The sequence below is a fragment of the Aphelocoma coerulescens genome, chromosome 1 (genome assembly GCF_041296385.1).
Source record: "Aphelocoma coerulescens isolate FSJ_1873_10779 chromosome 1, UR_Acoe_1.0, whole genome shotgun sequence".
Taxonomy (NCBI): domain Eukaryota; kingdom Metazoa; phylum Chordata; class Aves; order Passeriformes; family Corvidae; genus Aphelocoma; species Aphelocoma coerulescens.
The window spans coordinates 80863564-81151921 of record NC_091013.1 but is presented as its reverse complement, the minus strand read 5'-3'; the positions used below and the strand labels follow the sequence as shown (position 1 = coordinate 81151921).

Sequence of the window (288358 nt, the reverse complement as noted above, 5' to 3'; positions counted from 1 at the left end):
TGTCCTTACAGCACTTTGCATTTGTGAGTCTAGAAAATATTTATAAAATTTTCTAATTAAGTCTCACAAACCTCAAGAGAACAAGTAAAGCAATGGTTTACTAATTTTTATGGATGCTGCACATCCAAATAATGTGACTTGTGAAAGGTCACATGAAGTCAGAGAGAGCTAGAAAGAGGTCAAAAGATATTTTCCTTTCCTAAAGGCCAATGGCAAAGGAGTGCCCAGCAAACAACTCTGTTCTGTTGCAGTTCAGATTGCTGCAGGCCCGTATCCATTAAAGTGTCATTGAGAAGTCTCTTGCTATAGTTTTCATCCTCTTTTTCACTCTACTTTTTTATATTAAGATATCAATAGTAACTTTCTGCATATTAGGTGAAATAAATTAGCCTTTTTGTAGGGCAGTTAGAACAAGTTTGAAATTCTTTAAATATTTGTTCAGCATGTATATATTTGTAGTGTTGTGAGGGAATATGTAGCTTATTAATCACAAGGATGAAATAAAGGAAGATTCTGTAAAGGGGAATTTGTGAACTTAAAATGTGTGCTATATTAAGACAGACTCTTTTAGATAACAAGCATTATGGTACTCTACTAAATGCTTTACATCCCATTTCTACAATCAGGAAAAATTCTATTTTTATATAGCTGCTTTAACAATTTGGGACATCTGTCTGTGTATCACTGAAGAATGCTCATTAAGTCCTAAAATTGCCATGTTACTGAATGCCTCAAGGAGTATTAAGTGCATCACAAACTGACAAATTCTCTAACAGAAATCAATCTTCTTGTCTGGTTGAAGCTGCAAAACAAACAGTACCAGCCATTAATCTGGCAGACTGGCTTGTGGCCAAAAAAACAGTTAAGCTAAGAAGGCCACGTGACCTGGGAAAAACTTTCTAGGTTAAAAGAGAGAGAGAGATCTGGAATTATATATCCTTCAGAAAAAGCATGGTTTTCAAGTTGCTGGTTCTCAGTTATACCTATAATAAATACAAATGGAGAAAAACAGCAAAGGAAGGGTTCTGTTTGCTAAAGAGAGGTTCATCTCAGCAGAAGGGTCGCTTAAGAACAAAACAACCTTGACACAGGAATGAGATGAATAAACCTTGATTTGAAACAAAAGGCATATTCAAAAGCATAGCCTGAAATTCCAAGGAATGCTCTGGCCTACATCCCCCAAACTCTCAAGACTGAGAAGAAATTGAGGAGAAAATAGACATCTGTACAGATGATTTTATTGTTTTGTTTGGATGCCCATTTTTTGCTAAAGAAGGAATAAATTATTTTCTCTAGTGTAAAAAGCTAACTGTACATTTCTCATGAAAGAACTTTAAACTTCTGTACCCATAGCACTGAAATTGTGGGAACATGGTCTCACACCTGTGAAAGGACTAAAGGACAAATTATAGCTTTTCTCTAATGCAACCCAGTCAGACAAATTAAAATCTGAGAGTTAATAAGCTGTAGGACCTATTCCAAATAAGCAGACTCAAGGTTTTGTCTAAAATGTTAAATAAAATTATATCAGAGATCACTAGGAGGCCAAATGTCAGAAAATGGTCATTTGATCCAAGGAAAAAAAATGGGAGATAGCTCTTTCACGTACAGGTTTGTTGTCCAAGGGTTGGGTTATCCAAAACGGAGGTAGGATATGAAGATAAAAGTTGTGTGCTCAGAGCTTTGGAAGTGTGAGCAGTTGAGCATAGTGAATAATCCAGAAGCATAAGGATAAAACTAATTCCTTAATCCTTTTTTGTGCATTCTTTCTTTTGACCCATGATATACCCAAACAGAACCCCTTGAAGAGTATTAGATCAACAAGCCTTGTCAAAACTGTGGTAACTGCGAGAGGCGAGGTGAGGCGAGGAGATGCACTGTGCGTTTTTCAAGGACTGCTTTTAAGCATGGGCCAAATTCCTCAGCTTTTTCTCACATTAAAAACACATTAAATCATAAGGCCATCTTTCCTGAAGTCAAGAGTTACTCATCTCAAGGACTATAGAAACAGGATTCTAAACTAGGTATTGACCTTTTAGCCTGATATTGAGAAGACAGGTTATTTAGCAATAGCAGGGAAATGAAAGCAATTTCCCAGTGTCAATCCCTCATTCCCCTATGCATGTGAATACATTCTCATACAGAAAAAGGCAAACCAAAAATGATGTAAAGTGGCTGAAAAGTAATTAATCTTAGAGTGAAAGGATTAAAACATCAAGTACAATCAGTAATTTACTTTGCTGTAAGTAGGTTAGACACTTACAAATCTGAAATGCTAACTCAAAGGAAGAGCAGGCATGTCAGCCGCTGTCTGTTGACATCAGACTGTGGCTCTGCTGTCTGCTACTGTGTTTCCTTGCTCCAGCAAAATTATCTTGACATTTGTGCATAAACCAGTCATAAATTATGAATATCTGGAATTGTTTATAAATTTTAGCATAAAGGCTTTTTGTTTGTAGTTAGACTTAAATCTTTGGTAAGATTAAATATAAGCACTGAACTACTGTGTTTTATTCAGCAAGTCTCTTGATTTCTAGAGACAAAGGGTTTTTTAATAATTTATCTAGCCTAATGTTCTAAGGCCTTGATTTGCCTTCTAAATCACAGGTGCACATTGCCATTATCTTGTAACATCAGCTTGTTCTTCGCATGTGTTAGTGATTTGCATGTCCTCTAGATGATAGAACAGATACACCTGCATGCTGAAGGGCTGAGTTAAATCATTAGTCAAGGCATATGTCAGGCTTCTTTGGGCCTCAATGCAGCATTTGATTGTAAGCACCTTGTTCTTCTGTTGCCTTAGTTATTCTGCCTCTTTCAGCAGAACACCTTCCCTGGAGGGAAGCAGTCTTGTGCAGTTTGCTAGGTCACCATCAAGTCAGACAGGAGTCATAAATACCTTTAGAGAAATGAGTATTTGTTCAATAACAGAGGCTTCTTCAGGAAATGAACTTGTCTTGAGGACTTAAGTTCATTTACAATATGGTGTTCTCTTACACACAACCATAGCCTCGTGCTTCATTAGTGCAGGATAATGATATATATTTAGTATACAGTGAATAAGTATTATAATATGTATGCATACATCACATACTAATATATTATAAATATATATATGTTCACATAGCGCTAATGTAATAATATATAATTATATTGTATGCATCTATATAAAATTATTAATAAAACATTATTGAATATAATATACATTTTAAATACACATATACATATATAATACACTGAGTTTATTATACAGTGAATTCTGGTGAATCTTTGCAGTTAATACATCTACACTCCAAAAGGAGGCTGCAGAAGAAATATCGCACATAAGTAGGATGCCAATAAAAGGATGCCTACCTCTATCTGGTGTCTACAAAAGAAACTAAGAGTGATGAGAGAAGAAATGTTAAATGTAGAATTATGTCTGTGATAGTATTATGAGTAGCACTTGCAAATTCAGCCAGATATTCTGAGTTTAGGTGAAGCGCTGATCAATAAAATCATCCTTAATAGCACTGCTGTACTGGTATCATTCTTTGTAGAAAAGAAAGTGTTGCTGTGTTTGCCTAAATTTCCTGTCAGGAAAACATTAATCTACTATAACCTTTGTTACACGTGCTGACCATTCATACTGAAAAAATTGTAATTTATTATAAAACAACCTACCTTCAACATTTGTTGCATTAAAAAAAAAAAAAAAAAGTTGATGAACTCACAGGAAAAGAGTTGTCTCACTCTCTCATTGGTTTTGTGGGATTTTTTTGGTGTTGTCATTGTGTTCTAGTGTTTATTTGTTTGTTTTGAGGTTTTTTTATCTGCATCAGAAATCAGGTTTTCTGTGATGTAAAAGTATTCTATTCACCTGAATTAGTTACTATTTCAAGATTGGGACTCTGCAAATGCTCAAGGTCATTCCTGTGGGTCCAGCAGTGACACCACACTAGTTGTGCTAGTGATCCTTCCAGATCCAGATCACATGTATCTCTAGCTGAGGTTACACACTGATCTGTACAATAACACTAAAACCAGGACAAATTAAATTTTAAAGCTGGAATGAACTTTTTAACATTGACTCGATTACGGGGTGTGAATCCTGGACTGCTGATTACTCAGATGGATACAACAGTACGGATATACCCAGCAAAATCTCTGTGTAATGCATAGTATGGAAAAGCAGAGATACAGCAAAGTGTCACATAACTGTAGAAATTCCTATTTAAAAGAAAGGTTACAACATATTTAAAGAGAAATTCCTTGCAGAAGAAGAAATTCAAAACCAATAAAGCTTTTTGTTGTTAGTTCACCCAGGATATTATTTTTTGAGGTGTAAACACGAACAACTGGATTTAATGTTTATTACTTATGCATAAAACATACTGAACTAAATTGAGAAATTACCCCATTATGTTTTCAAATCTAATAGAATTAAGGAAATAAACAGAATTAGATGTTTCTCTGATATTTTCTTAGTTATGAGAAAGAGGTTGATTAGATAGCATAATTACTGAGGTTTTACACAAAATGCACATGTATTTGAGAGTGCATATATACACATATAAATGTAGAGAAAGCTCGATAAGTTGAACAAAAGGAAAGCCTTGGTCAACAAATGATAAAGAACTTTTGTGAACTGAGTGTAGTAATTTCTGTAGGATTTCTCATGTTTGTTTGAGACTAGCAGATATGAAATGTCTGTGTGTCTCTCCTTGTGATTTTTAGAGAAATACATGAAGTATTGAACTGTCAGTTTATGATCCCATTGAGGTGAGGAAATACTGATCAGAAAAGCTTTGTCCTGGCTAACAGGAAGGAAGCTAATCATTGCTTTGATTATGAAGGATATTTTTTGGAGCAGGCTGCAAGAGTATATTATTTATCCTATGACAAAATAGAATAGTGAAGTAAATCCTAGACTCCTTGCAGTTGCATGCTTCTTGTTTCAATCACAGTTTATTGCAAGAATGAGTAATGTGAAGGAAATATCTCTTTGATGATAGGCAGGCTGTCTGCTCTGTCACCTGTAACAAGTGTCCCTTTCAAGCTGAAGAATCCCAGGATTTTCAGAGAAGTTTACATATTTCAGTCCTGTACCAGCAGTTTTGAAAGAAAGGGACACAGGTGAACATTTTAAGGCTATTTTGATATAAATGATAGCTATCAAGATCCTTAAGTTACTTAGCTTGTTTCAGACATCACAAGGTTTTACATACACCTAAAATAGCACGTTTCAAGAGCCATACCTAAATCAAGCATTCCAGACCACAAACATTGTATGGATATATTGTATGGATATATTGGAATTTCAAGGAATATTTCTGACTGGCCGCATAGAGAGAAAAGAAGCACTGAAAAATGTGAAAACTTGAAGACTTTAGACTTGGCTCTGTCTTGCAATGCATTTCAAACAGCTCAATGAAAGAATGAAAACACTAAAAGATCAAAAAATTTTCGTTTTACTGACAGAAGTCAACATTATTGTGGAAAATGTTGCTTTTTCCCCTCTGGTCTGTAAGGATGTTTTTACCTCTTCAGCAGGTCAGTATGTAACTACAGAAATCTTGTTTAGCTGTAATAAAGCTTCAGCTTCAGGTAGCTATTTCTGATTGATATGTAAAGCTGATACAACTTTTTTCTTTTTTTAATTTATGTCTGTACTTTCAAATATAGCACAAGTTATAAAGCCATAAGTAGTCATTTACTGCTCACCATACTTCACTCAGGAAGTGAACGTCTTTCTTGGGGAAGTCTATTCCTTTTGACTTATTTTGATGCCTGTAGGACTAATAATCTGGATCTTCCAGATGGATTAGCATTTAATAGTTTAAAATCAGATCACAGCAAGCTGATTTTTTTGTCATACTAACACTCAATCTATATGTAGGATTTCCATGAATTACCCAAGTGCATATTACAACTGCTTAAACTGCACTCCAGGGATTCAAGCATTGCTTTCAAGTGTGGGAGGGATTCAGAAAACATTTTACACATCAAATTTTCCCTGAAATGCACTTAGCCATCTCTGTTTCATGGCTTTATCTATATAGATATGAAGTGAATGACACAAATATCATTTCATTTGCTCATGTGAGCCCTCAACAAGACCTCAAAGGTACGGTTCATTTTTATTAAGTGTTGTTGCAAATAATACGGAAGGGAAATACCTCTTGCTATGAACAGAATATATATAATATCCCCAGTTTTCAGACACAAGCAGCTCCTTGGCATTTGATTAATATCCTCTGGATCTTTGTCTTCTTGCCTTACCTCAAAGAATGCTGTGGGGCCAAGTTTAATACCCTTGCTTCTGCTTAAATCCTGGTTACTTGTGGAACATATGTTTATGGTAGTACTCAGACATGATGCTTTTACTAAACCTGTAACCCTTTTAAATGCCAAGTCTGTAGGAGAATAAAAAATGGTTTTCTAATAATTTTGTCTTATGACCACCATAAAAGAGCACATAGCTTGGTGGTAATTTATGACAGTACATCTGCTGAGCTACAGGAGCTTGGAAAAACTGTCCTGCTAATGGTGTCCTAAACTAAAATTGTTATGCATTCATCAAGTTGCAATAAATAGAAGAAGAGCTAATGCATTAAAGTTAATAGGGCTGCTGGAGATATTTACAGTGAATAACAGTATGGATGGCACTCAGATAGCTATTAATCTCACTGGCAAATCCAGTTTAGTGTAAAGTTTGTAAAAAGGGAATAGTGAGAAGGCAATAGATTGGTGCTCATGGCAGGCTAATGTAAAAATGTGTCATTTGACAATGAACTCATTTCTGGGTGCATTCATTGCATCTTAAAGCTATTTCTAGATATATAATTTCAATATATAATTTTAGTATATATTCTTCTTATTCCTTAGATTGTGCTATTTTGGTCACATTTGAAAAATCAAGATAAATACAGTATGCCTACTACCAAAAAGAATGTTTTGGAAACATGGAAAAAAATAGACTTGAAATGAAAGTAAAGTTTGTAATTTTGTAACAAATCTGTAGAATGCAATTGCTGTAAGTAATTAACTTAAAATGGTAATAAAAAGCCCAAATAATGGGCCTTTTCAGGCCTATTAAATGCTTTTTAGATTCTTTTTCATATGTGGTATTGAATAAGCCTTTAACACTTAAATGTCTCATCAGTCTAAACTAGAATTAATTGACAGCACTAAGTTCTCACTTGTTTTGCAGAAAATCTTCACTAAAGCCATATAGCCCATTAATTAATGTTTGCACATATATCTTATTTGCCAGACCTCTGTGTTAAGAAATAGTTGCTTGTATGTTTATCTCAGGTTCAGTTCTGTGAATTCTTCTCTCTTGCTCTCTAAGTATTATTTACATATCCATTATATTTTCAGTACAAAACAATGCTTGATAAGTAAAGAATTCACCTTTCCTCCATCTTTCCTTTCTCAAGCTTGATGCCCCTATGATTTACAGTACTATGTTTTCCTAAACTCAACATTTGAGATTTAAAGCAAGGATTCTCTTTTAATTTTCAAGGTTGAAGTACGACATGTAGTGCATGTAAATGCTAATGCAATGGTCTAAAATACTGATCTAGCAGATAGCAATACTGACCATAGGGAGAAAATTGATATGCAAGGGGAATAAAATAGAGAAGAGCAATCATCTTTGCCAAAAACATGGACAGTGGGATTGAGTGCACTCTCACAAGTTTGATGATGACTCCAAGCTCCATGGTTCAGTTGATGTGCTGGAGGGAAGGAATGCAGTCCAGAGGGACCTGGACAGGTTTAAGGGGGTGTGTGTGTGTGAATCTCATAAAGCTCAATAAGGTCAAGATCAAGGTCCCACACCTGGGTAGGGCAATCCCAAACACAAATAGAGGTTGGGTGGAGAATGAATTAAGGGCAGCCCTGGGGAGAAGAGCTTGAGCTTAATGTGGAGAAGAATCTTGACATGACCCAATGTCTACTAGCAGCCCAGAAAGCCAGCTGTGTCTGGGGCTGCATCAAAGGAAGTGTGGGCAGCACATCAAGGGAGGTGATTTTGCCCCTCTATTCCACTCTTGTGAGACCCCAGCTGGAGTGCTGCATCCAGCTCTGGGGCTCCCAAGATGAGAAAGATATTTATCTGTTGGAGTGAGTCCAAAGGAAAGCCAGGAAGATGATCAGAGGGCTAGAGCACCTCTCCTATGAAGACAGGATGAGAAAGTTGGGGTTGTTCACCCTGGAGAAGAGAAGGCTCATGGCACATCCCGCAGCAGCCTTCCGGTACCTAGAGGGGACCACAAGAAAGATGGAGAGCGACATTTACAACAGCATGCAGTGATAGGCAGGGGGCAATGGCTTTAAACTGAAAGATAGATGTAGATCAGATATATAGGCATGGAACCTTCCACTAGACCACATTGCTCAGGGCCCCATCCAGCCTGCTCTTGGACACTTCCAGAAGTGGGACACCCACAGTTTCTCAGGGCAACCTTCCAGTGCCTTGCACTCTCATCATACTCATCGTTTCTTCCTATACATACTCTGAATCTGTCCTCCTTCCATTTAAGAGCATTGCCCCTTGTATTGCCTGACCTGGGCGTTCTGTCAAATTGCTGATGATTCGCTGCTCTGGACTTTCAGGCACTTACACTAGTTTTTTTCTTCCAAATTTCTTTTTTTTTTTTCTTTTTAAGTTAGATGTCTCTCTTATGACTTTTATCTGTGTGGTTTCTCATTTCACCACCTACATTTATATCAGACTTTGTTGCTATACATGAATTTCCAATAAGCTAATAAAATACACATGTTCACACAAACCGTGAATGAAAAAATGGTTGTATTACAGACCACAGTAGCATGCGGTTCATGAACCTCAAAAAATCAACAGAAGATATTGCAGCTATGCATAAACCTTAATTATAATAAGATCACCTTGCTTTGTCCATGAACAGTTTTCAAAAACTCATTTATTTAGTTAATAATGAAAATTATTTTCTACTTAAACATTGTTCTTTCCCTTCTTTTTTTTCTCCCTACCAAAAAACCCATGAAACCTCAAACCTTTATAGGGTGAAAATTATCCTTTGGAAACAGACATATTTAATTAAAGTCCATTGTCATTAAACCATTTCAACAACATTGCTGTCAAGCAGCCCAGGTGAATAATCATCTCCCAAATTATCTCATTTATAACAAGTAGGATACCTTTCAACTGTGCATTAGTCTTCCTTTAAACTGAGTTCATGTAACCTGTTTAAAAAGTACTATAAAGTGGAAAATATTACAATATAGAACAATCCCTTTAACACTTCAGTTTTCTATGAATCTACTATCTTTGAGGAAGTAGAAGCATCTATAGAAATCCCCAAATCTGTCCTCTGAATCTTTTCTCACTTTTTTCTCCTCTATGGCACCTCAAAGTCCTTAATTTGTGGAGTCCCAAAAATGTCCTTCTTTTGGGGGAAAGGCAGTTGTCTTTGTTTTTATTCTTTGGTCCCAGCCAAGTCAACCAACTTCTTTGTGAGGCTGAACTGAAGTCTGCTGAATGAAAAGGAGCTTGTGACTCCCTGTACTGCACATTCCTGGGAGCTTCCTTAGGTGAGAATGAGCAAAGTCTCTCTGTCCTTCCTGTTGCCTGACAGTCCATCCTGTGATTGACCTCCAATATAGGTGATCAGTACCCAGCAGAATGAAATGAGCTCACTGCAGCAGTTTGTGCCTCTCCTTTTAGCTGGAGTATGCACCAGGTGGGCACTGCATTGCTGTTGTGCTGGAGAGACAGCTGATGGAGAAGAGGGCTTCAGGACTGTGCACACCTAGGACATCTACACCATAAGTTCCTCCCACCTTTTTTTTCCACTATGTTCCACTGCTAATAATATATAAAGATATAAAGATATAAAAAAGATATGCATTTTCATAAAATGGTTCTGACAGAATACAGTGACAGGTGTTTTGATAACAGAAATTATAACCTATATCATTAACCAGGAGGAAATCAAACTCCAGTGAAGTTACCTGTATACTTATATTTCTCTTTTTGATTTAATTTAGCTTCCATATAAAAGTTGTATTAACCTAAGACCAAGTATTGTGTGTGCAGTAACTGACTTTTGCCTTTTGTAGATTTGTTTCACAAACCTCACGGAGGCATGAGTTAAAACTCTGTCATTTCTAAGTCTTGTATGTTCAAGTTGCATGCAGAAGGTCCACATTAATCTATTACTCTTCCTGTTTTTCATTCACACCTACACTGATTCTATTAAGAGGTTTTTTTATTAATCTTTAAATTTTCTCTGGTATGTAAGACCACACTTCCTTTTCAGCCTTTTTATTTTGTGCTATAAGAAGCACCTGAAGCAAGCATTATATATTCATTGAACCCTCAGGAGTCAGGCATATTTCAAAGGAAATACCTGCCTGCAGTGTCATAATTTTCTCTAGCTTGTTACTTTAATTCAACTCTTTCCCCCTCTTTTGCCCTAATCCAGAAAGCTCAAAAATTCCTGTAGTTTCAAGGAAATTTCGGCCAGTGTGCCCACAGGCACGACAGGGTAGCAGCAGTTTTGGAAGAGGCTGTGTACATGTGTGCCTATGTGTGTGTCTGCTGTAAAACAGAGAATAAACCAGAAGCTGATAGTCTTAAAATAGCAACTTGACAAGGTTTATTGGTGACTTGATTGGCATGACAGGGACTTGTGGTAATTCTCATGCCAGTATTATTGATGCAGTTTTTGGGTTTTTTTCAGTAGAGACATATAGAGAAAAAGACGAGAAAATGTTGCCCTACATGTCAGAACTGCATGCTGATGTTCTCAGGTCTGTAAAGTGTGCAGGAAAACATATATGTTGAATGAGTCTATCAAAATTGAAATAGATATAAGGAAATTTAATGTAGAGGGACTTTTATTAGAGAGACCTACCAGGATGCTTAATGAAGGGTTATTTTTGTGGCTAGTTGTAGGGCTACTAGAAGCAAGAGACAATGATTATTATGGAAAAAAGGGGGAACAGCAACAAAGTAATGACCCTGAACATCACTGTGGCATCCTTCAATAAATCCAGAGTCCAGGTCTTAGGAGAAGAAAGTCTGAAGGACTTGAACAGTGAAGCAAAACCACAAAGACAAAATTATTCTTATGCAGAAAACTATTAGGTTGTGCAGTAAAAGCCAGCTTGCTGGCCCATGAGCTTTTTTTAATTGATCTCAAACACGAAGAGTGAAGAATGTGGAAATGGGTATACTACATTAGAATAAGTATAAAAATGTATACATCAGGAGAATCGATATCACATAAAATCATTAAAAAATAGTAAGAATAGCAGGTGCAAAAAGAAGTAATTCTGTGTGTATATAAGCATTAAGAGAAGGAGCAAAGAAAATGGCACATTTAAGTTCAGCAGACAGGAAAATCACTAACAAATTGTTCTGTAAAATCTTAAATATTTAATATATTTTTCCATTGAAATGAGAAAGGAGAGCTTTCTGGATACAGCAACTAAAACAATATGAAAATAATGAGGTTAGGAGTGAAAATAATCTGAAAAGGAAGAAGCAGTCATGTTTGTCTCAATTTTATTCATCTCTAGGTATCAATTTAGAGCCACTATTGAATTGCCCTGTCCCAGTATGGCCATTCCTCTAGTAAAGTAGATGGGTGTGTAGGTGCAGCAGTCCTTCAGAAATTCTTTCAGAATGACCAAAATCCAGTCATGATGGTGTTAGTCACCTGCTCTCATACATGAGTTGGGAGACAGTCCCTAAACTGCTGTGTGTGAGCACTAACACTTTTCTAGGTGGAAACTAAACCTTTGCTTCCAGAATAAGGGTTTATCCTGGGAAAATTGCTGTGGAACATTGTGGAACATGTGTTGATGCCAAACACTGTGAGGAACTGTCAGGAATGGTTAGAAGCAGATGAACTGGATGCAGGGGTTCAGGACTAGCCTAGCTGTATCATAAAGGTTCCCTATAGCTTTTTTTTTCTGATTTTCTAAACATCTTCCTTGATGTACATCCATACGTTGTTTGCAATCTAAAAGAAGTCTCTACAGTTCCTTGTATGTAATTATCTGACAAGAAAAAATGCAAGCAACAAACTGCTCAGATCAAATGAAGGTATGATCAAAACTATTACTGCTTTTACACATGCCATTACTCACAGTATTCTAGCCCTGACCAGCTGTGCATCAATTCGTAACAGAGCTGCCTAAATAACATCTGGTGTGTTATACCTGTTTCAAGGTTTCAGTGCACTTACTGCTAATAAAAGGTGCAAGACACAGGGCTGTTCTAAAAAATCTGTAAGACTGGTTCCACTCCACATGCAGTGTATTTTAATAATATTTGGTATGGAATTATTGTTTTACTCGAGAATGTGCATGAATATAAAAAAGTGCATTAAAAAGTGTTTAGCAGAAACGTTATTTTTCTGTTATTAAAAATGCAGTCAGACTTCTAAATGTTATATCTGCTAAGGGAAAAAACTTCTTTAGTGTGTTTTTAAGCACACTGTAAAAATTAAATGGTCAAGCAGAAGCAGAAAGTTTCTCCATACAAGACAAAGTCAAAATGAACCCATTCTAGCAATAAAACACTGCAAAGTTAATAAAGAGCAAGTCTTTCTTATTCCATATCTATTATACTAAATACATGTTTTAATGAATCTCACCAGGTAATTAAATATTTGGCTCTAGGAATTAAATTGTGATTACATGTAAGAGAAAGCAGAACTTAGATGTAATTGCTTTATGAACTCTGGGTGCCTTGTCCAGAGTTACTGTCAAGGGGCTGTAAAGAATGCCAGGGTATCAAATAAAAGAATCTCAAGGCATTCAGTGAATTGTTTTCTTCAAAGCATATTAAACCTGGAATGTCATCTGCATTTAAAACAATTATATTATTTCCAGTACGCCTTCTAAAAAATTTAAAATGTACGTGTGTTTACATATATGTTCTTGTGAAGATGCACTTTTGTATATTATGTAGTTAAAAGGATCTTATTTTCTGTCATTAAATTTCACTTTCATCCTAAAGAAAAGAGATTAGAACTTCTACACAACTTTAAAATGGGTGGGAGAAAATGTTTGATTTAAATATAAAAGGGAAATAAACCAGACATTTTCTTTGACACTGTTTCATCATTATTTTCTGCAAAATTTCTATGGTAACAGTACCAAAACCTGTAATTGGTAAGGCACCCCTACCATGCTCCTAGGAATGTTACTTCATGGGCAACATTGCCTTCATTATTCAAATCCCATAATGGTTGTATTTGCATAAGCTTATTTTTACTTTGTAAACAGTAGTTTACATTCAGATAGTTTCAAAGATACTGGTTTTGTCATAGGCATCCCTAAGAGCACAAGATTTAGATTTGATATACAAGGAAAAATATGAATAAGCAAAAGAGTCATGGGAGAGCTGTCATACATCAGAATATTTCTGAATTTTCTTTGAAAATTTATGCAGATATCTGCATACATTTTATCTGCATGCAAAGAAGAAATATCATTTTTAAAAAGCATTATTAAGGGGAAAAATATTTTATTGTTTATTTTTAAGAAGTTTATTTCTTATTATAGCAGTCACCTGGCATCATTTTTCACATGCTAAGCACGGAAGGACTACCTGGATACTTGAGGAGTTTCTAATGTATCTTTAGATCGGTGTCTGTATCAATGGAAAATAAAATTCTAAACTAGGCTATCCAGAACATATAATTTATTTCATTAATTGCATGTTTCTTTATAAGTAAATTAGTTTCTGACATAGCATCATTCTTCTGCAACAAATAGCTTCAAAACACAGGCACAATACAAATTCAGTTTCACTCAAGGTATGAAACACTGAATACTATCTTCTGCTGCAGCAGGGCCATCTAGAGCCAGTTGCCCAGGACCATGTGCTGGAGGCTTTGAATATCCCCAAGGTGGGAGACTCTGCCACTTCCCTGGGTTAGCTGTGTGAGTGTTCAGCTACTCTCACAGTGAAAAAAAGGTGTTTCCTCATGCTCAAAAGGAAATGTCTGTATCTCAGTTTGTGCCCATTGCCTCGGCCACTAGGCACCACTAGAGTGGCTCTCTTTAAAGGCTCCATCCTCTTTGCACCCCCTTTCCAGGTATTAATACAGGTGTCTCAGCCTTTCCTGATGGGAGAGATACCCCAGAAACTTCATCATTTTTCACAGTACCTTGTAGAACTCTCTCCAGTCTGTCCGTGTCTCTCTTGTCCAGAGTTGGACACAGTCCTTCAGCTGTGGCCTGCCTGGTGCTGAGCAGAGGGGAGGGATCACTTCCCTCTACCTGCTGGCTAAGCTTTGCCTAGTGCAGTTCAGGATACCATTGACTCTCTTCATGGTAAGGGCCCACTGCTGACTCATGTTCAACCTGGTGTCTACCAGGACCCCCAGGTCCTTTCCTTCCAAGCTGCTTTCCAGCTGGCTACGCAGTAGCACATGAGGCTATGGTGTCTTAATTGAAAGTCTGCAGTTCCCAGGCCTTCTGCAAATTCAGTAAGACATGTGGATAGATATTAAAACTTAATCATAGACTGTGCACATGTGTACGGAATACTTTGCTTTCAAAGATCAAAAGCAGCAGTGTTTTATGTAATGGGATTTCATATAGGGCAGAAAGGAGTTTTTAGCTCTGGTATTAATATTAAAGTTTCTACTCCTATTCTACTGAACTTTTGTTCTTTTTTCTCAATTGCATCAAATCTCACAGTCAATATCAATTTCTAATATATTGCAGAGCTTTTTTTTCCCCCCTAACAGTGCAATTTCCTGTACATCACAAAAATTAATAAATATTCTGCTGAAAAATCTACGGCAGTAACAGAATTTCTTAAGGGCATGGTGTTGTACTTGATAATTCCTATCGGTCCCTCCCAACCAGAGATATTCTATGATTCTATGACATAATATATTGTGAATATTAAAAGCTTATCGAAACTGATATAGTCTAGTCCTGCTTGACTGGGATGTCCTTCTACACTTTGTTAATATGCAACCCTTTCTGGGTGCTCCAGGCTTCCGTTCTTCACTCCTGGTGGTTATCCATCAACTGAGAAGGGCTGAAACTGGATCATTCTCCTTCATTCTTTCCCCAGCATTATCTGTGGCCATTGCTTCTCCTGTTTTGCTTATATCAGCTTCCTTAGTGACCTTTAGTGAAGAGAAAGTACCCTGGAGAGCTTCAGTAGACATAGCTTAAGCAAGGCAAGACCAATACAGTGGCAGTGAAACCAGTGCTGCAGCACTGAACGTCATACTGTGACGCTGGGAGAGGAATGATAAGTCTACCGTCACACTGATATGGCTGATGAGCTGGAGTAAAAGTGAAGTCAGTGTTCATTTACTCTGCATGCTACTGCTTTAGTGTTTCCTTGGGACATGTGCATACACACATACAAGTTTTTATTTTAGAAAATCCTCTAGCAGCAAAGTTATTGACTGATCTTCACTGTACTAAAAGCTGAACATTTTAACATTTAAGATACAACATTTACTAGTAAGTGCAAAGTATTCCCATTAATAATTTAAGCTAAACCCTACCTGTCAAAATAAATGAATGAAGTACAATTCACACTGCCTTACTCTTGTATTACTTATTTTGTGTGTTTACTTTATTTATGTTTTAGAAGACTGACTAATCTCACTATGGTTTAAAAGAATGAGCAAAAATATCTGTTGCATGACTCCAGAAGTTACTAGTTCTGCAGGTAGCAGCCCATGTACCAATCACAAAAAAAAAAAAATAATGAAAAGAAAAGCTATATTTTTGCATATATTATTGTAAGTGTTTAGTTCGGGACTTTGGTCATCTGAAATAATTACCATATGTAAGAATGTGTTTCCTCTGAAGGCACTCTCTGCATTTGGTACTCACATGGGTTTAAAAGTAAAACAATAGGTCTGAATACCCTTCAGTATCTCTGCCAGCTAATAATGTGTTCACTGACATGAAAAATGAGGCAAGGAGTAACTGACAGCCTGTTGAAAAAGGCATTGAGCCCAGGCTGCACTGATTTCTGCAGGTACCACTCTTTCTGCTTCTCTATTTCAAATCAATGTTTTCAGCAATGCAGTAGGTTGGAAGACACATTCATTATGTATTAAATGGTACTCTCTTAAAACTACTTTTTCCTGACAGTATCATTCTTAAGTTATGTAATCCTTCAATATGGTATCTGATGTATTGGTGATCTTGATGCAATTTTAGACTCAACTGTAAACTACAAAGAAAATTATCATTTAAAAGCAGTACACTCCTGAATGAGTATTGCCACGTTTAAACAGAAAAGTAAATTTCATACCATCAGTTTAAAAGAATATGATGGCAGACATTTTAAATCTCATTCCTATGTGAGTTTTTGCTCTGTTTCAACTATGTGTTTTATGTGGGGTTTTTTTGTTGTTGTTGTTCTTGGAGTTTTATTTTTCTGCTTAAAAAATATCCGAATATTTTACTTTGATGATCTGTTCATTGTGCTCACTGACTTAAACAGGCTCCATTCTGACTCTCATGTCACAGTAGAGTCTGTGATTTATCTGTTTTCATATCCATAAAGATACAGCCTTAACTAAGTGGTCTCTTGCATAATCAGACTGGCTTGGAGTTCACTAAATGTAATCTTACACTGTGTATCTCAATTAATCTTGCAGACTGTAGCTAATCACATCCCCACTGGGCAGGCTCACATATCTCACCAAGCTGGATTATTAAAATCCATATTTCACGTTAACAGCCATGTGTGTGAGATTAGTTTCTAAGTAGTAATGCACCTGCCATAAATACCTCATATCTGGTATCTTCTGAAATACCGCTGCTGTCAAAGATGAAAAAGCATGATGTGCATTCAAAACTAGTTTACATTTCTTTTTTATGGACAGGTGATTTTTTTCTTGAGTCCTTTGCTTTGTTCTGATATACCTGAAAATCTATACAACACAGAATGTAATGAATACAGAACCTGGGAAAAGATATATTCTGGAAGGACTGATAGAAGAATATGATTTTATTAACTTTATTCATTTTTTATCTTTTCAAATAAAAGCTTAAGTGAGAAAACCTGCATTAATTTAGGTTCATACCATTAGACATACATTAAGGGCTAAATTCCATTTTACAGTAAAACTTTTTAAATCTGGAGTAACCCCAGTAAGCTCAGTTGGTCTAGAAATTGCCTTAGTATTGTCATTTTGCTAATTACATCCTGGGATAAAACGCTTTCCATCCGATCGGTAGACTATTAGCAGATGATCCAGACACTGAATCTTGGAGTTTCAAGTCTCTTGGGTCTGTAAAGGCAACTGATGCTATACTTCAAGCTCAATACTTCTAAAAGGCAGAATTTCTGTTTAACTCCCTGTATTCCCCAATACAATTGCTGCATTAATGCCTAGGATTTGCAATAAAGACCAAGCAGACTTTTTCTCTGAACATTGCTTAAAAGACATCTTTGGTTTAATGGGACATAAGAAGAGTTAAAAGTGTACAGCTACAAGCAAATAGGCTTTGCACAGCATTGCTGAATGTGATGATGCTTTACTTAAAGAAAATAAAAGAAATTAGCATGTTTATTATTTTCCTTATGCACTGCTCCTTAATTTAACTTCTCATTCCAGTGGGAGTGTGTCAAGGTCTCTCTGCATTCAGGCAAGCAGTGTTTGTCTCACAGCTGTCTGGCAGAGGCAGCTCAGGCTGACTGGTGGGATTGATGGGCACAGTCCCTGCCCTTTCACAACTTTTCAGGCTTCCTGTCTGGTGAATGCTTGAAAAGCCCCTGCTTGGAGCTCACAGATTCTTGACAGATAAAACTGCTGTTCTGGTGATTCACAGCCTGATTGCTCCATCTTTTCTAATGAGAAAAGCTGGCTTAGAGCAGCTACATTTCACTGGTGTGTTCATTGACCATTCAGTGTTGGAGTATAGTCCCTGGAATTTTGGTGCCTGGAGGAGGTAGGAAGGCAGTGGAGAAGGAAAGGGGCTAGATACTCCAAGCATAGTCTGGAGTCTTGTTAAGGACCACATAGTAAAATCATAATATTACGAAAAAGTGGCAGGCTGCATCAGTAAACTCTTCAAACCAAATTTATGCAGAATTTTCCTGTAAGAATCTCTCATTCAAATGTAGATGTAAACTGACAAACAACATAGTCAAAAAGCTTCTATTTTCAGGGCTTTCAAGTGTCTTTCAGGTCTATCCATTAATAAATAATCATGCTAAAATAATTTTGGTTTAAGAATTTAAAATTATGATAAGAATGCGATTATTGCAAGAGAGCAGAAAAATAAATGATAGTTTAAAAATTCAGTACCAGTTTATGATTATGTATGTATTCAGCAGCATAATTTCAAAGGTAGAGTTCAAATATGCAGAAATGGTGGACATAAAGGAAAAGTTATTGAAAAATGACAGTTGCTTATGCATTACAGATGCCCAAGTCAGAAAAAGCAGCTGATTTTGCCATATATTACATATGCCACAGTTACAATTTTGAAGTTGCACTTCATAGTACGTATTTTTCCTGGTACATTGAATTCTGTGTAAGAGTAGTGGTCCATTTTTAAATTTTCCTAAACATTGTGTTTTTTTTAAATTACAAGTCCATCACAATCTGAGAGCATTATTTGGATTTATTGTTGCTTATCTCTTGCAAACTTTCATGTGAAGTCATAACAGTCACAAATTACTGCTAATGTTTTGAAGCACATCACAGAAAGTGGCAAAAATAATCAAGACAAATCAGACACCATGCTTCTGGGTAACTGCTGAACGCCCTCCAGAGACACACAAACAAGAATAAGAAATATCCTCTAAGTCCTGAGGTCAAATGCTTTTCCTAAGAAGTACATTAATCCCCTGGAGAAGTGCTGCTTTGAGAGTTTAATTTCTTGTAGGCGATAGAAATAAGGAAAACACAAACCAGCAAAAGCCATCCAACCTTATGCATCCACTGACATAAAATACCAGGAAGGTATAATATTGTCAATAATATAGCAGCTCCTAGGAGCCTGCTGTGCTGGCCATTTTACAAATTCAGAACAAAAAACTCCTGCAAGGTATTTATCACCCCAAAATCTGTAGTCAGCAGGAGAGCAGACCAACTGCCTAATGTAATCGAGAATGATAACTGCACAGGGTTTTCAGATCTGGTCATAAGTAACTGAAACCACAACTTTATAATTTTTCTAGAAATTATTCTGAAATACAGATTTTATGTGCCTCCTAGCTAGCTAGTCAGCCCTTTCCATTTCTCTATACTATATCTGTCAAGTTATTATTTGGTTACTTTTTGGTATTTAAAAACTGAAATACACTGCTGTGATGTTACAAGCTGTTAGGTCTCTGATCAGTGCTGGATTTCAGATTGAATAGGTCACAGCAAAGCAAGTGTCCATGACCAAATAGGTGCATGTGGTGATATTTGCATAAAGAGCTAGACTGATATTGGGACTAAACTCATTTTTAATCTTAACTGTCATTAATGACAATGTTCAGTTGCCCATAAAGGTGATCTTTTTTCCTTCTCTAATATTTTTGGTCTGTTTGGTTGCAGAGAGCTGACCATGAAAATCCTTCTGTGGGTTTGATATCATTCTACCTGCAGAGCATGATAAGTTATGCTTTTAGTATCAAATCAGTGTTAACCACTGTTTGATGTACAGAAAAATAGTACTTTAAAATTTTAAATTTTAAAAATTTTAATTATTAAATGCCTTTTCATACACTGGCTGCCTTAATTTGCATGAAATATGTGGAGACTTCTAGCACTTGCTTCAATTTACTGCATTCATTTGCTTCAAATTACATATGAGGCAGCTTAACCAAACTAAGCAATCTGCAGAACAATTATATTTCTAAATATATTCTATTTAATTGTCAAGCAAACAGTGTTCAGCATAAGAGGGGATACTAGTGCCTGGGGAAAGAAAGGGATAAATTCAAAGACTTTTTCTTCACCAGCAAAATGTTTTTACCCATAATATCTTCTGAATGCCTTTTAAGCCACTTTCAAGTAACAGTTTTGCCTTGGACTTTCAAAATATAGATTGTCTGGTTTTAGCTAGAGATAGAGGAAAGAGGATTCGATGTGCTAAAGGTTTGCAACAAGTAAGCAGAAAAAAATGGTAGGGTAAGCCCCAGAATCACCTATGGCATACTCAGAAACTACCACTCAAATCTGCACAGTAAATTCATTTCCCATAATCAGGGAGCTAGCAGAGAGAATATAGGAGTGCTACATTTTGCTCCTAAACTGTTAATTTCTATGAAGAAAATTAAGTGAATGTGAGAAAACAAAAATAAATTCAGTTTCTTGAATAAGTGAATAACCAGGTTTTGGAAAGAATCTAGACTCCTGCATTTCCACATTAATGCCATTACCAAGAAGCTCTCTTATTTTCTCTCCTCTGCCTGAAGAATTCTCAATTAGAGAGAGAAGATTTGATCAGAAAACCTGAGGGAACCAGTCCTGAGAACAATCTGTGCCTCATGTAGAGGCTGTCTGGCCAAATAGGAGGATCAATTTCCGTACTCGAATCTGAATCAGTAATACAGGAAATTTGAAACTATTCATTGTATTCACAGGTAGCTTTGTCTTCTCTTCAAACCCAGAATAGTGCATACCTAAAATTTTTTATCAAAGCATGCCAGCAGCTCTATCCTTTTCTTTACATCACCACTTCATAAAAGATAATGCAGAATTCTCTGCAAATATGTTATCTCTTGTCTTTTTCATGTCAGGCTACTAACCACTAGTGCTGTTCAAAAAGCTGAGTCCACAGAACACACACCTGCATGATTTCTGATCTTGATTTGCTGTGCCAGTTGTTCTCCTGTCCTGGGATTAAAATATCCAATGCTATGTTATTTTAATAAAAGCTGAGGTGACAAAGTGAGCACCTGTATTTTTGTTCACTCCACCTGCTTGCTCTGGTACTTGGCTGTCTTGTCTCACTGCAGCAGCAAGAACCATGTGGCCACCATTAGTGAGAGTACTTCTGATCCATAGAGTTTTAAATGTTATTCTTTACCTGAGGAGAAAAAAAAAAATCAAAATAATTTAATCCAGACAGCTTCTTTTACAAATTGTTTTTGTATTCTAAACAATTTTATACTTGATCCTCCTCTTTCAGGTCATGAAAGGATAATCTGCTGATGTAAATGAGGATAAACCTTGGTAATAAATACCAGAAGAAATATCAGACTATATTTAAGAAAAAAAATTGGAAAAAAATTTTCCCCTCTTCCCCCCAATCCCTGTAGAAAACAGAATCATTATTTGCTTCAACACCCTTAAGGACTTGATTATTTGAAATAAAGGTTAGAATAACTGCTTAAGAAATGCCCATGTGTAATTTTATCAATGGCTGTAAATGAATGTGAACAGAAAGCAGATTTGGTTAAAAACTGGTGTTACAAACAATAGAGTAAAATATCATCAAAGAATCACAGGATCATGGCATCATTAAGACATCCTGAGATCTCAGGAACTGTCCAATCCAACCACCTGCTCAGAGCAGGGTCAGCTCTAGGGACAAATCAGGTTACTCAGGACATTTTATCCAGCCAGGTCTTCACAACCTTCAGTGACAGTGACTGCATAGGATTTTTGTGCAAGCTGTGTCACTGCTGGACCTTTATCACTGGGAAGAAATTTCTCCCTATATCCAGTCTGAACTTCTGTCTTCTGTGTCGACTTTATTTCACCCTTCCACCCAGCCAAATGTGAAAAGTGCAGGCTCCATCTCCCCAGGAACCTCCCCCAGGCACTTGGGTTCCTGCTGGGTCACCCCAAAGCCATCTCTGCTCCAGGCTGTACAATCCCAGCTGTCCCAGCCTCTCCTCACAGGGCAAATGCTCCAGGCTCCTGTCCTGATATCCATTTAGTTGGTTAATGTCCTCCTCATAGTCGAGAGTACAAAACCGGACTCAGTTTCTGGATGGATTCTGCCAACTAGATGGCAGAAAACACTTCCCTAGGTCTCATGGCTCTGCCCTTTCTGCTACAGCCCATTCTGCTTCAGTCCTCTTTGCCACCAAGGCTCAGTGAGGGCTCATGGTTACCTGAGGGCTGCTCCCCAGCCTGCAGGTCTGCAGCAGCAGCTCTTCTGTAACCAAGACACACCAGTGGAGAATTAAAGAAAAATCCCCAAATCTGACTATGTTTGTCTTCACTTTGAAGTAATAAAGGCAAGCAAGTTCAAATAGTAGATTACTAGGACAGTATTAATTTTAAAAAAATGCAAAAAGTGCAATCCATTTTTGTAAGAACTGTAATAAAAAATATATGGTCTTGCTATTTGTGAAGCAGCTGTAACCCCAGACTGTTCTCTAACGCCATTAAACTTAAATGTTAGTGTTGCAATTATGCACACTAACAGCATAAGAGAGCCTGCAGACACAGAATTACATTACTCAATTTAACGCGATTGCTAAGGCATGTGTGTATTTAGCCCAATATGACCTAAATGTCTTGAACATATGTGAAGGAATAAAAAATTAAATTCAGCAAGCTTTAATAGAACTACACACACAGAGGTGTCATCTATTTCCTTGCCACCCTACATCATCCTTACTGCGCTCTATCCTCACTGGCCTCTGTCATTCCTGCTGACAGGAGTGAAACAAGGTTGACATCTTTTCTCTTTGTGTTACCATTGCCACTCAGAACAATATTAATCCCTAAACTGATCTTTGAATTTTGTATATTTGAAATATCAGCTGCTGCCGAAAGCTACCTCAATGGGATGCAAGTGACCTGTGATTCAGTAGAACCTCTCAGGACACCTTGTCTGTGGCCAAGTTTACAACAGCAGTATTGCAAAGGCTATACTTACAGGGGATTGCAGTTTCAGTTAACTAAAGGAGAGCTCTTACCCTTACTGACAACATTATAGTACAGTATACATTAAAAATAGTTTCACTTATTTGTTCGCACTTGGTATCCTCTCAATTTTCCTGTTTCTGTCAGGTTTGTGTCTCCAACTGCTCTTGTTCATTAATAACGCCTTTACAAATTACCTCCTTCCAAGGTCCTTGATTGAATAACCTTAATGAAGTTCTCAACTCCCACATAACCTTAGACTCTGCATTTTACTCTGACTATTAAATAAGTTATTTGGGTTTTTGTATATTAAGTACACATTAAGCAGAGTAGTATGAAGTAACATGGCTTCTATATTTGTTACTGATGAAAAAATGAGGTCTACTGTGTGCTTCCAGGAACTACCTTTTCAAAGTTTAATGCTGCAGACACTTCTGAATCCCCACAGACCATCTTTAAATATTTTTCTGTTTAGATTTTTCTTGGTCTTTCAATACCTGTCAAAATGATGTAGTATGTATTAGTCTTGCTGTTCCATTGACTTTAATAAAATTCACATTTCACAATATGTTCTACTTTTGCTTTTAAAAAGAAGACAAATTTCACCAAAAGTATTTTGTTATCCCAATATTATTTTTGAAATTTTTAAGTTATTATAGACATTATATCAGTTCTTAATGGTTTATATTAACATCCTAATGATATTATCTCTGGAAATATCAAAAAAGTGAAAATACATTTTTCTACAAAATGGTCTGATCTGATGGATGCTACTAAAGCATTTCTGAATTTGATGGAGAGGCAACTTCCGAACTGGCTTCCTTTTATTATCATGGTTAAAAGCATATAATCAGAACCCCATAAACATCACTGTCATAGTTCCTTTTTTAAATTAGAGGTAGTTATGCTACTTTATAAGGAATTAAAAATTCAAAATATTCCTAAAAATCATATGATAAAGACAGATACACAATATATGTAAAAAAAACTAAACCAAAAACAAAAACCCCAACAGCAAAAAACCAACCAAACAAACAAACAAAAACCCAACCCAACCCAAACCAAAACCACAAAAAACCCCATCATGTTTTGCTTCTGATTTTAGAACTAGATATACTATGTGGGATGTATTTTACCCATCTTTAGGTTTCCAAATCTGAAGTAGTTGTACTCATAATCTGGGAATGAAAAGAATTTTAAGAATAAAATTCATCCTCTTCAGTGGGAGATTAATTAGACTCTTCACCACAGATGTGTTTATTTTCCTTCACTCTCTATAAAATGTCTCTGAGTGATTTGCTTGATGTAGGCACCTGCACTTGACTGTGTGAATCCCATCCTATTGCCTTTATACTATAGGAGTGATGGGTTGTCAGTTCAATTGTTTTTTGACAGTTTTTAATATTTTAATATTACAGGGTATTCGCTGCTTATCATGAACAGTAGTTTTAAAAATTCGACATTTGGCTATAAATTCCCACGTTGCAGGTAGCATTTGCAGTCCCCTCAAAAAGTAAACAGAGTTCTGAAGTGCTTCTGGGGGTAGAATGCTGATCAAAGAAAATTGTATGGCAGAAAAGTTCTTTAATGGGTTTTAAATGAAAATAGATAATTAGCTATTAGATTTTTTCTGTTGATTGTCTAACCCTAACCATTTACATTCTAACCATGACTGTAAGAAAGCCCTATGTGATAACTATGCTTCAGTGGTTTTTTTTCTCATTTCCATCCTAAAGTTTTTGTAAGGTGAAATTTGAGAAATTTTGTACATTTCTCTGGTATTCATATAAGTGAGACCAGATTTGCCAGTACCAGATCTGCCACTATGCCATAGGAAATCCACTGTCCATTGTATGATAACACATTTCTGATTTGGAAACATCATATTTCTGTTCAAACTGTTGCATGCCAACTAGTTACACTTTCACAGTAACAGAGCCTACAACAAAAGACTGAATAAGTCTATAGTTTTATTTCTGAATATTTTTGCTGTAATTTCATTTATACATTTGTACTCAAAATTAGTAATGCACTTCACAAATAATAGTACTCAAATCAAATATTTCAGTTACCCATTCAGTTCACAGTTGCTAGCAAAACTATGTGAATTACCTGTAGGATAGTGGGGATTTTGCCCTGTTTGGTGTTTTTTAAATGTTTTATTTACTGGTAATTAGCTACAGTTTATTGTTGTTTGAAGATGATCAGTTTGAAGGAGAAATCTGGGACATACTTACATAAATGGGGGGAAGACTGAGGTGAAGAGTATTTTCAGTCTACACTGGAAGAAAAAAATTATTTTAGAAAAGTGGCAATATGCCAGTTTCACTGATAATGGTTAGTAATTAACTTCAACAGCAGGCTGCACACCTGCCTCAGAAAGTCTAAGGGTGTAAATCATTATCCTCTGAACTCCCAAGATTTCAATTTTAATTTTCTTATTTGGGCCCCCAAACTCAGCACCACAGGGACAGACGGCTGAGCAGCACTATAGTTTAATGCACCAGAGTTCTACCATTTCTTTGAGAGAGGAAAAGATCCCACTGTGGGATGAGGCCATAGGCCGTAAGTTATTCTAGTGCTTATAATAATTTTGCTGATCAAGTTTTTAATCTGATGCAGTGAAAGTAAGTGTACTTCTACAAAGCCCCCTGCAACTCTTTGCTATCTAGGGAATGTACACAGTGGGTCAAAAACAACATTGAGAAGCTCCCCCCTGTGATATAAATGACAGCCTTAGCAACCTCATTTATTGTGATCTGTCAGCTTAATGTAAAGTTTGGTGAAGCCAAAAATGAAAAAATGGGTATTTAAGCACTTCTGGGTTTATGGTTGAAATTAAAAGACTGTGCTTCACTCAGTATTTAAACTGGTCTCATCAGAGCCCAAAACACATTAGATTGGCCTATTTGTGATATTTGTCATGAAGATTAAGCATACATTTATTCTCAGTATGGAAGATATATTTATTTGTTTTTCCTTGGAGAATAACAGAGTTTAACACATTTTCTTCTGAAAAATTTCAAGATTATCCCAATATTGCAAATGATGAAGCTGATGCAGAGAGAGACTAATGGATTTTCCTGTCTCTGGAATTAGCCTTAAAAGCTAGTCATTATTTCAGTATTCAATGCTGATCTTAGAGTGTAATTAAACACTTTTTTACAAAAACCATTGGTGCTGAAAATTGAAAAAAAAGCATGAAAATTTCGAAAAGGCAAAGCTAGGACAATGTTTGTAGCAGTAACAGGTGATTTTTAAGACATTTCAATACTACTCTGAAGCTTATTGCACTTTCCTTTTTTAATTCCTCCAGTAAGTGAGTTTGCAGTCATTTATGCTGTTTCTTATCAATACAAAAATAGTTTAGTAATACTGAGCTGGCATCTTTCCCCCCAAAAAATGGAAAACTAAAGCAGAAAGACTTCAATGTGGTGTGACTAATCTCAGAAATTTTGAAACAATTCTTCTTTCTTACTGGTAGAGCTAAGTTATTTCTTCCTTGGTTGTTGTATTGATTTTTCTCCTTTCTCAAGATGTTAAAGTAAAATTCACTAAAAGTATGGGTATTTGTCGCTAACAGTGACCTCTGGTATCCTTAAGGTCCTTGAATTTTCAAATAATTGAATATCAAGAGTTTCATGAGTATTTTGAAGACCACTTAGGCTGCTTCATCCCTAAAATTAGTCAAGTAAGGATTATCCATCTTGCCAAAAGTCTAGAGTTGAGGAAAAAGAGATGCATGCTTAGGTAATAAAGCAGTATATTTGGAGTTAAACATCTCTTTTTCGTTAAGCAGTCCAGGTTACTGTGTCTTTGTAAAGCAACAATGTTATTTCACGCATAACATTAAGAAAGTGCAGCACATAGTGATGCTAATTTAATGAGACGTACACTTGAATTATTCAATAAAATACTTCATTATTCAATAAAAACTTACATTGAGAAATTGAAGGCCAACTATAAGGGTAATTTCAAAAGAATCAGCACCTAGTATACACATATTTAAAATTAATTAAATATAGAAGAATATTTGTTGACTGAATAAAATTTTACATAGTAGTTTATTGATGCCCATAAGTACTGGTAATAGGCATCTCAATAAATATTTAATCACAGTTGTAGTCAGTGTAACATTTTTAATAACTAGGATGATGTTAGCCTGATATGAAAGGCTTTTTGAAAAAGTAAATGGATTTCAAACAAAAATTACATGACTTAAATATATAGTTGTTTCCTATAGAGTACAAAATTGCTGCTCTTGTTTTGAAATTGGTGGTGGCTGAAAAAATGCATGAAATAATAGAGTTGGGTCTTGTTTACTGTATGAGCTAAATTTTAATGACATTTTCACTTCTTTTCTCCATTTTTTTTTAAATTAGAACTTTAAATCCAGATTGGTTACCTGCAGAGAGATCTTTTGAAGGTCACGTGTGTCTCTGGAAATGCACTTTCTGAATTGCATTCCTCCAGAACTTTCGACAGAATTCATCACTGAATCACACAGCAAACACTCTTATTCTACACAGTTTGAGATTTAATGAGGTGTTCTAGAGTTTTAGAGACCAATTTTTCACTACGTATTACATAACTCAAAAATAAAAGTAATCAATGAGCTTCTTACAAAGCACTAAATTCCTGAGAATGGTCACGGAGCTCTAGGTTTCAATCATAATAAAATAATAGGAAAAACAGCTATTTTATAAATGCATCTACACAGCCTCAGATGCACTTTTTATGCAATTCATAATACAAAAACTACTCAAACTTTCCAGTGCAAATATAATGGTAATGACTTTTGCAGTTTCTTAAAAAAAACCTTTTGTTTTTTAAAACATGACATGATTCAATATGTAATACTTGAACTAAGCAAAACCTTATTATCTAAATGAATACTGAAGTTCATCCTGGATTTCTTGAATTATCTGCTCTAAGTAGTCTTGAAAAATAATTTTTCTTACACTCTTCATTTGACTTGTCCCCCACACAAGAAAGAATGTGCAATTAACTAGAAGTTATTACTTCTCTACTGTATGAAATGTGACACCTGAACAGTCACATAATCCTGAGGTCTGCTTTTGAGCTTGTGAATACCAATAGGGACATTTTCATGTTTACTCAGCTGAGACATCTGTGCTACTGATGTCTTCTTTCTCTTCCTTCTGAAGTTCTTTTGACATCTGCAAGATGCCTTCACTCAGATGTGCCACACAAGGAACACTTACTCCTTTTTAAAGGGAGGTGTATTTCTTTTTCACTCACTTCCATAGGGTATCACAGGTTATATTAGAAGTTATCGTTACTCCTACTGCTGTATCACTAAGCCTCATTTTCTGAAGTTCAAGCTCTGTTACTTTACAAAAGTCTTTTCTGTACTCCTTCCCACTCCTTCTTACCTTGAGATATGAACCTTTCATTGTACAGCAAGTTCCTTCCAAGACAAGGATCATGTTTTAGTAAATGTAATTAGAATTAGCTTTCCCAAAGGGGGAAAAAAAACAAAAGCAAAAAAAGAATGGAAGTCACTTTGTTAGATACATGGGTCACGTCTTCAAGAGAACTATTAGGGAGCTGAAATCTGGAAATTTACACTGAAAATTTGTTGTATTTCTGACATAATTTTACAGAGTGGAGCAATTCCCATATAAAGGGAATGGAAAGGCAAGACAGGTGTTATGCTTGCATTATTTTATTTAAATAGTCATAAGATTAAAGCTTTTATTCCAAATTTCTCATTTTACCTAAAAACTATGTTGTACTGTAGTTCATGTGTTATCTAAGTGGAAGGTAATGCAAATACACCAGACATACAATTAGATGATAATATCTCTTGAGGCACCTCTCTGATCTTTATTTTTTCTTATTTCTATAATTTATAGTAGGCAGTTTAATAAAGATACCTAAAATACTGTGTGTTATTGCTCAGCATATGACTTTCACAAGAATATATAATTTCTCATTTAATCTCTTTCCTCTCAATTTTGAAAACATTATATATTTATGCAAATTTCTCTGCATTTGGATTATTCAGTTTGTCTAATGTTAAGAATTTCACTCACCTCATATCATGTCACGTGTCATGACAAAGTCATACAAAAGCCTTGAAGTGATTCAAGCACAGGAAAGAGTCCCCTTAAAGCAAATTTAAAGTTTATTTTAAAAACTATGTTTAGCAAACTCATTATCATAGTATTATTTTCTATTTTTTAAACAGTATAGCTACCTCTTCTTGGGTTAGGTGCTGAGAAACTGCAGCGTGCCCCAGCTGGAAGTAAAATGGTGGGGAGATTTAATGCACAACCCTTAAAAGAACAAAGCAAATAAATAATTTGGCCAATATTTCTGGGTTTATTATTTATTATTTTATCACCATTTTATCTCTTTCCATGATATCAAATTCACCAAATTAATGGTTTCTGCCAGGTTGGACAGAGAAAGAGAAGTCTCAGAGACCACTGAGCTGCTCCAAGTTCTATGACAGTAGATGTCCAGGCAGAAGTTCAACAAGGGCTGCAAACACGTACTAACAGAAAAAAAAAAAGCAGCTGAAGTCAAACACTGCTTGTTTTTGCCTCTGTGCTTTTTTCATGAGCTTTGTCAGATAATTCCTTCTCACTACATGGGAAGGAGCCATATCAGTTTCTGTTTATTCATTGGCTTAGTATTAAATATGTTCTTAATTAAAAAAAAACAGACTTTGTGTGATGAAAACTTAGTGTGATTTCCAAAAGGTGGGGATTCACAAGTTGCAGTAACACTACATTTTGCTATGCTTACCTGGTGAATAGTTAAGTGTCTGACTGTTACTAACCTGCAAACTTGGCCCTGGGAACATTCAAAATGCTACGGTTCTGAATAGTCCAGAAAGCAGAATTCTAGCTCTATACAGCACTGTCAAACTTCTGAAATCATCGATTTCTGACTCCAGCCAGGAAAAAGAAATGCATATGCATGCAATCAGGCCCAGATGAATTTCCTCATTTAACTTTCCCACCCCCAAGATCAAACATGAAAAATTGTCATCTCTTAGACATATTTGAAGAATAAAAACCTGGAAAATAAAAATAAGAAAAACAATATTTATTTGCAGAGGTATTCCAAGACAAAAAGAGAAGTTGCATTGTTCAAATAAACCCTTTGATGAGCACTAACTGCAGATGATGTACAGTATGCCACTCCTTCCTTTAATAACAAGGAATTTATGACAGTGAAATTTTTCATTGAAATCTTATTATAAAATACTTGCTCATAATTTCTTCAGAGCAAATTTGTATGAAAAAAATTAAAAGTGTGTAAAATCTGTTTTAAACACAATATACTAAAATAGGATATAATTTTAAAAAATAGAAGCTTTAACAGTGGAAACATCATCTCTTTCTAGTTATGTGAATTAGCCTGCTTACAGTTTGAGCATTGTTTAAAGCACGTCAGAGTTCAGGCAAAAATATCTCAAACTTTTTTTGTTTGACACTTGCACTTTAAGACTGACCTGAACAGCTCAAGTTTTGTTTCTTCTGCTGGTCAGGTCCTATATCTGCTATCTGATCTTCAATTGGAATTTCTCTGCTTTCACTAAATTAAGTTCAGCAGTGATCTAGGATAAATTTCTACACCTACCTATACTAGGTATTAGATATGACATCAAGTGCAGTCAGGTTTCATGAAGACCAATCCAGCTTTCTCTATTCTACCTGCTGGAGAATACTTGCAGTCCTAGTGCAGGAGTATTGACCCATGAAAAACCTACAAATTAATGAAATATTTCCCACTTATATAAGATTTATTTTACAGATTCTTAATTTAAATGTACAGTTAAGGTTTTGAACACAGGCTAGAAACAGTAAGAAGACACTAGTCTAGAGGAGTTACTAAAGAATAACACATCTTTCTTTGAAGTAAATTATGTTTTGGAACTTTGGCTGCATACAAAATCAGAATTTAACTTGAAAGAGAAACATAGCTCTGCAGTGTTGAATATCCAGTCTGCTTGCATGCAATTTCATAGAATCATAGAATGGTTTGGGTTGCAAGGGACTTTAAAGATCTTTTAACTCCAGCCCTTCTTGCTGGACACCTGGTAGACCAGTTTGATCAGAGCCCCACCCAACCAGACCTTGAACATTTCCAGGGATGGTACACCCACAGCTTCTCTGGGCAACCTGTGCCAGTGTCTCACCACCCTCACAGCGAAGAATTTCTTCCTAATAACTACTTTTCGGTTTAAAACTGTTCCCTCTTTTTCATTTTTATCAACTTCAAAATTTATAAAAACATTTTCTCATACAGAAGACTTGCAAGTAAAATACAGGTGCTCAAAACGTTTTCTTGATCGATTACTAGCAGATTAATTTTTCTTTTTAAAATAACCACTGGTTAGTTTTAAACTGCCTGTGAGGAAACTATCACCTGATGAACAGCTGTAATAATTTTAAAATCATTATATTTTAAACTTCCTTTTACTTGCCTGACTAGCCAAAATATGCTTTTTGACATAATCAGTGCTCTGAAAATAGTTATGAAGTATTTTATTTTATGGAAAGTTTCTACTCTGAAGTGCCAGTCTTTTGTCAAATTTACGTGAGGAATGTCCTTTCAGGGCTGATAAAACCTCTCTGTGAAGCTGCCCATCTCTGTGCGATGTTTCCAATACAGAAGATTGTACTTAGACAAAGAACCAATACATCCTTTTCCTCCTGCCCTAACATTTTGGCATTAGTTCTGGCTTATGCTGCTCAGCTGTCATCACATTCTGCTTCAGCGACAATCTTCATTCAGCACTTTCAAAACAGGATTTCTCATTGCTTTTTTCAGAAATGTTACAGAATATTTTTATATAAAGGACATTATTATAAAAGATGAAGCATTTCTAACATGGAGACAGACCACCTGAATCATGACCTAAAAATCAAGCATGGCATAAACCCACCAAAGGACAACTGCTTTTTATTATGACCTGACATACAGAGCCAGGGGTTTTATTGTCTACTGCCCTTCCTCTTTCAGTAAGAATAAAAACACAGAAATCCACATTTCAGTGTGTCCAGAAGAGTGGTTTAGATGAACAAGTGTTTAGACTGTTCACTGCATTTGGCTTCTTCTCAGTTTATGTTGTGGTGGTGTATGAGCATGAGAGCTGTTACTGTTGGATTATTCTCTCTTCTCACAGAGGTTAGACCATGCCCCACAGTACTGGCCAACTTCAGCTCCAACTAAGCTTTGGCCACACAGATTTCCTCCCTTATAGCTGCAAACAGCTGCATCTCTGTAGTCCTCCCTTGTCAATTATACTCCTAAAACAGAGAAAAATTTACAAAATGAAGTGATTGAAAATGAAAAAAAAGCTAGAAGAAATATATTTTCCCTAAGTGTAAATAAATGTTATTGAGTGCAATGGATTACTCTCTACATATATACTCTTAAAAGATTCACCCCATCATCCATTTATTATTTAATGCAGTGCCTTATGATTTGTATCTAGAAAATAATAAGCCATCTGCCTAAGATATTCTTTTCCATTAAACTTCATTTAAAATATGGGTGTTTCTTCAAAATGAAGCATATTACAAAATTTTATTCTGGAACAACTCTGGAGTGCCTAGTGTAAGATTAGAGTTAATGGAAGAAATTAGTTATAATGTCAATTCAGCTGACGTTAGAAGGACCACTTCAGTGTAGGAGGATCCCTGGTAGGGCAGAGAACGACCATGTGGCTGGATCTTTGGAAGAGATACAAAGATGCTACAAGATCATACAGCAGTAAGCTGAGGAAGACTGGTGTCCTTTTGAATAACAGAGGGTGGACTCACCCAAAGAGCTGTATCAAAGATTGTTCAGGGACAACTAGGCTTTGTTTCACTGACTTTAAAAAGGATTTGCATTTGCATCAGCAAACACTATTACTTGGCCTTCTAATTATAAAGCCTATTTTCAGTTTACAAAATGGGATTACCACTTGCCAGTGAAAGGTCAATTTCTGTCCTTTGGAACAGAAAATGGAACTTATTTGAAAGAGCTGGATGCATTTCATTGTTTCAATAATATCATGACATCTAATATTTAATCAAGCAAATGACATATTAAAACTTCAAAACTCTTAGGCATCCAGTGAAAGAAATGTAATTTTTGTTAATTCTGCATGTGACATTGAGCTCTCTTAACTGTACAAGGGAAACAGAGCTGCTATGCAATAAATCTCTCAGAAAGTTTTCTGAGTAGTTTGTCTACTTATGACAGTTAAAATAGTCTGCAATAACTTCAGTACTATTTGTTTGACTTTATACTACAGAGGTGAATGAGTCATAAGGTGCCTCTTGTTCTGATTTTGGAAGCTAAAATAAGTAAATTGTTTCCTTTCTTTTTTCCTAGAATGGTAAAAATTTTGTGCTCAAAAATACACATAACTACTGTTTATTTTAGTGGGTTTTTTTCTCTTTCTTTGTTTGTTTTGAAGTTGGTTGATTAAAAAACATTAGAGACAAGTACAACTGTGATGTGACTATAACCTTATGTGGGCATATGAAGTTGCTTTTAATTGGGAAATAAGCTCTATCTGAGACTTTGAGCAAAATACTGTTTTATAGAGTGGGCTGAGGAAGAAAGAGTGAAAAAAACTGTTCATAAACTGTAGATTTTTGCAGTTACTACAGGGTGCTTTAGTGGTTGTATGTGGTTAGTAGTTAGGTGCTATTATGTACATGCTCTTACACTGTTATCTCACAAAACCATACATTTATGTTACTTACATATGTGTATAAGATGGAAATTTAGAAAGATATAGTCAGTAGTGTTCTTTATGTCAGATAAATATTTGCTTATATGCATTATCTTTTCATATATCTATGTTGCTAAAAGAAAACAGCATTAGAACCCAACGAGTTTTCAAATGTTCCTTGAAGACAGCATGTTTCAAATTCCTTCAGCTTATTTTTATGGGTATGAAAACTTTCTAGTCCTTGGTGACTGAAGATTCCTCTTTGCCATGCAGAAAACTTTATGAACCCATGAGAGTCAGAAACACATTGGCATGAATCAGACTCTTCCAGAGTAGTGCCATAACCCAGCAGCCATAACCCAGTAGTGCCATAACCCAGCTACAGGCAGAAAAACATTTCTACATTTGGAAAGCTCTGAAGGGGTTTAAAAACCCACAGCATATACACATCAGTCCCACTAGGTGGAAGCCACTTCTCCAAAAAGAAGGTAAAGTTTGGGTAAACACTCAGTTGGTACTCACTGGGTGTGGGTTTAATATACTTTACCACCCTCTATAAAATCCTGTACCACGGATTTTTGTGTTAACATGTGCAGTAGTTGTTTGAGATATGATTATTTTTATCTTTTCATCAAGTATGCGTCTGAGTGTAGTAAATGCTTTTAGAGGTCCTCATTTGGGAAAGAACAGATTTAAGCATTTCTAAGATATTTTAATATTAAGATGAGAACATGAGGCACCTGATTCTGTCTGTGAAAAGCAATCTAAGATGAAAACCAAGCTGGGAGTCCTCCATGGTAATATTCAGTAACTTAGTGTTTAAAATGCATATTGAGTATTTGTTGCTTAGATTCAGTTTATGTTTTCCCGGAGTCAAACCTCAATCTTCCCAGCCACAGAGGAGCTTCCTAAACATAGGAATAGATTTTAAGTGGACTCTCGGGAGTCTAGATGTTCCCATTTCCTCTTTCACCTCTGTAAATAACAAAATACAAATTGGAACAGGGCCTTTAACCAATGATTTTTACAGCACAAGGCAGTGCTCTCTTGAATTCCAGAATCAGTCTTTCTTTTATACTTAGTAAAGATTGATCTGAAAATTAAAAAGAACAGGGACATGAACATGTATCTCTCATGTATTATGTGAGAGCCAGATACAGTTACACTTCTGGGTATTCTAGGCTTATTTTCACTCTGATTATATCAGTACTTAAGGAGCTATTTCAGTAAAAAACCTTCCCAAAATACGTTCTTGCAATTTTTTTCCCTTTGATAAAAAGATATCTTCTAATAAAGCAATATTTTTAAAGAAAATTATTTTTAAAACCCAGTAAAAATAGGTGAACTGTGGGTGGAAAGCTGAGCAATATGATACAAAAAGACACTTTTTTTTCCTCTAGATGGAAACTGTTTTATTCTTAGGAACATTTTCTACAGAAAAATTGACCTCAGGTTTTTATGAACAGCTCCTTACATGATGACAGCCCTACCTGCTACAATTCATATCCTGAAAGGGAAAGTTTTAGGATTTATTTACTCCAAACTATTTTTTTCTATTTTATCTTTTCAAACTTGGACCTTTATTACCACAGCAAGTTCCTAAAGCAAGTTCATAAGCATCTAAAACCTGACTTGCAGGAACAGACCAGAGGAAATGAAAAAACGACCTATGATCTATTGGGTTGTTACTCTTCATCAGTATTATTGGCAAACATTCAACTTACTTAACCGTGATAAATCTGGATTACTACAAGTATAATTGAAGGCCTACAGCATAACTGTAGAAGACAATGTCTGATTTCATTTGAAGAGTGTGGGAAAAAAAAAAGAAATTATACTACCCTTTCAGCAGCAAGTTTTTCCTTTAACCCATGCACACTTGAAAAGCTATCAACAGGTTGTTTCAGAGCAATTAATGGTGCCTTCATAACTCCCATAAAAATTGGACAGCTTTCCATAAATTCCCTCTGTGTCATCCCTCAATTTTTGTCTGGGATCAGTGTATTCTCTAGAACCCACTAATACATATGCCAAAATCTCCAGCAAAATTAGCACTGATGCTTGGTTCTTCTGAAAGACTGAGTTAGTCAATAATGTCATGCGTGATTCCTCTTTGGGATCTGCCCATCTGATCAGAAATCTTGGAATCTCTGACCATCTTCTGTTTCTAGAATCACAGAATGATTTTCTTTTGAGAGGTACTTTCAAAGATCATCTAGTCCTAATGCTCCTGCCTCAGGGTTTTGCTGATAGTGATTTGGGGTGGAGAAAGGAGATAGCAAAGTGAGAAGAACAGAGGAGGTTTTTGTAAGCTCTACAGAAGTAAGTTCCCAGTAAAGGTCATTGTTGGTTGGTTGTGCTTTCAATCAACTCTGTAGCCATGTGGGGGATGTAAGCTCAGCTATTTCAGTGTAACTAACAACTGCCTGGTGCAGAAATCTTTGCAGAGATTTTTCAAAGAAAAAGTGGTGGAAAATCTTACTACAAATATAGCAGTGTATACAAGCAAGAGACCTTTCTTTTCTTCTGCAATGTCTATATGGAAGAATTGGTGTTGTCTTCCAAACAGACGGAGATTTCTGTTTTGAGACCTTTGAACATTTACACAGCCCACAGGTAAATTTCAGAATTGTCACTATCATCCTGTGTATTCAGATTTCAAAATTTTGCAAACTCCCCTTAGAACAAGGTTTTCACTTAAAGGTCAAGCAATGTTTTAAATTACTAAGCACAAGAGAGCTGGTGCTATTTTTTTAGTCTGAAACATGTATTTTTAGAGGTTAAAGTAATAGCAGCAGCTGACATTTGTTTTTGCTGTGTTAGTCAGTGCTCATCAATAATGTAATGGCCACATCTGATTCCACAAAAAAACAGGTGTTTTGGCCAAGTACCATACAGGATATCTGCTGGTGTAGAGTTTTGATACTTATTAGAATTCGTTAACTCACCTGTATCTATGGTCCATACCATTCTTTATTAACTCTAGGAATACTATGCTGGTGACTGTGTATTTTATTCCTGTTTCTGTTGTTGCCAGTTATAGGAAAGTTACAAATGTAACCAAACAGACTTTAATCTTTATTGCTACAATCATCAATATACTGTGATTCTTTTAACTTCTCTGCTTTCACTATGTCAGATTTTCTGATTCTCTTTATGCCTTCAATATTCCCCTCTGCTCTACTCCATTGGCAGGAATAAAGTGATTATGAATTGCAGAGGGGAGACACACAACTGAGCCACTTTCATTTTCTTCTTAAGTCTATGTATCTTCCATAACCTAAAATTTGACAGTTTCTCTCCTGTACTTATTTATTCTCTTTCTTTTCTTGGTTCCAATGCTGTTTAGTGTCAGTCATCTATGGAAAATGTGAATGGATAAAAAAAATGAAAGTAATATCGGAGTTTAAAATCCTGCAGAGATTTGCCTACATATATGGTTCCACTGGCTAGTAATGAGCATAAACATAAGAAACTCTCCCATTTTTAAAAGTTATATTTTCAAGTTTCTGAACTTAGGCAGCGTGAAGAAGAATTTTCAGTTTCAGAGGGCCTTCTTGCTTTTTCCTTAGAAGAAGTAATGGAGATTGAAACAGTTGAATAAATGCAAATCTCATTAAACAGCACAAGAAATGAATAAACCTCCTTGATTCTGCTGCCCATAGGACCAGACCTCGAAGTTTATTCTCACTAACTTTCTGCTCCCCAGAAGTTCCCTGACAGAAGACAAAGAATGGAGAATGAAGAATTTCGGCATCAGTTGCTCTCAAAAGACTTTTGAAAGAAACATCCCTTCCCTGCTGCCACCTACCAAAGATTTCAGAAATTCAATTTGCATTCTATGTTGACAGCTAAAAAACACAAGCACAGAAATATCTGATCCACACAGATTCCATACAGCAGCAAGGATAAGAGCTTTTGCAAAGCCCCTTCCTCCTTTGAGAGAGCCTCTCAAAGGTGTTAAATTGAAAGAAAGGAAGCAAATGTTTCAGGCTTGGGAAAAATGAGGGAGCCAGCTGCATGCTCTAAAATATTTCTGCTTAAGTTTCTTCCCTCTAGAGGATATTGAAAAAATGTAAACAAATTAATAATAAAATTTCAAATTTTTTTGTTCATTGTCATGGAAGTCCTTGGGGAGATAATCCTCAGGACCTAGTTCTACCCATTTATATACAAGGGATGTAAAATTAATTAAAAAGACATGAGGGAAAAAAAAATATATTTTAATCCTTCCAGATGTGCCTTTATGGTATTTCCCTGTAGGACAGGAGGGCCAGCAGCTCAAATTGAGTTTAAGTATCAAATATTAAAAGAGTAACTGTCAAAAATGTAAACCTCTTTCACACAAGAATAAAATTGTAAAAGTATGCCTAGGAACTGTCTGTATGTGTGATGCAAGCCAACTTAGTAATTTAAAACATTGCTTGACCTTTGAGTGAAGACCTTGTTCTAAGGAGAGTTTGCAAAATTTTGAAATCTGAATACACAGGGCAACAGTGACAATTCTGAAATTTACCTATGGGCTGTGTAAATGTTCAAAAGTCCCAAAACAGAAATCTCTCTGCGGAGCAGACAATAGAAATTCTAAATTACCCATATGTAAGAAGCACACAGTAGAAACATAGGGTTTTCTTGCTAAAATTAGGAGAATAAAGTGTCAGAATTATGCCCTAGGTGACCCATGTGTACACTGTGGTGGAGGTTCTATTGTCACAGTTCTGTGGACTCCAGTCTGAAAACAAATAAAATAGAGTTATATGAAGTTGACTTTCGTGAGTAATTAGGTCCACAAATTCAACCTGCTTTGGAGATAGAGATTGGCACTAAGCTAAGAAAGATTTTAGTATGTTGTTGTACAGTTGAATTTCCCCTATGCTTCATTAGAAGTTACTGTAACTTTTTCTCCTCAAGCTATTTAGCATCAAAACTGGGTAGAAATATTTTGGCTTCAGAAGTCATGTGCCTGGAAATGTGTTCCAAAATATGCCCTCCCTACTTGTGACTGACAGGTCTTGTCTGACTGTGCTACACTGGCTGAAACCTCCTAGTCCTCTCTGGACTGTATTATTTCAGAGTAAGAGAAATTTCAGGTAAACAGAGATTTTTCTCTATGGTGATTGACATTCATTGTCATTTAGTAATGCAAAACCGTAGATGGGAACATAAAACCCTCAGAATGCAAATTCCCTTGAAATGACAAGGCTTACTGATTCACTATCTTTTCTTTATGGAAAGGATTTTGAAATGAAAGCTATAACCTCAGGCTTTCCAACAGATACACTAACTGTGTTTACAGTAAAGTTCCATATGCCAAATAGATGATTTAGAATAAATCTTTCTGTTGAGTGTTATTCATACTTAAAAATTTACTTACATGACAGCAGTAAATTATGTTGTAGTGAAAAGAACTATTATAAATTCTCTTGGAAAGGTATCTAAATTTTAGTCAACCTTGATTGATTTCAAAATCTGCTTTATTTAAAAATTCCTGCTATTTTCCGTGTTTATATATTTACAACTCCTTTTGAAATGAAAATCAGCTATAAAGCCAAAACAATTCAACATGACAAATCTTTTCTTTCTGCTGCCCACGTGTACTCCGAGAAGTCCTTGGTAAAATAATGTTGCTTTGAAATGTAGTTCTGACTGCTTTCGAAAAGTCCTCTGTGATGACTTCTAAAATCAACTGTGCTGATTTTTCTCTGCTGTATTTTGCATTTTCATTGCTTATTCACTCAATGTACATATAGGGGCCAAGTGTGTCTGTCATGGTGTTTCAGTGCTGGCCCAACTGCAGTAAAATTATATCTGTTACAGTTCCAATGCTTACAGATGGTTTGTTTTTCACAGAGGTTTTTCTAATGCATGTATAGGTTTTATTAGAATCCTGCATTAAATTTTATAACACTGATGTTTTTTGCTGGGTTAACTTTATTTTTAGACCTTTTGTTGCTGCCAGTAATAAGAAAACGTGGTTTTTTTCATAAATATATTTTCATGTATTTGTTCTTTTTAATTCCTAATTGTAATTATTCAGATGAATTTGTTAAAACAGAAGGCAAACAACTCATGATAATTTCTTTGGAGCTGTAACAAGTCATTGACTAGTCTACAAAGAGGTGTATGGCTGCCCACTTCTGGATGGAATGATGTTACACGGCATTTCCTTGGGCAGCATTACGATATTGTCATATCATTTTGAATGTGGCTCTTCATTTGAGAATGCAGACCTTGATTCTCCTTTATTCACTGCAGAATAAAATTGTGAGGTTTGTCTGTAATGTTGAGATGTTTTACTTGTATGTATATTATGTAAGGCAGCTATATCTGCTAACTTTTTACATGTAACATTTAATATTTCCCTTCTTGTCTGTTAACAATTATTCTTAGCCACTGGAAATTTATATAGTACCTTGTCCAGTTTGCTCAAATAGGCTAACCTCTTTATAATATGTATAAAAACAATAATTACGAATTACTATAAATATATATGGCACCTATATGTTATTGACATTTATGACACCTTAAATTTTCTGAAAGTTATTGAAAAGGCAACATTATTACAAATAGCCCCACATCCATGAAACCTGTCACTGAACTTGAATTAAAATCATTTCTAAAGTTTAGCAAACCACTAACTAATTATTAAACTGCACTTACCACTTTTTATATGTGACAAAACAGTTGTGTTAGGAAATTATATTAGTGTTCCTATTACTGTTTTGAAATAATTCACACTTTGTTGGAGATCATCTGTACAGCCTCTCTTTTTCTTCATTATAAAGGACTGTATGTCTGTGTCTTTCAGGGAGCTGCTAGTCTGTCTTGGTGGCTGCGTCCTTTTAATGTCTTTCCTTTGAATTTGCAAACACTTCACTGAGGGTGCCAAGGTGACCACCAGAGCAGGCTTGCAGTTAGAGATGCACACAAGCAGGCACCAGATCCTCTGGTTAAAACCAACCACTATGAACAAAGACAAGAAGAATTAAGTATCATAGGAAGAGACTGTGGAACGTTCAGAGCGTGCAGATGTGCCTGAGTTACAGATTTACCCTATGAGAATACAAATGCCTGCACAGTGCACTCTATTTATTTCATTGCAAATCCTGGAAGAATTTTGGATGTTTTGAAGGGTTTGTGTCTTTCATCTCTATTGGTACACCTCAGACAAAGAAGACAAGACAAGTTTTGGCATGTACCTTTGCATGACACTGCTGTTTCCATGCAGGAAGACAGTGGAACAATGTCCATCACAACATGGTGGGGATTATTTTTATTTTTATTTTCTGTTGCAGCGCCAGGTTTGGTTTAGCAAGCTGCAGCTTTCCTGGAGAGCACAGCTGGGCTGCTTAGGCCAGAGTGACCATTTCGCCCTCCCACAGTCCTTTTGGACTTCCCTGAGCTCCTGCTCTGGCTGGCTGGGCTCTACAACACAGTGACGGCAAAGGAGGCGAGCAGGGTCTCTCTATCAGGAACCTTTATTGCTTCATGTTGGTCCGCTGGATCCCAGACACAGAGGGACCGAGAGAGACCACGTGGTGAGGCAGCACGGGGGTTTTCTCAGGGGCCCAGGGGCGGTACATGGGCAGAGTTGGGGTACAGGAACCAATAGGGAAAACCCGAGGGAGTGACCAGGGCTAGGGGCAAGGGAAAGCTGGGGAGAACAGTATGGAATCAGAAAAAAAGTGGGTAAACAGATCACCACAATTTTCTTTATTATTTTTAAAAACAGTTCAGAAGTTACATAAAATGCTACCTCCTTAACAATCTGTAGGCTTAGGTGCCACTTTAAATATTAAAAAATGCTTAAGAGATGTTTTGCAAGAGTATTTGTCCAGAGCACAAGAATGAATTTCACTCTATGTGTGTAAGAGTTGTTTAATTGCTAGCAATGTTGTTTACACTGACAGTACTCTCAGTGATTAATTCACAGGATTCCTAAGGGAAGACTGAGCCACACAAAGGTCTCAAAGATGCAAGCCAGGGTAGAGAGTACACTGTAAAATATTTAGCAAACATTAAAGCAAAGCACAAAGAACTGCAGGAGGAGCCAAGGGTAGGGAGGAACGTATCTGCCTTCAAAAAAAAAAAAAAAAAACTTTAAAAGTTTTAACCTGGAGATAGTCATTTTAAAGGGAATGAAAGACTGTCTGCTTTCAATGGACACATAAACACACTTAATTGGGATAATATGTAAGAATGTGTATCAGAGGGAACAGAAAAACTTACATTATTTGCTTTGCTGTATGATTGATTGATTGATTGATTGATTGATTATTAAGATTTTGACTGCTTGATGATGGTGTTAAGGAATCAGTCAAGATATTTTATATTTTATATTTTATATTTTATATTTTATATTTTATATTTTATATTTTATATTTTATATTTTATATTTCATAGTTCATAGTTCATAGTTCATATTTCGTATTTCATATTTCATATTTGTATTTTATATATTTTATAATTTGTATTTTATATTTCATATTTTATATTTTATATTTTATTTTATTTTATATATTTACATTTTATATTAACAAAGTCAGTTACAAACTTCTTCTTTGCTGTGGATTGATCTGCTATTTTTCACTTAAAATTGGTATGCATATCATTGTAGGAAGGAAGAGTCATAAATAAGGATTTCTATCCAACTAATTGCTTTAATTGATTTGTGCTGAAATAGTTGACCTTTAGTACTAGGTTCTCCCTTCATATCCAGAATTCTGGATGATCATTCTGATCATAATCAGCCACAGGGAAATTAAGTTAAGATTTCAATTAAAAGCATGCCGTGTAGGCTAATCTATGGATTTCACATTAATAATGCTCTGTGCCTTTCTGCTAGAAAGATATGTTCGAGCTGAAAAATATTATATGAAAAGAACCTGAAGAAGTAATACAATGAAGTATATCTAAAAACTGACAAACCAAACCCATACAGGAGTCTTAGAGCACATGTTCCAATATGTCTACAAATTACACCTGGTCAATAGCACCCCTCTTTCAGGCCAAAGATCACAAGATATTTAAAATAAGCTAATTCCTACACTGTATTTCTTGGCATGAGAGTATTGACATCCTCAGCTATCTACACTGTTTGCTTTGAATCTTATTTTTTAGGAAAAGCTGGCCTAAAACTCCTTTTTATTAGGCAAACAGGCAGAAACAATCCACACATTGGCAAAGTGTCGAACACAGCTGTAGTCTTTAGGATTGCAAAAACCAGAAGTAATAAATGTTGAACTAGAAGGAATATGCTAATTAATAAAGATCTGATGCTATTTTTTGGGGTTAAATTTTTCTTCAATAAGTTAATTAGAAGAGTCTTCAAAATGTTTTATATTTTTTACTTCTAAAAAGCACTTTTCATTACATGACTTCAGTGAATTTAAAAAAAAAAATGAAAAGTACTCACTGAACATAACAACTGTTTTTGAAGCCTATGTTATGCCAGAAACATAGCCTAGCTGATTGTATTCTGAATATTACATTAGCATGCTTTGAAGGAGACAACATTAAGTGTTTCAATAGAAAAAATATGACAATAAACTCAAAGCACTTTTCTCATTTCAAAATTACTTTACTTTGGACAAATGTTGTTCCATAATTGGAATATATTATTTCTTTTATTATTTTTGTTACTGCAACTGGAAGCATTCTGTAGCGGAAGGTGTTCTATAGTAAAGTACATTTTTGTTGTTCTGGTGTATGTCATATGTTGGATGCAAAGTTGGAATAATTGGGCGTATATTGAGTAATCTATTTGCTGAATTATGAGTATGATGTGGAAGTAAGATGAAAAATAGATTCTTTTTTAGTAGAAAAGGAAGCAATGACTAACTCTACAAAAGCATCTTTATATTATTCAAAAGAATTCCTCATAAAAATTCATGACATTTAAATTAGCTCTAACTGTATAATATTCCAAAGATGTTGATTCAATTGCTAATAGCCACTGGAAATATTCTTTACTATCGCTCAGTCAATGTTTTAAGTTTTCAAATCATTTCCTCTTGTTATTTTAAAGAAAAATAAAATATATCCCTAATTATTTTTTTCTGTGCCTGTCTATAATATTCTATTCTTAAATTTCATTCCTTGTATGACCAGATTTTTAAGAAAAAAGACAAATTCTATAAAGTGAGAGGCTATTGAAGATTTTCAAGTTAAATTATTGTGTATCTTCCTTAAACAGCAGAGTACTGAAAGGCTCAACAGAACAATTTGTGATTGAAGGTTTACTTATTTTTGCCAAAGACCTGGCAAAAATATTTTTTTCCCCAAGGAAAGACCATCTTGCATTGATAACTTTTCTCCCTTTCTCATGCTATCATATCTCTGGTGAAAAGGTTTGATAAAGACCACCAACGTATTTTCCTATTCTAAATCGTACCCCACTTCTTCTTTGGAAAACAATTCAAATCTCTTGATTTTCACTTTTTTGCAGAAGAGCCAAACATTTTGATCAGAAAAGACACAAATGAAGCTCAATTGACTTACGATGAGAGAACTAGAGAAAAGGAGGCTGTGGGTGGACCTTATCACTATCTATAACTACCTGAATGGAGGTTGTAACAAAATCAGGGTCAGCAGATTGCCTCTGCCAGGCAACTAGTGACAGGACAAGAGGCCATAGCCACAAGCTTCACCAGAGAATGTTCAGATTGGACATCAGGAGGAATTTCTTTACGGAAAGGGTGGTTAAGCATTGGCACAGGTTGCCCAGGGAGGTGGAATCACTGTCCCAGGAGGTGTCCAAGAAATGACTGGACATGGCACTTAGTGCAATGGTCTAGTTGATGTGGTGATTGGTCAAAGGTTGGACTCAGTGATGTTGGAGGTCTTTTCCAACATTTATGAGTCTATAATTCTATGACTAAGACAACTGAGATCTGAAAAAGTGAAATGTTGACATCTTAGCTTTTCATCTTACTTTCCTTTAAATTTTGTGGCAAGAAGTAGGCATTTATTGAGACTGCTTATCATATCACATGCCATTTTCCTCTTCCTTTCTCCTGCCTGTAAAGTGAGCCAAGCCTCACTATCTTACATGCAGACATCCAGGTTCCAGATGTTTAAAATGAGGTCTCCAGTGAAGGTTTCCATCTTACTGTTTGTTTGGTTTTGATGATTGTCTTTATATGATACTGCATTGTCTATTGCTTTGAGTAATAAATGGGATAGAATAGCAATTTTAGAATAAAATCTCTGACAAATAAACTAAACCACCACAGAGGGAAATGAACAGAAGAGCATCAGATGCACTAACCAGTTCCTGAGAAATCTTCTGGCTTCCATTTTCTTCTTTGTTCTGGGTGATTTTTTGTGTGTATTTTGTTGAGTAGCTCTTGGTTGGTGGGGGTTTTTTGTGTGTATTTTTGTTTTGGTATTTCGCTGGGGTTTTTTTGGGTTCTTTTTTTGTCACAGTTAATATAATTTCATCAGAAAAACATGATTTATTCATATTTTGCTGTGTTTTAGTAGGGATCCTAGTTTTCATAGGAGAGGATCTGGATGGACACCTTATCAGCACAGCTTCCTGTTATGCTTGTACCTCTCTCACAGGTTATTGCCAAGCAATTGTCATTGAGCAGTCTAAGAGGAAACCAATGTGCATGCACATAACAGAGCAGAAAGTACATTTCTGTTTAAAAACTCGAGGAGCAACACCAATAAAATCTTGTTTACAGAATGAATGCACATATTTCCATAAACTTAAAAGACTGAAAACTTCCACTGAAACAATGTAATTAAAAGTTACAATGAAAAAAATGGGTTAGCATTCTTAGTGACATTTGATTAAACATGCTAACTCGCAAAAATACACAAATGAAGGTCACATTTGCAAGTATTATAAGACCGACTACATTTTAATTAGATAGTTGAGAAATGTCAATGAGTCAGTAACTGACCAGGAGTCACCTAAAGAAAAAAAAGGAGTAAAGGAAAACAGAACATCAGCCCAAGAGTCAGAATCGTCTACTCTCTATTAAGTTCAAACATTACAAAGACAGTTTTCAAAGAAATTTTGGGGTTGATTCAATGAATTTGCCTTGACACTTTTCTCTGTTTAAAGAAAGAATACATTTTGGTCAAATTACTATGTACCATTGTTTGAGCTTTATTGAGCTATGTTGTGCCTTTTAAAACAAAATTTTAATATGTAACAGGATAGTATTTGTGGGTTTTATTTGTACCCATGGACTGTACCCAAGGAACTTGTGTAAGCATTTGCTGTCTTGTGATCCCCTTTCCCTTAGAGTTAGCTTTGTTCTCCCACAACAGCACACATGAAATGAAGTTGAATTTAACCTTACATAGATATTAAATATCACAGGAGTAAAATTGTTTCACATTAGCTTGGAATTTGTATATTTGGGCTCTTTCTAAAAGAAAAAAGACACCTCAGTAATCAGTGGAAGACAGTTTCTCTATTACCTATGGCACTGTTTTCCTTGTTGTCTTGAGTCTGACCAACCTGAATGAAGAGCAGCATGTGCTGGAAACAATGAGAGATGCATGAATAATTTATTGAGTCGATAGAGTCATTAAAAAATTACCAAAACTATTTCATATCATAGTTTGCTGTTGGAAATCCATTAAGAAAATGTGTAATAGAAATACAAAATAGTCTATCTTAAAAGTGTCATACGACTGTTAAAATTACTATAAATCTGGTAGTTCTAGTTCAAAGAAATATGAAGGCTAATCCAAATCACTTATTTTATTGTGGCTGGTTTCTAGTTGCTTAATATCTCCACTTTTGGGGCCTATATCCTTCTTATCTGTGTCTTCTTGCAGCTGAAGGAACCTTTGGAAGTTTCATGCCAAATACCTAATTTATTTCTCAGAATTAAGTTAGGGAAAACATAATTTCATTGTGAAGCTCAATATACAGCAGTATTTTCAGAACTACCCATAGGTCTTTGATGAAATTTCTCAAGGATTTTAAGGGTAAACTGGTAAAGCAAAAAAGCATGTTAGAGAGTAATATCTATGCTCTATCAGTTTAATTATGTACTTAAATAATGGAATATATAAATTTATTTTCCCAAATCTCAGAAGTCTAATCCAAACCAAATTAAAGGAATAATTTTACTGTAAATAGTAGTCCAATAAAAATATATTCTAATTAAGCCACTGTAACTAGGAAGTTCAGAAGTCTCAATCTCTGAAGGTGAATGCTTGAATTAGGAAGTAGGTTTTGTTTTCAGGTAAGTGTGTTTTCTGCTGTAGTTGTCAGTAACGATCACAGGCTACAAACTTTCAGTAAACAAAACAAGAAATATTTCCTTATGTATAATTTATTAACCATTTCTAGTTATGTTTTACAAGAGAAGCTTTACTCAGATACAGCATCCCCATGAGCATGACAGAGCAACTGGGGTCAGGGTGAAATTTCACATTGATCACTAATCCCAGCCAAACAAAGCAATTATACCACGGAAGGTCAGAAAACAGCTTACGTAACACTCTCAATTACTGCAGGACCTTTTCACCATGTAGACTGACTTTTGTATCCTTTCCTTCTCTTTCTTCCCATGGTACTTTACATTCATGCCATCTGAGATCTTGCCAATTCTTTATTTCTTTCAAACCCTGAAACTACCACTGCAGAACTAGCGTTCCCCACTCCACTAGATAACAAAGAACTATAAAATATTTTTTTCTTTTAAAGTGGGAGAAGAATTGCAGTCTTCTTAACTTGATGAGGCAGAACAGAAAAACTTCATTTCACAAAACTGCCTACACAAAAGATTTCAGCAAAAAGAAGTTGTCAAAACTATGTCAGTGTTGTTGAATCCTATTTACTAGAGTGGCTCATTGTGTCACATATACAAACAAACAGGAGAGTCAAGGCCCAAAAGTGACAAATGTTACATGTTATGCCAATGTAGAGGACGTCCAATTTTTAAATACTTATCACTAGCAGAGATGGCAGAAGAGTGATCTTTTTTTGCTTCCAGCCACTTCCAACTGTCCTCCAAAAGATCTATTCCTTCATAGGCATTAGATGTGCAGTCGGAATCACTTGCTCATCTTCTCACCTCCTTAACCCTTGCATTTTCAGGACAATTGATGTCAATACATCTGATTGATTTGTTCCTGCAGGTCCTGAGTTATAATTTTTAAATCTATTATAACATAATTTATTTCCTTTATATTTGGCGTTATACAGGGACTGAAATCTTGGGCACAAATCTTTATTTTTAAACATTGAAATTTTAAATGCAGCATGAAAGACAAAAAAGGGAACTTGAAAAGGCAGAAGAGGAGGTGACTAGCATATGTACGTTTTTGGAAAGGTATTTGTGCATACAGGTACTCTTAGCCTGTATGCACAAATACCTTGTTTAGCTAGCCTGCTTGATTTGCAGAGTAGTGTTGAATGGAGAGGCATATTTAGCTTCAATCAGTGTTTCTGCATTGCACTTACAATGTAAAGGAAGGCTGTGAAGGAAAGATGGTGGCTTGCCAGACACTTTTCCACTATGAAATAGAAATATAAGGTCATAGAAATAAAATTAAAAACACTGAAAATTCATGTTTCCTTAAGTAAGAAATTTAATAACCACCTGACATATATTATGGTGAAGGTGCAAGGAAATTTTCTTAGACCTCTATGCTGCTACCCAGTTCTTTTCAGAAGCTGAGTCTCTCATCAAGCCTGGGATGTTTTTGTCACTCCTTTTATAGAAAAAACTTTTCTACTTTTCTACTGCTTGACTAAACATTCTTTTGCAAAGTGACAGATTTTGTCTCTGTTGAGTGTTCACTCCTTGTTGCATTTTTTTTATTTTTTTCCAGAATATTCAGAAGCTGTTCCTGGTGTTCCCACATCATATGCTGCTATCCTAAGAATAAAATCTGGTAGTTCATCTTTAGCCTCATTTAATTCAAAGAACAGACCACGATTAAGCAGTCCTTCATTAGGAAGTGTATCTTCACCAGGCTGGAGAGGAGCTGCACAGCATTATCACTCCCCAACAAACCTCTACCACTTTTCAGAGACCTTCAAAAATGATGGTAAGTGTAGCTTCCCCCTCTAAAACTTGGAAATATTTTTCAAAATCAGTGCATTTTTGTCAGCTTGCTTCAATATTTCTTGGACATATTTTTGAATTTTATTAAATGTCACAAAGTGGAAATGAGCTGCTTTCCTTTAGGTTCTTCAGAATAACCTTAAAGTCCCCAGTTAAAACATCCTTTCTTAAAGATTACTATGCAGAATGGTTTTACACAGGTGTTGCTGAATGAAAATAACAAACCAGTGATTTGAAATTCCATTAGCACAATTTCATCTAGTAGCAAAATCTAAGCCACTTTTCATATATAATTTTTCTCCTTGGAATTTATTTTTATTTAATCATGAATGCCAGTAATATAAATTAAACATGAAGAGTAAATCTTATAAAACTACTTTTTCTCTAAATTATCTACTCTGTGTAGTCAACTCTGTCCTGCATGGACACATGTGCATGCTTGGATAGAGGTTCTGGTGTCATATGCTGTCATTTATCACTAAATGCAATAGTTCATAGTAACAGTACATATTTCCTCATGTTTGGTTACATTTAAAAAGCCAGATTTCTAATAACATTTCTTTAGTGATAATATTTACCTGAACTGCAGTCAAAAAAGGTAGAAAGCCAGGAAGGAAGGAAGGAAGGAAGGAAGGAAGGAAGGAAGGAAGGAAGGAAGGAAGGAAGGAAGGAAGGAAGGAAGGAAGGAAGGGATTAGAAGATACATAAACATATTCTAAGGATGTAAAAGAGGAAAGACTTGTGATTAATAATTTGCAGTTCATTGACATTCACACAATATCATGAATGTGATAACAGGTTACTGCTCCTCTCAGCAAAGTCTTACATTTTCCCAATGGAAACTACCTTACATGTAATGAAAATTAATGGTGTATGCATGTGTGTTTGTGTAGAAAAATGGCTTCTGCACAACCATAAATTTGTTTCCTGAATTAAGTTTGATCTAGAAAAGAAACAATTTGATCCTGTCAGCAGATAAATTCTGTTTGATGGCATTTCTGGAACTGGGGCATCTTTCTACATTTGTCCTTCCACTGCCATATTCTTTTAAGCAGTGACTAGAGTGAACTCATTTTGTACCCCATTCACCAGACACTGATAACTCCTCTCAGACAACCTGATATGGGCAGGTTAATGTTAAAGTCCAGTAGAACCAGAATCTGTTATCCTTATCTTCTTCAGCATGAATGTCTACAGACTGAACAAGAAAGCAAAAAAAACAGACTATTTGAATAATATAGTACGAGAAATCCTGGGCATCTCCAGAAAGCATGGTGAGATCATAGCTCAGGTATGATCATCATACCATAGATATGATCTATGATTTAGGTGAGCAATTATGACTCTTCTCAAAACACTGGGGCCACATTGCAGCTCTGCAATTGAGATTCATCAATTTTTCAGGAGCAGGTGAAAAACCACTGACCGGAGACAAAATTGTAAAAGGGCCTTATCTCATAAGGCCTAATGAATAGAGTATTTGACCAAGAAGAGAGGAACACCTTTCTTTTAAAGACTACATAAAATAGTCCTAGGAGACTTATTTCACTAACAGATCTTGGGATATCCAGCTGTGTAGATACTTGTAGAAATAGGTAAATCTGAGTCACCTGAGTAATGTTTTAAACGCCCTTGATTATCTGAAGTGCCTGCATAGCACAAGCATAGGTATGAGACAGTATTTAGATATGATCAGCATGGGACCAAATAGGATAATCTGCATCATCTAAGAGGACTTGAACACATCTGTTATGGCAGCTGAATGTAGCTTATTTTCTAAATCTCTCTCAGTTCTGTTAACAACTTCATGCCTGAATAAATATCTTTGATATTTAAAGACTGGGAAAAAGTGACTATTTCAATTATCTGTCATTACACTTACTTATATTATTAAATTTCTTGGTTTGATTTGGCCCCAAGGTATTTTTTGGGGTTTGGGGTTTTTTACAGTTTTTTACAGGTCTTGAAGTACAGATATTCTAGTTATCATCCTATAACTGCTATGTGATGGTAGGGTTCAGTGGTCATGTTTATCATCCAGAGCTTCCTAAGTGAGGAAATGCTGCAACATTGTGGTAATGAAACACAACTGCTTCAAGTAAGATGGCTTTTTTAGGAGGAGAGAAAACATGTTTTATATTATTATAATAGAGAATTTGCATAATTCAACCATCTAATATATGGCATAAATTCAGGACTGAAGTTTGCCATAAAAAAAAAACCAAAAAAACAAAATTGCTTTTATTGGCTGCTGAATTATACCAGTTCTCAAGTGACTTCTCAAATGATTTCCCAGCAGACATGCTCAAACACCTGACACGGCTTGTAATAAAAGTTCTTTTATACTGACTTTATGCTATTTCATTTGCACATTCAATTCAACATGTGTTCCTGATATCTTAAATTAAAAGAACTATGCTCTAGCTCACTGCTGACTTTGAACTATCTGGAATTATTTAGCGTAAACATGCAGCTAAGGCAGTGCAGTCCTTCTCTCCAAACTCTGCATCAGTGTGTAAAGTCATGACTAAAAAATGTAATAGAAAGTATGAATTATTCATTAAGTACTCTTGAAGAATCATAAAACTGCAAACTCTTATATTTTCTTACCATTCCAAAAACTCTTGGAATTTCTGCAGTAAAGATAATTGAACTTAACCTTGAATAAGGACTGTCTTTGTCCTTTCATCTTTGGTTTCATATATTTTAGAAGAAAATGAAGAACAGAGTCTGTGTCACAACTGAAAGTGTTTGGATCAATGAACCCCAAGATATGCAAGATCTGAACCTAATTTTTGTAAAATGAGAATTCTTGATACCCCACCATCTGCTAGATTTAGCATTTAGCAGTCTGAATTATAGGCACAAACTACTAATTTTTTTCCATTGCTAAAAATATTTGACAACTGATTTATAGTATCAGTTTAGATATTATAAGCTAAATTCAGAACAAATTTATTTGTTTCAGACCACAGAACAGAGAAAGTATTTTCAAGCAACAGAAAAAACTGGTATTATCTTGCTTAATAAACAAATAAACATCCTTCAGGAAAGAGAAATCTGAAAATATGAGAAAATAATTTAATCTCCTTTGCAGTATAAACTTAATAATGCATGTACTGTACAGTGTTCCAGCATGTAGTGTACTAGAATCAATGTATATACCTTGAAGCCCCTGTATCAGTCTCACCTCAAAAGGAGTCTTAAAGTTTCCTAGCTTTTAAGTTGACCAAAACATAGGTTAAAAATTAAATTTTTTTATTTAGAAATGCATATGTTGCAAATATATACGTGTGTATGTATATATATATGTATGTCTCTGCTTCTATAGATGCAAAATACTTATTGTAAATTTCAGCCACCTTTGTTAATTTGAAAATACGTTACACAGAGATTTAATCATTGGAACATATTTTACCTTGATGAATTTGTGGGCTTCTTTTTTATTATATTAAAGTAAATTTTGAAAATATATCATATTTTGACATATGATAGTGATATTAAAATGAATAGTAATTTTTTATTTCTTAGGTGTAAAGGTGAAAGATTATATCATAGGACTGACTTGTAAAATAAATATTAGCACTGAAGTTAATACATTATTTCAGTGTTTAAACCAAAAAAAAAGATAGCTTCTAGCTTTTGTTGGGAGAAAGCAATAGGTTTGCTTTTAAATCAGTGTGAATATACTTCTAAAATATTTTATGAATATACTGAACGGGTTAAACTGTCTTGTGCCGTGATAACAAAGGTAATGGGAAGATCCTTGAGAGTCATCACCTGAACTTCATACAATAAGCATAAGCTTTAAACCAAGAAAGTAAAGAAAAAAAAATCAAAACCGAGGTTGATAGTGAGTAGCAACAGAATGTTACCAAAAAGTGTCTTTCACTTTGTAGGACCAATTTGAAATGAAACAGCTTTGGTTAATTTTAATTACTTCTTCTTATATGCAGATTTCAGCAGCATATATAGCCTTATCAATAACTACTTCAACTTTCTTAATGTATCCTGAACATATTAATACCTAGGACTGTCAGATCATCAGGATGTATTTTGGTCTGTGATGTGTCAAGTAGGTACTTTTCTGAGTAGGGCCCGTATGCAGAGTAGAGTCGTCTGTATTTTAGGATGGAAGGTCTGTCAGTCATCCCTCATTTTAGGCTGCTTTAAAAGCTCTATCATTTTACATTCTTGTGTAGCTTTTCTTTAGAAAATTCTTCCATCTCCACATGGGTTTAAGAAGTCTTTGGAACATGGGGGCCGAAAATGGAGCAATAAGAAAACATTTTTCCTGGTCCTGTAAAAAGTGCTTCTAAAGAGACATGAGCAGAGGAAGGGGAGAAGACCTGGAGGAATACTTCCTCCCCCCATATTCAAAGGCTGCCTGAGTATATCCCCTTACATAATTTGTCTGCTGTTTCTTCCCACCAGTAGCTCAGACTGAGAAGATGCCTCCATGACTGATTGGGCCAGTCATGTATCTTGGAGGGTACTTATTTAAGAAAACATTTCTAATAGCCTCATTTCTTTTCTTCTTTAGAAGTACAGCACCTAGAATTATCAGACACTGAAAATAATAGTGCCAGTGCAGCTCCAATGCAGGGGTTTGAACAGGGTCATATTTCTTTCCTGCCCACCTCTGTATGCCCAAGGTTCCAGGAATTAATTAATTTTCTCTGTGTATTAATTGACCTGGAATTTTATCAAAAATGGTGGCAAGAAAGCATTGTTGAGGAGTTACCCTATTGAGGAACCACACTCTTGAGGAATTACACTATTTCAGTTGCTACAGGATTTAAAGTACAGGAAACTATTCTCATCTGCAGTTTGTTGTTATGATACTTCATTGCTCAGCAAAAACTAAAGAACATCTGATTTTTTTTCTCATCAGTGATTGAGGGAGAGAATGAAAATATGAAAGAATATCTATAGATAAGAGAGAGAAACCACACTTTGGCTACTGCCTGAGTTGCAGGACACAGATTCCAGTTTATTTTCCCATGAGGATTTAAGTACTTAGTATTAAGAAGTCATATATTTTTAAGTGCAGAAGTGCTGTAAGGAGAACACTGGCACTCAAAGAATATTGGAGCACTGTTCTGAAGAATATTCAAGAATTTAAAAGAGGGATTTTTCTTATATTTTGAATGTTTTCCATATTCTTACCTTTCTGGACAACATCAGTTTAAATGGTAAATCCCAATGAGAGTGCTTAGTGCTTTTACTTGCCTAGGTTGAAAAGGGCAACTTAAAATTGTAAGGGGACCACAAACTTGCTGTTGCACTGCTGGTTGCAGTGCACACCTGTATTCCCAAGACTCTGTGGTAAATCACTGGTCTTAAATAAGATAGCACTTAAAGCAACCCGTTTTTGCTATCTTATTTTATAAAAGCCTCCACGAGGAACAGAAATACTTCCCTTGAGAAATTATAATAGTAAATTGAAATATATGCATGCTAACATGTATGTTAAATATTCATTTAATTTTATGTTCTTGCTTAATTTAGAAAGAAAAAATAAGGTGTGGAGCTCAAATCCTGTGATACACACTCACAGAACCATCCTGTTTAAGAGCATGGGTCACAATTAGATAAAACATGGGTGCAAAGAAACCTGATGCCTTTGGATCCCTGCAGGCATCAGTAAACATACATAAGTATAATGTGCGTGTGTGTGTGTAAATGTATAGCTTATATCTCCATATGTACAAAGATATATACATTAAATATTATAAGAAAATAAGGGCAATAAGGAAAAGGTAGGGGATATTTCTCCCAAAAGACCACACACAGCAGAAGAACCTGCCAATGGTTCATGAATCAGAAAATTTTATTTCAAGGTCACACAGAGGGGTTGGATTGCTCCCCTGTCTGTGGCTTGAGGAGACCCTCCAGCTATCTGTGGGACCATGGTGTGTTGCAAACTGAGACCACAGGTGCTTCCTTGTCCTAAGGTCGATGGCTTTGTCAAAAGCTGCAGAAGTCTCTGTTTGAGTGGCTTAGGGACAGGATAAGAGTGTGCCATGGTCTGGTCCTGCACCTAGCCTTGCATCTTTTTCTTTTCTTTCCAGCACTCCTAGACTGTGATATTATATTTTATCTACAGAGTCTCTCCTAGGGAGAAGACAAAATCATTAATCTTTATTAATATACACCCTATCCATATGCCTACTAATCTGCATGAAATAACACTTAAATTTAAAGCCATGATTTAGATTTGTTATCATTAATTAATTCTTGGTTTTTCTAAACTCCAGCTTGATATGAGTTCTGCTTATTTTCACCTACATTCATTAGTATTTTCTTTTGTGCAATGCAAGAAGCAGGTGACCAAATTATAAGAAACAATCCATACAACGGATTTGTATCAATATTTTCCTTTCATAAAATAAATTTTGCCAGCTGAATCCATTAGCCCTCCAGCATTTTAAGCTGCACTTCTCAAAATTTTTTACTGGAGTTATTTTAACTTCAATAATATAAGTACATATCAGAAATCACTTATTGTAATTGGTTTGTTTGTGGTTTGTTTTTTTTTTTTAGTAATGCAGATATTTGGTCCAGAACATATATTTCTGTCAATAAACCCAAGCAAAACAATATACCTACACAGCAATATAAATATGCAAAACAGCAATCCACAATCCTTTGCGCAGTCCTACAAGTGAGTCTAATAAACTGGGAAATTATGGGAAAGAGAAACTACTAATTGCAGCTGCTGCTATTTGCTGACTTTACAAATTTTCAGGCTAATTATTTGAATCTATTTCAGCAGAAACATACACACCTGAAAATAAAAGTATTTTCAAAATCTGCATTTGAATAGTAGTGTAAAAAGACAACAAAATGTATAGTAAGTGCGTAGTCACTAAAAAGAAATGTTGAAAAGCATAATGGGGTCTTAAGTCATCATTTTACTGTATGATAAGAGAGCTGAGAAACCCCAAATGTAAGAATTTAAAGACATGGAAATTTGCATCTCAAAATTAGCATACTTTGACCTGTCTCCCACGTTTCCCATCCTTTTTCAGATGCCCAGTCTTTCTTTTCTCTACCAAGACTCAGAGCCCCATGTACCTTTTCCTGTCTACCCAAATTTTATGAGGCTGTTAGCTGTGCGATAAAGGTTGCAGTTCCCAAAACTGTGAAACCATAACGTGATTGAAGTTGTGTGGAGTTGGTAAAACAATGCAATAAATAATTCTTAAGTCACAGACCAAACCCTAAGTCTTCAGGTGTACCTTTTTTACCTCAAGCTGCTGTTGGTAGGACAAATACAGCAGGATGATATAAACTGCTTAATGTGTTGTGCTGTCCTCAGTAAGAACTGGAGGATGTCTATCACATGAACATATGAAACCCTAAAACCGACAGAGAAAACCCTGCTTCATTGAAAGTAGCAGGACAATGTCACTATCTCTCCACACACGAATCTTAAGGCTAGTGCTTTAAAGATGAAGAGCACTGTGCATTTAAATCATCCAAGAGTCTGAAGTCAGTCTAAAATTATTAAAATTCCACAGACTTCTGGTGCACAGTGAGAATTTTAGTTATTCAAACCAACATGGTCAGGAATGCTCTTCTTGTGACCTTTTACTTTTCTGGAGGCTTACACTTCTCACTTCATAATATGAATGGATTGGAATCATAGATATGTTCTATGAGTCTATCCAGCTTTTCTAGTTCAGAAATGTAAACTCTTATCAAGATGCAGGTACATGCCAAAATTAGAGAAGGCAGTGGAGGAAAATGAAATGTCAGATTTAGTAATATATTATTTAATAATAGACACCATTTACTGCCATTAATTTTCCAAGTGATTTTTCTTAGCAACTCCTTGACATAAAGGGGAAAATTGTATATTACTTTTCTGTGACATAAGCTGCTGCAAGCAGTAGGAAAATTTTTGTTTATCTTGCTCTCTCTAAGCAGAGTTAATTCCTCTTAAGTCTCTTGAGCTTCTCACTAGACTGCAGGCCAAAACACGTCTAATGAGAAAGCCATTCTTAGGCATAATAACAAACATTTAAATCATACTATGTGTTTTATTTTTCACTTAGTAATGTTTCTTATATTTCTTCTTTATTTTTTTTTTTTCTTTTAATAATTGTGTTTTAATGCAGCATCTGAAGTAATGGAATATGAACCTCGGGAAAGCAAATACAATTATGCATACTTTAATCTCACGTTACAAAATCTATAACACATTTACATTTCTTCAGCTTTCCTAAATTGTAGCACTTCTTTTTTTCACAGAAAGTGTTGATTATGGGCCAGTGTTTGTACAAGAGCCAGATGATATGATTTTTCCGACTGATTCTGAGGAAAAGAAAGTGTCTCTGAATTGTCAAGCACGTGGAAATCCTACTCCCACATACAGGTACCTGTTTTAGAACTTTATTTTTTTTAACTTTTCAGAATATTAGCTACTCCAATCCTATTCTGAAAATCAATGTATTTTGGTGCGAAACAACAGAAACAGCTCTGTGACACTAATGTTTTTCCTGATTGAATTTTTTTTTCTGATTCTGAATAAGCAAGAAGAATAAGTGGCAGTGATTAAAGGAAAAGCAATATTTTAAGTTTCAAATTATGTGCTCTCTGCATCATTTCTATCCATGTGGAGAGATTCCTTTTGTCCAGTTAATTAACTGCGACAACTGACAAAAAAATATTTAATTGTTTGGGGTTTTTTTTGTTTCAAAGCATCTATAAAGCTACAAATTACTATCCCAATATATAGGGAAAGCAGCAAAGTATAGGTACATTAAATGACATGACTTTGCACTACAAGATACTATGGTTGAGGCAAATCTGGTGTTTTTTCACTCACAAGTCTACCATTTTATTCCTGTGCAACTATCACCTGTTGCTTATTTTTCCATACAGACTTGTATGCCACAGTTATCTATTATTCAGACCTGTGATGACATACCTGAGAGCCTCAGAGTGCAGTTTATTGATGGTGCACACTTACAGGTGGTAACAGTATGTTGCAGTCACCTTACCCATTTGCTGTATCTGTCTCTGCTCATATTTTATGCAAATTACAAGTGATGTAAGAAGGCTCGGGGAACATATGGTTGGTTATTTTTTTCAATATACTTTTAATCTTTCCTCATAGAGTCCTTCTGCAATTAAAAAGGGAACATAAAGACTCTTACTGTGTTTTGTCATAGGTGGATCAATTCTCCATCTTCAGAATTCCGGTTAAATTTTCCTTAGAGTTATTTGAATCACAGCACTTGCATTTCTATAACTTGAAGAAATTCAGAATCAGTATCACCCATAGATACCCCCACCACAACAGTACTTAATCTGCCTCTTTGCAATATATGGACTCATTAAGTGGATCTGACACATGACACAACCTCTCCAAACAGCACAGGCATGACTAATACATGTAACATGGGATTAGAAATTAATATCCAGAAGTTCTTCAAACCAGAATAGCATTAATTCCTCACTATGTGGTACAGAAGCTATCTTGCTTGCTTCTTTACTGACATTCCTTGTGTAATTTCTGTTACTTACTGGTGATTTGTTAATAAAAAAAAGAATAAAAGTCTATTAGTTCCACACATTGTAAAAGTTCTATTGGTCCATTAAACATAGAGTGTGACCATGGGGAAAAGGCACAAATTGCCCCCAAAAGGAGGAGAGTCCTACATTCAGGTCTCCCAGACTTCTTTATTCTTTTAGAAATTTTGTCTGTGGACAACCTATGCCAGCTCCTTTCTTTCTTCATCCAACCTTTTTTGTGTTTTCCCAGCAGAATGCAATCAACAAATACAGACTTTCAGCATATTTTAAAGGGTGACTACAAAGAGGATAGGGGGTCTCTTTTCACAAGGGGCCGCATGGAGAAGGCAAGAGGCAACATGGTTTCATACTCCTCAGTAATCAGTGAAGGTTTTCAAGATGCAAATGAACAAGATGCTTGATTATCTCATCTAGGCTCCATTTTCCATGTAAGACTGGAGCAAATGATCGTTTATCATCCGTTCCAACCTGGGCTGGTTTATGATTTTGTGATACCTATTTCTTCAGTTCTCCAGAGATTAATTGGTTTCAGCAGCCTCATAAAGAAACTTTCCTGACTGTTGCTCATGCAAGGAGAGATTTAACCTGAAAGGCCTAATTCAAACAGCACAGTTTAACTTCTCCTTCTATTGCTGCCACTTGGCTGCACAGCATTTACAATGCACACTACCATTCAAGGGAGGGAAAAGAGGTAAAAATTACTCTCTGAGGAAGATACTATTCTTCAGGACAAATGTAGAGGGAATTTAGTCTCAAAAGATCTACAGATTTACAGCATTTTATACATGCCACTGCCCAACCACACTACCAAAAAACCTGTCCAGCTGGACCGGACAATAGAAATCTTTATTTACATGTGCTCTGAGGCTTTTGCTGCTAAGAATTATTTTCAGCCAAAACCAAAGCACAGTAAAATTTTATTTAAAGTTATATTATTTAAAGATATATTAAAAGAACATTTAAAGCACTCAAGAATATCAGTGTTTCCTCTGCCTTTTAAATTAATTTCTTTAGTCTGTGTAATTCGTGACACAGTGTTCATAACCTGTTTACAAATTCTCTTTTTTTCGTGGACACTACTTTGTTTTAACAAAATGAAGAATGCTCACATAATTTCAGATGTTGTTCTTCCTTCCAAAGTGTGTTATTTCCCCTTGTCCAAGCTCTACCCTGAACTAAAAAATTTTAATTTTTTGAGTTTCAGCCATTAAGGTATTTTGATGCATAGATTTAGGGAATAACTCCCTGAGATAAACTGATTCTGTTTGCTTAGCCTTTCTGCAAATCATAGTTTAGCATCACAAGTCAGGACCAGTACAATGAAGAAGATAACTGTGATCCCCTTGATGAGGAATTCAGACATTCACAAACCTCCTGTGAGATCTCACAGGTCACCAGTGTTACTGAGCTACAAGCAGGTGTTGAATTCCCTGAGATGCCACTTCACTACACGGTTTTCCCCGATTGTGAAACACTGCATGTACGATTTTACTTAGGCCACACATACACTGGGTAGTAACTTTTTGTCAGTATCATTTCCTGTTAGAAAAGGCAGTTGAAAATTTTTATAAACATTATTTTTGTCTTCTTAAGCCAAATTATAGTATTTTGAAATGTTATCGGTCACTTTTCTTCTAGAAAAAATGCATCTGAATTTTCCTAACCATCTATGACCTTGGAACTGCTATATTTTAGGTTCAGTCCTTCCAGATCAGTCAGGGTACCTAGAAAAAAGTCACCCAATTTAATTTTGTTTTTCCTATAATGTGCATGGATTATATATTATATAATCATTATATATTATTAATTATTAATTATTAATTATTAATTATTAATTATTAATTATTTATTATTTATTATTTATTATTTATTATTTATTATTTATTATTTATTATTTATCATATGAGGGGAATACAATCACTCAGGAAGGACCCCAAGATATAGAGGCAGGTAGTTATCAAGATCCAAAGTAAATCATTCAAAGATTTATCAAAAGAGATAAAATTCAAAGAACATATTTTTGCATTGAACTTAACTGAAAATGAAACTAAGGAAAAAAAGTTAATTAAACTGAATTTTGTGGTAGTTTCCATTTGGAAATGCCAAAACACTCACTTTTTTGCGTTTTCCCTGTCTAGATTTCCTTTCATTTTAAGATCAATTATTTTTACATTTTTTATTTCCATATATAAGCAAGGATATATGCATAAAATATTAACTTTTTTTATGATTTCATTCAAAATACCAAATAACTAATCAATTGTTCAAGATTAAAAATTCCTTTCCTTTTTAGCTCTTCTATGTATGAATCTACCTAAAATTGTAGTTAATCCTACCAAGCTTTCCCCAATACTCTTTAAAATATTAATAAATTGTCAATGATGTCTCCTTTCTTACATTAAATGAAGCTGAGGTGCTCTGCAATCAAAAGTCCAATTGTGAAAAGAAGGGACAAATAGTAGATTCAGAATCTAAATTCTGACAATTCTGACCTTTGGATTAAGAAATAGTCACAGCTACAGTGGCTAAAACTGCTGGCTGTACCTCATTCACCATGAATGTTAACAAGATAGGGTGAATTGATAATCATTTTGCTGTGTTAAAGTTGTGTCTGGAGTTTAAGTATTGCCAGGTTCTTCCAGTCTTTGCTGATCTCTGGCAAAGCTTGCAAGTTCCTGGAAATTTCCCAAGCCAACTTTGAAGCTGCAGAATGACAGCAAAAGAGTATTGAAATATCCGGGCATTATAATAATTGTACCATATCTGTTTATACTGCTCATCTCTTCTTTGCATTCTTCTTAAAATTTCATGTAATTACACTTTGACAAAAAAGCAGATTTAAAAGTCTTCATATGTGGATGTTATTCTTTAATTCAGAAACTGCAAACACACACACACACATATAAGAGGCTATTCCAGACTGCCAAAGTCTATTAATCTACCACAAAAAATATTTTCTCTTGCAAGCAGTGGACTATTACGGAGTTTGTTGCTTCAATTTTTTGAGATGAATGAGGGGCTGAGGCTTTTTTGGCAGATAATATCTGGGACAGATGGGAAACCCAACCCATAAAACAACTTGCACAACTGAAAAATTATGGGACACTTAGGTTAATTCTGAAACCTCAGAAAAATAAGTGTTTATTCAGGAATTATTCAAAACTTTGCCTGATTTGGGATACTTCCTCTTTCCTACAGCCTGGCCTTTTTCATCTTATCTTTACTCCTATTCTTGGCTTTACTGCTCAGGCTTCTCATTTCACTCTCAAACACCTCCCTAACTTAGCATTCCCTATTCAGACTGTTTATTTGATCTTAGTTTCCATGTACCTAGTAGCCACCAGGAATTGCCCTTGGCCACCCACCAGTTAATTCCTGTCTTCTCTTCCAGTCTTTGAATTTTGTGTATACTGATTCAGCTGATATTATTTTGCCTTTGTCTCTTGCCAAAATCCTATATTGCATAACAGCCTGTGTACATCAATCTACCTCCCTGCTCTTCACAGGTCTTGCTCTTCTTTCTTCTGTATTTAAATGAGGTGTCTCTGTTTCAAATCAAATGCTGAAAGAATGGGGAAAAAAAGCTTGCTTGTTTGCATGCAGTATAGACTCAACTCTGCTACCTGTAAGCTCAGCTGGGCCTGATGCCTTAGGTTTTAGCTTTTATATTTTTCAAATCCTGTACTGCTTAATGTGCAACTCTGAAGTTTTGTGTGGCCTGTTAGCTGCTGTTCTCTCATGCTGGTTAGACATAACAAGCCTCTCTAGGTTTGCTCTTCAAGGACACCAGACCCCAAAATGAGTAAACTAAAGCCTAGATGGGTGGCAAACTTGGGGTAATTACATCATTAACTGAGGTTATAATTGGAGAATTAACCCTCATATGCAAATGGACCAAGCTTATAAAAGTGTGAAGAACTCATGACCCAGGTTCCATCTTGGGTGTAGCCTTTTGACTGCCCAGGGTGTACCTTTGAAGGCCCTTCAAATAAATACCTACCTTTATTCCCTTATTTTTGTCTAGTCCCTGTTTTTAGGCAGCCACCTCAAGGCATCAGGCCTAAAGCTTTAATGATAGAATATGAATTAAAACTTTGATTATCATAAGCACAGTAAAAATCCTATTTTTGACATAAAGGATGTCTCTGCTATGCAGTTTTCAAGTCTTAAGCCTTTATGGACATTAGTTTTTGGGGGGCAAAAAATAAAACAGAAAAAAGAGATCATTTTTTCACTCAGCATAGGCAAAACAAAGAGTATCCTTTTTCTTCAGAGATTGAAGATCAGGTTTTGCTTGTGTTTTTTATTTGCTTATGTTGTCGAATGCCTCCATTCAAGATTTTCCAGAGTAATGGATTCCTGCACAGGACATCTTTTGATAGTTGTCCTCATTATTACAACTGGAGCTGTCAGATTCTCTGTACTAAGCTTAATACCGTCACTCAGTTATTAAATGCTCAAGTAGGTTTTGTTTTTTTTTTTCCCTAAGATGGCTTCGAAATGGAACTGAAATCGACGTTGAAAGTGATTATCGTTTCACTTTAATAGAAGGAAGTCTGATCATCAACAACCCCAGTGAAATGAAAGATTCTGGACAGTATCAATGTTTAACTACCAACATGTTTGGCAGTATTTTAAGCAGAGAGGCCATTCTTCAGTTTGCATGTGAGTAACGCTTTTTGTAATACTGATAAATCAGACCTTATATTTCTTGTTAAGGCACTAAATTGTAATGTGAATATGTTATACAAATGACACTGACATTGTTGGGCTACGATCTCATAATTAGAAATAAAATACTTAGCGGGAAAATGTGATTTTCTGTAGACTTGTTACTTTAAAAATAGAACCATCAGGGAAAATAACTCTAGTACATGATCCCAGATCCCAAATGCTGTATTTTAATGGCATACTCGAATACTCTGCAGTGATGTATTTCACTCATTGCTAGTTTCCTGAAACATCTGTCATTTTGCCATATTTCTCAGCAGGAAAGAAAGAACAGTAAACTTAAGAATAGAATGGGGTGAAGTTCCTGTATATCTGTTGGATACTCTGCACCTCTATATTTTTTTATGTATATATGTATATAAATATATATGGTTTATGTCTGTGTTTTTGCATGAGTATCCAGTGTACTTTCATACATTATGAAACTGAAGGGGTTTTTTACAGTCATTAATGGAAACCAAAATTGTCTTAGCTTTTGAAATTGTTCACTACAATATACTTTTCAGAAACTATCAACAGTTCATAATCCCAAGTAAATGCTATGGTCTATCAATAGCATACTCTTTTTCAAACGTACTAGCAGGAAGAACTGGGCCAGGATTTACCCTCCAACCCTAATTTCCCTTAAGCACTTTATAGGAAGGCAGCCAACATCATTTTATTAGTTTATCTAGATAAAATCCTACCATGAGCAGCTTTTAAGAGTAGGGGTGCAAAAAGAAGTCCATCCTAGTTTCTCAAATCCCACTGAAAATAAGACATTACCATGAAACATGAGGCCGATCTTCAGCTGGAACAGTGGGTTTAAGGAGAAGTTGCCATCTGCATGTCTACTAACACATCTGGTGTTGTCAAGAACTCAGCAGATCTAGTGTGAGGTCTGATTCTCCCTTAGTCCACCCCTCCCTGGTCAAGTCAGACCTCGTAAATCTATTGCTTATCTGCTGCAGATTCTGTCAAGGTGTTTTTTAGGAGATTATGACACTATCCACCTACTTCTGAGCTGGGAGGAATAATGATATTTGTCACAGTTTGCTCATGCCAGGGCAGCATGTTTAAAACTCTAAACATCACAAGAATATCGCAGTATTACTGGACCTCAGTCTTAAATGGAGCTTTTTAGAAAATTCTGCTGCATTTTATCTTTAAGACAAGAAAACTACCCTGCAACAAATCTCTTGTTTAGAGAACCCACAAAATGGTAAATATTCATAGTTCCAGGTGTCTGAAGCTCAGATTTCTGTTTCCATTTCAAGAGTAAATCTAACAGGTGCCCATTCAACCTTCAATTGAAAAAAAAAAAAAGATACAGGGAAAGTGAGAGCTTGATCTCAAACAGCAGAAGGCCTATGAGTTTCAATAGCTAGATCTACAGTTCATTCAGGCCCCCATGTTCTTATAATTACAATCTTACCTCCTCCAATAAAATAAATTTAGATAAAGTAAAAAAAAAAAAAAAAAAAAAAAAAGAAAGAAGAGATTAGGTTTAGTGGGCATATTGTCATTGGATTTTTTTAGTTTCTTTTATCTTATACACCTACTTTTGCAGGTATCAAAATTATTACATTGCAATGTTTGGAATGTGATTTCTGTTCATGAAAGTATTTGGAAATTGTAATGAAAGTTTCTCAGGAAAGTTTAATGGAGGAGCACTGTCTGGAAGTGCTGAGGTGTAGTAAATAATGCTGCAGGGCTTGCAAGAGAGAAAGGGCTGCTATAAGGACATAAAAATCTTTTCTAAATGATAGAGTAAATTGGTTGAAGTTCTTTTAGAAGTTTGTAAGAAGAGCAATTTCAAATTCAATGTGTATTTGTAGCTCAATTTCAGTGTAGCATGACCCTCTCTCTTCCACTCTTGATTTAATACTTCTTCAATTCCCTGACCTTAAATGATTGGTGTTCATGTTGAAAAAATATTTGCATTATGCAGCAACTCAGATTTTAATGTTGTTTAAATTATGTTTAATGATGTCACCTCACTGTAAACTCATACTACCGTATCAAAAGCATGTATCACTGAAAAGTTGTTGTAAGTCAGATCCAAGGGCCACCTTTTCCAGTGCCTCACCACCTTTATAGTGAAGTATTGCTTGTTAATAGCTGGCCTGCATGTCTCCAGTTGTTTTCAGTAAGACCGAAAGTAAAGCATTGAAATAGATTTTTTAAGGAAAGGTTCTAACCTTAAAGTAATTAAAATAATTGGTGCTCTGCAGTTTTACTAGGCTCTAATGGCTTGAATGGTAATCTATAATCCCAAGGATAAATCAAGGCATTTCTAACTATGAGATGTAGAACTACTCATAATGGCGTTCACTTTCGCTTTCTTTGCTGAAAACCATGGATTCCAAAAGCTTAGAAACCTACCACTTTCACAGGAAAAAACCCAAAAAATTAAGCTCATGGATTTGTTTATATGCATGGGTTGTACCTCTGTGGAAAACAGTTATAACTTTGCAACATGAAAATTCTTCGAATTAAAAGGAGAAATGGCATGCAGCCCAAAAGGGAACAACAGGGACCTTTAACCAAGGCCTTTGACATCATCTTATGGAACAAGCACATACTCTTAGGTGCCTATGCAAAAATATCATGAAACCTGAAATAGGAGAGCATATGTGTGCCACTGACTCAGTTCTCTCACAATTCCATGGCCCAAAAACCCAGTTGCTATGGTTATTATCATGTAGTTCAGCATTGGTGATGCATTGCAAATACAAATGTTCATGTAATATAATATTTGTATACGTGTACACAGTTAAAATAGGACTTTGAAGTACTTATACAATTTCTTTGGGTTTGAAAGAGAAAGACATATAAAGTGAGCATTATTCTGTATATGTTTAGACATAATACTTGAAATAACCCACTCTGTCACTGGTTATTTTTATGGAGTAAAGCTGAAGACCAGTTATGGGCAGTTAAAGGTCTGCTTGAAGTTTTAAACTACACATCAAATACTTATGAAGATTTAAACTCAATCAAAGTTCTCTTTTTTTCCTTCTCTGCATTTCCTATGATGTCTCATGCCCAAGGTTGTGCAGCTTATACTATTTTAAGAAAGCAAGCAAAAAAAAAAAAAAAAAAAAAAAAGAAGAAAAAGCATCTCATGCTGTAAATGAAATTAGAGGTATATTTTTTCAGTAAAAACATAACCTGATGCAAAATTGAAAAATTATAGGTTTCAGCTTGACTAAATCTACCTGCCTTAGTGCAAAACAACTGCATATATTTGTATGTGGTTCCACAGCTTCTCTTTGGAACAGTGTCCTACAACTTTGGCTACCACAGTGGATGTATTTTGTGCTTACCTTTGCCACATGTACAATCTCTATATTCCATTAGGTCACAAAACAAAATTGCTGGCCTTTATCTGTGGGTCATTCAACCTTTCACAAGCCTACCATCTCAGTGATATTTACAGCCTGGGCTAGAAACCTGAAGAAGTGGTAGGGGAAAACAACTACTCACCTGTCATTTATAGAACTCCTCACTGCAATATTATTAATCCAATTGTCACTGGCTTCTTTGCATCATTTCCTTTTTTCTCTTACTAAATCTATTTTTTCCTTTAATCTACGGAGAAGAGTATTGATTAGACACAATTTCAATGTCCTTTTCTAATGGATGATCCACAATAACTGTCCAGTGATGTACAGAATAAGAGGTCACCCATGATGCAGACATACAAATCAACAGTTTTCTGAGGAGACAGCCTGTGCACTGCCCATTCCATCACAGCACACTTCTGTCAGCCTTTTAATTGACTTCACCTACTAAGAAATGAGCTTAGTGATCTATGTTTCCTTCTTGCCATTATGCTCCCTGGACACATTGTTGGGTAGATTTCAAAATTTCCTAGACTAAATTTTTTAGAAGTTGATTTATTTAAACCTTCTAAACATGAGAAAAACCTTTGTTTCTCATGTTCATTTCAGAAGATGCAGAATTGCAAAACAACATTACAATGGCAACATTTTCTTCTAAATCATATCAATCTAAACAGTTTTAGGTACTATAAATGAAAAGTGATAACTGAAGTGAGAAAATAAATCAAAATGCAAGTAGTTATACATTCATTTTCAGATATGTCCCTGATCATCCTGTAACACACTTTTAAGTTTGTCACTGCTTTGCTCTGAAAGCATCACAGCAGCACGAAGAATGTTGCTATGTTAGTTAAGAGTAGCTACAGCTGCAACAGTGACTTGCACTACAAAATTTTTGGATTATTTTCTCCATTATCTCAACATGCCATTTTAAGAAAATATATGCTCAAAAGACACTGGAAAACCGCGTGTAAATGCCAGAAAAAGTAAATTGTGTGTAGAACTGTTTGCATTTTATTCATAAATAATTTATTAATTAAAGAGTATCAGGTTCACTGAATCTGAAATGAATGTGAATTTGTCAAACTCTACTAACAGTTTCAGCTGTTGTTTCCAGCCAGTTTCCCACATAAATGTTCAAAGCACTTGCACATATCTACTTTAAAATTCTCCAAATTTAGCCCTTTCTTTTGTTATAGGGGATCAGGAAAAAAAAAAAAAAAAATTAACTGAAAGATATATATTTTTCATTTACAAATATTGAAAAAAACCAAGTTTTTAGTCAAATTAGAAGTCTGGAAAAATGAAACTATTTGAATTTTAGCTGTCGTGATACCTACTTTGTTGTTTATAGAAATATTCGACCTATATAACTGAGTTCAATGGTGCAAAATGCTAAGAACTTTGGCTCTAGTCTAAAAACACATTTCATCTTAAAGCATAATCCTTTTGAAGTTGATGGGGTGATGTATGTTCTTAAAAAACATGAGGCTTCCTAAAGCAAGATTTGAAACAGTCTGTATGGATTTGTTGCCAATGTCATCATGACAGACACATAATAGGTTTAATTAAGCCTTCTGTCATTAATTTCTTGATCCTTTCTTCTTAAAGTGAATAAATACCTTAGAATAATAAACTTTATTACTTAAAAATCGCAGAACTCATTATAACTCCTTTTAAGCAGATTTTCTCAAAGCTCTCATGTTGGAAAAGGTAGATCTTCATTCTCTTCTGTGGCTGTGGTGAATCTTCAATGAAAATTTGCCATCAACCTTGCTTTACATAGGTGGATCCAAGTCTGAAAGCAAGTATGGAAAAATAAATAAAATAAGCAGGTCACCTAAAACTGTGAAGACAGCATCCACTCTTTCTGAAAAAAAATGGCAAAATTAATGAATCTTTATCTTGTTCAAATTTCCAAACAAATCAGTTACTATTGCCAAACCGCAAACCTTCTGGGATTTCAACTGTATTCAGCAGTGCTATCCAGTGAAAGCTTTGGGAAAAATATAAAACTTGTCTTCTGGAACTCCCCTTCCACAGCAGGTCTTCAGAAATGGTCTCCTGACCCTATCAACAGTGACTTGTCCGTAATAGCATTAAGATCCGCTCTGGTAGACTTGCTCTCTGTTTCTGTCCCTTTAGTTCTGCTTTTGAAGCTGTCTGGAAGTTGCAGTCAATTTCCATTTTTTGATTACTACATCAGCATTTAAAGACCAACTACCTTGCCTCTCCATTAGATCACTTTAAAGAGCGAAGGAAACCCAATCCTTTCCTGTCTACAAAAGCAGGTGTGTTTTTTCATCAAGAAAAGAGGACAGTGGGGAAATTTTTATCTTCTATTTGTTGTCTCAAAACAGAATCCTGTGAGTTCCAAAAGGGGCTCATTATGCTAGTAAAATAAGCATTCCCTAGCACTGAGAGCAAATCATATGGAAAAGTCCACATCCATAATTCTAAACCGTTTTACCTTTTAAGACATGGAGTACTTCTAAACTCTCTTTTGAGAACAGCCCCTAGTCAATTCTGCTAACACCCAAAATGTGACAAGAATTGTCTTGCAGAAGGTTGTGGTCCCACCAAAGAGCCCTGTGGACTCTTCCAACATAGTGACACTGTCCATGATGAAAATCCAGTGCAGGAGATTATTTCTTGATACCTTTCACTATACCAGTATAGATATTAGACTTTCCTTGTTCTCCCAAAAGAAGTTGGTTCCTCTTTGTCCTTACAAACAACTCACTCATTCCTTAACTTCATCCACTTGAATTTTCTGTGATGAAATCATACATGACCTCAGCCTGAGAGGGACATTTTGACACCACCGAGAACCAAAACACAGGAAGCTCTAATGCAGAAAATATTTTTTTCTTAATTAGAATTAACATTTATTCTTTTACATGAAAGTACTAAAATGAAGGTGGTGTGAAAAGCTGAGGTCAGATCCCAGATTACAGACATCAATACAGTGCAGATTTGATAGTCTTTAGAATAATTTACTAGCTTCAGAAAGGGGTATCAGTTCTGGATGTTCTCCATTGAGCAACATGTATTATCTCATTCCATTTGAATTGCACATAGGCATAACTTCAATCTCATTGATCCTCATATCCATCAAACACCAAAAAAAGTTATGATTATTTCCAAGTATTCAAATGGAAATGAGATTTATTAATCTTGTCAAGTTCATTTATTGCTACATAAGTTTTGATGCCAAAAAAAGTATTCTGAGGTTTAAGTTCTGCTTAGTCTTTTACTTTAAAAATGTACTTTAAACAATACATTTTATATTTCTTCTTCTTTGGAAGAATTAATAGAAGTCAGTCATGTAGAGAAGCACAGTTTGAAATGTAATTACTGCAATCATTTAAAGATGCATAGTACATCTACAGACTTCTCATTTTAGCACTGTGCATTTCTCTGCAGGACTGGAAGGCTGGTGTTTAACCTGCCCATAACCTAGCTCACCTATCTTTCACAATCTGATCGATCATGCTAATGAATCATTAGACTTGGCATTTAAATATAGATGACAGTAATTAAGAGTAGCATTACTAAAAAAGAAGACATTTTAAAAGGTTGAAGGAGAATTTTGTGCCAAGACCAGACAACAGTTTCTAAATTTCTCTCTGAGTTCTAGCTCAGATTCACTTTTGGAAATTACTGTATCATCTCTCTACTTACACCCTTCCAGGTGTGGCATATGGTGGTGAGCGCTACTGTACCTTCTTTCAAATGAAAGGTTTTACTTGAAATTTCTTGCATGGTATCTGTAGTGCTACCATGGCATTACTGCCCTCATTTCTCTCCCTCCATTATCCTGACACAGATGTATTATGGCTTTCCTGACAAACAGATCAGGCTCCTGATCTCATTGAAAAGTAAAGTTGTCTGACTGGTTATTCTTCAGCAGGGGCACAGTTACCTGTGGTAGTACAAAAGAAAGAGCAGCACAAGCTTGGGAGGGAAGAAGAGAGAAGTGGACAGGGCATTTAAGCTGACTTAGGAACAGCACTCTTTATAACAGCAGTGAAGTCACTTTTGATGATACTTTGGAACTCAGGGAGGAAAACTTCTACGAAAGAGTTGAGTTCTCTCTGAGTTAATAATGCTGAATAAGAAGTATGAAAGTTAATAGAAGCCTACAATAAATGAAGGAGATTGATCATCAAGGAAAACATCTGGAAGGCTGTGAAACACATAGATAAAATGAGAATTAGAAGAAGTCGAGTTTGCCTGACAAAGGAAATGAAAAATAATACAGATAATTTTTTTTAGTTAGATTACTAAAAATCAAAAAGAAAAGATGGTGAGATAGAATTAAAGTTAATCTATACATGACCCCAACTTCAATGGCCACCTTTGTTTGGTTTTCTATAAGGACAGAGCAGCTTATACATCTGTTTTCATATGAAGCATGAGATACCAGTAGCAGAAAATCAGGCATTCACTTTGGGAATGGGAGAAGACAAGAATGTAAGAGTCAATCCACACTTAAAACAAACTAGTTCCAACATCCATGAGTTCTATTCATGAAATTTAGTACTTCAGTGACTAGACTTCACAAGAGTGTGCAAGTCCAAGGCCAAATTGTCTTTTGTCCTTCTTGATACTTTCATTAGTGTTCACAGCACAACTATTAATTAAATCTCCTAAAGTTGCCAAGATGGGAAGTATTGTCAACATGGAAGTTGTATTATCAAATGGATAATTATATATTTTATTTATAATGTTTTGCATTCAAAATCATGAATGTGGTAATATAACTGTCGATTTGTTTATAATTTCTTGTAATTATTTTAAGAACAAAATCAAAATAATTTCCAAAAATAAATTCTCAACAGTGACAATGATCATATCAAAAGCTTTTTCAGATGACCACCATGTGATGATAATGTCAAGTACTGTAACATGATGGTCTTAAATTCTGTGAGGTTGGGTAGTTGTGCTATGCTTGCCATCAGCATCCAGCAGTTTACAGTTTCTTCTGTACTGGTTTTAAATGTCAGATGTTAGAAGCTGCTTTCATAGAACATGGTATATATTTTAAAAAGAAGCAAATCCTATAAAATATACTGTAACCTGTCTCCATATACAAACACACACCCACACCCACCAAGCTAAACAATAAAAATCCCCCCAAAAAACCATTTAATTAGGTTTCAGCCCTATATCTCATCAAGCATAGAAATATGCAAAAATGTCCTCAGGATTCTATAAATATGTAAATCCTGAGCCCACCCACACACCTACTGCACTAATTAAAACAAAATGTATTAAGTCAGGAATTTATATACTATGTGTCTAACTACAAATTAAATCTCACAGTAAATTTTATTAGAGTTGCCAGGTCAAACATCCAAGCTACAGGATGAAGGATTTATCATTGTCTATGGAGTCTGAATTTTGCCTTGGATTCTGAAGTCCTGAAATAAAGATTTGTCACATAATTATTTTTTTCTTCTTTTTTCTTTTCTTTCTTTTTTATTTTAGACCCACTTGACTCTTTCAGGTTACAGAAGAATTACTGCTCACTTACTGAACGGTATTCCATTTTCTCTTGTTCAGTGCCCAGCCCCCTGCCTTCATTAATTCAGTCTATTCAAAACCTACTCTGCAGTTGAAATTAATTTCCTCAGAAGCTTTTTATGGAGCTCATCATTACAGCATCTAAATGCTTCATGCACATTAATATGCTTATTTTTACAGTGTTCCTGTGAACTGAGTAGCTATTGCTATCTCATTTTTATAAATGGAAAACTAAGACATGAGAGATTAATGTAAAATATCCAGTAATGTGGGGAATTGTACACGAGCTCAAGGGGAGCTGTTTTTCCCAAGTGCTTAGCAGAGCCAGAACTGATCAGTCTCCTATTCATCACTCTGACCAATCTTTTTCTCAGTCTTTGTATCAGTCATATCTCAATCCTGCATCTGGTTTCTGATCTCTTTCCTCCTATCGATTAGGCTACTGATCCCATTTGCAGTTTCCTTACTTACTGAAAGCATCTGTTTGATCAAAAATGATAGTAGCATCTTTCTAGCTCTATTTTAGTCTCAGTGTACTCATTTTGCTCAATTGACTGCAGCTCCTCTGTCTCACATTTCCCACTTCCAGGCTCCTAAGCTCTCTTGCCTTCCTTGTCCTTATTCAATACCTTCTATAACATGCTTTTTGCTTCCATAGCCTACTGCATCCTTAAGAGACTAAATGGACACTTACTTATTATTTAACTAAAACTGAGAGTAACAGAAACAGAATCTTCTAATGGATCTTAATCACAGTAGTTGCTGTCTGTGGTGTTTATAATAATGGGTGGATTTGTCTGTGGTGTTTATAATAATGGGTGGATTTCTTGACAGTACAAATATCCATTGGCAGAATATATTTTCTGAATTAGAATTTTTTTATGTATCTTCAGTCTAAATAACTTACATTGCCATTCTATTAGCTCTCATATGCAAAGTGGGACAAATCTTTGAATGGCAAACTGTGACAGTACATTCAGTAGGAACTTCTACTTGATAATTCAGTGTTTTCTCTTTTAAATTATTAAACTATTACTGCAGACAACATTATAATTAAACAGGTGCCCCTTGGATAAATTTCTACCTGTAATGGCATTTCTATTTAAATGCTTTCCATTTATAAACATTTTTTCTTACTATGAGGCTTCAACCATCTCCTTCACTCATTAACAGAGATTAACTCTGACCTGTGTTTTGGTTAGTGACTGCAAGACTTTGAGATTTTAAGTCAGCCTTTATTCAGTCATATCTTCTGAACTCCACTGGTTTTTTTTTCCTGTCTTTGCCTACTATATTCCTTTGTGGTTCACAAATGAAAGACTATTGCTCCATTGAAATGAAACCGTAAGAAAGAGAGAAAATCTTAGCATATGATTATTACTAGCCATGATGTGCCACAAATGTGAGAAAGAACTCTTTTAAAATTTTTCTTTGTTTCACTGCTGGTTATACAAGGTCTGGTTACATGTAGTACTCCAGTATTGGGAAACAGAACCTCCATTAATCTTTAATTAAAAGTGTCATTACCTCATTAAAATCATATCTGCTAAAAAAAGCGAAATTATCATGGATAAAATATGTCAGTGAATGTAAAAGTTGAACATAAATATTGGTAAGAAAATAATAGCTAGCTGAACAAAAGAAACTAAGTATTTTCAATTCAAGATTGCCTTGTGGCAATCTCAACAGAGGAGTCAATCCTTCAAGTACTTTATCCTGCCAAACACAATTGCCAGCAGTTCACTCTAAGGCTCTGGAATAGCATTCAGGATAAAAATCTTTGATGCATAGTTTGATCAAAGTTCTCTAAAATATACAGAGTTCTGTATTATGTGAACAAAGGATATTTAAATACTGGGATAGTAGTTCCACAGGAGATTTAAGCACTTCTTTTTTTCTTAGTCTAAAATTGGTCTTTTTTATGATTTCTTCCATGGTAAAATTCCAAAGCAATTTTGGAGTCAGTCAATGAAATATGTTTTTTAATAAAATTGAATTGTTTTGCAGACATTGGTTAAGAATATCCTGTTATAGTGAAGTAAAGTTGTTTTTACAGCAGTTTGAGTACTTAAAATTTGACTTTGTACTGTTATACTACAAATATAAGAAATTCATATCTATATGTAATGTGTATATAGACATGACAAAACTTGACCTAGTACTGTCAAAATTAAAAGCCTAAATAACTATTTTTATATATAAGAATGGTAACAAAATACTGAGGCAGAACTGCCACTTTAATGCTCTTAATATTTTTTTCTGAAAACTGTGACTGTAAGTCTTTAAAATTCTGTTCTAGTTATTCAGTTGTTGGATTGGAGTTACAAGAAAATAATCTAATAAAGAAGGAAAGGCCGCAATGAAGTTTTAGTGAAACTGCCACTGTTCATCTAAACTCCCTCCATCTCTTCCACCCAGCTCTTCCATACAGCTTGTCCTCAAATAGATCCACAAGCAATAAACCATTCTTGTTCAGTTTAGCTACCTGGTGACAAAGGCATGCACATTCTGCTTTATCATACAGACCTACAGTGAAACTTGCAGCCTTACCTTTATTTCCTATTATTTTGTATACACTCCTAAAATACGTGACCATAATACTTTTCCCTGAGGTCAAGATTTCCATAAAAGAGCACAGATTAAAAGAAACTAGAAACAGAAGAGGCAAAGAAAAACTATCCAAAGGCAAAATCTGTGGACTGTTTTAAATGAACTTTTTATCAGACCAAAAACATGAAAAGAAACATGCTTTACAAAGGTCATTTAATAAAGACAGTAAACTACCATATAAAATTATTCCCACATTATTTGAGACCAAATTTAACTGAGTTTTTTTAGGGGACTCAGATCTAAAATATGTATAAAATTTGTTGAACCTTGAAGAAAAAGGAATGAAATCCAAGTGTTTACCTTCACAGCATCACAGGTACCTTATTAAATTTAAATAGAATGTTTACTGAAATAAATAATTCATGGCACTTGGACTCAATGATCCTTATTTTTACGTTCTGACTTGAGATACTCTATGATTCTATTAACTGAATAGAGGTAATTAACATTGAATTGAGGTAATGAGCACTTTGAAAACAGAGTATTTTAAGGACTTGTCGCAGTCATATCACAGAATGGCTGCGTTTGAAGAGACTTTAGAGATCACCTAGCTCCAGCTCCCCTGCCCTTGTCAGGGACACCTTACACTGGACAAGGTTGCTCAAAGCCCTATCCAACCTGACCTGGAATACTTCCAGTGATGGGGTATCCACAGCTTCTTTGGGCAATCTGTTACAGTGCCTCAACACCCTCATAGTAAAGAATTTCTTCTTAATATCTAATCTAAACCTACCTCCTTTCAGTTTAAATCCATTCCCCTTTGTCCTATCACTAACTTCCCTGATAACGAGTCTCTTCCCATCTTTCCTGTAGGTCTCTTGTCATTAATTTTCAAAACAGCCATATATTGTCTTCTAAAGTAACATATCGCAGAATCACAGAAACACAGAATCACAGAATCACAGAATCACAGAATCACAGAATAAGCTGAGTTGGAAGGGACTCAAAAGGTTCTATGAATCCAGTTCTTGGCCCTGCGCAGGACCACCCTCAGGAGTCACACCCTGTGCCTGAGAGCAGTGTCCAAATGCTTCTTGAGCTCTGTCAGGCTGGTGCTGTGACCACTTCCCTGGGGAGCCTGTTCCAGTGCCCAACCACCCTCTGCGTGAAGAACCTGTTCCTGATATCCAGCCTAAACCTCCCTTGACACAGCTTTGGGCCATTCCCCTGGGTCCTGTCACTGGGCACCACAGACGAGATCAGTGCCTGCCCCTCCTCTTCACCTTACAAGGAAACCTGCAGACTGCAAGGAGGTCTGCCCTCAGTCTCCACTTCTCTAGGCTGAACAGACCAAGTGACATCAGCATGCAGAATAAAATGGAGAGATCCTTACCAGACAGAATTTTTTTTGAGAGTACATGTGTTTTTCTAAGTATTACTTTTAGACACGTACCAGTGCATAACATTGTGCATCTCATCTTTCTAGGAGTAATACTATTTGAAAATAATGATTCCTGACGTCAGTTGTTTTGTACATCCAGTTGTTTACAATCCTATCTAATAAGCTTGTTTTGCAGTTATTTCACTTTCTGCAAAAACATTTGAAGATCTGTAAAATACATAATGGTTTTGGGTTTTTTTAAATAGCCAAGCTTTCCAGATCAGTTACAAAGACTTCTTATCTTCAAACTATATTAATTTAAAGCCTAGCACTCTGTGGCAGTGTATTGCTATGATGGCAGCATTCATCAGTCTACTTCAGTTAGTCAGGGCTGCCAAGTTTTTTCCTTTTTTTTGATTTTAATCTTATGAGTATCCTGAAGTATGATAAGTTTTCTAGGATATTGCTTATGTGTTCTTGCTTATTCTTATCTCAGTTAATGAAAAAGAGTTGAGGCAAGTGAATCAGTCACTGATGCATAAAACCCAAACCAAATGTTTTCTAAAAGCAAGAAATACTGTTTGTGGCTTAGCAGCTGAAAAATCAGTAAATTATGTCTGTCATAGAGTTCCATGCTCTCACTATTGATGATCTTAAAATGCTTTCATCCACTTTAACTGATCCTATTTCCAAATAGTAATTATGACTGATGTCTTTTAAGCAAAGACTGCAGATATGTCTGTTGCTGCTATGAAAAGGCATGCAAAATAGGTCACTGCTGCAATATGCTGAAATGTGAGTCTTCATTTTGTGAATGTTTTAGATTCCAGAGGATTTACTTCTGGGTTTGCTCAAATCTACCTTAACACTGAAATGAAATATTTGTACTGGAGTTAGTACCATCAGGTGGTCATTTTGTTTGACAAATTGAGTCACCTTTAGGGGAATTAACAGTTTGTGAGCTGCAAACTTGTTTGGGGTTTTGATGCACTGTTTGTTGTGAGCACCACGATATTGGCACACATGGGCCAATACTGGAACAATGACACAAAGTAGCTAAAAAACATTCTCCTGAACCAATGAGGGTGAAATAACAGTATCAGACTTCGGTCCTGAATTGAAAAAGAAAGATTTCTATAGAATTCAAGAAGGGGAAAACAAACATCACAGAAACCATTTTCCATCAGTAACATGGAACTTTGAAAAAGCTTTTGCAAATGTCTTTTCACTATGGTACATCCATATTATCTTAATTTCTTTTTTTTTTTTTTTCATTCAAATGATTTGCTCATACAAACTCCTGGGAATGCCCTGGTAAAAATAAACATGTGGGCAGAGATTTAAATGCAAATAATTTGTATATTAAAGAAATTTCACTCTCTTCGGTGTTAGTAATTATTTTCTCTGTGCAAAAGAGACAGAGACAGCTGAAATCACATTTGACATTGATTTTTGTGCTGGTTTGGACAAATTTGGAGGAAAATATCCTCTGATAGAAGGCAGGTTACAACCAGCCCTCCCCCACCATGTTCAGGAAAAAATAAATTTTCCTCAGAGGAAAGTGAAAGACATAAAAACTACTTATTTAACAAGCACACAGGAAAAGGGTAATGATGCTAAATAATAAAACCTCTCGTTGTGGAGAGAAACCTGGGAAAATTCAGAGTTCTTCTGTAGATTGAGTCTCTCCTCCTCCTCCTCAGACCTGGATCATGGGCCCACCTCCAAGGCCTCAGTGGAGAACTCTCCCGATGTGTTCTGATGTTGAAACAGTCCAGAAGAGAAGAAGGGGAGAAAAAACAAAGTCCCAGGAAAACAAAGTTCAACTCTCTCCAGAGAAAAAGGCCAAAAGCTGGCTGAAGAGCAAGCAGGGTGCTTCCTCCCATTCCTCTCACCGCCGCAGGACGCAGAGGAATGTGTGTGTCCTTGAACAAACTGCTTTGAAAATTTGCTCGGTTTTTTTTCCTCTCCCCCCTCTCAGGCTCAGTTTAAAGGCACAGAAAGGCACAAAATTAATTTCTGGGCATGGAGCAACGATAGGGGATACACATCATAAAGTCACCCCAAGACAATTTTCAAGATGGAAGCCAACAGGCAGCATCTTGAAACCTGGTTCCCAAACGAAATCGTTAGCGAACAACTCAAACTCAGTGTTTTCTACACTTTCACATCTATGGCACATGCAATCTGGAATTTGTATCCATGGCTTGTTTTGCCATTAGAAGGGCCTTATTTGCTGATTTCATGTAAGTTATCTAAGGTTCAAACACCAAGGCTGTGAAAGATTTATGTGCTGTGATACCTAAAATTAGGTTGGAAGTAATTACAAAAATGGTATTTTTTATGCACTTTACTGACATTGGCTAAAAGTACTTACAGTACCTACAGGAACAACTTTACATTCACTGTTTGTACCTGTCTGATAGTAAAAGTTGCAAAAAGTATAAAAATCTTTTGTACATTAAGCATAGACATTTTGAAAAAGGACTATAATAAAAAGTTTACAAGTTTCAGTGTTTGAATTATAATGCCAGCAAAGATGATGTTTCCACTTCAGCTCTTTAAAATACTGCTTGAAATGGGAATGCATTTAGGCACTTAAGGTTTGATTTATAAAACTTCTATTTACTTTTATGTGGGTTCTTTGCATAATTTACTTGGTAAAAGTAGAACAGTTTTAGTTTACATAAATCATATTATTCTTTTCCTTTTTCATGGAAACTCTTGTGGATGCTATCTCATCATTCTTATTTCAAGAATGCATATTAAGATAAAAAGGGTTTGAAGGTGTGAAAGAACTGTGGTAATCTCAGACTCCATAAGCAGATTGCACTGCAATATATTTTATTTAAAGAAAAATAGTGGAAACAATGTACAATAACATGCAAAAACTAGATTTGCCTGGAGAAAGGTAAGATAGAAAAAAATAGTTCCACTTGGAAACTGTGTGTTTGGCCTGATCTGACACTTCCAGGATATTCACACTGAACTTCTTGCTAGGTGATTTTTCTATATTTTGGACATAGATTTTTAAACAAAATAGTGCTAAAGTACCACTCAGGACAGCTTAACTGTCATCGAGTTTTCCAGTGATCTTTACCCACAAGAACTGTGAGTAAATGACTGAAGTATAAGTGGAAAACCGATTATCACTTCTGTAATCCATGTTCCCAAATTCTATCATTTTCTAGATTTGGGTCAGAGGGGAGAATATTGTTTTCCATTGCTACCTTCTGGGTAAGGCCAAAAGGAGGCCAAACACAACAAACTGAGAGCCAATTGTTTGAGATAACATATAAACACGGTAAATGAGATAGTGGTTCTCTTGACAGTTGGCATGCAGAAAAATGAGGTATCCAAAAACTTTTTTTGCCTTGGTTTTACACTGGAAATTTCTCTTCTCACATCTTTTGAGTCCTGGAATCTCTAGGCAGGGACTGTCAAAATTAGGTGCTACCCATCACAGGAGAACAGAATAAAATTAATAAAACTGATAAGATTTATTAAGATTTATTTATAAAAATTAATAAGAATGGAGTAGAATGCTCCATATATCAGGGCCCATAGTGATGGGACAAGAGACAACAGGGAGAGGGTAGATTTTGATTAGATATTAGGAAGAAATTATTTTCTGTGAGGGTTGTAAGGCACTGGAAAATGTCATCCAGAGAAAGTCGTGCTTGTCTGTGTTCCCCTGGTTTACAGTCTTTCCTCTTGCAAAGTCCAGATTTATCTTCCTCAAAATGGTACCTGTGTTTTCTTTATAGCCCATCAATTAGTGTAACTGCAGAGGTTTGTTTCCTCTCATTTACTCCACATTTATTTGTTCAGGTGTGTGTCTCCATAGATGTTTTTTCCTGCTTTCCCTCTTTTCCTTTAGTTCCCTTCCCAGTTGACAAGGTCTGCTCACAGAACACCTTGCTGGAATAAATGTTCTCACAATCCCATTTGTCTTCATCCATTAGTGTGGTTGACCAGGTGTTGTTCTTATGACTGCTCTGCATGTTCTGTTTATGATTACTCCTCTTCTCATTATCTCTTTTTGCATTGAGAAAGGACCTTGACCAGATATGCTTAAAGAAGCCGTTCCTCTTCTTCCACATACTCTTACAAATATGAATAGAGAGGAAAAGTTGCATCATTTCTTCACCAAGTTATGATTCTTTCACACCTCTTCTATTTTCCTTTCTGCTCATATGCAGAGGCACCCAAAAATATTGGAGGAAGCTTGAGGCAAAAGTGCTTCAAATAACCCCAGTAACAACAAAAGAACTATGCTTTTATACTTTTTCAGCTGTTCATTCTTTCAAGCAATGTCAATTCAAACTGTGCTTTCCCCCAAGTATTAAATAAATGTAGAAGCATTGGGAGCATTAAAGTAACACTAGGCAGTCTCTTAATGTACTTTGCAGTAATTTTCCTTTCATCCTGAACTGCTGTGTTGTTGTCATAACTATCATGAGAACGAAATCTCTGCTAGTCATAAGTACTGTGAACCCACATTCCATTTGCATGAATTTGCACAACATAATGCTTTCTGGGTTTATAGCAAAGGGTTTTTTCCCTGATCTTGAGCTCCATATCTTACAAATTCCTTCTTAAAAGAAAGCAAGTAGGTAGTAATCCACCTCTCTGTAGTAACCATAGCACATATCTTTTCATTTTTTATTCTCTTCCCTGCAGCATCTCAAGATCTGAACTCAGATTTTTCAGTCTACCTGTAGCAGATATTATACAATGGCATAACACCACTTTTTCAGCTCTGCTATTATTTATCAGCTCACCTAAAATTGGGAATTTGCAGCTTTTCTTTTCTATATCACACCATAAACACATGGCTCTGGATTTCAAAGGGTAAGCTCAGATTAGTGTGAATAGTCTGTTGATTGTTGTTAATCAACTAGTGAAATATCACAGAAGCAATGTGTAAGCATATATGCGTATTTAAAATGCAAATATATGCTTTATAGTTATCTAGCTCACAAATATGAATATAGACATGCATGTATATATACATATATATATGTATGTACATATTTGTATAAATTTTAAATTTCTGAGTTAGTCATTATTCCCAGACTTTTATACTTAATATGACTTTATATAGCACTGGTTTATTTGGCATATTTTTATGCTATTGACTGTCTCTCTATGTTCATTGGGCCATGTTTGTACAAGGTTTTATAAGGCAGCAGCTGAGCCAGATATTTGGGGCAGATTCCAAGGCTGAGGAGTACATCAAGATCTTCTGATAGAGGAACATGCCATGTGAAGGAGATGTTAAGCGTAGAATTTGCAAAATATTGTAACGGTCATTGTCTGCTGTTAGTCTCCAAATTTCCTTCTGTTGACTTCAATCTTAAATTATTTTTTCCTTCTCTAGAAATGATTGAGATTGCATCTTGAGGTTACTCTGAACTTTTGAGGGACTGGCTCCTCCTGCACAAATTTCACCATGAATCTCTTTACCATCAGAGGATGAATCCTTGATTCTTTCAGAATCTAAACTGAAGAGATGTCAAATTTTGTATTTAGTAGACTGTCTCCTGACAGGTTCAGCTAGATAGGTTAAAAAGCTCCAATTCTTATGAAGATTTTAATGAAACTAATTTTAAAAATATCTTGAGAATTAATGATTTTAAGATCTCTTTTCTATTCCTGTGAGAGGAATATGAATAAAAATCCAGCTATTGCTACATAGCAATCTACTTACTACGTGCTGGTCATCACAACTGCTTTTCTGAAGTCTGATGGAAAACTACAGAAATTTATAAGGAACTGGACTGACATATAGCTTTGGCCACCCTGCATGAATTCCAAAGGACACAGACCTTCCCATGAAGTTTGATTGCTCAAAGAGAGATTTTTTGGATTTAAAAAACCCCAAAAGTTCACAGCAAGTGAACTTTTCAGCAAGAAGTTTATTTTTAAATTTTCAGCAGAAGTTTATTTGCTTTTTTGTATCAATCTGTAGCATTTCTCATCTGAGACTTAGAAGGGTCAGGATCTTTGAGCTCTTCTGTCAGAAAGAATTAAAGGGGTCTTGTATCATTGGCACCTATTAGCTTTAGGATGTGGTACAATATTTCCTAGGGTGCTGCTCTTTGTTGTTCTTTCCTGGTTCACATTACTGTATGAATCAGCCCTTGGTGACAGTCTCTGTCTCCATGGCACTTGTATTCTAAGGGACTGATTATTTTGAGTTATTCCAGCTTCCATTTTATTGGAAGTCTTAGTCAAAAATCAAGGTTATTCTTCCATACTGACATCATGAAGATTCCCGATCTTCCTCTCCCTCCTGGAGAGCATACTCTGGGGTGTACAAGTTAAAGAGGATCTTTATGGGTGGGGGAAGATTTGGACAAGTAGAAAAACAGTCTTTGCTCTAAAAAAGCGAAATGTTTTGCTTAGCTCTACAGTGGAAAGGCACTGCCACACTGATACATAAACAATAAGAGTGCAATTCAACAGGAGAAAGAGCAAACCAAATCCAGCATTTGAAACTTAAAGGTACTGGTTTCTATTTGGTATAAGCTGCAACCTCACAGAGAGAAAAAATAACCATTGGAAGTACTTGTTTAGAGAAAGAGTGCAAATTTTTCTTCTTTGTATTTAATATTTTTATTTTTTAAGAGGTATCTATTTTAAAATGTTAATTTCAAGAGTTTCTATGGTTCATGTTACATTGGAGTTACAGTAGATGTTTGGGATGGTAACTCCTTATTTATCACTTCTTAATATATCTGAAGGTGTTTAAAAATGCCTTCTATACTTTTGACTCTTTCATTATCTGTTGGGAACAACATAGCAGGTATTCATTTGCTGAATTCTGGCTGAAGACAGTAAAGGTAAATCTTTCGCAAATGATCCTTCATTAGGAGTACTTATGACAGATTGATATATTGATATACCTTAGGGTGTGTAGTCTGATTAGTTGCTTGACTTTGACATACCATCTTTTTACTCTCAAGATCTCTGAAATTTGCTTTCTCACTTTTTCTCTTCTCCAGACAACTATATACAAGGTACCTGATTTATTATCTGTGACAATTGTAGTACTAACCTTGCCATGTCTATCCATATAAAACAGATTCTGACATTTATATATAAAGCAAGTAGCCATTAATGTTACCAAAAATATTAGCAATTTATTTTTATTTTCCCTATATTTTAGTCCTAAATTTTCTAGCACCAAGAGGCAGTTTGCTAACGTTACTCTTCTGGCAGAGAGTTTCCTTGGAGAGATGCTAAACTTGATCAGACAGGGAAACCTGATCAAGGCTGGTCCTACTTTTAGAAGACGGTTGTACATGATCTCCAGGGAGCCCTTCCAACCCAAATTATTCTATGACAGTTTTATGGAGGAGAAAGGAAAAGCTTCTTAGCCAAAGTCAGACTGCAGTTCCAAGTCTGAATTAAAGTTCACTTGCTGGGTACCTGTGACTCAAATTCGGCCATCCACATCTACCGTCCTCCAAACAGAAAAAACAATGCAAGATATCTTGTTGCTGCATAAGATGTGTTTTTTTTCATTATGAGCATGAAACAATATAACATAGAATTGGCTTGAACTTCTGATAGTTGTGTGTAGTCATACAGTGATATAGAAGGTGGTGACATGCAGAGGGAAGCTGGAGTCATGTCTTTGCAGAAAACTCTTCTGCATTTCCAGCTTCCAAGGGTGGTCAAAACCCAACATTACTGTGTCCTGCACTTACACACTGTGAAGAGCAGCAGCTCCTGAGCTGTTTTCCTCTATAGTGCTAGTGCTGATTGCATAATTTTACATACCCACATATTTAAGCACTGGTCTTGATACTGTTTCAGTAGAAAAAGTAGAATGCGCAGAAATGCTTTAGACAAAAACAATAAAATGAGTGACTCACAGTTTGATTTTTGAGGAGATATCAGTAAAATTCTTGCTGATGTAAATAAGAGAAAAATTTAAGCTTATGAAGATAGTGTCTTCCTGCATCTAGCAGAGACACACCGTGATTAGATCACATAATTTGTCTGATAGAAAGGAAATTTGTTGCCAAGGTGTGTCACTGTCCCCTGAGATCCTTGTATTTGTTGACATCACAGGGTGCTCATTTACCCAAGTTGGAGATGCTCATGTTTTTAGCATTAAGTGATTCTGACTGACTATGTCACAGTACCTAAACTGCAGTAATTTTTTTGAACATTGAGGCAAGGAATTACTTCTATTTCATTATTTCAATAATAATTTCATATTATTTTAAAGGTTCTTTATATAATTAATGTGGTAATATGGCAATGTTTAAGAGATGAAAATTAAGGACTTGGACACTTAGCAGATAACAGTGTCTGCTGATGAGATCCATTTATTACATGAAAGGAAAAATTGATGCTTTGTCCAGTTTCAGGCCCACCAGTAAAGACATTAGGAAGCTCAAGAGAATTCAGGGGAATCCACCAAGGTGGCGAGGGCTGGAACATTTGCTCTGTGAAGAGAATCTGGGGGAGCTGGGTTTGTTCATCCTGGAGCAGAGATGGTTTCATGGGACCAAGCAGTATTTCCCCAGTGCCCACAGGGAGGTTCACAAGACTTTTCAAAGTGGTGATTGCCAGGAGTAAAAGAGAACAAACTGGTGAAAATCATGAGGAGAAACATTTTTTCTGTGAGGACAGCTAGGCAGTAGCACAGGTTCCCCAGAGAGGTTGTGCAATATCTGTCCTCGGAGATTTTCAAGACCCAGCTAGATGAAGTTACAAACAGCCTGGTCTAACCCTCTGGATGACCTTACTTAAACAGGGAAAGTGACCAAGGACCTCCTGATCCCCTCCCCCCCTCCTTGAATTATTTTCTGATCCTTTGATTTCTCTGACTTCCATATTCTGTGTGTGCCTCCTTCTTTAAATAAGTTTGACTGAGGTATTGCAAGAAGTACCACATCTGTATTGTTAAACTTATGTGAAATATACTTCAGGGTAGGGCTGTGAAGTGCAATATTTTCAGTTTATTTAGAAGGTAAGCAAAGACATGTATTTTCGTTTTCTGTGAGACAGGCAGAAAGCACTTTGACACCAGTTTGGATTACACAGAGAGACTGGAATAAAAAACAGCACTTCCGTGTATTCAATTAAATATAGAAAATTCATTTAAGGATGCCTTGAGTCCTTCACTGTAGGAATAAAATAAAATAGAATGGTAATCACCTAGCTTCAGATTTTTTAACTTATTTTTAAAAGGGGAGTTACGGCTAGTTTAGGAATTTCAGCAACTGATATTTGTTTCAGGGAGAAAGTCAAAATAAAGTGTGAACAGAGTAAAGGATTTTTCCCTCAGTCCTGTGAGCTTACTGATATGACAGAATATCTAAATGACAAGCTGTCTCTTCAGGTTCACAAAATTTGGCTGAATGTATAGTTAAGGGGTAGAAGACATAAAGTATCCTCAAGAAATATCAGCTTTAGTTTTAAAATATTGAGTTTACATGTGCCCTGAAAAGAAACGAAAGACATATTTTTAAACTTATAAGATAGAAGAAAGAAACATTTACATAGTGGGACTTGTGTCATCTGGTTCTGTGGCACTGTGTCATTTGAAGGTCAAATTGCAATGAAAGCTCTGGTTCTGTTGGTCACAATTCCTTATAGGGGGACAAAAGATGAAAGCGGCTGCATTGCTCCATCTGTGATCTGTTGCAAACATGGTGCTTACTAGTGGAGATATTGAAGGACATCCCATCTCAAGCAAAAAGCAGTCACATTCCTCCTGATTTTCCCCTTCTACCTTGATGCAGACAAATATTGATGTCTGTCACAAGGGAGAGCATGTTCTGCCCTGCTTAGCACCTGACCATCTTTTCTACACATCATCTGAATGAAAACATGTAGATCTATGTTCTGCATGTGCCATCCTTCCCTTATGAAATAACAGATTCATGCCCCAGGCAAGATTTATGGGACTGAAGAACATACAGGAGAGGGTAAAAAAATAGTATTTGTCTGCTGCAGTTGTTCTTTCAGAAGTTAATTACATAAGAATTGCAAAGGAATTGCAAATGTCCCCTATTGCTCCCATTTTTTTGCGATGTGACCAGTAAGAATAGGCATACCTTTTGGAAACATTACATATTGTAATATAAGTGTAGGCAAATTTCTTTGCTTTAAGATAGAGTACAGAGAAAATGGTAATTATTTAAGTCCACTGTAGTGAAATGGCTTTTCAAATTTGCGTTTGTATGCTAAACACGAGATAATGTGTTGCACCAACAGCAGATGCACTGCTCTTCCTTCTTGAGGGAAATGTGCTACATTATGTTGTTCTGAGCTACACTTGAAAATTTGTCTCATATCAGAAGACATACTAAGCTTGATCTTCCCTGTCCAGCTAAGCAATTCGAGTCCATACATAGGCTAGAATTCATCTGTAGAACACTTACATTTGGAAGAGTCTTGTGAAAGCTTCTGGAATCTTATGCCACGTGAAAATATTCATATTGCACAAGCAAATGACAAGGAACCCAGTTTCAGGATCAGTCTGAATGACAACTCCTGAAAGGTTGTTTGGCCCTATGCTTTCTGAATGACAAGTCATCATTCCACAGTAAATATGTGTGCCTACCACTTATGCACTGGAAGGGTACCAGAATTCTTCTCAGAATGCTTGCAAAAATTGCATGCATTTTTTTTGTCATCAATATAATTGACTAGTGTATACTCTTTGTGCAAAACAGCCTTGGGATATATTCTCAAATGCATGCATAGATATATATCCTTTAACAAATCACATTTTGCTTTCTCTCATTTACACAAGAAGATAAAAAACAAGGACACAGTAAGGTCTGTGAACCTTCCCTGAAACTTTTTAACCTGAGATACATTAAGGTGGATGCTTAGGATGAGGCTAGCTGAGCAATAGATACTTGCCTTTAACCAAAATCTATTCAAACATTTAAATTCTCTTTTTAAAAGTTATTTTTCATGAAAGATTACATAAGTTAGTTATGCTGGAAATTATATTTCACATTACGTAAGAAAAAGGCAAGACAGCAGCTATTTTATCAAAAAGCTACTGAGCAGTCTGGTGGAAGTAAACAGAATTTTTATTGCCTTCATTGCCAATGTGTTGGACGGGCCTTCTCTACAGGCATTGTGCCATGAGCATCTATGCCAGCTCTACTGAAAGGCAGTGTCTCTAAGACCTAACAAGACTGACCAGTCATTTTTTTGGCTGAAAAATGCTTCAGGAAATCACGAGTCTTCTGGAGAAATTTACTGCAGTAATATAAGACAAAATGACACTTCAGAAACCTGTAAAGAAAATAAAACTGGAATTTCATTTATTTTCCCAGTAACCCCAGTGACCTGGAACACAACCATTTTGTTAACTAGAAAACAATGGATCCCAATAAAGGGGGGATAAACAAAAGTAATGTCAAACTAATGAAAAAAGAATTGGCATAAATGGGTGCAGTCTGTTGAAGGACTTAACCCTATTTATGCTGTATTAAAATTAATATTTTTCAAGGTAAACTTTTTGAAAGCACTGATTTCTGTTGTCTGATGAGAGCTCACTGTATTACTTTAATTTCTATTATCATATTATTTTACCTTGTATCTATTTCTTTTGCCTTTGGCCTCTTGAACCTGCTATTTGGGTGCGGGGGGCTTTATTATTTTTACAATAGCTATTTCCAAACTTCAGAACATTCGTTCGTGCTGTCTCCTAGATGTTGTTATGGACCACATTGTGTCTCCAGCCTCAAGTGTTTAATTCAAATCCTCATAAAAGCACTATTTACCTTCTATTGGCTTCTATTGACCAGCAACACATTTTTGCAACACCCCCTCATGACCCACTGAGGATTGCATGACTGTTGGACAGAAATCAGTGTTTACATCTTTGCTTGAAAAATGTGTTAGGTATTTGTTAAACAGTTTGGGTATTCCTTATCATAATGATTACATCATAGTCCCATTCACCTATTATTTCAAAGAGATAGAAGTGCAGACTAGGGAATCGAAACCACATTTTCTAACAGAGCAGCATTGAGAGTGTATTCATAGAAGAGATTTAAAACTGCCTGGCAAGACTTCGGGAACTAAAACAACAATGCAGTGAAACCCAGTGTATTAAATAATGAGGTAGTTAAGTGAAGTGATGAAACACAAATTACACCCTTTCACATACAATAGATTTAACATTATTTATTAATGAAAGGCACATATACTAAGCTGTTATTTGTGTAGTTTTGTTTTAGACACTAAAATACATGAGTGTATTTCAATTTGCTAGGGTATGCCAAAAAAACTACTGATTAGATTGCAATTCAATAGAGTATGAGTATGGAAAAATACTTTGAGAATTGAGGACTAGCTTGTTTCCTCCATCTCTTTCTCTTACATTAGAAATTAGTGTTACGAGAAAAAAATATCAATCCTTCCACTTTTAATTAGAAAACTTTTTTAACCTTTGTACATACATCCCATCATATCTAATAAGTTCCTATTCAATTCTAACTTTAGAGAACTAAGCACTAACTTGGAAGGGTTTAAATAATGGCGTCATTTAAAAGGAAGGATTTAACAGGTTGAAACACTCAAGCTGCATTTGTGAGGATGAGGAACAGGTTTATACGATAAGCAATTATCTTTTCTGCTGTCTACTTAAAATCAATACCTACCCAAAGGCATTGCTTCTCTGACATTACAAGTGTTTCTAGAGAGGGAAAAAATAAAGGGGAAAAAAAAACTTTATAAAGTCAAAGCAGTAAACTAGATATATTACAAAGGCACTACCATTTCTTCCTTGTTATTTTGAAAGCCGTTTGTTTCCACTGTAACTAAAAGCAATAAACAGAAAATGCTGGCTGGTTTTGTGCATGCTGGACAAAATCTCTGAGTCATCTGAAGATGAAAATATATTGCAGCATTAAGGTAGTGCTAATTCTGTTATCCTCTTTTCTCCAGTAAGTGTCTTCCCAAGGTGCAGTAGATTAAGTTTTCTAAGTATCAATCAGGCTCAGCAAACTGAGCTGGAAGTTTTCTTCTATATGTACATTAATCACTAAACAGGTAGCCAGAAGATGGAGTCCCTCACATTGTAAATTTCTTTTAGAAGTCAATGTAAAATCCTTTAATATACATAACATTTAGATTATTCTATACTGCAGAACAATATGAAGCACATTAGGTGTATATCCGAGTTGTTTGAAATTTAGAGCTATCATCTTTGTCCTTCAGCAGTACCTGACAATACAATTAGTGCCACAATAAGAAAGATTATGAGGTTAAGGGCTGAATTTACCTTTATTTGGAAATTATTTCAAAGCTACTGTGCTCATATCTTAATCTCCTGTGTATCTTTAAAAAAATGATTATTTCACTGTTTTGCTGATAAGAGTAAGAAACTGTTTACTTACAAAGGTCCGATACAGTTAAAAAATTTTTTTTTGCCTTTTGTTGCTTTTCTTATATGTGTGAGAGGAATCCTTTACCATCTTCTACTTAGTTTTATCAGGGCACTGTAGGCAAAATAATTCTATTGAAAAAAACAATCTGAAGATCAAGGAAATAGTAAAGTGCCTCTAAATGCACTTTATTCATTCTCCTTTAATGTCAGACTATCAACACCATAGGCAGCTGCAACTGATCTAATTGTTTAGATTTTCTACTTAATCTGTTGCACTACTAGGATGCAATTCATTCATGTCAAGTTGACATCTAAAATAGGTCAAATGAATCAGGCCTTTGAAATGTCTGTTTCTTTGCATTGCCTTGAAAGGAAGACAAGGATAACTGGCTCAGATGTAACTATAAGGCAACTGTGCTTTTGTGGTAAAGTGTTAAAAGGAAATAACTCATTATAAGAAAAAAATTGAGCTCAAATAGTAGGGATAACAATTTAAGATTTCACTTCATTACATTCAAAATAATTTATGTAACACTCAATTTTAAAAAAGTCTTTTTTAGCATTAACACCATATTGTTACCTTTAAGTATAATCACACATGAATCTCAATTGCTAGTCACCATTGCTTAGTCACTATAACATTCATTTTAGATTTGCTTACATTCTATTCAAATTTGGTAGACCATAGATATTTGTGATACAAATATCTGAATCAGTAAGTCTAAATACTCTAACATTATATTTTTGCTTGTAGTGAGCTTAATTACAGTTAATTTTAATCTAAAATCTATGCTTGTATTGTTAATTGGAAACATATAATATCTAGTAGTAATTAACTTGGATAAAATTAATGTAAACTATGGCTGAGATTATTATTGTCAATAATTTGCAATTGCACTGATAAAAATCCCATTCATGTCCTCAGTGTGAAACGTGTACAGTGGGTTACAATGAATTAAACAAAATAGTTTATATTAATAAATATTAAACACTGATAGCACGGATGCAAATCTCCCCAGGTATTTAGGTACCATCTCCTTAAACGTCACTCCTTCAAAGGAGATTTCATCAATCATTATTAAAGAGATAACATTGCAATAATCTTGCATTTTCCTGTGCTATCCCACATATCACTGAAAAGCCTTCACATTTTTATTACTCTATTTTTTTAAGAGTATGTCTTAGTTTGCTATTACTTTTTGTGTAAACAGTTTATGCATAAAATTTATGTCAGAAATTATATTCCACTGTATGGAAACACTTATGCACATATTTAATCACTTAAGTATACCAGCTGAGTCCAAGGGAAAAATTTCTAGGAGTGAACTCCAACACATGAAGTTTATTTGTAGAATCAGTTAAACTCACTAGGAGACTGATTCAGAAGCTAGGATATTTTCTTTTAAGAAAAAGAAATGGAAAACTCTTTCTTTTCCTCACCTTTAACTCCATCAGATTTATTTTTTTTTTTTAGGTTTAGATGTTTATCACTGTAAGATGTCTTCTGTAATGCAAATTAATCTCATAACTTTTCTCTAAAGCCTTTTAGATTTATCAACCTCTTTTTACAAGTATGGCATCAGCAAAACATATCATACTTTTGTGACAGAGAAGTTTTCAAAGATCTGATTTTCAGACAGCAAAATCCCAGCACTTTTTGCTAAAAACAACTACAGTTCTCACTGAAGTTGGGGAAAACAAACTGCTTTTAAAACATATAATGTTAACTTACCTAGAAGCTGACAGGTATGAGTAAGATTTTACTCCTGAAATATTTCAGACACACATACACAAAATTTCACCTATTATTTTTTTGTTAGCAAAGCTCTTCTGCTGTATGAGGTCCTTTGTAAATTAATACCATGTTCAGGAACAATTCTTTCAGCACATCTGAGGTTACAGATCTATTTGTTCTGAGCTATCCAATGATCATCTGCCAACACTGCTGCAAAAACTCTTGATCTGTAAATACTTAATCCCTGGATTTTGTTTCCCTGATTTTCCTTTTGATATTCATTACTATCCAATTAATTCTTTACATAAGTTCATAATATTAAATCTGGAGATTCACCTTTATAGTCTTAATTTCACAGTCTCTAATTATTTGGTCTACTTCAGTATAAAATCCAGACAGTATTTTTTTAAACACATTGCCTCTTCTGTTTTCCTGAATTGAATTTTTGCTTCCTTTATACAGTCTATTCAGTACAGAGGCTTGGATTCTTCTGTTGCTGGTAAAAACATATTATGTATTAACTCTGTTCTACAAAAACACATCATCTATTTAAAATGGCTAGACCCTTTTAACAATTTCCCTCCATATCATCTTTTATGTCTGACTCTCTCTGAATACCTGTTATATCTCCTTGATGGTACCTTCCTACTAGGCTAATACTACAGTTCTGATTACTCTAACAGAAGTTTTCCTGTTCCATGGAAAATTAATGTATTCAGGGCTAAAATCTTCTCCAGCCTGATTTTTTTTTTTTTTTTTAACCTCTCAGTGGTTAATTTTACCCACACTATTCAATGCCTGTACCATGGAGACCAGTACTTCCGTGTAGCAAAGCTTTGTCTAAATATAAGACTGTGACTATGGTCAATCATAGCTTTAAGTCTTACAAATGCTGTGTAATTTATTATTATTAGTGTAGGAGGAAGTATGGTTCCTTGGTAGGATGCCCAAACCTGTCCTGTTTGCAAGGTCAGTTGGCTTCTCTGGAATATCTGTCCAGGAGTTTGGGGGGTTTTTAAAGGACTGTATGTTACTATGGAATGGCTGCAGGGTTGGACAGCATGGTCTAGCATTTGATACTCTCTTGTACATTGCATTGTCAGCAGTCTGTATGAGAAGCTGTCCTGCTATTCTTCCCTACTGCATTAGTAATACCACCAGATTACCCATAACTTCCAAACCAGCAGCCTTCACAGCTTTGCTTGCATTTAGTTTCAGTATCAAAAGTCATTAAAAAAAGTTACAGCTGGGACATACTTGGCAGCAACTTGCTTTGCCCTAGGAAGGTCAGTAAAAATTAGAAGCAATTATTAGATTGCTTAAAGAAATCAATCCATATTGTGGAGCACCTAACCGACATAGCTCAGGAAACATATTTTACTTTTATTTCTATTGATCGGTGGGTGATAATATATAATTGTGACAAATGGCAAAGGAGTTTAAAAGATCAGATGAACTGCTGAGGGATTGCTGCCTGATGTATACTCCTAAAGCAAAGACTGTGATTAAATCTTTGTGCAACCTTGTCACTACATGGCAGTCTGCATAATACTGCAGAGGAGAGGAGAGGAGAGGAGAGGAGAGGAGAGGAGAGGAGAGGAGAGGAGAGGAGAGGAGAGGAGAGGAGAGGAGAGGAGAGGAGAGGAGAGGAGAGGAGAGGAGAGGAGAGGAGAGGAGAGGAGAGGAGAGGAGAGGAGAGGAGAGGAGAGGAGAGGAGAGGAGAGGAGAGGAGAGGAGAGGAGAGGAGAGGAGAGGAGAGGAGAGGAGAGGAGAGGAGAAATGCTTCATACTGTGCAACATCTCTGACACTAATATGTGCAGAATTAGAAAATAATTACATAGGGAAATAGCATTAGAATACAAAGAGAGATGGGAGAAGCAAATGCCTTTTAGAAAGCATTTGAAACTGCTTTAACCAAGACTTCATGAAATTATGAAACCTTCTAAGAAGGTTTAACTTTTCTGATAAAAAAAATGAATAAATACTGTGTCATTCATTTGCAACGTGTTAGATCATTAAAGGAATGTTCAGACCACCTTCACAGGGCTATTAATTGATGTGTTCCAGATTACCAATTGAAAAGATCAAAGTACATAGATGGTAATTTATAGTTGCTCAGCTGACTACTGACAATTTATTTATCTTTGATGATTCTTACTTGTTCAATTACATGCTCATATCCTAAACTGTGATTTGCAGTGACTAATATCACCTTGATATTAAGCAGAATAACATGATATAATACAAACTGCCTTATCAAAATCATTACCTAGCATCATATGTAACAACAAGCTGCTACCTAGGCAACACTCTATGTTTGTAAGGCCTTCATTTCCAGTTGAACTATTCAGCTAAGACCACGGTCTTCCAGATTTACTCCTTGGATGTGTCCAAACACTCAGTTATCTTGTCACAATTGACTTGTAGGTCATGCTGGGCACTGCAACTCTTAGAGAAGATGAAATAAATAATTTCTGGGAGATTATGACCTTCTTCTTTTCTTTATGACAGAGCAAAAGTGAAGTATGGAGGCATTTATACACATTAGTCTAGTGAAAAGTCAGCACAGCAAAATGACCTGTCTAGAGTGGAGTCAGAATTTGATATGTCATATCTCATGGAAATGGTGTCTACAAGCCTGCAGCTGTTAGTGAAACCTGAACAATTGTGCCATTACCAGAACCTTAGATCTGAAGAGTGGTTCTCAGATATTTGTCCTAGTTCACGAATATAATGACATTCTGAAACAAAAGTTCCACTTATGCAAAATATGAAGGAGTCAGGAAAAAAAAAAGAATAACCACTGAAACATTATCAAACATCTTCGATGTTATCTTCATAAGAGGGACCCTGGGAGATCAGGCTTTTCTTTTATTTCCTGCAGATCCTTTGTATCACTCCAGCAGATAGTCTCAAATGCAGACACTCTGGAAGCTGTAAAATTTTTAATTTAGATGAGCTTAATGCCATCACTTCTGAACTTTTGAAAGCTTACTTCCTTTGCCACCTTCCCCTCATGAGAAGAGTTTAATTTCTTAACTCTTTTATACCTTTGCTTCCAATGAATTCCAGCTTTGAGAAGGTCAGATTTGGAACTTAAGAGATGTAAGAAAAAGAATATTTGAGACTAAAGGTTTTCAATATATTTCTGAATATGTGGAAGTGAAGCCAATATGTTATTTTAGGACTAGAATCCATGAACAAAAAGTATTAAATACATATAAGAAATGTTTCAGTATACTTTCTACTATGAGTTTGCTCAATGAAATACAGAACAAGTTATCCTTAACAGCTTGTTCACCCAGCGGGTAAGAAAAGGGTTTTTTCTGTGCGTTAACTGTTACAGCCTCCTGTGAACCACACCACCAACACAGGGATTTTCCAATAAACTGTATGGAGATTAGTCACTTCCCATTTCATATCACACCATATGATAAGAAACTATACTGTGATAGTAATTCTGTGTTTAATCTCCCAAAATCCTAACTGGCTATGATCTTTAGTCACTAATTAAAAGAAGGAAAAGTCACACCCAGTTGAAGAAACTCACAACAAAACGAAAGGTTATTTGCAATATTTTCTTGAATGTTTGGAATTAATTTAATTTTTAAAAGTGACTAAAAGAGCAATCAACAAAAGGGGAAGGAGGACTTATAAGTAGAAAGGAAAAGAAAATTAAGAAAGTAGGATTATCGGTATCATGTATACAGGATTTATACAGGTTATTATACCGCTCAGTGCCAGGAAGTTCTGTGGGAAAGGTTGCAAACACAAATGTGTACAGATGCAGATAACATTATGTAAAACAATGTGTTTGCAAAAAAAAATGCATATATTTCTCAAGTGAAAAAATCTATTTTCTCAGAAGCTCTGGAAGTAGCACAATTTATTGCCCCACTTTGGTCTTCAAATGTTGGCATCTGTAATTGAAAATCTTTCATTTGTTGCTTAAGATTGGTTGCTTATTTGTTTGGTTTTAGTTGTTGCTTCTAAATGACAGAATCAAAAGGTGAAAAATGCTTAACTATAATATTTCCACTTGGTTCTGTGTTTTTCCTGGAAATTTCAGTATGCAGACATGGAAGACAGCTGAGAAGCATGCTGAAATAATTCTTGTGAGGAGAGATGAAACCTGACAGACACAGAATGATTGTAACTAATTAATCATAACCATCAACAACTGTAACCACAAACATCCTAGTTATTGTGCAATTAACATGCCAAGTTGAATCATGTAGCAGCTCTATAGTTTTCAACATAATCTTTTTATTTTATTCTGTACGTAAATATTTCTTTTAATTCACTTTGGTCCAGTACTTCAGGATTTATGAATGCAGAAATCCTACTGCATTTCAGAGAGATTTTGGTACCTAGGATTTCCTTTTGTCTTCAAGGCTCTGGGGAGAATTAAGCTTTATTGATTATACTGATGGTATTAATTGATGTTATTGAAACTAGGTGTAAGACTAAGAAAAAGTCTTCAAAGCCCCGTATTTCCTTAATCTTCCTGGGGTACCCTTCCATGAAAGATTAAGTTATAGTGTAAATTAGTAGCTAGAAAAAAATGAAAAAGTGGAAGAAGTATATCAATTCATAATTTATATAAAATCTGTGTAGGATCACAAGTAGTGAATATTTTAATTGAAATGTAGTATTCCCTTTTAAAAAGTATGGCATGGTAAATAGTGAAATAGTCTATTTTTTGTCTTTTACAAAAAGTTTAAGTTTTCTAATTATTAGTAACGAATAAATATAAATCATCTAATTTGGGAAGGAAATTAAAAAGAAAAAATGATTATACTAGATTTCATGCAAGACTCTATAAATTAATTTAGGAAATAATTATGTATTTTAACAATTAAAATAAAGTAAAATATAATAATAAGGATAACAACAATAATATTTATAATACTAACAATAGTAGTAGTAATTGTAATTAAAAAGGAGAAAACAGAAAGAGAGAGAAAAATAAACCCAGGAGAAGCAAGTGATGCTCAATGCAGTTGTTCACCACCCACTGACTGATGCCCAGCCTGCCCCCAGCAGCGATCGGTGCCTCCCGGCCAACTCCCCCCAGTTTATACACGGAGCATGATGCTCTGTGGTATGGAATATCCCTCTGGCCAGTTCAGGTCAGCTGTCCTGGCTATGCTCCCTCCCAGCTTCTTGTGCCCCTCCTCACTGGCAGATCACAAAGCACTGCAAAGGCCTTGATTTTGGATAATCACTGCTCAGCAACAACCAGCACATCAATGTTTTGTGAACATTATTCACATAAATCCAAAACACAGCACTGGACTGGCTACTAAGAAGAAAATTAACTCTGTTGCAGACAAAACCAGGACATTACGTTAGGTAATTATTACTCTAATAAATTGTATTATGGTAGAATATATTGGCCACATTTATGGACTCATGATTTCACTGTGATAGGAAATGTAGAAAGTACAAAAAAGTGTTCTCTACTAACAAGATAAAAGAGCTAAACATAGACAACTATGACAAAGAACAATTAACAGTAGATCAGGTATTTTTAAATTGTTATAATTTATAAAAATTATATTAAAAAGTACATCATTAAAGACAGAAAAAATGTTCCTTTATTTGACTATTTATCTGCATTTCATAATGAGAATTAGTACAGGGCTAATGAATCAATAGTGCATACATTATATTTCAGATTCTGGAAGATGTTAATTCTAAATATAAGTAAAGTATCTTGTGTTTCCTTTCTCTGTTTTTTTACATTTTCAAGGAGGAGTCTTTAAGCAATCTCCTGAGCTCCTTGTCACCTTTTGTTGGCACCCCCAGAAAACATCTGTATATCGACCCCCTTTCCTTACAACTCCTCAATGACTCTGCAAGTGTACAGAGATAGAGGGTTGCTGTCATGCAGGCTTGAACTATGTCATTGCTTTTCTATGGTCTCTCTTTTTCTGTTTTTGTATAGTAACTTCTTTGAGAACAAAAAAGTGACCTTTTTCACGTCATGTCAGTCTGATGATCCATGAAGGATTAAAAACCTTTCTGGTAATAAATAATAACAGCAGCAATGATAATAAGCATGATACATTTTAAAGTGTTTTAATCTTGCCCTAAATTTGTCACCTAAAAGTCATATGGTAATGTGATTTTTGAAGGTTCAAGATGCATGCTTTTCCCATTATCAATGGTGAGATTATGTTTCTGTCATAGTAGAAATCTTTTTTCCCGAGTTTCCTTTCACACTTTTTCCAGTGAATGATTTCAGTATTAAAAGTTACTCTTAGGTCAAATGAGTGACTCTAATAATACAGCTCTGTCTACTTAATCTGTTATTACAAGAAAATAAGTGTATGGTTATGGTTACTAGAAAATAAATCTATGTCAATATGAAATAATCTATTCGTTTCCTTGGACATTTGGATATTCTGTGAGTATTGTATTTAATTCATCCAGTGTAAAAGTTCCCTATATAATCAGATGTGATATCTTTTCAATACCCACCTTTCATTCTTCTATAGCTTGTGTTTGTGGGCTATTAAACAGAACATTTATATTTTCCATTGTTTAGAGCGTACAGTCAAACCATGTTTTTGATTTGGATTATAATGGGATTTTGAAAAACATGTTTTAATGGAATTCTTTCCCCTGTAAATCTTACCTTTTTTAAAGAGCTACAATTCCAGCTCAAGGTCTATTTCTTAGTCCTGTCTTTCAAATCCAAGGAGAGGAAAGCTACCCTCTCTTAGTGACAATGCAATAAATAAGTTTGTCCTTGGCCTGACAGAAGAATCTTACCTTGTGTAGAGCTATTTTTACCTTATTGGAAAGAATATTGCCTCCTTTATACCTGTCTTTAGGTATCTTCAGGATACGTCTTCAAACATTTTAATACATATCATATTATGTCCATTTTAAACTCCATAATAAATTTGCATATAAAATAGTTCAAACTTACAGAACTGAGCTAGCAGAGGACATTGTTCTGCCCCAATCTAATTTCTACTTTAAAGCTAAATTGACTGGTTTAAAACACTGATAATGAAGTACAGAGCCTTCTACAGCTTCCATGCTAGGTTGCCAAGCAGTAATTGCCTACACTAAAAACAAGATCTGTTTTTCATCTTTAATTTGGTCCTAATTTCATAGCAGTTATCTGTAGACTGTTGTCTGGGTCACAAAAACCTGCCCCTTCCCTACTGCCCCCATTAGCTGCAGCAAACTGATGAACATAGTGAATGAATGACCCCTTCTGCACATACCTAAAATGCAAACTGCAGTGAAGGTGAATTGGAAGGCCATTAAGTGAGAAAAACTGCTTCAACTTTTGCACTAGTCCTTCTGTCAATGGCAGAACATTTCCCCTTTTATTTAGATGTTTATTTTGTTGCTAGATCTGCAAAGCTTTTCGGTTGCTTCAGCTGCCTTGAGATTTTTCTTATTTATTTCCCTTTACTCCTTTTGCTTTCTGCAGAAGTGTTTCCTTTTCTGTTGAGTCCTATTTAAACTGATACTCTTGTGGTGGTAAGTGTCATTCTTCCACAATGCATGTCAATACATAGGCATGTGTGCTGAGAGACGTCCATGCTTTAGCTCATTTCCAAAGAATGGAAATAGGCAGAGACGGCTGCGCTCCCTGGTAGCTGCTTTGGATCAGATATTTAAATGGTTTTTCCAAGTTTATAACTTCTCTCAAAGATCAAATACTACACTGAGCTAATGTAAATACACTTGCAGGGTGAGTGGGACATCCAGAAAGCACTGCACCAAAGCCATTTGATTTAATGTCTGGCATCTTCGGGAGGTCTGGAATTTCCCTACTATTTTCCTTTCACAGCAGAGACCACTCCTGTGTCACAGGTTGTACACTAGTGACACTATATAAGATGTTTTAATTGAATAATTTCTTAGCAGTAAAGGAAATTTTGTTACTCCGGCCACATGCACTCCATCTAAATGTATTTTTATGTCTTGCATATATATTGTTAATAGTAAGTTGCATTAGACATGGTGGTTGGCACTTAAGTACATTTTTTCAAAATGTTCAAGGCTGCTTCTTATGTTAAAGAGTATGGGATTTATGCAGCTAAACCCCAGGAACTGCTTTGAAAATAACATAGTAGGCGTTATCATCTTTGCCACTAGCAATGAGGTAAGAGTAAATTAATCTTTCAGGGCAAAAGATAAACACCTATTGAGCACAAGAAGGAATTTTCTTATCAATCACCTATATACATCATAACAAGATGAAGGACAGACTCATTCTGTGTGGGGCATTCAGACATGCCACAAATGTTACATGTTTATACTGCAGCAAGAACACTGAACCAATGTCCAGTGCTGCTGCATGAGAGGTTACAGTTTCCACCTCTAAAGCTGTATTCTGTCCACCCTTTCTTTTATTATCTACATCTTTAGAGTTTTAAAGTGAAATGAAAGGGGTTTGTATAAATTATTAGTAGCTGTCTTTTTTTTTCAGTATGGATAGATATGAAATGGCTGAGATTTACAAGAAATTAATTAAATTTTCCTTTAATTTGATTTATCCATATGGGGGTTATTACTTTAATGTGGGGGAACTGCAAGCATGATCCTTCACCTTTCTGTCCTTTTAAGCTTTTCAACATTTATTTGTTTAAAAGCTAAATCCCTTCTTTTGTACCTGCTAATCCTTTTTCCACTGTATGCTAACAAGAAATCCAGTTCAGACCTAACAGATAGCCAAAAAGAGCTGAAATTCAAAGCTCGTTGATACTTTCTTCCTTTGGTTTGAAAATAATTGTTTTCAACAAACAGAAACTTGAGTCATACATAGTACTTTTATTTTAAAATAAGAAAGAATATCTTTGTTTTTCATTTGGTGAAAAAAAAAGTATATTTGTCCATCACATTGTGCATTCAAAGCAGGAAATGTAAAAAACAGTATCTGAAGGTTGCTATAACTAATTGGAAAATGGCATTTAATCACCTGAGGACTTAACTAAGAAATGTTCCCATTACAAGATGTTCTCCCATCCAAAAAACTTTTCATGCAGGGATATACCAGCCTGCTGTTTTCTGGGCAATTAAATAATAATTACTTTTCTGCAGAATATACTGTCAAGTAACATGCATTAGGAGACATTTTTAAGAGAAATTACACCAGAATATATTATAATCCATGGTATGCTTATTTAAAATGAAATATAATTTAAAAATTTCTAATTATTTATTGACTAGCAACATTTTTCATATTTTTTAATGTAACCCTATTTTGAAAAAATTATACTGGACCCCACATGCCCTTTCTCTATTCAAACATGGTACCTATTGTTGAAACGAGGGCACTTACTTATTTTGGCCAAAGACAGCACAAATTTGGTTACATTTAAATTTTAGACTTCTGTCTGTGCCCAAAACATATTTTAGAAATGTGAAAAAGAAATTAATTGTTTTTGAAAGTCACTGAACTTCAGTTTTATGGTCTACTTGATCTGGAGCAAGACAGGGAATTTCAGCATCTGACAGAGAAGTGCCAACTGAGTGTAGTTAAGATAGGAATAATTCTGCTCCACCTGTTCCAACTGTTTGGTGGTGTCTGGCTCATCTCAGCACCTTGGGCTGTATGCAGAAATTGGGAGGTATGGCTACAGGTCATCGAATGTCAATGAGAGAAGCTCCCAGTGGCCCAATCTATTCCTAATTCTGATCCTCATTTAGTGCTTGCTGAAGCTTCTGTGTCCTTTTCAAAGAGGTCTTGTTGCTGCTCTCTTCACCTTGATCCACATCACATAGAAATGTCTCTAGAAAACTCCTGAGAGAACAGAAGCTTTAAACACCATCACTGTCTCTGAGACATGGGTGAGGACACCAGTCTGATGGCAGAACTGAACTCCCATGTCTCTTTGCTACATATACACATGCTAGGGCGTAACTATCCACCCCAAATATGAATCCACATTCAGTGTTCTGTGTGGTAAATGGAGTAATAGGATCTTCTTGTTGAGAGGCTTTAAATAATCACAATGAACTGATCATAGCAGTGCCCTACAACTGCATTCAAAAATTTTTGTTCTAATAGTGAAATGTTTCTTATTGCTGTGATGGAGGGAAACTTTTGGATGGAAAATATATTTCCCCACAACTGGTTTGGGCTTATAGCACCAGAGAAATCAGAAGCAAAGTATTTAAAAGAGTAAATGTGCTATATAGTAGATTTGGGTTTAGAACCAATGTGTTGATTTTCCTTTCTGTCATCACAATATCCTGTGTGCGTTGCCCAGGTGGTGTCTGCAACACCCTCAGTCTGGATGTTAGCCAAGGTGGTCCCTCCAGTTGTATTTCTTCTTTTTCACTGTGTATGAATCCTTTCTACTGAGGGAGAAAATCAAGCAGGATATAGTAAAAAGAAATAAAAGCACTGTTGAATGTATTTGTAAATGGTGTATTTATATATATTGCCTGCTGCTTTTTCATTGATGCTGTATGCAAGTGCACTAAAAAAGTAATAAAGTGCTGATGCAACATGGAATTTTTGTAATGGAAATAGATCTATTTTTCAGGCCCTCCTATTATAGATTAAGGTATGAAAAAAGGACCAGTCAGCTTTACAAGAGGAAATAAAATATAAGTTAAAGTAGCCACAAAATTTACAATCTTTGGTGTAACTAAAATGCTTTGTTCTTTTGATAGATCTTGGGAATTTTAGTGGTCGAACAAGAAGTGCTGTCTCTGTACGTGAAGGTCAAGGAGTTGTTCTGATGTGCTCCCCTCCACTTCATTCTCCAGGTACAGTGGACTGCAGCCTGTATTCATGCTGCTCCTTTACAGTTTCCTCATTATTGGATGCCCAGTATTTCAGATACAATATGCATTTGATTGTGGAACTTCAAAGATGAGATATCCACCATTTTTCTTACAGTTTTTGGAATACCAAAGGACTAATTTAAGCTCATGTATTGCAAATGCCAGTGAATAGCAGCAGAGTGTCTGTTAAAAGATGGTCTAATTCCTGGTATAGAACTTGAATGCAGCAATAGTCTCTGTGCCATCAATGGTGAATATGCTGTCTTGAGGCGATAGAAGATTTCTTTTGGAGTTTAGAAGCCTTCAGAAGTTTCTCCAAATTCCAATGTCATGATACTTCTTTGAATACAAATTTTCTTTTGTTTTCAGTAGTAGAGACATGATTTGGTTGCTTTCTTTTGTTGTATAACTTAGTTTCATAAAACTGCACCATTGCTAAAAGTCAGAATTACCATAAAATCTATGAAATGCCTGTGGATTCCCACATGAAAGCATAGGTATTCCAGAGAGGTGACTTTTTTGCTTTTCAAATTGACACTCCTGCAAAGTCTGCAGATAACTATGTACCTCTTTATATTTGCATGTCATGTAACACCTGGAGACATGATGCTAGACAGAATATCTTGTTTTTCAGTAGATGCAGTACTGCCTAACCTTTTCTTCTCTGGGAAATGAGGCCTGTACTGAGGGAGTTTTTCTACTCCAAATTTTAGGCCTGAAGAAAAGTCACATTGCAGATGGAAAATCTGCAGAAAATAAAGTCTTCTCTGAGTTTCTGTTAGAGAAATGTGTTCAGTTTCTATTTATACTGCAAGGATTGTTAACACTGTATTACAGTTATCAATGCTATCTCTCCGTTTTTCTCTCTTCTGAGCAGATTCTCTTGGTAGTTGCCTCTACAATCTCTTTCTGAGTTTGACACTGTAGTCTATATGGTGAAATTGAGTACATGATGTTAAGGCTTGATAGTGATAAGTAAACTGAGAGGGAATAGATGTAGGCAGAAAAAGTGAGTGATGGTTTCAGCAGTGCAGCTGCATTTGATTCCCCTAAACAAACTGAGAGTGACAGGATAGATGGACGTCAATAGTGAGGGAAATTGTCATACACCTTTTAACAGCTGCCATTCCACAAAATAAATCTTTATATATCATCAAAATATTTAGAATTCTTTTCCTGAAATTATGCTTCTGAATTTTATTTAGTCAGATTTTAACACAATGTTCTACCGTAACACAGACATTGCCTTTGATGGTGGAAAACTCGTATCTTTCATTTTCAGCACCAGGCCATCAAAACCCCTGCTGTGCAAACTACGGTGCTCAAAAACAACATTCAGTTGTTTTATTTATATTGTTTGAGTATCAGTAGACGATGCCAGCAGGAAAATTACTTCCAGAAAAATATTTTTATCTTCTGTTGGCATAATTTTTTCACCATAGCTAAGCCAGGAAAGGTTCTGCAGTGTGGTGGAGTAATCAACGAAAGTTGAAAAATTGCACTGATATGCAGATGTATACACAAGCTCATATCAATGGGAAGGGGACTTGGCCTCCCTTCCTTTTGTTCATTACATAATGCAGTTCTTCATCCAAAGGGTTGTCAAGCACTGCAACAGGCTGCTCAGGGAAGTGGTGGAGTCACCATCCCTGGAGGTATTTAAAAGGTGTGTAGATGTGGCTCTTAAGGACATGGAACTAGTGCTGGTTTAATGCTTGGACTTAATGACCTTAGAGGTCTTTTCCAACCTAAATGACTCTATGATTCTCTCACATGCATTTTGCTTCCAGGTCCTTACTTGCAAAGTACTGGGGGCCAGTAGCTTCTTCTGGGACTGCAGTGGGACTGCAAGTGATATTAATACAATGGCTGGAGTCTCCCTATAAAGAGGAGAGCTATCTCCACAGGCCTGGTGATGTTTCAAAAATAAATCATTCCACAAAGCTCTGGCAATAAGGCAAAAGACATTAATGAAAGTTGACTGCCACATCAGAACTCACTTGTAAAAAATAATTCTAGACAAAAGCTGAAATTTCAGAGGGAAGTGTGTGAATTCAATTCTGAAATTAAGCAAAAAATATGAAACTTCCAGGTAAAAAGGTCTATTGTCAAGCAGAGGTACTTCAAGGATTTCTGTGCAGGAACGTCTAAAATTTTATTTTAAGCATTCAGTTTCTGGGTACTCTATTTTAGTTTCTGTGTCTGATTTGCAAAGATGGTATTATCTCCTAAATAGCCCTAAGAAATTTTGAACATTAAAATCACCCAGGAGATAAACTTTCAAGTGGATACTAAGATATTATAGTGGGTATATCTAAGCTAAAGACTATTCAGAGCAGGTTTGCAGTGTGAACATCTCAAGTTAACAAGACCATGAGTTATGGGAGTGTTTTTGATGATAGAGGATTTTTTGTGGATGAACACTGCAAGCTTTGTTATATTGATTTATTCACATTGATCAGCACCTTTAGAAATAATTTTCACTTACTTATCACAGGAGATAAATCCATGATACAATATCAAGCCTAATAATTCTCCACAACCTCGTAAGCAATTCATCCTTCAACAGAATCCCATTCCTTAATCTCTGAAGTCAATAACTGCATATGAACATGCCCAAGAACTTCAGATTGAGCCCTTTTAGACAATAGCATTATCAGTGTGGGAAAAGAAAGATGACTTAGTGAAAGAACACTGTATTAGGAGAGATATAGTTTTATTAACATGTTTTCAAATGGAAGATAAAATAAATATTTTTGATTAAATAGTACCTTCATTCCATTCTTACAGAATACAATTTTAGGAAAAAATGAAAGTCTTTACAAGGCACCACCGACTGAGAAAAATACTACACTAATTTCTTTTGACAAGATTTTAATCAGAAGGGTGGTTTCATATGCATATAGACTTGATTTCTGTTTATTTATGCTGTGAAATACTATCAAGAGGTAATGCATTAAACATACAAACACACACAAACTTGTGATATATATAGTTTGTTCATATAAACTTTCATTAGATTGTTGTCCAAATATTTTACAGGGAAAATAAGGGGGAATGTGGGGTGGTAAGCGCACTTGAAATAGATTCTGACTATTGCAGTACAGATTCAGATGAGAGAATCATCTCTTAAGTTTAATAAATGAGTTTTTTAAGTTATTGTCATCTTTGCTGAGAAATAGCAAGGCAACAAACTGAGGTAGTTTTTTGGAGAAATTATCCACTCCTTCAAAATGGTGAAGGAAAATATATTCAATGAAAAGATTTTTCTGCCGATTCTTTATGTCAAACAGCCACCAACAGATTCTTGACTCCTGCTTTTCCTGGACCATTGCTCATAAAAAACCCTGCCTCTAGCTTCCTTGGGAATCCTATATCATTTTGATGTGCCTACTCCAGAAGCTTTCCCACTTGCACTGTTTTTGTTGCTAATCCTTAACTTGTCCCTTGTGAAATATATTAAATGTGGGTAACTTGATCATTCATAAACACAACACTTTATCTTTTTTTTTTCTTCCATAAACACAGTATTTGATTATTCCCAATTATTTCTTTTCTCCAAGAGGGGTTTCCTAGGCAGTTAACTCTTAGGCGTCCTTGCTAAGCAAGAGTTACATTAATTACCAACTGTTTAAATAACAAGCTTTGTTTGATATTTCCAATTTAAAATGCCTCTACTCTTTTCTTTCCATAAACAGGATTATGGTTTTTCATTGTGGTCTTCTAAAGGATGTAAATATAGGGTTTTATTCAGTCATTTAATCATCTTAATTACAAGGTTTACCATAGCAAGATTAAAAATGAATGGAAGTTTTCATCCAGATTTACATGTTTCCCTCAGAATTAATACTTTCAGCTGAGCTTTTTAAGGCTTTTATTCAAGGCTTTCAGTATGAGCTTAATGGAGAACAACGATTCCCATTGTTAGAATGAGCAGAGTTCTGATGCACACAGGGGAAGGCAGATGTGTGCTCCATCCTGCCTCAGAGGGAAGCTGCTGTCTGGAGGGAGCACTGGCACATAATCTATCTGCAGCATACAACATCTCTACAGATGTTAACTTTTTTATGTCTCTTTCTAAAGGGCAAGGCTGATCTTACAAACTGTACTGTAAGCTGCATCTTTTTTACCTCCCCTTTGCTGTTATAAAACTGTACTTTGCTTGAGAAATGTTTCATCAAAGATGACCAATACCAGTGCCATGGGTTCACAGTCCTTCCCATCCATGTCTTGGAAGATATCCATGGCTTGGATGTCTGCACAGTGTGTTGCTAAACAGGCAAGCTTCTAAAATACAATTCCTCCCTCCATGGGCCAGAAATTTTTGTCCTATTCTTCTATTACCTACACAGTTGTCTTAGTCCTCATATTAATTCGAGAAACTCACATGAAATAAAGTTTCTTTAAGTTGCTCTGAGCTCCTATTTGTGATACTTTGCACATACACAGAAATCCACATTGGAAGGAAACACAAACCTATTCTTACTGTTCATGATCTGCAAAAAGAATCTGAAAGCTGCATTTGAAGTAAAACTGCAACTTTGGACTGCAGCTTCACTACTAGTGGGAAAACAAGTCCAACTGAAGTGCAGTATCTCTCTGGTTAGAACTCCTCTTGTTAGAACATTGCACAAATTATACATAGAAATAACAAGACAGGCTCTAAATTACCTCATTCAGATGCAGAAGGATTAGTAGACTTCTCCAGGCAAATTAGCTATGATAACAAGATTGTTATATTTGGGCTGGACTGTTCTCAGTATGCTCATTAGCTTGTTTACAGGCAATTGGTTCAGATATCTCCATGCAGGACATAGCAAATTTTGTTCTGAAGGGGTCCATGCACCCTCTGGCTCTCTGTTTACTAAGTGGATTTTGAGAATGCAGTTCACAGATGTCTGTCTATATGTAGATGAAGGTCACAAGGTTATCTTAAGGTTGTGGATGAAGTCCCAGGATCCAGACACCCAACACTGGCATTTCAGTGCACAACATCAGAGAATTTCTGTTCTTTATACAGATCTAGCCTTTACCAGTTTCTTCAAAATCACAGGAAGCCTTCAAGATCTTAGATTTCTGATGCTCCAGCTCTCTCTAGGCATGAATGGATGCTACTTCATCATGTTAACCTGTCAGTACAGGTGAGATTTGTTCCTGACCATGATTTATACTGTATTAAAAATTATTATGTAATAAACAATAAAGTAACATCCAGGTTCTTCTTTATTATATGGGGATTTTTTTTAAATCTGACTTTGCAAATAAACTTTAGCATAGAAAGTTTTTGGTTTTTTTTTTTCCAGGAGAGGCCAATATGTTGGTGGAAGTGATATTTCTCCTTTTACCTTGAGATCAAGGAGGACTTTTTTGCTGGTACTTATCAAAACAGTGGTAACTCACGGTTTACCAAAACAGCTGGACAGGTCATGCCTCCACCCATGACTCTCCTATAAGCTAAACAGAACTTATTAATCAGTCAGTACCTTCCATTAGTTTGTAGAAGTCAATATGTATGAAGCTGGTCATGGCAAGCAGAACATTCACGTTCGCTGGAAACAATTATCATCTCCTCCTAACTGCTAGGCTTGCTGAGAAGGTAGAACTGTCCAATACTCCAATATGCTTCCTCTTCTAGTAGCAAAAGTGAGATTGAGATGTTTTGGGATTGGGGGTTTTTGTTGTTGTTGTTATTTTTTTCCCTTAAAACTTCTATTCCTATTGTAATGGAAGCCAAATCCTAGTATCCTAGACTTCACCAACAGTTGACTTAGGCGATCTATCTGGAGACTAAAGAACACTCTACTCTGTTTTGCTTTTCTCATAATTCCATGTCATAACTTGTTCTTCACTCATTTTAATTCCTAGTAGGAGCATGATGCTGGGTATCAGAAACAGGCCGCCTAAGTAACAGTAGTAGAAACTAATTTCTTACTGCACAGGACAGGCAGGTGAATTCAATAAACCCTTAAAATGTCACATATAAAAGACAAGATGACAACTTTCTTATCTCTTCTTTGTATGTTATACATTATCTACACACAAAATGTTTTAAAACCTCCTTTTGAGAGACACCTGTACCAAATGAATGAGTTAGACATCATAAGTTGAAGGGGTCCTGCATTTGCCTGTTAGACTTTATTATACCCTTGTGATGATTTGTTTTCTATAGGTAATTTGAATAAACTTTAAATTTTGTTTTTCAATAATGGGAGAAGAAAAAGCCTTAGAAGACAGGTTCAGAGTCCCTTACACTTTATATTCCTGTCCTAATTCTGGGTTAATTTCATAGGGTCATCTTATCTCTTCAGACATCACATCTTTGCCTGGAAGAATCACAAAGATGTTTCACTTTTGCATTCCCTACTTTGTCACTTTTACTAGACTGCTTTTGAAACTTTCCTGTCTAGTAATGCTAATTCCCATGGGTGTTATCATTAAAGAGAATGTCATGGTCCCTGACATTGCTCAACATAGAAATCTGTGTTCTTTATTTGTGCAACTGATTGATGACTATGCTTGCAATTTTCACTATGCAATGAAGAAACACAATTAGCTTTTTTTCTTCTATGGTCTTTTCATTACTCAATACATGACCAGTAATTTTGCTGCTGACTCCCCTGAAGCACTTTTTAAGGTTTCCTTCCTCAATCTTGTTGAAGGCTTTCATCTGAGGATATGAAATTTAGGAGTTTGGGAATTATAGAATTTTCTGTAGGGTACCATTTTAACAAGCTATATTTGCCAGAGAGGAGTTACTCCCACTCTGTTGGCAATGTGTTGTTATTAGATTTTAATTGCATTTTAATGATCAGCATGTGCCTCAAATTCTAGACAATGTCTGTATAGTAGGTGTATGGGTAAATAAGTCTAGATTTTCTCTCTTTTTTTGTTTGGTTTTGGTGGGCTTGTTGTGTGGCTGTTGTTGGAGTTTTGGTGGGTTTTTCTGGGTTTTGAATTTTTTTTGTTTGGCTGGTTTGTTGGATTTTTTTGTAAATTGAAAAGTAATAAATAAACAAAAAATGCATTACTTGTCCAGCTGTAGTAAATTCTCCCAAGGAACTTTTAATTCAGTATTTAAAAAAAAAAAAAAAAAAAACAAACCACAAAATTTTCCAAATATTATCACTATTGAAAAAAATCTTCCCCACCCTCTCAAAAATACTAGTAATTCTTTCAAATAATGCACTAACTACACTAAAAAATGCAAGTTAAATGTCCCTAGACCCACTGGATCACTTATTAGAGCTGTTTGTCCCCTCAGGGACTACGAAAATGTAGTGAGAAGAAGATGGTTGACCTTGCCCAATTAAGGCAGCTCACAACAGTGGATGAAGGGGGCAGCCCTGACAGGCTCTGCTTAAGGGATGTGTGCTGTAGTTTCACAGTCACACTATTGTCTACAAACATTACCCCAGCTGACAGTTCAGGAGAAACAAAGTGAAAGGAAATACCAAGAAAAGAGGGAAGAAGCATGGGAGATTAATTAGTTTTAAAAATGCATGGAGTGAATTGGCCCTCAGGCTCATGCACTATTGCCTCTCAGGCACCAGCTGCACATGACTATTTGTCTACAGCTTGACAAAAAGACAACAATGATGAAAAGTTTCTGTAGTGGGAAAGCTCCTCTTCCCTCGAGACAGGTTACTAGCCTGTTACTGATATGTCCCAACAAATTAAACATAACTATCAGGAACCTCTTAGTCTAGGGATTAAACCAGACAGCATTGTCCTGCCAGGTTTAACAGAAATGGATGCTCATGGTGTCACATCCACTTTTCCACAGCTAGTGCTGTAAAGGTACCAATTAAAGTGTTGCAAAAGTGCTTTCTGTGGCAATGTTACACAGCTTCTAAAACAGCTGCAGCCCACAGTTCATGGATTTAAGTCTGATGTACCATAGAGCAGTTACCATCTCAGAGGTGCAGGGCTCTCCCAAAAGCTATGACCCACTCATAAGTAACCTTCCCATCAGAATCCATTCGCTGCGTGGATCTGATGTTTGACTAAGCTCATGCCTGGAAAAATGCCACTTCATAAACATGTCACTTAGCTAAATGTCAGAAAGCCCATTTTGTTTAAGATAGAAAATTCCTAATTAATCCTAATTACCTCTCCATATCACAGACAGGAATAGAGTGAGAATGCACATGTTAATCTGTGTAACTAAGAAGAAGCCAGAAATACAATGCTGATCAGACAGCTGAAACAAGAGGAAAGAGAAGGAGAAAGAAATTAGAAATTATCTATTTCTAAGGCTCTGGAGTCTAGATTTTTCTCTCCATTATCCTTGTGAAAAAATCTTAAAGGATGTTAAAAAAAAAAGGATGAAAACAGGGGAGTTTTCAGAAAATGCAATTCTTCCCGCACTAGGCATGATTAGCTGAATTCAATGGTGCAATGATGATTCTGGTAGAGATGACTACTGTAAATGTTAGGAGACCAGTTTTAATTCAGAAGCAGAAGGCTCTGGACAGAACTGATCTCAGTTTTGTCAGGTTCCATTAATAAGTTTCCCTATATAATAAAGTCAGTTATTCCTTATTTCCTAAGTATGAAAGTGAACTTACAACCATTTGAGGTGATGCAAAGCTTGATGAGACATACATTTTCACAAAGACAAATTTAATCAGTTCAGGAAGATTGTTCCAAATAAGTGCTATGACAACAATTGTGGTTGGGATATCTAGTTTGCAGTTTTCTTTTTCAAAGGTGAAAGAAAGAATTGTTTAGAAATATATATATATATATATTATGGATGTGTTATGGGTTTCTTTCCTATCCAATACAATAATAACTGGCATGAAGGTAACTATAACTTAGCATTAAATATGTTAAAGAAAATTGTTCGGATTTTTCAAGGAGAAAATGACTGGATAAGTATAAGCATATTATCATAGAGTTCAGATGGCAGTCTGATTACAGCCAGATCTGAACCCCTGTACAACAGCAAATGTGCACTCTATATCTTCTGACAACAAAAGATGTTTTCCAGAGCAATAATAGTGAAAAAGTGACTTTTTATAACCAAAAATTCCATCTTTTTTAACAATGTAATAATTAATACCACACAATTCTGATAATTTGATTGCCCACTTCTATCTCCTGTGTTCTCATGCTAGGTTTCAATACTGTTAAAATCTTTGCTGATGACTTCATTAGCCAGTTGATACAGTTCCTGTTGTGTTGATGCTACTGCCCCAGAGTGGAGAATCTGCCACCAGAAAATTTCACTTCATTTATTGATTTATTGGAATTTTCATGGTATTTTCCTCTTTCAATAAGTGAGAAAATGGCCTATAGGAGACTGCAGGGATAAAAATTCAGGAGGGGAAAGGGAGAATGGAAAGAAGTATTTAGGTAATATTGATAAAGGATTTGTCTCAGCTTGGATTTTCCTGCAGAACCACGAAGTCCTTTAGGAGTTTAGCAAACTAGTTTAAATCCTGAAGAGTCTATTTTCAGCTCTACCAAAGGCAAGAAGAAAGAAGCACTGCCTCTTTTACAGAAGATAATAATGAATGATCTATAAAGAACATATCAAGGAAAGACTAAAATTGCACTGATTTACAGTCCAGATCTTGTGACTTTATAAGATCCAGATCTTTTGTTGCCTAGAATGGGAAGAAAAACTTTCCAAATAATATTAAAATTTTTAACATGGATAGCAGTCTTTTAATTGAAGCTTTCAGGTGCATAAAATATAGCTATGCACACACAGTGGATCGAATTTTCACAATTTTTGTAAGTCTAACTGACTAGTATATCTAGCAAGTATATCCAATGGGAGAATGGTTGCCCTGGTAATCCACCCTTGGACCTGCCCCATTGGGGTTCTTAGTCCTATATCTTGTTATGTCTCTCGTGTGCTGGTGCAAAACAGGACACTCTTGTCAGAAATCGTTTTCCTTGAAAATAAAACCAAACAGAATTTCAAGTGTGACATAATGTGTGAGAAAGGGTAACTACCATTCTAAAGTGTAAGAAAGTGCTAGAAACTATACATGTCTATATTAAAAATCTAGAAAGCTACAGATATATGAGAAGGCTAAAAATCTTCAAGCATCATGTCACAATTCATTCCTATTCCTAAATGAAAATGGATTTTGAAAAACAGTAAGACTTCTGAAAACTGTGCGTATCATCAGCACAAGAGAGAGCAGGACTGCCTGCTGTTTGCATCATTTTATTAATTATATTTCCTTTAAAATAAACAAAAAGAACAGGTCAGTTGGGCAAATACCTTCTTCTTCAATGAGATATGTATATGTAATGTGACACATCAAATGTCCATATAATGTTTCACTTTGACTTTTGTTGCTAAGAGTTTGAAGGGGGAATACGTAGTCCTGGGACACTAGTCTAGGCTAAAAATAAGGCAACAGAAGGCTACATATTATCTCTAAATAACAATTATGTGACAAGTAGAAGATGGGTGGAAGAGGTTCAGTGGTTTTCCAGCAGTGCAGAACAATGTGCACAGGGATGCAACAGTGTAATTATATGTAGAAACAGGTAGGAGTTACATTCTCAAACTTGTTACATTTTAAATGATTTATTGTTGCTGGTGTTATTTGTGGTGATTTATTTGTACAACATGGTTGAATAGCAATATCAGCATTCTGGGACAGTTTGCTAACCTGACATGTTTCTTCCTCTTCATCTGCACTTTGAGTTATTTTTTAATTGAGGTGTAAAAAATCATCTGTCGCCATCATTCTTAATACGTACAAATTTTCTTTTGTGGACTATAAAATTGGTTTTATGCTATTCTCTGAAGCATATGTTCACCAGTTCAGAAAAATGTAATGGAGTAATGGACGATCCATTCCTTGGTACATTTAAGCCTAGAAAATATACCAAGAGGGAGCTGAGCACTAAAACTTTAGTATCTGGGGATTAGGAGGTTTATACTGCTATTTGGGTTTTTTTCATATTTGAAAATCATATTCAGAGGGAAGATGAGGGAATAGCTAACTGCCTCTGATGTTCATCCACAAAGGTCCTAAGGATTCTTTGGCTGTAATGTTTTGTGTGTGTTTTAGCATTTCTTGTAGCTATACAAAGACCTGGTGAAGAGAGGAACAAACATTAGAAATTAAAAGAATTATGTACTACTGGAGATATCCATTTGATATTGCTTGATTCAGGACTTTTGAGAAGTCACTTCCTTCCACCTTCTTCAGTTTTCTCAAATAAAAGTGATGATAATGGCACTGCCCTTCATTTGAGACCTTAGGATAATAAATACTATAGGACCAAAGAAGCAGGCCCAAAAGAAAGGTTCATCAACCATATTTTGCCATGGTCATGGTGGAATTCACCAAACACTGACCTGCAGATAGACCGAGCACAAGCCTTTATATTTATATTAAAACACTTAACATCAAGAGAATATAAAGCAGAGAAGCAGTGGTCTGTGTCTTAAGTTCAGGGTGTACAGTCACACAAGGGTAATTCTACGGACTCCAAGTACCCAGGTTTTGACATTACAATTCCTATGACATCAACTGTGTGTAAAGAGTGGTGAATTCTGCTAAAAAAAGTGTTTTGAAGTATAAACTAGAACTCTAGTTGCCTTTTATTTTCATTTCTATACCCAGAAGCCTGAATTTAAATCTTATTAAAGAAATCTTTCTACTACTATTAATCCTTCCTTGCATTAGGAATCAAGGTGGTTGAGGTATAAAGAGACTTAAATATAAAGGGATTTAAATTGCTTTCTTTCTTGTAAGTACAAGAAACTGAACTGAAACATATATATAAACTCCTTGAGAGACTGATACTCTTGGTACTAGTATTTGTAGCCAAATTATAGAATTTGCTTGACAGAGCTTCTGCTGAATAAGGGAAGTTATACATTTTGCATCTCTCTGCTGAAAAAGACTTAAGAAGGAGCAATATTCTATAAATTTGGATGATCATCATCCTAATATTACTTTTGGGGTTTTTTGTTTTGAAAAAAGTCCTATTTATTCCTTCAAAATGCATGATCTATTGATATCATTGCAGTAGTCATAAAATGAAAATTCCACGTAAAGTAGTAGTCCCCTTGGGTGCAGGTTTCTGGGTTTCACTACAAGTGACATAGCTCTGGAGTAGGATTTTTCATTGTACTCAGCAGTGCATCAAACTTAGAGAAGTAGACCATGCTGAAGTAACTATCACCAGTGCCATTAAATTGTAGAGAAAATCAAGTGTCATAGCATGATCAGAGAGCAAGAGAAACATAAAGTGCAAAAGGAAAAAAGGAAAAAAAACCCTTTAAATTCTGTTGAATACTGTAGAGAAAATAATTTCCACATATATTCTATACACTGATGTTTTCCTAGCATTAAACAATATACTCTTTGCTTTCCAGGGCCACACTTTTCATATGAATATAAGTTGGTTAAGCATTACCACAGAACTCTTGTTCATTCAAATTATTAAGGAACAATCAGCTTGTGTTGCTGTAGATTCAACACATTTCCATCATTAAAAATGTTCTAATAATAATAAGCTATGCAAATCAGAGTTTACCAGTGACTTGTTCTGCTTATTTGCCCTTGCCAAATCTTATATTTCCTGCAGATCAGTGGTTACAACTGCATAGGTTTATTTTTAATTCTTAAAATGATCAGCAGTAGAGGACACAGAATTCCACATCTGGTCCTCTTGATCAGGCTTTGCAGTCAGTTTTAATTTCCTTCAATGCACAATAAGTTAATTTTGAGGTTTTCCAATTATTTTAATTAATATATTCTTTTATAAAACATGAATTTGAACTCTAGATACATTACAGAAACTTTGCTCTCTTGGTCAATAAAAAGAATGATAAAAATGAGTTAGTTTCGAGTTAGGTATATTTTTCTTCCAAAATTGTTAATTATATGTCACTTTTTAAACTGGATATTAATCAAGTCTCATATCACCCACTGAACTATTTCATCTGGTTGAAACTGATGACTTTGTAATGATGTGCATCTTCCTTTCTAACGATAGACCAAAATTAACTCTAATCCTTGTCTTTGGAAATTGCTAATTGTAGAATGATTTAGATTGGAAAAGACTCTTAAGATCATGGAATCCAGCAACCCTAAGTGCCATGGCTGTATATTGTCTAAATATCTGCAGGGTTTGTGATTCCACCACTTCCCTGGAAAGCTTGTTCCAATGTTCTTGGTGATGTTTATTCTAATATCCAATTCAAACTTCCCCTGGCACAACCTCAGGCCATTTCTTCTCACCTTTTCAGTTGTTCCTTGAGAGAAGAGGCTCACCCTCACCTGGCTACAATCCTTCAGGTAGTTTTAGAGACTGAGAAGATCCCCACAAACCTCTCTTTCTCCAGGCTAAACACCCCCAGCTCCCTCAGCTGCTCCTCACAGCACTTGTGCTCCAGACCCTTCCCCAGCTCCGTTGCCCTTCTCTGGACACGCTGCAGCCCCTCAATGTCTTTCTGGCAGGGAGGGGCCCAGAACTGAGCACAGGATTGGAGGTGTGGCCTCAGCAGTGCCGAGTACAGGGGGACGGTCACTGCCCTGGTCCTGCTGGCTGTAGATGTTCCAGTAGTTCCAATAGTGATTCTCTTGTATTAATAATTTACATTATTTAACTTTATTGTTCTTTAGCACCTAATTCTTTTTTTCTACTTTTCATAGCAAATAACATTATACAGTAGCATTTGTATTAACTGGTGTACCATAAATCATAGAACAACAATTTATATGGAGCATTCAGGAATTTTCTACAGAAGTATTTATTTCCATTCCTACCTAAAAATATATGTGTATCAATAGCAGAATGGTTGTTAAAAATCCCATAATTGCTTTAAAAAGATTTTTTAAACTTCCTATTTGTAGTTTGTCTGCCTTGTTGTCGGAATTTTCTACTTCCAGTGTTTTTCTTCCGTAAAAAAACTCTTTTAAACATTATCACAAATTTAATTGTTTCTCACAGCAGCTTTTTTTTCCATAAATTTCTGTCATTTAAGCATTTTCTTTATTTACATAAAAGAAAAATATATATTTGATGGAATGGCTTTTAAGTATGTCTAAACATTTATTTACGTGAAAAGGTTACTGAGAATATAGTGTCTTAAAAATTACTTCAAAGTTTGTCAAGAAAAACAAATTGGCTTGTTTTGGTTTTGTTGTTGTTGGAGGTTTTTTGGTTTTTTTTTTTTTGTTTTGTTTGATAAAGGAGGGCTTATAAACAGAGCTTGAGTTCTGCAAAAATATGTTATAATATACAATATATTATAATACAATATATTGTATATTTAATAGAATATTGAACACTGAATTTGTAGGCAATAAGATGATAATGAAGTGTTAAGAAATATCCGGTATTGATTTGTCAAGAACAAATAATATCAAATTTAATTTTATTTTTTTGAAAGTGTGAGTGACCTAAAGGAAAGAAAGGCATATTTAGCATTTGAGAATGACTCAAAGAGGTTACAACTACTGCAGAGCACAGAATGAAAATCAAAAATGATCAGTGCATTGCTTGCAATGAATAACACAAAATTCAGCAAAATTCAGCAGACTACTGTATTTATCAAAGATCAAATATACAAATAGAATAAAAAGGAATAAGTGATTAAACAGCATTTTTCCTTAGAAAAATGTAATTACAAAAAATAACACAATTCTTAGTAGAATGGATAATTCAGTAGTAGAATTCTAGGACATCCTAAGAGAACTGCTACCTACGGAGTACAAGTGACTATTGTTCCACTTCTCAACAGTGTTGATATCCAGCTTTGGGTCCTACATTATAAGATGTAGAAAAGCAGTAGAGGTGAAAATAATAAAATTAAGCAAAGTATTCAAAATTAGGACTTCTGAAGAAAAGTTGGAGAGATTTGGCTGATCCAGCATTGCAAACGGAAGTTTAGTATACACAGGGATGATGGTCTCCCACTGTAACTGTAAAATTTTAATATTGCTCTTTAATAATGTGTTTTCAATGCTTCCAATATGGTATTTGGTATAAGCAATAAACAGTATTAAAAAAAAGTTATAGGCAAATATTAAGGAATACTGTCTAATTATCCAATCACTGGACATTCTTTAAGACTGGGCTGAGAAAAAGACTGGTCCTGCCTGAGGGCAAAGGAAGAGCCTGAATAACCTGTGGTTTTGATAACAGTATTTTGACTCTTTCTGGAGCAGGTTTCTTTTTTAATATGAAAATCATAGCAATGTCAATCAAATACACATGATAATTGAATATATTTTCAAAACTGTATTTTTTGTTGTATGCTATATGGTCTCTTTAAAGAGTGCATGTATGAGAAAGACATTTCATCATTCTTTATATTTTTTAACGACTGCCTACATTTCATACATATTAAAGTACAAATGAGACTACATTGACTGCCTACAGTGGTAGCAATGATATAATAATTGTATCCTCCAGTACAAGATGAATCCTGACAGTACATTTACCTTTTCTAGCGTATTTTTAGTTATTAGCTGTGTGAATGCTTATAAGAAAGAAAATATTTGGGGATTTATCACTGTAACTGAATCTGAAGAAAGACAAATATGTGATTGGTAGAATTGTGTTTCAGATAAGTGAGCAGTAGATACAGAGGACCTAGAGAAGGAAATAAGCAGTTTCATTGCTAACTGATAAATCAACAATATCTGTTTGCTCTATGTGCGTGTGTTCCAATGCAACAAACAAATTATGTTCATTAGATATTTTCTTGGAGGATTAATGAGCACTGAAAAAAAAAAACACAGCAGCATAAAGAAATGCACCAAAATTATTTATCTGGTTGTGGCAGGAGGCTGGAGGATCAACCCGTTGTTACCATTCATTTTAGCTAAAAAGAAGCCTCTTTCCCTCTGAATGTGAAGTGTTCCCCATCATCAGAGAGCATTGCTACTGCACCCTTATTCTGTGGCTAGTATACAGAATATCCAAACAGCAATTGTGAGGAAAATGTTGAAAACTGGGCTTAAAATAAAATTAGGCTTCATATTTTCAGAAGGGGAGGTGTCGGCCTATATTTTTCCTGAGAGTTTATTTCATTTAAACACAATAATTCTAAATGCTAAAGCAAAGCCATCTTGCAAATTTCATGGTTTATAGATATGTATGGTAAATTCAGCCTGTAATGTCATGTGTACTTTGTGCTTTTTTACCTATCAATCAAAAAAGTAGGAAAAAAAACTTCTTCAGAGGTTCTAAAATTCCCAGATTATCTCAGATTTTGAATGTCATCAGGCATCAGTACCATTTATTCATCAAGTACTGCCATCTTGTGGAATTAAAGTAATGAAAGCAAAACCTAAATAGAGGAAGAGAAATATATTTTTCCAACAGGATTTCCCACTGCATCACAAAAAGAAGACTAAGACTAGATTTATTTCTTGTACAAACATCATAACTCCACAGAAACGCAATTATGGATGGGTGGGTGTTTTGCATGCTTTGCATATTTTGTATGCTTTGCCCTTGAATAGGTAAAATTTAGTCATGTTATGGACCCTAAGGTTTTCAGAGACTTTAATAGAGTTCATATGGAAACCTTCCTGTTATGTCTTCACTTGCACCCAAAATACCACTTAGCTAACAGGACTGGTGAAAAGGCTGCCCAGACACCTCATGTTAAAAGGTTGAAAGGAGTAATTTCTTAGGAGAAAAACCCTGAAGCAAATCTGGGAAACATTCAGGCAGTAAAAAACACAGGAGTGAATGTTTGGTGTTATCTGAGTGCTTCAGCACAGCTCTCTTTACAATACTTCAGGCATTATTTCATACTGACCCACAATGACAGAAAGACTTCTGCATTACCATAGTACTGACATTTTCTGCATCAGAATATCTCCAAAAGCACTAAGAAAAATGCTGATATGTCAGTATTCCAGCTTCATCCATTATGGGAAGTACATCACATTGTGACAGTTTAGGAATTAGTGTTGTTTAACAGAGAAAATAGAACTACAAAAATCGTTTAAGAAATTATAGTAAGCAAGATTTCGCACTATAAATTCATTCTGGCAGGAAATAGATGAACTCTTCTTACTATTTCATCACCAAGTGACCCAGATTTTCACCTACATAGCCTACTAAAAAGTGCTTAATAAAATACAGAAATAAATTGAACATTAGGAAGACTTTCCAAATCATCTTCAGAAAAAAAGATAAAAATTTCCTTAGAGACATTCTTCTGTAAACAAGCCTGGTCATTCATAAAAGGAACTATCAATTTTGCAATTAACAAAATTACTTGTATCATTTTTACACCAAGACTTTATATATTAGAGAATTTAGCAGGAGACAAATTTTTCAGCCCACAAGACAAATGTGTGGATGCTAAAAGGCAGGAGCAGAGGAATTTTCCACCTGCTGAAGCATTTTGTGAAGTTTTTCTTTCTCATGCTTTAGCTGAGAAACACTGAAAGACGATTTTGTAAACTAATTCTCTATCTCTGCACCTGGGCTTGTTTTCCAGCCTTGTTTTTGGTACTCTGGAAAAAGTATTTTGAATGGGTGTTAGAGAACCTCAGCCAATCCCTCTAGGGGGTGGCTGGTCAAGAGACCAATCATATCATGCTCTCTCACGTACAAAGATATATAATCTAGCTCATAAATAATAAAATAATTCCTTTTCTCCTTGGATTTGGATTGTGTCGTTTGACCAGCCACCCCCTAGAGGGATTGGCTGAGGTTCTCTAATACCCATTCAAAATATTTTTTCCAGAAAATGTCAATTTACCACTGTTCTATAATACATAATTTCTCCATCTTTTTATTCTCTGTTCCTGTTTGTGTTGATGCAAAGTGCCTGTGGAAAACTTTATTTTGTGTGGGCAGTCAACTGTAATTTCCAGGAAGGGCTCTGCATCCTCTTTGTGGTTTTGCCATTGGTGTCACATTAAAAATAAAATGTATGGGCATAAAAAAAAAAAAATAAGCTCAGCACATATTCTTAAAAACCAAGCTTCTGTATACTGCAGTATTTAGTTTTCTCTTTTGTCTTAAACTTATGTTTTCCCTACTGAAAGCAAGATTTTTCCTATTGTGTGCAGCATGGAAAAAGCATTTGCTAAGTTTTTTCTCAAAAGCAGATGACTTTAGAAGGTCCATATCTAAAGTAATTACTTTCTGATTTTAAAGTTCTGGTTTGGTTTATTTAGATTTTGATAGCACTGACTTTTAGCTCCAAAATCTCTTGAAGGTTATTATTATTTACCTGTCAGGCTTGAGATGCATCTCTGGAGTTCAGTATCCTATTCAAAAATAATGCAATGACAGTTGTATTTGTGTTTAGCCAAGTGACACTGGTTCTATAATCTTTTAACATAAACCATTATCACAAAATTCAGGCTTGAAGTTCAATAAAAACTGCAGTGAAATGTGTACAAATAGACCTGGTGTCATCCATTTGGTCTTAGGCTTCTTCTGAAATTCTGAAAGTTCACTCAGCAGTTTACCATTTTGTAAGAGTAGGATTTCAGATAATATTTAAATGCCTCTCTTCTTGCAGTTTACATGCACTCCTGGGCTGAACTCCTGTGGGACCTGTGATATATGATTACATCCACTTCTTTCAGAATATTTTACTGTGCATATACTTTAGATGACACACTTGTCTGCAGAGAGACAGCAATGTTTTAAATGTTGATTCTCCATTATTGTCTTTTTATTAGTCTTTTTTTATGTCTTTGCAATCGTTTAGGTATTTCCTTATGCATGATACTGCCAGTAGAAAAACAAACTAGCAAAAGAAAACAAAACAAACCCCCAGGTTTTGCACTTGGAGAGCCTTTGCTAGCAATTGTGGTTTTTACAAACTCTAACTTGTAATTTTGCTGGCATGCAAAGTAGAAACAGTCAGAGTCCAAGAATGTAAACAGCGATGAATGTTTCATCCTCTACTATGGCTGCAAATTTAGACGTGTGAGATATTTGTACAATGGATCAATATCAAGGTACACTCATTTTTCCTTAATTGCAGTCATTCTGTGAACACCCTTTTGTAAAATCACTTCTGCAAGATCATCCATCTATTTCTGTCAGCTAAAATCTGTGGGGGTCCCCAGATCCCAAGCCAGCTGTAGTTGTTTCTCACTAGTCTACAACATTTTCCTGAGATATTTTCACTGAAGCCTAGCATAGTGTATGGACATGGCCCCCAACATTTTATTTAAGAGTCTGCTGAACTCATTAGCCAGGTGTAACAGGAGAAAAAAATCATAAAGTGTCTAAGGGGGTTTTCACCCACAGAGGAGACCAAGAATTCCAGATCACTTCCAGATCTGAGCATTCAGATGCATTCTTCAGGTACTATAAAGTGTACTCCTGGGGTTTTGCTTTTTAGAAATGAAAAATAGGAGCAATTCTTTCAATGTCAATGGACTGACAATGATCAAGAAGTAAACTGCTAACACTTTTTTCTGGACTTCAGTTTGGGCTCGTGGCTGGAATACAGATACTGTAGGTGTGCACAAAAAAATAAAAAAAACATTAACCACAGCTTTATAGTATAAATGCTTTGAGTTTCAGATTTGGCAGGACTTCTGTTACTTTTATTTTCTCAGTACCCTATCCCAGTATGCATTCATCCATCACTATATTTTTAACAGCAAAAATAATTAGGAAAGTGACAAAATGACAGTATCCCCCCAGATTCAGCACCGGCAAGGACTAAGTATTTTATTTCCTTAGAGGCACAAAAATTTATTGCCTGAAATCTGTTCTTTAGTATTAATTCTAATTAATAAATGAATAATTAATTGTAAGTGGTTTTAGGCTACAAATTGAGGAAATTCTCTTCTATGTGAACTGCCAGTGAACCCACACTGATAACTGTTTTGCATTTGGTTTGGACTACTTTTAAACCAGAGCAATTAGTAAGACTGATTGCTTTCCATTCGAGTTGGTAACAGGTCTTCAGTTAAAGCCTATGTATTTTCCTTGAAGTTGTGTATCCATCATCACTTTGTAGAATTTTATGCCACGAATCATTTTTTTCCCAGATAAGACATTATGGCAAAATGTGGTAATAAAATTTTCAGAGATATATTTGGGGTTAATTAGTATTTTGCCTGAAACACAACAGAAGAGGGAAAATCTGAACACACAGAGGAATCTCTGAGAGCCCCTAATTCTTCAGAGTCCTGTGTAGCCACTCAGAATTACTAATGAATCTAAAAAAGATTTTAGCAAAAAGTCAATGTGTGCAATTTAATTCCCCATTTTGAGGCAGTCTACCTCTCCTGTTAGCTATGTTCAGTCCTTTAACATAACATTTTTATATTGATATATATGTCAGTTTTTCAGGAGAAAATTTTCATCTGATTTCAAAACTAGAGCAAACTTCTTACAAACTGATTCAGAAGGTACTGCATCTTTATAACATTGCATGCACTCTTTGCTTATGTTGGTTGAAAAAGCAGTCATTGTGCTTCTCTATTCCTTTCTCACCACTGTGTCAGGGGACAGTACAACATAAGGATAGAAAGAACAAGTAAGCTGGAATTTCTAATGCTTTCTGTAATGTTATAGTCAAAGTACACTCCTGGCTAGGATGTAATGTATTTCACACCTCTTGTACCAAGAATGGCTGTACTAATTCCTCTGCTATCATTAGAAGAAAAGCACACAGCAAAATTTAAATTTTGAGGCATTTCCTCTCACCCCGTTAACCCTTTCATCTTCAAACTAACTTTATATCAAGACAACATTTTGAGTGTCGTGGGGATGAAAGTATGAGAGAACCAGACTAACATACTTGAAATTACTGTCTTCCTCTTGCTGATGCAGCTGGGTAGTCACACAAAAATTTCAGTCTAAAACCTTGGAAATTGTTATACCAATGGAGCAGTTTGCATCTTGGAGCAGTAGTGGGGACTTTACATTCCTGGACTAGCTTTGGCTTTTCTCATTTTGAAGCCAGGTTTTTGAATACTATCCAGGGGGGAGATTACAGAAGAAATACCCTTACAGCCAATGTGCCAGTTTAAGTAGTGAACAATATTTTTTTAAAGTGTGAAGGAGTAAAACAATAGAAGGTAAGTTCAAAAAGAGAACAATGTGTAAAGAAGTATACATAGGGTTAAGGCTTTAAAGTCGGGGTTGGTGGAACTCCACATGAATAATTCCCTGCAAGATATATCCTGCTAAATCAGAATCTCATTAACTTTACTGATACTTCTAATGTTGAGGCATAAATGAATCTAGGTTTTTATTAAATCATGATATAATCTCATACAAAATAATAGGAAATAACTTTTTTTCTCATCTAGTTATTATGAGTATGAAGGGGAAAGTGTATAATGTTCAGGTAAACAGAATAGATGATTTGTGGGATAAAAATAAGAACCAAGGGACTGGATTTAATTTCTATTTTTAAAAGTCACTGATTAGTTGGTAGCTTTGGTTTAAGGAATTATTCATTGATCATAGGAATTTAGGCTGCAAAAAGGAAGAGTTAAGAAATTCTTCAATGAAACAGATGTAAAAGATAGAACTATAAGGCAGCATTACCTACAAGGTAGGCTGAAAGGTTTTTAGAATCAAGGGATTTTAAAAATAGACGTTCAGAATGAAACCTGTTTATACACACACACACTTGCAGGAGTCATCCATAGCTCCACAGGAATCATCTTGATATATTTCACTGCTAATGTGAACAAGTAAAGAAAATAATTCCTTTGATATTATTATTGGTTTCACCTGACAGACTAGAAAGGGAATTATCTAATATCTTATTGCTGTTTTCTGAGTCTGATTAATAATTTAATTATTTTTCCTGAACTAAATGTCTTCACAAGGAACTTGTGGATTCAACATTTATGTTATTTTCAAAATCCCAAGGCAAGAAAAAAATATTCTTTTTAATTCTAAACCAAACAAATAAAAAGTTTTTAAAATCTTTAACTTTTCCCCCCATAGATTATTGAAATAAAGCTAATGAACATTTATTTAGTGTATCTTTTAACACGACACAGTATTGTTTCTGTAATTACCTTCTCTTATTTTCTTTGTTTTCTTTTAGAGATCATCTATAGCTGGGTATTCAATGAATTCCCATCTTTTGTGGCAGAAGACAGCAGGCGCTTCATCTCTCAGGAGACAGGCAATCTCTACATCTCCAAGGTGCAAACATCCGATGTTGGCAGCTACATATGCCTGGTAAAAAACACAGTGACAAACGCCAGAGTTTTGAGTCCTCCTACACCTCTGACCCTGAGAAATGATGGTAAGGAAGGCATCATTTCAGGGTACCACATGAAAGAAAAATACCAAAGCAAAAATACTCTAATTAATTTAAGGACCACGATTTTATTGTTTTTCAATATGTGCATGCATTTACTCTAGCAACTGGCAAAGGAAAGTTGTTCATGGAGGCAGTTTCTTTTAAAACATCCAGACATTGTGAGAATATTTAGATCTGTGAAGGTTGAGGTGCAAATTGACATATTTTGATGTATTTTGTATAGAACGGTCACTCCACCTTGCTATTCCGATGTTCTGTCTCTGACAGAGAGAAGCACATCTCCTTTACAGGCAATGTCTGTTTCCTTAGGGCTCAGCTCAGTTGCCCCAACCCAAGTGTCCACTGCCACACTGATATTCTCAGGCACCTGGGACATCCACAGGGGATTGGCAAATGCCACATGGAGCATACAGGCCAGCTGCAGGATGTCAGGAGATCATGTAATTGGCCACTGTGGTTAAAGACAACACAAAAAGTTTCCCTAAATACACTGGCAGCAAAAGGAGGGCTGAGGAGAGTCTCCATCCTTTGCTGGATGTCAGAGGATTACAAAAAGTCTGAGATACCTAGTGCCTTCTTTGCCTCAATCTTTAATATCAAAACCAGTTGTACTCAGGATACCCAATTCCCGGAGCTGGAAGTTAGGGATGGGGACTTGAGTGATACCCCCACAATCCAGGAGGGAATGGTTAGTGACCTGCTATGCCAATTAGACACCCCCAAGTCTATGGGCCTGGATGGGATGCACCCAACAGTAATGAAGGAGCTCCTAGAAGAGCTCACCAAGCCACTCTCAATTATTCACCAACTGGTTATCCAGAAAAGTCCCAGCTTACTGGAAAATAGCAAATATGAGGCCCATCTGCAAGAAGGGTCAGAAGGACCATCCAGGGGATACAGACTACCATCAGACTAACCTAGACACCAGGGAGGTCATGAAGCATATAGATCATCCTGGGTCCCATCACACAGCATGTACAAGACAGGAGATCAGGTGCAGCCAGTGTGGATTTAGGAAAGGCAGGTCCTGCTTGACCAACTTGATTTTCTTCTGACAAGGAAACCCACTTAGTAGGTGAGGAGAAGGCTGTGGATGTTGCCTCCCTAGACTTCAGTAAAGCATTTGGCATCATCTCCCAAAGCATTCTGGAGAAACTGACTGCTCATGGCTTGAATGGGTGCACTCTTCACTGGGTCAAAAACTGTCCAGATGACCAAGCTCAAAGAGTCATGGTGATCAATGCTACATCAAGTTGTCAGCTGATCACTAATGTGGTTACCCAGGGCTCAGCATTGGGGCTGATCCTGTTTAATGATTAAATTTATTGATGATTCGGATGAGGGGCTTGAGTGCACCCTCAGTGAATTGGCAGATGACAATAAATTGGGTGGGAGTGTTGATCCTACTGAAGGGTAGAAAGGCTCTGCTGAGGGATCTGGACAGGTTGGATCAATGGGCTTGTTACAATCCAGTTTAAAACCAGAAAAGCAAAGAAAGCTAAGTCTCTGTGCATAAACCAGAAAGAACTTAGAAGGTTCAAAATAGTCCCAGAAATGAGATTAAAACCAAACAAAGTTAGATGTTGATGCCAAAAAATGGATGTATTTTATTTAATACTAAAAGAGGCAAAGAGAAGGGAAGATAAAAGAAAGAGAGAAAGAAATGAAAAAAAGAAGTGTGCGTGGGGGTTGGGGAGAGGTGACAGGGGTTAGGTGGAACCACATCACCCATCCGAGGGTCCCAATGCCGTCTCGTTGCTCCCCTCCATCTGCTCTGCTGGTGGTGAGGGTCCCCTGTTGCCGTTGTGGCCATGCCACCACGCGCTGTGCCAGGCCGCCACACGGCAGAGTACAGAGTCCCATGGATTAATATATGCTTTGGGCCAGGTGGGAACCCCCACGTGTCTCCCCTTGCAGGGGCAGCTTGACACACTGTCCCTTGCAACACTGGGGGTCTGTTGCAACATCTCTGGTGCTCTGGTGCAGGGTCTGGGGACCCCTTTGAGGGGGGCTGACGAAAGTCACTGCTCGCTCAGTTGGCAGATTTACCGGTCTCTGCTCTGGAAAGGCTCCGGCTGCCTGGAGAGACGGCACGGGCGATCCAGCAGCGCAGCAGCTCCGATATGCGACAAGTGTTAGCTGTAAAGCTATTGTCAAAGCAGAAGCAAAGAGTAGACATATAGCCCAGACTCTGTGCCTGTATTCCTGTTTTCTTTATTCCTCTGGTCTTGGGAGAGACGAGAGAGTCTGTTCACAGAAGGAGAGGCAGGAGTGCCTCCAGCTGGGATCGCTGCGTTATTCGGAAGGAAGGGAAAGGGGAGAGCTAGGGCTGGACCCAGGGTAACCAGCCAATCGGACTCTGTTTTGGGAGAGTTCGTGCTACTTTTAAGTTTTACCCATGCTTGGAACAAAAGGGATTCAGAGCACATGGCAGAGAAAAGTCCAGACATGCCTGGGCAGGTCCCGGGGCTGGGCTGCACCTCGGGGCAGGCAGCAACAGGGGGCCCCTGTGATGGGCCATGTCACCCCTCCTGCTGTGGATAAGCTTCCCTTTGCCCAGGTGAGGACCCCTCAGCTGGGCTCCTCTGCACAGTGGAGGATGGGCAGTCACTGTGCCTCTGACCAGAGGCTTTTCCAAGATACCCAAAGCCTCTCCTCCCTCCACCCTCTGGTTCGAGGGTCTGTTCGAGCCTGGCAGCTGATAGCCCTGGGGCTGTGGTCTCCACCTTGGAGGTGTTAAGCCTGTGCTCAGTGAATGTCCCCAGCCCTGAGTTGTTACTTTATCTTATTTTCATCAGCGAGCAGTGTAAGGCCGCAGTCAGGGCCCCATCCAGGGTGCAGTAGTCTTCTCTGCAACTTTTGTAGTACAGTTTAAAAGTCCATCAAGAAAATGTTTAAATCATAAATGATAGTTTAAATCATAAATTTCAGTCTCTGACAGGGCTAAAGGCAACTGCACAATGTTCAACAAGGGCAAGTGCTGGGTTCCACTTTTGGGTCACAACAACCTCAGGCAGTGCTACAGGCTGGGAGCAGAGTGACTGGAAAGCTGCCCAGCAGAAAAGGACCTGGGGATGCTGGGCAACAGTGGCTGAACATGATCCAGGGTGTGCCCAGGTGGTCAAGAAGGCCAATGGCATCCTGGCTTGGATCAGCAATGATGTGGCCAGGGCACTGATTGATTGTCCTGCTGTATTTAACACCGGTGAGGCCACATGTCAAGTATGTGTCCTGTTCTGGGCCACTCACTTGAAAAAAGGACATTGGGGTGTTGGAGAGAGTCTAGAGAAGGGCAATCAAGCTGGTAGAGGTCTAGAAAACACATCCTATGACAAGTGGCTGAGGAAGCTGCAGTTGTTTAGCCTGGAGGAAAGGAGGTTCAGGGGAGAGCTTATCACTCCACAAGTGCCTGAAAGGAGCTCTCTTCTGCCATGTCTCAAAGGAAGAGAGGAAATGGCCTGTATTTTCCTTCTTTCCAAGATGTTCCACATTCAATTATGGTTTCTAGTTCCTCACAGCTATTCAGCATATGTGAATCCATACCTACATAAATCAAAAAGAGAGAGAAACTTTGAGTTTTCTTTTGTCTTGCTTATAGCTTTTCTCGAAATCATACTAGTCCTTATGCTACAGACATATTGCAAAAGCTGGATTTAAACACAGATGACTTAGAGTAAATTAAAAATATGTTCACCAATTAGAATGAAATTAAGTTAATGTTTATTTGTAGTAGCAAATTTAAATTTCCTTCTGCATAGCATGTAGACTCTGCTGCAAAAAGCTGCTGGTTTTATGTATCACTTCCTATTTTCTTTGCTGGTTTTGTACCTATGCTAATTATTGAGTTTCAGGTGTTTCATTTTACTGACTTAACACAGTGAACTTGACCTTTTTGATAAAATTAATTATTTTCAAAATTGAAACCCCCAAAGTTTACTGCCTTTTTAATCTGTCTGGACTCTGAAAAAAAATTGTTGCCATAGTTATTATTCATATCTTACTCTATTTGTTCTTTATGATATTTCTTCATGCTTTTATTTGGTTTTATCTTGTGCAGAAACTCAGCAGATTAATTATCCACCTTGTACTGATAGTACATAGGTACACAATACACTGTAAGAAATTGAGAGAGTAAATAAGGATATAGGCAGCAGCCTACATCACTGAGCTAAGGAAAAAAAATCTATGAAGGAAAACTCTGCAGATTTTTTTAAATGTCAAGTGGGTAGTAAATACCAGCCTCCAGCAAATTTGTGTTTCATGGCTGGCTGTCACACCACTGTGATAATCCAACCTTGTGAACTGTGCTGGAGTACTGGGGAAGTGTTTGCACATAGATGAACAGCTCCTCAACAATTTCCCAGTTTCCTGACTCATTTTTTCACACTCATGAATTTCTATTAGGCTTCCATGTCTTAATTTTAATCTGTTGGGATTTATGAAAAGCCTCTTTTTTTGTCATGGAATTGTCTAGTATTTCTTAGTAAATTGCTTGCTTTCCTGTATGACTGAGCAAATTTCTCAGTGAAGAGACCTAAACTTTCTACCTAACTTTGCAGTCTTCATAAACCTACCTTGAAAAAAATTATTAAGGAAAATACTGGTCACTAAATCTTATTATTTAGGACATCTCTCTGGTTTTACCTCCTCCATATAATGCAATAATATTGGCCTTTCAAAAACTATCTGGGATTACAATAAAAAATTTTCATCAATCATACTGTACTTTTTCATTTTCCTACAAATGGCCTTAGGTAATATTGCCTTGTCCATTGACAAATAGTAAAGGGTGATGACAACCTTTTTAAAGTATGCATTCATTATGCTCCAAAATACAGAATAACTGCTGAAAAGTAGTGCTTACTAGTTAAAGAAATTTAAAGTAATTTATGAAGAAAGAAACAGCTGGGAATAGATTCCGGGAGGGAAGTGAGAAATTAAAAATGGCATTAAAATCAACATTGAATTACCTGAAAATATACTTGACTCTCTGTCTGCTGAGTTGTGTTAAATGATTTTGAATATGGCTTTTTAAGCTTCTTTAATTATAAAATTACTTTGAACTTTTCAAATATTGACTTAGGTTTAAAAATCATACATGTTTCTGAGTTCCAATGGTTGGCATCACAACTGACATTACCCTAAGCAGTCAGCACATTTGTTAGAAACCATAGGAAGACCTTGTGGTTTTGAACAGCTTTTACAAATGGCTCTATATAAATGAAACTATTTATATAGTCTGTATTCTCCAAACATATGTATCATTAACTCCAAAATACTCTAATTGATTTATTTATCAACCTTCTCAGATTTTGATGTATATACAGTACCTATGCCCAGGGGACTAGACAGCTTGTGACAAAAAACACTCCAATGACAACAATGGTCTCTATTTATCTATGAGACAGAAACTGAATAATATTAAGGCATTCTGTCAAACTCTGCAGGATTGTAAGAACTTACTGGGATTTTATTAATCTTTTATTTCTTCTGTGATGTGTCTCAAAGGGGAGCTTAGCTCCTTGATATGAAGCAAATTAAATAAAAACATCAAGAAATCCTTCAATGGATTCTGAATAAAATGAATACCTCATCTGTTCGGATGTCTTCGACAATCAGTCATTTCATATAATTCAATTTCACTTCAAGCTGGGTTATAAAAACACCCTAAAATTCCAAGGAGATTAAAAGTTTTAGCAGGAAATAAAAAATATGCATCATTTCATTAACTGCCTTTTAATGTATTACAAACTTTGAGGAATTATTTGATAACTGTTTACAAATAATAAACAGCTTTGTTAAGTTTGATCTTTGCAGGCTTGGATGCTGATTGGGAGCAGTAAATTATCTTGACTCATAAAAACAACAGAAAGTCTTTTCAAATTTAAGCAATAGAAACCTAGGGAGTACAAAACGTTTGATGTTTGAGAGCATAAGACAGTTATTTCAAGTTCACACATTTTTATTCTGGCTTTTCTTACTTTTTTATCCTCCTTATCCTTTTTATTTCTTTGGAAAATATGTTTACTTTAACATTATTGCTGTACAGTAGAGAATTATGTAATTCTTCAGTTTAGCTCTGTGCAAATACTGCTTATTAGCTTTGCTATGGTGAAATTTCCAGGGTAAAAGAAACCCAACAAACCTGGACAATTTCAGACATCAGAGGGTACTTTCTACTATGTTCCATTAGAGCAAATTAGTTCAAATCCAGAGGTCAGTGTGTCTGACCAGACATCTGTTCATGTAACTGACTTTCAGATTTTTTCCATGTCTTCATAGTCTGTGAACTTCTGAACTGAATTTTGTCTGTCCTCATTCTATTGATTAATTCTATGTGATTAATAACCTCACATAATGATGGAACATATAGTTATCAAGGTATTAAGGATGTCCATTTCTAATTTTCTGTGTTGAAATATGGGCTGCACATGCTTTTTGAGGTTAAACTCTGGGATATATTGCTTGAACATCACTGGGTTTTCTAAAGATCTCTTTACCAGCATGAAGGAAAATTTGGAAGTCATAGCAAATTCCCAAATAATAGAAATCAAGCAATAAGAATGGCCACTGTAGCATGATAAGGTAATAAATAAAGATAGAGAAAAATTGGCAGTGTCACAGATTTCAGTTGTACCCATTCCTGAAGAATGCTGACAGTTGTTAATTAACTGATACCTAGAATTTTTTAAAAATTGACTGAAGATGAATGCTAATATTTTTGACCTGTCAGCCTTTGCCTTTATGTGGCTTTTTTAAATTTTTTTTTCCAACTTTCATTAGCAGTTTTGTCTTCTAATGTGGTTATTCATATGGAGCTGAATTGTAGAGGACAACAAAATACACCTGAATTTTAATAGTGGTTCAAAATACATATTCATCTGTGACTTAATTGTGCTAGGTTTTCCAGAGTTTCCAGCCTTGTAAGGCTCCTGTTTCATGTGGGTTATATTGCAAGGTTTTGCAGTAACATTTTGTATTTGAATTGTGCAAGATCATAAAAACTGTCTAGAAACTGGAGGAATAGAAACTGGAGGAAGTCTTCTTACTCAGTACTCCAGGACAGGACTCAAACCTGAAATAATCTTTCTTTGATTTTTTTTTTCAAGCAGAGCCAAACTGTCTGGGGAAAATCAAGTTTGTACTTTACTGGTGTACAAAGACTGATGACACTGACAGACGTGATGTATGCAAGGTTTGCTCCAGGGGAAGGTTGATAAAATGGCAATGTCTCTGGACAGCCATTACCCTGTAGTAAATGTGTTTCTCCTGTAACACTGTAGTAAGATATTTTAATGATGGGTCACTATGAAAACTGAAAATAAAAGGCTTCCCATAATCTCTGCTTTACTCTACTGAAAGTATATCCTGCATTGGTTACAGGTATTTTGAATTTTTTTCTCTTTTGTTCTGCTCTTATGCCAAAGTCCTACTGCAATGTTGTCAAAAAATAGGATGCAAAACAGGAGTAAGAAAAGTCAGAGTAGAATGATTTTAATTAAAAAAAAAAAAAAGAAGGACATATATATAATAGGATGAAGGAGGGTTACTTGTTTTGCTTGAGTTTTTATTATTCCCAAAATAGTAACTTTTTTTATTTAGAAAGTCTTTTCCAGTTAGTACCAATGGTACTTGTCTATAGGCAGGAAAATCTGTAGGTAGGCAGAGAATTTTATAGAGGGCTCCTATATAATAAACTTTTTACAGAGTGTTTTATAGGGATTGTAGAATAGTTGAAGAACACTCTCAAACAGCACACAAAAGTTCAAAGACACTATTTGTAAGAGATTTAATCTAAAAAAGCAGAGAAAGAAAATAACTTGGGGTGGTCTTTTGACAATGTAAAAGAGCTCAACCCTGGGGACTATTGCAGGAGGAAAACAGGGAAAGATTTGGGAAAGATTATGTCCCAGGATTCAGCGTAGAGCAAGAACTCTTCCACTGCAAAAGTTTGCATTTAGTCTCCTTTTGAGCTCTGTTAAGGTAACCTCTTTAAAGGAGTTTTAATTGCTAAGTTTTTCCATTAGTTTATAGAAACAGTATATTCTGAAAATGCAGTGGTTGCTTTTTTTAATTAGCTAAAATAGCTCAAGATTCTAGTCACATAGCATCTTGCACATAGCATATCTTCTGACTGATGTTTTCTTGTTTCACTCCTCTCCTGATGATTTATGAAACTTGCCCAAAGAAAGAGTTAAGTGAAGCAGATACAGTATATACAAAGCCCAAAATAACTGAACTTGAAAAAAATATTCCTCTAAATTCAAGTCAGGATTAGGAATGATATTGCCTCGAACCATAACTATTAAGATTTCAGACAGAAGTATATTGGTAATATTTTAATTCTTGGTGACTGAATTCAAATTTGTGCAAATTGATAATGAAAGTAACCTTTACAGATGTAAATGGTTTCAGATTATGAAGAAGAGTCCTGAGTGTTATGTATTTTAGTGTCTCAGGATCTTAGATACAAATTCACCAGTGACTGCTGCTTTGCAGTCATAGCGTATGGCATAATATTCAAATAAAAATTACTTGTCAGTTTTGAATTCTTGTCAGCATATCAAAATAATTTTATTGTGAACAGAAGGAGTTTTGATTGAAGTTAGAACTACAGCAAGTATATAACAGGATGATTTGTTACTTTTCGGTCAAACAATGGGTATTTCAATAGTTGTTGGTGATGGCAGAGAAATTTTAGTGTTTGTTTGATCTTTCGTATTGAGGAAATAATAGCTTCCAGTTTTTGCATAGTTATATGAGCAGTCTCAATTGAAAAAATAATTCTAATTTAGGAAGCTTTTTCCAGTTAATTAGATCCAATGAATATTAGAGCGCCATAATTTCGTGCGGTAGTGTTCTAATTGACCAGAAGCAAAGGAAATACTCTCTCTGGGCATCGCAATAGTTTTGACACTTCTGGCATGCAGTTGGAAAGGGAATATTTTGTTTTCGTTCTGTAAAACAACTGTGCAGGTTGAAAGGAAAAAAAAATTAAGCTTAAGGTCATATTTGAAGTACAAACAATTATATCATTTCTATAGGAAAAATGAGATTCTTAGAGAACTGTGAACATTTCATCAGGAAGATAATTAAAAACCCCACAAAAATTAGATCCTGCTCCTAATCACTTAGATTAAATAATATTTCCCAGGTTTCTGAATATCTTTTGTGACCCTGTCCTGGATGAATATCAAGCAATTGGAAAGGAGAAACAATTAACATTGGCCAGTGATGCCTAAAAGAAATCTGCCACGTATTTCCTTGCCAAGTTCAACACAATCTCATTCCCTGTAAAAACAAAATGGAACAAAAACCCCCATGGTAACTCTTTTGGTTTTCATTGACCTAGGCCTCCCAAGCAAGATGGTATGTTAACTCGTATAGTGAGTCCTTTTTTATCTTGATGTGTATGGCTGCTCAGAAAAATTATCTATATACCTAGTCAGTGAAAATGTTCAGGTTTTCATGTTTAGATACAACTATATATGCACAATCTTCACATTGGAATGTTGTATACAAGCCAATCAGATGTCCTCACTGTCTTGGGGTGAGCTTATGATGTGTATCCCATGTCGCTGCCTATGCCCAGAAATTGATTTTTGTGCCTTTCCATGCCTCTAAACTGAGCCTGAGAGGGGGAAGGAAAAACTGAGCAAAACTTTTTCAAAGCAGTTTTCAGCTTGTTCAAGGTCATGCAGAGATAGCAATTTTTTTTCCCATCTGCGGCAGGGAAGCGAGGAAGCACCCAGCTGGCTGCTCCCAGGCCAGTTTTAGGCCAGTTGTTCAGCTTCTTTTTCTCCAGAGAGAGACTGAGAGTTTAAATTTTTTTTCCCCTTCCCTGGAATTTCAGATTTTTCTCCCTTTTCCACTGGACTGCTTCAATATCAGAACACATTGGGAGAACTTTCCACTGGGCACAGAGGGCCTGGCCCTGGGCCAAGCCCCAGCTCCAAGGAGACCAAAGGGAGGACTCTAACACTTTCCCAGGTTTTTCCTCCACAGTGAGAGATTTCATTATTTAGCATTATTTTCCTTTTCCCGTGTGTTTGGTAAATAAATAGTTTTTATCTCTTTCACTTTCCTTTGAGGAAAATGTATTTTCCCCAAACCTGGCGGGGGAGTGGTGGTGACCTGCCTTCTCTCAGAGGATATATTTCTAAATTTGGCAAAACCAGCACACTCATTCATCTCTGAATGTCCAAATGGTGAAGTTTGGCTTCATCCAATACCAGATGTGCTGGATTTAGGAGGAGATCTTAGATGCCACTTTACAACTATGTGGTAAATGTGATGAAGTCTAGATTATTACTCAGTAAAGACTTTTCTATGTGGAAAAAGACTGCAGACTTGGTCATAGTTACTGCTCGACATCTTCAAACACAGATAAACAGAAATCTCTGCAGCTCAATATGTACGCTAGAAAATTTGGACTCTCATTTGAAGAACCAAATAATATACCACTCTTTCCCTCATTGCTTGTTCTGAGAGTATCTCATTGCTTATGTGTCTTTAGGGTTTGGACTCAGTTCCCTTTTTTCAGTCATAAAACACCTGCTTCCAAATGAAAATTAAGTTCTTTTAGTTGTTTTTGATGTTTAAGAGATGCAGAAAGCTTGTTTGTATGTATGACATACATACACGACACTTAATAGTTATAGATAAAAAGATATATTTCAAGATAGTCATACTATTTCTAGAAAGGGCTTTCTAGAACGAATTCAGAGTTCAGTGTAACTGATGAACTAGTGAAATCTGGATTTTAAAGTTGTAAGTGTAAAGTTATGTTTAAATTTTAGTTAAACGCTTTGTTTCTGCTAAATGTGACTTTCTTTTACATTTATTCCTCTATAATTAGAAACACATGAACATCTTATCCTCTAGTTGTAAACTAAAGAAGAGTTTATTCCTTTCTTGTGCTGTACTCATTATGATATTTTTTCCCAGACACCAAATTACTAATTTTTCTGTCATATTAGGATATATTCCAGTGAAGACCTCTTTCCATCCAGTGATATGCAACAGGATTTTCTCTCTAACATATGAAAACAATGCTGGCATTTTAGTATTAGTTCAGTTTAGTGTTTAGTCCAGTGCATTACAGAATGCAATTTCACATGAACATTTTCAGGGCTTCTCAAATGATAAATTTATAGCTCAAAACTTGGCTGAGAGACCTCTAAGTGGAAGAAATGCTGTGAACAGTTATCTAAAAACAACCATTCCCACAGTAAATTTTTAGGGACTTACAGCAGGTGCTGCTCCTTCCATTTAGAATAAGGTTAATAGCAGGTGAGTCAATAAATTCTTCCCATTGCATTTAAAATCTCTGCTGCAGACAGGATATAATGGTGGGTATCATCATTATACTTGAATTAATTCCATTTGTGCTGTCAATTTACTGTCATTGTAAATGTGTGTATTCAAGGCTCTCCCAAATAAATGTCTGGAGACATTTAATGGTGCAGGTCTTCAGGGAAAGTGGTGAATATTCATTTGCCACAAAAGGACCCACACCTTAGATAACCCTAGTTTTCACTGCAAATTATAGATAGGAGAAGGAATTATACATTAACATTCTGTAAGCAATTTCTTAGGCAAAATTTTCTTGGGTTTAGATACATATTCACACAACAGATCATCATTAAAATGTGGTAGGATACTCAACTTTTGATCTGTAAAATTGTTTAAAAATTCTTATTCAGCAGGATGAGTTCATCACTCCTCAATAGGTCTTCCAGAAATTGAGTGGAAGATCCAAACTAGTAAGAATCCCAAGCAAATTTGCTTTTAGAGCTCTATCCATGCTGTAAGAAAACCATGTTAACATTCCTACACCATGTGATTTAGATCAGGGACTTCTTCGTGCAAAGCTCTCAGATGAAAACTCTTAGTCACTGAGCTGGGAGGGGTTTATCATTTGTTAATAAAATAATGGCAAGTATCAATCCATGTCTAATCTTTCTCCTGGGTACAGGAAATATTTGGCTTTCATTTTATCCTTGGCATTCTGATGATATTTAGCCAGGAATCTTGTAAACTTTTCTATCTACTGTCTTAAATGCTTATCAGCCACTTATTCAAGTACCTCCCTGTAACCTGTTTCATGAAAAATTAGGCTCCAAAGGAGGCTGAAAAGCTGTTGCTGAAAGATTATGTAACAAAACCAAATCATTTAAGCTGAAAGAATTTAAGGAGATGTCATGTTCTGGGAGATGCAAGAGGGTGGTTAATATTTGGAATATTAATGAAACAATCATTAGCCTCTACACAGCTGGAGTAAAAGGATGTGTCATGATTTCTCAGCAGTCTGATTTTTTTTGCCCCCATGAAGGAAAAATTTCTTATTGTGTGGATACTGTCATGCTGTCTTGGTTTTTCCACACTCAGCATCTGAGGTTTTATAAATCATGGATTGGCAGGCTAAACGAAGAGGTAGAGCAGTCCTTTCCAAAGTGATAATGTCTGAAATTCTGTCTGTAGCCCTTTCCCTTATTCTTATCTGAAAAGCAGAAACTGATCTTGCTTCTTTATTCCATTCTCCATTTCCATTAAATGACCCATAGTGGAAAATGTAAAGAGTTTCAGCTGTAGTAATATCTGTAAATGTTTGAAATTTTATTACATCTATTCCTGTGGTATGTAAGCACCTCAAACTCAATATTTATCACATTGTTATGTCATGTCTATTTTTTTTCACAGAAAAATGAAATGCAGACATTGTAGTTTAGGGTACGTAAGACACTGAGTAGCAGAGTGTAGAACTCAAGTCACAGATTTGCAGCAAATTTGGAAGAAAACCTTTTTAAATGAAAACCCTTATTAAAAGTTAACCTGATTTTCTGAATACTTTTTTTTGCACCTGGGTTGAAGAATAATTACTTTTTGATAACTGCATCATTGTAAAAAATATCTGAAAGAGAGCTCTCTTCTATAAATATTGAGATCTCTTTCTGGCCAGGTGACTAACAAGCCATTGATTCTAACAAGGTCAAACTGTGCTTTATCCTGGGATATGCTCAATCATTTGAATCAGTGTCTTCTTTGGTAATCAGAGACAGAAAAAAAGGCTTATTGGCTTTTAAATCTTCCCCAGTAAAGAAGACCCTGCCTGAAAGGGCAGAGGCCCTAACACTGGAAAATTTAAGGTGGAATGATGTATTTCAGAGTAAAGCCGAGGGATAAGATTTACTTAAACAGACAGGAAAGTTTGGTTTTTAGACTCTTTTCTAATCCCACACCAGATTTCAAGGTATGGTAAACTAGATTTATTTTGAAGATATATATTTCATATCAATCACAAATTTATCACTTTCATACCGATATCCGTATTCAGAAGAAAGACACAGCTTGTGATGCAGGGAGTAAACTTAGTTAGCCTAAAAAATAGTGAACAATTGGGGTCAGGTCTTGAAAGGTAAAGGATTTTCAGAAAGGAGGTACTGTCACGGGAAGGCAGAGCACAGCAGCATTGAGAATGGCATCCCACTGCTATGCAGTGCTCAGACCATGTGAGCTCTGTGATTTGTTAGCCACTTGAAAATCATATATTATGTTTTTATTCTGTGCTGATCAATTTTATTTATTGTTGTACTTCATCTTTGATAACTGGATATAAAAAATGACTGAGAGGATTTTTTATGGCCTTAGCCAAACCTCTGTAAGAGAGTCATGTATATAAGCCTGAGAGAGATTGATTCCAGTGCATGTAACTCAAAGCCTCAATATTTCTTAAAAGTTCAGGCTCTTTTTAGCATCTAATACAAATGAACAAAACTCTTTATGAAAATGCAGGTTGTGGTTGTTTTGCCATCACTGACTCATTGTGACCAAAACAGAAGCTGGAAAGCTAAAGAGCCTAGAGGCACCACAGCCATAGCAAAGCAATTATAGAGTAATATGGGAAGGTAAGGCCTTAATAATTCCCTTAATATCTTTGCAACTGTAATGGCCTTCATGGTCTCAAAGATCATAAATAATAAGGATGAAAAATATCCCTCTGCAATAATAGACTTTTGTTTCCTAATTTTCATAGGGACACCAAGCAATTGCTCAGTAATTTTTATACATTTCCTGCCAGTTGCTGCAGGCATGTCGCTTGCTAAGATGGCAATAACCCAGAAGAACAGGACATGGTACAAAGCATCAGTAGATCAGCATTTCATTAAGAATATGAAATGATGGCATGACATGCAAAGAGCATTCAGTACGTGTACAGATTGCACTTACCAAAGGGAGTTAATGTAAGTTTAAAAACATAAGATCTGAAAGATATTATTGTCCCTCAGATGGGTACAGATGTACTGTATTATTTTAAAAGCAAGAATAATTTAATCCTATTTTAAATTCGTTTTTTTTTTCAGGGCTAAAAAAGCAAATGTTAAACACTGTAAGACAACTCAACACAATTATTTTCCAGAACAAAGTCTTACCCAAAAGCAAAAACACCCCAGTTTTGACTTCATTGAAGCACAAAACCTGTCAATGAGTGTGAACAGTCAGCAGATGCCAGAGATTTAAATGGAACATCTTAGGAATATAAGTCTCCATCATAAAACCTAAGTGAATTATTTTCAGCAGTGTTCGCTACAATGTAACTTAGGAAGTCCCCCTGTCAGGGCTGAAGTTCTTGTAATTGAAGTTTAAATGGAAGAAATTTTAGAAGAAATATTGTCACTACAAATACTAACAAACCCCCAAGGCCCACCTTCTGTATGGAAGGAAGCAGGATGTACTATTTTCCTTCACTGAGCCTCAGGACTAGAAGGAAGGTAGGTAGAAAAGGTGGGGGTTTTCTTCAAAAAAGGGACTCCTAAGAACATCTGAGGAATGACAGACCACTAGATCTTACTTCTGTGTCAAGTTTGTTGATAGAAAATACATAAAAAAATATGATCATTAGGACTGTATTTAGCACATCATCATACAGTAGTCTTACCACACAGTCATATACCAAGGACACAGCTTTCAATCAGGGAAGTCGTGCTTCTGTCTGTAGATAACTTTCCTGAAGAGCCAGAGAGAATATGAATAGGAACGGTCAAGCTGCTTTCATTACACATAGCTCTTTACAGGGTCATCCGTCAAAGGCTGTCTAAAAAACAAAATTCTTAAAGGGGCTGAAATAGAGCCCCATTTTCAATTAAAAATGCATTAGAGAAAATCCACCTATTGTAGGAGTATCTAAACAGTTTGGAGAACTGGGAGATTGTCAGTGAAGACTGTTCCGGAACTTCACCATTCAACACATAATTTATCTGGAAATAAAATGAACAGAGAAGTAGAGAAGATTGCTGGTATAGAATTATTCAGAATTTTTAAAGTTAAAACTAACCCTGAAGAACTGCAAAAGGATATTACAATAATGGAAATAGAGTGTCTAGGCAATAAATAGTGTCACCACCAACAAATTTAAAAATACCTAAAATATAATACCTTTATTAGATATTATCAGTAAAGAGATTAAGGTGCCACTGTGTATGAACATCAGCTCAAGTACAAAACAGCAAATAGAACTGAACTTCGTGGAAAGCAATAAGGAACAAACAAAAAATTTCCAAGGAAAATAAAGGTGTGATAAATAGATCTACATCTTCATTATTGCTGTTCTCATCATCACATCTCAAAGTGATAGAATGGAACTTGAAGCAGTGCCACATGGGCACTAGGAATGTTTATTAAAGATTCCTTGTAAGGAAGGATTAATGATCTGGAGTTTTTCAGTCTGTAAAAGATATATTTAAAAGGAGGTATTATACATATCCTGTAAACCCATGTAATTGTTTAACTGAGATGAATCAGAAATTAGTATTCATAATCATAAAAAAATTTCAGAAGACAATAAAAAACAGTTACACAAGGAGTGTAACTAAATTATAAAATTTATTGATGTGTTACAAGCCAGTGGGAATACATTTTTGTGACATATTATACTAGCAGACATTTCAGTCTGGGCTAGAGGAAAATTTTAATTGACTACCATTTTTTGATAGCCTGGTTTTATTTTAATATCCAGGACATACATTTTTTTTTTTCTATAAAAATAAAAGGTTCATAGAGCAATATCAAAATACTAATTTAGTTATGTCTTGCAGGAAATGGGTCAGTATTGCTGGCATATATAATGCTTTCAGGATTATGTTTTTTAAAAATAAGTCTGCTACCTATAAAGCCACATAATTTATAGAATCACATTATTTGAAATTAAAGCATTTTATGCTTTCTCCTTCTGTCATTTGATTCACTTATCAGACACATTTAGATTTTTTAACTAGTCTTAAGCCCCTAGTGAAATGTTCAAATGCATATATGCTCAGACTTCCTCCCAGAACCAAGCTTCAGGAGCCTGTGTACAGTGGGAAAATGAGAGCACAGCCCCACTGGAAACTCCTGAGCCCCATAAGGAACATTTGAAGGACTAGGAATATGTGTTTTACAATTTCAGCCTTATGTTTTGTTTTATGCTCTAATAGGTCGTGGGTTGTTTTTCCACCCATCTGCCAGCTGGTCTTCTCTCAGCTGTAAATCTCATACTTCTCTACTTCCACATTTCTTCTTACACTCATTTCTTTTCTTTCTTGCATAAGAAATCTCTTTTCTCTCCTTCCTTAACATTTCTTGTTCCTATTTGCTTGCTTTAGATTTTTTTTGAGAATCTTCACTGATTTTTATAGATTTAGATTAGACTTGTCTTGTTGTTACTTTTTCAACAAGTCAGATTTTATTCAGTTTTACTCATCTAAAAATCTGAAAAAGTCTTACTTTGTTAAATATAGCTTTTTGTTACAATTTCCTACCCCTGTAGCCCAACTTCCATCTAACCAAACACAGCTGTTAGAGTCATATTCTTCTCCTGCCATGCTGGATTATGATATTTCCTCCAAGTGGCATCAAATACAAATGTCTCACCTCACCTTATAAAACATACCTCCGTTTCCCTACTGATTTCCCATTTCCTAAGGTCTTGTGATTCTCCAAAGCTATCAATCACTCTACAGCAAATCCGAGATAACTCTATTTATTTCCATTTTTATATTTTCCCATTCCTGAATGCTCTCCCATTTCCTGGAATGTTATCTTGCTGTACTTAAAGTGTTGTCCTGAAAAAAAGAATCATCTCCCAAATTAAAAGTCTCACTGAAAATGACATAGCTGAGTTTTGCATGTTTACGTATCTGTGTTTATATCTGTGTGCACAAATGCTCCTACACAATTTGAGGATTTTTCACTGGGCTTAGGAGGTCCTGAGTCAAACACAGCATGATATGTTGATTTTTTTTTTTCATAATTGTCACTGTACTGGTAAACAAAGATTTGGTCTATGAAAATTCTCACTCTTCTATTGATTTCCCACTTTAATCTTTGAAAATTTTAATATTAACCCAAGTTTGAAAAAATAAATCCTTTTTTTAAGCTCACTGTTCTGCTGCTGGTAAACTATAGAGCATTTTAGTGTATATATATGTATACTAGACCTGAGCACAGCATATCAGATCAAACAAGGCGATCTCCATTAATTACCAGCTTTACTACTGGGCAGATTCAAAAAGCAAGCCACAGGTCTTTCTGTGATAATGGAAAACTGATGATATTTTATGACGGCCGGGTTGGGGTCTGTGGCTCAGGCCCAGGCAGCCGTGCCCGCTGCAGAGAGAGCGACCCACAAGGGACAGTCTGCCAGAGGTCTGCGGCCGTCCCTCGGCCGCCAGGGATGCCTCTGCAGAAAGGCTGCCTGTCTCACAGGCTGTCAGCCCTTCAGTGATTCAGCAAGAGTGATTTCAGCTCTTGTTCTGCGAGGCAAACCCCAGGCTGGACCAGGAGGAGAGACGAGAGGCTCGTAGAGCAGTTCCACGTGAGGCAGCTTTATTAGCCCGCACCCCGCGAAGGGGAGGCCAGGGACGAGCTCTCCAGTCTCACAAGGGCAGAGGGCTAGATCTTATAGGGGTACAGGGGTGGGTGTGAGAGGGTAGAAGCCAATGGGTTACAAGGAATCTACATAGGGTCTCCCAGAGGATCATGGTTCTTGTTTTCTCTCACCCTAGTAAAAAAGTTCTGCCTTTTCCAAGGGGATTCTACTGGGAGGTTATGCAATCTCCTTATCAGCAGGCCTCCCTCCAGGGCAGGGACTGTGCATACCCCACAACATTTCATATTTTAAACATTCTTTATTTTCCAGGTGTGATGGGAGAATATGAACCAAAAATTGAAGTCCATTTTCCTTACACAGTTACAGCTGCAAGAGGAACTACTGTAAGGATGGAGTGTTTTGCACTTGGAAAGTAAGTACAGATTCTTTCATAATTAGACACCATTGTTTATTAAGATGAGACATGCCTCATTTGTGGTTTCATTATTTTGCTGGATTTTGTTTTTACAGACAGTGCTTACTGCACTCTCAAAATAACCAGTTGACTAAGTAGCTAATTATGAACTCCCTGCCCAGCCATTTCTGTGGTCAGGAATTCAGTCAAGTTAAAAGACTCTGTCAAAATGAAAAGTAAACAAAAATAGGAAAGGTTTTTTAACTGAAATTTTATCAGACTCACACCCATTTGTTCACTGGGATACTATAAACCGGTAAATTAGAGTTTGTTCTGTCAAAATGTCATATTTTGAGAATAAACAAACATTAGTAGAGTTTTTTCCCCTCCCCCATGTGCATAATTTATACATGAAGCTATGAACAGAATATCTTAATCATGTCCTAAGTCACTTTGTGGCAGTGCCTACTCTCTACTTGACGTAATAGCACTAGTACAGAATGGATGTTTACTATTTATGTCAAGGTGTTTTTAGATGTTTGTTGATAAGAGAGTTTAGGGAGAGAAAGGTGTGAGAAACTGAACCTATTACTTCTACACAGTATTCAGATTACAGAATATAGGATGAAATTGATAACATTTCAGTTTGGTTGTGGTGGTTACTATTAACTACTCAAGTTACTATTATGATTCTTCCCAAGAAAAAGGTTGGGAAGGTTAGTATACAGCTAGACAGAACTGACAGTCAATTGTAGTGACTAAAGGAAATTCTTTCTTCTTCACATATATGCTGCTAAAAACAGATGTTCCTTCAGTGATGTTTCCCTAGAGACATATAAAAATTATATCAGGTAGGGTTCTTTCCAAGATACCTCATCAAATTCTGTGTGGTGTGTTGAAAAAAAATGTCACTGTATTGAATTCTTTTCAGTTCCTTTTCATAACAGTGTTCCTTTTGGACATCTTGCCCCTAGTCTCCAAAGTTATGCTGCTAAATATCATATATACTGCTTGCTTTTATAGTTCATGGCTTATCAAGACACATACAAGTTTCTTACAGCCTGGCCTTGATTAAAAATAAGGGAAGGATTTGTCTTTGTAAGTCCTTTGGAGGAGCTCCATAAAAGAGTTAGTCTGAGAAATACTGTATCTTACACACCAGTTCTTCTAACTTATTTACCTAAGGAGGAACAAAACATAAGAGGTTAGGAGTTTTAAGACAATAGTCTGTTTTCCTGAGGATCGTTCCTCCAGCTTGCTCGGCAGGTCTGGTTTTCCAGAGTAACTTTTCAAAGCCTGTCTCTATTACCTGAGAGGGCTTTTTAAATGTTTTTATAGTCCTTCTGACCTTCATGTGTCACTGGTCACTGGATTTTTTCTGTTCAGATTTTTCTCTTAACAGTTCCTAATTACTGACTGGATGATATATGTCTGAAACTTACTCCCTTCTTGCTGGTTTTTCATGTTTGACCAATATTGAGATGCTCTCAGTGTGCAGGTCAACAGAAAGTATACAAAAATAATTAAAGATAAATTCTGACAAAGTTTTTCAGTTGTATCTATTTAGGTTCAGTGAAGTCAATGAAGAAACAGGACAGAGCCAAACTAGTCCAAACAAAAGCTGGGAGACCATAGGCGACATAGAGGGAGCCATTAGTGACTGCAGCTTTTGCAAATTCATTCCCAAGAAAAAAGTAAGAAGTAGTTTAGAAAACAAATGTGAGGCAAGAACTTTTGTAGGGCAAAACACAATTCTTATGTTTTATATAGTAAAGACAAGGAAAGAGGTACATGACAGAGGACAGAAGACCAATAAATGGAGATGCTGAATAAATAAAATGAGATGCTGAAATAAATGAGTAAAAGGGCTATTCTGCAGAGGCTGATGGCTCCAGGCTCTCTCCTGTCAGAGACACTGTCAAGTCAATAGTTGGCAATGAGGCCCTTTTAGACTCTTGGCTATGGCTGAAGCATATTACTTCTTATTTTCCTCATTTTGCTGCAATTAAATTGCAGTTGCTGACAGATTACAAGTCAACCTTCCAGTGAAAAGGAGGTATGACACACATTGTCCTTTGCAACCATCACTGTAAGGCAAGAAACGGAGCTTCTGATACCTTCCATCTTCACCACCATGAGATTCAGTAAACTCTCAAAAAGATTCAATCATTTTCAAAAATGAAGGTGAAATTAACAGGAAAGTTTTTGATTAGGTTATTTCCTCCTTTTTATTTAGTGTTAACCTTTAATAAACAAAAAATGAAAACCACCTGAATGGTCAAGGAATTTAAGGTTATCTAATAAGATACTTGACCCCATTTGCTGCTATTGTAATGGGCAGGTATTTTTACCATGCAGATTCCTTATCTTTTCCCAGCCATTAATGCTCAATCAAATCAGCTCAGCTGAAATTGCTTTCAACCTGATATGGTAATAATTACATGAATGACATTTCAGGCACCATTTGAAACCTGGAGGCTGAGGTGAGAAGTAGAAATGCATCAAATTTCCTATTCATTTTCATAATTTTCATTTTTTTCCCCCTGTTTCTTATTCCTGATGCCTTGTTACAGGGATTTTTGCTTGTTACATTGCCATGGGTCCCATTTACTAAACTGAATCAACAACTAATTTGTTCCTTTTTTATTTAGTATTTTGAAACTTGATATTTTGAGTTCTTATTGTAAATAACACAGGGGTTATTACAATCTCAAAACCAACATGCTGCTGGTTTTCTCATGCTCTAATTTAGCTGTCTGAAACACTCTGCTCTCTCCACTGTAATTGCAAGAATGACAGACGTTCCAATGAGATTTCCTGAAGTAGGCATTTGGCAAATATTCCAGGAAGAGCCTAGTCTTTAGTTACAGATTAATCATTTATTAACAGTGTTTATTTAGAACTGCCCGTCACTATGGCTGAAAGAATTAAATAAATTGAAACTCTGCAGCTTTTGTCTTCAAACAAAAGTCAAATATCTTGATTGCTTGACAGAGAAAAATTCTCTGAGAAGGATTTTATTCTGACCCAAGCACTATGTAGCTGGTTCAGTTACAAGTGAAAATATTATGTTATTGATGTCACTTACAAATAGACTTTGTAGTTGCTAAAGAATTCAAAGTAATGCAAGAGTGAAATATCTCAAGATTATCTTATTTATACTAGATAATATTGCTTATGATGAGCATCAGTCATTGGCTAAGAAACCACTGCATAAATCAAGGATTTACTGCTGAGGTTTAACAGAAGACATGACAAACAGAGGAACCAAATAAAATTTACCACATATATATCAGAGTGGGCATTTTGCAGTTAGTGATGTTTTGTGCTGGATATATATGCTGGCCCAAGGTTGCTTTTATAGACATATTCACTGCCACATCTACACATCTACCTACACATCTACCTTATGTTTCAGTTACATGTATCTTTCATATATGTACTTATATATAACATACGGATATGTTTTCTGCCACCCATTTAATTATGCAATTTCTATTAGAAATACTTGAATTTTTGTTTGTTCCTTAACATAACATGGGCTCATATTTTTTTAAAAAAGTGCTAAAAAAACCACTGGCAATAACAGTGTATTAACATATTCTATTTATTTAAACTTTTCACAAGAACAGAAATACATCATTTTAATTTGCAGAATTGCTGCATCCTGATTAGTATTTACATTAAACATTGTTAAAATAATCAAATAACTGAAAAGAAAAAGAGAAGAAAAATCTGAATGGAAGATTTCAAAACATCTACATTAATAAAAATAATTCTAATCAGCAGTATGTTAATGTTGGCTTCTGAGCAACACAGTTTTCACTCCTTGTGTCTTCTCTTATTCAAAAAGACAAGCTAATTTTTATGTAAAACTAACAAATGAGCTAATGGGTAATGAGGTTTCTGTTTGTAGTCCAGATAATCCTGATTTTCTATGCTCATTTAAGTATCAGACCTTAGACATCTTACGTAAATCAGGAAGACAGATCATGACCTTGTTCTTCAGATAAGATCTGGAGAAGATTTCGTTTTCCTAGCTGACACTTTTGCACAAATTTCAGCATTCCTGGTTTTCCTGCTCCAGAAATGCAATTTCTCAGATACTGCCTTCTGTGACAGCAGGTTGCCATTTTAATGTTCTCTCAAATATTACTGACTTTTTTTCCAAGAATACCTAGAGGCAACTGGTCCATTCTTTAATTTCTTTTTTTCATGTACTTTATTCAAAGAAATAATTCTGATGGTCTCATTTAGCTCCCTGTTAGAAAGAGATGAAATTAATGCTGTTGATATGCAAAAGAACTCTAAATTCCATGCCCACTATATGACATATTCATTATTGAATCACATCAGTGACAGCCATCCAAGCATCCTTCAGCACTTCCTGGCTTTGGAGAACACTTGTGTCATAAGTAATTTTAACAATATTATCTTAAATACAGGACTTAAAAGCAGGCACAGATGGAAATATAAAGTTTTTTTAAAAGCTTGAAAATGAACAAGTTTTCATAGTTTGAGCAATGATACAGGGCTGGTTTGTCCAAGTGGCATGAAAAGCTGTTAAGTTCCTGCCCTCTTCCATGAGCCCAAACCCTTGGCCTCAGAGGAAAGCAAGAAAAATGCAAGTGTAAGAAACATATCTTTCTTTTTTTAACTTTATTATTCTTCCTGGCATATAACTCTAAGTTGTCTTCTTGTTTCCATTTCAAATAATTCTACTCTCACACAGGTTTTTTAATTTTAAATTGCGTATCATGCACACACCCTTTCTGACCCTCACACTCCAGCCTTTTCCTTAGTGCATTTTTGTTTGTGCATTACACCAGAATTCTATTCTATTTTCCATATAAAAGTCACATTTCATTGGTTTTCTGGCTCTAGTCAGAAAGAAAAAAAATAGAATTTGTATTATGATAGTGCCAGCAGCCAATTTTGAGTGAGTAATCATATTTTATTCCTCATTAAAACAAATTACAGGATGTGGACTATTGCAGAATTGTAGATTACCAGAGTTTTCAATCTTTGCTTTTAAAATAAGGGCCATGTAGACTGCCAAAGGACTGTTTACCTAAAAAAAAAAAAAAAAAGTTTTACGTATCCATTTTTTTGTATTATGGTTATTTTTTAACCACATAGATCAAAACATAGATATTTGAATCAAAAGAATCAATAGAGAATAGTGCTGACAGAATTTTTTTCTTATGACCTATTTGCTTGTTTTTCTGTATTTTTGAGAGACTATTTTATGCTTATGTTTTTTCTGTACAATAATAATATGCACGTGATAGACCAACCTTCTTTTTAAATGCTAGGTTATTTCACTTTGGTAATGTCAAAACTATGTTTTTGTTTTGAAATATACTTAGTTAATGGTAAGAATAAATTAATAATATTTACATTCTTTTATTAGTGAATTATGATGAGGCTCTTTTGATAGACATATTGGTCATGTTGTCATATTTAATGTTTCCTTAATAATACTACTGTTAACTTTCTTCGGAAGAGATTTATAGCTCAGTTGTAAACATTCATCCAATTCGTAGTATGGCTTGCAAGAACTCAGCTGGTAGTCCATTTAAAAATCTTGCTTTCGAAATGAAATAAAATAAAAAGGTGAAGCTACACATGTTTAAGTCACACAAGTTAATGAAATTTAGTGACTTAATCTAAGAAATTTTCAAAATGTTCTCTTGAAACAATGAACTCTGAATCAATTCAGATTAATAAATATCTCAAAGTTTTAAATCTGTTAAATATAGTATTTCTTGTTACCTTCTTTGCCTGGTTTTCTTTTATCAGACATTCCTAATTGATCTTCAAGCTTTTATTAAAATGCTATTATTTGTTTTATGTCACTACCTATATTTTCATTACAGACTACGTACTTGTTGTGGATGCACCATCCTGGAAGTGTTTAAGGCCAGGTTGGATGGGGCTCTGAGCAACCTGATCTAAAGGAAGGTGTCTCTGTCCATGTCAGTGGGGCTGGAACTCAATAATCTTTGCTTCCTTCCAACTCAAACCATTCTTTTAATCTATGTAGAGAGAACTTACTAAATATTTTTCAATATGGATAAATAAAAGCAATGTGTTTGGATAAGTGAATATAATACCTAAGCAAAGATCAGAGTGGCCAAATAAAAAATCTTTGTGGTCTGGTGAAGAACATTTGACTGTAACTGTGGAGAATTGCATGAAGTTTCTGAAGAAGTTATTTTTGCTAGTGTGGGTCATTAAGCCAATGACACAGAGTAATGGCTGTGAAGCAGGTTTCTAGATAGTACAAATCGTTTTGCAGGTGTAAAAAGACGGACTTTGCAAGTCCACATTTTAAAGGGCTGTTTCTAGTAAATAATGTAATGATGAAGAGAACAGTTTCAGAAAAGAAAGTTAAAGGCACCCAGGAATGCATCTTTGGTCAGAGGTTTCATAGTACCTGATTCCTTTCTTTTCTTCCTCTGCCACATAATCATATGTGATTTTTGCCAGGAACAAGAAGTTCACAAACAATAATTTTATAATGAGTCACAGAGATCTAGGTTGCACGCTTCTCTATCTAGCACATGCAGTTATCCATCTGGTCTCTCCACACAGGGGAATAGAAGATTCTAGCATTGCACCATTGTTTCCTAACTTCAAAGGACTAACCTCAACCCTCTCTCCTTTTCATATCTGTAAAATGCAGCTTTTTACTTTCAGACCACCAGTTAAAACAATGAACCAAGTCTTCCATATATGTCTCTCTGACTTCTATCCTCTTGTTGGCTTATCTTGGCAAATCCAGTATTACCTAGTGGTCTTGAATGTTTCCGAACAGGTCTTCCAAGATTCTTCCTCCAGACCTGGCAGGAGGCATCTCCTGTTAAAAACTGTCAAGAGAACCAGACAAGATGTTCCTGTAACCCTACCCCTTCCCAGTAATCTAGTGTCAAAAAAGGTCTCATGAGGATTTCTGTTCTGGGATCAGACTCTTTTCTAACCTAAGTCTTCTTATTATCAACATGAATCCACATCCTGCTTCAGCCCTGGTGTTATGCTAAAGAGTAGCAGAGATAATGCACTGGTGGTATTTCAGAACCAGCTTAAAGTTAACCTCTGTTACTCCACTATACTGAAAGCCAGGGGCATTGACATGAGTGAATGGTCAAGCCAGCAAGCAGCAGATGAGTATTATTTGGTATAGACATGGGAATAGAGCATAATTTTCACTGGTATGTGTATATACATATATATATATATGTATAAATATATATATAAAATTCAAATATTCAATATTTTTCCTACATATAGGAGAGTTACTGTGAGAACAATGTATGCTAGTAAATTAGTAGATGTTCACAGGTAGTAATTTGCCTCTACCATCAAGACCAAGTTTCAGCATGATGTTGCATTTTTCATCTACAGGTCACAGAGACATGAATTGTCTGTTTTCTCTTTTTTAAACAGAGAAACCATGCCATAGAATATTAGTCTGATTTAATTATTTGCCCAAAATGAAACTGCACAATCAATACAAAAACTGATATCGAAATACCTGTTTCTAAGTTCCATAGGACAAAATATCATGTTACTCCATGTCCCTACACACCAGTTCTCACTACAGGAAAAATTTTATGTTACTCCTATCAGATGCCAAAGTTGGAAGGTGTGGAAGCCACTTTTAAAGTTTACCAATAAAAAACAATTGCAACAGGGAAATGAACACTCTCTGCAGAACATCTGTCAGTGTTATAAGTAAGGATGTCCTTTCCCCTCAAGACAAACTTGTGATGAGAGAGAGGAACCTTTTTAAAGATGAGCATGACATCTTCAAGCTGAGTTTGTTTATATGACACAAATAGATCCAGGATTCCCTTTTAGCACATATTGTTTATATCAAATAAATATTTCTAAGAGTTCATCAATGTCAAGTTAGTTTTATTTCATGCTCAATAAGTATTTATGTTATAAGGTGGTAGAGCCAGATTGGATTTTGTTCCTGGTTTTCAGGCTGGATTTATTTCTGTCTTCTTTTAAGTGGACTTGTTCTTGAATAGACTTTATAATACTGTAACAAATATTGCAGTCATCCATAGCAATGTAATAAAGATCCTTTGGTAAATCTCAAGTAGCACTCCCAGGCCTCATTCTGCCTCACTCTAAATCTAAAAAATTAGATTTGATTGCTTTTACCATATAACATAAGGAAAGTGGGGAAAAAATCCTACCAAACTGCAAGTCCCCATCAGTAGAACGTCATTCTTGAAGAAGCAATATTACCAATCCCTTCCCTTTCTCTCTCAGAACCATCAAAGAAAATTTATAAATGTTACTAGAAACTGTGTTCAGTAATTTGCACAGCCTTGCTTTAGGTTTAAAAATGGAGAAGCATTTTTTTGCATTCCAAACTTACTATCCAGAAGCATATACTTAGGCTTTCTCTCTGTGTCAGAGTCTGAGAGGATCAGAAGGAAACAAATTCTAGCATTTGTCGAGAGTAGGTCACCAGAGTTACCACTGTTGTGTTTCTCTTCAGAATTTCCCACAAAGTAAATGCATATTATACTATGGCACAAAAGCTATCTTGCACTCTCCAGACACACTGGATTTGTGCTTACATTTGCATTATGATTGATGGTATTTCATGATATTTGGGATTTCTGGACTCATTGTAACTAGTCTTCTAGCTCTCCTGGACCTCTGCACATACGCTGGCCATATCTGTACAGCAGAGTTAGGAATTCCTAGATTAATGTGCCAGCTACAGAAATTCTGCCTGGACAACGTCTGGAACAGGGAAAAATGACACAAATTTTCAATTATAAAATAGCTTTAACACAAGACAAATAAACACAGTTCTATTGTAGTACTGTGGCCCTGAGGATCTGTATGAACACTTGCCAAACACGTGTCATCATTTCAAACAAATTTTCTTCTCCAAAGCATTTTTCTCTAACTTAAAATCATGGATTCTTCATAAATTATCCCCTATACTAACACAGCGGACATCATATATGTCTTTTGCTTTTCAAGATTTTTCAGATTGTCTTCTCAACAGCCTTGATCAAGTCACAGGCTGGTGATAATTTGCCTGCTGTTATGTCTTTAATACCTTCTAGAAGAATGTCCACTTCAGAATGGCCCCAGCCACGTGCTGAGGTAGGGTGTGATACAGAGACTAGAAAAAATGGTTACTGGATGGTTGAGGAAAAAACAGACCTTATTTCCATCATTTTTTAAACAGACATGATAGCTTAATACCTCCTCAATCCCACCATAAAAATAGCATCTACTATACTATGACGACAGAAATATAACATGAAATTTTGCAGTGAGGACAACACTGAATACATAGGAGGAGATGTTCAGCTCTTTTGTATTAAATTTTTACCTATGCTGTTGTGATTTCATCAAGAGTAAACACCCCTACCTAACTTTTAAATGCAAACACAGAAGGTTGTGGAATAACTTTTCCTCTTTGCTCACTAGTTGTCAAACCAACACCTTGCCTATTGTGGTTCTTCTGTTATCATTTGATTACACCTTAATCAGGTGACTCCTTTGTTCATGATTAACTCAAATTTAAGAATGTTGAAAAAAAATTAAATCACCAAAATTGTCAGTTATATCATCTAACTCAGGATATTGGACAGCTACATTATCTAAGTTTAGGTATCAAATAGTTAAGTGCCAAGATTGAGACAGCAGTTTAGGCTCTGATCAGTGAGTAAAGAGAAACTCTGGAGTATAATTCAGTGTGAATAATGAACCATTATAGATAATGAATCATCTTTATACACGGCACAATTTTAGATTCTAGAGATGCTCTAACGTGCCATAATTTAAAGTGTGAAGAAAATGTGGAGCTGGATATACAGCCAAGCAAGCACTGTCCTTGCTCTGTGCCATAAAGAACAAGCTAGCAGTGGTGGGAAAGCACACCAAAATTAATAGATGACACTCATATATGCAGCAGACTTTTTTAGCACAATCATAGATGTCTCTTGAAGTGACTTGCAGACCTGGACTTGTTCCTGAACACTGGCGTCAAGCTCATCACTATTTGCTTCTATTCTCTTTAAATTTTTAAATCACCATACTCACTGCTGCTATATTTCATGAGTCCTAAGTATCTTTTAATAACCAAATGAAAGGAAAAGTGGTTATCATGTCTCATAAAACTCTGAACAGATTTATATTGGACATTCTAAAGGTAGATGTGAATGGTTGATGGGCATTCCTGGAAAGCATCTGACAGAGAGAATTTCATTGTAGTCCTCAACATTTTAATCCTCATAATTATGCTATAATAATTAGAAGATATTAAGCACAGATGCAAAACAGGAAGGCATAAGAAAATAAAGTCTCCATAGGTATGCAGAGCTTTTCAAGACGTATTATGATGTGAACCTGTGGGTTTGAAGGCACAGCTCAGAACGGTGATGCATGGTAAAGAAAAATGGTGTGGAGAGGAATTGAAATTACAGTAGAAGATAAAATGTTTCAAAATATCACATCAATATGTACCAACCAAATATAGAAAAAGTAATCTATGCATTCCTATTTAAAACATTCTTGAAATACTAGGAGCTCAGATCCATGGAAAAGGTATTTTAAAATTCAAACATTACTCTTATTTCTCCCTCATCCCTTTCCCAAAATAAATATGTGCTTTAGGAATGTAATGAAATTCTCCCACATATGAAATTAAAAGAAAGAAGAATTGCTTCCAATTTTTTAAAACATTTTTATTTCTGTATTTTATTGAAACTTGTGAAGAATCCCAAATAATATACTGCTGAAAACTGACTCTTATAATCTCTTGTAAATGCAAAGGTAAAATTATAACTCGTATTTTCTTCAAATTCAAAGCGTACAAGCCCACAGTAATATCTATCACACTCACCAGAGACCACTTAGAGTTTTTATTTCAATTTAGATTAATGACAAGTTTAATGATAGTATTTATGAATTCAAGTAGGGTTTTTCTTGGTGATACTAAGGTTTACCAGTAGTATTCAGAAGATTTTTATCCAAAAGTGAGGAGAAATCTTGTCTTTGAACTCAACTGAAGCTCAAATCAATTTAGTTACAGGAGTTGAATGTGGACAGGGTTACAATAACCAAGGAAACTCTGTTCCCATAAATGTCTGCTGAGACCAAAATCAAAATGGATTATAATGGTGATAAGATTCAATAATTATGGCTATTACATTAAATTCATATTAATTCTAGAAATACTTCTGCAGTTGCTCTGTTTTTCAAAAAGCTGTCATTTAAAAATGGATCATTTAAAAAGATGAAAAGTGTGCATATGTTAGTTAGCTTTTATGGTGGATTTTATGAGTTTTCTAGAACACACAATTCTTTCACATCCTCACTCATGTTTCATTTCATTCTCACAGAAGTCACAGAGGAGAAATCAGTATAGATATATTTTTATATCAGATGTAAAATTCATGCATCACTTGTAAGTTATGCAAGGAAAATAAGCGTCATTAAACAGAACCACGAGTTGTCTGCAAATACTGATTTGTAATATGGGAGTACTTTCCTTTGAAATCATTAAATCTGCCCAGCTAAAGAAACTTTATCTCCTTGAAAAATTCCACTTACTACCTTATACTGATGAAGAAATGAGTTGTTTTAAAATATGCTTCCTAATGACCCAGACAACCAATTTCCTCTGTGTTTGCCATGTTATACACATTTGCTTGCTGCAGGAAACACAAAAGCAATTTTTAAAAAATTAGCTAAATACAATTTAAAGGAAATTTTCCAAGTACAAGAATTTCAGAATAATCTCATAGCAGCTAAATGAAACAATTTTTATGGTTTATAAGCTCTTGACTCTTTCTCAGAAGTGCACACTACCAAAAAAATTCCTTTTACCAATTCTATTCATCAGAACCTGTTTTCCTCCACGACAATAGAGAAAAAGCATTTTTGTCACTGATTTTAGTGGAAGCAGGGCTGAAGGCAAATTAACCATCAATGGGTAGCAAACATGACACCCTTACGGTGCCAAATCTGCACTATTTCAGTCTTAAAGCAGAAGCTGCTGAGTACTATTACACTGTACCAACATAAAGAGTTCCTGCATGGACCTGTGTTCTGATTAATAATGGTCAATGAAACCCTTATCTGCCCATGGTGGCTGTTTTGAAGACAGCAATCATGACATAATTATATGCCTATAAGAAGAAGACAAGCATACAAGGACTTAACCCTTAAAGCTGAATGCAAAACAGAAAACTTGCAAAATTCTCCACAAGTCATTCAAGAAAGAGTCTAAATTTAAATATCAGAATGAAGTGTGCGATTAGAAATTAAATACGAGAGCTGATGAAGGGGGGGGAAGGAAACTAAGATTGTTATTTGTACTACATCTGATATATAGATATAGCTGTTAAAGTATAGCAAATCAAAATATGTAGCTAAGGATGTGAAAGGAATAGCATAACTAGTGGAGCTAAGACAGAAAGTTTTATTAGTGCCTCAGAAAGAAATATCCTATTTATCCTTAACATTTAAAACTCAACGTATTGAAGTACTTGAATCAGATAGGAATGGGAAGTTCTTTTAATCTTCTAACTGAAAATTATGTTAAATAACTTCTAATAGGAAACAAACTTCGTAAATTAGAACCATACAAGCTGCAGAAGAGTCCTCAAACCAACCCTACAGGACACCAATATTTGAAATCAATCATCAAGAAAATAATTTAAGGTTAAAAATGAGAAAGCTATGCAGCTTCTACGGTGACAGAGGGGAAAAATAAACCAAACAGGTCTTTTGAGCTATGATCCACACACATCACATGATCCACAAATGTCTGTAAAAAGAAAAATATATGCATAATGGGAGTACTGGAAAGAAAAGAGATCAACCTGTTTTGTTTAGCAAGGAGAAACAAAGAAATGTTTCATACATGTATTTCTTCTCTGGGGGACACTGATAAAAGATCATTTTGCAAGGATAGCAAGATATTGTAGGGAGCATGTCTCAGAGGTGAATGCACACACACTCACAATAAAGTTCATTTCATCAGGTTAATTAATCAGTGCAGCAAACTGATAAGGGAAATAATGATTTTCTCTTTCTGGTATATTAAAAATGAATTCCATATTGGACTATATGTGGTTTTGTAAGGAATGATGTTAATAGGCTCAATGAAACTCAGTGATATGTGACACTCAGGAGTTAAAATTAGACAAATCTTCTGATAATCAACTACAAGTTTGGGAATTGTCTTAATCTCTAGAAAGCACTAGAATTTGGAGCATCTTGTCTGCAAGCTTGAGTACAACTGCAGTAACTCACAGCCTGATTCTATCTGGTTGAAGAATAACCAGAACTTGGTTGTCATATACTTATTTTTTGTGTCTCAAACTGGATACCCTGAAATTCTGAGGGAAAGGTGATACTCTTAATGAAACTTCATACACTTACAGCAAGTGAAAGTCAGCAAATCATGACTGAAATTCATAGCATTTTTGAATTTAAACTAAATGAATTCGAATTTGAATTTTAACTATTATGAAGTACTTTTCCTCATCTAAACTGCCACAAGATTTTGCGTTTATATCTAAGCTTAGACTTGAAATAAATACAAAATATGTTTTTCAAAAAGTTCCATTTTCTGTTATAGTGTCCTCCAAGCTTCTTGTGGAGTACCTGAAGCAGTCTGGTTTTCAGCTCACAATCAAGTTTTTTATCAACAGTTCTCTATTTTTCTTTTTTTTCCCTCTTAAATGTCTGTCATATTTAGAAAAATGTATGTCTGTATCATAAGACCCATTGGGTGCACAATGTCTGATGAGTGTTTGGGCTAAAAAGAAAATTTTATGAGTGCAAACATTATCTAATCCATTCCTTCCCTGGGTATGATTGCAAATGACCCTTCTGCTTCCACAAGCCAAGAGTGTAATGCTGTGAGACAGAAACAGCAGTGCCATTAATATGTCTTCTTACACAACCAGTTTTGCAACTTGAAGAATATTGTAAGAAAAACTCTCCAGACCTTTGGTCATATTAATTTATCCAAGAAAGAGTGGTATTGAAATTTCCCACCTAGATAGATGTTTTTACTGACTGATCTGCACTGCAGTATTATTGCAGGAAAATTGGGGTATGTTAGAATTTGCTAAATCCACCCAAGTTTTGAAGTTGTTATTTTCTTTCACCTATCGAGTGGAAGCATTCAGGAGTAAAACATAGAGTGCTAAAGTAACTCTAGAGAGTGATTTCAAGTGATTTACTTGATCTCAATAAAAACAGCCTCCCTTGTGGATGAAAGAGACACATTCCATGTAGCAATCCATTTATCAAGGATTCCCTATAGAAAGTGAGGTATATCAACCATTATACGAACGTTAATTGTGATTACATTTTATTGCTACTTAGATTATTAACTGTTTAAACTACCAGATAACAGAATCTATATTCTCAATAGTCAAAGAGTGTTAACATAAATTTTACTAAATATTTCAGCCCTGTTCCAACAATCTCTTGGAGGAAAGTTAATGGTCATAATCCAAGTAAAGCCCGCCTGAGAAAATCCCAAGCTGTGCTTGAAATACCAAATGTGCAGCTAGAGGACTCAGGAATGTATGAATGTAAGGCTGAAAACTCTCGTGGAAGAAATGTCTTCAGAGGACAGCTACAAGTATACAGTAAGTGTAACTACACATAATATTATCCTGAAATGCTTTGTCCATGCTTAAGGCTTTGATTACATGTGAAGCATTCTAAGGTTCAGTAAAAACAAGATACCTTGATATATTGAGTATACCCCATATACCAACAATAGTATTAAATTAAATATTTTTATTCCTTAGTATTGCATTAAAGTCTGAAACATAAATAATGTTGTCTCCTTCGAAGAACTGACTTAAATACAATTCCATATGGGATTTGCTTTGTTTCATTTTCTAATTAAAGAGTATAGCTGTAATTTTAAAAGTCTATGTCTTTTACACCTGACATAACAATGACATGCAACCTAAACATGAAATATCTATCAGAAAATAATGTTAGAGATGTTTTAGGATTATTATCATACTTTTATTAACATTTTACCTATGCCATACTTGTGTACACTTTGTCATGGTCATTTTACTGGAGTGAGAGCTGAAGAAGGGTTTGTTTTTTGCAGAAAATTCTCAATTTTCAATTTTCAATCGCATGCACGATTTCCAAAAGTTCTGATTTTCACAAAATGTTCAACATTTTCTGTCTAAGACTCAAAAAAAAGTTTTTGAGTGACCATGAAAGTAAAACTGAGTCATGCTTCACATTGAAAAGAAAAAAGGAACCCCAAAAATGAAAATATTTTTAAAACCCCATGAATCCTGTATTATACTGTTGCTGCATTCTAGAGTCTAGAAACAAAAGCCTGTGTAATACTTACCATGAATACTTACAAGTCCAAGTTTGACATATATCACATGTAAGCTTGAGTCCCACTACTTTTAATCAATTAAAGCTACACTACTTTCTATCATTCCATGAACCCTAAACCTTAAATACTTAGCAGGAAAGGTCTGCTTCAGGAGGTTATGCAACAAATCTTTCAAACTGAATTGTTTTCTGTCTTCTAACATCACAGCCAGTTGAATTCCAAATGCTACAGTTTAGATAGATCCTCAAGTTGGTGGATTTGTGTAAGAAGGAGTTTCTCCTCTTAATCAATTTTCTTTTTCTTTTCCTGATTTCAGCCCATGGCTCCTAACGCCTTCTCCCCATTACTAACTATACAGAATTCTCTGCCTTTGTTACACACTTTCATTAAATAACTATAGACTGGCATCCTATATTTCATTTATTTTCCACATATGTAAATATTTTCAGGTCCATAATCAATTTTTCTGTCTCATCTGACTTTCCAATGTCTTTATCTTAACTCAGTTGATTTTAGTGACTACCAGCATATCTCTGGATCATGCTTCTTTCCTTGCTTTCCATTCTCATCCATCTAGAGCCCAGGGCAGGGTTTTGTCTTTGAATTTTTTTATATGCTGGAAAAATTATGTGATGGTTAAGACAACAGTCTGCACATTTAATTTCAGATTTGTCATCTTGCACTTGCAGCAAAGGTTTTCTAATACTTTTGCTGAAAACGGCAATCAAAGCCCAGCAATGACTCTATGCCTACTACTTTGCCAATACCCCACTGATATTTCTCAAACTCTTACTATCATTTACTCCCATGAAAATATACCAGCTCCTGCAAGGCACCTGAGGGCCAGGGGAATTTAGCAGCTGGTCTTTTTCTACAAATTTTCTTAAAATGTTAGAAATGAAAAAAAATTAATTTGAGTTATAAGGTATATCCCAGCTCATACACTTCCTAACTGTTTTCTAGAGCTGTGAAACTACTAGATGCCGAAGCAGTTTATAAAGGTGTTATAATTATCTCTGCTTCCCTCTTTCAGAGTTAAAAGAATATAAAATGTTCTCTTCAAGAGAGAAACTAAGATGCTATAAAATGAAATGATTTCTTCAAGAGCACCATGCAGATCTTCAGCATAAAATGACAGCAGATATGATGTAGTGTTCTACACAATTCTTCATCTCTCATTGGCCTTTTGCTTTGAGCAGAAATAAAGACGGTACCCCATGGAAAATATTTACAAAGTTATTTTTTTCCTGTTCTGTTTAGATAGAAATATGAATTTTTCATTCTTCACCATTGTCTAAACTATATTTTTAGAGTCTCTGCCTTTATGGGATAGAGCACAATTTTAGCTCATTGGTGTTTTTTGCAATAATATTACAACAACTTCTTTAACATTTAAGGAAGAGAGTTCACTTCATACTGTCTCATTCCTCTATTAACAGATATGTGAGACTACTATATTAAGTTTCACCTATATGCATTTGCAGGCAGCAAGGTCTGAAAAGGTTACAGAGGGCTTTCAGATGGGCAATACCAGCAGTGACCTCCAATATAGCAGGACAAGAAGAACAGACTTTACTAGCCCCCTACAAGTGCCTTTCCTTGGCCTCAAGATAAAATAGTCCCTATGGAGCCACCCACAGCCTTCAATGCTCCTGAAGAAAACACTAGTGTCTCACTGACCTGCAAACCTTGGCAACTCTTTCCAGAGGTGCTGAGAGGGTTTGTGTAAGAAGGTATTTACCAGCACAACATTTAGCCAAGTGTTACTTCACAAAGTTCTCAGCTTCCTTTACTGACAGGTGATGTTGCAGGATTTGGGGGCATTATCTGAAATGGCCTCTTCTGCTGTACCTTTTGTTCATCACAACTGTCAACATGAATTATTTACTTGTAGGCTCAGTCTTTTCACTGACATCTTATTCCTCCAGGTGACAACGATTACTTTGGCTCAGAAATTCAGGTGTAGGCCATCATTCTTCACCAGGGGTTTCTTGTAAAATTTCAGAGCAGTCTGTAGGACCAGCTGTGTCATACCGCAGCCTCACAATTTACATATCTCTGTAGGAACTCACTCGCTGTCTGTTTGAATCTTCTTCATTCTGTCAGTTGCATCTGATCTGGGTCACCACAGAATATTTTGGAGAAAGCCCAGGACACTCAGTCTGCCTGTCTAGTCACATTTAATCACAGACTAGTGATTTTTCATTTCTTACCTGCTGCTACAATCCAGATACACCATGACTGCCTGATGCAGCTGACAATTCGAATGTTGTTCAGAAAGTGCTGTTTTGGATGCTGACAACTTCACATAATTGTAGTCTCAGCATTTAGCAGAAATTCAGTTGTAGGCATTAAAAATATCATTTTTAAAATGCCAGACATCCTCTTCTGCATTGCAACTTATTTTGAGAGGTGTGATTTTCCCCCAAGTGATCTCCTCATCCTGTAAGTTTCTGTGAATTTTTATTCAAGCTCAAATTGATTCATAGAAGAGAGCACAAAAATTAAAATGTGAGTGGATATACTTGTCATTAACCTTTTTGTTTCTCCACAAATTCTGGCTAGTAGCATTTTCCCAATGGTAAACACTGGTTTGTGCAATTCCTGCTCCTCTTTCACTCTTACATTTTTGGGATTTTTTCTGTTACCTACTCACTAGTGCCAGGATCAGCAGGGGGTGGTGATGTGAAGAGATTATAAAAACACATTTTTTGGCCGTCTTTCTTTTGGTTGTATCAGTTCCCTCATCCTGCACTACAGCAGTGCCCTCCTCACAGCTGGAGGGGAGGTTTGCCATAACACAAGAGTGGAACAAGCAGCTGAGGGCAGGAATATTTTGTAATGCTGTGTAACTGACCATACTGATTTTAAAATCTATTTTCATTACTTCCTTATAAAAACTTCATGAGAAAAAAAGTCCACTCCTGCCATTGTAGATTAGGCCACACCATAAAACTGGCAAAAGAAGAGATTTTGTAGCCAAAATTGCACATTAATTTTAAATTTTCTATCTCGACTTTCTCACTTATCTTCCTCAATATGCTTCTCCTACTTTACTCTTCCCAATTAATCTCATATACAGGAAAATAAATTTTTTCACTGCAAACTCCGTATTAATTCACATTTTAGGACATCATTTCAAGTCATTTGTCTATATAAAATTTTGTTCTTATTTTCTCTCAGACAAAAAGTTGTTTAAAAATTTGAGAAATAATTGGAATTTTCTGGACCTTAATTTCATTCTTCATAGAAGATTTAAAAACCGGCCTGTAAGATTGCAGATTTATTGCCAATTTAAATTTGTAAAACATTTTGACATCCTTGAATAAGCAGGTGCAGAAAGGCAGCATAAAATAAATCAAGGATTGGATGGTGATTTTAAAGTCTCAGAAGCACTGTATAAAGCTCTGGCACAACACCCATAAAGACTACTGAACACTAAAATGCATCCTTCTCCCAGTGACCCCAAAACTGTTCACTGGACAAATTAAAAAACAGGCAGACACCTGTTTTTTTCCTAAGATGAATGTTGCATTTATAAGAAGAAGAAAAGGACTTGTTACTTTTGAAATATGGTTAAATTTTCTAATTAAAATAAAGTGTGATTATGGAATGAAGTCTTCTTTGCATACACTTATATCAGGGTTATGTTAAGATATATTTGTTTAAAAAAGACCCAAAAATGGTACATTGAGTTATAAGTTGTACATTCGGTTAAATGATTCAATTTTAAAAGTATTGATGGGATTTTAGAACAAGTGTTATGATTTTATGGAGAGTGGCCCTTGCTAATGAGCAGAGAGGGAATTCCTTATGAAAAAGTAAGGAATACATAGAGAGAGAAATAGAAGTCAAAAAGTGATGAACAGTATTTCTCTCAATCATGCTTTTAGCTCTATTCCAGCTACATGTACCTATTGCTTTGCTACTTTATTCTCAAAGGGGTGGGAATCTGAGTCGTTGCCTTCACTGATGGCAAGTCCAAGCTTGAAAAATGTGACCCTAAAGGCCATTTAGGCTACGAGGAGAAAATCTAGCGTAGAAATACCTCAACTAATGGAAAAAGGTCATATCAGTCATACCACTGTGATTTGCAAGTTTGTAGTTTCAGAAGAAAACCTGTGCCACGAGTGTGTTAACAAGACAGACACAGACAAAAGGTAGGGAACAGCAGTTCTGAAAAGGACAAGTCTGCAGCCAGGCTTGGGGCAGTTTTGTTTTAGTGTAAAAATGTGCTAGTCTTTTCCGGACACTCTGGTTCATGATGAGCTCCAATTCAACATAGAAATGGGAGACTATATATGCTTTGGGTCAAAGAGAAGAATTTACAGAAAAGCAAAATACTGAAAATACGTAAATATAAACAGGAACAGTTTAGTCCCTCTTTGAAACTGCATGATTTTATGGTACCACTGGCTGTCTTTTATGACTTTTTTGTTACACATTTAACTGTCTCCTCTTCCAGAATCATATTAATGTTGTCATTTTCGAAGGAAACAATTGCTTCTCAGCGTGCTTCCTTTCCACATATTGAAACACTCAAAAAGAGAACAGCAACTATGCAGTGCAATTGAATTATATTTTTAGGACAACAGACAACAAATAAACAGGAACTCCCAAAACCTGTTTCTTTCTGCAGATTTTTGTGGGACCCTTTGTTATAACTTCAGAAAGAAGATATTTAGAGCAGCAAAGCACATGTAGAGAATTTCATGCATTTCCTTGACTGTAATGAGAAGAATAAGGAAGAAGAGGGTTTTTGTCTTGAATTTGGCAGTGGGGCTGGGTCAATCTCTCTGTTTTCCTCTACCAAAAAGGAAATGAGTGATTCTTCTTATAATATGTTTCCAACTTCTGACAAATGTCTGGTCTGGGACTCTGAAGCAGACTATTCCCTGCTTAGGAATGATAGACACCTTGTTCTCTTTCTTTATAATCCATGCACAAGATGTAAGCTAGAAGCAGTTAGTCACCTGTCATGCCTTTTCATATCTTCTCACATCCTTGATTGGTGACCTGTCAAATGCCAGCTAGATTCAAAGATTTATTTCTAAACTCAATTCCTCATGGTTAAGTACATTATCAATTATCTGTCATTTGCAGCAGAGACTTTGTTATGACAGATCTGGACTTCTATTCATACCAAGCAGAATTTTACATCCCTTTAGCAATGATGGCCTTTTAGCGACTTATTCACTATGATTTGGAAAAACAACAAACAGCAACAACAAAAACAAACAAAAAACCCTAAATCAACACTTAGTATCCTTAATTAATTTCATCTATCATCCTCTGTGCTATACGAGGTGATATGACTGCAGTATGAAAACCCAAAAGCTGGCTGTTAAGCATACATTTTTATTTCTGCATATCAATGCTCAGTTTCTCACTGAGTCGTATAATGTTTTCCATATTATAAGATCCTACAAATAGCTATCTGATTGACTGCCACATTAAAGTTCTACTTCTCTGCAAAAAATATTCCTTGTTTTTTGATGGATTATGTAGTGAAATTTAGGTACTAGTGATCACATATACAGCTATCAACTGTCTGCCTTTAAAAAAACTGTTTTAAGATTGACTTACTGTGTATTTTATGTTCCTGATGCATGCTGGAAATCTCATGGGTTCCGTGCTTAAAAATGTTAAAAGCATTTTCTCCCTTGAAATATGAATTAAACTGAAGACACTTTAACAGAAATATGTGCAAATACCTTACCAAATTCCCAGTCATTCCTAGCTAAATAAATAATGATTTCCTAGTAGACTGAGAAAACTACATGAAACAGAGTCTATGACAATTAACCTCCTTACCAGAATTTTAAAAAACTTAGGTCTTGTAAATTACTAAATATTCTATTGTGACTACCAAACATTCATCTTAAATTCAGGAATAATGAACCCAATAACATATAATACTGCAATTTAATCCAATTGACTTTATTAAATCAGGTAGGTTTTTTATTCTTGGCCATGTTACTGCACACTACCTGGTACCATTACAGCATTTCCTTTAAAGTTTTGGAGTTTGGTTAATTTTATTACTCTCTCTTTTGATTTCGGCTTTTTTTTTTTTTTTTAATATGCTTTGTTCTGAGAGTAGGATGAGTCTTGTAAAGGCCATTAATTTAAGCTTTTTAATTGATTAGGTCTTTGCACATCAGCTAGAGACTTAGCAGCTTATACATTTTGACCCTAACATGGCAATTTTTTCTTGCAGCTTACCCACACTGGATGGAGAAACTTAATGATACACAATTAGACAGCGGAGATCAGCTCCGGTGGGAATGCAAGGCCACAGGAAAGCCAAGGCCCACATATCGCTGGCTGAAAAATGGAGCTCCTCTCTGGCCACAGGTACACCAGACAAGGAGTCAGCTGTATGTTGGATGCTTCTCACTCAGATGAAGTCAGTTAAAGAAAGTACTGAAAAGTACTTCAGAAATAACTGGTTAGCATAAAAAGTGTGTTGACCGTCACGTTTTCAACTCAATTTATTCTCTGTACGTAACAGAACTCATCACGAAGACCATTAAAATGGTCCACGTAAGACTCCTAGAATGTAAAGTGTTTAACTACAGTCACCTGATATATTTTAGAATTAGGCATAAATAAAATTCTCTTTTTCTTTTAAAAGACTGTTAATGGCATGGTCTGTCTTTTATTTCTCTTTATTCTGTTTCTCTCACTGAATCATCAAAGCAGCATCCCACATCATGAGGGTTTTTTGCCTGATACCTTTCCATTTTTATAGTCTCAAATTATTTAGAGTAAAGAAAACTTTGTAAATTTATTTAATCTATTTTTCCAGATTAAAATAAAGCTGTTTGGTTCTGGGAGAAAATGTCTATATTTGCAAATGAATTCACAGAGTGGATTTATGAATATAAAAGATGTAATATCTTTCTTTTCAGCAAATGTCATTTCTATTTGTGAACATCAACCAACTATGCAAACATAAAAAACAGTTTACTTTTGAAGCTGTGAGGCATTGAAAATAAGGTTACTCTATTCATTTCTGCCTTTTTAGATGGAGCTATAAGTGCTGAAAATGAAGCAATTTAAATATCTCTACTTTTTGGTTCTCTGATTTTCCAAACTATTAGTTTCTTCAGGCTCTGAAATTTCAAATTAAATTCTACTTTGAGCTGGGTGGGGATTTACAACAAAGTGAATTTTTTATCACAGTCTCCTCTGCATTCCCAAACAATTTATGCCTTATCAATTTTAACTTACAACAACTGTTATAAAGAAACTTAGAGTTGTTTTATAGCAGTTCAAATTATTCATAATATAGCTCCATGAAATATCCATTTCCATAAACAGCGATTGATGGCCCTTCTCTTCCAGTTGTGGTAATTTTTTTCTACTAGTGAGCTTTTCAAATAAGAAATTTGTACTAATGATGAAAGAAATTGGACCCTTTCATTCTGACTTTTGCAAGAAATCTTTCATATCTGCTTTTATCAAAATAGCACCATGACTGAGACCAAACATTTGCTACATATTTGAAGAACATCAGATATACTACACCCACAAATGACTTCTTGCCTCATTAAAGTTCCCAGGATGAGCTGCTTTCAAAAATCATGTAAGGGTAACAGCAAATAAACAAGCAAACAGAAAAAAAGAAGCTTTGAATATAATGAATATGCTCTGAAAATATTTACTGTCAAATGTTTTTTGACTTTTTATTCTTGCAATTTCTTGTATAACAAGAAAAAGGTAAGCCCAAGGAAATTTGTTGCTCACTTTTATTTTAGGTCCTTTTTTTGTCACTTCACCTTAAGATAATAGCACAGCAATTTTCCAGTGCCTTTTTGCTTTTATAGAATGATTTTTAATTTGTTTTTTATGTAATTCTATTACAGAGCAGGATTGAGATGATTAATGGTGTTCTGATGATCCACAGTGTGAATGTCTCAGATGCTGGAATGTATCAGTGCTTAGCAGAAAATAAATATGGTACAATTTATGCCAGTGCCGAGCTGAAGATTTTAGGTGAGTATTGGAAAAGAATGAGCTGTTCCTTTTTCCCCTTTTGAGAATTAATTTTTTTCTTAGACTGTTGTGACAAAGAACAGGTTCTGCTAGTCCAAATAGCAGAGCAGATAAAAGTAGTTTCTTTTTATTCTTGTTATTTATGTGTGGGTGAGTCCTTTGTTTTCCCAGAGAGCATAGGGCCTTCTGTTAACCAAAAATTTTCATTCATAAATTACTGACTCAGTTACATTTTGTAACTATTTCTTATATAAGGCTGTTTCAGTTCAAATAAATGTAAAAATATTTTTTACTCCCTCAAACATATGTGCAGGAGACGAAACTTAGAGGAGGTAAATGTATTTTAATCTCTTTAAAAATTAAATTATTATTTCTACTTTGGCCATTGTTCAAAGATAATTATGCATTATCTTAGTTTCAAAAAACTTACAAAATAACCAAAACTGATTGAATAATAAAAATTATATATTTGGATGAATATCATCCAGAGAAAAGCAAATATACTACATAGTGTTACCTAGAAATACAATAAAAATGTCATTATACAAAAGCTGAAGCAGGCAGTTGATGAAGAAAAACTTGAAGAACTTTTCAACACTCTAATTTTCCTTAAAGCAAACTGTAGCAATGTGCAATGGGTCAATAGTGATAAGAACCCTTCCAGAGGATTGAGTGAGACAGACTTGTAGGACTCGTATCATCTTTATCAGTGTATGATGTAGCTGGAAGACAGATGTCCACCAAAGTCATTTAATGGCCATATCAGAGATTAGACCTGCACCTGAGAATCATTCCTGTAAACTCCCAGTCAAATGAGTGAGAAAGCTGTAATTAGAGACATAATATACTATATTTCAGCAAAATTTGGATCTTTTGGCAAATAACATGTCTAGTACATATCAGCTATTTCCTAGCCAACCAACTTTAGAATTTCACGGATACATCTTAAAAATATTTTTTATAGTGATAAAGTTAACAGCCAAGGTCAGGGATTGTTCCCTTTCCATCACTTTTATTTGGTAATTTGTAATTCAGTCAGCAAAGAGATCCCTATTGGCTACAGCGTTCTTTTGCTGCGTTTTTTGTATCTGTTATAAAATAACTATACTTACTATGTCAGGTAGTTGCACACTTTCTTTGATGTTCTTTAATATCAGAAATAGACACTGTATATTGCTGCAGTAAAATTAGCTTTTCATTTTCTCACTTGTAAGATTGTACCCCTGTTAAATTTTAACCATAATATTGTATTAAAGAAGCAGTTGTGTTTAATTTGCTGCCTTACTAAAGGGAAAAGAACAGAATAAATTGTCCATATAAATATCTCTGGTGTGAGAATTAACCAAAATAATGGTAGGAAATTCCTACATATTTGAGGCAATGAAGTGTATTATGTCCCTTTAAGTGTAGCTGAGATAGGGGGCTTTGGCTTTGCAAAAGTAGTTCAAGAAAAGCACAGTCAAATGAGATTACTTGAGAACAATTGTCCTTTCTTGGTGTAAAATTACAGTAATTAGTGACATTTTGTAATGCATAACCTTAGCTTTTGTTTTTAAACAATGGGACTTCCTGAAAAGTGAAATACTAAGAGAAAGACATGGTTAAATATCTTCTGTTAAGAAGTTTTCATATTGAAATTCCCAGTATTCAGAAAAATATAAGAAGTGAAAGCAATAAAACTTCTGTAACAGGAATATTTTTTTGTAAGCATTGACCCTAGAGAGTGCATTTTGGACAGTTTTGGAATTAAAACTTCATTTCATTTTAAACTATTTACCTCTAAAAAGTTTTTGATCAAAAAAAAAATGGGAAAAGTGTAGCTAAAACATTTGTATTATTTAATTTCTAAAGTTGTTTGATTTCAAAAGCAATCTTACTCTAATCTGCTGATGTGAACGATTTCTCATGAATCTGTAGCTGGATTAAGTTATAAACCTACCATATAAACCTGGCAGCTGATTTCAAATATTCTCTAAATATTGAACTTTGACATAATAATTTCAAAGAGAAAAATGGGGATTCTATTCCCAAACCTATTTTCCTAATCTTCTATTAGAATGTAATGAAACAGGAGGCTCTGATTGTTCTCTGTAGAGTTAACATACTTCTTTTTAACAGCTTCACCTCCCACTTTCCCCCTCAATCAAATGAAGAAAACAATAATTGTTACCAAGGGCCAAGAAGTTGTCATTGAGTGCAAGCCACAAGCCTCTCCAAAGCCAACTATCACTTGGAAAAAAGGAGACAAAGTGTTAAGGGAGAATAAGAGGTCAGAAGTCTGTTCGGTAAACTAAATATTGTGTTTGCATGTTGGATTCTATGATATGATATGAAAATGCAGCAAGTGACAACAGCATGCTGAAGGTTAGCCTGGGTATAGCATAATTACTTTGTCAAGCTGATTTGTTTGACAGTAGTGACTTCATTGTTTCCACAATATTGAAATGAAAAAACTTAACATTGTTCAAAGATGCAGAGAGATGAAAAGATGTTATTATTTTGTGGTGATTTGTCTTTATTTTCTGATATTAATTTCAAAAATATTTCAATTACTTTGTAGAGGTACTACAAATTTAGTGTATGAGAGTATCAAAAGCATAGAGTCCAAAGTATTCAGGACAACATAAAATATCAAATGGACTTATTCATTTGAAATTATTTAATAAGTCAGATTTACAGCTTGATCACAATGGAAGTCTCTGTAGGAACAGCTTTAAAATGATTCAGAGAAGGAAAATAAAATTCCATTGTAGGATTTAATTATACTGGTAATTTCTGTACTCAGCAGCACATCTGTTTAACAGAATATGTTTGATTAAATAAGTTCTGTCCAGCTTTGTATGGTAAAAGTAGTTTGAGCACTGCAGGTTAAATGCCAGAAGTAATTGCACTTTACAAGATTGCTTATCTGTGCACTGGAATAGTTTTGCCACTCTGCACATGGTCTTTAAGTACAAAGAGCAATCTTTTCCTCTTTCTGGTAATGTGGTATGTGAATGAGCCATTTAAAATGACTTGTGTAGTATTAATCAGAAAGATAAAAGCAAGCCCCCCTTTTGTTCAATTTTTGCAATACTGATAGAAGCAGTAGAGTGCATCTGTTCTCATTAGCTGCAAAACCTATTTTGTTCAAGTGTGCTGTATTTTCACCTCATGACATTTGTTCTGTTCTGAGAAGGAAAAATGGGTAACTTCTTGTACCATATTGAATTTCTTTTTGAGGAGGAGAGAACAAAACAGCATTATGTACAACATTTTACTAACAGGAGTGAGTTGTGCAGTACATATTGACAATATGATAGATTGATATTACAAAGAAGCTGAAAATATCAAATATTGTGACACTGATGTCTCTATGCTCTACCTACACGGTTACTTTTCACTACATGACCTTTTCCTCTCATCTCCACAAAACTCACTATGGTTTCTCTGATCACCTACTGTAAATCACATTTTAATCTAAAACCAGTAAAGAATTTTGGTAATTACTTCATGTCTGTCCAAACACAGCGTAACTCTGAAGTTAAAATCTTACGAAAATAGATCTGGAGTTACATATTTGGCATTTGAAGCTTTTGATACTTGCTTGTTTTGACAGACCCTGGAATGGGAAGTGATGAAACATGGAAAATGAAGAGCTGGTTGAATTATTTCAGATATTTGAAAGAAGAGGGTTGCATTCAACTTCATTTTTTAGTCAGCTGTTCAGGGATTATTTTGTGTCATCCAGAGTAGTTATCCTGCATCTGTTTATAGAGGGGTAGCTGTGAGAGGAATATCAGTTTCAAGGAAATTCAGTCCTGCCTCTATACAGTATGCTTTAAACAACAATAATAGAGTCTGTTTGAAGAGAAGGTGAGGAAGCCTACTGTGATTTGTGAAAAGAAGTGTAAATCAATAAAGACAGTATGTGTGTTTCCATGTTTTGGGCACTCTGCAAAGCAACTTTTGCAAGGAACTCTGTTAAACATTTTAAGAAGGAATAAGCTGACACTGTAAACATATCAATATACTTTTTAAATGGGCTTTCTTCATAGTCTGTTGATAAAAGTCCCAGAAAAAAAAAAACAAAAAAAACAAAAAAAAACAAAACAAAAAAAAAACAAAAAAAAAAACAAAAAAAAAAAAAAAAAAAAAAACCAAACAAAACAAACAAAAAAAAAAAAAAAAAAAAAAAAAAAAAAACAAAAAAAAAAAACCCGAACACATTCTGGTTAAGTAATAAGGAAGGGGAAGGATAGGACAGCAGAATATATTTTCTTGTTTCCTGCCACAGTATTTTTTCTCTTCTAAAGTGCTTGTATCAAGTTTTGCAAAGTCTTCCAGCCCAGAAAAGGAACTCAATCCTTTTAGCAACATCAATAAAAAAGACACCTTCCCCTCTATAGCAAAGAAGAAATTTCCCTTGACCAGTGGGTCTGGTATTATCTATTTCATGTCTTCCAAACTGTGCTGCCCCCTTAGGTGTCTTTTATACAACCAAAAGCTGGTTGACAGAAATACCTCCGGCAATGTTTCCATAGGTAGCTGGAGAGAAGGCTGATGGTTCCTGTGGGACTCATGCCTGGGTACAGTTCTCATTGCAGTCAGACCTCGACTCAAGCTCCTGGAATTTAATGCAGTCTGAAAGCTTCAAATGTTTCACTGGAAAGCCATGCACTTGGCAACATAACTGTGGAAAGCCTTCATTAGCTTCATTTCTCGGTCCCTTTTTCCTTTCAACAAATTACCCAATTCAAGACCTTCATATTCACAGTCTAGGGATGATAGGCTTGATCCCCAGAAATCGTTTTGAGCAGCCAGGTAATTTGATTTCTCTTGGAAGCATCTGCGTATTATAGCAGGTTTTTAAATTGAGTTCCAAATGAGTGGCAAATCTATGAAATAGGTCCAAAAAAAAAGTAGGATATTCACAGTTATTTACAGACAAAAAAGCATGGCTCCAAGTCTTACAATCTCAAAATATATTAAATCTGATGAAATTACTCCTACAGAAAGATAGTTATTTAATAAGGATTCCAAAGGGTTTACAATTCATTTTATTAACCAGAGACAAAGATTAAGAACCGATGCAAAAGAAACGAAACAAAATATATGATTTTGGAGATCTTCTGTGCAGAAGACTAGAACTTCCAAAGATCAAGGCATAGTCTGTGAAGCTTACTGATACAAGATATTTAATGATCAGCATTAGAAAGGAATTCAAGTGTCTTTCATATATCATTATCTCAGTGAGTCATTAATACATTCAATCAAAGATAATTTCATCAGCATTTTCACCAAGTAGTTAAAAGAAGGGAATTGTTATACTTCTATTTTGGAATTAGAATGCAGGTGAGCACAACACCAGTGTCAGTGGTGTAGATAGAGAAACATATTTAAGTTGCATCATTTCATTAGTCACCTCACAATAATTAAAATTGGTAACTATCTTTACTAACCACTTTTCTCTATATTCTGTTGTCTCATAGGATGGTAGATGATTGTGTCTCACTTATGGAAGGCTATGATAATGTATACCCTGGTTATTGATTTGAAAAGTATTTTCATCCATAAGAATTTGTAAAGAACTTTGGAATCTTTTAGTTCATAAGTAGCTTTGGTATAGGAAAGGGGATTATATTGGGATCAAAGTCTGAAAAAACGTTCCTGCTGTGATTTTTAGTAAGCAGTTTGGTTGGAACTTTGCTTCAGAACCTACACTGGAAGAATTAGGCTCTCGGGCAAGAGTTCAGTGATCAACAAATATTTTTGTGAAGTTTCTGAAATATTTCAATCAGATACTTACTAAAGTGTAATCAAACCATCACTTACTACTTTAGCATCAGCTTCTAAACAAGACCAAGACCCAGCCCATTCAGACCACAAAGCCAGTCAGAAGCCTGTTCATAATTAAACATTATTTAACTTACAGATCAAACTAAAAGAAAGCAACAAAAGTGATGTTTTGTAGATGTAGTAAATGTTATAATGCACATTGGAATAGACTGGAATCTGCTGTGAATTGCATCAATACAAATCATGAATTCTACTAACAAATTCAATTAAATTCAGGAAAAATATTTTTAAAAATTTTTTCAGTTCCTGTGTTCAGGCATCAGATATTTTATAATGATTTACAACTGCATAAATTTTTGTGAGCCATTACTCCATGAGCTGTAATACCTTTTTCCTCACTCTCCTAAAGTCACCTAACTTTCTTGTCTAGATTGCCTTGTAGTGGTGACTACAGTTGTTTAAACAGATACACCTGATGAGTCAAAAGTATTTAAAAGCCTTATAAGGCCTTGTTCATCTGTTTTTGTGCTTTCTCCTACAACTAAAATATTCTCTTCATGAAATTTATATTACATTTTTACTCTAGGTCATTGTTTCCATTACATATCCATTAATTATAGTAAAAATAAAATAATTTGAAAACACTCTAGCAGTGAAAATGCTCTCTTTAGACACCATTTTTTCTTCTTTATTAAGACCACCAAGTAATAAAAATAAAAATAATAATTTAAAAAGCACAGCTTAACCAAAAAATGTGTAACTGAGGAAGAAAGCACAGCTTAACCAACCAATGGGCAACTGAGGGACCAGAACTTTTATAGTCCCAATTTTATGCTGCTTCATTTTGCTTTTGCTCTTTTCCTTTTGAAGTGTCTCAAATTATAATGCTTTTTAAATCATTTTTGGTTTCATACCTTAATTAATGTGCAGATTAATATTTAATATTTTTTTTAAAAATCAAAATAAAGTGATGACCTCATACCTATGTATTTATTGGTGATGTAATTATGTGTTTATTGACTTCTTACTTTTTATATGGCGCAGTGGTACGGTCTCAGCTTTCTCCTTCACCTCACAGAACAAGCTGTGCAGAAAAACATTAACAGTCTCTGAAGGTCAGATTCACCATAGATCACCAAAAGCAGAGCAGTGCCAGTCTCCTGGTGGCCACTGTGTAGTTGCTCATATTGAGCCACCTAGGTCCCAGATTAACTTTTGCTGAAGACCTAAATACACTAAGCATTTCTGTGGGGAAAATAACTGGTAGCAAAACTCCACCCGCCTCTTCAAATAGGCCACTTTTCCTATGGAGCAATTAGTGTTCTGTGTTCCACTTCTGTTTGAAGCAGCTCTGGATATAAGATAAGAAAACTTTTGCTACGTTAGGCAGAAGAGGGAATTTTAGATTGTGTTTGGCCAGGACACAAACTTCAACATCCCTATTCTTGCAATACACAGTCACGGTAATTTTATTGATTGAAAGTAGGTAATTTTTTTTTCTTTTTTCTGAATGATATCAAAGAATTACAGAGCAGCAGTGAGTGGCATGGAGCTCTGGATAGCACCTGGTCCACTCCCAGGATCAGAGCCGTGTCAGCTAGAACAGGTTGATCAAGGTCATGTCTAGTTTGGTTTTGAGTAACTCCAAGGAGGGAAACACTGCAGCCTATCTGGGAAATTTGTTCCTACTACAGTTAACCACCCCATCAGTAAAAAACAAAACAAAACAAAACAAAACAAAACAAAACACCAAACCAAAAAAAGCCAAACAAACTAAAAAAAACCCTTGTAATATTTAAATAGAATTGATGTTTTCATGGAATAGCATGTGTTTCAGTTTGTGACCATTGTTTCTGGTCCTGTCTCAGGGCACCACTGAGAAGCATCTAACTACATCTGCTAACTTCATCCCTTCAGAGTGTATGCATCAGTTAATCAGTGCCCTTAACAGCTAGGAGGCTCTGATCTGTAATAAATATGGCCATATGTTGCAAAATGATTAAAGGATCAGGGGCATGGGTCATTGATAGAATTATGGGATCAATAAAAGAACTGTACAAAGCAAAGGTCTGCAAGCAAAAACCTCCGTGAGAAACAGGCCTGAGAAACAGAAATAGAGTTTTGAAGAGATGCAGTTGTGCAGATAAGATGTACTGACCAGGAGAAGGGAGGGTGAACTCTGAATTCTTTTAATCATAACATAACTAGTAGAAGCTTGCCAATGTAGTCTAATTATGTAGAAGCAGAAATATGCTTTGATAGGTTTTAAGCCACTTAGGAGTTAACAAGCTGGGATAGTATATAAGTGCCTCTGGATTGCTAATAAACTGAGTTTTGCTCTTATCAACCATATTGGCTGGTCTGCATATCTCTTCCCCCGCCGGGGCCTGCTTTCTCCCTTTTACAATTCCGACAGCCATATAGTTAATTAATATCAACACTTCTTCCACGACGCATGAAATTCTCCATTCAGATCTGTGCCAAACCTGCCTGTGCACCAAAACTCTTAAAATGGAGATGTCACTTCCCCATACAAAACCTGCCCAGTGTGTATTGCCATGTTGCAAAGTTACTTTCTGCTTGCCATATTCTTCAGTTACTGTGTGTCTCCCCTGAGGTCGTTGTGACTGATTCACAGCCATAGAGAAGTCTGTAGAGTCTGTACGTGGAACAACAAAGTTCTAGATGTCAATAGTAAGTGCTCTGACAGTTATCCCTTTTATATTAAAAATAAAATAAGTGGATACTGAAAATAGGGAGACATGGATATTTGTGAAGCTACCAGACATTAAAAATGTGGAGAATTATTTATGAGGAAATTTTGTCTTCATAGATACATGGCTACAAAATTGCAAACCATACCTTGACCTGTGAAGAACAGAACACTAAACGGTGTTCATTAGGTGAGAATCATCATCTATAGGTACTAAATTTAGAATAAAGCCACTGGAGGGGACAAAATGTTCAAGCTGCATGTAACAATACATGAGGGAGTGAATTGAGGCTGCTGAAGTTTTGCCTTGAATAAGTGTGGTTTACTTTGCTTTCTTGCAGTTATGTTTTCCCAATATTCAGCAGCTGTAACTGAAGTCATAGAAAATAAAGGGAAGAAAGAGATCTTTTGCAGGGACATTAAATTCCAAATACAAATATTAGACAGAGACACAGGGAAATCTGATGCTATTGCTTTTTACCTACCTTCAAGTTAATACTGAAATCTTTGAACTACAGAAGTAGTTGTCCTGTATGCCTAGACATTTCATCTGTCCCTCTTTGCTATGTAATTATCGGAAACATGTAGAGCACTTAAATCTAAAAATATCAGTCAAAAACTTAGAAATAGATATGTTTTTATAGCCTTCTGGTTCCTCAAACTCCTTTATTTTCAGTTTTGACAGGTTCTTATTACAGTTTTTTTCTTCACTTTACTATATTTAAGGACCTGTCAATGTTTCCATTGTAAGTTCATATTTTAATAGCTTTTAAGCTTAATTACTGTGGAAAAAAATCAAAGAATGAAAAGAAGAGAAAAGAAGGGTGTTTCAGAGCAGCACTAAGAAAAAGATTGAATTTGCTGGCAAAATTTGTATTCACTTTTATAAAGTGCTTTGGTTTGTACATGTTGTGTTACGCTTTTGAATATGAACATGTAGCATAGATATATATTATATGCTTTCTTCATAATCATGGTGGTAGTGTTCCAAAAGAATTTCAGTTCCATCTAAGTGTGGTTTGCATCATTTGTTTGAACTGAAAACTATGCACTGTGAAGGCAAAAGAAAGTATATATGTAAAATGGATGGAAAATTATTCTGAATCATATTTTTCTGTTTGTCTCTTGGACCTGAATTGAACTCGTTGTTGGCACAAGCTTTCTTTCATTTGTGCAATCAGCCACACAGACAGCAGAGTAGCTCAGCCTACTACCATTCCACTTTTCAGTGAGAAAAGAACACCCTTTATTTCCTCATAGTAAAAAAAATATCTTTAGAGTTATTCCAACTACAGGGGCAATTTGTTAAGCAGTTTGAAGATTTTACTGGGTGCCCTCAGTTAAATATCCAAAGAAAATAGCTATTTGTAAATTTTAATTAGTTTAATGAATAACATTTCCCACAGAATACCAAATAATTTATCTTTTTGTATCCAAGTAAATTGTTATCTACAAGATCCTACACAACTTCTCTGAGCTGTCTTTCTTCCCAGGAATGGTATTCAGGACAAAATGTGTTATTACTTGTCCTTAATAGTTCATATACAGCTGTGTAGGCACTCGCTGACTCTTTTTAGGGAAATAAGTCTTGATTCGAATCAGAGGTATATGTTTAGGTGATAGTGCATTGAACTCAGCATTTTAGAAATACATTCCCTTTTTCACACATTGGATTGATGTTTGAAGAAGTGTTCCACCATATCTGACCAATTCTCAACTCAAGCAGGATTTATTTATGTGAAAATAGCTACACAGTTCCCTACAATAACCCCCGCTGCCAGCCAGCTGCTTTGGCAAGTCTTATATAATTACTCTTTTATATACATCAGGTACATGTGGGTGTTTTGGACCTCTTCCGATTTTTATTGCAGTTCCATTTTTTTTCCTCCGTTACTGAACAGTAAGTATCCCATGTATATTTCATAGCCCTAATTAAAAGAAAAACCTAAAAAGCTCAACCATTTTAAGTTGTTAACAACAGAAGATATTTGTTCTGTTGTCTATGCCTTGAATATCTGTTGACACAACGAAACATCATTTGAGCAAACAGTTCATGAATTTTGATTTCAACTGTGATTCATTTCTCAGTTGTTGTTATAAATGGCTCCCTGTTTGTGCACCACACAGGTAGAATATGACAAGTCATCAGTGGCCTAAAGGTTTTTCTTTGCTTAAGGCTCTTCAGACTATGACTTTCAGCATCACTTTCCCTTAAAAGAAACTTCATCTAAAAATCTTGGGAATTTAAACACTTAAATTCATGCTGCCAACTGATCCACAGATTCCCGAGGGGAAATTTAATGATCAAAAAGTAGTGAAGAAAGAAAATACCCAGGACATTAAGAAAGAGAAGCTTCATGGCAGAAACTCTAATCTTCCTGAGAGAGTTCTGCAAGTCACTTCTTTTCAATTTTTGCATAAATCATGGCCTAATTTAGCTGTGGCAGGCTCATAATGGGAATTAGAAAGCTGGTTATAAAGTAGAAAAGGGAAACAATGATAACCTTGACTAAATAGTAAAAACAAATGGCAAGATCATCCCTTGACAAAAAGGAATCTTTGTTCCAAAGCCGAATTGTTTTACTAATTGAGCATATTGCATGAGTTTTTACAACACAATGATTTGGCCACACACTTAAACAACTCTCAATCTTCACTCATGTTTTCTTACAGAGAACATGATTAAGGAAACAGTCCAGTACCCAGAAATATTAAATGTTATGTGCTTTGTGGACTTTAGACAAGAGACTTGCTTTTCCGTATCTATGTGCGCAGTTAGGTGTAGTTTTGCTGACAAACTCCTGAAATTTCCATCCCTCATCTCAGGCCTCTTGCTTTACAGTGAAAAGATTCAGGAATCCAATTCAGATGAAAAATAGCCCCTTTATTTCACCTAAGCTTTGTTGTCTGGATTTGATTTTTTTTTTTTGCTGGATCATTACCCTTGTCAGCAGGTCACACAGATGCAGTCATGCCTGTGCCAGAGCAGCCCAGAAAGGACTGGAGTGACTAGCCATGGACTGGGACAGGTGCTCACAGCAGAGTGTCCAGGACAGCACACACACCCAGTTGTTGGAAAGTAAAAAGAAGAGAGCCCGGGGACTCCGGCGGGGGGAGAAAAATGCAGACCAGCCAATATGGTTGATAAGAGCAAAACTCCGTTTATTAGCAATCCAGAGGCACTCATATAGTATACCAGCTTGTTAACTCTTAAGTGGCTTAAAACTTGTCAAAGCGCATTTCTACTTCTACCTAATTGGACTTACATTGGCAAGCTTCTACTAATTATGTTATGATTAAAAGAATTCAGAGTTCACCCTCCTCCCTCTGGGTCTTATCGCCACAGCTGTACTTTTTCAAACTCCCTTCTTGTTTCTCAGGCCTGTTTCTCACACAAGAATTTTCTCATGGAGAGTCTTTCTCACACAGGCCTTTTGCTTGCAGGCTCTTGCTACAGTTCTTTTATTGATCCCAGTAATTCTATTTCCCAACACCCAGTCTCTCCTTTTTCTGCCTACAGATGCTCTGCACCATTTAGGGCAAATGATTTACCCACACAAGTAAATTCAAAGCTGCCTTGTAATCCCAACTGGGATTTCACTGGGGTGCAATCAGTTGTGCTATTCAGCAGCTAGTCCCTGGCTGGATCTTTGCCTGCCTCAAGTGGCTGCCCCAAGTAGTCCCTAAGCATTTTAGGAGTTTGAGCATGCCAAAAGCCAGCTCTGCTAGACTGTCTGCATGCTGCCACTGTGTTTTAAATGCTAACATCTTTGAATAGATGGAAGCAATTCTGTGACAGCTGACTTCAATATATGGGGGGAATATGCCTATTTATTTTCCTGATGGAGAAATAATCGCTGTTTAAGTGGTACAGCACACAGGAGTCTTACCTCAGCCAGAATCTCTGGGCATTATCACTGAATTAGTCACAAGGTCAATAATAATTTCTGTGGCTCAGTGACAAGTCACCACAGAGCAATAAGCTGTTTAAGGTCTGTAGGCCCCAAGTCCATTTTTAAGTTACAAAGAAGCAGAATGTGAGAGTTCCCAGGCCATTGTGGGAAATTTCTGGTCTGAACCCAGATGTTTTAGATTGAAAAATTTTGCCAGAGTCTAGAATGTGAGCATGCACTTTGATTATGTATTTTTATTTATACCACATTAAAGGACTAAACTACATTTTAAGTGATCCTTACTATTTTGTTAACTCCACTAGTCAGCACCCATGATCTGTGTGGAGGCTACAAAGATCTACACATGGGCTGTCAGAATTCATTTTGCACTAGAAAATCTCATTTACAGGGAATATTCTTCCTTACCTGTTATAAATCTAAAATAATTAGGGCGGCTTTTCAACAGATCATAGTCTGTTGTATCAATATTTAGTGATCTTTGTAGCTATGTTATGAAATTTATTATTAAATTTCAAACTTTAGGAGGAATTTTGTGATGCCTTTGGCATCTTCTTTCACATTATGTTCTGACATTCTCCAGTCTGTCATTCTCAAAAAATCAACGGACTCTCAGTATTTGTGCGCTAATTGGTCCCAGAGAAGGAGAATAAGTCTATGCATATTTTTAAAAAGTTAGATATGTTTTGCAGAAAATTAAATTGTGTGCAATTACTTTTAAAAAGTGATTCATTATTTAGAAAAAAAAAATTATGGTGGAAACTAGCTTTCTAATGGCCTTAGTAAAAAAAAAGAATTACATTAGCCTAGAAAAAAATGCCACAATTAATCCACATGATCATGATAGAAGATAATGACTCTCTCAAGATCAATGATCTTCAGGCGTCTGCCTAACTTTATGAACACACTTCAATCCATAAATGACCATAAATTTACTATCCAATCAGCAGTCTCAGTGGTGTATTTCTAAGCAATATATAGCAATGAAACTGCATCTTATACAGCAAAAAGACACTTTAGGTCAGAACAAGGGATATCTCTAATGTTTGCATTTTGCACACTTTCAATTACTGTAGAACCTCATTCATTGCTGTTGACAAGGTTCAGATTTCCTTCACTGTGAAAAATAGACACCATAGCTCATCATGAAAATTTTATGCCATTTTATCTATAGGGAAAGCCAAAGTGTTCCTCTTTTTAGGTAATATGAAAATTAGTATCAAAAATCAGTATCACTCTTACTGATCACGGGTTACATTCCTTGTGTTTAACAGTATCAGTCACATGCTCTCATTTGGGCAAGGGATGAACTTAAAAGAATTTTAAATGTAATGTTTCTCCCTAGTAAATCATAGTCAGAAGGCAAGAATTTGACAATATTCATAAAAAACAACAACATGAGTGATCTATCACTGCTTGTAAATTGTAAATTCACTTACAACTGGGAAAGACACTATCTCTAATAAGATCCAGTTGTGTATAACATGAATTTTAACACGGCATATTACCAGTATCAGTGAAAATCACATTATTCTGATACTAGTGACATCCATGTAAGTAGATTTTCTACATATATATCTGAGATTCCTGTATTTCTCATTTTTCTTTTCAATGGCTGTATACAGCTACTGTCCATAGAGCAAATAAATGAAAGTCGAAGGGAAAAGAATCATAAATGTAATGCACCCAGGAAGTTTAAAAATATACTGAGGCTTCTTTTTAGAAGACTAGCTTTGAAAAACAAAAAATGTTCCAACAAGGGCAGGCAATTGAGGCATTTAATATTTGTGAAGACTTTTAATGAGCATTCCTCAACCTTGACCTTCCCTTCCACTTTCCTCTTGTTAAATCCTTTTAAAAAAAAATATTTCTCCAATTTCTGGTTTTAAAATTTAACAAGTAAGAGATTCTAAGTTAATTAATTTGCCAGTTTAATCTGATTATTAAAAAACATTTAGTAAAATTAGCACCAACATTAATATCTGTAGGACTTCACTGGACCTAATATACTAGTAGGCTTTTTTTTCTCCTGCTGCAGTAGCCTGTCATCTCTGTACAATCACTAACATGATTTTTGTATTATGTTCATTAGCTATTATCTCTCTGCCGATGTTCACAGCAGATGTAATCAGCCTAGAGGTGGGAAATGTATCATTTAAACTTTACCAAAATGTCATTAAATTAACCATGCTCAAATAATTGAAACATATTTAAAAGATTAAAAATATAGGGTTTCTAGATAAAAACTCAAGAAGATGTACGAGAAAAGTTTATTATTTTTATGTGTGTGACTTAAGGTCACATTGCACTAAATCCCCTCATTCCATAGCATGAAAAGTGATGAAACGGTATTACAACAATGTAAAAAGGTAATATGGTGTGTTAGAAGTACAGTTATGTTGGCATCAGAACAGGCACATTCTGATTCTGCTGAATGTTTATGTAGCTTTCCTAAACTTTCCAGCATTACAAAGTTCCCAAACCATTGAGCAGAAGGATCTTTCATGACTCCTTTTTTTTTGTTATTTTTGTAGGAGTGATCTCTTTCAACGTTCTCAGATCTATGTATTACTGATTCTATCACTATTCAAGGGAATCTCTCAGACTCTTGACTGTTTTATGACTGTATATTAATCTTATATTTTTACCCTTGTATTTTTGCAATTTCATATGCTTTTCTCTTTCATCCTCAAAAATTTTCTGAGTTTAATTTAGCACTGGAAAGGTTTTTTGTAGCTTGACTGCAAAGTTATCATTATCCAAAAATTAATCAGTCTTTCTTTTTGTCTAACAAAAATCAAAAGGCAGCTCTCCCCACACCAAAAATTGCAAAAATAGGTTTCAGACTAAAAAGAGCCCAAATAAGTCTACAAATAATCTCAGGCTATTTTGATAATAATATCAGATTATTTTGATAATTCTTTATCACTCCTATCTACAGAAATGAACATTGTTGTGGTTTAACCCCAGCCAGCAGCCAAGCCCCACCTAACAACTCACTCACTCCCCCACCAGAAGGATCAGGGAGAGAATCAGAAGAGTAAAAGTCAGAGAACTGATGGATTGAGGTAAAGACAGTTTAACAGGGAAAGCAAGTTGAAAACATAGCCCCATACTAACCACTGCAAAGAAAATTATCTCGACTCCAGTCAAAACCAGCACAATACCCACAAATTTCCTGGAGTCATTGACAACTTCTATTTTTCTGATATATTACTGCACAGTTTTGAAACACTTTTACTATTTACTCTTTTATTGTCAGCATTTTTTTTAAGGCTTCCTTTCTCTTACTCTGGTACATCTTGGCTGTGAATGGATTCTGATATCCTTTACTAACAACCCAAAGTCCAAACCATTTGCAGGCATCAGTTCAAAGCAAAATATTTTGGAGCTAAATAAAAAAGAAAATACCTTTTTTTTCAATTAATCTTTATTTTCCTTTTATTTCTTTTCTTTTGTATTGTTCTATTCCATTGCACTGCTCCTGAAAAGCATGACTGTTAAAGAATAACTGAGATTGGATACGGTTTCTAGAAGCCATCTAGTCCAATTCTCCATTCAAAACGCGACTAACCGCATCATGTTTCCTCAGGAGTTTGTCCAGGACAGTCTTGAATGTCTCCATGAATGGAGATTCTACAACCTGTCTTGTCAACTTATTCCAGTATTTGGACACCTTCACAATATGTTCGCTTCTTTATATGTTGTCACATATTCTAATTTGTGTCTGCTACCTCTTATTTTCTGTATCTTCAAGTCCAGCTGTGTCTTCCACTCTTCCCCATACTCTCCAATAGATGGATATACACAGACAAAATTAAAAAAAAAAAAAAAAAAAAAAAAAAAAAAAAAAAATCTATCCTTAACCTTCTTTTCTCCAGGCTGAAGAAAAAAAACTTCAACATTTTCCCAACCTCTACTCATTTTTCATGTGCTTTCACCCCATGAACACCTTTGTGTATCTCTTCTGGACTCACTCTGGTATGTCAATATAATCAGTGTCTCAGATATAATCCCAAGAGAAAAAGTGCCAGATAGAGGGGAACAATTGCCTCTCTGAACCTGCCAGCTGCCTTTTACTAATGCAGAAAGTGGTTGGTGGTTGACTTTTTTACTGCAAGGGCTCATTGCTGACTCATGTTCAGCTTGGTGTCAACCAAGATCCTAGGTCCTTCTCTGCAGACCTGCTTTTAGCTAGTCATGCACAGAGCTCTTCTTTAAAGATTTTGAGCTTTATAAAAATACCAAGGTTTGTCTCAGTCTGTTTTTCCACCTGCTGAAGTCCATCTGAATAACAATCACGCTCTACAGCGTATCCATCACCCTTTCAATTTGGTATCATTTGTAAACCTACTCTATGCAGTCCTTGCCATTGTACAGGACATTTATAGAACCAGTAAACAGCAGCAGTTGCTCTATAAGACTGTAAGGAATGCCAGCTAGTAACCAGCTGAGTTTTGCAGCACTGAGTATAGACTTTTGAAACAGAGTGTAACCTATTCATTCCCCACACCCACACGAAGCAGGGCCTATTACACAAATGCTTGGCCCAGGATCAGCTGGCCTTGATGCCTTCTCTGATGAGTATTCCTCCTCCGTAGCTGCTCCCAGGGCACTCTGCCTGTCCTGAAGTTACAGATCTACAGCTGTAAGTGGCCTACAAGCCAAGATCTAGGAGGACTGCTGTTGCCTGAAATCACACGTTTTGAGTCTTCCCCATCTTGTGAGTTTCCATCTACTGTTCCTTTGAGTGCAGTTTCTAGATGACCCTCATTTCTTGTTTCACATAGCCTGGGCTTTTGCTTCTTCAGGATCGCTGAGAACACCCTATCAATCACCTGTCCATCCTCTCTGTTGTCCCACAGTCCACATGCACTGCTGCACTAACAACTGGGGCTGTGGCAGTGGCACTCCAGCCTGACAGGTACATTGCTGCCTCTCAAGCACCAGCCAAAGAGGTGCTCAGGTCAGTTCTTAACAGCAGTCAGCTGAAGACAGAAAGCACAGGCTGTCCCTAAGCAGAAAATAACCAAGAGAAGCCTACTGTTAGCTGATAGAAGCAAAAGTCTGGAAGACAACCCTCACCACCAGTAAGTGCCAGAAGAAGCTCTCAAAAGAAGATGGGAACCATAGCAGTAACAGCTAGTTCCCATTTGCTGTGCTTTGGGAACTGTGTTTGCTCTATAGATGATTTTTTCATTGCCTGTTTGTATTTTCTCATCTGGGATAGGAACATTTTCTCAACATTTTTTTTTTTCTCAGCACTTTCCTGGTCACTTCGTTTTATGTCCATCTCATATTTATAAAGAAAACATAAGTTAAAAAAATAAAATCAACGTTTCTAATTACCCCATCTTATAAATCCAAGCTAATCTAAGATTTCAAAATTATTTAATCAGAGGAGAAAGGAAATAGTTCATTTTACTGTAAGTGAGAGATAGCTCAGTGCTAGGGAATGTTTTGGTAAATGTTTCACCTGAAGCTTGAATCTGCATCAGGCAGGCTCATCGTGCAAGGTAGTGGTTGCTCTCCAGCAGGCTGATGGAAGAGCCAAACAAGATTCTAGGACATGAAGACTCTGTACTGCAGCATCAGTGACATGCATCAGCTCGGATTTCTCTCTTCCTATATGTCTTAAAAGTCAGTGACTCACTTCTGGTTTAGATATGGATCCACTTCAACTCAGAAACTGAAATTGCTTATATTGTAAGCAAATTTTCCACTAAATAAAGCTAAAAAAAGTATTAGCAGCAATGTACCCTTAATTCACCTCAGACCTTAAGTGAATTCAGGAGAAATTAGGCTAAACAGTTCAGACTTCATGACTGACATCTCTGTAGCTTCAGACTAATCTTTGTCAACTTATCTCGTTGTTTTAGGATTTCTCCTTATTCTTCTTATTCTGATTTCATGCCTCGCTAAGCTCTGAAAAATTTCTGTCTCAGAGCACAGTATGCACTAGTTTTGCTCTGACAGCCTTGTAATGGGAATTCTAATACTTATTACATTTTTTTCCAGGTAAAAAGAAGGGAAGTAAAAGACCCTGTGTGATAACATTGCCTGAGTTATATGACAACAGAAGTGCTGCTTTTCACTGTTACAGGTTTAATGCCAATTAAGAATAAACTGCACCATGTACTTTATCTCTGTATTAAATATCCTTCAGATGAAAAGCAGTATTTCTGGGGACTTGAAATTCCTAGTACTTCCAGAGCTACGTGCAGCGTTCAGAAAGACACATCAGTTGAAGTTTTTATCACCAGATTCCCCTTAGTGGTGAATTTGTCTTGAATCAGATTTTGAACACTTCCTCACTTTCGCATTCAAGGCACTGTGTATTTTAGTTGTGTTGTTGTGTTTTGCTTGGCATCTTCATTCTGTGCCCCTTTTCAGGATCAAGGCCCACACAATAGTTCTTTGTTGTCCACTGATTACCCACTCAGGGATATCTTACATCCTCTTTGATATTCCATTAATACACAGAGGTTTCTAAACTCGCATGTCAGCTTAAAAGACTCATGCAATTCAGGCTGTTGAATTTAAGCATGTGCTTTTTCCTTTAAGACATCATTCCTGCTTGATGTTTGACTTGGCATTATGGCACAACTGCACTTTCATGTGACACTGAGATAAAAGCATAGACTAGAAAGTATAATCCAGATTTTGTACTGAAGAGAATCCCCTGTGTCTAATACAAAGTCCTATAAAAAGAAATACTTGCAACCGCAGCAGTAACCGGATCCTTATTTATTAAAATTCACTTATTCCTTAGCAAGGGACTTCCTGTTCAGCTGAATGTAATTTGCCCTAATATTAATGAAAAAAATTGTCACTGTAAAAACATAATATTGAAACGAACTAATTCAGACACTTCCAACAGGACCCCAGAGTGTAGGGAACTGTGTAATAAAACTAACTATACATTGGTTGGATAATAAAACCAGGAGCACTGTTCATTTGCAGAGCAAATCCTCAATTTTTTAACTTTTAATTCTGCAGTTAATCAATTTTTATTTAACCTCTATGTGTCTGCTACTTTTTCCTTCCATGTGTGTTGATTTCTGTGTGTGTGTGCTTTTATTTGTTGGTTTTTTTAATGTAGATAATTTTCTTCCAGGAATGAGGTATTATTTTAGGAAATAAGACATAAAATAAAAATAAAAAAAAATACTTCTACCAATTCATTGGAGTTAAACTTACACTTGGGAATTTTTTTTATGACTGTTATATGCTATTTCCTTTACTGCCATTCACACAGGTTTGTGAACTGATAAAAAACATTTTTTCTATATTCATAAGTATTGAACTTGTGGCACCACATTTTTGCCCTGTCATCCATTTGGCCTGAAAATTGAGTGCACAAATGGCCTAGCATTAGGTGTCTCTACCTTGCTGGTAGCTCCTCTACAGGTTACTGCATAGAAGAAGACCTATTACCCTTTTCAGCTCATCAGTAATGTAAATAAAAAAAGATGTTTCTATTTACCTTGACACATCACTTGAATTCGTTTTCAGATGACCAGTCTTCAGTTGCATTTCTTTCCATGGACAATTTGTTTCTCCTCTGAGCCCAGGCATGTGTCTTAGTAGTACACATGGCAAACACCTCTCAGTGATACAAGGTCAACTGAGTAAAGCCAAAGGATAACTTTGGGTATTATCCCCAGGTGGTTCTTCACAATAACATGCTTTTTATGCTTTGATTCATTCTGTTCATCATTAACAACCTTAAGTGAGAAAGTACTGTAGTTTAGAGACTTTATTTTGTTTCCTTTCAAATGATCCAAACAGCTGTTCTTTCTCCCTGCTTTAAGTCCCTGTGTATCTTTATTTCAGTGTATAGCAAAATGCAGTTTGCCTTTCTGTATATTACATTCTGTCCATCATAGCCCCTTTTCCAATTTCTGTGATGATTTTCAAGCTGTTTATTTACATAGTTTATTTCTGGAGCCCTTTCCAAGAAATAATTTTTTCCCTTTACTTGAGAAACAAATTCCTTACAATTTTTGTATCTTTAACTTAATAAAAATCATGTTACTCTACATTCCAGTCCTTTGTCCAGTGAGTAGCTTCCCAAGGTTTCATCTGTAATCCAGTCACTGAGCTTCTACATTTTTTCTCAGGTCCTGTATCCAGGAATAATGTGGAAAAAAAAGAGTCAGTTTTCTATCATGTTCATGAATACTTTCATTAACCATGTTTAGTATTTATTATTTAATCCATGCCATAGTCTCCAACTGTGACATGATTTTAGGAGGCATTTTCTTGTTTGCTAATATTTCAAAGATATCTTCCCAAACTGAAATCTGAGTCTTCCTGCAATCCTTTCAGACTTACAGACTTCCTTAACTGATCAAACTGAAAGAAATCAGCTCCAAGAAGTTTGTTAATTTTAAATATCATGTCTAATATTTTCAGAACTTAAGTATTACCAGAACATAGTGTTCACGGTTAAATTTCTCTCTATTTGGGGCTTCCCAGCAGTTCTTAAAGTATCAACCTGAACTATGGTGTGAGCAGATTAACAAAGGTTCCAGTGAGGAGGCTGCAGGCAGACACTGACCCATCAGCCCCATCTGCGGAGTGCTTGGTTAAGAGAAGGACTGAAGAAGGATTTGAAGGGAAGGGTACTCTGAACACTGACAATTATATTAAAACTCTGCTTAGCTTGTATATGGAAGCCAGAAGAAAATCAGGCAAATACTTTCCTAATGTAGAGGAAAGTATCAAAATTATATAATTAATTGTGCCTTAAAAGCATGTGAAAAAGGAAATGGCAAAATTGTTGTCATATATTGAACCAGCTGAGCGTTTGCTTTACTACAAAATTAACAGTTCAATTACAGAAACAACTGAAGCATTTCACTGGTAATATTAAAAACATCAAGATTTGCATTGATATTTCCACAATACACACTTCAAGTAAAAAAGTGAGCAGAAGGTAAAAAAATGTAGAGATTGATCAAGAACGATCATCCAACAAAAGAGGTAGTTCTTAGGTGAACACAGAGTGCAAGAAAATGCACTCAGCTTTAAAATTCTTGATTCTGGACTTCAAAAGCATTTTCCTTTCTCCTTAAATACTGAGGACAGGAACTTCTTATTGTAGATTGTAGCTTAATGTTCTTTAGTATGATGTTGAAATCTTGCTAGAAAAGAAAGAAACACCTGCCACGCTTTTAATGCATGTTCTGGAAGCCTAGAAATTTCTCTGAAGCTGCTTTCATCCTCATAGCAGGATGATTGAAAAAATGAACATCAATGCCCCAGGTTCCTAACAGCACTCTGTGGATCTCTGCAGTAGATTTCTCTGCAGCACTATTATCCATGTACTGTTAACTTAGATTTTGCACTTAGCAAGTGGAGAATTTTGATCAATAGGAGGGATTCTACTCAAGGGACTCTGGATAGGCATTAAAATTACTGAAGCAACTAAATGAAGTCTCAAGGAGTCTTGACAAATTACAAGCTGCAGCTCTTGTCACATTCTTAGCAGTAAACTGGCTGTGAGCAGAGAACTGCATCAGAAATGGATAAAACGTGAAACAATTAAAGCAGTGCAAGGTGGCACCTTTCTCATTTTGTAGGAAGTATCAATTTCCCATTAAAAGATTGATAGGTTGAGCCCAAAACATGATGAAGAAACTGAAATGTCTCAATGAATAATATGTAAGTTGATTAGTTTTAGCATTTAGAACTATCACAGAGGATTTCTATCCCAGGTCTATATAGAGAAAAAAAATCTTGTATTTCAATGAATATAAATTATTCATAGTTATGAGAAAAAGAACAAATGACATGAAAAATTGAATTCAGGTAAAATCAGAGGATCATAAATGCTGAAGAGCCATGTTTTTTGTCATTACATGGGTTCATCAGTTTTTAACCAAAAGGTATTGAACATAACCTAATTGAACTACTTATAGTCCTTTCACTTCATCTTCTAGCATCTGAAATGTGATCAACAATTTCATAATTCAAACAGGGGCAGAAAATTTAATGGAAAGGAACAAATAAAATTACATTTGTTCTTTCCCAATAAATTATTTTTTGATATAACAATTCAGCTTTCAAAAATGTGCAAATAATACACTCGCTATCAGTGTTGCCTTAGCGTCCATTGTGCTAGGCACTGTTCAAGCACATGCATTTCCCAAGTGACGATGCAAGTTGGTACAACGAATGATGTTTATGTGAGGAGGTTTCTTTCTTTGTGGAAGAAATGCAATTGATTATTTAAAATCCAGAAGTCAAGATGAAAAGCTTGTGCTTTCTGTGTAGAAAAGTTGGCACTGTCAGTTTGACCCAAGACACACTGCTAGTCATGAGACACAAATACAGCATATAGTAGTATTAGTGAGACTGACAGTCAATATGACACATGAAAATAATAGAAATATTTCCTGTGATATATGTTGAAGCTCTCATCAGATCCTCCCTATATGCTAAACTCTGTTAACAGAATAGAATGGGTGTTGACATGCCCCTTTTTAAGATGATATAAATGCATTTCTGGGTTAAATGTACAATTCAGAAAAAGGTATATCTTAACCATTGTAAGCTATACTCTAAGTTTCTACTGCAGGGAAAAAAATAACTTCCTTTTGCTCATAAATATCAGCTTCAAAAACTGCACTTAATGAAATGTCCACTGACTGATTTGATCACCCTAGAATATCTTTATGGTTTGTGATTTATAGACAAGCAAAGGGTCATGGGGACTGTTTACCACATTAATGGTGATATATGAGAAACTTTGATTTGGTGGACAAGATCTGAGGCCAAGTTATGCCCTGAGAAACAGATGGGGTGTAAATGGGAGCTGTGTGAAACAAACACAGAAAAATGAGGGTGTAACCTGGGCTGTGCAGTACCCAGGAACGAGTCATATAAAGTTTCATCTTTCAAACTAGAAACTTAGAAGCAAGTGAAACTTGTAGATGTTTTAGAATACACAAACCACTGAATTGGCCAGTCATGTCCCTGGTCACAAGGTTCCTCGTATTTTCTGCCTCCACTAGATCCCCTCAGTGAGACTGTCTACTAACTGGCGTTTTGTAATGTTGAGTTGTTAGTCTTCCCTTCCTCATCTCATTTACAGATTTCTTACATTCTCAGCTGTCATTCCCTTGTTTTACAAGTGTATGTGGTTTTATTTAAGCTACTTGAAAAGCTGGGCCTTGATTTGTAGTACAGGCAAACTAAAGAAGTTCGTTGCTAATAGCTTCCTGAGTAATTGCTTTCAGTAGCTGTTTGACAGGGCTATCTCCATCCCTTTTCCTGTTCAAGAGAACATAGGTAATTAAATTTGACACTTTTGTCATGACACTGCATGTCTAATGTATCACTCAAGAAAAGCCAGAGGGAGTCTGCAGACCTGTGTTGTTCCTACATGCAATTCAGAAACACATCAAGTTTCCACACTGTTTGGAGATGTTTTGTGAGCATTGTGGATGTCGCAGATAATGCCATCTTATTGTAGTTGACTTCAGTGTCTTTTTCTTTCATCCTCTCCTCCTGCACTCAACATGAATTGACTCCACTGCTCTTCATCAAATTCTTTTGGAAACCCATGTATTTCACCAACATTTTTTGTTGGGTAATTCTCACATTAGAGTGAAAACAGCATTGCTGGGACTTCTGTCATGTACACTGCAACTTCATTGTCCTCAGAACTCTGTGGATGTAGAAGTTGATTTTGCCCAATCCTTTCTGTAATATTTAGGAACACACACCCTATTATTTTCATTATCTGACTTCTATAGTTTTGTAGGGATTTTTATCAGACAGAAATTTTTCTGACCATTGAATTATTTCCTATGATTTCACATATTAACATTTTTTAATGACAAGCAAAATTAATATTGAAAAATGTTCATACATGTTTAAATACTATTTCTTTTATATAAACAGTTTCTAACATTAAAGATCCTTAAATATTTGTTCATAGAATTTTTTTTCTAGGTACTTGCATGTACAAGTCAATATTTATTTACCTGCACTGAAGCTTCTCTCTGTGCAATACAGAACTCAGGTTATTTTAATGTGTGCTAGCTGTATTATCTCCAGTCTTAAATACAGAAAGTATAAACATCAGGTTCAACAAATTCATTTGGTATAAATTTCTTCCTAAAAGTGAAGCACATTTTACTTTTAGAAGAGACCTTCATAGACTTTTGATTTTAAAATAAAAACTCTGCCAACCAATATACATAATTATTTCTATCATTTATTTTCTGATATTTTTCAAAATCTCTATAAAAGAAATGCATTTATTTTTACGTCCTTTCCTGCTGTTCTTCACTCATGACAGATAGCTAATGCCTGATTTACAGCAATTTATTTTAATTAATTCTGGACACCTGCAACCTGTAATTGATTTGGCACTGATATAAATTTCCTGACTCCAATGCATCTATTACACTGCCTTCAATTATATTCAGCTTCTCCTTTGGATATGGTGACTTGCATTAGCATGGAATTAATTGATTTTATTGTTGCTGTTTAACTTCTTTTCATTTATATTTCCTTCCTTCCATTGGTTCAAAAGATTGTATAGAACCACAAGATAAAATTATGCTACAATTTTCACAACCATCATCCTAGTTAAATGGGGATTGAATATCTGTAGACTGAAATGGGTATAAAAGTATGTTTATTTAAGGGTTCAGACTACTTCTAGGCACTGAGCCAAGTTCATCACCAAAGACTCATAGGCTGCTGGGCTTTAAAGAAAAAACTCTCTCAGCTAATATATTATTTTTATTGGCATTTTTTAAAAGGAGAATATTTTGATAGTACTGATACCCTCTTCCAATTATCTTCAAATTTCTTCCTATGTCCTGCCAGTTTCAGGCTCAATATGTTTAATTTCCTCAATTGTCTAATTAGAATAGGATAGAAGCATTTCTAAGATGTTAAGCTGTACAGTTCTTTTCTTTAGTGTAAAAAACCAGTGATGTGATCCCCACTTGGAGTAATGAGGATAAGATCTCTCTAAGATCCCTGACCTCAACAATTACTGAGGATACCTCTATTAACCATATTCAGGAGAATGACCAAAAAATATAGAACTAATTAGAAGTGCCAGAAAACTGTCTTCTGAGGAGCCTAATCTTTAACTGCAGGGAATATCCTCCACAGGCATACAGGTGGAAAAAGAATAATTTGCATTAAAAACTTTAGGAGATAAGTAACCTTTATCTACCTGTACTACAACATTAAATACCCACAGTAAATGTAAATTAATCACTAGGTATATTTTCTTTATGCTCTGGGGCAAACACAGGGTTATTATGGGGAATATATTAAATATATATACTATATCTACACTATATTGTAGGTATTTATAAATTATAAGATATTTATATTAAATTTATGTATTAAAATGTGCATATTACATTATTTATTATATACATACATATGTTATGATATGCATCTGATCATGGCCTTTTATTTCTTGCTGCTATAATAGAGGAGATTCATGTACTGTTTTTGGTAAATACCATGAAGTTCTTATTATTTTTTTCCTGTGTACTTGAATGAGCAGTATACTGAGGATACAGAATAACTACCTGTTTCAGGCAATTCCATTCTCCTTTGCTTGTATTTATGGTTTATTGTACACTGATCATAACAGGTCTTAAACTGAAACAAATAAAAAAAGGTTAATAAACCATGTATACACTAGATTGGATATTGATGAAATGCTTTATGCTAGTAAGAAAGAATCTTTGCATGGCAAGAATCACTGAGTCTGCTTGACAATCTCATAAGGGAGGGGAGGAGGCATGTAGCTTTCTACCTTTTCCAGGGATTCTGCCACAGAAAGTCAGCCTAAGTTTAAGAATAGAATTCCAGCAAAGGAATGATATCAAATCACTGTTTCCAAGTTTGAATATTTTCAGGTTGGGTTTTTTGTTTGTTTTGTTTTTTTTCTTAAACTTGCAAGAGTCTTTTATCATTGCTTCTTGTTGAATACATATCATATTCCAAAATTTGTTTCAGTGGAGATAAGGACTTCTGGATAATCATCTGAAAGTCTTAATTTCTTTGCATTTTCTGTAAAACATTCTTGAACTGTCAGTGTGTCTCATTGTCTCTCTCAATGCACAGAGATGAACTGTAGAGACTGAAACATGACTTTGACAAGGACTGCCATTACCTTAAGTCACTTAATTCTTTGGATTCCTCATCTTGACTAGTGGGATGGGAATAATGTTTTTAATTTATTCTGCAGCGGCTTGCAGGGTTAATTAGTCATATAATCAGATCATCAATCAGGCTGGAAGGGACCCAGGAAGATCACTAGTCCTAGTCCTGGTCAAAGTTGAGTAAACAGTGAATCAGACCAGGCCGTCATTGTACTTTGATGTACTTACAACAATTACTTTTAAATAAGTAACAAAGTTAATAGCAATCATTTTGGGGGAAAAAAATAACGTGTGGCTTCATATTTTGACAATGGAATAAACTGAGTTTGGGAGGAAGCATCATCACAAGAAAACTTATTATTGAGTTTATATTTTCAGAATTTAGCTGATGTCTCTACATGTAGTTCAAACAAGAACTTACAGCTACCTAGAAGAGAACAGATTCATTTTAATTAACATTGGACAAAATATGCTGAAAAAGACCATGGCATTATGGTATTTTGAGCTGAACTAGAACTAATCAAACTTCATCTTTTTTCATCAATTTAATTTTTAAAAAACTTTAGAACTATTTCTTTTCAACTAAAAGGTATTTTCTTACAAGGGATTCAAGTATTTCTGGTGCAACCTTGTACCAGAATATGTGGCAGAAAATCCCTATTTTCCTCAACTATAAGACAAGTTCTCTTTATAATTTTTTTTTCTGTTGTAGTAAAAAAATCCTATTTGAGAATACTTAAAAATTATCTGTCTTGAAATTATGTAGGATACTAACAAAAAAGAGAACCTTGTTCTGAGACCTCACTGTGTCATTTGCCTTAATTTGTGAGTTAATATGCTAGTATTGTTTCTGACTGATTTTATCTTTGTTCAAAGCTGCAATGGGAACAGTAAATGCACTAAATAAATTTACAGTTTGGTAACTTATAAGACCAAAATTTGATCAGTCATTTATCTTCTAAAAAGGATGTAATATCATTCTATAGCTTGAGGATGCTGAACTGTTATGAATTAATATAGGTCTTATTAAAAAATGAGCTTATTAAAAAACAAAATTGGCCACTCTAAGTAGCAGCATGCCTGAGGTAAAATTCCTTACATTTTCTGTTTCATATATTGCTGGCAAACCACTGGCATTGCCTTACAAGAGAAATTTTTGTTATGATTACAAGCTGATTTTTTTTTCCTAACTAACTTTTCCTGTATTTCCTATACTGGAAATAGCATGACCAAAATTCCTTGTTTGTCATCTGACGAGCTTGTACAAAGGTCACCACACAACATGTTTCAGATTGACACACTTGTGTCCCTTTAGCACATTTCTCAGGGTAAATGGGCAAGTTATGTCTTAAGTTTCATCTGGATGGATTTTTTTCATGGTTCATTATCTCCCCTGGTGCCTCTGACTGATGGTGGACTTCCCACATGTGTTGAGCCTGTAGGCAGCTCTTACTCTGACAAACACACTAATCTTCATGCATTTGATGCTTCCCTTCAGCTTATACTGGGAAAAGCCAAATAAGTCTGTGAACCTTGACTCTTCCTTTCTTACAGTGTACAGATATCTTAATAATCTCTACAAAAAAATGCTTTCATGTGTCAATAAAAATGCTTTCTTCCTGCATGGCACAGCTCCATGAATGCTAAGACCCCATCATGGCCTGTCATGTATGATCAAGTGAAAATTTTAGATTTGTGAATAAGTATTGTCAGAAATGGCATGGATGACAAATACACATAAAGGCAATAGAGTCTTCAATACCTCTCAGTGCCTGCGAAGAAGTGACAGCTTTAAAGAGGCACTGATCTCAATTATTTCAAAATAAAATATGTCATAGAATCCTAGAATACCCGGTTGGAAGGGACATCAAGGATCATCTGGTCCAATCTTTCTTGGCAAAAGCACAGTCTAGACAAGATAGCCCAGAAACCTGATTAGCTGAATCTTAAAAGTGTCCAGCATTTGGAAATCCACCAGTTCCATTGGGAGGTTATTCCAATGGCTGATTGTTCTCATTGTGAAACATTTTACTCTTTTGTTCCATTGAAATTTCCTGAGGAGTAAATTGTACCCACTACCCCTTTTCTCTTTCACATAGCTCCTTGTAAAAATGGAGTTTCCCTCTTCTTCAAACAGTGGAGCATGCTGATAAGGTGTGCCCTTATCCTTCTTTTCTCAAGGCTGAACAAATTCAGTTCTCTAAGCTGTTCCTCACATGTCAGGCTTTCCAGCCCTTTGACCATCTTTGTGGCCCTTCTCAGGAGTCTCTCCAGCCTCTCCACATTTTTTTGATATAGGAGAGACCAAAATTGAACGCAGTACACCAGATGTGGCCTGAAAAGCGCTGACTAGACCGGGATTATGGCTTCTTTAACTCTGCTAGTGACCCCCTTGTTGATGCAGCTCAGCATCCCGTTGGCTTTCCTTGCTGCAACAGCACACTTTTTGCTCATACTGAGCTTGTCCACCAACACCCTCGAGCTCCCTTCCACAGAACTTCTCCCTAGCCAGGTAGGTCCCAGCCTGTGCTGCACTCCTGGATTATATTTTCCCAATTGCAAGATCTTACACTTGTCCCTGTTGAACTTCATAAGGTTCTTGTTATTCCACTCTTCCAGCCTATCCAGATCTTCCTGGAGAGGGTTCTCCTTTCTAAAGTATCTACTTTCCCACTCAGTTTGGTATCATCAGCAAACAAATATGATCAAAGTAATAGATAAAATATCATTCAAAACAATGCTTTGAAGCTAAATGGAAACTATACCATGAATGTTGGAAACATCCTATCATGTGAATACTGATCATACTGCAGTTGTAACAGAACTCATGTCTCAAAAGAGATAATTCCACAGTGATATATTAACTTTATGCTATCTGCTCTAAAATTAAATTAAAATAGTATCATAAGACAAAGGTTAATTTTACTTTACTAAATACCCAGTTTATCTAAAGTTCTGTGTACAAACGGGGCTTCACTTTGATTATGTTTATTGCCTCCAAAGAATATAAAATTAGTGTCTTCTTCTTAGTGTTGCTAGCATGTTTCTTGTTTTCTAAAGACATTAATGTCCATGTCCAGGCCTGATATAAATACAGCTCCAATGTCTTCAGTTACCTCACTGCATACCAGGCAAAGGCTGAATTTAGCCTTCTGCTTTGTTGGTGGTATTGTAGTGAAATGGCTCTGTTAGTTGTCAAATGTGATTTTCATCTTGTATTTGTTTTTTTCTGTACAACCAATTATTACATAGACCAAATTAGCATGTTCAGCAGGTTTTGGCATACGATAGTTGGTTTATGAAAGAGGGGAAAACACTCTGACATCAAATAGAGTTACTATGTTGAGTATTGCATTGTGATTTACTGCAAAGATAAATAAAACAGGGAACTTTCATCAGCTTAGTCCAAACCTGCTTTGTTGGTAATTCAAAACATTGAGCAAGTCTTGTAATATATCCAAGGAGTTATTTACTATACAGCTAGATAGCAACTATCAAATCCAAGGAATTATAATTTCTTCTGCCTCAGGACAAGTTGTACAATAGCTCAATACATTCTGTATCCTAAATCCAGTGGCAATAGACAAGAGTGATCTTTTGCTTTCATGGAAATGTGCAAGAGGCAACTTGTCTTTTCCCATGCTTTGCACTACTTCCAGGCTATCATCCACTGTGAACCAGGAGCTGCATGGTTGGAATGGTGTACCCTTATCACTAAATGTTCTTAATTTTCTTCTGTCATGAAGTGCATTGTTGGATGCCAAGCATATACTCCTTTGTCAGTGCTAATGAGGAGAGCCAAGAAAGAACATGGAAACAGATTATTTCTTAGTGTTATGGAGGCTAAAACTGTAATAGGCTGTTAGATGATCTAGTCTGCATTGCTTTACAGCTCAGATCCTCCTTATTCCCTGACAAGTAGCATGTTTGAGTACAGCAAGTCTTCATTTAAAAAGAAACCTAGATTTAATACAAATGCATAAAAGGATAGGTATAAGGCTCTTCCTATGATAGTTTTGGGAATTTCTTTCTAGCAACTAATCTTTATGTTCCTGCTATTTGTATTACTAGTCCCTTTCCCCTCCAGGGTATGACTTCCACCTTGCTACAACCTCCTTTCAGGTTGTCCATTCAAACATATTTCATACTAAAGTTTTATTTTTCTAGAGTAATCATGCCCTCTTAGGAAAAAAAAAGAACAAAACCTAAACCAAACTAAACAAACAAAAGCAAGCAACGAAACAAACAAACAAACAAACAAACAAAACAAAACAAAAGGCAAACACCCAAAACTGAACAAATACTTCTAAAAACCACAGAGCATATTTTCAAGCTGGGTATCATGGTTCATAAGTCATTGTGTTCGTCTCAACTCTTGTCAGCTAAGGGTGGAATAAGAAACCAGTAAAATGCATTATCCTCTATCCTGAGTGATGGATCTCCACTATCAATCAGAGGTAGCAGGGAAATCTCTCCACTCAGGCTCTAAAACACAACAGATGCTGCTCTGCCAGTTTTCATTATGCTAAAGTAGTGCAGCAACAAGAGTGTTTCTGAATTTTTGAATCTTATGTTATGAGTTTTCTTAGGAATAACAACCATTTCAGGTTTCTCTTTTGACATTGAAACACAGCACTTAACAGCCAGCACCTCTGCTGTTTTTACATTTAGCAGGAAAGCAAACTAAGGAAAACAATCTAAATTAAAATTTTAAGAGATTTAGGGACATTAGGATCAGTCCTGCTAGTTGATAGCAAATAACTATTTACAAAACATTTAGTAGCAGGGGCTAGAATGAAATGTAAGCAGTTCTTCAGACTTTTATCTAGTGTCCTCAGCTGTGCAGTGTTAATGAATTTTGAAATTACCATGAATTTTAACTACTACTCAGCTTTATTTTTAATTGATTTGTTTACAAAATGCATGCATTAATCACGTTAATGTCATATTTTATCATTTTCAAAATTACCTGGTGGCAGTTGAGGAATTCCAGATAAAACAGCTTGTTTCTCTCTTTTTCAAATGCATTATGAAAGGTGATACAATGAAAAAATGAAGTTATTACTAATGTATTCTTCTGAAGAGAGTTCATAACAGATTTTAACATATTTTCTCAGACCCATTTCATTTCAGTATTTTATGACTATGATTGAAATTATAACCCTGTAAGCCCTTTACATAAATGTTCCTGAAAGAAAGTTTTAGGCAATAAGCAATTAAGTGTGTTAAAAAAATTTAAATCTTGGCTCTAGGTATATAAAGGGTAATTAAACCACTAATTTCTGTGACTAGAGAGGGTTATTCTTGAGTTCTGTATAGACAAATGTCTACTAATTAAACCAATATATACTAAAAAATCTGTTACAATTATAGATATTGAGATTATTAAAAGGCTATTCCTAACTGCCAGTCTTTTGCATAATTATTTTTACATAATTGATACTGTTTTGATTGATAGCCCTCTGACACAGTGCATATAAGGAGATAGTGGTGTGGTAGCCTACAAAGCCACAGTACTGTAGAAATGTGGAAAGGAGAACAAGATCAGGCAGGGCCTTCCAATTTTTGTCTATTTTGATCCCATCCATGCAAGGACAATAATGTACAGTTACTTTCAAGAGCACCTGCTTGTGCAGTAGTGGTGTTTATTTCCAGAATTTTATTGGCTGACACAGAACTCACCAACAGTGCACGACCATATGAGATTCTGATTTTGCCCTACAGAGCAGCAACTTGGTGTCATGGCAGGCTGAGCTCAGGCTGCCTTCATGAGGACAATGGACATCAGGTTGGCATTGACACTAGATAAAGAATTAGTCTAAGAAATAACCAGAGGTTCAGAGCATCTTCAAAGCATATGGTTCTCCAGTACCTGTTAGGCTGATGCAGTCAGTGAGGGTAACCAACACCAATACGGGGAAGGGGAGGATACTTCCTAGTTCTGCTCCCTCCAGTCTCAAGTGCTCCTTTTTGTTTTCCTTGAACTTACTTGGTTTCAAATGCCAGAGTCCATAATTGAGTTCCATTTGAATATGATTATATTAACCCTTTTACAGGTCTGCCCCTTTGTACCTCTGTTAGAAGCTGAATTAATTTTGATAAAGCAGAAATGGAGCTGCTAGACACACAGCATGGACTATAAAGGAGCCAGAGCTCCTTTTCCCGTATCCTGCCTTACTTTTAACCAGGAGGTATTTAAGCAAAATCACTGTTCAATTTTCTCCTTTGCTGTCTGGAAGGAGGAAAGTAGTAAAATGTTGCATGATCTTTGTCAATTAGTGTGAGTGGGGACGAGCTGGAGTCGAGTGGCAGTTTCAGACAGCAAGGCAGCACTGAAGCATGCTGCTTTTATGTCCTCTCAATTCTTTACTTTGGATCAAAGACAAATTCTGCTGCAGTCATCTGAGCCTTGGGAGTAGCTGATATCCTCACTAAATGAAGTACATATACCTTTCTGAAGGTCTAACTCCATGCACCTGTCAGTCTTCTGATTTTATTCATCAGGCAATCAGTGTATTCCTGGAGCATGACAAACAGCAGCAAAAACCATCCGTGACCTTGATAATGGAAGTGGGAAAGCAGAGAATCCTTGAAAAATGCTGGGTTTAGCCATCAGTCTGTTTTAGCAATTTAATAATTCAATGACTAGATAAAGTTAACTAAATATGTTTCTTTTAAAGTTTTTGCCAAAAAATTAGGGAAAAATTTCTGCTCTCAAGCAGAAAGTGTATTTTGCCACTGTTTTATTTTTCTTTTGTTTTACTTTCGAATATGTCTTAGATGAAAATGAATTCTTTCCCTCAGTGACTTATAGAACCATTCTTAATATTTTATGTTGAAGGACGAATCAAATTCATAAATAATAAATCTAAACCTTGTAGGTGAAATACACAGGAATATAATGAGTTTCTGGGAGAAATCACAGATTTCATGCAATAATGCAGTGTTTTGATGTCAGCTATAGTCATTTGCTACGGCACGAGAATAAATTATCAGTCATTAATGTACACATTCAAATGAAGGTAATTACTGTATTCTTCACTGATTTTTGCTACATCACTTAACAACAATGTGAATCTTAGAGATTAAAAAATGAAACAGTGTACTGCAGACAGTGGAGTCAACATGAACAATGTATGAGAAAAGATTTTGTGTTATTTCATAGAATCCATTAGATTACATTTGAAAGCCTGAGCCATAACCACAGTTAAATAAAACAAGGGGAGTGAAGCAAATAAAAAATGGTCTTGGAATAAAATTTTGTTGAGAAATGAAAAAAAAAAAACAAAACAAGCAACCAAAAAAAACAAAACAAAACAAAACAAAAAAACCCAACCAGTCATAAAAGAACTAATCTCAGTAGAAGGGTCTCCAAAGGTGGTATGTGTAGAACTAAAAATAGATGCTATCCAGCACATTCAGGCTGAGAGTTTCAGAAGACCTGAAACATTCATGCCCTGTGTTAAAGAGGGACAAACAGAACAAAAGCACAGATTTACCTTTATAACAGACAGATGATGCCGTGTCCTGCCTGTCTTCCGGACCTTTCAAATACTATGGACCTGAGTTACCATAGCCCTGAAGTTCATAATGACACTGTAGGTTCTGTGCCTCACTGATATGAATGTAAGTAACTATAAAAATTTCAGTAAGGAAACAATCTCAAAAGCCTAGACTTTTTGAGCTGGAGAAATCTCATTAGGCCCCTCTGAGTGTGAGACAAAAATTTTTGTGACCCAGAAGCTGGGAATAATTTGCAGCTGCTAAATTGGAGCCACCTCTTTCGACACTTTAGCTCTCATGTTCCTTCCTTGAGATGCTGGATGACAACTTACTTTCCTCACACAGACAGAGCTGTATTCTAGCAAAGTTTGAACAATAAGCAGATTTTTTCAATAGTTTTGACTTAAAAGATGCTGGGCAAAGTTTACTTGACTGAATTAAGTAGGTACTCAAGAAGCCGCTAAACATTTAGCTCAATGTAGATAATTTTTCACTTCAGCTGTCCAGCTGGCTGACTACTTTTGGGATGTAGATTTTCCCTGGATAAAATGTCTTGCCAATAATGAATGTGCACTAAACTGCCATTCAAGAAAGGTTTAAAGTTTAATGACCACCTGGCTAATGCCCTTGTCTTTGATTTGTTATCAAAACCAAAATGATTTGATTTATCTTTCCTTCAAGCGGCAGTTTTAGAAGATACATATACCCATGAACACAAATGTGCCTAGATAAACATATATAAATTAATTTGCTGGCAATGTAATTTCTGAGATTTCTACAGATTCAACATTTTGACTTTTAACTGTACTTAGAAAAGTGGAGTCGAAATGTTCTGGTTCAAGATGTTCAGCTGTGTTCAGAAGTGCAATATGCTGTAGTTAACTTTCGTGATGAAAAATCAGTTTCCATGTCCTTTGTCATCTGTGGTACTACAGATACTCTCATTGTAGAGTTTATCATAATAGACTATCACAGAAAATAAAGGTTTTGAAAGATTCAGTGAAGGATTAGACATTTAATTGCATAATGATATCCACATTTCAAAAACATACTAATTTATTAACTTTTAATAGAACTTCAAGGATAAATCTGTATTTTAAATTGAAGTATTGATCTAGAAAGGCCTTTTGTGTCATTTTCCCTTGTCTACCTTCTTAAAGCGAAGTCATCAGCACTGTCCTATATGTGCCAAGCCCCCCTCCTTCAACTTTTCTCACTGGAATAGCGAGGAACTATTATTTACAGTCAAAGAGCATTGAACATCTGTTGTTCATCAAGGATTTAGACATGACAGAAGAAAGTAATTTTTCCTTTGGTAATTGGATTGAGCAGCATATGAGCACTAAGGTTATATTTCCATAGTTATTGCTGATAGCGCCAAATTTTCTGGATCACCCGGGTTTTTCTGTAAAGACTGTTTAATTGTTCAAAAAGACCATTTAAAAAAAAAAAATCTTACCTTAAATAAATATAGTCTATATCTAATTCTAGCTGAGGTGCTGATCTATTCCTCTGGAGCCTGAGGGTATGCACTTTTTCATGTTTTGTTGATTTGTCATTGATAAAAGGGTCCATAAACTTGCTGAAACTCATCAAAAGAAGGTACTTCCCCCAAGTCTCAAGTCAAGAAATTGTTATTCCTAGTCGTCGTTTGCACAACATGTGCTGTTTCTTGCACCATTGTATAATGATAGCTCTGGCAAAGTTGCAGACTTCTGTACTGTGTAAGCACACTGTGAAATGAAAAATATCTGATTTCAATGTTTTATGCAATCTTTTCTTTTTCGAGTGTGGTGAGGAGCAGAAAGTCCAAGATAGGGTTTTAGAACAGCACACATTTTTTCTTCTTTTTTTTTCTTTTTTTCTTTTTTCATTTTTTTAATGGAGAGGATTCCCACCTCGATAGTACAACATTAATATAAACATCATTCCCTGGTGAGGGATAACCACAGGGGTTTTTTTCTTTATTATTTTTAGTATCAGAAGTCAGAGAAAGTGTCAAGACATGCCAGGACTGAGGCAGTCATATTCAGTTGCATGAATTAGTACTGAGTTTGGACATCTGTTCTCAAACGTCTCATAGAGGGACCCAATCTTTTTTTCCCTTCTTCATATTAACAGATACATATAGTACAGTATAAATGCCAGGCTGCCCATCTGTCTGCCTAGATATCTGTGAGCAGTCTTTGGCATGCTCCAAAATTCTTCATTTCAGCCACTTACTCCTTCCTGAATATCAAATTGTTCATTTCTTTCCCTTCTGAAATGCTCTTCCACCTATCCCTTATGTTTAGGAAACCAATACCCATGAATTCAGAGGAGGAGTTGCACCCCTCTAATGGCAGTCAAAGATGAAATGGTTTAAAAGAGAAAGAAGGAAGTGAACAAGAAAGCAGTCAGAAGGAGGTGAACAAGAAAGCAGTCAGAAGAAAAACACAAATTTAACTGAGGCTTAAATACATGTCTAGATTTAGAAATTACAGAAAGAGAGAAAGAGAAAATGCACATATCCTAATGAATGTTTTGTAAAGATCTAATCTATAAGCGATAGGCAGCTTTTCCACATGTTTTTGCACCTTTTGTTTTCACAGCATAGTGTAATTTAGCTTCAACCTTTTGAATTCATGGTCATTTGTCTGGTTTTAGTTCATATATGTCTAACATAATGACATCTCATTCACTTTGTTGGATAGGTTCCTTAATGTGCTATAAGATTTAGTTCATTGTTCATTACTGCTCAAGATTTATTTGATTTCAGTATGTATGACTTATTTGTCACCATTATCTATGCAGTTACAAATACACTGTTCTGTGCCCACAGATTTCGCTTTTATTGAGTTAACTTTATAGAAACAATTTATTTCGTTTACTCAGCTGGCTCTGGCAAAGTCATCTATGTACCACTGTTGGGAATTTGAATTAGGTTGCTCAGCCTTTGAATATTACTTATTTTCTAGTTGAAAATAATAAATGAAGATGACACTTCCATTTCCGTGTTTGAGCATACACTTTATCAATTTCTTAGAGCGACATTTTGTTTCATTTCTTGTGTACTAGTACAGATCTTATTCATTAGTACATTGCAGACATTGAAATTCTGGATTCTTCTCTTCTTTTGAGCTCTAACTAGATGTCTGCTTTGGAACAAAAATGCTTCTGTGCTTTATAAAGATATGTTTAATAAATGTAGAAAGTTCTATTTACATAAGCACACACCACACATCTGCATTAATAACAGATATTTAAATCTAGGAATGATAGGAAACTCCATATTTACATCTCTGTGCCTTTTTATAATAAAGTTTTTTTGTTGTCATTTAAAGGAGAAAACAGATGACTTTGTCTTTTACCCTAAATACATTAATTAAAATGAAACTAAGAAGAAAAACCAACATATTTTTATAATATAGCTATGAAAGTATTGTGGGGCATTCTTAGTTATTGTCTGACTGAATTCTTAATCCAGAATTACTGCACAATTAAGGTCTAAGGATAGAAGTAATGTAAAGGGAAAGGAAAAGGACTATCTTTTGTTAGTCAAATAATACAGTTGAAAATCAAATAAAGTTTTGAGATTACTTTCTGCAGATATTCTAAATCTATAGGGAGCTGCTGCAAGAGTTTTTTCTTTTTATGGTCTTCTAGCTTGATGGGTCTAGCAAATTGATCAGCTGTTGTATTGTTTCAGATTGTTATTTCAAGAGGCCATGGCTAAATAGAAGCAGGTCCTGCCATAGTTACTACATGATGGATTACAAAAATATATGAGCTATATTCACAGGATTCTCTATTTGATAGAAAGACAGTAATGAACATGGAGGCGAGAACATTTTTCCATCAGTAGCTTATTCCGGGCATATGTGCTGAGTTCGGGCTCTAATATCAAGACCATTAAATGCCATGCATATTGTCTGCCTACTATAAGATTTGATTGTACCGCTTTGAGGGGTTGTGCAGGCTGGAAGGGGAAATGTTTTACATTTCCTCCTAAAAGTATCACAAAGGAATTTTCTTAGGTATAAATTTAAAAAGAAATACTATGGGGGCTGGAAGCAGGGCTTTCTGGAATACCAAAAGTATTGAAGTGTGTATGACAACAGCCTAGAAGCAGATTTTTATATTCATTAACAAGGTGATTTTCCAGTTCCAAGTGGAACCACAGAACTGCCTGTAGCACTCAGGTAAATCTGTTACCACTGTGCTTCTTCTGACTGCATCTTCACTGTGCATATTGCAGGTGCTTTGCATCTCAAACTCTTTCAAAATAGAACTATAATATTGCACTTATTGTAGTAATGATGAGAAGGTGATCTTATGCCAGTGGTTTGTCAGTTTTTTCCACTTTGAAACAGAGGAAGTGTGTCTATCAAAGGCAGGTAGGTGAAAGAAACATTAGATGCAGTTATTATATTCATTAACTAAGGTATTTTAGCTATTACTGAGAAGACTTTTAATCTTATATCAAATGTGAAAAGCATCCGTTAGGGGAAAATTCCATTACTATGTTAAAATTAATTTTTTTTTCTATTATGTTAACATATTGATTTTAAATAATACATATATGCATCCCAATTCCTGTAATGTGGTACAAGACAAATTTCACTCCATGCATGCACTGAGTTCAAACCTATTCTACAAAAATTAAAAAGTCTGTCAAATAGAGCAGTAGGAGCACTGTGTTCTACACTGGTGAAATTTTTCTGTTTTGCAGAAGCTCCTCCAATGGCTGTGACTCACAAGAGAGTAAATTCACTTTAAGATTGCTTGTTTTGAAACCAAATGTACTGAAGCTATGTTAGAAAACACTGAAGCACAAAAGCAATCTGCTGATCAAGAATTGCTTGAGTTTTTTATACAAAAATAAAGTCTCAGTAAACTTTGTGTGAGTTAAGTAGTCTGTCCTCCCATGCTATTGGAAATCAAAAATAAAAACATAAGAATGTCATAAACCCTTAATAATGAATTTTGGCTAAATGGATGGAAATGCCTATTGTTCTTCTGCCTGAAATTTATGGTAGAAAGAGATCCAGTGTGATTGTGAAATGAGAGTAAGATCCAGAGACACTTGTATTTAGAAACAGTTGTTTCATCTGTTAAAAAAATACACGATTCTTCCCTAGGTTTCAGAGCTAAATACAGCAAATTATAATTAAATATGCCTCTGCTCTGCAAGATACTTTTAACAATCAACCCTGTTTCCATTTTAAGCAGTTGTTTTCCAGTGCATTTTTCTGTGTCTTTTTTTCTTTGATCAGTCGTATGAACATTTGAATTGAATTTCTGCATTTGTGGGTTTCATTTTAACAGTTTCCTATTAATTAGATCAAATGAAATGAAATCTTATGGCTAGTGTCCTAACATGAAGACCAAGAACTAGTGTAACTCCATGCAATGAAATGCAAGTCATTATTTAATTGCCAAGATATTAATTGTTTAGACCTGGTGATTAATTCATTTGGCATTTACAAAAATGAAAATGGTAATTCTGTAATTAATTAGAGAGAGGCATATTGTCTTAAATGAATCAAGCCTCAATCTGTAAATCTCAATGAACACAGGTTTAATTTACATTGAAACATTTTAAATCCCTTTTATTTATTATTTTCTAATAAAGATGGTGATTTTTGCCCGACAGGCAACCTCTTGCACATGACAATAATACTCCAATAGTAATTCAGGATTTCTGTTCAAGAACTAATGATTTATTCAAACAAATTTCCATACATAAGAATATGATATGTAAAATAAGTTATAAAGAGGAGGAAGTAAGGCTTGTGCTATTTATTTGGAAGTCAGGGTTTTTTTACTTGCTATAAAGCTTAGACAAAACCTATGAAATTAATTTTTAAAGTCCCTGTCTTTGATCACAAATTTTATTCTTTTCTTTCATCCCATCTCATAGTGAGTGCTTCAAATGAATGGCCAAACTGTGGATATTGTACACCTTTTATATGACTAGTGATAGAATGTTGAATACTAAAAATATTATTTTAAAATTCTGATCAAAATATGCTAATTTTTTGTTCAAAGCCCAAGGAATTCTGGAATTCTGGGCGAAAGAAAAGTAACAACCTGTAGCAAATTTGATCCTTCCACAACTATGGCTAATTCTACGGAAAATAAGATCTGCATGTCAGAATATTATCCCCAGAATACTTGAATATCACCTAAACATTCATTTTCTGGTACTAAAATATTATCCTAAAATATTATTCTTTTTCCTGTCATGCTTATTTTCACACACATTGATAGGAAACCAGTATAATTTGTATTTAAAACACACATTTGTACTATCACAGCTAAGAATATGGTGCAAGACCAGTGTTGCATCCAAGATTTTCTTGGTGGTCTACATTTTTCTCTTGATTATAAGCAAGTGACTAGTGGGCTACTGAATTCTGATTGAGTTTGAAATTCAGGCAGAACATCAGCCAAAAATTTCCTTTAGAAGGTACCTACTCCCAAAAGATGAACTTGGAAACAAAGGTCTGCAGTGGTCTGTTAGGCTTATGTGCTGCCTACAGCCTGGTTGAATTTCTGTAGTAAAGTAGAAGCAAAGCAGAAGGAAAGGTTTTGTCATTATTGTGTCACAGGAAAGACTAGCTTTCTGCAAGTATTTGTAGAGATAGAAGATTTCATCTTCAAACAGAAAATTAGAATTGGATTAAAGCCAACCTAGGAAAAAAAAGAGAAAATAAAAAAAAACTTGAGTGATGACACAACTGTAAAAATTAAAGCATAGCTGAGCTTCAGCAAGATCTCAAACACTGTATCTTCAAACACTCAGATGGGAAACCAGATCAGAAAAGTGTCTAATGGGATTAAACCTATATCTTGACTCAAAGCCCCTTGCTTTCTGGTGAACTTCAGGCTTTGAGTTTATAGCAATGTATAATATCAACAACATAAGCATTCTCATTTTCAGATGAAAATAACTGTAGAAGATGTGATATTAGCTTGCAGCTATAAGGTTCCTTTATAGTCACAGTGAACACAAATCTTTCATCTCACCCTTTTTTTTTTGGTTTTGTTATGACAGCACTGCCTAAGGGCTTCAGTGTGTAGTACTCTATCTTTGATTATTTTAACACTACCTTGCCTTCTTTAATAATTGTGACTTTTGAATCACAGTGCCCAAATTCTAGAGGAATGCAGAAAAGAGCTGGAGTTCATCCTGAGGGTGCATAGGCTGCAAAAAAATGTCCGACATTTTCTTCATCCCAATCTATCCTTCCCCACTCTTCTAATATCTGCTGTCCTTCCTATGCAAAACTCATGAAAGTACCTGGCCCTTTCAGGAAATTGGTTAGAAAGTAGCTATAAAGTTTTGTTGTACCTTCACTGTTATTTGTATATCTTTGCAAGGATAGGAGTAATAGCCATCTTAATTACTTCCTTTTCTTAACCATCATCAAGTCTGAGGTAAGGCATTCTTAGTAATTTACATAGTCATTACTTTATTCATTAAATAAACACAAAATGTGGAGAAACAAATTATGACTGCATCTCATTCCAGACTGACCAAGAAAAGCTTTTAGATACAAATCACTTTTAGGTAGAAAGAATAGTCTGTGAAAGAGCAGTCAATGGACCATGGTTCATAAATGACTCAGAGGTCTCAAACTCTTCACACCGGTATAGCGATCACTAATGACCTCTTTGCAAGGATAATTACTGCAAAGCCATATTTATTTCATGTTTGGCAGTAGGACCAACTGATTAACAAACTGATTTGCCTACTGCTCACGTCACTGCTGAACAACTGAAGAGGCAGGCTGTTCATTTGTTCTGCTACGGACTACAGGCATTGAATGTGTCTTCCCTTCTCAAATTACGGAAGTAGCTGCATTCAAATTGCTGAGCATTGATTCTGCATTCATTGCATCTCCTTTTGTATGAGGAAAAACCCATGGCCTTTTACACTGCCATTTATTTTAAGACTGTTTTCTTCTTTTCCACCAGCTGTTCCTATTTTCATAGAACCATAGAATCATACAACCATAGAATCATAGAATAGATTGGGTCGAAAGTCACCCCCTAGTGTCCCTTGCAATGAACAGGGACACCTTCAGCTAGAACATGTTGCTCAGAGCTCCATTAAACCTGACCTTGTTTCCAGGGGTTGGTTATCCATCACCTGTCTGGGAAATCTGTTCTAGTCTTTCATTACCCTCGTCATGAAAAATTTCTTCCTTATATGTAGTCCCAAGCTCCCCTCTTTCAGTTTAGAACCATTACACATTGTCCTATCACACAGGGCCCATTACAAAATTTGTCCACCTTTCTTCTAAGCCTGCTTTAAGCATGGGAAGGATGCTTTTCTAAGTGTGAGGGACAACAGTGGAAGATTGGTGGTAGAGGACTCATAAAGGTAATGTCACTACATTATAAAAGTATGCTAATTGAGCTAATTTGATTTAGCTCAGATATCTCACAATTCATACTATCAGTTTGAATTTGAGTATGAATCTCCTTAGAGTCAATATTTGAAGATATAAATCAAAGTATTTCCACAATAAAGATAAGACCATAAGTTGGAGTGCTTTATAAATGTCCATAAATAAAAGTCCATCTGGAACTGGTCAAGCAGCACCTTGAATATACATACATTTCTGGATATCACATACTAAGCCTTATCAAGGTAAATCCCCACTCTTTTTTTTAGGTTTTAAACTACACCCCACTCTCAAAAGGATGTTTTTGTCTGGTCCTTGAGGCAAAGACTCCACCTCACTGTGTTGTCTTCCACAGCTCCACTGCTAATTGACAGCTTAGGTTTCCACTCTCAATGAAAACAGTAAATAAAATTATCTTATAAAAAAGGCCTTTGTTTTGCCTGAATATTCACGGAAGAAGCTATGAAATCTTGAATTAAAAGAAAGGTCAATTACTCTTTACATTCTTCTACTTTTCTGAAGGTCATAAATAATCTAGTAATCATATCCAAGCAACTATGTGAATAGCACTGCAAAGGGTCTGAGTTCAAACACACAGAAATAAGGGGAAAAAAATGATGGATGAGGTTATAAGTGTAATCTCAGTTCAGCAGGAATTCAAGTGTGATAGGAGCATGAGCCAAAGAGAGTTTTGAGGATTTTTCTGCAATTTTCATCAAAGTGACCATGCCTAAAGCACCAAAAATCTTTGAACCACAGGAGGTTTTTTTTTTTTAGAAGTGAAGTAAAATCAAGGAGCATTTTTTAAATGAAGAAAACTTGACAAGAGAAAGGTGAAACTATAAACAGGTTATCCCTATCCACCGTGTCCTTGGAAGGCTCATCCTTCCCTTCAGGTTTGCTCTTAGTTCAACAATCTTTCATCAGGTTTCAATAAACCTGTATGTTCCTCTCTGTATCCCTAGGAAAAATATCTTTCTTTTCATTGCCTCTGCTCCCTGACTGTGTCTTTTTCCAGACCTCTGAAGACAGGGAAAAAGAGATGCCAACATAGTGAACTACAAAATGATGGGCAAAACTTGTGCCATCTGTCACTACCTGCTCTAAGGACACATTCACACTACTGCCTTTAGATGCTTAGCTTAGCCTGGCAAGGTCCCTGGGAAGTAGTCACCTGGTCTATTAGATTCAGAGTACACAGGTAAAGTTATTTAAAATAGATTAAAATTCTTTTAAATGGCTGGAAAATAATTCCGTGTGCAAAAGTGAGATGTGATTATATAGTAAGTAGTGAGGTCTCTGTTTATTCAGTACTCCTCTCTGTCATCCTGAGAAGGGAGCTTGCTATAGTACAGCTATATAAAATTATAAAATGTGGGTTTTTTTCTGATTAGTCTATCTGTGTAATTATATAACACAACTGCAGTGTGTTCTGCCAGGACATATCTGGCAGTGGGTTATCCCCAGTGACTTAGTAATTTTTTCATCCTATTTTCTGTGTCTCCAGCTCCATGCCAACGTCACTGATAATGCACTTCATAGGTAAGGTTAGGGAAGAAGTGAGATGGGGCAACAGTTGAGACTCCCATAACACGCTGCTTTGTGTGGAAAAGGAGATTTAGGGAAGAAAGAATGAGATGCAAATAAGTTTGAAGAAAGCAAGTAGAATTTAGGAAAACAAGAAAGATTATATCACTGAAGAAGTATCATGTTCTTGCTTCTGTGCTGATGAGAGAAGATGCCTATTTATTGAGCCTGTTGGTATGGAGACAGACAGTAAGCTTGGTCAGTGGACAGTGAATGCTCTAATGCTGCTTTGACCTTCTAGGAAACAAGAACCAGTTTTTAGCATTATAGTTTCCCATTACAATTACAACAGCAGATTCCTTTGAATGATCACACAGATACTGTGTCACTGGTCTGTAGGTATGACACAGCTACACAAGAATTCACTTCTGCTTCTAGACCAATATGGGATCCTCTCCAATGCCTCCTGTCAAATGGTGGTGTAGCACTGCAACCATGACAGTTTATATCTTGAAATAAGCTATGCCCAACTGATCACCTGTATCAGGTGGGAGTATGTGGCCTCACCAGTGGGATGTAATGATGTACCCAGACTCACCATGATAAATAAATAAATATGATAAATAAATATGAGGGGACATTACGTCTCATCCATCAGAGAGCCTGTGGCTGGTAGAAGCAAGAGCAACCCAAGAGGCATCCAAATCCTTCAAATGATGTGAGCATCCAACACCACAAAATTAGCAGTTGCATCTTCTCTCCAAGAGCTTTCATTGCTGGCTGGCTCTTGTTGGCTCCCTAGTCCTCTCCAGAGCCTGTGACCGTCACAACTTTCCATCCTTGCAAAACCAAGACATTGAGAGAGAGGATGCAGAGGTTGTGTGTGGGTAGTTTGTGCATAGAGCAAAATAGGTGTGGCCTGAGGACGCCTTTTTTCACGTAGAGTGTTTCTCCCAAAGAAGTCTGTGACCTTCTCATTGCGCATGATAGGACACGTGATTCTAAAACAGGAGCAATCTTTGGGAGGAGCCTGGTGGAGTAGCACAGAGAGTCACTGATTTTTTTTTCTTGTTCAATTTTTTTGTCACCTGCTTTATTGCACATAACTTATGTCACTGCAGGTATTCCATCTGTTCTCTTCCATGCACATTGATCCAGCTGTAGATAGAAATGTCAGTTTTAAACAAAAGCACTTCCTCCTGAACTGTTATTTTAACTTGTAATCAAAATTTTTGAGTCGCGGCTGAAGTGCAAGATATTCCAAAGTAAACTAAAGCTTCTAAGGTTCAAACAACCCTAATCAATAAATTGTTTGTCAGTAAGAACTTTGTACCCTTTTCACCCTCAGTGGCAGTGTGGTTCTCTGGAGGGAACATGTGTCTTTTTAACTGCCTTTTTCAGTTAATAGACTGTATTTCACCTTGTGACATGAGAATAAAATAAATCTTGTTTTACCTAGTTTTTCAGCCATGTACCCATTTCCCCCCTGGAATGCAAAATGAACTCAACTGACCTGAAAAGTGGTGTCAATAAGATCTTAGTTCATTTTGGTCAAAATCCCATTTACCACTCCTGCAGTCTGGAAGTATTTTTGTGCTGAGCCAATGCTTTTAAACTGTCTCTCCACTGAACTGATTGTCTCTCCTTCCTACAAGATGCCTGCATCCACAGGTCAGATTTGTCCTTTCACGAAATATAAGAAAACTAATGTAGCTCTGTCAGCTTTACAGCATAGTTAGATATATATTTTTTAACCTCCCATAAAGGTTTAAACACTGCAAGACCCTGTAAGTGGGATCATTAACCTGTGGGTTTACTGTTAAAAGAAAAAAGTAATTAGAGAGAGTGGTCAATAATTAGAGGAAAGGTAGCATTCCAACAAAACTGTCTTCCAGAACAAATATTCCTGTGATGATTTTGTATGTGTTGCAGAAACATCACAGCCTTTACTCTGCACTGTTATTTATAATCAAGGTTTCTGAATCCTCATCTTGCAGCAATATCTTAATAAACAATGACATGTTCTTAAGAGGTATTGACTTTTGAGCACATCCCTTGTCAGGGATGCAGTAAGGAAGTGCGTTGAATTTAAATGGTGTAGAAATCTAGATCTCTATCACAGAGATAGGTTAGGGCTGTGTCATGGAACTATAGAGGGAAGGTTGTTCATCAGGTGTGCTTTCACTTCTCACATTTTTTGTGAAGTCTGTTCTATCCTACAGATTTCTCCACTGAAAAGCTCCTGTCTCAAAGTGTGAAGTAATATGGAATAAAAATTTTGCCTCCATCTTTTGCTTTCCTTCTGGAGGTAGAAACAGATTATTTAGATCTTTCCCACTAGATCTAATTGTCAAGGAAGATGATAGAAAGACGAAGTGCTGGAATTTCCAAGGGTAAACTCAGAAATATTGTAGAACTAAGCAAACAAGTAATGACTGCCCCTTATTGGTCACAGCATGATGATCTCTGATTTGAATAACCAGAGAGCCAGCAGGGACATCTTACTATAAAGAAGTAATCACATCTATTGCTATACTAATATATGCCATTTTTATTGCATACAGTCTACGAAGTTTATCAATGTTCAAAACTCTCTAAACATCTCAGCAAATGTATTTTGGGAGCTAAAGTAATCCATGTTCAAATTATTCTTTCCCAATTTTCAAAGTCATTTCTGTACTGAAAAATTCTTTTACTCTAGCCCCTCTAGGTCATGTATCTTTCATGAAAACTGTGTGTCAAACTCATCCGTAGTCTAGCTGAGACCTTATAACCATAAGGGAGAAAACCTTATAACCATTAGACAGGGAGAAAATAGGGGCCATTTCACAACAGCGATGGTTTGAAGGCCAGCAGTTCTGTGGGGCACTGAATCTTATAATGACAGTTCTACACAACTAGTGAAGAACTCATAGCTATTGATCCAAGCTTAACATATATCGTGCTAATGGAATCTCCCCTCCAAAGCGTTTCTACCCAGACCAACATGCAGTAAGGGCAGACTTTGCACACTCTTCCAGAGACAGCATAATGATGAAAGCAATTAGTCTTCATCTTTCAGAGTCTAGCAGTACCTGCCATATGATAGAAATATACTTGAAGCTTCTCCACTTGACAGCAGAGTCAGTTTGATGTGAGGATAAGGCAGACATTGCCACATTCATCTGTCCTCTCTTTGAATTACAACCAAGACTAGATATAGGAGATGGTTGAAACCACAATTTTGCAAAATATACTCAAATTAGAAGTAACAAATTAACAGAATGCTACATTAAAAACATTTATCAGTAGACTGTTAAAACTATCCCAGCCCTCCCATACCATGAGCATATTAATCTCATTATCCTATTTCTAAAAATGTCAGGAAAGAGTACGCCTTTTCTTATGTGTTTTGATGCATTATATGAATGGGACAAAGAAAGCATGTATTTAAGCCCTAATCCTTTTAAAACCTCCATGCTGGCTATTATACAAGGATTTACAACCCTCTTGCTGATTTGATTCTCAGCAATCAGCTTCCTTATCAAGCCTCCAGTCATCAGTTTGACTGCTGGTCCTTTACCATCTTGGGACTATGGCATTCAGCTCCGAGTGGTGCTTCGGTAACTGACTGACTGTGTGTGCCAGGGAGAGAAAGTAGAAAATAGCTCCATCAGGGAAGTCTTAAAAAATGCATATTAATTAACTGCTAACTACAATGTTGTTGTGGGTTTTTTTTTTTTTGGGGGGGGGGGGAGGCTGTTTGCTGTTTTTTATTTTTCTTGAGAGCAACAGTTTAATGCAAAAGAACAGTCATTTGTTCTCTTCTACCCAGCTCTTCTATTCACATGAAAGAAGAAACTTTATATCTAACAAAAATCATTTTTCAGAGAGGTGGGAAATATTCAATTTCATTGCTGTGTTACATCAAAATACGACTTGCAGCTAATATTCTAGTAGTGCTGCTATAGAACATGAATCAACATCGGAAAGCAGGTTCCATCTGACTGGACATCATTACGGAGCTTACAACAATAAAGCCTTAGCTAGATGACTGATGCCCTGAGCATATGAAAACTTCCCATGTAAACATCTAATTAAGAGTCTTCAATTTACAAGAATCTCATTTGAATGAAATTAAAGCTTCTGCTCTTCATATTATATTGCTGAAGTTAATGTTAGCACTTCAAGCATAGCATAGTTTGGCTGTTTTGAGATGCGTCCTTATCTAGTATGAGCCGAAATAAAACCATGTAGTTGGATGAAATTATGTTATTTTACACTGGCTAAAGATCTGCCTCCTTGAGCACCTGGTCTATTTTAATTTTACCTCTTGCATATAAGGTCTGCCTCTGTGTATTAATGTTGCTTTTCTAGCTAACAAGTGAAACACGTAAATATCTTTAGGGTAACTAAAGTTTCTTGTGTATTTTTCTTTTTCTGGAGGGATCATGCAGTCCTACAAGACTTTACTATTTCTAAAGCTTCTGAGGAAAATAGAATAAGTTAATAATTCATTGCTGTCACTTAGAAACATGGAGAAAATTACTGTGATAAGGCTTTTTCCTGAAAAGAAGGAACTTTTTTGCAGTAGAAGAACATTTCTGACATTGAAATAGTGTGTAAAAAAGAGGAATATGTTTAATTATCAAAAATATTTAAAAATTCAAATAGATATTAAATCTAAATGGGTCAAGAGTATGATATGGATTTTAAAAAATATGAAAGAACATTTTAATAATTTTAGAGTACTGTCACCATGTTTAGAGATAAATTGTTCTAAACCAAATGTATTCTATAAAAGCTTTTAAAGAACTCTTGGACTTCAATGCAGGGAAGAAAAGAACTTAAATGGCATTTTCTAATAATTTCCTGAATAAGTTTTTCTGGAACACTTATCCTGATATGTCTTCTGAATAATACTACTAGTTTTTTCTTTGCACAAGATGAAACACATTTGAGGGTAAAATATTTGAGCAGCATGACAAAGTGCCAGTTAGTGAAGTGGTGCTAAATTTTCAGTATGTACCAACACTTACTTGAGCATACTAGTAAAAATGTAGAATAATTTAAATATCTGTTTGTTGTATAATTTCTCTAGCTAATAGATTACTGATCTGAACTTGTTACATTTACAGTTAGACTCTGTTTCCGTTTATTACCTTAGTTATCTTCAGTTTATTACCTTAGAAATCTAATTTTTAACACCTTTCTATCATCCTTGACTGGTGCTTTTAATAGAGTCTTTAAAGCAAGCCACGTGCTTAAGTTTTGGGTTGAATAAAGTCATTAATGCAAAGCATCATTTAAACTAATAATGACCAGCTGATTCATACAAAGAAAAAAGCACTGCCAGTTCTGGCATATCAGTATTTCCAGACTTTACTGCACAGAAACACTGCAAAGATCATATTTATTCCCTGTGCTTAGAACAGAAGCTACATTCGTAAGCAAAAAATAACTTCTAGTGTCATCCACATGAAATTATATTAACATACATGGACAACATTTGCACCAATCAGAGCTGTGTATTTTCATGCACAAATGCTCCTGTGCAGCAAACAGCAAGGGCAAAATGAGAGGCCTGGCTGTGGCTCCTTTGAAAGAAACTGCCCTAAGACAGTCTGCATAGATTAGTTTAAATAGAGCTGGAAGTAGTTTGTGGTACATCAATAATAAGGCTCAACATATTCCTTTGACCTAAGATATGACACACAGGAATTACACCATTATAAATATTTGAAAACTTGAAATGAAGAAAATCCAAATAATTTTGTGCTTTGCCAAGAGACTGTGCCAAATATAGGGTTGTTTTTTAATTAAGTCAACAATATTAAAATAAAATTACTCTATCTAGGGTGATATTATTAAAAAATGTATAAAGTAGATTGCCTTTTGCTTATCTAAGTGGCTTTACCATAACAATAACTCATATCTATTTTCTGTAAGCATTAGAGGTTTGTGCATCTATTACGATGGAGCAAGAGAAAGCAAAGGGGAATGAGATAGCCCAAAGCCATTCATGGAGAAATAAAGGTTTCAACAATTTACAAATACTTGTTCTGACTCCTTCTAATCTACATTAAAGGAAGCTGACAGATCCCAAACCTAAGCTAATGTAAAATGACAGATTGCTCAGATCAGAACACTGTGAGGGGCCACAGGCTAAATGAGTCAGTGCAGCTTCTCTCCATTTGCATCTTTAAGATTCTCTTTTCCAACATGCAGACAAACCAATTTCATACTCCTGATTTTAGATCAAAATGAAAAAGGCAGGGGATGATTTTCTAACCACCAATAATTTTTTTTAAATTCCAGTTACTAGGTGTTAAAGTCTGCAAAAGTTTTGACTAAATGTAGTGCTTCCCTTATTGCTGTGGTTATAACTCTAATGTGCTATAAAAATTTAGTTTGGTTTGAAAGTCAAAATATAATATCGAAAGAATTAATTGAAAACAGAGAAAGATACAAGTGTCTATAGCCTAACCAAATTATCCATTGCTAATTCTTCCTCACCACCAAAAATTACCACACATCTGACTTCTATTTTTTTCACTCTGCAATTGTTATTTAAAGAATATAAAGCTCCAAGTGTGAGCTGCCTTACATTCATTTTTATTAAGGTCCAGGCACTGTGTCCCTCTCTGTGCAAGTAAAATCCTGAGTTGTTGTGTAGCAATTTTCATGTTTGCTTCCTCAACTGCTCAGCTATTTCAGCATCCAGAAACAATTTCTACCACAGCATCAAGACATCTGCTTATGAGAATCTGCTAGGAATGATGCAACAGAATGAAAATTAGAGTTTCCATTTCTCATTATCTTAATCTTGATGGAAGTCTCTGCTCACTGATTTAACATGTGATATGGAAAATAAATGCACATCCCGGCCCCAGTGGGTCAAGGTAAAACTGTCCCTGGTGATAAAGAGGGCTGAAAATTTCCAGCATCAGTTTACAACATACAATAGTGCGTCCTCTACCAGCTGTAAATAATATCTGAGAATTTCTATGGTGGGTGATACCAGATATTAATGAATTAATATTTTTTCAATAAGACAGTGGAACAGTAAAAGCATCTGCACTACTAATACATTTATACTTAAGAATCAATCAAAGGAAAAATGATATGGCAGGCAGAATAAATCTCAGTTTTTTACACCAAAACAAAGATGCCTGTATTTCCCCTTTCTTACTCCTTCCCCTTAACATAAGAGCAAATTTTATGGTCACACTCAAAAGTTTTCTGCAAACAGAGCAGCAGAAAGGAAAAAAATTGTTACCTTTTAATCAAAATACTTTAAAAAAAAATTCAAAAGTTCCTATACAAGTAGCTCTTACATATCATATCCTACTTACTCCCATTCTCTAAATCACATAGTCTAAAGAAACCTGAAATTCGTCATTCACATTTGTGGGGACATTACACTGTTCACCTCCATCAGCACTTTTCCTTACCTTTCTGTCAGCCAGCAGTGATTAAGAGAAGGCTTAAGACTGTGGTGATTTCAGACTGCCAAATAAAGGAGGTCCAAACACCATCTATAAACAAAGATCCAGCATTTCTTATGAGGCTGATTTCCATCCATCAGCTTCTTAGCGGACACTTGGTCTCAGAGAACACCTTTCTATTATCATCAACATCCCATATGCAAACAGCATGGGATTTCATCCTTCCAGATAAAGCAGCACATTCTTCATCAAGGACTTTCCCTGGTGCATACTTCATTGGTAAAAAAAGAACAAAATTGACAAAATTACTGACTTGAGTGAGCTAACGCATTTTAGTTTAAACAAATGTACTAAGCATGCTTCCAATCTAAAGTGTTACTGGTGAATATACACTTTGAATAGAATGCAATATTTTTACAGTGAAAATAATAATTTGAAAATATTGTCTGAAAACAATAGTTGCTGAGTATTTTGCAGCCTTCCAGTGTTAATCTAAGTCCAATCCTGAAGCCTTAGAGATGAAAATTTACACTCTCATTCATGTTTCTATGGCTTTGTAGCAGTTCTCAAACTAGTTTACTGGATTATGTTATCATTATCAAAACTGACATTATAGAAGTGTTACTAATATGTATGCCCAAATTTGCTGATATTTTGAACAAGAAAACCACAGGTGATGCAAGCTGGGCATCCAACAACTGCACTATTTCTGATACAGAGTGGAAAATTATAATATGCAGAGATATAAGCTACACTGTGAAATCACATTCAATTTCAATTTATCTCTTTAATTATTAATTTGTTGGGGGTTTCAGCTTCACGGGCAGTGAAGCTTGTGGTTAATTGATCTCTATGTCTGTGCTCTAAACACTTACATCCTCTCACAAATCACATTTGTCAGCCCAGTACAGGTGTCTTATGGCTATTTCTACATGAGCAGGTAGCATGGGTCAATAGGAGAAGCAAAAAGTTGATACTATCCACGCTGTCCACTGTCCAAAGTTCTCTTTGGAATAGCTCTAGTTCCATTCCTCAGATGGATTCATGTTTTTATCTGAAAAGCAGTTCACTCCTCAAGCATCCCTCCTAGTTTAGTATCAACTGAAGTTCATGTGCTCAGACTGCTTCATTTCACAAAGCAAGCCCACAGCAAGTGGGGACAATGGGGAAATTAGTTTCCATGCTATGCAGCAGCTGGGGTTTTGTCCCACAAATGACATCAGATCATAAAAGGTATTTATATCTGGGGAACAAAATTAAGATTTGAGGGTGAGATTCAGTTCCACGTTGAGATACTGAAATGTAGAGATCTACAATGTGAATTAGACATCTGCACTTATTTACCTTTAAAAAAAGGTTCAACTGACTGCTGACAAGATCCATGAATTAACATGTAAAATAAAAACTCATCTCACACGCAGACACCTCGGTTTTAATTTTACAAACAGCCTCTAGAACAAAAGGTTTTCTTTCCTCCCCGGTCATCTTGATGATCCTTCCAAAAGTCAGCTTGATTAGAATTAATCTTCCTGAATACCGATGCTCAAAATTGTCCTGCATTCCTTATTATATTTCCTCAGCACTTCATGTACTAATACTTTCATAAAGAGATGCAGGTTGGTGTCTGATATATTCTAGGGTTGCATTTGCTTTTACTGCATGGTCCTCTTAGTTCAGAGTCACAGCTACTGCTTTTCTGTGAGTCTGGTGCTCAGTTGCTGTGTCAAACAATGATTTATTTAATCAAATTTTTAGCAGCCTTTTTGTATCCTGGTAATTTTGAAAAGTAATATCATAGTATAAAAACCAATTTCTCTTTCAAAAAAAATTCTCTTTTCTTCAACCAGTTTCTTAGCAATCCTTAATTTTTGTATTAAACCTATTTAGCCAGTAATGTGAATTTCAGCATGAAAATATTGTGTGAAATCCATGGAAGATTAAATCTGTACTTATTTTCTAGAAAATATTTATACTTATTAAATATTATAATAATTTAATCTTATTCTGTGTACTTAACCCATGTTCAATTTTATCTCAAGTCCATTTGCTGTTATATCTTGATTACTCTTTCCTAATAATTACTGCTAAAATCTTTGTTGCAGTTGAGCTCAAAACAACACACTTTTTGACATCAAGACATTACTCTCTTTTTCTTCTGGCTGTTAGAGAGATGAAAACTCTTTTCTACAGAGACACTAATTTTGTGCCTCTTTTTTCAGAAACCTTTTATGTAAAACATCCCTCTCCTTTACGTGATTACAATGAGTTTTTCTTATACTTAAATACAATAATTTCCAAACTATCACCTTGATCTCTCAACCATCCTTTCTCTATTTGTTCATCCATCATCATCTTTTCCTCAGTTTCTAATTAATTAATAATTTAGGATTGCTTCTTTTCCTGAATTATCATTAATTCTACCCCAGGCCCATTCTCCTCTCTTTGCTTCCCTTCTATTTGCGAAGTAAAAAAACTCTTTGCTATGGTGTTTTTTATTAAAATATGTAGACATTCTATGCAGGTGGTCTCTCTGTGACTGAGAGATATTGGCAGGGAAGGAGAAGAAGTCTATGTTCCTGCTGTGTGCAGCAAGTATTATATGAATAAATAAAGCATTTCAGTTTTCATCATAACCAGGCCTCTGGCTATTTTCCCAAACACACAAAAAAAAGGGAGGACAGATGAGTGCTAGGCACCTGAAGGAAAATATTAATTTCTGAGCCAAAAAATTCACCAGCAAATGTGTTTGCAATTCCTTTGATTGAGTAATTACTCTTTCCCTCATGGATAGCACAAACTTTTAACTAAATAGAAATGTAATTGATAATATCCATCAGATTCACTAGATAATCTTCCATATGCATCTACCTTTATTTTCCCCCAAAGTCAGAATTTCAAAACTGTTTTATATCAGGACTTAAGCTGTGTATAAGCTTTTATAATCTGCAAACATTAAAGGAATTTCCTTTCTCTGATCCTGTCAATATATTGACGAAAACTATCACTGTTCTGCAAAGATTATTGCCCTACAAATTATGTCATCAGAGCATTGAAAACTGAGCATCCTGATAGAAAATTTTATTTAAAATTACACCCAGCAAAAATGAAGGAAGCTTGCATCCCTGTCAGTTTCTCAAGCAGAGTGTTTCTTCAAAGGTGTGACATATCATAACAAAGTTTCAAGCCTTATTTGTTGGAAAATATCCAAACCCTCAAAACTCTAATACAGAGTCATTTGCTTAATACAAAAATGCTTTCTATAAAATTACCTTTAGACAAATAATGTGACTCAAATACTGATGTATATTTGTTTAGAGTAGGACAGGAGTTCTGAGGAGTTGCACTGGGGAACCTTAGAGCTGACTTGTCCTTCCTCTGCTCCATTCACTTTTGAAGCTATTATTTTCTTCTGCCGTCTGCTGAGAGCAGTGAGTGGTTTCACATCTGAAGTGAACAGAACATTTTTCACTGGAATGAAATTCTGTTTTCTCCACCATAATGTTTATAAACCTCAGATAATAAACCACCATTTCTCAGAGAGTCAGAAAATGGGGGATATTATTCTTTTTACTGAAGAAAAAAAAAAAAAAAAAAAAAAATATATGCAGTCTCATATTAATGATTTAGTTTGAGCACATTATTGAATCTTAAGCCTAAGCAAATCACTTCTAGTATAAATCAAAGGTTACAGCTTTGAAGTTTAACATAGCCAGCCTATAAATGGAATTCCTTCCCTCTTTTGCTACTGAAGAGCCCAACCCAATCCTGTCAAAAGTGCCATACTCCAGGTTAATTACTTCTCAAGAGTAAAACACAACATCATACCCTCCATGATTTCTGATCATAGACTCAACAAAGGATTCCCAGCAGAAGGAGTGTCAGTCTATACTGCATCAGCCAGAAAGTCCTCTCTGGACAGGCATACCTAAAAATCGAACCATCACTGGGGAAGAGCCACCCACTCACATACTTATTTAGATTCTCTGACACAGAGCTGCTACCTTAGCTTTAAAATACAGGAGAAGGAAGCACTCCATGTCCTCCCCTACTTCTATGGGATACCTGAAAGTATTTACTGAGGATTATCTGCTTCCAGTGTCCATGCCTCCCAGGCTACATCTCCCAACACCTTTGAGAGAGTTGTAACCACTACCTAACCTGAGAAAGGATACACAACACCTGCAAACAGGGCTTGGCTTAAATGCCATGTAAGAGATGCCATATTCCTTTTAGGCTCGTACTTCTCTGTCAGGAAAGGACCCATGATAATTTACTGCTCTTCCAGGGCTGCAGCTTTGGGATAGAATAAATTCAGGTCTTTGTCATTTTAGAATAGCAAAAAAAAAAAGTGTTAATTTTCATGCTGCTTCATAGACTTTATGATTAATATTGTGTAAGCAAAACGAAAATTTGAAACTCCCAAATATGAGTGGTTGAGTATTTCTCATGAATATGCTGTAGTGGGATTACTTACCAAGAGGTGTAGTGGAGCTGTAATTATACACGCAGAGAAAAAAATAAAAGCCTATCTACAAAAAAGCAGAGATTATTTAAGTCCCTTTGCTATACTGTGCTGTGATGCCATAAATCATGTTTTGACTAGATATAATTAATTTTATGGGGTTTTTTTCCCTGCCTTCTTTTGCATTTTCCTTCCCATTCTTCTCAGATCTGATTTCTAAGGTCATTTTTTTTCTAGATGGAATAGCCTGTGCTTGATATTGAAATGTGATTTGACAATAATATAGTGGTGAAACTTTGAAGACAAATTATGAAGGATTATCTTTTTTACTGTTCTACAAAAGTTTCATTAAAATTCACCTCTAATAAGTGTCAAAGGATACTAATCCTCTGATGCTTCCTTGAAAATTTTGAATTAAGGAAGGAGTAGTAAAACAGATTTATTAAAACCTTTTAGAAACAGAAGATAATTCAGTTATCATCTTCAGTCATCATGCTACAGAGACAGCAGTCCTTAATCCTAGTGATTATTTCTGAAAGATATCATCATGGAATTTGGCTGGTAGGATAGGTGAGTTATTTATATATTTATATATTTATGGATTTATCCTTTCCAGGATAACTATTCTTCCACATGGGAGCCTGCGAATCCTGAATGCTTCCAAGTCTGATGAAGGACGGTATTTATGCCAAGGTGTAAATGTATTTGGATCTGCAGAAATTGTTGCATCAGTATCCGTTAAAGGTATGAAAAAATGTTTTGATGGTAATGATGATTTCTCTTGACTAATATTTAAATATTACTTAAAATTCCCAGCCAACCATAAAGCAGGCAGAATAAAAAAGTGTTTCCAACAAGACAGGGGGACTAAATTCCATCTAGTCAAACACTGAATCAGATTGCATACTCCAGCTGTTATATTGTAGATGTGTCATAAGTATTTATTAAATCACTCAAACTCTAAATAATTCTGTAAGCAAAGGAATCAATATCCCTTTTAACATATTTTATCTTCGGGAACTCATTTACCCCTATCTTATCCTGCATGAGAACAAACCTTTAATTTAAAAGTAATAATTGTACCTATATAAAATACAGAGAAAGATAGTACCTTAGAAGATTAATAATAATAAAACCACTGAGTAGCAATCCATTTCTGAACCACTTTTTTTTCCATTTTTCAGCTGAATTCATATAGGATCATGGATTTTCTTTGCAGGTGTTCAAGCCTTTTGACTTCATTTGTCAAGCTTCTTCCTATACTTAGTAATCCAGGAAACATCCTTTATTGTTCTATGGGACAAAACTGAAATTTTCATGCAATCACAAAATTTCAGGTGCTACAGCCTTAAAAAGAAAAATTTAAAAATGTAGCTTTTCCTGAAACTAATAAAATTAATTAATTAATCCATCTCAGATATCCTATAGAATGTTGTTTAGGACTCTGCTTTATTGATTCCATGAAACTGTACCTTCTGATCCCCAGTGTCATACTTCAGTATGCATTATGAATATATTTCAGTATTTGACTGTCTGTAGTTGATACTGAGAGCAAATGTAAGCTCTGAGTAGACTCAGCAGTACTCACCCATATTATTTTGGTCTGGCAATATAAGTAGACTTCCAACAGAATGTTCCTAACACTTCTCTGTTTCAAGAACCTACAAGAATAGAGCTGACTCCCAAGAAGATTGAGTTAACAGTTGGAGAGAGCATCGTCCTCAGTTGCAAAGCCCTTCATGACAGCACACTGGATGTCACCTTCTACTGGACACTCAATGGACAGCCAATTGACTTTGAGAAAGAAGGTGGACACTTCGAAAGCATCAAGGCAGTAAGTGCCCATGCATTTGTCACCTCTGTGCTGGGAACTGAAAGAAATTTGCATGGTTTTATATGTCTCCCATTTACCAAATTCTGACCAGAGATAACTGGTTTTGGTAACATTGGAAAGAAATGTTAGCTAGAGGAGGTGCAAACTGCTGACCACTAGAATTACTCTGAGTAGTTTTCATCAAGAAGATATTAAACTTGAACATCCTATGATCAGTGATGTATCCGATAGTCTTTGTGAGGAAACAGAAAGGAGTTTTCATCAAATCCTGCTTACATTCTTCTGCTGATTTTAATACAGAAAGGATGCTGCTATAAACATTGATGTATCTCTCACAGATAACATGGCTGTTGAAACGCCCTCATCTCCTAATGCTTTACTTGCCCAGTATATATTTTAATATCTGAATAGCAAGGGCTATATTTACTAACTCCCCTGCATGTGGTACTTCCTAACCGTGTAACCATTATTTAAGTCAATAGGAATCATATGGACAAAAATATGCATATCAATTTCAAATATTGCCACTTGAGTGAAAAAGAGTTTCATATGATCAAATGGTGCAATAAAGTAATTCAAACCTCTCTCATGTAAAACGGTTTGAACATTTCTTAGTAGAAAGAAGTCTTTTAATATGAACAAGTTTGGAAATAGAATCTACAGTCATTTAACTCAATCTTCCCACTAATGAAATGTAAATCAAATGTCCATGCTATGTTAACAGAGAAAAATGAAGTCCACAAAGGTCAGGAAATTTTAAAACTTAATGTATCTCATTTGAGTACAATGTAGCAAAGTTAACTTTGCATTAAAAACCTTGTAAAACTGCAATCAATTTATTCTTCTGCTTGCCTATGTAGAAGTCATACTCTTTGTGGAAGTCATATTCACTTGGTGGATGGTTTTTGTTTTTAAAATGTGAGTTTACTTCAATAGACCATTTAATTGAACAGCATTAGTAAGGCATATCTTAGTGTTCTTAGCATAGTTATTTTCATCTGAGGAATACAACACTCAAAACAACACTATTTATGTCAGAAGGAAAATTATCACTCTTTTTTAACTTCAAGGTCATTCTTTGATTCAAGAAAATATCCTATGATTAAAATTAAACTTCAAGTGATTGCCAAAAAAAATTAAATCTAAAACATGTTACATGGTTCTTTCTGTGTATTTCAGCATCTTTCTTCAAAGGAAATTTTTAATCACTGGGAAAAATCCACAGGCTAGGAAATTTTCAAAGAAATTTCATATCTCATGTCAAAATAAAGCCAATCTCATATCATTTATTTTATGATAAAATAGGATTTTGTAGATCTCTCACAAGAATTCTTCATTAATTTCATTTCTACAAGAGAAAGCCCTCAATCTGATAGAAGTAAGGCTTATTCAAAGCAATCAAAGATGACATCCTATTTTCAGACAAATATTCATGCAAATCACACTGAAATCACTGGTTCCTTTAACTGTCCTAACGTGATTAAAATTTGGCCAAAACTTGGTAGATTTAACCAGCTGTTTGAGTTTATGACCTCCTTCTCACTGTTCTGCTAGAGTGTCACTGCTACTTTACTATGTGAAGACAGTATTACTCATAGAATCACAGAATAAGCTGATTTGGAAGGGACTCATCAAGTCCAACTCCAGGCCATGCACAGGATGCCCCAAGAGTCACATCCTGTGCCTGAGAGCATTGTCCAAATGCTTCGTGAACTCTGTCAGGCTGGTGCAGTGACCACTTCCCTGGGGAGCCTGTTCCAGGGCCCAACCACCCTCTGGGTGAAGAAACTTTTTCTAATACCCAACCAAAATTTCCCCTGACGCAGCTTCAGGCCATTCCCTTGGGTTCTGTCACGGGTCACAAGTGTTAAGAGCTTTGTACCTACCCCTTTGCTTTCCATACTGAGGAAGTTGTAGATGGCAACAAGATCTCCCCTCCATCTCCTCTTCTCCAGGCTGAACAGGTCTCTCATAATGGAGTAAATACTCAATATCTAAATGACTAAGTGGATTTTAAAAAGTTGTTTATTAAGTAAAAATCTTTAATTTTTATTTTCAGAGGCACATAAGCAATTGGTTTTTTCCTAAAACATAGTTTTCAACAAACTTGAGCTGATCAGAAAATATAATCAGTCTGGAAAAAAGGCATTACAAATTTTTAAAAATATTACAGAATTAGCTCCTACCTTGTCACTGTTAAAACAGTGTTGAAATAGTGAAATAATATACAACTCTAAAGAAGTATGAAAAGGAAGCACCAAACCCTGACATTTTTAGACTGGAGTAGCTCCTTTTGCCTTTATAAGATGGTCATGCCATGCTTTCTTTACCTGCATTCCTAACTCATTTAAAGGTCAAGAAATTTCTGGTTTTCATCCTAAAGAGAGAGTGGAAGTGTAGGCTTGGATCAACTGGAAGGGGTCTGAAAATAGCTGTTAGCACATTACCGGCAGGATGAGGGGTGGGGAGGAACACCCCTTTCCAGAACAGAAGTAACAAAACATGGCCCTCTTAGGCCAATCCCCATGGAAATTTTCTGACTGCTGTTGGAAACATAATGTGACACATTTCTTGACATTCTTTTAAAGTAGTGGTTAAAATATCTGGATTTTTTGCATTGTCCTGAAATGAAGCTGGATTAGTTGAGAGGTACAAATCTTGAAAGTGGTAAAAGCAACTGTGGTAATACAGCAATTTTTTTGGTGTTTTGGCACAATCCCCATAACTACTCATTTGTGGAATGTTGTCAATTTTACCTCATTCTCATTTCTCTTAACTACATAGGAACGAGAAATTTATCACAAGGTTGAAAATGTATTTCTTTACTTCACTAAAATCTAAAGCATGACCAGGTACTGGGACAAAGGAAAATAAAACTCATTTTATGTTTCCATGTAATTTCCTCTAACCTATCCAGTTTCAAAGTTGAGATACACAATGTGTTAAAGACATAGATTTATGAATAGAGGAAACAGGAATTTGAAGTCTGATAGATTTCTATCTGTATCCCTTATTTTGCTCTTCTGAATTAAATACTTCAAAACTGTATGGTTGAGCCTGAACAAAATGCTTTTAATGGAGTATGTTTAAGAAAAATAATATCCTTTGTGTGCATGAAGTCATAGAATTATATGTTCATTTTTTCTGCATACACTGATACTTCATCAGATAAAAATATTTTCAGGCTTGACTGCAGTTTGCTTATTTGTTTTAAACCCTGACAAATTAAACATTATTTAAATGGGTTTAGCTAATAATAAAACCACTGTAAACTTCTCATCACTGGTTGCAGTGCTCATAATTTCACCGTGGAAGAGCCAAATATTAATTATGATGAGAACCTTGATGCTTAATGAAGTGTTATAAAAGCTATCACCAAAGTAACATTTATTTGGGCTGTAGATGAATTTTCACTTTCTAAAATTGCATGAGCCCTAGCAATTACAATTAAAAATAAAAGCTTCTCTCAAAATAATCAATATTACTTCCCTTGTTTTGAAATTATATCAGCATTTTTGTGCAAAAAAAAAAAAAGGTGTTATAATTTTTCATACTGAGAAGTAATTTTTTATACAAACCGAAGGTATTTTTGCTGTTCTTTACTGAGGTATCAAAGATTTAGTACCTACATCAATTTAGGTACTTCAAGGACTTGCCTGGCAAAAAGATAAGTGCAATAAGGATGTCAACTTGTGCATGAAGGGAATATTAAGGAAAATGGACAAGCTGAATTCCACTGGAGTGACTGCAGATTGCAGTCTAGGAAAATAAACATCCCAAATGTTGTGTGTTATGTAACTTCACAGTACATTTGGTGGAAGAACAATAATGCCAAGGGTTATATAAAACCAGAATCCTTTGGCATTGGTAAAGTCTTATTCTGCCTCACAAAAGAGTTGATAACATTTTAGGTTCTTTGAGGGGTAATCTGTATAATAAATAGAAACAATTTTGCATGGAAGTCTGAATTTCCAAAATTTTCTTGTAGCAACACAGTAAGCAATAAGCTCAGAAAGTATAAACATGCTTGTTTTTATTAGGATAACTTTTTTCTGTCCCTTGTGCCAAATCTAGAGGTCCTATTCAAAATTCTATTCAAAATGTTCTCTCCTACAATCTTTAGTGACCTTAATTTTCTCGTAGAGATATCCATTTTTCATCTAAAAATATCTGATTTTGTCAGTAAATTTTCATTCAACTGTCATCATTCCAACTCTGTGTTTGAAGGCTGATACTGTTTTTATAGCAGCCAAACAAAATTATTTACTGTGGTTTTCCACAGCCTGGTAAGCAATAGCATTGCTCTTAATGTCCCTCAACTTGACTTCTCAGACTCAGGAAAGTGATTTGGTCTGAGTATGTTCTTATTCTTTGATCTTAGCTGAAACTGCCACCAGGGGAAGCAATAAGTACAACTTGTCATGTTCTGTTTTACAATGGTTATTTTTTCACATGGAAGTGAATGGAAATCTACTGTTTCACTTAAAAAAGGACTGTAGATACAGATTGGACAATGCATTTAATTCCTGCCTAGTACTGGAGACTTCAATCTGGTAACCTAGAACTTTTGGAAGTGCATAAATTTGCATCTTTCCTTGTATTTTCAAGTCACTCCCTAATTTCGTGGAGTACTTTAATCATATTTGAGAAGTTAAGATTAAAATTTCCTAAGTGTTTTCTAAATAGGAAGAGCTAAATTCTACCCTACATGAAACCAATTAAAACAGCAGGCCATTAATAATAATGTCTTTCCTCTTTATTGGATGTAAAACCCAACAAGGTTAATTAAATAGGGGTTTTACTTAACACCCCTACTTCGTCCCCACATGAGAAAAACAGCAATAGTTATCAGAAGACTTGCAGAAGATACGTGTTCTATGCACAGAGAATTTTTGTTCAGGGAAAAGCTGCCATATCAACCTCATTGCTACCAATTTGTTTCACTGACTGTTGCAATCCGTTCCTGCTGATGGAAGAGGCTGAACACCGCCATGACTGTCAGCTCTAATCTCTAGATATTTCAGCCCTATGCTCATTACCAGGTTTTGCCCACTTGTCACACTACAGCAGTTACCTATTTGAGCAATCAGGAGCAGTTTAAAAAAAATTTTTGAATCTCAGCTTTAGTGATAAAAAGTTATTGTAAATTAGGTAGGGTACTAAATGGAATAAGGATTTCTGGAATTTGAGTTCTACGACTCGTAACTATAAATCAAAATCCAAACACAATGAAGACCACAGTGTAATACAGCACTTTACTGTGTTTTGCTTCCAAGATATAAGCCATTCTAGAGAACTGATTGAATTTATTTCATGCCACATTAGAAAGAGACACTCCAAACATTTCCTAGAATCAAAAAAGTATGTAAATGGTTGCATGCAAGTGCTTGTGGTTTTGGCTATTAATAGAGAGTAAGTGACAGAGACAATAAGCAACATCTCATCTTGTTTAGCCTGGAGAAAAGGAGGCTGAGGAGGACCTTATTGCCCTCTACAGCTGCCTCAAAGGAGGATGTAGTGAGGTGGGGATCGGTTCTCCTGTCCCAGGTAACAAGTGACAGGATGAGAGGAAGTGACCAGGTTGCACCAGGGGAGATTTGGATTAGATGTTAGGAAATATTTGATCACTGAAAGGGTGGTCAGGCATTGGAACAGGCTGCCCAAGGATGTGGTGGAATCACCAGTCCTTGGAGTGTTCAAACGAGTGTGGATGTGGCACTTGGGGATATGGTTTAAGGGTGAACACAGCAGTGCTGAGTTAGCGGTTGGACTCGATGATTTTAGAAGTCTTTTCCAACTTTAACAATTCTGTGAACTCCATTATTTCATTTTATTTTAGACAAGGGAGATAACCAATCATTTTGGAAAATGTGAGCCTCTTAAAGTTCCTGAATACCAATTTCTATTAAAACGTGATTTTAATAAGTCAGGAAATACAGTCAGACAATTTTTACTGGTTTTTTCCATTAAGGTATTTTGTACCTTTCTTGTTTACAATAAGCATTCTAATGCAAAAAATCTTGGGATAAATAAAAGATATTTCATGACCGTCCATTCTTTCCCCTGTTTACTTGGAGCTGATGGATCTTTTAACTGCTTGGCACAGTGTTAATCTGGGCTATAACAGCAGAGTCGATTGTTTTAACAACTGATCAATACGAGTTCCTAACTCTACAGCTTCCATTTAGAGCTCTGCTGCATGTTTTACACTTGCTGCTCTGCAGCCTTTCTCCCCTGCTGTGGTGGCAGTGCTTTCCAAAGCCTTCCTGGCAGTATTTTTCCATTGCAGTTCTTACACTCCCAATCTTCTGGTTTTATTCTTGAGGCCTTGCACCTGCAAACCCCAATTGTGTTGTTACAGAGAAGTATCATGGGGAGAAGCTCTCACTATCCTGAAACTCACCTCTACCTCTTGCCCCCTTTCTTTGTCTCTTATTTGGTAAACCAAGACACAGCATGCAGCACATAGTAGATAATGTTAATATAAATACTTCATAAATATTTTCTAACAATAAACATACTAAGAATCTACCAATCAATCATTGTGTAACAACTGCTCTTATTTAATTTATTCCAATTGACATTAACAAATAGGAAGTTTAAGTAGGTCCCAAAGAAAATGATATAACACTACGGGGGGAAAAAATGGCAAAAATAATCACCATTTTCATCATCACCTACTGCACTGGAGACAGACTCTAGAGGTCTTTTCTTCCTTTCTTCTCATGGTAATGAAATCTCAGATACAGAACATTAATTTAGTAACATGAGTGTAGTGGGCCTCTCTGTCCTGAAGGTTGCCATTTCACATCCCATCTTTTTTCTCATTTCTTCCCATTCTCAGTGCTTTTTTCATGTTTTCTTTAATCCCTTGATTTCAAAAAACTACCCCAGTACATGACATACCACCTGACAGCTGATATTCTTTTAACTTCATCTCTTTTTCTGCCTTCTTTCAATAAAATTAATCAAACTCATTTGCAGCAATTCAAGATGCACTTGAGATGCATTTCAAGCATTTCAAGCTGATTCAAGTTCTTCCTATCCACTCCCAACATTCCATCACTCTGGCATCCACTCAAAGCCACCAGTGCTCACCAAAACAGCTCTTTTCATAATTCTTGCCTTCTCTATGCAAACTGTTCAGAAGTGCTGCCACTCGAAGGGTCTGCACTCCCCCTGGATGATTCTTAAGGATTCACAAACATAAAGCCATCTTTTCAACTTCTCATAGACAGAGGAAATGCAAGTTGTGTTTTATCAGGTTTGTCTCCGTCAACCTGCATCAGCCTGGATACTGCTATATTACCATTATTATATTACCACATACCATTAATCAAAACAAAACTGATAACAACGATTTCATCTTCTTTGTTCCAAATGTGCTTATATGATTAAAAGACAGAGCTCAGGATATAATTCTCCATTATTACTATATCAACCAAGAAATCTGCATATTTGCAATTTCTAATCATGACAAGCAGTAGACAGACTTAGTTGATGTGTTCAAACCTGATAATTTGCATGCAATGGCACTTAAATTGCCCTAAATGCATTATGGACAGAATTTGGCTTGAAGCCAACAATCCAGCATAATGTACATATAAATTGTCAGCATAATTTAAAAGAATTTTATTATGTTGCTGGTTTTCACTTACTGTTGATGGTACAAAGATAACACTGCCATAAGGTTATTCTGTACAATCATTTGTTTGCGTCAGATAAATGCACCAAAAATAAACTCCTTTGCCACCCAAATATAGTAAAAATCAACTGTGAAGTAATTTTTCAATCTAATCTAACTGAACTTCATTAATAAAAGCTATTTTGCTAAATGAAGTAATATACGAGTCAGAAATTCACCTAACCTGTGTGTTATATGTAAAAACGCACATATATTTTAAATAATCATTTAAACTGAAAAAGTTATCATTGCCAACCCAAGTCATTCTTGTTTAGGATCAAATCTCAGTCCTTTTTATTTGACACACCATTGTTTTACTGTTTTCAGTTTAAACAGAATAGAATCTTTTTAGGCTTTTGGTACCTCCCAAGTACTCTCTTCTGTACAAAAACCACTTTGTAGGAAAGCATCCTCACCTCTCAGTGTCAAGAGATTTAGATGACAGGCAGCAAACCTCAATAAACCCCTGTAGTCATAGTAAAGAAGTGGCCCAAACTCCTCTTAGGCTTTCATCATAAAAGTTTTCTTCCAATGGCAGTCAGTGTTTGCCCACTCTTTTCTTCCCTTTGATTTAAGCTTTTGTTGAATCATGATCATTTGTAATATTCTCATTACCCATTTTAGACACATTCTTCCCAAGCAAAGAGACAGTTTGCACTGCATGTTGTCCAGGTTGAGTTCCCAGCCTGAATTTGCTGCACAGTAATAGGCAGTCCCCAAGACTTTGCAGTGCAGAAGATGAGAGCTGTGGGTTAACACGTCATCTCTACCAACTACCCAGTATTAAGAACTTCTTTGACTTTTTGTCCCTCTTTCCAAGACAAATTGGAGCTACATTCAAAGAACTGCAGTTGGAGTGCAGAAGGGAAGTATGACAATCAGTGTGGAAAATGAGAATCATTAGAAGCAGATTAAATGAAAGCTGGGTTTGATACAATGACAAAATAATGATACTTCATATGTATTTTCCACATATGATTCTGTAGTTTGAGCATATGTGATAAATTATGTAATAATCAACCCAAAGTATAATTCTTTCATGGAAGAGGTATGGAGAAAGAAACAAAAGACTTACTAGATGCTAAGAAAGTGCTCTAGGGTGTAACTGTGAGCTCCATTTCAAATGCAGGCAGATTAGAAATTGTTCTTTTGCAAAGTCTTCAGAAGGAAAAGTTGGATGCACTGAATGGACCACCTTGGTTTAGAGATAAAAACTCAGCAAATGAATGGACAGATTAACAGACAGGTTTCCTAGCAACTGGCTCAGGACAATGAACTTGCTCTCACAGGAAGAATACGTTTAATTCTCTTCATTTGAAGGAAGAGCCATATGTAAAAGTTGTTTATTGCAAAGCAATTCACAGCTGTTAAGATCTGGTTATTAAAATTAGAGAGATGTCTTTGCCCAAATTAAGGTGCAAACGAGACCATACATCAAAGTCATTAGTATGGATTTTTATTTAACAGTAAATGTGAGGGAGAGAGGGAGAGATAGAAAGAAATAGGAAAAGAGAGGGGGCAGGGAGAGAAAGAGAATGACAGAGAGACAGAAAATATGTCACCACTGCATGGATTCTGTTGGTTGTCTTCTTCTAGTCTTCTCAGTGGTGACAGCCCCTGTCTAGTCAAAGTGATGGCTCACTGTCTTGAGCCATGAGGGGTGGGAGAAGCCCGTGAAACACAAAATCCACTGGGTTTATACTTAATCAGGTTAAGGCTGGAATGCCCAGGTATATCCCCTGCAGCAGGGAATTTTACACTGAATGATGTAATACTTTGAATCACGGGACACATCAGGAGTCTGATGGTTTATGATACTTTCTAAGACTAAGACATCACAGCTACCTCTTATATCAGTGACAATGAGTCATTTATGGCCCACCAGAAGGGGTGAGTTCCTTCAGGCTGTGTTTGAATGTCCTGGTACTTCTCTGAAAGGGAATTTCCACAGCTGAGCCACTTGTGTAAGGACTTCAGCATGATAAAAAGTACTGCCCCAACTCTCAGGATTTGCCTCTTATCAGCATCTTCTCTTATCTTGTCCAAGACCCAGCTGTAGCCTCTGGTGCACACTCTCTGCACCTGGGTAGTTAAGCGGTTCATTTTTTGAATAATTGACTATTAACAGTCCAGTCTCTCACAACAACCTCTTAAGATTTGTTAGAGGGAAAGAGAAAAAAATCCACACAGGACTTCCTCTCTGTGGGTATTTGGTACAGCTGAAGAACTATTCATTCCCCAACAGTAAATTCTTTGAAACAGAAAATTCTTTTTTTTTTGCTTCTGCAAACCCCCAGCATTAGGACAACAAGTGCAAAAGACAAATGCAGTGATGTCATTACTACTGAGAAAAGTATGCATGTTATATGCTCCTTGGAGCCTTTTGGAATTTAGGGAAGTATTTCCAAATCAAAAGCAAATGTTAAGGTATAGGTGGCACCAATTTTTGAAAATAATTGGTATCAAGCAATACCTTATATGTAAAGCTAATTAGATATGTGGCAGACATGACTGTGACCTCAGACAGCATGCCACATTGAAGTAGAGAGAGCCATAGCTTGACACAGCATTCAGCACTGGAGCTGCCCACAACCAAATGAATGGGATGCTTGGGAGCATAATAGGAATGGTACAATAATTTGTTGTCCTGGAGAGAAACATTAGTCATGACAGACAGAATTCTGAGCTGTATTATTATTATTATTTACTTGCTGCTTAATGAAAACCAACAGTGCACATCAGGTCTATAGCTGATGCTGACCTTGAAGGTTACTCTTAGCTTTCCTGAAAATCAGAAAAAGTTGCTTGTTGAACCTATCAGTTTTGTTTTGTTTTAAATTTTAGCTTCAGTAAAATACGATATACATTTCACACAGTAGACATTTATACTGAGATTAAGGTGTACTGATACTTGATTAAATGGATAATACATTATGCTCAGAACACAAAGGAATATGGATTTTTCTAATAAAATGCTACTTTGAAAGAGTGCGCTTCTTGCAAAATATTCCCTGTCACAAAAGAGCATAAAATCAGTGAAATAAAAAGCAGCTTTTAAAAACATACACTTAATAGCATCAAAATTTAGAACTAGACAAAGAAATTTAAACACCACTAACATCAGCTTTGACTAAAATTGAGACCACAAAGTTGCTGATACACCAGGCTGTCCTAAATCATGTTAGTCCAGGCGAGAGAGACCTTCCTACACTGTTTGCATCCATGTCACCCAGTTTTTGCCTTCCCCCAAGGGGAGTCTACGTCTCTGCTTTTGCTGAAGCATCGCATCTTTTTCCACTGACAGAAAACTAAAAGCAGAAGAAAGTTTCTATCTTAGATACTTTTCTTAATGGAGTCTCTGCTGCATTCTCACTTTGTAGGTTTTTTTAAAACTAGATTGCAATTGTTCAAGTTTAAGTAGTAACTGCAGTGACAAGGTGCAGAAATCTTCTTAAGACTTAGAAAGCCAGCACACTGGTTTAACCTCCCCCAGACCTTTTTGTGGCCTAGAGCCTCTCATCACAGAATAAACTAATCAACAAATAATCTGTCTTCCAAGACTTGGAAGAGTCTTTAAAATTAATGAAGACCACTCTATAAATGCCACTGAACAGCAGTAATGCAGGATTTTTTTTTAGAGTTCCGGGTCAAACATATCTCCTACTTATCTAAATGGAAGCTAATATGCGCCATTATTTTCTTGATTATGATCAAGAATCTAATGTCTGAGTATGTACCTATCTGTATGAAACACAGTGAGTTTAATCCACTCACATATCCCCAGGAATGCTGGCTGCACATCCTGTTATGCTGTAATAAAAGAATTTCACAGAGATCTATTGTACTGCACTGCTCTCCACTTACAGCAATGATTCCTTCAATTGATGCTTGTCTGCGCAGTTACACAGGTGTGCAGATGAAATACATACATTTTTTCATGATAAGAATATTAGGATTCACACGTTCATTAACCCTCTGGAAGTCAGAGCGACAGCCAAGATTTTTAGCAGCTCCTGAGCAATGAAATCAGAAGTTGCTACCCATTATGTTATTCCTCACACTTAACAACAAAACACACATTAGATGTAAATTATCCTCAAGAGAGGACAAATGTGGACTGATTCTGGTCTTATCCTTTTAATAACTAAAGCTTTGTACCAAGATCACTAAGTGTCTTGAGCAACACATTTCAATAGCTATTAAATGCTACTGTGTTATACAGCTTAAAAAATTTATATCCTGAATTTGACTCCTGGTGGGAGTGTGTGCTCTTTTGCATTTTGAGCTGTAGAGTGCTCATATATTCTTCTCCACTGCTGTGATTTCTCATATGCCAGAGCAAGAATATAAGAATTGCATTATGGCCTGACTGGTCTGACTATCTTCCCTTCAGCAACATCATTATCTAGATTGCTTCAGAACTCAAAACACTCCCACAGTAATCACGCTCTTAGATCCACAGAGTTATTAAGCTATAGATCATGCCCATATTCACTTTGGCCTCAGAAGCAGTCCTGATGTTTCCACCTCTCTTTTCCTTCTTTGCATGTGAATATCCTTTGGTAAACATTTTGCCTTGGTGCTACATGGAGTATTACCACAAATTACTTCAAAAAATGTAAATGAAGAGAAGATTGACTGAAGAAGTATGCCAAGATGTGCTGGAAAGGAACTCTTCTGCCTAAAAAGAAAAAACTAAATTATAGAAGATTGGATCTTGAAATGAATCTTATTTCATCTTGTCATTAATGACCTTAGCATAAGAGAAAGAAGTATGCAAATGGCAATTGTATGGTACAAAATTGGACACCTTACCAATACAGCAGATGATGAAAATAGCAGATGGGAACAGACAAGAAACACGATCCTACAAAGAACAAGGTCATGCACACATGAACGGCTAGTTATGAAGTGGGAGCTCATAACTTGCAAATGGTTAAGGATAAAGATCTGAGTGTATCTACATGAGCAGAGAATACATATGTGCCACAGAACGCAAATACGGATCTAGGTGAATTCAGTGACAGATTTCCAACACAGCTAGAGAAGTATCAACACTTAAACCTCTAGTAAGATTTTATTTAGAATTCAGGGTACAATTCTACTCACTCAGGATCAAAATTAATCAAATTAGAACCACTTCATGGGATAGAAATACATAATTCAAGGAAAAACTGTCAGTGTTTGGTTGTTTAGCAAAGTAGACCAAATCTGAGACAGGAAATGCCTATACTCCGTTAATGTTTCTTAAAGTGAATTTTGGGGAATTGTAATGACTTTTGGCTAGAATTCTAAAAAAAAAAAAATTGAAGTGGTTCTCTCTTTGCACATTTTGCACATTTCAGATTTAAATACAGAGTTCAACAGGAAGGACAAGAATCTGTTCATATTTTCTCAACCATATTTAGCATTAACTTCCTCTATATTATTAAAAATCAATCAACATTATCTTACAAGTTATCTTAATTTCAGCACAGTAGCAAGACATATTCCAAATGTCACTGCATTGCAGTAAAGAGGAGGAGGAAGAAAGTTTTTAATTTCTAAGAGGACTTTTTTGATACCAAGGATAGCATCCAAAATACTTCTGTTCATCTCCTAAATTAATTTCTTTGTGCTAGTTGGAATAATTCACTTTGAATGTGCAAATATGCGCAATGTGCTTTAAGCAAAGTCAAAGTTATTAAAAACCTGAAATGCTCTTCTTTAATCCCTGTTAATAATTGCATAAATGCAGTGTTCTGATAATCCTCACAAGAGGGTATTGGGACACATACATTTTGTAAGATGAAAGCTGCATTTAAGTGTTGCTCAAACTGTACAAAAACACCCTTGTGAACTACCTTGAACACAGATTTACTGAGTTTTAAACTGGCACTTCATTCCTGTTTCAGCAAGCCTCCTCTGCAGATTTAATGATCAGGAACATCCTCCTGATGCACGCTGGGAGATATGGTTGCAGGGTCCAGACCGCAGCAGACACCGTGTCAGATGAGACGGAGCTGCTTGTTAGGGGTGAGTATGCTCGTGGTGCCCCCTGAAAACACAGTCACCACACACTGTTGTACCAGGGAATTTAAATACATGAGCTCCAAGGATGCCTCTGCCATGCAGTGGTCCTCAGATTTTATATTATTGAAGCCATTTGTGGTAAACTTGCTGTCTTTGAAGGCACTTTCACCATAAACTGACCTGCAGACCCTGCAAAGAGAAACAAAAGATAGTGGGTTAATAGAGAGTTTTAAGAGAGGTAACAGCACAAAAGGTATACCTGATTAGCTAAAATACAGACAATTAACCTTCACAGACCTGCATAAGGTAGGTATAATGAGCTCTTTGTGTTTTTATGTGATGCTTTGCATTTCATCTCATGGTCAAGCTATTCTTTCAGCTTTAGCAGTTTAAGAACATTCATTCATTTCCCAAGAAGAGGGTCCAATTGTAAAATTATAGATATGAACAATGAAACAAAAGCCTCACAATATGATGAGGATTTGGGTTTATTCACACATGGAATTTTTACCACCAATTGTTCACTGCATCTTTATGCCCAGTCCTATAACCTGTTAAATTTTTTCACCTGTCATTTAACGTTCCTGATTATGCACAGGAACACAGATTCCTTTTCCTGCAGGATCCCAGATCACACTAAAGATGCCACCTAGTTTACAATAAAGCAGGGCACCAGCACCGTCTGTGCCTTCCATCAAGCAGAGTGTTTCTGCATTCTGCACTACTTGTGTGTGTGTGCATACTCACGTGTGTTTAGCGCCTGAGGGGATCTGAGGACTTACATTTCACTTACTGGCATAATGACTGGTGGGTCCTGCAATGCCAAGAGACATGGATCCCTGCTAGGTAGCACAGGTGGGTAGCCTTACTGTGGATTATACATTTTTGAAATAATAAATCAAGGTAGATATTTTATTAACATTTGAAAAACTGCAGATAAAAAAAAATAATCAGAGTTACTTGGCTATTACAATCTTTCAAAAATACTTATTTTAACACATTCCACAATGTCTTTAGACTAGATGTCTTCCTATCCGTCACTTTTAGGACAAATATATGTTTCAACTGATAAAGAATGTTTCTGGCTGACTGCAGGGCTCTTCACCTTTCCATGAAAGTAATAGTTAAATATTTCCATAAAGACACTTTGAGGACCATCAGATATCTATGAGCTATGGCACTATTGGGATGGTTGTATTCAGTTGACTCGTTGCAGCTATGTAATACCATTTTAGCTGCCTTATTAAATCATTCATCCTTCTGGATTATTCAAGACCTTTTGTGCTACCTTTGTCTGTCTCAGCAAGGAGCTGGAGGCTTTATGAATGGGCAAGGCAATCTCAACTTTAAATTGAACTTTTGTGACAAAAAGGTCTTAGTTATTATCTAGGATAGACTGATTACAAAATTATTTTTAAAGAATACTGGTTATATAAATTAGTTTATTGATTTCGCTGTAGAAATGAAATTCTTCTCTGAGGAAGAGGTCTGAGATTAAATTTTTAAAAAGGCATTGTAAGAAGCACCAGGATGCATTTATGTGAGTCTCATTACCATGTCACCATGCTGTTGAAATAAAAACTATAACTGCTTTGTAGTGGAATTTAAATTCAAATATACTTTGCTTAAAATTTTCTCCTTTTCTTGTTTCTACAATTGGATAATTATAGGATAGAGTAAGAAATTTTGTTTTGTATTGCAAAAAATGTTTAAAGCACTTTCAGTGTAGAGTTGTGAATGACTAGACCTTACAGACCTCAACAGTTCAAAAATCAAAAATATTTACGAGAATCTAATATATCTCTCCTTATACTTTTACAGGAACTTCCTTTTCATTTCAGTATCTCTAATTTTTTTTTCTCCCCTATCTGTCTCACTTAGTGGTGTGCAATTCTACACTGATGATCCCAAATTGCAGCACCTTTGAAACTTCTTTGTGTTTAGCTTTCGGTGATACTGGACATTGCTTAGGAGAAGATACCAGCAGAAACAGATGTTTCAGTAAATATTTCAGTTAATTCTGAAGAATTCTACCTGACAAAGGACGTCATCTTCTATGAAGAAAACCCATGCAGTAGTTTTTAATTCAAAGCCATATAATTCTTTATTTCCGGTACATTTTATAGTTAAAATAATTTCATTTTATGCATACTACAAAACATCCCTTTCTTTTAAATGTTACAGCCCAAAGCCAAACTGAGGTAGCAGAAGCTTTGTTATGAATTTTTATATGTACTGATATAAGGAAACTTACAGCAGATCCTTGTTCTGACCTTACTTTCTCTCCTTTTGCCTCTGCAGAAAATGCCAGTGAAAATACTGACAATATCGTACCAGCATATAACTCCATTTCAGTCATTACTTCTATTGTAGGTTTCATGTGGTATTTAAATATATCATTGCAGGTTTTTCTTGAAAAAATATTCTTCTTACAACATTTCTACAGGAAATAAATTTGACATACAAAATAAATTAAATTAAAATAATCTCATTCTCCCTCCTTTAGATCTTCGTGAATCTCAGAATTACTGCTACTAGCAAATTGACTAAATTTAAACTGAAATATGCATTCAACTGGTTCACTATTTTTAAGTCAAAGGACTGTTTGTCAGAACTTAATTACAAGTGACTTGGAAGAGTAATGTACCTTGCTGCAGCTTCCTCAGATGGAGGAAGCAGAAACAAACTTTGCAGACTTCTGTTGCTCATAATTAACATCCTGATCTTTAACAAACAGACATTCACCACTGTATTTTCAAGGAAGTGCAATGTCTCAGTAATATTTATTGTGGGGAAAACATAGAGAATCCTTAAATAATATTTATCTATTTTGAAACCATTTTTACTAGTTGCTCTACTGGAAACTCCCTTGAATATATGCCAGGGAATGTCACTATTTTTGCCCTTGTTGTTCTTTGCTCAGCATTATACAAGGAAAGTTAAATTCCAAAAATATCACCAATGAAAGACAACACAAAGAACAAAGAATGAACAGTGCCAAGTAAATCTCAATTTATTTGAGTCTAATTACTCATAAGAAGGTAATTAATGGCGCAAGAAGATTCCTGAATTTACTGCCTATATACACCTCTGTGTGCGTGTGTGCATGTGTGTGTCTGTGCGTGCGTGTGTGAAACAAAGGAAATAAAGACAGCAGCAAGTTTCTGTTCTGCAACTTTCTATAATGTGTTACATGTTTTTTTAAACCCTAAATTTAAATTTTCAAATTCACTTCCTCACAGGTCTTGAATTTAAGTTGCAATGAAATACAGGTCTACTATTTTTTCAATAATGATTGTGACCTAGTGAATCTCTTTCAGGAACATTTCAAAAGTATATATGAAAAGATATTTTAGATCATGTTTGGACAAAATCAGGATTCAAGTCCCATAAGCACTGACTACTCAAAAAAAACCCTCCAAATACTTCTCTAAGTGCTTTGAAAATGTGATTAAATTGTGTATATTGATGTAAGAAAAACTTTTTAGTGGTCCTTAGCAATTCTTTTTTTAATGCTATCAATTATGTGGGTTTCATTAGGAAGAGATGTTCTGCCAGCAGCTGGACCTGTCAGGCAGTACATTAGCTTTCCAGATTAAATGTCTTGCATTTTATTCTTGGAGTGAGTTGTGAGTGAGAAGTATTTTGGCAGTCTCGTGCTAGTCAACAGTGATCTTCAAGGGTGGGCTGTCCTGACATACCAGGCATCATCTGTTTATATTCAGGTAAGCTACTATCTAACTTACAAAAGTGTTTCCTTCCAAATACAGCTCTACAAAATTCTCTGCAATTCATCATCATAGGGTTTTTTTTATTATTTGGTACCTAAAAAAAAAAAAAGTCATGATCTTTTATTCATCCATCTGAGATCCACTATCCCCTCTAGATACACACATTGATTCTTTAGAGATCTCCAGAGAGTTCTTTACTCTCTGAATACAGGAAGGATGACAGAAGATTCAGATCAAAGGCCAGAACTGATTTAAAGCAGAAGTGTAGCAATCACTTTCAACTTACCTCAGCAGCTGCAGTGCTCATCTACAATGTAGGATAACTTTGTTTATCTGTCTCAGACCAGAACCCAAAATCACACTTTCTCCTAAAAGCATGCTATACCTGCAGGTGGCTGTTAGGTGGGGTCAAGATATGTTTAAGCCTCTTTCTGAGGTAGAGGAGCCAGGAGCACAGAAATGCTGTGACAAACAAATAAGGTGACAAACAAATAAGCACCTGGATATGTAGGGCCCAATTTAGGGCGTCTCAAGTAACCCAAATGTTTTCTTCTTTCATTGAATTGAATCCTGCTCTAGAAATGAACAGAGGTTCCCTCAACCTCTGTCAATGGCTTACGCCAATGCACCGAATTGGTTATTGGAAAGGGAAAAGCTAAATAGCAGGCATGCACCCTCTGCACCAGGTTTCCCTCCATATGGGCAATGACACAGACAGTGGTAAATCCTTAAAAGCCACTGCAATATTTTCTGGAAGACAGTGATCAGAGCCCATAGCAGCAGAAGATACATAGGCTGATGCATCTCAAGGACATCTAGAAGAGAAAACATCTTTTCACAGACGCTGGTAACTATTCTGGGACCAGGCTTGCAAAAATGTGCTACCTCAAGTGAAGTCCCATGACAGAAATTAGGTATGTCTGATGATCACAGAAGTAGTTTCAGTGGAGTGAATGAATACAACAAAAATCACCACTATGGACTTACATTCCTGACACCCAAGTCATTACCTGATTTCATTTCATTTATGTCTTCTATTGTTTTCTTACCCAAGGAAATGCAGAATACCTGTTTGTCATGCAAACAAGAATGTTTACATGAGAATGTAGATACACAGTCAACAAATGTTTTCCTCATCACATGACTGTCAAGAGCCATTTAAGAAGTAGAAGCAATTTATGATTTTTATGAATGTCAATCCTGTCCTTGACATCAGTCCAAGAATAATTTTCCCATGTCATGTGCATTTTCTAGCTACCAGCCTTTACTTATCTGCCCAGATCTTCAACTCACAGCGAATATTAAGTAGCAGAGGAGCAGAACAGCAGAATGCTGCAGCTTGGCTGGTTTTCCACCTATCATTGGCACACCAGTAGTCGAGCTGTCTCTGTACTGATTTTTCACAAAGTGATTACCTATGCAGAAGGCTCTAATACAGGATAAATATGCCTGTCATGTTCTGACACTAATGATATGATCACAAACATGGGTACCAAACACCCAAGTACCATCCAGGAGACCTGCCTCTCACAGATGTCTCAGGTGATCTTGTAGCCAGCAATGCGTCAGCTTTTCTTGAGACAATGGCTGCTTGCTGAATTAATTTGTTTTTTAAAGCATGAATTCCAAAAAGGGCTTATTATATTCTTAGTTCCCATCATGCTGTTGAAATCTGAAACTATCTGTTCTTTTGTGTTTTCACTACAAAGGATATCTAAATGATCCCATGCTTCAACTATGTTTCACTGTAAAGATGTTTAGAACTAGAAATACGTTTATCATAAAGAGGTTGACACCATGAAAGGGCTGACCCTTACTACCTTACCTTGGTCCACTTAGCTACACTATTTTCAGTTTGTGTTTATTTAATTCATCGATGCACAATCTAGTACTCAGTGGCTGGGAGGTTTTGAAGAACACCAGCAGAAGTCATAGATAAGAGCAAAAGGCTACTTCTTACATTTACTTTTGGCAAAAAAATCTCTTTTCTCTTAAAACACACAGTTTCTAATGAACTCATTTGAAGCACTGCTTTGCCATAGGCTGCAATAAAGAAAAGCTTGAGTAGAAAAACCTCCTACCAAAGTCAGTTATTGTATATTCCTTGCTCCTTCTTCTGCAAGTTTGGAGTGTTGGCTAGAGAAAAGCATCTGTAGTTCAGCAAAGAAAAATAGTGCAAGTTGGGAACAACATACAAGAGTCTAACTTGCTTTTACAAAAGTCATCATGAGGCTTCCTATAGTCAATTACAGGTAAAGATCCCTTTCACATACACTGAGATGAGCAGTTGTCCTGGGTCAGCAGCAGATTCCAAGAATAACAGAGAGTTTCTTGCAGAGTAGAGGATCAGGGAAAAATCTGCTGTAATACTCATCTCATACGGATGGGCACAGTGCTTCAGACATTTAGAACAGAGTGAGTGATTTTTGTTATATAAACCTCCATATTGGTAGAGATGATAGTGACACCACAGACACCAAAATAGTTATTTTTCATGGTTATCTATTTCCTGCATGACATTCCTTTTTAGAAGCATCATGACTGAGTTAGGAATACAAAGCTGTGAAGCGAAAGGATTGGTTTACATCTGTGAAAGCTTCAGTGCCTAATCAACAGTACCAAGTTTCCAGGATTTAATGTTTATTTAATAAATTAAAGCTTTTTATCATAACAAATTATGGGTTTTAGTAACATTAAGTTGTCAAATTAATTCCATCAACTCTTATTTGTAAATTAGTCTTGCAAAGCTGGCTTACAATTTATTACAACCAAAAGAGTAAGTCGTATTGGTTTCAAACTACTCAGATAGAAGCTGGATGCTGCATTATGCACTGCCAGTCTATGGAACAGCAAGGTCATCTCCAAACTTTCTTTTTTTTAAATTTCTCCACCTACTTGCAAAGGAGCAAAGACTATCATTCCCAAAATTACTTACTCAGTGTTTGAATTTCTGCAATGTAAACAGTGTAAAGGTAGTGATATTGACAGTACAAGGTAACTAAGCCTGAGAGAGTGTGGCTAAGAAGATGACATTTAGGTCTCTTCCAGGGAACAGCAATGCAGTAGCCAGGCAAGTTTGCTCAAGTTTTGAATGTGAGGTGCTAACTAATGACATGTGCCATCTTCTAAAACAGAAAAGATTTCAAATAAATAAAATGCATAGAAATTATTTATTCTTGACTCCTTTTATTTATCAGTGTTCATATAAGGGATCATTTCAGCACATCTAGTCCCTTCAACAATTTATATATTTTTAGATAGATAGATAGATAGATAGATGGACACAGAGATAGATATATAGATATCACTCTCTACAACTACCTGGAAAAAGGCTGTAGTGAGGCAGGGGTCAGTCCCTTCTCCCACGTAACAAGCATCAGGATGAGAGAAAATGAACTCAAGTTGAACCTGGAGAGCTTTAGGTTACATATAAGGAAAAATTTCTTCCCTGAAAGAGTAGTAAGGCATTGGAATATGCTTCCCAGGGAATTGGTGGAATCACCAACCATGGAAGTGTTCAAAAGGTGCGCAGATGTGGAATTGGTGGTGAACGTGATGGGCCTAAGTTAATGATTGGACTCTGGGATCTTATAGGTCTTTTCCAACCTCAATGATTCCATGATTTCATAATTTTCATAAGAGTTCTTTATAAAATATTTTTATATTTATATTTTTATGTCTATTATAAAGTATAGTTTAGGAGAAATAATGTATTGGTGTATTGGTGTCAGTTATATTACAAATAGACCTATGCTCTCTAAGCATACAGTTAACTTTGTTTACAGTTCTATCTCGTTCCTGTACACTTAATGATTTTAGTAGATTTAGATGCCAGTTATTTTCTGGGTATTTTAGTAATAGTTTACTCACTGTTGTTTGCTTTTATTATCTTTTCACTTCTTCTGCTCAAATTGTGTTTTCTATTGTTATGGATGTCAATTGACATTGTGATTTTCTAAGGGAAAAAAATAAGGTCCAGTCCTTTTAATTCTCTGCATCAATGCTGTATACCCTTGGAAACTTATTAGCATATACAGAGCTAATTAAAATCCTTTCACCAGTACAAATATTAATAAAAAAAAAAAAAAAAAAAAAAAAAAAAAAAAAAAGGCAGGAAGCTTCTTTAAAATTGAGATGAAAATCAGCTTCTTTCTACAATATATGTGTTTTAAGACTGTGCCCTGAGAGCTAACCAAATTCACTGTGCATGCCTAGTGTAAGATAAATGAGCATTGAGATCAAACAGCTACCTGCAAGCTGTAAGATCGTGAAATGAAGCAGAGCACAGTCCTGTAGTGTGAAGGGATGAAAGCCTTTGTGACTACAATCTGTGGTTTGAGTACACATTTTGTGGTCTAAAAATAAAATAAAAAGGTTAAAGCTATTCATCTTATAGACTGGCAAAACTAGCAATCTAAGCAACAAATACACTATTACACTTTATTTTTTGAGAAGTAATATTTCCTCTGAACTCCAGTGACCCGGAGCAAATATAACGCAGGAACTGCTGGTTAGGTTACCACCCTGCTCCTTTCTGTTGAGGTATTGCCAATAAAACTTAAAGACAAGTACTTGGGTTTAAAGGCTTTCAAACACATTATTAAATGGAACATAAACAAGGTCAGCAGCTTCTTGCTGGTCCTTGAAATTATATTTGAGCTGTAGCAAAGGCCAGGAAGATGCCCTGAGCACAGACCCCATTATTTGGACTCACAGAATTGTCCATAATACCAAACTGTTCCCTGAGGCCAGTGGGTACAGCAGAGTTTCCATTCACACAGTTACATTCCTAGTCCCACTCCCCTTAGGATGGGCATGGCAAACTGCCTGTTAGGATTTGCCCCAGTCCACAGTAATCCATGAATTGTGCCAAAGCACTGGCTGGAAAAGTCATAACTTCACAGGGCTGGAATTGTGACGGGGTCTGTCTGCCAACATAAGAGCAGATAGGATCAGGGCTAGAGCTCAAATCTGCACTTTGGCCCTCTTCAGTGTATCATCTGACGCATTTAGAACACTGGAAGATAGTATATTACTGTAGATGGAGAATCAGCCCTTCAGCCCACAGACTTCATCAACACATTTCCAGCAATTTGATCTTTTAATAGGACCTCTTTTTTTTAATATTTAATATGAAAGGGAAATATATTCATATCTTTATAAAGCTTTTTTTTCAAGAGTTTCAAAATGATTCTTTGTTCTAAGAAGCTTTTTTACAAGCATCGACTTATAGGTATGGGCTTACTTCAGTCAAAAACTGTCTAGAAACAAATATAAAATTAGAGATAAGATGTGATGATGTTTATTAACTCAGTTCCTAAAAGAGACACTCCTTGGAGTGCTGGTGCCCACAGTAGGACTGCAGGGAGTGAAGGAAACAGCATGGACCAGGGCTGGGACAGCTGGCAAGGGATGCCCTACAGCACTAAAGGTAGTCAAAAGGCCATGCCAAAGAAAGGGACATTTCCAAAACTCAGTCTCTTACTCTATTTTGGACCTGCTAGCAATATCATCCATGATCAATTCATTTTACACCTTAGATGAAATTCTAGTTCCCTGTGCTATCCACACATTTGTGTCAACAACTACTGCTACACAAAAATCCAGCTCAGAGGTTCTGGACTGCAGTCTGGAATCTGAGCTCACAAAAATCAGCAGCTCTCAAGGTTGTCTCATTCCAAGTCATTATTTTTGGCTTTCACAGGGCAGAAAAGTCATCAGGGGAGAGGGACACAACATGACATTGGTACCACTAAAGGACTTCTCAGGCAGGACACCAGGGATTTCTCTTGACCCTCACCCCTGAAATTAGTTGAGACTATTCAGGCTGAAATAGTCAATCAATTTCTTCTCTTTCTTACATGCCAACCCTGAGCCTAACCTTCCTGTTTGCCCTGACACTGACTGGGTTATAATCTCTCCTTCTGCCCACATCCCTTATGTACCTTATAGAAACCACACATGGAGGGACTGGGGTTATGGATGTATCCACTAACACCAGAGTTTCTCCATCTACTATACATCCAAATCTCTTTCCATCATCCCCTCCACCATGTGCGAACACATCGTCTGTCATTGCTGGGTACAGCAAAGGAATCTATAGTGCAACAGCCAAGCTCCTGTTTTATGCAGCCATTTTATGTGACTTTTCCCAAATTCTGTAGTTACTGCCACTTTCTTATGCTCTTTTTTTGACCTCTCATCTTCTTGATGACAAGCCAGTGCACCTTGTCATTCATAAAGCAAAACTCTTCAGGTCAAGAAATCTGTTTGTGAACTGCTACATAGCAGGCTTCTTAGCTGTTTGGTAAAAATAAGAATTCTCCTGGCCAGGCAGCAGTGGAGTAAATCAGGGCATATCCCGGGATTCACAGGAAAGGGCACTGCCTCACTGAATGACTACAGCTATTATTGGTAATTGTTTTTCAAGAATTCTCACATTAACATTGTATCGTGGCAAGCAATCTAACGACCTCTCGTTCCAACCATAAAAAGATACATAAAACAAATTTGCCAAAATGCATTCATGCACATCCTGAAATGAAGTATCAATCCATGGAATTGCTCTGAAAGGAGATAACTGACTAATATCCTTGTCAGTGGGTTCCCAGTACTCCCAGAGTTGTATAAGAGCCTATCACAGCCCCAAATGTTTTCTTCATGAAGGTCAACTGAACTATAGTGCATTTATGACCAGTCATTTTCTGTGTAGTTTCCAGATAAGTATTTGAACAGACCATGCATTTTTTCCTCAATTGGCTATTCTCAGCTAAAAAATTGTTTTAGAGATTCTGAGCAATAACATAGCCCTTGGGAGAAAAGCCTTTCTGCATTAGCCATCTGACTGACACCATGAATGATTACATCCAAGCACCAAATTTAATGAGATTTCTACAAAAATGAGTGACATCTGCATAACACTCGTGTCCTGGCTAACTGTCATACGTTTGTCATCACTGAGGCTTTTGTCCTTTATTAATCCACTTTCAAGAATGCCTGCTGTTGGAAATTGAAATGCTTTTTAGCAGTCACCCTGCAGACTGCAAGAGCACACATCTCCAAAAGCATAATGACACATTGTCATGCCTAGGAATGCATTTAAAACATTTAAAAAACATGAGAGAACTCTGACAACAAAATATATTGAGAATTTAGCTGGGGATGTATGCATAAATATTATTTTACATCCTTTAGTATAAGCAATGTCCATGTTCTTTTGTTATAATATAGTGGCTAGAAACTCTTTAACAATATTCAGAGTGCATAGGAGAAATATTGTCATAAAGGAAATGTACTAAAGTATTTCCCTATAATTTTGTTTGTGCTTGGGTCCATTATGGTCTAGGGCTCCGACCCACTAAAAGCATATGATTGTATCAAAACCCCAGCTTTCCTCTAAACTTTCCCTCATGGCTACAAATAAAAATTTCACTAATATTTTCCTACATCAACAGATAGCCTGAAACAGTAGAGGATGGAGATTGAAGAATCACCCTATTTTATTAAATTAGCCCCAGGACTTTCTGTTCTGAGACAAAGATCTGACCTGGCGCTCCCCAGCAAAGAACAGAAAGCACTCGGCAGGAAAGCAGGAGTGCAGAGAACATGTAGTACTGCCATGTTTCCTTCAAGGAAGAAAAGAGAGACCTTTCCACTGCAAATGAACTGGGACTCCAGAAGGCCAAGAGCTGCAAGGTATCCAATGGAAGGCACTTCCATCTTATTCCAGTCATTGTTTGCGGCTTGATGAAAGCCACTGACAGCAGCAAAGTCAAGCCTGGTGAGTGGGCAGAGCAAGGGAAGAGGAGAGATTCCCAGTAATGAAGCTGCTCATTGCCCATGAAAGTGGAAAACCTTGTTCCTCCTATGGCCCAGAGTCATATCCTGAGCTCCTGTGAAGACTGCAGTGTGTTGTGAAGACAATATTCTTCCATCATACATCCATAGCACTAAGGTTTACTGAATTGAATCTCCTGAATTTCAAACATTTGCTTCTCTTTCTTGCTGTTATTACTTCTAAATGCCATGTATTTCCAACACTTTAATGTCAATTGGTTGCTTGTAGATCATTGCCAAGCAAATAGAGACAAGGGACTACCTCTCTCATTTATAGGATTCAATGTTTCTTTCACTCTGAAGATACTGAGTCCAACAATTGCAAAATTCTGATCCTACTGCTGTCATAGTTCATGTAACCATGTTTTAGTTGAAGGCATATCAGAGGAAACATAAAGCTGTTTGCAGCTGCAAATGACAAAAAATCACAGTATATAAAAATACTTCTGTTAATGGGGTTTTTTAGCCTTTGATGTTCAGATAAATTTGTTTCTACTCTTGGACTAAGAAACCTAGCCAGTAAAAGATTTGATTGCATGAAATAGCACTAAAATATAAAAATGCTGAACCCTGTAGTGCAGAAACACTGCTGCAACTTCCTCTTCAAATGAAGGCACCAGATCCCTGTGTTTGCACCTTGATCTGCAGGTGCTGAGCTCTGACATTTCAGCAAGTGGGACCACACCACTCACCACAGCTCCAAGGAATGGAGGTTTTCAAAGGTCCTACTCCTCTACAGCTCGTGATATGTTCAAACAGCATTGGGCTCCACCAAAAGTGTACCAGCAATGGCTTTGTATTAATGAAGTTTTGTTTCCATCACCACTCTTCCTGCAGTTCCATTTTGGGAGGAAGTGTCCATTAGCACATCTCTGATTTCACAGTCCTCCATCTTTGTAGAAGCAGAAGCAAAACATCAGCCTTCAATAGCAAGAGGATGGAAAACAATTAGAAGGGCCTTGGATGACCAAAAAAAATACATATTTTCATAAAAATTTTAGCTATTAATAATATGAATATCTTATGGAAGTATCAAGTTCTCTCCTCCAGGACTTATATAAGCTTTTAAGTATAAGAAATCACAAGAAATAGGTTTGTTTTGCATGTGTACGTGACAGAGACACATATTTTCCCCAAAACATCTGCTAAAGACAGCTATGGAGGAGAACGCTGAACCAGAACAAACTTGCCTCCAATTTAGTTTGGAAAGTGTAAATGGACAATGTTTTCAAACACTAGCCATATCAATTATCAAGAATAATTAAATAAGAGAATTATGGGTGGGAGTGGGATGTCAGAGACACATTTTCTTTGCAAAGTCATGTTTGTTACCAGAGACCTCACTTATTGCCGCAGTCACATGGCCTATACAAATGCTGATAAGCATATTCTCATTTAGAGCAGCTAAATGGAAAAATTAATCCTCTATTTTTCAAATTAAGAAGTTTTCATGGGATTTTTTTGTTTGTTTTTAATGGTCCCCTTGTAATTTTCAGCTTTTGAAATATTTGGGTTTGGGTTTTTATTTTAGTTTTAGTGGCTTTCAACCAGACAGTGGGACTTCCAGCAGGAATCCAGGCAGGTTCTGTGAATGAGTGAATTTGAGAACAAGGATGAATGCTGTGTTCTTGATTCAGGTATTAGTAATATTACTGCTCTTCATGATGCACATTCTCCTGTGCTTCATTTTGCTTACTAGCTCTCTTTCCCGCTGACAAGCCTCATACAAAGAGAAGATGTGATTGTGACTGTTCAGTCTAGCCTGGATGCTTCTTTAAGTTCCTCTTTTTTTCCTCTAATTTTAGGTTCAGAACAATTATAATGGGGTTTTGCGGGTGTTTTTTAATCTGTTTCTATTTCTAGTTCTTCTGCTGTCACTCTGACAAGTTAATTGAGGTTCACTCACACAGCAGCTAATGAAAAGCAACAATCACAGCTTACCATCAGAAATCGTGGAAATGAGGTATCTCCATGATGTAGTACTGTGTATCTTAACTCTCATATTTCATGGATATTGAACTCCACTGGGTCCCCACAGAATGCATCTCCTGTGTTATTGCTGCACATCCACAATGATGGTGTAGTCTGTTTGATTATTCCACTTTATTTCTAGGTCCTCCTGGTCCCCCAGGGGTTGTAATAGTGGAGGAAATTACAGACACAACAGCAACACTCTCCTGGAGTCCTGGGGCAGACAATCACAGCCCTATCTCCCTCTACAACCTGCAAGCACGCAGTCCATTTTCTCTTGGCTGGCAGACCGTAAAAACAGGTGAGAAAAATTTTCAAACAGCACAAGTAGACTGTTCAAAACTCCTGATCATAACAGTAATAACCACTGGCAACTACAGGAACAGATACTCTTAAGAAAACAATGGCAAATTAAAAGCACTGATTTTTTTTTCTTTTTTTTATTCCTTTTGTGTTACTTAGCAACAGCTCTGAAAGGACAGCACAAAGACTCCTGCCATGATGCATCTGTGAATAAGCAGAAAGCTCTCCCCTAAATCCTTCAATCTGTGTCTTTTCAGGAATACTACAGTGCCAAAAACCTAGCTACGATTTCTGACATATTAGATCCTTGATGTCGGTCATTTCTAATGACCATGTTATATCACAAAGTCCGCTTTCTACTGAGATACTGCAGGTCAGCTTCATATTTCTGAGTGACCTGTACATTTCTTTCTCTCTGCAGTTCCAGATCTCATAAGTGGTGACATGGAGTCTGCTATGGCTGTGGAACTGAACCCTTGGGTGGAGTATGAGTTCAGAGTAGTAGCAACCAATAAAATTGGGACTGGAGACCCAAGTGCACCATCGCGAGTGATCAGAACCAATGAAGCAGGTAAGGAAAGGATAAAAAGGTTATTTTTACAGCACTATCAGAAACAAGAGCTGCTCTAATATAACAATAGACAGGATCTCTGTTCACTGGTACACATCTGTGTGTACAGTCATCTCTGTTCCAGGGTGATATTCTTTGCAGTGGAGAGACAGTTTTAGTTACAGGAATATTGTCTAACTTACAGAAACTTCAAATAAAACTATTCCTGGCTCTTCTAATCCATCTGAGCTGCCTTACTTTTCATCTTACACTTAAGCTATTCCTGCCTTCTCTCTGATAGACTTCTGCTGCTCTTAAATTAGGCTGCATCTCAATCTCTTCAAACAACTTCACCTAAGCCACGTCTTCCCCCATATTTTTCATAACTTCTCTCATGACAGTGCATGGAATTTTTTCAGCAAGATATGGAAGTCATAAAAAGCTGCTTAATTTAAAATACTTTGTATTGTAAGTGTTTCTATGTCCTGCACACTCTACTATGAACGGTTACTACCTTTTAATAAATTTCATTGTATTTCTAATTAGAATGATACTGTGGGAGACATGAAATCAAAACATCCTATTTGGGTCTCTTCAAAGTTACAATGGACTCATAAGATTTGGAATCATTGACAATAACTTGGGCAGAATGATGGGAGATAAAGAAGAACTAGGAATGGAGAAAACTACCTAGGTACTTAGAAAGACATATTTTAAGAAGCAGAAAAAGATAGAGATAGGATTCGGACGAAGCCTCAGATGAGAACTACATGTGAGAACACTTTCAGATTATTCTTCATTCTTTGTTACTTAGGATGCCTAGACAGATTACTTTGTGTTTTGATGTTTCGTCAGCTGAATAATTTTTAAGTAGCTTATTGCACCACTGTGGACACCTCATGCCTTCCTCCTCAGTGACCTCCCCACAGGCACTGGGAGCTGCTGTTAGGTCCCCACAAGGCCGTCTCTGGTCTGGGCTGAACAAGCCCAGCTTCCCCAGCCTCTCCTCACAAGGCAAGTTCTCCAGCCACTCCCCCACCCCAGTGGCCTCCCCCTGAATTTGTACTAGTTGATCAATGTTTTTCACATTGTGGCACTCAAAATTGGATGCTCTATTTCAGATGAAGTCTAACAAACCTATCTGCAGTTGTAATATTTATGTTTTTCTACTTTAAATAACTGTGTAGTTGCTAGCTGATACTAAATTTCACTGTACAATCACAGAACAGCACTGAGGTGATTTGATTCCCATTCGAAAGATGCTTCCTTTCAAACTCTCCCCCTCACCTTCAAGCTCTCCACAGTGTGAAACTCAATACCTTGATAGCAGAAGCTTCAAATGCTCCATATTTTGTTCCATTAAGAAAAGGAGGAAATGAAAATGAAATAAGAAGCACAAGGTACTTTCATCTGAAATTATTTAAAAAGAAACCTCCCTTTTATCACTACCATTATTCTTTCCTTAGTTTTGTACTGTATTTCATTGGCATTACAAATTCTTCTGGACCCTAATGTTTGAACAACTTTTCTATTCATTCGGATGATACATATCAGAAAGGACAAAAACATTCTGGAAAAAGTTTATCCTGTAATAGGTTGCACACCTGGTATTATGCTCTTTCAGACTGAGGAATATTTTCCCTTTTTTACAAGGATGTTTCAGTACTTTAATCAACCAGGTGTAGCTAAACCGTGAGATAAAGTTCTTCTGACAAACTGAAATTTGGAAATGTTAGATTTCATCCAGCTGTCATGTTTTTAAGCTCTTTCTTCTTCTTTCCCAATGTTCAACAAACTCTATTTGCTAAAACATATTCTTACAACTCAAGTGAAATTCTTCTTCATGCATATTCATTTTCACTATTCTTTACAACTTTACTGCTGTAAAAATAAATTGATAAATCATAATACTGATCAGCAAAAACAAAATTGTGGGAAAAGACAAAGTGTGCAGTGTGTAATGAATTTTCATCCAGTGCTTGGTATTCATTTCTGGGTAACATTCTGCTGTTATTGCTATCATAAAGAACAGAGTCTTTAACTCAAGAAACAATAATCTGAATTCCAGCACATGGGGCTTCTCCTGAAAAACAACACTGCAGCTAGTAATAATGCAGGTCTTCTTGAATAATAAATCAGTAACATATTCATTCAAATAGGAAAAAGACCATAACAGATTCTTACTTGCACTTTCATATTCCTAGGTAGGAATACCTTTTCTTCTACCAGTTACAGCTGCACAAATGTCATGTTAGAAAAGTGTGGTTTGTAGCACGGCATTGAAATCTAGACAGGTGCCAGTATTTCAAAGAAACAGGAGCTGAATTTATTCAGTGTGCCTGCCTAATAGGGCACAGCAGAAGTCTGTTGCTATTGCCCCAATTTCAAAAGACCTTTCTTCAAGAAAATGTTCAGTTTCCATTTCAGTTGCAAATGGTTTGGGGTTTTAGGGTGGGATGGCTAATAAAAAAGATGGATGCAGCCTCCATTTTTTATTCTATAGAGGAGGTGAGAAAAGTTAAGGAAAAACTTTACAAATTGTTAGAATCTGCACAGAGTTGTTAAATTGGAACAATAACACAATGGACCCTGCTTTAAATAAAGAACCAAATAAATAAAGAAACCCCTAACTGTTGCACATACAATTATTTGAGAAATGGCATACTGCTTATAATATGTTTGGTACTCTTGAAGTGTCAGAGCCTTCATGATCTGTTTCATTCAGGCAATCTGTTTTTCCTGAACTTCAGATATTCCTGAAGTTCAGAGCCTGTTGCCTCTGTGTTTTGAAAGGCCTTTCACTGATTTTGGGAATTATCACACTTGGTATAGTTTTCAGATGCCAAAGAGAGAGGAAACCAGTAATAGTTTTCATTGGCTTACAACAGTTTTCATATGGATTTTCAAATTAGCATACCATTGCCTATCTTAGTGAACCCATTGATCCATTATTTTTCACAATAACTCTATTACTGATTTTTTTTATCTGAAAGCTTCAAGAGAAACTGTCCATTAGCATGATGCCCAGTTCTAATATCTTAGTTCTCAATTCTTAAAGGACATTTATGTGAAAGAACATCGTATTTCAGAAAGAACATGGCATGAGCCTCTACTCATGACCCAGATAGAGTAACCTGGCTATTTTCACTGATGGTAGATGTGGCCCACAAGTGCAAACAGGCAGGTTGCCCCTGCACTGGGAGGAAATGCAGAAATATCCATCTCCTAGCTGAGAAAGTGACTGTGACACCTATTCAGGTAAGAGTTGAGATCCATCAGGCTGAATGGTAGCTGTGTAGACCACCCACAGAGGCAGCAAATGTGTGATTCTGGTTCCATTATTTTACACTTAAATGGAAATCTGCATCTGTAGTTTAATGGCACAAGAAAATTTGACTGGAGACTAAAGTCTTTTTTTTATCCCCACTCCTCACTTATTTTATCACTTCTTACCCAGGATAGTAACAATGCCTTATATTAGTCCATTATCTAAAAATACCTGTGAAAATAATAATTCAGATGGTGTAAGGAAACCGACAAAATAATAAGCAGGTTTCCACTTGCTTTATTTTTTTTTAATTAAACTCTAATCTTGTTACTTAGCTCATATTTAGTTAACATGATTGCTTTTCATTGCTACTTCCATTGGAACAGATAACACCACAATTTTCTGGCACATCTAGCTTACAGCCAGCTGCTGCATTTCTGTCAGTTCTAGCCTTGATACATATTTTACAGGTCCACAAGGTGCAAAGAGCCAATAACATGAATTTAAACATGTCTGGCATTCCACTAAGACAGTCAGGGCATTTGAAGCCTGGGGGCAAAGCATCAATTACATTATCTATTCATGGGGAAACATGGAGAGAGGGAAATTGGGTAGAATCAAAGTTTATCCTGCTAATCATGCATGCAAACTTGATTTTATGAGGTAACAATGGAATGCACTCTATTAGTAACAGACTGTACACTGGCTTTATTTTTAATAAGTCCTTATGTTCCATTAAGTTGCCCTTATTCTCAGAGCAAAACAAGAAATGTCTCTGTCCCAGGAAAAGTTACGCATTTTAGACTGGCTTTATTTTCAGGGTTTTTTTTGTTGTTGGGGGTACTGTTTTATTTATGATTTGTACAAAGGAAGTTCCAGATTTTCCCATAATCATAACTATTTTTGCACTAGGAAAAACAAAAATGGATAACCTGCTCTATCTGGGATATTTACAGATAATGGCATGGTCTACTAATGTCTTTGCAGAAAACATGCTTTTCCATGAAGAAAAACAAAAGGAGAAAGTAGTCTGTAATCATTGACTGGAAGCTACTTAGACATTGAATTGTAGGCTCAAACTAATATTGACAAGGAATCCAAATGTGTGTGTTAGTAGAAGATGTAACAGAAAAGCACCTGCATTTGTCCCTTAGCATGTAGGTATGGCACAGCATTCAGATTTCAGTGCTATAGGTGGTGATTTGGAGACTATTCAGGCAGAGTCCTGCAATCACATATGACCCTCTTGTCAGTGAATAGCACTGAATTCAATCTCCTACTTAATTATAAACATTAATAATACAGAGGAAATTAGAACAACATTTCAGATGCTGAGACCAGTAGAGGCATCCCTGTTTTCCAGTACTCAAATATGTGTGTCGTCCACTTCTGAGATGCTGGCATGTTGCACATTTCATTCCTGAACAAATGACATGTGACTTGTTATTCTGGGAGGGTGACAACTTGATGGCTGGTCTTTCACAGAGTAAAAGGGTTTTCACTTAACACCCCCCTGCTTCCTAGATGTGTACTGCAGGAGATAGATAGAGATACACACACACACAAATGCATAGCTATAGAAGGTGAATGGAAAGCAAGTGAGGAGGAAAAACTGAATGTGCTATAGCTTTGGTCTCACATGAAAGAAGTTCTGCCAAGCTGGTGACAAGCCCTCTTTCCTCCGCTCACACCTTTTCTACAGCTAAAAAGTGTTGCTTTTAAAACTACATAGGTACCTTAAGTTATAAAAAGCTTTAAAATAAGTAACAGCAACTGTACCTTGAGCAAAGGTACAAGTCATTTCTTAAGGACTAAAGCCAAGTCTAATTTTTCTCAAAAAAAACCTGTAGTAATATCAATATTTTCCTTAATTTTTCTTTGTTTGACAAAAGTTTCAGAATTTATACAAAAAATATCCATGTGGAAAATATCTTAAAGAATACAGGATTCAAGCGAATAATAAAGACCTTCTGAATTAAATATGGAATTGGGATTTGAGAATCTGGTCTCAATTGCTTATGAGAAAACTATATATTTGGGCAACTCAGGTAAGCATCTCTTAGTCTAAAAATACTAGGTTAGTAAGACTCTTCTCTTTGACTTCCTTTTCTCTCATTTATTCCCTGTTAAAGGATAGGGACTAAATCTAGATACAGATTTCTACTGCAATAATGCAATCAATTATACTTAATTGTAATAAATTATCATTTTGGCTGCTAAATAATTTTATTCTGCCCAAAAATTAAGACAGACTACAAAATTAAGAATCTGTATTTTCTCTTTGTAATAAACAAAACACACACAATTTAAATAAGCCACTAGACATTTCCTTGGGGAAAAAAAGCAAACAAACCAAAACAAAAACCAGAAAAAACACTTTAAAATTATTAACTATTCATTCAATAACATTTTTTAAAATTTATTTACAAGACTGGAATGTTAAAAAGAGCATGAACTGGCTTGCAAGTACTTTCAGCTTTTCCAGGTTTTGTGTGACATTTTCTTTTCCTTTTTATTAGGAAAGGAATCTAGATATTTTAAATCCTTTTTTTAGTTCTACTCATCGATGTAAAAGCACAGAGTGTAAAAGTGCTTTTAAACAAAAATGCTGATTTATTTTCTTTAGCAAATTAGAACAAAAATAATAGTTTTGGATTAAAATTAAAAATCTCTGTCAACTCAAGCTGAAATACTCTCTCTCATCTGTCTTTGTAGTTTTAATTTTTCTATTTTTAAAAACTGAAGCAAAGTAAAAATTATACATTTTTTCAAAATCAAATTGCTATGCTTCATTTTTTATAATGTCAAAATGAAATATTTAATAAGTATTAATATTTTGCCCAAAGTACCAAAAATCATTGAATCAGCTCATCTTTGCAGTCCACCATTTTCATTTAAAAATTTTTTTTAAAAATCTAAACTAAAAAAAAATCTCCACAGATAATCCATCAGCCATGCAGACTGAAAAGAAAGGAAGTTTTAAGATCTAATTAAATCACCCTAAAGCACAAAGCAATTTTTAAAATGTTGGACACGGTGGAAGTATGGAAGAAAATGAACATCTAGCCCACATATTTGTGATTTCATAGCTATGCTATTACCCACCATTTCAAAAACTGCTCCATTAAAATGTTTTACACTTAAATATAGGTTTAAAATATACAGGTGACACTGTCAGCACTTTTCAGCACTCTATAACCACTGTTCCCATACATAAAACCCTCAGTAACAGCAATTCCGTGTATATCTTTTGTCATAAATTAAAACTCTCAGCTTTTCATCCATATTCAGCTTGTAATGATAAGATATGCATGAATTATTAAACAATTGGCCACGGCTTCATGTGTAAGTTTATCCTTCCATATCACCTTTTCTTCCTTTATATCTGAAGTATCTTGTCAAATGCTTTGTAGGACTGCTGAAGGCTACATTCTCTGTACCTGCTCTTAGAGAAAATGTTAATGGGTTTTTTGCTTGTTTTAGAGGAGATAAGTTTTAATAGAGTTTAATTTGACTTTCATTTCCAGCATATCACAGTAATTTCACGAAAATGGAAAACATCCTGCTGTTTGCATTTGAATCAAGCTCCTGGCAGGTTCATTCCAAGATTTCTGTTTGTTTGCATTAAGTGGAGGTTTCAACATCAACCTGTGCCAGCATCCAACCTGTTTTTTACCATGAACTGCAGCTAGTCACCATGTCTTTCAGACACACTGTTCTTGGTGCTATTTGTTGTTCACATTACCAGAATGATGGAAAGACCTGCCTTTTAACTTCCAACTTTACCAGTGGCTAAGAAAAAAAAAAAAAAGGAAAGAAAGAAGATCCCAAAGAGCTTACAGTCCAAGGATAAAACAGGAGACAAGTGAGAACAGGTGGCAAAGGGGCTAATGAGAAGGTGTTGATCAGAATTAGACATATGATCCAGCTAAGCATAGTCACCATTTATGAACCTAAAGATCAGTTTTAAGCCAAGGAGTAATCTGGTTTCCAGCAGGTGACATTCTCTCATCTTGCAGTTCAATGAGATGTTGAAGACTAACACAGCAAAGAGCTGGGGTGTATTTATTCAGAAGAAACAATACCAAACTTCTCAGTTTTGAAAAAAGAGGTCTTAATGTCCTTGTTCCTCAGGCACACATACCCTGTTTCCAGGAGCCAAGTTTAGCCATCATATTTGTATATTTGGTGCAAGTGCAACTCTATGAGTGCCACTGCTGGGAATTAACAGCATAAAGATTGGGAAGTCATTAATTGCTTGGCAATAAACTTAGGCCATGAGTGAGTAAATTCAGATATAACACTGATGTAAAGGTGGTGCTGCTGAAAGCATGGCTGATGTACAGCCTTAGTGCCTGGCAAAAATGTTTTCTTTTAATAGTTTTCTTCACTTAATAGTTACTCATTTCAAACTGTCTCCTTCTAACTGTGTACACTGTGCTTTGCTGCAGTGCAGAGGAAATTTATTCTTTTGACACATTTATTCTTTTAATGGTTATTCATTTGAAAGAGTTTCACTGTGTGCGTGTACATTTTAGTTTGGTGCAAAAGAAATTCATCGTTTTGACAGTTTTATTCTTTTAACGTTTATTCATTTAAATAGGGCCACAGTCTGCAATGTTGTTAACAAGAAAACTCTAGAAAGAGGATGCTGCAGGTTAAATAAGTCCATCATGTTGGATGCTTCAAAGGAGTACAGCATACTCTCTAATTTCTAATGTGGCAGGCACCTACATAAAAACTTCATTTGTCTCTGTAATTTACCCAAAAATACCTCAGAAAGTCAAGAGAAAAATGTGTGCTAAAAAAGGTTTAAATATCTCCATTAGAGATGGCATCATAATTTTTGGATGTTAATTAGCTGTCAGATGAGTCTTCATCTGCATCTTTCGTGCTAGAACATTCGGCACAGTGTTAGAACATTGATTGTATTCTTTCCATTCCTTTTTTAAAGCCAGAGGGAAATTCTGTTTCTGAAAGAAAAAATTCATTACGTCTTTGCCATGTCAAAGGGAGGGAGGGAGGGAAGGCGGGAAGGAAGGCAGGAAGGCAGGTACGAAGGCAGGTACGAAGGCAGGTGGGGAGGGAGGGAGGGAGGGAGGGAGGGAGGAAGGAAGGAAGGAAGGAAGGAAGGAAGGAAGGAAGGAAGGAAGGAAGGAAGGAAGGAAGGAAGGAAGGAAGGAAGGAAGGAAGGAAGGAAGGAAGGAAGGAAGGAAGGAAGGAAGGAAGTTGAAGACACCATGTTTGCCAGATGAACGCAGGTTTATTGAGAGAAACACACTAGAAATCTCCCCTATCAGTCTGCTAAGAACCACAGATAAAAGGTCACCTGCCTCATTTCAAACAGTATAAATCAGAATCAATCCATACACTTTGTAGGGTTGCATCATTTATGAGGAAAAGTAGAACCGGGCTCATGTTCTTTATAGGGGAGCTCAGGGTTCAAAAAGTGACTACACAAATGAATTCTGAAGTCTTAGGTGGGCTGACAGGATCTAATAAAAACTGCATTTCCAGTGACTTAAGCTATCAGTGACCAACAGAGGAAACAAAGAGGATGGTTTACATTTATTTAAATGCATTTTATTTTGTATAGTTCAAAGGCACAGTGTTACTCAGTAAATAAGATAAACAGCATGCAATAAGGCCTAAACACTTAAAGTCTCACAGTACATTTCTCCCAATGACCTATGTACTGCTGTAAAGCAGAAAAGAAAAAGTTTATATCTTAGGACATATTTAATCAAATACAGAATGCAAGTGTTACCTCCTCACAGTAAATAAACTCAAGACATTGGCCATTTGAGGAGTTTCATTAGAGGTACTAAACAAGGTAAAAGAAATTATACAATTCCAAAGGAACAATTTACATTTCTGGTTTTTCAAAATATGATAATCCAAATCAAAATGGTGATGATAGTTATAATTTACTTTAAAGAATTTCATCAGCTGCTCATGTTTATTAAACTATAATTATGAGCTCAATTTTTCGAGAACTGTGGGTAATACTGCTTCCAGCATTTTTTAGGAAACAATGAGGGATGTTTAAGGTTGGTTGGTTTAAAATTTCTGAAAATTGGCTCCCTGGTAGAGCAGTGAAAAATAGATTTACAGTAATTAAAACATTCTAAATCACTAACTACCTGAAAAACAATAGAGACATTACTAATTATGTCCTAAGATTTCACCTGAAATCTGAAATATGTCAGATTTCCTGGCATTTCAAGTTGTTTGCTAAAAAATGACAAACATTAACAAGATCATTCCTGTTTTATCTCTTATGTGACCTGTACATTGAAATTTTTACCAATCTGCAGAAGACCTCATGCTTAAGCAATTTTGTATTCCAATATTATTTTTATTCTCAGCATATTCTTTGAGTTTTCTAGCTTGTGTGTGCAATTCTCTGAAATGAAGCTTGAGCAAATCTTCTTTACTACAGAGTGCTATGTTTTTACTTCTGTTCTGATTTAACAGCCTCATGTCTTCTGCAGAAACTTATTACTGTGGGGAAAACTTCAATAACTTGGATATTCTGGTTTGTTTTGTTTTTCCTTTTTGCACACAGTTCCAAAGACACCTCCAGCTAATGTAAGTGGCAGAAGTGGAAGGCGACATGAATTAGTAATAGCATGGGAGGTAAGGGACTTTTCTGTTTACAGGTTTTGTTTAATGTTAACTTCTTTGAGGACAAAGTAAAGAGCACTCTACTGGGTTTTCCTTACAACAAATCTTGTCAACACATGAACACAAAACACTGCTCTTAAATATGTTCTAGAATTTCAAAGTACTGTTCATTTTCATGAGGTTTGAGAAGACATTACGGCACCCCCTCCAAAGTTCTACTAATTCATCAGGCTTTTCTTCCTGATCTACTGCTTGGGTTTATTTGATTTTTCTGGAACTTATGTAAACACCAGATGAAATAATAGCTAAGAGAAGAGAAGAAAAGCCATGTAAAATTTTTTAAACTTCAATTAAGAAATAATTATTTTTAATTGTTGAATAAAAATATGAAACTAAAGAGACTATTGAGAACATATTTGTGGTGCAAGATGCAACACAGACATATGGTCATGCCAGTGGGCAGTTGGAGGAGTGGGAGTTGCTTTCTCTGCTAATCATAAAAAACAGTACAACAGAGACTTTTCTTAAGGAGTTTTAAAAACTTCTAGATTCATCATAAACAGTTTCAGATTCATAAAAATTCATATATACACACACAGACATATATGCATGCCAATTTGAGGAGCAATTCAGATAGTAAGAGACACACCAAATTCTACTTGTTTCAACTGGCAAATTTAAGGATGTCTAAAGAGACTGCCTTCTGTTGGCACATCTGCCTTTTTCAACACCAGCTACCAAAGACAGCTGAGACAGAGCTGACTTCAGTTTGCTTTATACTCTATAAGGGTAAATATCAACATCTCACTTACGAGGAGAGAATTTGCTGAATCCCGAACAAAAATAGCAGGTGGCTAGAACTGTATCTGATGTGAACAGACCTAACCCCAGTCCCTAATAAGATACATTAGTACGTGATATTCTTATTAAGTGTCTTTGTAGCATTTTGAAGGTGACTGGGCTGGGGCACTACTGGAGAGTGTTGTAACTCCCACTCTGTCAAGGGCCAAAGTTTTCTTCCAAAAGAAACCAGAGCCCCAGGGGTGAGACGAGGTTACAAAGTCTGTCTTAATTTTGCATCTTCATGATTTTTTTTTTTTTTCTGGGATGTGCAGTGCACAGCTTCAGAAGGATGGGTAGAAAATTTTGTCTGCAAGTGGAGTGCCAGGTGATGAGACATTCACTTGAAATGTGGAGGGGAGAGGATTCAGTGCTGGCTGTGCCCGGGCTCTGATTCATATGTCCATTAGCTGTATATCTATGATGGACATTTCAAGAGAGGCAGTTTAGACACCCATTTTTTGACATTTCCCATAGATTTAATATGCAGACAGCTGTTAAATATAACCTAATCCCTAAACTAGTCCATTGACTTCATGAAAAATGTACAATACTGTTAATTTACTAATTAGCATGAAAAGTTCCATTCATTGAGTTAGACATGTAAGTTTTAGCTTTTGCAGTGCACAGACTCTAAAACAGATAAATCCCTTTTCTAACTGCCTGCTAATGTCAGATGAGACACAATTTAAGTGGCTAATTTCACAGGTGCTCTGAGGAAGGAAAAGCAAATGAGTTTTTTTCAACCAAAAAAAAAGTGAAAAACTTTTTGAGAATTGGAACAACTTAGATTTATTACATTGCATCTTAAGCCTTAAGTTGAACCCTGGGCTTAAATCTCTAAGATTTAACACCTCATTTGGAACAGAATTTAGACAGGCTGGCACCTAAAACCCAAAGGAATCCCACAATAGTACATATCATGCATATCATGTTACTATCAATATATTGCTCTATATTTTTAACAAGGCCACTGCTAGGGGCTATTCCACCTAAAGATAACTGGTTAAAGCATTAAGCAAAATGTGGGATATATAAAACAAAACATTTTTCTGAGCACAGGAGCTCATTCAGTCCTAGGACAATGACCCAAGTATGGCAATTAGTTGAGGAAACTCTCTTAGAATGTTTCTCTTTGGAAGCTATTGTCATTATGAGGACAGGTACAGTAAGTAAAATCCTATAATACAACTGTGACTTTTTTCTAAATTAGTAAAACAGTTTCTGATCATAAGTATGTTTCTGAACTTAATTTTTCAGCCAGTGTCAGAAGAGTTTCAGAGTGGAGAAGGATTCGGATATATTGTAGCCTTCAGACCCAATGGAACGCGTGGTTGGAAGGAAAAAATGGTGACATCTTCAGATGCCTCAAAATTCATCTACAGAGATGAAAGTGTGCCACCTCTGACTCCTTTTGAGGTGAAAGTTGGTGTTTACAACAACAAAGGAGATGGTCCCTTTAGCCCTATTGTGGTCATCTGCTCGGCTGAAGGAGGTCAGTTCAACATGAAGTTAAATTGCATATTGTGAACAATATTGTCTTTCATATATATAATGCATGCTCTTATAACACTCTTTTTAAATCTTAAATTAAAAATTTCTCTGCAGAAGTGCTAAATAAAAACAGGTTTTGCAGAGAAGGAAGGGAACTAATTTGCCAAGCTTACCTAGGAAGCAAATGACAAAGTTTAGGAATAGACTTCAAGCCACATCAGTCACAATCAAAAAAAAAAAAAAAAAAAAAAAAAAAATTAAAGAAAAAGAAAAAAGAAAAAAAAATAACACCAGCCTTATTTTCATGAAAGTTCATCCTTAATATGAAATCATTAGCCTTAACTTTAGACAGAGTTTCTCTAACACTGAGCAAAGAAAGAATGCTATTTTCTAATGTTTCTGAGATTCATGATCCTGTTTTTGATGGGTTAATCAGACAACAGCTCAAAGACTAAATAAATTCACTTTTGAACGTTCATTTCCTGGTTAATGCATTCTAAAAGTGCACAGAAACAAATTTTGTTCCAATTTTTATTTCATTTGTAGAAAAGTTCTGACTTTGCATTAATGTCCCAGTCTTCAATGTGAATTATAGGAATGGCTCTCAACAACAAATGAAAAATATTTCTAGAAAATTTTTATTGAGAATTGATAAAAATTCTAAACAGTATTTTTTGGGGCAGAAAAGAACCAAACAAAAACAACCAACAAGCACTAATTTGGACTAGTAAAAGAAGTTGTTCTGTTTTAACAGGACCCAGAGTATGGAAAAAAAGAGGCATGCACAAAAAAGGCAAATAAATGCTATCCACAAGAATATTTTGAGCAGCTCCATTACTGAAATTCATAAACTTCAGTGTTTCTTTACTGTACTATCTTGAGTTATTCCACTGTCTCCTATTAAAGAGAATAAAATAAGCAGAGTCCTAGTGCAGATGAGAGGAATTTCATACTCTCTCTATGAAAAAGCAGTGTGAAGATAATAATATTTCATGTGAAGCTGGAAAACATTAAGTGTTATTTCATATTAGCCCACAATAAATTTATAATTTTGGAACCATGATGTAGCAGACACTGTCTACTACTATTCTCTCACAGTAATTAGAGGCGTTGGAGCTGCTGTTTTTGCTAAAAGCAGTTCCAGTAATTAGGTTTTGTTCCACTTTTTGAATCAGGATTACCAAATAGTCATATTTTTATAAAAACAATTTCATTTTAAACTGTAAAAATTGCACAGTACAACTTGAAAATGGTACATTTGAATTCCCTGATCCTCAATGAAAATTGATACTGTGAGGCCAATGATGATGTTTTTAGTTTTTAATAATTTCATCCTCTAAGCAGAAAGTTCATTGCAAATAAAGTTTTGCAAAGGAAGGGAGACAGACACTTTACTTTAATTTTTTTTTAGTAGCAAAAGATATTTTAACAAAAGCTGAGTGCTGAATTGTAATAATGCATCCTTATACCTTTGCTTGTTATTTGAACAAGACTGGAAATAGAATAATTAGTAATATATAAACAATTTTTTCCTATCAGTCCTTTAATAAAATGAACTTTAAAATATGAACTTTACAAATGGTCTTAATAGAATATTAAAATTAACTTTCTCTAGAAACCAACTTTTCTGATTTTAATTCAGTAACTTGAAAGTACCTATCTATTATAGCTTTGCTAATTCGGTCTCTGTGTGTGTCTGTACATTAGACTTGTCTTTTGTAAGAGGAATTCTATGGGCATAAATATTTTGCAAGACTTATATTTCAGGAAAACTATGGGATGCTGTGACATTAGAGTACAAAATTAATTTATAAAAATATTTCCTCCAGAAAAACCCAAGGTAATATACTGAGAATTTAAAGGAGTAATGAAACAGTTTATTACAGCTAAATTCTGGGCAATATGAAGATTGAGGACAATAGACATTGCAGTTTGCTATGAAAATGGGGTACTGCTTTTGAAAGAGGTATGGATTGTCATGCTAAAGGAGCTAAACAACTGAAGGCACAGTTTTTCAAGGATTTCTATTAAAGAGTAGATATTAAATAACGATTGACAGTACAATATATTATGGTGCTAGGGCTGGTCCAGCAAACCCTTTGCTTACTTGCTTTTTATCACATATTCAATTCACTGCCCAGCAAACATCCAGAAAAAGCAATAGGACAATATTATTAAAAATTATGGCTTTATGTTACATATTGCAAGTTTTCCCTCATCTAGAAATGGATCTACTATTGTTTAATGGTGTAACAAATTTGTCTAAGGAAGTCTAAAACATGTTGACTCTGCTAAGCACACTGAAAAATACAAAGAGTTTTCACAGGACAGATTCTGAACCATGAAGAAATCCCATATTTATTAAGAATGAATGCATCTCCTTTTTCTGTATGACTGTGACAGCATACTGTGGGCTTTCTGATTCACATTCAGAGCCCTTTTGTGGTGCCTCTGAGTTGTTCTTAAACAAGAAACTTGGCAGGTGATGTTGAGTAAGGTGTTCCCTCAGTGAACACAACAGACTGCCCTCTGATTACATAAAGCGATAGAGTCTCAGGCAAAAGGCTTAAAACATTGCCTTCTGAGTAAAAGAACTCCAAAAATTTGACTATTTGACCAAAACACTGAACACTTTTTCAGAAGTAAATAGAGTGGCTAATATTTTTCTGTCTTAAGTCAGATCATATAATAGAATCGTAGAATGATTTGTGTTGGAAGGGATCTTAGATATCATCAAGCTTTAACACACTTTGCTGTGGGCAGAGAACCTTCCACTAGACCAAGTTGCTTAAAGTCCCATCCAGCCTGGCCTTGAACACTTTCAGGGATGGGGCATTCACAACTTCTCTGGGCAACTTGTTCCAGGGTCTCCCTACCCTCACAGCAATTAATTTCTAACAACTAATCTAAATCTCTCCTCTTTTAGTTTAAATCCATTCCCCCTTGTCCTGTTACTCTGTTTATCTGCCTGTGTAAAAATCTCTGCCTTTTTTATAAGCTTCCTTTAAGTACTGTAAGACTACTAGAAAGGCTCGCTGGGGCCTTCTCTTCTCCAGGCTGAACAACCCCAACTCTCTCAGCCTGTCTTCATAGGAGAGGTGTTCCAGCCCTCTGAACAACTTCATGTCCCTCCTCTGGACCTGCTTTAACAGGTCCACATCTTTCCTGTGCTGAGGCCCCAGAGCTGGATGCAGCACTGCAGGTGGGGTCTCACCAGAGCAGAGCAGAGGGACAGAATCCCCTCCCTGGCCCTGCTGCCCACTTTGCTTTGGATGCAGCCCAGGATGTGGCTGGCTTTATGGGCTGCAAGTGCACATTGCTGGCTCATATACAGCTTTTCATCCATGAGAACTCACCTTCTTCTCTTCAGGGCTGCTCTCAATTAGTTCTTCTCCCAGTCCGTATTTGTGCTTGAGAAGACAGAATTATACCAATGGTTGGTGAAGCATCAATGATAGTGGTGACCCAAAGTTGAAGAGGCAAGAAAAGTCTAACTGGTTATAGATACTTTCAGACCTTTTTCCTCCCTAACCAGTATTTTGACTTCTTAAAAATCATCACCAAAATATAGCTCATGGGAAAGACTGTCCAGGAGCTAAAAGTGCAGATGAATGTAATGGAAAAATAGAGAATAGTATGGAGAATCAGTTAAAAAGGTTGTACAAAACTAGACATTTAACCCATGGAAATAAACAAGCAAGTACATGTGTGACTCTGGAAAAGGTGGCTTAATGCAGTAGTAAAGTTTGAAGGAGGAGCCTTTCCCAGAAACCTTAGGAAAGGAAAAAAAAGCAAGTAATCAAAGAGAAAAGAAAAAAATAGAGGTCACATGTAGGGATGTAAAAAAAAAAGGATTATGAGAGCCAGGAAGCAGTTCTGAAGAGGGAATGAAGACGATGCTCAGAAGATGAAGGATAGAAAAAAGATGCACAATTACTTCAATAAGAAGGCAGAGCAGAAGGACACAGTAGACATTTCCATCACCAGGGAAGGACAAGCCCGAACCTTAAATGAAGAAAAACTTTAATAACAGCAAGAGACATGAGACCACATGGAGAGCACCACAAATCAGGCTACCTGCCAAGAGAAAGGTTGCAGTGTGCAGGCCTGAGGCTGAAAAGGATTATGAACAGAACAGAGAGAAATCTTCTGACCATACTTTCTGTCAGGAAAATAAGGTATCAGATTCATGCTAGAACACACTGAAACAGCACTGAGTTTCAGTGCAGGTACAGATGATTTTTATCCACAGAAGAAAAAAAATTGTAAAGGCACTAGACACTGAAAATAAAGCAATGAACAAAAGCAATGTTATCACTGTTACAACATAAACATTTATGCATTCTTTTTTATTTATGACTGCATTCCACTTAAATACTGAGGTGCTAAGCATTCCAAGGTTACTAATACAATATTTCAGTATCAGGGAAAACCATATGCAATCTCTATGTGTGGCTTTAATTCACTGGAAAATGAAAACTGGGAAAATCACAAATATAGAAATGGAGAAGGAAATAAGAGTGTGAAGGTATGATGGCAAGAAGATGGAAAAGGCTGTGCTGATAACAGTGATGACCAGGCTGACTCTCTTTAACAGGCATGGCTAGACAAAGTATGAGCTACACAGGAAAGACAAAACAAAAGTAAGATGTCATAACATGCTGATGATGTGATAATGCATCAGGAAATACAAAACCAGTGTTTGGATAAAACAGAATAACCTTGGGTTCCACGTAATTTTGGAAAAGGGCAATTAAAAGAGCTGAAAGTGAAGCTAGAGGTCAGTTGCTGATTATACTGATCAATTGGGATGCTGAGAAATTGTTGATATATACTACAGAATGCTGTTATTTATGGGAGAATTTAGCTGTTCAGAGTAGTTTGGATAGTAAAAACTAATTAGTAAGGACTAATGACCTTGTGTTCTGGCTGTGCTAATTAGCAGATTCTTTATCCAGTACTGACTGAGAAGAAATAACAGTACAATAGCCTTGTTGTGATGAATAATTAAGACACTATAGAAAAGCTGATAATAACAAATAACAGTGGAACACATCATCGTTAAAAAGCAGGAAATTATTTTATTAACTGGAATTAACAGTTGAAACTAAAAATAGAAGTGTTTTGGAATGTTCCTAAGCCAAAGGTGTAACAGATATTTGAAGTTTTTACTGCAAGAAATGGTACGTTTCTGAGACAGAACATTACATCTGAGGATCTATAGATATACCCTCTAAAGATATTCAGAATAAGTAAGAACAATATATAATACAGTCCAAGTAAAGGAAAGGATAAAAATAACACAAGTACAGACAAAAAGTAAGTTTAGTTTTTTAAAAGTTAGGAAAGTCTATAAGGCATGAAAAACTGAAGTAAATAAGACATTGATATTATAAATAATCAAGGAATGGACAACAATAATGAAAATCTTCATTTATTTTAAATAAATAAGATTATATAGACAGGATAGCTAGTAAGAATGTGAAAGTGAAATTTTTTACATATGTAGTGAAAACATCTGGTATTGTCAATTGTCAGAAATTCAATCTCTTCCAAATTAAACAATGCAGAATTTTCTATTCAAATGTACCATAAATAAAATTTAACCTGTTTTTCCACACATGGAGATGGGGTAGAACTTACACATAAAAAGACTCAAATGTTTTAATTTGCATCAGGGCATTATTCTGATAAAACTGTCACAACCTGGGGCAGCCCAAATTTCCCAGAGTCAACATGGACGATGCCAACAGTGTGATGCTACAGATAGCTGTATCTCCATGCCCAGGATGGTGCCTGGTCTCTCTGTCCCTATTTAGTTTGCAAGTATAGATGCAGCCTAAAACCACAAGGATAAATATGAATTAGAGTACTCTACAGTATGGAAATATAAAAGAATTAAATATAGAATATAAAAGAAATAAAAAGAATTAAATATAGAATATAAAAGAAATAAAGAATATAAAAGAAAATAGAAATAAACTTCTGGAAGAAAGAAGGAACCCAAATGGTTTCAAGATGAGTTAGGTCTTTTATAAAGGGTTTTTTTTGTTAATGATTTTCTCAATGGCTGATACAGGATCAGTTCTGTTCATTTCAGTACCTAATTTCTCCTTCAGGCACCTGACAGAATTATCATCACAACAATTGAAAGATCTATAATTTTGATAAACAGAGTAGTGAATACTACTAAAAACTTCTGTATAGAAAATAGAAAGCCCTGAGCAGTACAGGTTAAAGCCTGAAGACTCTCATACTCACTGTTCAAAACCTCCTAAGGGACTCCAGATGCAGTTCTGTAATACATACAAGATGCAATGATACTGCACAGAGCTCTTGTTCTTGCTTTGTATGGATTTGTGGTAATTCATCGAGCCAATGGAGATCCAAAGCTCTCAGCTATTTGAAAGGCAAAGGACCATACAAAAGCCTTTGCAATTTTTTTCCTCCATATTTAGAAAAATAAATTACTAATTTCTTTTCATTGAGAGGAATTAATATGCAATTACACACTTTTGAATACAGCCTCAATGTCTTTAATTAAAATCTTAAATTTATGAAGTGAAATCCTGTGATTCATTTCATAGCTAAAGCTGAACTACTTGGGGTTTAGGTGAACCCAAAAACTAATAAATTGGCAGATTAGCTGTAAACTACTGAGGGTTATTTCCTGATTCTACTAGATGATCTGTCTGGAGAGATCCTGTGAAAGCCCAGCTAGAGCTGTCTCAAATGATTTTTTAAGAAATGAAATCACAGTCCTGACATACAGGAATGTATTAAGCACTCCTCTGATCAATGGCACTAGCCCCATGGGAAGGCAGATGTGCCATCAATATAATGGGCACATCCCTCCTCAAGTGCTGAGGGTATCTCTGTCTGCCATGCCACTTGATGGAAACGAACCATTCGTATTCATGAAGGTGGCAACACCCCTCTGGTAAAGTCTTCATGGAATAAGGCAGCTCCTTATTCCCAGGTGACACTCTGCTGTGCAACAAATCTGGGTTATTCCATAGGGAAGGGAAAGCCACAGCAGGATGTACACTGTGAGAAAGTGGGCAGGAGAGCATCATTACAGGAGAAGGCTTCAGAAGTTCTACCCAACAAGTAAGAGTATTTCAGCACTAAATCAAAAATGTTCAGGGCAGAGGTCTTCTCTGCTACCTAATTCCAACACTTTTCTAATTTTTGTGTGTTTTAAAGTCCTCTGCAAAGGCACTGGTCAGAGAGAAGGAGAAAATATAAAGGACTTGTGGAAAAGTGAGAAGTCTGAAGGCCTGTCCTGGAAAGAGTAATCTTGTTTCTGCTATTGTGGAAACTGGGTATCTTTTCCCTTTGAGCATAAGATTCTGGAGGAAGTTTTATATCCTGATGGCAGCCATTTCACTGCAAATCTGGTGGAGTCCCCCATTTCTCAGGAATGGAAAAAGTTCACTGAAGACTCTCTGATTTGGAATATAGTCTGTGTGGCTATTTCTAGCAATGAAGGAAATGCTACCACTTTCTTTACCTACAGTTGACAAAAGAGGGATGAATTATCCTGATTTTCCTTCTGATTTATCTCTTGTGGGTTTTTCCACAGAGAGGCATTATCACAGAAATAGATCCTGGCTGAAATCCCAAAATCTCAACTATGAAGAACTGCCTGCAGTCATAATGCAATTGCTCAGAGTGAGGTTCTTAGCTTCAAATAAGAGCTCAAGTTTTGAATAAGGCTACTTTGTAAAAATCTTTTTTGAAATCAAAGAACTGAACAGATATGAAGTGATTGGTTGAGTAGTCCTGGCTGAGGAGCTGTTCCACAGAAGAATTAAAACAACATAAATTTCAGTAGGCTCTTGGACTTGTTTTTGAAGGTAGATGATGTGGAAATCCTTAAGGATGAATATTTCAGAAAAACAGATCAGTTTACAGTCATAAATAGGTAAAACACACTGAGGGCTGGTAACTGATTCTTCTTTCTTTACTTTCCAGTGTCAAAATTCAGGATTTCCTCACTGAACATTAGATCAGTGCAATTAGTGTAAATGCATGTTCTTGCCATTTTACAGCCATCCCAAAGACCTATGTATTGATCATGTTTCTTTAAAGTGTGATTGCAGCACAGGGAAAGACAATGTTTCATGGACATTGTGCACATGAGAATTTATTGTACTGCATCTTTAATTCAAACAGGGAATATTAAAGGGACTATTAAAGATCCTGGCCCTTTTGCTTTTTTCAAGTATGACCTTAGGTAGACACCTATAGGTCTAGTGTAATGACAAGATCTGAAGAAAATAATATGATTATAACATCAGTGACCATAACAAGAAAAGCTAATGAACCTATCAAACTTATCATTAATTTCAGACACAGAGAATAAAGCATGACATTGGAGTGAACCACAGACTGTATTATATCACCAGAAATTATATGGTCCTCATCATATCTGAATCAATAAAAAATGCTATTTAGTCTCCAAAAACTTTCAGACAGTCATAATGTATCTTATCCCCAAATATATAATTTCTGTTGTTCTGCTGAACACTATTCTCAGTGCCTAATATCAGTGAAACTGCAATGAATTATTTCTGAATATGCGAGAAATACATTTTCTTCACATAAAAAAAATCCAAACTATTTCCACTCCATTTGTTGAAAATGATTTTTAAAAACATCAGAAAATATTCTGTGTTTCTATTCAAGCAATATACAAACCACTCCTAGTGAGTGCTATGAAGAGGAAATGATACCTGCATTTATAGCAAATGTAAAGTCTGCCAACCAACATTTTGTGTACATCTCAAATTATTTATCCCACTGCAATCTTTTCTGACAACAAGGTAATTGCTTCAATAATACAAAAACTAGAAAATAGCTTTTGCCACACAAATCTTAGTAGTACATAAAGTAGAAAGCAGGATATAACCGTTGAACAGAAAGTCATATTACGAGCAATATATTTCTTCATAGTGCAATTCTTTCAGTATTGAATTTAAAAGATCATTTCTCTTATTCCTGAACATATTTTTTTTATTCTTTATTACTTAAAAAGTTCCAAACATATTTTATACTTATTAGTAATACTCATTGTTGGCAAACACCACTTTGGATCACATAAGAATTACTTCTTTTCTTCAGATGTAAATAAAAAAAGAGATCAAAAAAGAGTAACAAACATTGAAAGTCAGATATCAAAAAGGATGAAAAATTTGTATGAGCCATGTCAAAAATATGTATAGGGCAACAGTGCAGGAACAATGGCTGCAATATGATCAGAGAAAGGAGGGTAGCTAATGAGTCCACACTGATATTAGGTATCTTACATATCAGGTGGTTTGATCACTGAGAAAAATATATCATTTTATCTCAGGCTGTTCTGCAAGGAAACTCCTTGTCTGTAACCCTGTTAAACAAGTCCCAAAAAAACCCATTTTTCAGAAAGCTCTTTGATGTGTCTCCCTATATTATAAAACCAGGACCTCTGCCTGCCCTTCAGGAACAGATCAACACACTAGAAATGTAATGAGGAACATTAGGCCAAGGAAGCAATCGCAGGCTCTGTGACTCCAGGGGAATGTGAGTTCACGTTTTTGCTGAGCAAGTGAACTACACCGGAAAGGTGGTGAACCACCCTATTGTGTGCTCCACAGTATAAATACAAGCCTTGCCTCCTCAGCTGGTCTTAAGAAAATTTTCAGTCATATTTATGTAATAAACCAAAAGACACACAAGATTTCCTTGACTCATATCCCAGTTTCAAACGAGACAATTTTTGGAAACTTGTCACTCCCAGTATACTGTAACAGGTGATACAAGTGAGTAGTGGGGTGCTCAATAGCCTGTCATGGCAAATCTCTGGGGACATTTACCAATGTCCCAGCTGCTGAAAGAAGCTGGGCCTCTATAAAGTGTGTGTTGATGTGGAAGTACAAAGGCGAACACGCCTGTGACAACACTGCTGGGCAAGTGTGGTATATAAAGCATCCTACAGCCCTATGCTTCCAGTGAGCACCCTGGCCATACCCCAGCATCACCAAAGGACACCCAGTCTTGCTGAGCCACAGGAAGGGTCCTCTATTCTGGATAATCAGGAGGTCAGGACTGCAGAGTGTCTTATGAATAGCATGGAGGTAGAAACACGAACAGAGGGCCAAAGGTAATACAGGTAATCAGAGGGACAAACCATAGGTCTTGGTGCCTTCATAAACAGTAAATGCTTCACAGCAGAGAGAAGGTGGGACATCCCAAACACTTGTGCCTGTGACTTCAAGGACATAATAACATAGTCCTAAAAAAAATCTTTTACACTGCATTTCACTACAGTGCTAGGTATCATTTCCTACTCAGTATTGCCCCAGGGCAGGACTGACTGAGCACCCCAGCGAGGTATTGCTCATCCTGAGCTGACAGAATGGCACTAAGAAGCCACAAATAGAATGAATGCTCCATTTACTGCTGCAGTTAGGGCGGTGAAAGAGGTGTGTGGAGGCAGGAGACATATATACAAATATTAAAGCTTTTTTAAAGAATCACAGACAAGAGATTCTTTCACAGTTTGCTGCACCCATCATCAGTGATGAGATATTGATGCAGCTTGACATAAATAAAGAAATACAACAATAATAATCTCTTCATCTTGTTCAGTTTTTCATGTTCCCCCTAAGTGTCATACCTTCTTGCAAGTATTAAGGTAGAATAAAGGAAGTAAATGACAGTTTCAGATGGAGTGTTTTTGATAAATACAAGCTGTTACAGTGAAGGTTTATTGTTTCAATTTTTCTTAATACAGAACCCACTGCTGCTCCCATCGATGTCAAAGCTACGAGTTTGTCTGTATCAGAGATTCTTGTTGCGTGGAAACATATTAAAGAAAGTCTAGGAAGACCACAGGGATTCGAGGTATGAACACAGGATATCATAATGAGAAGTCTTGTTGCTTTTGCGAGTGTTGCATTCTGTTAACGTGTGAAGTAGTGAAACTTCAATAGGAATTATGCTCATTTTAGCAGACGTACCACTAGCTGTGGAACAACAGTCCCAGCTGTAGCACCGGAACATTTTATATTTATTTGTGCTTGAAAACTGTTCAACACCAGCTCTTATAACATCTCTTTGTCACTTCAAAAAGAGCTGAAAGAACTGCAAGTGACCCAGCATGCATCATTCACAGGCTGGGAAAAATTAGGTATTGACTGTTTCCAGCTCTAAGCGACCAGTTCAAACTTGTTATTTACTGACAGCAATCGGCACAGAGAAATGAGAGAGCCTCTGCATCCATATGCTCTCATCCCGCAGTGGCCGAGGGACATCTGCTGGGCAGACCATAACAATGGGTTGTCAGGAGGGGAAGCAGCAGCTGCACGGTCCGTAAATAAAACTCTGCTTAGAGACAGCCCTTCCTGGCTTGGGAGAGTGAACCAGCCCTAGCAAGGGCTTGCACTTTTGGATACAGTTTACAATCCAAACCTCAGGAACAGATCAGATCTAGCAGTACACCTATCTATTCTTTCGAGCAAGCACAACCCACCCTGACCTTGTGGATCAGGCTATGATGATCCTCATGAAATAGTCCAGCTAAACAAAATTAACTGATTTTGGGATGCAGGTTATTTGTCCTGCTTTAGACCTTTAGACAGTGCTGACTCATTCCTGATTTTCTACAGTAACACTGAAATGAGGGTAAACGTAGGTCTGAGGAAGACACCAATCATGTGGGTGTCTAAAGATATCTTGTGATGTACTAGCACAGGATGTCTCCCTGGTAGCATGTCTGGGCAAACCCAGGGGCTGGTGACCATCACTGATAGCCTTAGGAAGGAAATGTAGATGTCTGGGCAGCACCAGAGCCAACACATTCTCCAGCTCAGCCTCAGGCTGGGCAGCCATGACCAGGACAGAGCATTTACCCCATAGCTCAGATGCAGCCAGTTAACAGTTTTTTAGCTGTTTCTGTAAGCTGTTCATATATTTGAGAGCAGTATCTTTATTAATATCTAGCACAGTCCAAACGGTCTCTGACTTTGGCATGTCCCCTCAGGTCTAGCATTTGCTCACATCTTTTTCCCTCCTACGTCTCCATGCTGAATTCTGATAACCCTCTGTCAGTTTTCTTTTACTGTTCTTTTCTCCCATTTCTTCCTTACATTAAATATGTTTCTATTTCTTTGCACATAGCTTGCTTCATGCAGCGAAAGTGATATATGACCATTTTACCTTTAAACCTGCTATCTATAAAGAGAACAAAACTGTATCTGATAGAGATGATATTCATCTTGCAAATACTATTTCTCTCCATGTTGAAGTGTTCCACTTGTTACTAACCTGACTTCAATCTTGAGACCAGTCTTTTATCATCTGAAATAACTTGCACCCTCTCTTTTTTCTTTTCAGAAAGGTAGCTGGTTTGTAATTTTTTTTCTCAGATATCTTAACATCTTTTAAATTATACCTACTGTTTTCACTCTTATCCTCATTCTATTGATCAAAATTATTCTCAAAATATTCTATTAACTTTGCAATACATATTTTAAAATAAAAAATAGATTTTCTTTCTAAAATTGAAATTTGTTTCCCCAGAAACCTATTCTTTCATAATGTGAGCGGATTTTGCATTTACCTGCTTGTCACATAGCATTTTCCTTAGCTCTGTAGGTGTGTCCTGGCAGTAGATGGCCATTACAGGTAGGACAGTGGGCTTGCTTTGTGTCAGAGCACTTGGAAAGTGCTCTGACCTTTGGAGTTTAGCATACTCTGACCCAAAGAGTAATACTTGCCAGCTCTGTGTCTCTTATGGATTTCTCAGGTACAAATTTGAAAATGCCCATTGATACAGGAGAAGTTATTAACAGTGAACTTTATTAATAATTTGGCTCCTCACCATGCTGCATACCAATTTTAAGATTCTAGCATGAAGATTACAGAGTGAATACTTCAAACCAAGGACCTGCAGTTGACATAACAAAAAAATGATATACAAAAATACTTCACTGCTCCCTTCTACCTCCTGCCCCGAAGGAATTAGAGGAGCCTTCTAAATAGTAATACCTTTTGAGGTGCTGCTTTTATCTGGGGAGATAAGGGTGGTTTTCATCTCCATACCCCACCTGTCCCTATCCTGCCCTTTCCATCTTTGTTCATTTAGCCAGAATTCCTCTGCCCACTTTCGGACACACAATTCTTTCATGGAGTAGTTTGCTCTTTTCTGTCTTCACAGGAATAACTACAATCTGAGCAGCACTTACTCAATAAACATAAAAGTAAATGTTGCTGTTCTGCATTATTCAGCAGCAGAAAATACCATCTATGGATGGTATTGCTAGATATTTTCAGTTCCATTTTTGGGAAGGATTTATTCAAAAAAGAAGTAATGAATTATAGGGTCAGTATAATGAGTCAGTGCATTATAATGTTCACTTAAGTACACTAAGTCCACACTATCAGCCCAATTTTCCTAACATACTGACAGTTTGCCTTTAAAACATCCCCACTCTGCAAAAAGGAAAGGAGTTTATGTAGGAAGACATTGGGGCTAAAATCTACCCCCCCCCAAAAAAAAATTGAAGTACAGAACAGCTTTATCTTTTCCATATGATTTACTTTCTTAAATTCTCTTTCACTTGTTGTGAAGACTCCTTATTCAAAAATGATTTTGAAAGTTCATCATTTTTACAGTGCACTGAACAACAAAGCCTGTAGTAGTCCTTTAATCCACAAAAAGCAAATAGATAATGTAGAGAAATCCAGTAATTTGTATAAAAGGATGACTGAATTGTCTTTTTTGGTTTTTTAATTATTTCCTAATGCAGAATTATTGTGGGTCACAAGTAAAGAGTTGCCTTCAATTCAAACAATGGAAAACCGACTAGCCACTCTGTTTTCATGTCTCAATTCATATTCTGCCTGTGGTCATCACAGCAGTGACAACCTCCTACACAGTCTTCACATTTCTGGCCTTTTGGCAACAACATTATAAAAGGGGCAGCTATTTTCTTAACACTTGAATGTTTGGGTTTTAATCAACAAAAGTGACAGAATATTTACTACATGTGGACAAGTTCTCAGTGACCCACTTTCACTCTGGCCCTGTTTGCACTTTGTACTAAGGAGTAATGAAAGGCAAAGGAACTTGTCCAATTTCACGTTGTCATCCTTGAAAGGCAGTGTTAACTGTTATGTCACATGAGTTTTATGCAAGGTTTGCTGCACTCATTTGCATCTTCCAAAGCACATATTATTCCTAACTTCAGTACAGGTTTGTCAGCTCTCTGCCCTGCATAAATATATGCCAGCTACAGTCTGATGAAATAGAAGTAGCTCAAAAACTTTGTCGGAATTGTGGAAAAATATAGTGTGTTGTTCATACTTATTGTTTGGAATCTATAAGCTGAAGGTTATAATACCTATTTGAGCCTGAGGCAAGATTTTCTTTGTTGTTCCCTACTGGTAAGGAATGAAAACAAAACAGAAAGAAAACTGACTGGAGGAAGAGATATTTTGGGTTTCTTTTTTCTTTTCCAGAAAGACAAGGCTAATACTTAAGTATAAATGACAAAGCTCATGTCTTTTTTGCTGGAATTCCTCCAAGGGATAGGAGTTTGGCTAATATAATCAAAAGATCAACTTGAAGCAAACAAATAAACAAAACCCAAAAATAACAAAAAAAAATGTTAAAAATGAAAAAAAAAAGAAATCATGAGTATCATTTTCAGAGAGGATTACTTGACGTAGTAACTTGATTTACCGTATTATGTATTTTCAAAGAGAATTTCTCAATATTTTGCTGTTTCTTAGCTGCACTTTATCTATTTTTATAATGGAACAGATAATTATATCTACATGGTACTGGATTTTATTTATTTATTTATTTTAATTTAGTGAAGTACACATCGAGGTAATTTAGAAACAGCATATGGATATTTTAACAACAGCCTGGAAAAGCAAGACAGAAAAAAAAGAACTCAGGTTTCTCTTGCCTGAATACCAATTTAACAGACTCACTTTTGGCATTAATGAATTTTCCCAAACACAAAACTAACAATTGGATGGGTTTATATACGAGTCAGTTCTGCCTATGTAGCTACACTTATTCTGATTCAAACCCCTCCAAAGTCCTGAAGACTCGAATCAGGAGTTTATAGCAGAGCAGTACTACTGTTTCTCATGCCCTCAAAGTATGTAGCACACCCCAGATCTTTCATGAGGGCTTCAAGAGTGCAATATTCTTTGCAATGTCCATATCATGAGTTGATTTTTACAATTATCAATGAGTTGTGAACTGTACAGGGGTTTTATTACCTAAAATCACAAAACTTAGATAATTATTAATTTTCATAAGAAAATGCAACTAGACATTTGACTATGGTCCTCAAGGTTGAGGTACAATATCAGTTTCCATCCCATGGGTCTCCAGGACCATGTGGACAGAGTACCTGAGGAAAGAGGTAGAGAATGCAAATTGCTGCAGAACGCAGGATGACTGCACAGTTTTGTTTCTTCTTTTAAATCAATTTTCTTCTTTTAAAGAAATTGCTTAGGTGAGAGGGAAAGAACTGAGGTTGATTCACATTTTTGGAGGAATCTCTCATCTTGTTCTGAACGACAGTCACACAAATGTCTTGAAATTATACAAAAAGCACCTCTTGTGTCCTAAGAGCTCTCTTATACCATTGCATCAATATTTACATGCCTTCCATCTGCCAGTTCAGGGAACGTATAGGTTTTCTGATAATGCTGATTAAAATACTTTTTATGAAATCCGAATTACAGTGTGGGTTTTATCAGGGCTAGCAGCAGTTCTTTCAGCTCACCACTCTTTCTGCCCTAGTACTTTCTATACTCTGAGATCTCTTCAAGTCTATTTTCAGTTACGTCAGTGCTGTTGAGGTTGATAAGTGCTTGAAGAGCCCAAGAAAGTTTGTGTTTTATCCACTTTGATTCATTCTACTTAATTTAGGCTCTTACTTGATATGCTTTATATGTAGCTTTAATTTTATGTGGTCATCAGAAAGAATATCCAGCCAACAACTCTGACTTTACTGCATTTAGTGAAGAGGACCTGCAATTAGATCAAATTAAGTTATGGCAAAGAATGCATAACCTAGGAACCAACTTAGGGAAAAGAGCAGTATCATTTAAGATACTTTTTAACCTAAAACTTCAAGGAAGTGGTTTGTAACTATCAGAGGTAGAAAAATTTTACACAGAAATAATTTTTTTTTACCAAGATTCGTTTTTAACTATTGCTTAACCCATGATCAGAGCAAAGGAGGTTGCTCCTCTCCAGCTCAAAAGCATGGGTCTCTGGGAATCAGGTACCAAAGCTTAATATTCTTTGGCTTAAAACAACAGAAAGGCCAGCAAAAAGGTAAAATCTCACAAACAAGAATGCATTAAACAGACAAAATGCTTTCTTCTCCCTTTTTTCTTTCATTTTTCAAATATGGGCTACTTCTTTGTGATTTATGCTTCATGCTATTATCAATATTCAAAGTTATCATTAATGAAAACCTGTTTTGTATTATAGATCCCTTCTGAGAACTATAAATTAAGGTTACAGAAAATAAGATTTAAAAAAGAACCAACAAAGGCGGAGCAGTATAAATAAACAAACTCTCTGTTTTAAGATATATGTCCTGTACTTTTAAACATCAGAAGCATCTTCATTTCAGTTCAAATCAATGTAAATTCCCATCTACCTCAGTCAACAAACATTGGAAATCTCTTTGTTTCATAACCACTTCTTCTTTTAGTTCCTTTGGTCATCAACAAATGGATGCATATGTTACCACAAAAAAAAAAAAAAATTGAGACCAAAATTAATTAATGAACACATCATTAACATGAGACATGGTGTGTCCTGTGAATAAACACAGCTATTTAAAATTTTGCTCCCAGCTTTCTGGAAAAAGGAGAAAAACTTCAGTTGTATTTCCACTCCTTTTCCACTCCTTCTACTGTTCACCTGTGTAAGATTAGTCACCTCACTTTTCCTTTCTGACCATTTGCTTGTTGGATCCCCAGCAGACTGCACTATCTGGATGATAGGGTCTACAGGACACACTCCCTCTCACTGCCTGTTCATACAGTGCTCAATATTGTGCAGTTCTCACCACTGTAGCATAAAATTTGCAAAGATACATCACAAATGAAAGGATCTGACTGCCCAAGACATACTAAGCACTGGAGATTCAATAGAAGGATGTGAATAAATGGTTATTGATTCCTTTTTCTTTTCAAGAAAAGAAAACTGATTCTGAATAGGTGTTATTTCAGATATCAGTAGCTTTGGTCAAGTATTCATCCAGCAAAATACCTCAGTGAATAACACTTATTTCAGAGCAAGTGGTGACTGCTGCTAGATTTGTGAACTGAGCTGTAATTCATCTCAGAATTAAAGCAACAGCATTTTAACATGAGATAATGCAGGCGCACACACACACGCAAAAGATATTTACTCGAATTTTAGAGTTGAAAGAGTGGACTGTGAGCTGACACAAACTGATATATCCTCAATCAAAGTTAATAGAGGCAATTTTCTCAAGTGAAGAGAGGACCTCAAATGTATATTTTTGCAACATGATTTTTTCCGATTTTTTTTTAATGGTATTCCTAGTGCAATTATAAAAGGTCAGCATTGTGCTCGTTGGTCTTACTTTCCTGTGAACCCCTTGTTTTTTTTGATTCTCCATTTCCTGGGAGACATTCTCAATAGTTCTGTATCGTCTGTGACCTTTTATCACAGAGGAAAAGTTATCCAGATACAATGTAAATAACTTATTAAGAAATAACCAGCTTCACACAAAAGGTCAAAATGTAGAAGAAATGCAAGTAGATCTTGGCATGAATAACAGTAAGCTGAATATAGGTCCTTGAATGGCATGTTAGTGACATCTCCTGTTAGGGAAAATAGGGCCCCATGAAAAATGCCTTGCTTGTGTATCTTACCCAGATACATTCAAAACAAACAGTACTGCTTTTCTCCAGTTATGCCCTGCAAATACCTGGTCCCTGAGAAAAGAGACTGGCCAAATTCTCAGCTCAGCTCAGCTTTATAACCTCTTTGAGATCATGATACATTTAGTGAGCATAACCAGAAAATAAGAATGACCAAGATCATTTAGGGGTTCATTTTACATCTGAAAAGGAAGGGCATAAACATCCTAAAATTTCATTTACCAGAAACCTGATTGTATCCAAGAACTAAGACTGAATGCACTTCCTTCTTTTTCTTCTGTCAAGATTTTTCAGAGGATTGAAACATTTCCGTCATTGTTCTGTCACTGCCTATTCATTGGACTGATACGAAATCTCTTGGCTTAGAGTTGCACCAGGCCAGGAAGAGAATATTGCTCAGAGCACTTCTTAACTGATGTGCTCAGCGTTTTCCAGGGGGAAGGTAGATATTCTGGTGACCTACCACATGATGAGCTCCCATTGAATGGTCTCCTTCAATGATGAGCTCTCCCAGCCAAAGCTCACTCTCTGCTCTTCTGTCCTATAGTAACCTCTTCTTCTGCCAGTACACAGCTATTCCATGTACTTTGGGTCACACCACAATTTTCCAGGTCTTGCAGTTTTGGAAAAGTGAGCACCGCATGGCTTGAGGTCAAGCTGCAAATCCCATATGGTTAAGTGGCCTGAGGATCAGAAAAAGGCACAAATGGCAAAATTACCCTCCACGGGATAACATGTATAAGCATCTGGAAGCATGAGCTTGCCAGGTGCCTATATTAATCCTTCATTTGGTTCCTTGTTGGCAGGTTGATTACTGGAAAGACATGCAGCAGGAAGAAGCAGCAGAAAAGGTCAAAACAGAGGGAAATGAGTCATCCATCCTTCTGACAGGATTAGAAGGAAACACATTATATCACCTAACAGTGAGGGCATACAATGCTGCAGGGTATGGACCACCTAGCACTGCTGTGCATGCAGCAACCAAGAAATCCCGTAAGTAATCTCAGTACCTTTGCTAAAAGGGAGAAGTCAAGGAGGAACCTCTGTCCCCTTGGATTTTTATTTAATAAGAGTGTATAATAATCAAGAATCATGTATAGCTTTGATTTATGGCTTTGCTTTGATGTTTAGACATTAATTCATATGACTTTGCATTCATAACAAAGGTTATTTTCCTAGAAAACAAGGCATTTTGTACAAAGGGAGAGAAAAGCATCCAAGTTCATAAGCTTTGTGGAATTTATGGGGTGGGTGGAATAAATACACTATAATCTACTAAATTACACTACTGTTGAAAAAAAATCTTAAATGTTCCATCTAGAGTTGGGAGCCTGCTAACACTACCAGTTTTAAATGTAATGAAAGATTAAAATATTTTTCTTTTGGTTTTAAAGAAACTACCTATAAAAATATGTATATGAACATGTTATTTTTTTCTTCTCAGCTCCCAGCCAACCACCAGGCAATATTATGTGGATACAGGATGGCTCACATGTGTCTCTTGGGTGGGAGCCAGTCAGACCTCTAGCTAATGAATCTGATGTAATGGGATACAAGGTCAGTGCTTCCCTATCCTTGCTCACCTTTCTCTCTTCCAAGCAACTGCTCCTCTTCTTTGTTGGCTTTTTTCCCTTTCTTGCTCCTCTGTGCAAGTAAAGCATTCTATACAGACTGTCTCAAATCAGTTCACCATGAAAACCGATACATAAAATTAAAATGAGAGAAATGACCCAACATATTTTTGTGCTGTGATTTTCAAATACTGAACTCTATCTGATTCCCCTCTATATGAGGGGGTCATTCCATCATCTCTGAGTCAGCAGTGGCTATTAATAATATCAGACTGCAATGAAATTCCTAATAACTCTTCAATTCAACTGTATTTGTTGTAGGATTTAGAGAAATGCACAATAATGAGACATCTTTCATTTATATTAAAATCAATATTTTTATGAAGCAGAAATACTTCAGTTTGTTTTGTGATCATGTTGGTGATGTTCAGCATCAGTGATGGTAACATCTGGAATTTCAAGTTTTGAAGATTAAAATCCACATTAACACTTACATAACAAGTCATATAAAACAGAATTCACTGCAATACCTTAAATCAACGTAGAATGATTTTAGTGTTTTTAGAGAGGTGTGGGGTTTGGGATTTTTGAAGCCCATATCAAATCATTTCTATAGACTATAATCTCATATCTCCTCTAATACATCAGGAAATATCACCAAGAAAAGGTAAAATGGTACAAATAAATCAGAAGTTGTTCTAATCTTTATGAGAATAGTCAATATTCTGAAATTGTTGAGTCGACTTCTTTGGTTTTTCACACCTCCCTGACCTTTTCAATTTTGTCTGGGAACAGAAACTCTTATGCAGAAGTACCAAAAAGACAACTACGTGCTGACTTGCTTTCCTCCCACACACTGTAAATTTGTATTGAGTTTCATAGGAAACGCAGGGACAGATCCGAAACTGTTCTCAGATAACTTAGCCAGCTAGGGTAAATGCAGTAAATACATTATTCAAGACATTTTCTTTACATTTGGAGTTGGGTTCTTGAGCCAAAAATGACATTTATTGACATGAATTTTGGGGAAAGAATTTGAACCAAATGGAACTCAAAATACATTTTGAAATTCTGGAGATAAAGTTGAGCAACAACTAATGCTGGAGAGGAAAATGCTCTGTCTTTGCTCTAGATATTAATCTATGTCCATTCACATTCATTAATTGCTATTATACTTTGCTATTACTGTTTTGAAGCCACTGCAGGAAGGGAAGAGTAAAAGCAGATGTCTGTTCAAATGCAAGTCAAGAAATCCTTAATGAAAGCATGAAACAGTTAACATTGCAGTGACTGTGTTATCTGCACAAAATGTCTGGCACTGTGACCACTGTCTACTTCATCCACCACAGGTGTTATTTCGGCAAGAGGGCCAGAGCAATAGCCAAGTTATAGAAACACAGAAAACCTCTGCAGTGGTACTTCTTCCTGATGTTGGTGTCTACATCATCGAGGTCTGTGCAGTCAGTGAAGGCGGGGATGGGACTGCAAGTCCCCAGATCAGAGTTCCATCTTTTTCAGGTAAGGTTACACTTATATTTGAAAGAGTGGTGATTATAGCAATGCTCATTAACTCTACTATTCTCTACCTGAAAATATTCTCACAATTCTTTAGCTATTACATAAAATCATTGGTCTGACTCTTTAGTTCTATGCTGAAACAATCTAGCACCACATGAGATTTTTGAAAGCATCTGAGGCAACCATGTGAGGCTGATGAACAAAGATGATTTATTGGAAACCTCTCCCTTTTGAGGATAACATCTGAAAACCTAACTGAGCTGTAGATGTTTATATGTGTACTAGGTGTCTCAAATAGCAATATAGTCAGCTGGGATGTGATCCACAGAGACCAGCAGTGAGGTCTTAACAGCAATTCAGTTAATCTTCTGAATTTAAGTATAAAGACATAAGCACCTAAGGACATCTGCAATGTTCTAAGGCTTCCCAGACAGTGATGGCAGATAAGATGTGGGCCTTAGGGGATACACACATCATTCTGGACTACTAGCCAGAGTTGTAGTATATAACACAGCTAAAAATGGCATATATTTAGGTAGCTGAACCCTGTGTATGTGCCTGCCTCAGAACAAGCTGAATATCTCTGTAAGTTCCAGTGACTCCCTTGCATAATTATCATTTTTTTTTAATTATTAACTTATAGCACTATTAAAGTATTATCATTAGGTAAATTCTGATGTCTAGCTGCAATCTCCTCATTTACTGTGATATGCTGACAGAATTTAAAGTATCAATATTACACAAGTATGTAAGGGATGGGAGGATTGGGGGAAAGAACAACAAAAAAATAACATAGTCCTTGCCTAAACAAGACAAGGCATTTCAATTCTAACCTCCTGCTAACACTTTAAAGTTTTACTAAATATTGCTTTTTAGTCCTTGGAGCACTAACAAAAAAAAGTGAGACTGAAACTTCAATCTAGAACTACAATTTCATCTCTAATCTAATCACAAACCACAGTGCTATCAGGATGCAGAAGACACCAACCCCTGCTCCGTGGAATATTTCTTTCATTCATCTTTCGAGCCATAACTATAGGCCACAAACACCTTCATCTAATTAGACTATGCATATCATATTAGTTTCACTTAGGACAATTGTTGTCCAAATAAACCCAGTCTGGTTCCCTTCCCATCTTGTTGCCACTACCACCCCGGAGCACAGTTCCCCTTAGCATGGCCTTTAAGGCACTGCTGTGATCAAAAATCAGCACTGGACTAATGAGCCAAAACCCACTTTTTTTCCACTGGACAAACATAGGGATCAAGGGCTAGCTTTCATTCCTTGTTCTGGGACAGAGATTTGTGACTCAGGGCAGCTCCTGCAGCCTAATTATTTTTTGAAGATTGAGGCACAAAACCATATAAACTTTTGGAATTTCCTCTTAACTTGCAGACTGAATATGAGGATATAAAATGTGAGTTGCTGTAGGTATCATCATAAAATCCTGTCTGTGTAGGCAGCCCATTTTGTGACTGCAGTTCTCACAAGGTAATCCATTGCCTAAAAATTAGTCTTTTGCTGAGGGAAATAGAATATAAATTTTGGGCAAAAGCTAATATCTAGATGTACTGAGAACCATTTGCATAATTTGTTTCTAATTACTTTACTTTCATTTCAGGAGGGAAAGTAACAAGTGCTCAGTCCACCTTACATGTGTTGTCTACTTCCTCATCCTCTGTAACATTGCTTTTAGCACTGATGGTACCTTCGACTTCATGGTGAAGGCTGCAGACTTTGTTGTTGTTGTTATTTGTTTGCTTTAACTTGATGACACCAAGGGATGGAGTTTTATGTCCGTGGAGAAACTGAAAATGCAAGCTAATGCTTAAAGACCCATCGAAATGCCTGTGGTGCACTTAGAGGAGTGTTGGAGACATGGTCAATAATTCGTCAGGTTTTTATCTCTTCTTTATTTGTAAAAGTCCTCTGGGGAGGAGACCCTTCTTGGCCCAAAAATATGCAGATTGTATGTAATAAACTTTTGTAAGCGAAAGTAGTTTCTGTCAAATGTATTTTCCTTTTTTAATACGTTTGAATTTGGTGAGCCCAGTCATATATCATCAGGTGTTTGAACGGTGGTGTCTAGTACAGTACACCTGTATGGTTTGGGGAAAAAATTCTTTTTTAAATATAGAACAAAGTTTGATACAGCTTTGCTTTTGAATACTTTGCTTGCATCCCCAATAAATGGTTGTTCCTACTGACAAGGAAGAAAAACACAGTTTATAGACAAAGACCACTACAAAAGTAAAGAAGAACTTGTTCTGAAAATATATAATGTGTATTAAATTAGCAAAAATAGTTTTCAGTGAAATACTAGACAGCTTACTCAGAACGTGGCAAAATGGAGCAGAAAGTCCACTTATTACCAGGTAAATGGAAAATTATTAAACACAAACTTAGGAAACCATTCAGTTTTTATAAAATACCACAAGATTTCATGTCCAATTAAATTTTCAATAGAAAATAAAAAATCAATTCCTACTGCATATTACAATGAAAATTCAACTGGGCATTTAAACATGATATACATTAAGCTACTAAGTGGACAAATAAAGCAATGCAAGGAGATAAACCTACTTTTCCCAACCACTTCTCAGGTGTAACTTTCTTTTTCCTCTGAGTCCCATTTTTGGTAACATTCTATGCTTTATATAGTTGGTAATCAAGTTGAAGTATACATGAAAGCATATTATGGAGAGAATATTAACATTTTTCAGAATGTAATCATACATATATACAGACTGCAGTAGGATATATTTTGGAGAATCTTTTTTCTGAGAAAAAAGTACTTGGAAAAGTGCTACAGAGCATCATTCCAATTATTTATCTAATTGGCTCTATTTCTATAGCTCACTGGAGATTATTCTTGTAGGTAATGTGTACTATCAGTTTTAAGCCCCATTTTTTGCTGTATCAGACAATTTTTTACTCAATAGACACGTTGGACAATTTTTCTACATTGGAAGGTCTTCCCACATACTGGCACCTGAGGAAAAATGATTCCCAGGGAAGATGGTGTCCATGTTTGTACAATTATGGTGTGCACAGTGTTGTGAAGAAGGGCATTTTGCTAACACATCTAGGGATCGTGCCTAGGAAGAACATTTCACTGCCTGGGAGCAATCAAGTCAAAAATGTTTAATGTGAAAGTCCTAATAGCATGGTTCTTCTAGTGGTCCATCCCTCAAAAAGTTTTGTGGAAAAGCCCTTTTAGCTGATGGGTTCCCAATTCAAAATGCTATTATTTTGCCAAATCACTAGGAAAATATGTTTTGGCATTTAGCTAATCCATTCTAACCGTGTTCTTTCTCAGCTGCTTCAAAACAGTAGCCAAGAGAGCACAACAGAGATAAGAAGGTGAAAAGTTGACTGATGACTAAATATTTTTGCTTTTGAATATTTTGTTAGCAAAATTTTTCAGAGAAGGTTCAACTCAAACCTTTATTACCCACTAATATTTTAAAGCATTTTCTAAAAAATGGTGTTTAAATTTCCTTAGTCACCATGCTGCTCAAAAACAAAGGCAAGATAGCTAGCTAAGAATAGACTGTAGATATACAGAAAGAGGCCTTCTATACCTCTGCTTCTGGAAAAGCCTTTGAGATCAAAGATAGAAAGGTGTAACGTACCTTGCTGAGAGAACAAACTCATAGATAATACCTGCTGTCCCTTGTAAAACAGCAGCATTGCTACTGTGCAGAGAACCTGCATCAGCAATCCATCATCTGCCAAAAGGTTAAAATAAATAAGAATAAAGTGATGAACCAAAAAGTCAAATGGCTATTTTATAAATTAGTTATGCACAATTTCCTCTATTTTTTATACAGTTGCTTGCCAATACAGTTTATTTCAGAGTATTCAAAAAGGCTACATTCACTGCTGGTGGCATTTTGTTAAACTTTCTGATAACAATAAATGGATATGCTTTATAGGAAG

The 288358-nt window shown here is 35.9% G+C and overlaps 1 protein-coding gene across 1 annotated transcript; it reads left to right on the top strand.

The window, feature by feature from the left end:
• Positions 1–47795: 47795 nt before the first annotated feature.
• CNTN5 (contactin 5) lies at positions 47796–286275 on the top strand. The gene is made up of 23 exons (XM_069027648.1): positions 47796–47829; positions 48316–48534; positions 56811–56934; positions 62587–62762; positions 101385–101480; positions 123499–123702; positions 141896–141998; positions 156456–156637; positions 163586–163722; positions 165237–165366; positions 167485–167635; positions 221853–221980; positions 222895–223070; positions 236649–236769; positions 250447–250605; positions 251029–251178; positions 260994–261064; positions 263153–263387; positions 274164–274273; positions 282133–282319; positions 282771–282883; positions 284247–284415; positions 286038–286275. Exons 1-23 carry the CDS (start codon positions 47796–47798, stop codon positions 286139–286141), a joined length of 3279 nt encoding a protein of 1092 aa, XP_068883749.1. The 3' UTR covers positions 286142–286275.
• Positions 286276–288358: the final 2083 nt, after the last annotated feature.

Excerpts from the sequence above, each read along its gene's own strand:
- CNTN5 (XM_069027648.1), top strand. The coding sequence starts at position 47,796 with ATGTACGTTTTTGGAAAGGTATTTGTGCATACAG. Across the intron at positions 221,981-222,894 it reads TGCATCAGTATCCGTTAAAG|AACCTACAAGAATAGAGCTG; the intron begins GTATGAAAAAAT and ends CTCTGTTTCAAG. Across the intron at positions 282,320-282,770 it reads TGCAGCAACCAAGAAATCCC|CTCCCAGCCAACCACCAGGC; the intron begins GTAAGTAATCTC and ends TTTTCTTCTCAG.